The sequence below is a fragment of the Doryrhamphus excisus genome, linkage group LG1, assembly GCF_037039965.1.
Source record: "Doryrhamphus excisus strain RoL-2023G ecotype Guam linkage group LG1, RoL_Dexc_Guam_v1.1, whole genome shotgun sequence".
NCBI classification, from domain to species: domain Eukaryota; kingdom Metazoa; phylum Chordata; class Actinopteri; order Syngnathiformes; family Syngnathidae; genus Doryrhamphus; species Doryrhamphus excisus.
The window spans coordinates 26,040,092-26,259,820 of NC_136357.1; the positions used below are offsets into that span (position 1 = coordinate 26,040,092).

The 219,729-nt window shown below is 42.2% G+C and overlaps 15 protein-coding genes across 25 annotated transcripts; 5 read left to right on the forward strand and 10 right to left on the reverse strand.

Annotated features, from left to right (window-relative positions):
• Nucleotides 1-4,579: 4,579 nt before the first annotated feature.
• Nucleotides 4,580-6,737, reverse strand: mrpl46 (mitochondrial ribosomal protein L46). Its single transcript, XM_058078870.2, has 4 exons — nucleotides 6,293-6,737; nucleotides 5,726-5,927; nucleotides 5,466-5,636; nucleotides 4,580-5,397 (listed from the first exon to the last, which is right to left on the reverse strand). Exons 1-4 carry the CDS (start codon nucleotides 6,554-6,556, stop codon nucleotides 5,150-5,152), a joined length of 885 nt encoding a protein of 294 aa, XP_057934853.2. The 5' UTR covers nucleotides 6,557-6,737; the 3' UTR covers nucleotides 4,580-5,149.
• A 275-nt stretch (nucleotides 6,738-7,012) lies between these two features.
• Nucleotides 7,013-8,677, forward strand: mrps11 (mitochondrial ribosomal protein S11). The gene is made up of 6 exons (XM_058078879.2): nucleotides 7,013-7,206; nucleotides 7,298-7,381; nucleotides 7,557-7,655; nucleotides 7,734-7,863; nucleotides 7,946-8,011; nucleotides 8,518-8,677. Exons 1-6 carry the CDS (start codon nucleotides 7,118-7,120, stop codon nucleotides 8,623-8,625), a joined length of 576 nt encoding a protein of 191 aa, XP_057934862.2. The 5' UTR covers nucleotides 7,013-7,117; the 3' UTR covers nucleotides 8,626-8,677.
• A 1,254-nt stretch (nucleotides 8,678-9,931) lies between these two features.
• Nucleotides 9,932-18,768, reverse strand: pdpr (pyruvate dehydrogenase phosphatase regulatory subunit). Of its 2 annotated transcripts, none has more exons than XM_058078819.2 (18): nucleotides 18,638-18,768; nucleotides 17,870-18,155; nucleotides 17,645-17,778; nucleotides 17,494-17,575; nucleotides 17,213-17,376; nucleotides 16,928-17,049; nucleotides 16,267-16,384; nucleotides 16,028-16,177; nucleotides 14,239-14,431; nucleotides 13,974-14,098; nucleotides 13,697-13,852; nucleotides 13,317-13,450; nucleotides 12,918-13,066; nucleotides 12,724-12,836; nucleotides 12,564-12,658; nucleotides 12,400-12,489; nucleotides 12,139-12,321; nucleotides 9,932-12,039 (listed from the first exon to the last, which is right to left on the reverse strand). In XM_058078819.2, exons 2-18 carry the CDS (start codon nucleotides 18,139-18,141, stop codon nucleotides 11,632-11,634), a joined length of 2,688 nt encoding a protein of 895 aa, XP_057934802.2. In that variant the 5' UTR covers nucleotides 18,142-18,155; nucleotides 18,638-18,768; the 3' UTR covers nucleotides 9,932-11,631. The 2 variants fall into 2 exon arrangements, with proteins under 2 accessions (XP_057934802.2, XP_078648891.1); XM_078792765.1 differs by lacking the exon at nucleotides 18,638-18,768 and adding an exon at nucleotides 18,413-18,571.
• Nucleotides 18,769-20,221: 1,453 nt separating this feature from the next.
• Nucleotides 20,222-38,181, reverse strand: pnoca (prepronociceptin a). Its single transcript, XM_058078878.2, has 3 exons — nucleotides 38,033-38,181; nucleotides 23,503-23,633; nucleotides 20,222-21,967 (listed from the first exon to the last, which is right to left on the reverse strand). Exons 2-3 carry the CDS (start codon nucleotides 23,620-23,622, stop codon nucleotides 21,425-21,427), a joined length of 663 nt encoding a protein of 220 aa, XP_057934861.2. The 5' UTR covers nucleotides 23,623-23,633; nucleotides 38,033-38,181; the 3' UTR covers nucleotides 20,222-21,424.
• Nucleotides 38,182-54,178: 15,997 nt separating this feature from the next.
• kif13ba (kinesin family member 13Ba) lies at nucleotides 54,179-99,839 on the forward strand. 3 transcript variants are annotated; one of them, XM_058078800.2, is made up of 38 exons: nucleotides 54,179-54,793; nucleotides 60,906-60,999; nucleotides 70,607-70,619; nucleotides 71,661-71,721; nucleotides 71,792-71,884; nucleotides 72,864-73,044; nucleotides 74,828-74,915; nucleotides 75,025-75,159; nucleotides 76,647-76,759; nucleotides 78,930-79,041; nucleotides 79,126-79,338; nucleotides 79,414-79,524; nucleotides 79,602-79,736; nucleotides 80,391-80,524; nucleotides 80,610-80,696; nucleotides 80,766-80,956; nucleotides 82,045-82,309; nucleotides 82,431-82,593; nucleotides 82,673-82,828; nucleotides 82,897-83,046; nucleotides 84,142-84,267; nucleotides 84,337-84,510; nucleotides 84,610-84,767; nucleotides 85,586-85,718; nucleotides 85,802-85,957; nucleotides 86,028-86,127; nucleotides 86,230-86,356; nucleotides 86,427-86,482; nucleotides 87,605-87,729; nucleotides 87,804-88,079; nucleotides 88,172-88,324; nucleotides 90,139-90,216; nucleotides 90,307-90,357; nucleotides 92,168-92,324; nucleotides 92,610-92,740; nucleotides 92,822-92,878; nucleotides 94,770-95,235; nucleotides 95,324-99,839. In XM_058078800.2, exons 1-38 carry the CDS (start codon nucleotides 54,724-54,726, stop codon nucleotides 95,524-95,526), a joined length of 5,292 nt encoding a protein of 1,763 aa, XP_057934783.2. In that variant the 5' UTR covers nucleotides 54,179-54,723; the 3' UTR covers nucleotides 95,527-99,839. The 3 variants fall into 3 exon arrangements, with proteins under 3 accessions (XP_057934783.2, XP_078648897.1, XP_057934781.2); XM_078792771.1 differs by having other exon boundaries at nucleotides 84,142-84,510; XM_058078798.2 differs by having other exon boundaries at nucleotides 84,142-84,510; nucleotides 92,643-92,740.
• Nucleotides 99,840-101,443: 1,604 nt separating this feature from the next.
• LOC131132841 (homeobox-containing protein 1-like) lies at nucleotides 101,444-118,616 on the reverse strand. 3 transcript variants are annotated; one of them, XM_058078859.2, is made up of 10 exons: nucleotides 118,372-118,616; nucleotides 115,627-116,025; nucleotides 115,465-115,550; nucleotides 115,282-115,392; nucleotides 104,707-104,863; nucleotides 104,556-104,638; nucleotides 104,379-104,474; nucleotides 104,212-104,303; nucleotides 104,031-104,114; nucleotides 101,444-103,961 (listed from the first exon to the last, which is right to left on the reverse strand). In XM_058078859.2, exons 2-10 carry the CDS (start codon nucleotides 116,022-116,024, stop codon nucleotides 103,680-103,682), a joined length of 1,389 nt encoding a protein of 462 aa, XP_057934842.2. In that variant the 5' UTR covers nucleotide 116,025; nucleotides 118,372-118,616; the 3' UTR covers nucleotides 101,444-103,679. The 3 variants fall into 3 exon arrangements, 2 of the variants coding, with proteins under 2 accessions (XP_057934842.2, XP_057934841.2); XM_058078858.2 differs by having other exon boundaries at nucleotides 104,212-104,306; XR_013627966.1 differs by having other exon boundaries at nucleotides 103,888-103,961; nucleotides 104,031-104,303.
• Nucleotides 118,617-119,067: 451 nt separating this feature from the next.
• On the reverse strand, nucleotides 119,068-123,546 carry LOC131132858 (uncharacterized). Of its 2 annotated transcripts, none has more exons than XM_078792797.1 (10): nucleotides 123,443-123,546; nucleotides 122,600-122,675; nucleotides 121,563-121,630; nucleotides 121,412-121,459; nucleotides 121,249-121,313; nucleotides 120,056-120,093; nucleotides 119,903-119,982; nucleotides 119,772-119,834; nucleotides 119,600-119,650; nucleotides 119,068-119,203 (listed from the first exon to the last, which is right to left on the reverse strand). In XM_078792797.1, the coding sequence occupies exons 1-10, from the start codon at nucleotides 123,542-123,544 to the stop codon at nucleotides 119,150-119,152; spliced, it is 645 nt and encodes a 214-aa protein (XP_078648923.1). In that variant the 5' UTR covers nucleotides 123,545-123,546; the 3' UTR covers nucleotides 119,068-119,149. The 2 variants fall into 2 exon arrangements, with proteins under 2 accessions (XP_078648923.1, XP_078648930.1); XM_078792804.1 differs by lacking the exon at nucleotides 123,443-123,546 and adding an exon at nucleotides 123,145-123,372 and having other exon boundaries at nucleotides 122,600-122,689.
• A 72-nt stretch (nucleotides 123,547-123,618) lies between these two features.
• Nucleotides 123,619-128,162, reverse strand: glo1 (glyoxalase 1). Its single transcript, XM_058078877.2, has 6 exons — nucleotides 127,977-128,162; nucleotides 126,176-126,258; nucleotides 125,940-126,080; nucleotides 124,768-124,835; nucleotides 124,323-124,412; nucleotides 123,619-123,900 (listed from the first exon to the last, which is right to left on the reverse strand). The coding sequence occupies exons 1-6, from the start codon at nucleotides 128,043-128,045 to the stop codon at nucleotides 123,809-123,811; spliced, it is 543 nt and encodes a 180-aa protein (XP_057934860.2). The 5' UTR covers nucleotides 128,046-128,162; the 3' UTR covers nucleotides 123,619-123,808.
• A 451-nt stretch (nucleotides 128,163-128,613) lies between these two features.
• Nucleotides 128,614-151,340, reverse strand: eprs1 (glutamyl-prolyl-tRNA synthetase 1). Of its 2 annotated transcripts, XM_058078802.2 has the most exons (34): nucleotides 151,176-151,340; nucleotides 149,321-149,405; nucleotides 149,159-149,258; nucleotides 148,933-149,089; nucleotides 148,722-148,858; nucleotides 145,614-145,714; nucleotides 145,407-145,533; nucleotides 144,293-144,485; nucleotides 143,352-143,523; nucleotides 143,052-143,285; nucleotides 142,890-142,974; nucleotides 141,724-141,783; nucleotides 138,554-138,664; nucleotides 137,929-138,065; nucleotides 136,312-136,519; nucleotides 136,129-136,241; nucleotides 135,940-136,057; nucleotides 135,687-135,869; nucleotides 133,949-134,116; nucleotides 133,506-133,739; nucleotides 133,132-133,371; nucleotides 132,738-133,018; nucleotides 132,496-132,547; nucleotides 132,163-132,372; nucleotides 132,013-132,085; nucleotides 130,953-131,032; nucleotides 130,762-130,863; nucleotides 130,535-130,690; nucleotides 130,269-130,466; nucleotides 130,003-130,176; nucleotides 129,768-129,928; nucleotides 129,543-129,621; nucleotides 129,413-129,477; nucleotides 128,614-129,333 (listed from the first exon to the last, which is right to left on the reverse strand). In XM_058078802.2, exons 1-34 carry the CDS (start codon nucleotides 151,216-151,218, stop codon nucleotides 129,183-129,185), a joined length of 4,788 nt encoding a protein of 1,595 aa, XP_057934785.2. In that variant the 5' UTR covers nucleotides 151,219-151,340; the 3' UTR covers nucleotides 128,614-129,182. The 2 variants fall into 2 exon arrangements, with proteins under 2 accessions (XP_057934785.2, XP_057934786.2); XM_058078803.2 differs by lacking the exon at nucleotides 133,506-133,739.
• On the forward strand, nucleotides 150,463-159,140 carry tdp1 (tyrosyl-DNA phosphodiesterase 1). Of its 2 annotated transcripts, XM_058078829.2 has the most exons (16): nucleotides 150,463-151,539; nucleotides 151,850-152,404; nucleotides 152,573-152,616; nucleotides 154,726-154,781; nucleotides 154,851-154,947; nucleotides 155,039-155,073; nucleotides 155,139-155,231; nucleotides 156,150-156,320; nucleotides 156,421-156,499; nucleotides 156,584-156,760; nucleotides 157,233-157,281; nucleotides 157,405-157,471; nucleotides 158,413-158,520; nucleotides 158,599-158,701; nucleotides 158,776-158,881; nucleotides 158,966-159,140. In XM_058078829.2, exons 2-16 carry the CDS (start codon nucleotides 151,852-151,854, stop codon nucleotides 159,037-159,039), a joined length of 1,812 nt encoding a protein of 603 aa, XP_057934812.2. In that variant the 5' UTR covers nucleotides 150,463-151,539; nucleotides 151,850-151,851; the 3' UTR covers nucleotides 159,040-159,140. The 2 variants fall into 2 exon arrangements, with proteins under 2 accessions (XP_057934812.2, XP_057934811.2); XM_058078828.2 differs by having other exon boundaries at nucleotides 150,463-152,404.
• A 118-nt stretch (nucleotides 159,141-159,258) lies between these two features.
• On the forward strand, nucleotides 159,259-163,220 carry slc7a6os (solute carrier family 7 member 6 opposite strand). The gene is made up of 5 exons (XM_058078867.2): nucleotides 159,259-159,478; nucleotides 160,364-160,696; nucleotides 160,766-160,978; nucleotides 161,126-161,267; nucleotides 162,597-163,220. Exons 1-5 carry the CDS (start codon nucleotides 159,287-159,289, stop codon nucleotides 162,734-162,736), a joined length of 1,020 nt encoding a protein of 339 aa, XP_057934850.2. The 5' UTR covers nucleotides 159,259-159,286; the 3' UTR covers nucleotides 162,737-163,220.
• Nucleotides 163,221-163,268: 48 nt separating this feature from the next.
• slc7a6 (solute carrier family 7 member 6) lies at nucleotides 163,269-173,119 on the reverse strand. The gene is made up of 10 exons (XM_058078854.2): nucleotides 172,904-173,119; nucleotides 168,726-169,245; nucleotides 168,532-168,657; nucleotides 166,525-166,669; nucleotides 166,338-166,461; nucleotides 166,158-166,261; nucleotides 165,987-166,083; nucleotides 165,752-165,901; nucleotides 163,940-164,123; nucleotides 163,269-163,850 (listed from the first exon to the last, which is right to left on the reverse strand). Exons 2-10 carry the CDS (start codon nucleotides 169,192-169,194, stop codon nucleotides 163,783-163,785), a joined length of 1,467 nt encoding a protein of 488 aa, XP_057934837.2. The 5' UTR covers nucleotides 169,195-169,245; nucleotides 172,904-173,119; the 3' UTR covers nucleotides 163,269-163,782.
• A 2,253-nt stretch (nucleotides 173,120-175,372) lies between these two features.
• adgrg1 (adhesion G protein-coupled receptor G1) lies at nucleotides 175,373-201,499 on the reverse strand. Its single transcript, XM_058078836.2, has 15 exons — nucleotides 200,531-201,499; nucleotides 189,380-189,446; nucleotides 189,056-189,315; nucleotides 184,653-184,839; nucleotides 184,536-184,581; nucleotides 184,279-184,375; nucleotides 182,815-182,937; nucleotides 182,598-182,714; nucleotides 182,289-182,331; nucleotides 180,568-180,674; nucleotides 179,064-179,179; nucleotides 178,707-178,966; nucleotides 178,536-178,635; nucleotides 178,183-178,457; nucleotides 175,373-175,651 (listed from the first exon to the last, which is right to left on the reverse strand). Exons 2-15 carry the CDS (start codon nucleotides 189,444-189,446, stop codon nucleotides 175,500-175,502), a joined length of 1,950 nt encoding a protein of 649 aa, XP_057934819.2. The 5' UTR covers nucleotides 200,531-201,499; the 3' UTR covers nucleotides 175,373-175,499.
• Nucleotides 201,500-207,104: 5,605 nt separating this feature from the next.
• syap1 (synapse associated protein 1) lies at nucleotides 207,105-214,427 on the reverse strand. Of its 2 annotated transcripts, XR_013627982.1 has the most exons (10): nucleotides 214,134-214,427; nucleotides 212,394-212,512; nucleotides 212,242-212,308; nucleotides 212,061-212,134; nucleotides 211,840-211,979; nucleotides 211,610-211,761; nucleotides 211,469-211,518; nucleotides 209,660-209,804; nucleotides 209,370-209,578; nucleotides 207,105-207,658 (listed from the first exon to the last, which is right to left on the reverse strand). XR_013627982.1 is itself a non-coding variant. In XM_078792829.1 (9 exons), exons 1-9 carry the CDS (start codon nucleotides 214,324-214,326, stop codon nucleotides 209,448-209,450), a joined length of 1,071 nt encoding a protein of 356 aa, XP_078648955.1. In that variant the 5' UTR covers nucleotides 214,327-214,427; the 3' UTR covers nucleotides 209,107-209,447. The 2 variants fall into 2 exon arrangements, 1 of the variants encoding a protein (XP_078648955.1); XM_078792829.1 differs by lacking the exon at nucleotides 207,105-207,658 and having other exon boundaries at nucleotides 209,107-209,578.
• A 232-nt stretch (nucleotides 214,428-214,659) lies between these two features.
• phospho2 (phosphatase, orphan 2) lies at nucleotides 214,660-216,865 on the forward strand. 2 transcript variants are annotated; one of them, XM_058077261.2, is made up of 4 exons: nucleotides 214,660-214,723; nucleotides 215,266-215,343; nucleotides 215,542-215,636; nucleotides 215,899-216,865. In XM_058077261.2, the coding sequence occupies exons 1-4, from the start codon at nucleotides 214,674-214,676 to the stop codon at nucleotides 216,444-216,446; spliced, it is 771 nt and encodes a 256-aa protein (XP_057933244.2). In that variant the 5' UTR covers nucleotides 214,660-214,673; the 3' UTR covers nucleotides 216,447-216,865. The 2 variants fall into 2 exon arrangements, with proteins under 2 accessions (XP_057933244.2, XP_057933245.2); XM_058077262.2 differs by lacking the exon at nucleotides 214,660-214,723 and adding an exon at nucleotides 214,730-214,894.
• Nucleotides 216,866-219,729: the final 2,864 nt, after the last annotated feature.

Sequence of the window (219,729 nt, forward strand, 5' to 3'; positions counted from 1 at the left end):
CGCCACTGGTAGTAGTAGTAGGCTAGTATTAGCTTGCTTATTGGCTTGCTTATTAGCCTGCTTTTGCTCTATTATATGAAATTTGTCAGAGATTTTTTGGGGTAAAATAAAATAAAATAAAAAAATAGCCCCCCTAAAATAGGCCAAATGACGCCACTGGTAGTAGTAGTGGGCTAGCATTATCCTGCTTTTGCTCTATTATATGAAATTTGTCAGAGATTCTTTTTGGTAAAATAAAATGAAATAAAATAAAAAAATAGCCCCCCTAAAATATTTTATTTCATTTTATTTTGTTTTGTTTTATTTTATTTTGTTTTATTTTATTTTGTTTTATTTTATTTTATTTTATTTTGTTTTATTTTGTTTTATTTTAATTAATAGCCCCCCTAAAATAGGCCTAATGACGCCACTGGTAGTAGTAGTAGGCTAGTATTAGCCTGCTTATTGGCTTGCTTATTAGCGCGCTTTTGCTCTATTATATGAAATTTGTCAGAGATTTTTTTGGGGTTACTTTTATTTTATTTTATTTTATTTTATTTTATTTTATTTTATTTTATTTTATTTTATTTTATTTTATTTTATTTTATTTTATTTTATTTTATTTTATTTTATTTTATTTTAAAGAAATTTGAGCAACATTGGTTGACAAACATGGCGGCCATCCGTGAGTATCGTTTTCCCAAGCATTCGTTCAACAACCCACAGGGGGCGCCACTAATGTTATTTATAAGCAAAAAGATAAAGCCAGATTGTTTCATTTGCAGGCTGCACGGCTATACAGTGTAGTCGCCCTTATCATCTACTTGTGAACGGCCGCCATAGATCATGTGATGACCTTTAAGGGATTAGAAATGAGTTTTCATTTCAAATAAAAAGGGAGTAGTGATAGGAGCGAAGCAATGTCGCCGCTTTTTTAGAGGACAAATCTTCCACTGCTGTGGAATTGTTTGTTTCAACCGGCAGATAATCCTCGTGCTGACCTGCGAGGAACGTTCCTCCTTGCTTCCTCCTACAGGAACACTGTATCGCTGATTCGGCCATCGTATGACGCGTCCGGTACCCCCCCTTAATCCACAAAGACAGCAGGGACAATAATGCGTCATGAGAGACCCCCCTGGGGGGAGCTGTTGAGTCTACATTTTCCCCACTGTGATATCTAATAGTACAGGGGTCTCAAACGAGCGGCCCGCGGGCCAAATGTGGCCCGCAGGACACTAGTTTGAGGCCCCCGCCTTGATATGAAAGTTTAATGTCAGCGCGGCCCGCGCAAGTTTGATATGGATGCTGTATGGTATCATGTACCCAGAAAAAATTATTACGTTTGATTAATGTTCATGTTAAAGGTTAAATAACTGTTAATAGTTATCCTCCCTATCCGTGTGGAAGTGGTAAGTTTTTGGCTTTTTAAGTTTAAAGGAAATAACTTGAAGGCTACCGTTTAGGTCGCTAGCTCTCTAGTTTGCGAGTTAGCATGTATCTCAAGACCCTGCAGTTGCGCAATATGTTGTAAATCAGGGGTCTCAAACATGTGGCCCGCGGGCCAAATGCGCCCCCGCAGGACACTAGTTTGAGGCCCCCGCCTTGATATGAAAGTTTAATGTTAGTGCGGCCCGCGCAAGTTTGATATGGATGCTGTATGGTATCATGTACCCAGAAAAAATTATTACGTTTGATTAATGTTCATGTTAAAGGTTAAATAACTGTTAATAGTTATCCTCCCTATCCGTGTGGAAGTGGTAAGTTTTTGGCTTTTTAAGTTTAAAGGAAATAACTTGAAGGCTACCGTTTAGGTCGCTAGCTCTCTAGTTTGCGAGTTAGCATGTGTCTCAAGACCCTGCAGTTGCGCGATATGTTGTAAATCACGGGTCTCAAACATGTGGCCCACAGGACACTAGTTTGAGGCCCCCGCCTTGATATGAAAGTTTAATGTTAGTGCGGCCCGCGCAAGTTTGATATGGATGCTGTATGGTATCATGTACCCAGAAAAAATTATTACGTTTGATTAATGTTCATGTTAAAGGTTAAATAACTGTTAATAGTTATCCTCCCTATCTGTGTGGAAGTGGTAAGTTTTTGGCTATTTAAGTTTAAAGGAAATAACTTGAAGGCTACCGTTTAGGTCGCTAGCTCTCTAATTTGCGAGTTAGCATGTGTCTCAAGACCCTGCAGTTGCGCGATATGTTGTAAATCAGGGGTCTCAAACATGTGGCCCACAGGACACTAGTTTGAGGCCCCCGCCTTGATATGAAAGTTTAATGTTAGTGTGGCCCAGCGCAAGTTTGATATGGATGCCGTATGGTATCATGTACCCAGAAAAAATTATTACGTTTGATTAATGTTCATGTTAAAGGTTAAATAACTGTTAATAGTTATCCTCCCTATCCGTGTGGAAGTGGTAAGTTTTGGCTATTTAAGTTTAAAGGAAATAACTTGGAGGCTACCGTTTAGGTCGCTAGCTCTCTAGTTTGCGAGTTAGCATGTGTCTCAAGACCCTGCAGTTGCGCAATATGTTGTAAATCAGGGGTCTCAAACATGTGGCCCGCGGGCCAAATGTGGCCCGCAGGACACTAGTTTGAAAGTTTAATGTTAGTGCGGCCCTCGCAAGTTTGATATGGATGCTGTATGGTATCATGTACCCAGAAAAAATTATTACGTTTGATTAATTGCTGGAGCCTATCCCAGCTGTCTCCCAGCCAATCACAGGGCACATATAGACAAACAACCATTCACACTCACGAACAATTTGGAGTCGCTAATTAACCTAGCATGTTTTTGGAATGTGGGAGGAAACCGGAGTACCCGGAGAAAACCCACGCATGCACGGGGAGAACATGCAAACTCCACACAAAGATGACCGAGGGTGGAATTGAACCCTGGTCTCCTAGCTGTGAGGTCGGCGCGCTAACCAGTAGACCGCCGTGCATGAATAATGAATGAATTTTATTTCTACAGTATGCCGAGGGCCGATACAAAACAATGCACGGGCCGAAAATGGCTCATGGGCCACACTTTGGACACCCCTGTGAATATGTGTGAATCATTTTATGCTGTGAAAGTCAGCCGGGGTAGGCTCCAGCTGACCGGTGACGTTGACGAGAGGCAGCAAGTCCAGCAGGAAGTGAGAGCGATGCGGGTCCGCCGGCAGCACGGCAATTATGGCGTGAAACAGTTAGAGCCGACCTTCACACATCGGCTGCATCACAATCAGCTCACGGCGGCGTCAGGAGCAGACGATGCTGCAAATTGAAAACATCTCATGTTAGGACAGATGTGAGGGGAAGAAACGGGAGTTTAAATGGTGTCAGCTCACCTCCGAGTGGAAGCTTTTGGTGGAGGGAAAGAAGGAAGGGAGAAGATGTTCAGTGTGTGCAAAATAAGAAGCAGTAGATGACAATCTCCCTGCAGTCCAACATGACTGAGGTCACGACGGCTCCTCTTTGGCCGGTGGGCACATACTGCCATCTACCGGTTGATTGTTGTAACTACGCTTCTGTCCGCTCTACAATCTTTTTGATCATGTCATCCTTTATGCCGCTGGCAGCCACCTGGGGGCACTGTTCAGCATTCTTACTGGTGGCATTTTCTACTTTTAATAATAATAATAATAATATTTAACACACATATAAATATTATTCAAGACTTTTTTCATTTAAAAATTTAGTGATGCAATTTTGAAATATATAACAATTTATGGTTTTATTTTAAACCAGAAGACTTATAATAATAATATATATATAATAATAATATAATAATAATGATAATAATAATAATAATAATAATAATAATAATAATAATAATAATAATAATAATAATATCTAACACACAATTAAATATTATTCAAGACTTTTTTCATTTAAAAAATGTTTATTATATTTGATGCAAAGATACAAAGATATATACTTGAATTACAGTATTTTACAATATAACTAAATTGAGTATTAGATCATTGCTGACAATGTTTAATATAAGAAAAAAACAAACACAACTTATCTATAATAAACAATAAGCATGTCTCTCTACATTGAATCATTCATAGAAAAAGTTGGCAAATAATTTCATGTTTTAATATATTTATATAATTCACATTTTTTATCTTAACCTTGTTTTTTTCATGTTTGAAACAGTAAACAATGGCTTAAATTTTCTGTATATATATTTGGTAAGTAAATTCTATTTAACTTTTACAGAATGAACAAAATTTTTTACTTTTAATAATAATGATTATAATATTTAACACACAATTAAATATTATTCAAGACTTTTTTTCATTTAAAGATTTAGTGATACAATTTTGAAATATATAACAATTTATTGGTTTTATTTTAAACCAGTTTATTATAGTTGCAGAGATACAAAGATATATACTTGAATTACAGTATGCTACAGTATAACAATAAATTGAGTATTAGATCATTTCTGCCAATGCTTAATATAAAAACAAAAATAACTTATCTATAATAAATAATAAGCATGTCTCTCTACATTGAATCATTTATAGAAAAAGTTAGCAAATATTTAATTTCATGTTTTAATATATATATATCATTCACATTTTTTATCTTAACATTGTTTTTTTCATGTTTGAAACAGTAAATAATGGCTTAAATGTTTATATATATATATTTGGTAAATAAATTCTATTTAACTTTTACAGAATAAACAAAAAGTGGCATTTTAATATAAATAATAAGCATGTTCATCAGCACTTGAGCTTTTTTTCATTGATATTTCTATTCAAAAAGCCGCAATTATATAATTTTTAGTCACAAAAAATCTGTCTAATTTTTATATATTCAAATGGTTTATTTTGTATTTTTTTACAAGTGTGTGAAATATTTTTTCAAGTTAAATGTAATGTAAAAAAAATCAAAATTATGATTCCTTTAAACAATCTAATAAACACCACGTTTTTGTATGACAGCGACACTATATTATATTTGTTATTACAAATTTAAATGTATTTCCACAACATATTCCTTTCATGCATACAATACAGTATGTGGAAAAAAAATGTTGCATTTATTTATACAGTGAAACAATAGAAGAGAACATAGACACTATAGACACTATATTAGGTACGCCTGCACAACTCATGAGCGTATTTCCTGTCACGTTGCTCTGACCCCGATCCCGTCTCTCCTGTTGGATGTCAGCGGCCGAGAAAGAAGCGCTCCACCTTCACACTGTAGGCCGGCCTCAGGAAGCGCTGCAGTTCCTGTTTCCTCAGCCACATGAGGGCGCCGTTTGAAGGCCAGAGGACGGCGCCGTGGGGCAGGACGGCTTTGAAGAAGAAGATCTTGACCCCCACGGAGCTGTCGGTGCGGGCGGCTTTGGGCAGCTTGTACTTGTAGAAGCCGCAGGGGGCGTTGCCCAGGAAGGTCGCCTTGTGGGCGGCGGCTGAGAAGACACCGGGATGTCAATCATCAAGACCAAGACTAACGTAACACATCAAGCGGTCTAAATACCTGGCAGGGGGGCCAGCGCTCTCTCGGCCGTGTGTCGCAGGGTCTCTCCTTCCCGCCACTCGGCTTGAGGCAGCATCCACAGCCTCTCGCTTCCCACCTGCTGCTCGGCCACCAGAACCAGCGAGTCGCCCAGGTAGCGCTCCATCGAGGTCAGGTCCTGATCCACTTCACCTGGACCACAACGCAAAAACAGACCCGTGTTGCTTAGCGACGTTTGACACCACTTTTTTGGACAGAACATTTGGATCCATTCCACCGACCGACGACCCTGGGCGCCGGCTGGAAACTCTTCAGCTTCTGCTCCCAGGAGTCCTCCAGGTCCTGTGCGAGCACGATGTCCTGGTCCTTGCGGTAGTCCTCGTCGTCGGAGTCATAGCCGTCCGCCTGCTTGCGACGCAGTCTCTCCGCGTCTTCGTGCAGCCTCAGCTCGTGGTCCGACAGGATGCTTTTCTCCAGCTCCATCTGAGAATGACGCCAATGACAATGAGTCCAAACTCACAATCCAGCACACCTTAAAGACCTTAAACCATCAAAGTGAGAATACTGCCCAGTATGCTTTATTTACATAGAGGAATAACCAGGAAGTAGACTTTAAAGTAGCAAAAACTACAGGAGAAAAAGTTCTCCAGTCATATATAAACAATAATATGTTTATATGGGCGCCGCCATTTTTAAGTGACGTCAAACTATCTTGTGTCACGTTCCATGAAACTGGGAACTTTGTATCGCAGGAACAAGACAGTCGACTTAGCATACATTACAGTTCCGACATGTTGCACAAACAGTTCAATTGCATTCGTTATTGTGTACTGTATAACAAAACGCACCTCCGACAGCATACGTCCAAACCGCTGCTCAGTGGGGCTGCGGTCAGCCGAGACGACAGGCAGCCGCTGCAAACACACCGCGGCCATCAGAGTCCACGGAGAGCGCAACCCTTCTGTTGTGATTTTGCTCTGTAAGCTAAGCCCGCGAAGGCAACTGTTGTTGGTAAACTGACGAACGGCACAAAATCCGACCGGCTTCCCGACCAAACGGGACAGATAATGCCGCATCGACAGACTCGCCATCCTTCCACTGGGAGCCGCCATTTTCTTCTGTGGCGTTCACTGACAGTATACAAAAATATCCAGCACGTCGATTTGATTGTTTGACGCCCGATGAAACTAAGATTCTCGAGGAATTTAATAGAAAACACACACGTTGCTTGTTATATGTTATTATAATATAATATAATCGTTATAATAACTCAGTGTTATAATATTCCACAAGATTACAAAGTTGAAGCAAGAAAAAATTCGATTCCCTGAATGCATCGAACCAACCCACAATGCATTTCAATTAAAGGAACAGTCCACTTAAAAAACATGGGGGAGTTCTGTAATACATACACAGTTTTATTCATTTTAATCATGTCGCAGCATTCTTTAAATACTTATTAATCGGTAAATATATTCAAATTCAATATTTTGATCCAATGTATAGGGAACGAAGTTTTTAATAGTGGCAGTCATAATCATGTTGTCATTGATCCACCCCTCCGAAAGTATCGATAACCCTAGCTAGCACAACTGGAGTTGCTCAGCCGGTCAATGTCACGTTTGTGTTGTGTCGCCAATGTTCTCCGACCAATTAGTCTAAACTAGTTTAATATGTTTAAATTAAGTTGTTTATTCGTTAACTCTTTGGGTAGTCTATGTCGTCATATTGCCGCCCCTCTCGCTGCAAAGGAAGCCTCTTTGTAAGTTGCTAGCAGCGAACGCTAGCTTGCTAGCATGTACACAGAAATGTACGTTTTTTCGATTATTATTAAAGGGTTCGATTTTTTGTAGGAGGACGATATGTAGCAGCAGTTTCAGACTTCAGGAGGCAGAATCTTCCAACAAAGAGACCACAGAAAGCTCCCAACAGTTTAGGTGAGTTTATGTTTAGCTACTCGACTGCTAACAAATCGCCACTGAGTGGGCGTGGTCAGGGAGAAGGCTGGCCAATCAGAGTTTAAATCAAGAGGAGAAGAATCCAGATATAACCTGTGCATCATTTGAGATTTATGGAGTATTTTTGTCATCTTATTATTATTTAAACCCACAGCCATTTGCCTCCACTGCCCGGCCAGGACAGTCCTCTCAGGTGGGCCGGGAAGAAGTTTGAGGAGCTCCCCATCGTGCACATCAAAGCTACGTACAACAAGTAGGCAGCACTCTGACATCCTGTCCACGAAAATAATCACGTTTAAAATAGCTTTTAACTCTCGGTGTCTCGCTGCAGCGTCCTCATCCAGCTGACAGACTGCGACGGCCAGTCCATGGTGAGGACTTCCTGCGGGACAGAAGGCTTCAAAAACAGAAGGAAGGCCACGCCGGTTGCCGCTCAGACCACCGGCATCTCCGCCGCATCGGTAGCGTCTCTCGTCTCGCTCATTTGAACCATCTTTATTTGAAAGAACACCAAATGTCATCTTGGTCCCCCCCCCCGAGCAGAAAGCCGCAGCCAAGGGAGTGACGTTCGTCCGTGTCGTGGTCAAAGGTATCGGCCCGGGACGTGTGGTGAGTTTTTACCGCCTGAGAACAATCGGCATATTACACAAATAAACCACTTTATAGTGACATTATAAGTCTTAATATTAGAGGAAATTTGAACGTTTTAATATTACAGAGTACTTTTATGAGGATTTTGTTATGGTTTTTTTTTTCATCATATCAGGAATTAAGTAAAAAGTGGAAATTATTCCATAAAATCATTTCTGGTTGTATCGCGGCATACTTTTCAAACAAAAGTACATTTTAGTAAGACAAGTTTGCAAGAACTAAAGTGGCCAACAAAGGGAGAAAAAGATCAATACCGCAGCGAGATGTCAACAAATCTTGCGTTTCTGTCCATCCCCGGACAGACCTCAGAAGAAGTCACCTGCTTAACTTCTTTTTACACTTGAACGATTCGTCGAGGCCGCGGCTTGACCCTGGAACAGACTATTTCTGTTCCTAATGGAACGTGGATGCAGCCTTGGGATCGAAATGACGCGTATTAACGTGCGGCCGTGTCCTCCTTTCAGTCGGCCATCCAAGGTTTAACCATGGGGGGCCTGGAGGTGGTCTCCATCACCGACAACACCCCTGTGCCGCACAACGGCTGCCGACCTCGCAAAGCCAGGAGGGTGTGATGACGATGACGATATTATTGATCAATAAACTTGTAGAGTCGCTGCCACAACATCTTGCTTGTTTTATTTCTACACTAAACAGTGTACTTTTACCGGGAAGGATAAATAAAAATACACTACTGTATATTTATACACAATATATCCAAAGGGGGGGTGGATTGAAAAAGTTTCTCCTCCCATTCCGTGTGGAAGTGGTACGTTTGTGGCTTACAACTTTGTCCTTTTTCCCCACTCCATTTGAAATCCTTTCCTAAGTTTAGAAGAAATTATTTTGAGGCTAACTGGTTAGCTGCACGGCGGACGAGTGGTTAGCTCGCAGACCTCAGAGCTAGGAGACCCGAGTTCGATTCCACCCTCGGCCAGCTAACGCTAACCACTCGTCTGCCGTGCTGCCCAATGCTAATTTATACCACAAGTAATTTTGTAGAGTAATTCTAATATATATAATATACTTAGGGCGGCACGGTGGTAGAGTGGTTAGCGCGCAGACCTCACAGCTAGGAGACCAGGGTTCAATTCCACCCTCGGCCATCTCTGTGTGGAGTTTGCATGTTCTCCCCCGTGCATGCGTGGGTTTTCTCCGGGTACTTCGGTTTCCTCCCACATTCCAAAAACATGCAAAAACATAATTAGCGTCTCCAAATTGTCCATAGGTATGAATGTGAGTGTGAATGGTTGTTTGTCTATATGTGCCCTGTGATTGGCTGGCCACCAGTCCAGAGTGTACCCCCCTACAGTTGTCCCTCTACATTAGCTCAGGCGAACATTGCATGACATGAGATTGTGTGCAAAAGGTTATCCTCTCATTTAGTGTGGAAGTGGTAATTTTTTTGCTTCTTTTTTTTGATCTTAGAATAAGTTATTTGCAGGCTAACTGGTTAGCTTAGTAGGTGGCTAAGCTAGCAGTATTGATCCTGTTGCCTGCGCAATGTGATGTAAACAAACAATAGTAGTGTAAAAGTGACTTTTGGAGTGTTATTTCATGTCTTCAGGGTTCTAATAATGTTAGCGCGCAGGCCACACAGCTAGGCGACCAGGGTTCAATTCCACCCTCGGGCATCTCTGTGTGGCGTTTGCATGCGTGGGTTTTCTCCGGGTACTTCGGTTTCCTCCCACATTCCAAAAACATGCTAGGTTAATTAGCGACTCCAAATTGTCCATAGGTATGAATGTGAGTGTGAATGGTTGTTTGTCTATATGTGCCTTGTGATTGGCTGGCGATCAGTCCAGGGTGTACCCCGCCTCTCGTCCGAAGACAGCTGGGATAGGCTCCAGCACCCCCGCGACCCTCGTAGGGAAAAGCGGTAGAAAATGAATGAATGGTTAGCGAGTGGTTAGCGTGCAGGCCACACAGCTAGCAGACCCGAGTTTGATTCCATCCTTGGGTGTAGACCCCCTGTTCTCGGTTAACTCTTTACCCTCCTGACGGCCTTCTCCCAGCAGGTGAATTATGGTGTTGAATCATGCCAAAGTTTCAGATAATGAGGTTTGTGTAGCCATGAAAGACGGGTTCGGGTTCAGATATTTTTTTTTTCTCACACAATAAGACAATATGCCCGGGTACAAATTGAGTGGGACCAATTACAACGGAGTGGCCGTGGGCGGGAGAAATGAAAAGACCGATTTGGAAAATCGACGTATAACTGGAAAAACTCAAGAAAGAGCCATGACACCATGTTCTTTACAAGTGTGCATGCCCAGACAGGAGATCAATATGAAGTGTAATTGATTGGTGTACCATAAAGACGCACAGTGGATAGAAGATAAGCCCTTAATAAGCCAAGCATCAACCAAAAGAGCAACTCGGGGAGTCCTTTGTGGGTCCTGACGTGTTTGCATCTTTCCAACATTAAAGTGCAAATTAATACAAGATCATAGCGAGCGAAGAAATAAATATTCTTTCTGGAGCAGGATGAAAAGACACTTTTTCCTTTTTATCCACGCCATTAAAGCCAAACTTGATCAACATGGATTTCTTGACGAGCACTGGAGGGGAAGGGGGAGGGGGGGGGGTGACAGGAAAAGACATCACAGTAAAGTTTCCATCTTCACTTAATCTCTCCGCTGGGAGACTGACAGCAATAATTAAGGCCACGATCAACGACGATCACCTTCATTATTCTTAAATTTTAGTAGAATGGTACGCCATTTTGGGGTTTTCTTCAACATTTAAAAATAAAACAAAAAAACAAAGTGAGGTGTTCTTTTCCCGACTCATATTACATGTTTTTTGAGGGTCACGAGGGTCGCGGGGATGCTGGAGCCTATCCCAGCTGTCTTCAGGCGAGAGGCAGGGTATACACCCTGGACTGGTCGCCAGCCAATCACAGGGCACATATAGACAAACAACCATTCACACTCACATTCATACCTATGGACAATTTGGAGTCGCCAATTAACCTAGCATGTTTTTGGAATGTGGGAGAAAACCCACGCATGCACGGGGGAGAACATGCAAACTCCACACAGAGATGGCCGAGGGTGGAATTGAACCCTGGTCTCCTAGCTGTGAGGTCTGCGCGCTAACCACTCGACCACCGTGCCGACACACATGATGTATTACAGAAATAACTAGGATGATAATGTCACACAAAAGTGTAATAAGTACAACAAATGACTTTTTGTGTGTTGTATTAGCTGTAATAGTTCATAGTATCCAACAGGAAGTAAATAATTGTAAGAATAAAGTAGTAATATGAGCGGGGAAAAGTGCTGTAATATTAACAGTATCAATTTGTTCTTGTGCTTTACTATGATGGTCTTTGCAGCGTTGGTCTTAATACTCTTTCCGCTCGTCTAAAACGCATCAAATTGTGAATGGGGTTTTGAATGGGTCACGCTGCAAACAACAAAAGGAGCGACGGGCAAACAGCTTCTTCATCTTCGAGTCTCTTCCTGTTTTTCCAGCATCGGCGTACGCTGCCTTCGCAAAGGCACTTTCTAAACTCCACACGTGTGGAGTATTGCACTTTGGAGGACGTGAGGATGTCGCAAACATCACGGACGTCACTTCCCCTGCAGGTTGCTGAGCTCCAGGTCCTCCTTGCGCCTCTTCTGCTGCGTGAGGAGCGAGCTAAACGGGTAGAGTTTGGCTTTAGCCGGATAGCGCTGACCGGCGATGTCCACCTCGTAGTCGCCGCGGTTAATGAAGTCCGGCGTGATAGCGGCGGGGAGGCCGTCGGGGCCCGGCGGTGGCGAAACAAAGCCCAGGCAGACGTGGCGCTCCAGCGTGTAGCTGTAAGCGCTGCTGGTGGTGGCGCCCGCTAGCTGGCCGTTGCGGTAGATGGGCTCCCCCCACCAGGGCCACAGGTCTAGCTCCGTGTCGTGGTCCTCCAGGACCAGCATGACGAAGCGGCGAGAGACGCCGTCGTGGCGCTGCTGCAGCAGAGCGTCACGGCCGAGGAAGTTTGTGTCCTGACGGGGAAAAAAACAACAAAAAACGTCATTCGTGTTTCCAAACCTTTCCTAATTTTGCCACTTAATTCTCCAAAAAAAAAAAAAGTCTACACAGACTTTATCAAACTTGACCCGGAACTCCCGCCCGCACTCTAGCGGGGTGGTGAAGGTGTCCAGGTCCTGGCCCCAGAATGCAAAGAACTTCTCGATGCGGAGGCTGCGTAGGGCGTAGTAGCCGGCGTTGCGGATGCCGTACTTCTGCCCCACCGACATGACCTCATTGTACACGTGCAGCGCATACTGCGGAGAAAAATACCCTACGTGAGACCCGATGTCCTTCCGGAGGAGCTTCTGGAAGAATAGGAAGTGGAGGCTGACCTCGATGGGGATGTAGAGCATGAAGCCCGGTTCTCCTGTGTGAGTCATGCTCATCACGCGGATCCCGTTAGCGTAGCCGACGCTCATTTCCTGTCAGCACAGGTACAGTAAGCAACATGAGCCAAGACTTTACTGGAGCCCCTCGCGGTGTCCATCCCACCCACCTTGCAGAACATGGATGGAAAGTGGTCGGGCGTCATGGAGACGTAAGAGAGCTCCGCCAGGACATCCATGGCACGAGGTCCGATCAGATTCAAAGCTGGAAGAAACCAAAAGGAATTAAAACAGATAAGCTTTCAAGTCCCAAAGAATGCAGCTACCTACCTGTGTACTTCCAGCTGACGTCCTCCAGGTGGAGCTGTGGGTCGCTTGGCATGTGTTTCTTGATCCAGGACCAACAGTGGACCTGCTGGTCGGTCGGGGAGATGATGAAGAAGCTGCAGAAGAGACAACAAAAAGGCATTGCTTTCTGTCCTTGCTTTTGAGGTGAAAAAATGGCCGCCGCCCCCCGCCCCCACCTGTTCTTGCTGATGCGCACCACGCTACAGTCGTTCTCGTAGCCGCCTCTTTGGTTCAGCATTCCCGTGTGGACGATGTGACCTACCGGAACGTCCAAGTCGTTGGCGCACAGGTGCTGCAGCAGCTCCAGGGCCTCGCCGCCGGAGGACTATGACAACAGGGAAGTCACACATGAACTCGTCATGTCAAACATGCGGTACTTGAACGCATCAGGAAGGACTTCCTCTATTCACTTCTCAGTCTCAGGACACATTTCATCCCAGAGGAAACCGAAGAGCACGGAAAACATACCATAGCAAGCATAAGCGTGTGCTGAGCTTGCTAAGAGGTCGCCTACAGCCACAAATGGAAAACATACAAATAACAGGGAGCGTTTCGGTAGACGAGAGCAAACGTACCGTCAGTTCAAACTTGGTGAAGGACGACATGTCAATCACGCACACGGCCTCCTTGCAGCACTTCACCTCGGCGCCAACAATGTCAAACCAGTCGGGCTTGTAGAAGGTTTTGCTCTGGTCCAGAGACAGGAGATCTGCAGAAACGTGCCGATAATAATTCATACGCTGGCGGGAACCTGCTGAGTGGCCCTTAAGTCTGGACACATCAGCCCAAAATGTATATGATATATATTGATGTATGAATATACTTGTAAATAATAATAGAATCAATTTTTTGTAATATATTTTATTTGATTATTTTTCCACTTTTATTCCATTATTCCACAATTATTAATAATACGTATATTAACTATTGTATGAACGGCACCATGAATGTGTACCTTTGCCTGGAGGAACAAAGTATTTTGGTCTTTCAAAGCCGTGTTTCTCCATCCAGCGAGCCCCCTGGGTGTCCAGGCGGTCGTACAGGGGACTGGTCCTAAGCTGGCGCCCCGTCTGGAAGTCCCAGCGCGGGACCTTCAGTTCATACAACAAGGCTGCAAACAAACACACACACACACACACAAACGCCTTAGCCGCGTTTGCGTGGGATTTCACAGACCTCGGGTGGAGGTCAGCCGTTCGCGTCATGTGGTTTCACTGATGAAAGCCACTCACGCATGACTTCCATGACTCTGTGGCGAAGGAACGTGCGGCTGCTCTGCAGGTTGCCGAAGCGCTTGATGTCCAGCGGCCAGACGTTGGCGGTGGGGTAACCGTAGGTCATCCACTCCGCCAGGTACCTTAAAATACACACAGGGGACACGTGACAGGAAGTGAAAGACGATGAAAGCAGGTGGAACCAACTAGCTCTGAGAAGATCCTGTTCCCACAAGCATAAATGAATGGAATAAGAGGAGAATGTTCTCCGGTGTGAACTCACTTCCCAGCGCCGCCGGCGAACGCCAGTCCGGAGGAGTTCATCCCCGCCAGCACGTAGTAGCCCGACACCCCCGGCGTTTCCCCCATCAGACAGCGCATATCCGGCGTGAAGGACTCGGGGCAGTTGACCAGCTGTTGGATCTCGGCGGACTCTAGGCTCGGCATTCTTCTCAGCAGGGCGCTGAGCATCGGCTCTGCAGGGAGGGAAGAAGTTTGGACCTTTTTTTTTTTTTTTTTGCCTGCAATGCACACTTCAAGTTACCGTTTATTATTAGTTACTGCATCCCATGTTTGCTGCCATTTTTTTTTACTTTAATAATGCAGTAATTTTTTAAACTTTATAGTCTCCTTACATACTTTGGTAAAGGTTCATGTTTATACATGTAAAATGTATGTAGCGTGTGACAGATGAGCTCGACCCTGCACATATAAGGAGGTCAGGGCTGCGGACTCTCAGATTACGGCCTGCGAGCACCCAAGGTTGCGGAGAATGTTGATATTTATAAAAAAAAAAAAAAAAGATTAAAGACACACCTTTTTAATCAGGCTTTTAACTAATATTTTTAAACTTTACTTATGTTTTTATCTTTTTAGTCCTATTTTAGGCGGCACGGTGGCCTAGTGGTTAGCGTGCAGACCTCACAGCTAGGAGACCAGGGTTCAATTCCACCCTCGGCCATCTCTGTGTGGAGTTTGCATGTTCTCCCTTCTCACTTCCTGCTGGACTTGCTGCCTCTCGTCAACGTCACCGTTCAGCTGGAGCCTACCCCGGCTGACTTTCACAGCACAAAATTATTCACACATATTCACAGGGGTGTCCAAAGTGTGGCCCATGAGCCATTTTCGGCCCGTGCCTTGTTTTGTATCGGCCCTCGACATACTGTTGAAATAAAATTCATTCATTATTCATGCCAGGGCGGCACGGCGGACGAGTGGTTAGCGCAACTAGGAGACCAGGGTTCAATTCCACCCTCAGCCATCTCTGTGTGGAGTTTGCATGTTCTCCCCGTGCATGCGTGGGTTTTCTCCGGGTACTCCGGTTTCCTCCCACATTCCAAAAACATGCCAGGTTCCAAATTGTCGACTCGAAATTGTCCATGGGTGTGGGTGTGAGTGTGAATGGTTGTTTGTCTATATGTGCCCTGTGATTGGCTGGCGACCAGTCCAGGGTGTACCCCACCTCTCGCCCGAAGACAGCTGGCATAGGCTCCAGCACCCCCTCCCGCGACCCTCGTGAGGAAAAGCGGTAGAAAATGAATGATTGAATGAGTCCTATTTTATGCTTTTAGTTTTTAGCTTTTAACTCCAGTATTTCCTCAGGACGGGGTCCTCCACACTGGGGGCTGTGTCGGGTCTGCCATCTTTGGGTCCCTTCGACCCGGGCCGGCTGGGGGTTCCTCCCTTTAATGTGGGGGTCCGCCCGTCTGTCGGGTGATGGTCCCCCGATGACGCGGTCTGCGGCTCCTCCCAGTGGGGACGGCCCCAAAGGTGGTGTTTTCTTGATCCTCAGTGCCATGCCATGTCTCCCTACTGTGTGTGATTATGTGAGTGTGTGGGTGTGTGTGTGTGTTTGTAGTATGAAGGGTGGGAGGGAGGGGCTTTCTTAGTATTTGTTTTTACTTTGAATTGTGGTAATATTTGCAACTTTGTGTTGCATGTCTTTGCAGGAAAATTGCGACACAAATAAAGTTGATTTGATTTGAAGGTCTGGCCAGTTAGAAGAGGACGACAAAGCAAGATGATGCCCCCCAACCAACTCAACAAGTTGAAAAGGTTTAGCTCATCCTCACCAAAATGGTCCCAGTCCTCCTGCATGTTCTGGATCTCCAGCTGGTTGCGTCCCTCCGTGAAGATGGGTTTGGGGTTCTTCTCAAAGCCCCCTGACAGAAGACCTCCCTGCCACGGCCGAACGTATATCCTCCCGTCCATGTCGATCACCACTGCGGGGGGGTAATGAGACAGTAACGCTGGTTTAGTTAAGTCATCACGGTCGCGTAGGAAGCTGGCCAGCTGTGAGGCGTGAGGAGACCTGGCGTGCCGGCCGTGAGCTCCTCCGGGAGAGGTTTGGTGAGGAGGTAGAAGTGTTCGCAGCCGTGCAGAGGGACCGAGACTTTGGTCTCGCTGGCCTGGCCCAGCTCATACGCCCACTAAAGGAACAGAAGAAAAATCCTGTTTATATTTGGCCTCCAATGTTGCACTGATTTGTGGCATTTATTACATTAGACAAGTACACAGTAGCGCACGCAGACCTCACAGCTAGGAGGACCAGGGTTCGATTCCACCCTCGGCCATCTGTTTGGAGTTTGCATGTTCTCCCCGTGCATGCGTGGGTTTTCTCCGGGTACTCCGGTTTCCTCCCACATTCCAAAAACATGCTAGGTTAATTAGCGACTCCAAATTGTCCATAGGTATGATTGTGAGTGTGAATGGTTGTTTGTCTATATGTGCCCTGTGATTGGCTGGCGACCAGTCCAGGGTGTACCCCGCCTCTCGCCCAAAGACAGCTGCTACAGCACCCCCCGCGACCCTCGTGAGGAAAAAGCGGTAGAAAATGAATGAATAAATGAAGTACACAGTAGCGCTTCTTGGAGATAAACGCTAAGTAGCATATTAGCATTTAAGCTAAACACAGCTTCTTTCCAGTATAGGGCTGGCGGAACGAGTAAGAGACCCCACGCTTGCTGTTGTACCTGTCCAGCACAGTTGACAAAATACTCGCACTCAATGGCGCCACGGTCCGTCTCCACTGCCATCACGTGACCCTTCTCCACCAGGACCTGCTGAACGCTGGTTCTCTCCAGGATCTGAACCCCTGGAGGAGAGAAACAAGCGGACAAGGAGGTAAACAGAATGATAATATGCCAGCGTGTGTGTGTGTACGGTGCGCCCGTGTACGGTGCGCCCGTGTACGGTGCGCCGTGTACGGTGCGCCCGTGTACGGTGCGCCTTGCACGGTGCGCCGTGTAGCGCCGTGCCTTGTCCGGCTGCTGCCACGGCCAACGCGTGGTTGACATCCGGCGGCGACACCACAGCGTCCGCGGGCAGATGTAGCGCCCCCACCAGGTCGTGAATGTTCACCATGGGGTGGAGTTTGACCACATCTTTAGGTTTGATCACATTACAGCTGATCCCCATCACCCTGATGGGAGAAACACACACATTTTTTTTAAAATACATCTATATCAAACATGGCCGTGTCAAAGCTAGAACCATGATGTTACTCAAAGGGGACACAAATATTGACGCCGGGTCTTACTTGAGCCTTGATGCAAGGCGCTTCAACGAGATGAAGCGATCCTGGTTTTGAGCCAAGCACAGAGAACCCGTCTTCACGTAGCCTGAAAACACACAAAAAATGCCGTAATCACCGCAAAAAAACCCTCCCGTGAGAAGCGGTGGCGGCTCACCTGTTTTGACGCCCGTCTGCTGCTCCAGCTGCTGGTACAGAGCAATGGAGTAGTTTGCCATCTGGCACTCGATGGAGATGGGCTTGGCGACACTAACGATGCCTGCGCATAGTTTGGTTGTCCCGGCGCCCAGTCTGCAAACAGGTCAACATGCACGCTTTTGCATTATTTCTCACCTCGTTTTGTATGCTTTGTTGCCAGATTTCCACCGATGCCATGTCCTACCGTCCCTGCTCCAGGAGCACAATGTCAGTCCAGCCCAGCTTAGCCAGGTGATACGCCACTGACGTGCCCACGATCCCTCCTCCGCAGATCACCACACGGGCCTGACCGGGCAGTGGCAGCGGCTGGTGAGTGTCTCCACTCACTGTCATGCAGCTAGGGGAGGTCCGCAGGCCCCTGCCTGCCATCATAGTGTAGCCCGTGTTAGGGTGCAGCAGCCTGGGGAGCAGGGCAGCAGGGGACAGAGCCCTGGAGCTCCGCACACAGCTGCACATGGCTGTGCAGCTCTCTGAAAAAAAACACGTAAGAAACTCATCTTCAAGCATAAAAATCTCACACATTCACACTTATGCTTGGGGGTTGTTAAAATATATATATTTTTGTATTGACCACTTATACGTATTTGCAACATGGATTCATTCTGAGGCGTTTAACTTACAAAAGTCCTTCAAGTGTCATAAATGTCAACTAATGTTAGCAAGAGGAATCGCTGTCAACATCGTCTTAGCGGCACAGCTGACAGCTAGCTTTAGCCCGCAAGCTAACCTTGATTAAGCGTCACGAAGCGATTTGCCTCAAAGTGTATTTGTTGTTCAGTACTCTTGCCCGCCGCCACGTCTTGGAGTCACTGATGTTTGTTTTGACTTTCAGACCCAATGACAGCTAGCGCGTCATTGCTAGGCTAGCGGAAAAAGCTAGCTAAGCGTCAAAGTAATTACCGGGGGGGGGCATTTCCACTTTGGTCTTTGTTATTAAACAAAAGCCACTTACTTATTTCAGTCCAATCGCGTTGAGATTTCAGTGACTGTCATGAATAATCAAAGTCGGTGATCAAATAAACTCTTGTTTAGCTACAAGCAACCCGTCTCGCACGCTAAGCTAATGGAGATGCTAACAAGCAGTATTTCCGCTGGCTTTCAAAACAAAAGTACTTTTGTTTTGATGTGTGGCTAACTGAAATATGTGTACAATGCCTGCATACGAGGTGGTTTTATAGTCGTTTTATTAAAATGATGTACTTAATTTCTAATAATCTAATACCATATTTGCTCGGTGATCAAATAAACTCTTGTTTAGCTACAAGCAACCCGTCTCTCACGCTAATCTAATGGAGATGCTAACAAGCAGTACTTTCGCTGGCTTTCAAAACAAAAGCACTTTTGTTTTGATGGGTAGGGCTATCTGAAATATTTGCACAATGCCTGCATACGATGTGGTTTTATAGTCGTTTTATTAAAAGGATGTACTTAATTTCTAATAATCAAATCCAATATTTGCTTTATATATATATATATCAAAGTCGGTGATCAAATAAACTCTTGTTTAGCCACAAGCAACCCGTCTCGCACGCTAAGGTAATGGAGATGCTAACAAGCAGTACTTCCGCTGACTTTCAAAACAAAAGCACATTTGTTTTGATGGGTAGGGCTAACTGAAATATGTGTACAATGCCTGCATACGATGTGGTTTTATAGTCATTTTATTAAAAGGATGTACTTAATTTCTAATAATCTAATACCATATTTGCTTTATGACAGATATTGCTTATATTTGTAGTTCTTCTGTGTCTATATTAAAACTGCGTAATTCACATGAATATACATTCGAATTAGTATAAAAAGAAGTGTCACTTCTCTTTTTATTGTTTAAAACCAAATCAGATCTGAAGGATTTTATGTTAATCCTTTAGAATAACATCCATAAATATGTATTATACATATGCAGATACCTTGTATTAATATTTACACTCATTCAAATGTATATGATAAATTATATTCAATATATATATGATTGTGTAGTGATTTATATGATAAATTATATACATATCAGTCGCTCAATCAGGGCAGCTTACTGAGAGAAGGTTCTTTTTAAAGCGAGAACAAAAACACACCCCAAGACACATGAATCATTTGCTGCATGACAAGCCACAAAGGAAATAATAAACTAGATTTATTACTGATGAGCTATTTACACACACAATGAACCACGGGTGACAGTTCAAAATAGCAAACACAATTCCTCATGATTGCTGGAATTAAAACCTCCTCACTCTTTGACTTAGTAGTGAATAAACGCTTTTTAGCGGCCGTTTACATCCGTTTGCCACTAATCACGAAGAAGAAAAGCCATATGACGGTGATGATTGTTCTACCACCAGGGGATAGCAGAGTGCAGGAAATGATGCCGCAAGCGGCCATGTTGCATGAGTGGCAATGTGGTACGGTGTTCGTGATGTGATATATTTCATAGATCAGTGTTTTTCAACCTTTTTTGAGCCACGGCACGTTTTTTTTTTACATTGGAAAACATCACTAAGTCTATAGGAGGAACGAGCTAGGTGTTGCCACCAACGAGCTAGGTGTTGCCACCAACAGGCCAATTAACCTAGCATGTTTTTGGAATGTGGGAGGAAAATCGGAGTACCCGGAGAAAACCCACGCATGCACGGGGAAGAACAACATGGCTACATGTAAACATGTAGTTTATGTAGTTTAGAGTTTTTCTCTTTCCGAATGACTTTTCCGGAAACAATGGTATACATGGAAAGGAATATTCCAATCTCTTGTCTACATGCGTCGCTATAATCAACCAGAATAGTCAATAGGGCATGCCCAGTAAAACTCCCCCCGAGTTGTTCTTTCACTTGTTGGAATAATTCCGTATTGCCAGTTTTTCGTTTGTCCGGTCTTGAAATTTAGTTTGGATCGCGGGGGCGGGGTGCTAGAGCTGTCTTTGGGCGAGAGGCGGGGTACACCCTGGACTGGTCGCCAGCCAATCACAGGGCACATATAGACAAACAACCATTCACACTCACAGTCATACCTATGGACAATTTGGAGTCGCCAATTAACCTAGCATGTTTTTTGGAATGTGGGAGGAAACCGGAGTACCCGGAGAAAACCCACGCATGCACCGGGGAGAACATGCAAACTCCACACAGAGATGCCCGAGGGTGGAATTGAACCCTGGTCTCCTAGCTGTGAGGTCTGCGTGCTAACCACTAGACATTTCTAGTATTTTCAGTTATGTGATATATTTCATAGATAATATTGACTTTATCGCATCTGTGTCTGTATGCCTTATTTCTGCTCCTGCCGACTCTCGCTGTCCTTTCTCTGGCGGGGGAGGGGGGGGGCCCTATGCCTCATTCTTGTACATATGACAACGTATAGTTTGGTTGCAAAAAAAGAAAAATCTCTTGTCAAAGATCCTCTATATCCTGCGAGTGATCCTCCTGGATCACAAATGCTAGTCAAAGATCCTCTATTTGAGTACGAAAACTGCATTCTCTCATGAATAAAGAACATATTCTAAAAAAATGGGATAGTGAATACGGAATAGCGACTGTTCCCGGTGTGTTGTAGTCATATTTAGTCGCATATAAAAGCTTGTGTAGGATATAGAGACGTATGGATACACGTGCGGATATGTATGGTGGATATAAAGCAATATAGAGATGTGATAAGCAAATCAGGTGCAGGCAGGAAAAGGAGAAGAAGAGACAAAGATGGAGAAGAAGCTGAGAGGAAACGAGTAGAGCGGAGCTGCGGAGCTGAACTACACTTCGTTCTGTTGGCTGAGCTCCTCCGACACGCTGTTGTACTCTGTGGCGCGGGCGCTCATGCCCAGGTACTGTTTCAGGAACTCGCTGAAGCGTTTTTGGTTGTTCCACTTGCGCGCCGACTTCCGGATGCCGATGAAGCCGCCGTACCGCTTCTGGTACGACCTGGCCGGAGACATCAGCTTCCTGTAGCCGTGCCTCCCCTTGACGAAACCGCCGAACCTCTTGGAGATGCCGTTCGCGGCCTTGTCGTCGTCAGAGTCCTCGTACTCGTACTCCAGGGACGGAGCGGCGTGGGTATCGTCGCCACCCGCCACCCGCTCGTCCAGCCCGAGCGCCCGGGTCAAGTGATGCAACCTCGGCAAGGCCCAAGGCAGTGTCTCCCCTTCCTGCTCCGCCTCTTCCTCGTCCTCTGCAGGAAAGAAGGCCTCCACCTCCTCCTGAGACCTTTTGGGCATCGATGAAAGAGACAAGGAGCCACGGCAGGCGTCCCAAGAGGATGCTGGGGAGGCGTTGGCTTCACACTCAAGGAGACACTCCTGGGAAAGAAAATCAGGTTTTGTCCTCACGCCCTCGCTTCATAAACCCTCGTAGGCTTTGCTACACATGTTAAAATAACATTATTAACTAACTCAGTAATGTTCTAACAGTGGACGTGTCCCCGCAGCCTGTTTATGAGCACTAAATGTAGGGGAAATATGAACCAGGCTTCGCTACGCGTCTTAAAATGCAGTCTATAGCTCTGCCAGCTATCACCTTTCATGCAAAATGACTTTTTAATGATGTCCTAACAGTAACGTGTGTCCCCACAACCTGTTTATGAGCCCCAAACCCGAGAAATAGATTCACAAGGCTTCGCTACACATCTTAAAATGCAGTCTATAGCTCTGCCGGGTATCAGCTTTGATGCAAAATGACTTTTTAATGATGTCCTAACAGTAACATGTGTCCCCACAACCTGTTTATGAGCCCCAAACCCGAGAAATAGATTCACAAGGCTTCGCTACACATCTTAAAATGCAGTCTATAGCTCTGCCGGGTATCACTTTTTCTGTAAAATGACTTTTTAATGATGTCCTAACAGTAACGTGTGTCCCCACAACCTGTTTATGAGCACCAAACCCAAGAAATATATTTACAAGGCTTCGCTACACATCTTAAAATGCAGTCTACAGCTCTGCCGGGTATCACTTTTTCTGTAAAATGACTTTTTCATGATGTCCTAACAGTAACGTGTGTTCCCATAACCTGTTTATGAGCACCAATGGTGAGAAAGATACGAGCCGGGCTTCGCTACACATCTTAAAATGCAGTCTATAGCTCTGCCGGGTATCACTTTTTCTGTAAAATGACTTTTTAATGATGTTCTAACAGTAACGTGTGTCTCCACAACCTGTTTATGAGCACCAAACCCGAAAAATATATTTACAAGGCTTCGCTACACATCTTAAAATGCAGCCTATAGCTCTGCCGGGTATCACTTTTTCTGTAAAATGACTTTTTAATGATGTTCTAACAGTAACGTGTGTCTCCACAACCTGTTTATGAGCACCAAACCTGAGAAATATATTTACAAGGCTTCGCTACACATCTTAAAATGCAGCCTATAGCTCTGCCGGGTATCACTTTTTCTATAAAATGACTTTTTCATGATGTCCTAACAGTAACGTGTGTTCCCATAACCTGTTTATGAGCACCAATGGTGAGAAAGATACGAGCCGGGCTTCGCTACACATCTTAAAATGCAGTCTATAGCTCTGCCGGGTATCACTTTTTCTGTAAAATGACTTTTTAATGATGTTCTAAAAGTAACGTGTGTCTCCACAACCTGTTTATGAGCACCAAACCCGAAAAATATATTTACAAGGCTTCGCTACACATCTTAAAATGCAGTCTATAGCTCTGCCGGGTATCACTTTTTCTGTAAAATGACTTTTTAATGACGCTCTAACAGTAACAGTAACAGTAGTCTAATCAGCAAGTGAATTTGCCCTCTATACTCCTGTATACAGTATATAGTATGTAGTATATACTACATACTGCGTATATACAGTACATGTGTGCGTTGCCTCACCATGGTGTTGAATGTGAGCTGCTTGGGCAGAAGTTGGCTGCAGGACAAGCAGTCATCCTGACAGTCGGCGTGTGCGGCGTCACACACACAAAGCAGCAGCAGCGCCACCACCGTCTTCATGGTCTCACCGTCTGCAGCACCAGAAAACAAAAACATTTGTAATGCAGTCACGCCTTGGATTTAGCTTACTTTTGGGATGTTGCCTCGGTTTGGAGGTTCTTTGTTGTGCACCTTCAGGGCTTTTCACCGAGAACAATACACCTTATTAAGTGCTGACATCTTGACTCATCACGGCCCGCAGCAAACGCACAAATGGAGTTGATGACACCATTGAAGAAGCTGTGCATCATGCACTTGTCATGACTAATAATCATTATGATTATTATTATTATTATTATAATTGATATTAAGACTCCAAAAGACCAGAGAAAGTCACTTTAGGTGATTTAAAAGTCACCAAAATGGATACTTCAGTGTCCTCGACAGGACAAGGACAATGCATGATATGCTGCATGGTGCCTTTAAACTCAATCAGTAATAACAAGGGATCCTTCTGTGCTTCACAAAGTCACAGTAGGCTTTCATTGTGGAACTCGCCTTCCCGCTCCGTGAACCACGGCTCCGCAGGGTCGGCAGCACTCATGCAGCCATGCTTCAACCTAAGCAAGACACAATTCTGATTTTTTTAAAAAAAGACCTGAAAAAGTCACAGGTTTTGTTCCAGACAGTTTCAATGCCATTCTGTGAACCACAACCCCCCCCCACCTCCTCTATGCCTCTATGCTGGCTGCACTCTTGCAGCCTTGTAAGACACAACTGTCTCACCAAAAGACACGAAAACGTCACAAGTTATGCTGCTATTGACAGTTTCGATGCCATGTTGGAACCCATATTTCCCCCTTCTGTAAACCACAGCCCCCCCCCCCCCCCATGCTGGCTGCACTCTTGCAGCCTTGCAAGACACAACTGTCTCACCGAAAGACACGAAAACGTCACGAGTTATGCTGCTATTGACAGTTTCAATGCTACGTTGGAATTTATATTTCCCCCTTCTGTGAACCACAGCCCCCCCCATGCTGGCTGCACTCTTGCAGCCTTGCAAGACACAACTGTCTCACCGAAAGACACGAAAACGTCACGAGTTATGCTGCTATTGACAGTTTCAATGCCATGTTGGAACCCATATTTCCCCCTTCTGTAAACCACAGCCCCCCCCCATGCTGGCTGCACTCTTGCAGCCTTGCAAGACACAACTGTCTCACCGAAAGACACGAAAACGTCACGAGTTATGCTGCTATTGACAGTTTCAATGCTACGTTGGAATTTATATTTCCCCCTTCTGTGAACCACAGACCCCCCCATGCTGGCTGCACTCTTGCAGCCTTGCAAGACACAACTGTCTCACCGAAAGACACGAAAACGTCACGAGTTATGCTGCTATTGACAGTTTCAATGCTACGTTGGAATTTATATTTCCCCCTTCTGTGAACCACAGCCCCCCCCCCATGCTGGCTGCACTCTTGCAGCCTTGCAAGACACAGCTGTCTCGCCAAAAGACACGAAAACGTCACGAGTTATGCTGCTATTGACAGTTTCAATGCCACGTTGGAATTCATATTTCCCCCTTCTGTGAACCACAGCCCCCCCCCATGCTGGCTGCACTCTTGCAGCCTTGCAAGACACAACTGTCTCACCGAAAGACACGAAAACGTCACGAGGTATGCTGCTATTGACAGTTTCAATGCTACGTTGGAATTTATATTTCCCCCTTCTGTGAACCACAGCCCCCCCCCCCCCCCATGCTGGCTGCACTCTTGCAGCCTTGCAAGACACAGCTGTCTCGCCAAAAGACACGAAAACGTCACAAGTTATGCTGGTATTGACAGTTTCAATGCCACGTTGGAATTCATATTTTCCCCTTCTGTAAATCATAGCCCCCCCTCCATGCTGGCTGCACTCTTGCAGCCTTGCAAGACACAACTGTCTCACCGAAAGACACAAAAATGTCACAAGTTATGCTGCTATTGACAGTTTCAATGCCATGTTGGAATTCACATTTCCCCCTTCTGTAAACCACAGCCCTTCCATGCCGGCTGCACTCTTGCTGCCTTGCAAGACACAATTGTCTCACTTTTGTCGCTATTGACAGTTTCAACGGCCACCATCAATGAACTCTGAATTCACAATTAAAGAGAACACGTTGGAATTTGTTTTTGCACTCAGTGAACCGCAGTTCCCCGGTGCTGGCAGCACTCGTGTCGCCCTAAACCGTGTAAAAAATAGCACAAATGGAGTTACTGACACCGCTATGAAGAAACACGCTGATCATGCACTTATTATGATATTAATAATGGGATTGTTTGTTGTTTTTTTGTGTGAAAAGCGCTATTTTGTTTTACGAAGCTATTGGCAAAACATTAGTCAAAGATCCTCTATTTGAGAGCGCTGTGATGTTTTTAGAAACATCTGCTGTAGTATACAAGAGAGGCTTCGGCCTTGCAAGTAAATGGGAGGTAATTCCAGGAACAGGAAGCTTGCACGGCGCGGCCAGCAGTTAAGGTTTGCTCATAACGAGCAGAGCGTCCACTAAATAAAACGAAAAGCGGCGGCGGCGACGTTCAACCGCGCGTGAATAATCCGGCTTTAGGCGGCCGGAAGTCATTTATTTGGAGGCGGGCTGCTCTTGATGAGAGGAAAAAGTCATCATGTAGAAAAATACTCGATAAGAGAATTACCCAAGGAACATTTTCTTCATGTTCGGCAACGCAAACACCTTTTCTCGCCTTGCTAGCACGCGGAGGAGATGGGTGGGCGCGCTAACAAGGCCGGGATTTGTTGACGTTTTTTTTTCATGAAGCAGACGCCGCTTATCCTGCGGTCCAGCTTGCGAGACCTTGACGGTCACGGCGTAATGAACTGCTTTACTCGCTGCTTAATCACGTCATTAAAAGCTCATTCATTAGCGTCATGGGGGCCCCCCGGGATATATCGCTATCACAGAGACGCTAAAAACACTTACTAACGGCAGGAAATGGCGGTCAAAAACGCCGACAGTCATGTCTATTCAACAGGAAGTCACATTCAACACAGCAATAATGTGCATCATGGGCTACCAGTAGCCAAATATCCGCCAAGTGTCTAGCAAGATAACAGCTATTGTAACATCATGGTCTGGGGCTGCACGAGTGCTGCCGGCAAAGGGGAACTGCGGTTCATTGAGGGTGAACGCGAATGCCGACAAGTACTGTGACATTGTGAAGAAGAGCCTGATCATCTCCCTTGGGAAACTTCAACTAAGTGAACAAAAAGGTGCACTCGTGCAGCCCCAGACCGTAACACCACCTCCGTGCTTGACTGCAGACAGGATGCAATTTATCTCCAAAATACTACAAAGGGTCGCTAGTTTTGTCGCTGTTGGAAATGTAAGTGGCTATGTGTTTTTGATGTTACAGAACCGCAGCTCCCCAGTGCCAGCTGCATTTGTTCAGCCTAAATATTTCATCTCTCCAAAAGATCAGATGAAGTCACTAGTTCTGTCGCTGTTGGCAATTTATGTGGCCGAGTGCTTTTGATGTTACAGATACCGAAACCGTAGCTCCCTAGTGGCAGCAGCATTTGTGTAGCCATGCAAGATCCACTAATCTTGACAAAATACCGAAAAATAAGTGCTTGGCTACACAAATGCTGCTGGCACTAGGGAGCTGCGGTTCCACTATCTGCACATCAGAAACACTCGGCCCCTTAAATTGCAACTTGCATGGCGATGGCCTGGGGCTGCACGAGTGCACCTTTTTGTTCGACTTTGTCGAAGCTTCCCAATAGAGACAATGCTGTTCTGCTTCACAATGTCACAGTACATGTTGGAATTTCGTGTAGAACCTCGGTGAACCACTGCTCCCCAGTGCTGCTGGCACTCGGGAGCTGCGGTTCCACTATCTGCACATCAGAAACACTCGGCCCCTTAAATTGCAACTTGCAACTTTTTGTAGTCTTTTGGCGAGATAATTGTCTCTTATCTCCAGTCAAGCATGGCGATGGCCTGGGGCTGCACGAGTGCACCTTTTTGTTCGACTTTGTCAAAGCTTCCCAATAGAGACAATGCTGCTCTGCTTCACAATGTCACAGTACATGTTGGAATTTCGTGTAGCACCTCGGTGAACCACTGCTCCCCATATGTAGGTGCTGGTGGCACTCGTGCAATGACACTTTGTATGTGAAGCGATTACCCCCAGTCAGAGTACATGCTTGGATATGAAAGGCTGATTTGTTGTGGAAGACCAATGACTTTCACTTTTGTGCCGCATCGCTAACGTAGATAATGGCAACCTGCTGCTGGCCTGGTTGTCATGATGTGTGTGTGTACGTACGACTTCATGTGTGTGTGTGTGTGTGTGTGTTTTAGTGTTTATGTAGTATTTCATGTTTATGTGGAGTGGAGGAATGAGTCAGTGGCGCCGCCAGAAGCATTAACCCAGGCCTCAATTAAAGGACTTAATGAGTTTGTTAAATGAGTCAAAACACTTTTAGTCATCGTCTTCTTCCTCCAATCAGGTAAAACAAACAAACAAACGTTATTTTCTTCTATTTTGCGTCCTCACAAAAAAAAAAAAAAAATCCCATTATTAATATCATAATAAGTGCATGATCAGCGTGTTTCTTCATAGCGGTGTCAGTAACTCCATTTGTGCTATTTTTTTACAGGGCAACACGAGTGCTGCCAGCACCGGGGAACTGCGGTTCACTGAGTGCAAAAACAAATTCCGACGTGTTCTCTTTAATTGTGAATTCAGAGTTCATTGATGGTGGCCGCTGAAACTGTCAATAGCGACAAAAGTGACACAATTGTGTCTTGCAAGGCTGCAAGAGTGCAGCCGGCATGGAAGGGCTGTGAGCTTCTTTAACCTAACAGAGGGTTCCTGTCTTATAAAGGATCTTTGACAAGGAGTTTTGACAGAATACGTAGGTCCTTCAAAACAGTAGAGTGCGCCCGCACTATATAGGATCTTTGATTTGAGTTTTTCCGGTAGCTCCTTAAAACAATTCCAGACCACTCCTGCCGTATAGGGGATCTTTGATCAGTATTTCAGGTTCTTAAAAAAGCAGAGCACTCTTTTCATGTATAGGATCTTTGATAAAGATTATATAGAGGATCTTTGATTTCTGTTTTTTTTACAGTACGTCTGTAAAAAAAATAACAGAGCACTCTCTTTAAATAGGGGATCTATGACTCGTGTTTGTGCAGGTCTTTCAAAACAGTAGAGTGCGCCCGCACTATAGAGGATCTTTGATTAGAGTTTTTTCCGGTACCTCCTTAAAACAATTCCAGACCACTCCTGCCGTATAGAGGATCTTTGATCAGTATTTCAGGTTCTTAAAAAAGCAGAGCACTCTTTTCATGTATAGGATCTTTGATAAAGATTATATAGAGGATCTTTGATTTCTGTTTTTTTTACAGTACGTCCGTAAAAAAAAAATAACAGAGCACTCTCTTTTAATAGGGGATCTATGACTCGTGTTTGTGCAGGTCTTTCAAAACAGTAGAGTGCGCCCGCACTATAGAGGATCTTTGATTAGAGTTTTTTCCGGTAGCTCCTTAAAACAATTCCAGACCACTCCTGCCGTATAGAGGATCTTTGATCAGTATTTCAGGTTCTTAAAAAAGCAGAGCACTCTTTTCATGTATAGGATCTTTGATAAAGATTATATAGAGGATCTTTGATTTCTGTTTTTTTTACAGTATGTCCGTAAAAAAAAAAAATAACAGAGCACTCTCTTTTAATAGGGGATCTATGACTCGTGTTTGTGCAGGTCTTTCAAAACAGTAGAGTGCGCCCGCACTATAGAGGATCTTTGATTAGAGTTTTTTCCGGTAGCTCCTTAAAACAATTCCAGACCACTCCTGTCGTATAGAGGATCTTTGATCAGTATTTCAGGTTCTTAAAAAAGCAGAGCACTCTTTTCATGTATAGGATCTTTGATAAAGATTATATAGAGGATCTTTGATTTCTGTTTTTTTACAGTACGTCCGTAAAAAAAAAAAATAACAGAGCACTCTCTTTTAATAGGGGATCTATGACTCGTGTTTGTGCAGGTCTTTCAAAACAGTAGAGTGCGCCCGCACTATAGAGGATCTTTGATTAGAGTTTTTTCCGGTAGCTCCTTAAAACAATTCCAGACCACTCCTGCCGTATAGAGGATCTTTGATCAGTATTTCAGGTTCTTAAAAAAGCAGAGCACTCTTATCATGTATAGGATCTTTGATAAAGATTATATAGAGGATCTTTGATTTCTGTTTTTTTACAGTACGTCTGTAAAAAAAAATAACAGAGCACTCTCTTTTAATAGGGGATCTATGACTCGTGTTTGTGCAGGTCTTTCAAAACAGTAGAGTGCGCCCGCACTATAGAGGATCTTTGATTAGAGTTTTTTCCGGTAGCTCCCTAAAACAATTCCAGACCACTCCTGCCGTATAGAGGATCTTTGATCAGTATTTCAGGTTCTTAAAAAAGCAGAGCACTCTTATCATGTATAGGATCTTTGATAAAGATTATATAGAGGATCTTTGATTTCTGTTTTTTTTACAGTACGTCTGTAAAAAAAAAAATAACAGAGCACTCTCTTTTAATAGGGGATCTATGACTCGTGTTTGTGCAGGTCTTTCAAAACAGTAGAGTGCGCCCGCACTATAGAGGATCTTTGATTTGAGTTTTTCCGGTACCTCCTTAAAACAATTCCAGACCACTCCTGTCGTATAGAGGATCTTTGATCAGTATTTCAGGTTCTTAAAAAAGCAGAGCACTCTTATCATGTATAGGATCTTTGATAAAGATTATATAGAGGATCTTTGATTTCTGTTTTTTTACAGTACGTCTGTAAAAAAAAAAACAGAGCACTCTCGTTTGATAGGGGATCTATGACTCGTGTTTGTGCAGGTCTTTCAAAACAGTAGAGTGCGCCCGCACTATAGAGGATCTTTGATTAGAGTTTTTTCCGGTACCTCCTTAAAACAATTCCAGACCACTCCTGCCGTATAGAGGATCTTTGATCAGTATTTCAGGTTCTTAAAAAAGCAGAGCACTCTTTTCATGTATAGGATCTTTGATAAAGATTATATAGAGGATCTTTGATTTCTGTTTTTTTTACAGTACGTCTGTAAAAAAAAATAACAGAGCACTCTCTTTTAATAGGGGATCTATGACTCGTGTTTGTGCAGGTCTTTCAAAACAGTAGAGTGCGCCCGCACTATAGAGGATCTTTGATTAGAGTTTTTTCCGGGCTCCTTAAAACAATTCCAGACCACTCCTGCCGTATAGAGGATCTTTGATCAGTATTTCAGGTTCTTAAAAAAGCAGAGCACTCTTTTCATGTATAGGATCTTTGATAAAGATTATATAGAGGATCTTTGATTTCTGTTTTTTTTTACAGTACGTCCGTAAAAAAAAAAATAACAGAGCACTCTCTTTTAATAGGGGATCTATGACTCGTGTTTGTGCAGGTCTTTCAAAACAGTAGAGTGCGCCCGCACTATAGAGGATCTTTGATTAGAGTTTTTTCCGGTAGCTCCTTAAAACAATTCCAGACCACTCCTGCCGTATAGAGGATCTTTGATCAGTATTTCAGGTTCTTAAAAAAGCAGAGCACTCTTATCATGTATAGGATCTTTGATAAAGATTATATAGAGGATCTTTGATTTCTGTTTTTTTACAGTACGTCTGTAAAAAAAAATAACAGAGCACTCTCTTTTAATAGGGGATCTATGACTCGTGTTTGTGCAGGTCTTTCAAAACAGTAGAGTGCGCCCGCACTATAGAGGATCTTTGATTAGAGTTTTTTCCGGCACCTCCTTAAAACAATTCCAGACCACTCCTGCCGTATAGAGGATCTTTGATCAGTATTTCAGGTTCTTAAAAAAGCAGAGCACTCTTTTCATGTATAGGATCTTTGATAAAGATTATATAGAGGATCTTTGATTTCTGTTTTTTTTACAGTACGTCTGTAAAAAAAAATAACAGAGCACTCTCTTTTAATAGGGGATCTATGACTCGTGTTTGTGCAGGTCTTTCAAAACAGTAGAGTGCTCCTGTCAGATTGAGGATCTTTGATTGGTTTTAGTGTTCTCCCCCAGCAGGTCCTTATATAGAGGATCTCTGGAGTTTTGGCAGTAGATCCTTAAAAATAGCAGAGTGATCCTGACAAATAGAGGATCTTTGATTCGAGTGTGTGTGTGTGTGTGTGTGTGTGTGTGTGTAAAGAAAGTCAAGACGTCAAGGTTGAGTAGGCGGAGTCTAAAGTATACCCATCCTCCTCAGCTGTCTTTGTATGGAGTATTGATAGCCGACTGGCCGATCCATCGCACCAATCAGCTTGATTGGAACTTTGTAGAAAATCACCTCTTCCTGTCAGTCGTCAGACGGCAGCATAATAACATCCCTTTACTTCCTATCGAGCGCACGCCTTTTAAACAGGGAGAAAGCATCTTTAAAAACAATACGCACGTCTTTGGCTGATAGGAAAGGATCATATAGAGGATCTTTGACTAGTCATTTGCAGTAGAGGATCTTTAGCCTGTGGTTTTTGCAGTAGGTGCTGAAAGACAGCAGAGCACTCCTGTCAGATATAGAGGATCTTAGACTAGTGTTTATTTCAATTAGGTTGTCAAAAACAGCAGAGCACTCTCATCACGTAAAGGATCTTTGGACTGTGTTTTTTTTTATTTTCCTTTTTTTTTCAGAAAGTGCTGAAAGACAACAGAGCACTCCTGTCAGATATAGAGGATCTTTGAGAAGCATTTTGGCAGTGGGTGCTTAAAAACGGCAGAGTGCTCCTGTCAGATATAGAGGATCTTAGACTAGCACTTTTTGAAGTAGGTTCTCAAGAACAGCACTCTCGTCACATAGAGGATCTTTAGCCCGGGCTTTTTTTTTGCAGTAGGTGCTGAAAGACAGCAGAGCACTCCTGTCAGATATAGAGGATCTTAGACTAGTGTTTTATTTTTATATTAGGTTGTCAAAAACAGCAGAGCACTTTCATCACGTAAAGGATCTTTGGACTGTATTTTTTATTTTTATTTTTTGCAGTAGGTGCTGAAAGACAGCAGAGCACTCCTGTCAGATATAGAGGATCTTTGAGCAGCATTTTGGCAGTTGGTGCTTAAAAACAGAAAACGGCAGAGTGCTCCTGTCAGATATAGAGGATCTTAGACTAGCACTTTTTGAAGTAGGTTCTCAAAAACAGCACTCTTGTCACATAGAGGATCTTTAGCTCGTGTTTTTTTTGCAGTAGGTGCTGAAAGACAGCAGAGCACTCCTGTCAGATATAGAGGATCTTAGACTAGTGTTTTATTTTTATATTAGGTTGTCAAAAACAGCAGAGCACTCTCATCATGTAAAGGATCTTTGTTCTTTGCCTGTGTTTTGTTTTTTTTTTTTGCAGTAGGTGTTGTAAAACAGCAGAGCACTCCTGTCAGGTATAGAGGATCTTTGAGCAGCATTTTAGCAGTTGGTGCTTAAAAACAGCAGAGCACCCCTGTCAGATATAGAAGGTCTTTGAGCAGCATTTTGGTAGTTGGCGCTTAAAAACACATATAGAGGATCTTTGAGCAGCATTTTGGTAGTTGGCGCTTAAAAACAGCAGAGCACCCCTGTCAGATATAGAGGATCTTTGAGCAGCATTTTGGTAGTTGGCGCTTAAAAACAGCAGAGCACCCCTGTCAGATATAGAGGATCTTTGAGCAGCATTTTGGCAGTTGGTGCTTAAAAACAGCAGAGCGCTCCTGTCAGATATAGAGGATCTTTCAGCAGCATTTTGGTAGTTGGCGCTTAAAAACAGCAGAGCACCCATGTCAGATATAGAGGATCTTTGAGCAACATTTTGGCAGTTGGCGCTTAAAAACAGCAGAGCACCTCTGTCAGATATAGAGGATCTTTGAGCAACATTTTGGCAGTTGGTGCTTAAAAACAACAGAGCACCCCTGTCAGATATAGATGATCTTTGAGCAGCATTTTAGCAGTTGGTGCTTAAAAACAGCAGCGCACTCCTGTCAGATATAGAGGATCTTTGAGCAACATTTTGGCAGTTGGTGCTTAAAAACAGCAGAGCACTCCTGTCAGATATAGATGATCTTTGAGCAGCATTTTAGCAGGTGGTGCTTAAAAACAGCAGAGCGCTCCTGTCAGATATAGAGGATCTTTGAGCAACATTTTGGCAGTTGGTGCTTAAAAACAGCAGAGCACCCCTGTCAGATATAGATGATCTTTGAGCAGCATTTTAGCAGTTGGTGCTTAAAAACAGTAGCGCACTCCTGTCAGGTATAGAGGATCTTGCAGCAACATTTTGGCAGTTGGTGCTTAAAAACAGCAGAGCGCTCCTGTCAGATGAAGAGGATCTTTGAGCAGCATTTTAGCAGTTGGTGCTTAAAAACAGCAGTGCTCCTGTCAGATATAGAGGATCTAAGAGGATTTTGGCCTGTTATTTTTGAGCACTCTCATCAAGTAAAGGATCTTTGTCCTGTTATTTTTTTTCTGTGCAGTACATGTTCATACACGCCACTGACATTTCATCCTGTCATTGAGTCTTTTTATCCATGCTAGCTAAATCCATTTCTCTGTTCAATGAGTCTAATCACCTCGGCTCCGTTAGCACTTACACACACACACACACGCACACACACACACGGGGTCACACCAGACACGCTGCTATTGATTTCCTTTGTTCGGGTCTGAGAGATGAGGCGTCGTTAATGGCGGCCTTCCCTTTCTATTTAGACGGAGCGCCGCATCTCCAATCGAAGCCGCCATCAGCGATGTGAGTTAGAGTTCCACCTGGGTGTCGTTTGGACGCCGAGGGGGGCGGTAGAGTGGCTGTGGAGCGATGGACGCGTCGCTGTTCGATTCCTGCCCTAAGGTGTGATTAAGGTCCGTGATAAGTCAAAAAACTGATGTTATGGAGAATTTTAGCATTTCGGCAATAAAAGCCTCCCTCCAATTATGGCCTGCTTCCAACGGCCACCTGCGCCTCGTGTAAATCGACGTGAAAGTGGTGTAAGTCATGTGTGTCTTAATGAAGGACAGCGCATGATATGCTGCCTGAGTACAAAGTACTCTAATAAGTACTCTAAGTACTCAAATAATTTCAATGCCGTTGCAGGAAAAGTAAACCAAATCCAACTAATGAAGAATTATTTTTTAACGAGGCGCATGCTAATTATGATGAGGGAACATAATAACAACTCTTATCAGTGTTTGAAAAGTGTAAAAGGTTCACCAGAGACCTCCATGGCATCACAGCGGCTCCTCGTAGCGTGTCCCCGAATACAGTGCACCATGCTGGGCCACGCCAGGTGGCTCCTGCCCCTCTATACTCTGGTTCTCTCGGTAGTAGCAATGTCAGGATATTTCATAACAACAAATCCTCATTTCTTCCAGTCCTTCCTGCACAACACCCGGTGGAGCTGGAGGAGGTGGCCGGGGACCGGGACCCCCGCAACCCGGATAAGCGGAGGAAAATGGATGGATGGAGGAGTGTAAAGGTGACTATAGGGGTGTTATTTCATATTTGGAGGTCTCTAATCATGTTAAAATGTAGTAGGAAGTTGACCGGGGACCCGGAAGTCTGGGCTTTCCTACTGAGACTACTGCCCCCGCGACCCGGATAAGCGGAGGAAAATGGATAGATGGAGGAGTGTAAAGGTGACTATAGGGGTGTTATTTCATGTTTGGAGGGCTCTAATCATGTGAAAATGTATTAGGAAGGTGGCCGGGGACCAGGAAGTCCGGGCTTTCCTACTGAGACGGCTGCCCCCGCCACCCGGATAAGTGGAGGAAAATGGATGGATGGAGGAGTGTAAAGGTGACTATAGGGGTGTTATTTCATATTTGGAGGGCTCTAATCATGTTAAAATGTATTAAGACGCGGACCGGGAAGTCCGGGCTGCTTTCCTACTGAGACTGCTGCCCCCGCGACCCGGATAAGAGGAGGAAAATGGATGGATGGAGGAGTGTAAAGGTGACTATAGGGGTGTTATTTCATGTTTGGAGGGCTCTAATCATGTTAAAATGTATTAGGAAGGTGGCCGGGGACCGGGAAGTCCGGGCTGCTTTCCTACTGAGACTGCTGCCCCCGCGACCCGGATAAGCGGAGGAAAATAGATGGATGGAGGAGTGTAAAGGTGACTATAGGGGTGTTATTTCATGTTTGGAGGGCTCTAATCATGTGAAAATGTATGAGGAAGGTGGCCGGGGACCAGGAAGTCTGGGCTTTCCTACTGAGACTGCTGCCCCCGCCACCCGGATAAGTGGAGGAAAATGGATGGATGGAGGAGTGTAAAGGTGACTATAGGGGTGTTATTTCATATTTGGAGGGCTCTAATCATGTTAAAATGTATTAAGACGGGGACCGGGAAGTCCGGGCTGCTTTCCTACTGAGACTGCTGCCCCCGCGACCCGGATAAGCGGAGGAAAATGGATGGATGGAGGAGTGTAAAGGTGACTATAGGGGTGTTATTTCATGTTTGGAGGGCTCTAATCATGTTAAAATGTATTAGGAAGGTGGCCGGTGACCGGGAAGTCCGGGCTGCTGTCCTACTGAGACTGCTGCCCCCGCGACCCGGATAAGCGGAGGAAAATGGATGGATGGAGGAGTGTAAAGGTGACTATATGGGTGTTATTTCATGTTTGGAGGGCTCTAATCATGTTAAAATGTATTAGGAAGGTGGCCGGGGACCGGGAAGTCCGGGCTTTCCTACTGAAACTGCTGCCGCCGCGACCCGGATAGGCGGAGGAAAATGGATGGATGGAGGAGTGTAAAGGTGACTATAGGGGTGTTATTTCATGTTTGGAGGACTCTAATCATGTTAAAATGTATTAGGAAGGTGGCCGGGGACCGGGAAGTCCGGGCTGCTGTCCTACTGAGACTGCTGCCCCCGCGACCCGGATAAGCGGAGGAAAATGGATGGATGGAGGAGTGTAAAGGTGACTATAGGGGTGTTATTTCATGTTTGGAGGGCTCTAATCATGTTAAAATGTATTAGGAAGGTGGCCGGGGACCGGGAAGTCCGGGCTGCTGTCCTACTGAGACTACTGCCCCTGCGACCCGGATAAGCGGAGGAAAATGGATGGATGGAGGAGTGTAAAGGTGACTATAGGGGTGTTATTTCATGTTTGGAGGGCTCTAATCATGTTAAAATGTATTAGGAAGGTGGCCGGGGACCGGGAAGTCCGGGCTGCTTTCCTACTGAGACTGCTGCCCCCGCGACCCGGATAAGCGGAGGAAAATGGATGGATGGAGGAGTGTAAAGGTGACTATAGGGGTGTTATTTCATGTTTGGAGGGCTCTAATCATGTTAAAATGTATTAGGACTAATTGACTGATCGGAACCGATTAGCCACGATAAACGAGGGATTACTTCATAGTGTTTCCTCAAACAGTGGAACAGTCCCCGCAAACAGTCCCCTGAGGGCCCACACTGCTCCCCCCTAGTGGTGAATTAGCTACATTGCAGTGTTAAAAGACATGAGGCTAATCCTAATAACTAATGCTTTTGCCCGCGATGAGACAGTGTTGGTCGCACTGAATGCAACACTCCTCTGTTGTGACAAAGGAGGCCCACCGGGGGGGGGCGGCGTTGAGGTCACGTCTTCCCAGCACAAAAAGGATGCGCGGGGACCCCGTTGTGCTGGGAAGATTGTATCTTTGGATTAACATGACCTGTTTTGCCGCCAACCTGAACTTAATTCTTCCTCCATTTTGTCTATTTTCATACAAAAAGTCCCCCAAAAGATTTTTTCCACTTGGGGAGTTGGAATTGGTAGATATTTCTGCCACAAAATGTGCAGGACTTTTATATTCAGGTGTTCTTTCTAAAGAAACAGAATCTAAGGTGTGAATACTCACCTTATAATAATAACAACAGCAATCCTTCCTGCTACGTCTTCTTCTTCTCTAGCTGCTGGCTACTAGAATCAACAATTCCGCTTTTTCTCTTGACATTGTTTGCATTTTGGGGGGTTTACATTTAGTTCTAGAAGGCAGTTTCTACAATAGAATTCAATGGATGCTATAAAGACACATTCTGTGTTCTTTCATTGAAAAAAATTGGAAATATTTACAATTATGATATGACAGCCGGTGCTCATGTCGTCATTTTTTCACATAACAGGAGAATTTCAACTTTAAAGGAGGGTTTAAACCTACTTCCATTATAAAAAAAAATCTTAAAAAAATCTATTTTGAATCATCCAGATGTGAATAATGTATTAGTACATGATTGTTTACAGTCAAAAGGCAGTAATTGTAGTTATTGTCAGTACAGTCTGGCAAAGAACAATACTAGAAATGAAGTACATTCAGTGAAGTAGTAGAATTATATTATTAATTATTATATTTCAAGAAAAAGTGTTGAGGAATGAGCAAATAAAACATGAACGGCTCAATAAAAGCAAAAAACAAACAGTGAAGCACCATCAAGGGGGTCAAGGGTCATGCTGGGGTGCAAACACCCCCCCCCCCCCCCCAAAGCCCCCGGCAGTCCTACCCGTGTTGGGTGAGAATCCTCAGGGGTCCGTCGGGTGCGGGCTGTCAGTGTGATGTTACGTTTCCTCTCCTTGCGCCGTGGGTTTGTGACGACGTGGAGGATGCTGGCACTCGCTCTTATAGGGGTGGACCCCTCCCCCCACCTACAAAACCACCATCACCATCATCATCATCATCATCATCACTCACCCTCCTTCACTCCATCCTTCCCTACAAACTCATCAGTCAAAGATCCTATATATGTCGTTCTGTTTTTAAACAGCTATTCCAAACAATGTTACGCAAAGATCCTTTATATGACAAGAGTGTCACGCTACGCTGTCCATTTGACAGGAGTTTTAGGAATCTGTAGCTAAATAAAAATCACAAGTCAAAGATCCTCTATATGTGACAGTGCAAGCTGTTTTTAAGGAACCTGCTGCAAAGATTCTTGACAAAGATGTTCTATGTGACAGGAGGGCTCTGCCGTGTTTAGAAACCTGCTACCAAAAAACAGTCAAAGATCCTCTATATGTGACAGGAGTGATCTGCTGTTACTTAAGCGCCTACACTGCAACCACACTAGTCAAAGATCCTCTATATGTGACAGGAGTGATCTGCTGTTATTAAGCGCCTACACTACAACCACACTAGTCAAAGATCCTCTATATGTGACAGGAGTGATCTGCTGTTATTAAGCGCCTACACTACAACCACACTAGTCAAAGATCCTTTATATGTGACAGGAGTGATTTGCTGTTATTAAGCGCCTACACTACAACCACACTAGTCAAAGATCCTCTATATGTGACAGGAGTGATCTGCTGTTTTTAAGCGCCTACACTGCAACCACACCAGTCAAAGATCCTTTATATGTGACAGGAGTGTTCCGCTGTTACTTAAGCACCTACACTGCAACCACACTAGTCAAGGATCCTTTATATGTGACAGGAGTGTTCCGCTGTTACTTAAGCACCTACACTGCAACCACACTAGTCAAAGATCCTCTATATGTGACAGGAGTGATCTGCTGTTTTTAAGCGCCTACACTGCAACCACACTAGTCAAAGATCCTTTATATGTGACAGGAGTGTTCTGCTGTTACTTAAGCACCTACACTGCAACCACACTAGTCAAAGATCCTCTATATGTGACAGGAGGGATCTGCTGTTATTAAGCACCTACACTGCAACCACACAGTCAAAGATCCTCTATATGTGACAAGAGTGATCTGCTGTTTTTAAGCGCCTACACTGCAACCACACTAGTCAAAGATCCTTTATATGTGACAGGAGTGTTCTGCTGTTACTTAAGCACCTACACTGCAACCACACTAGTCAAAGATCCTCTATATGTGACAAGAGTGATCTGCTGTTTTTAAGTGCCTACACTGCAACCACACTAGTCAAAGATCCTTTATATGTGACAGGAGTCATCTGCTGTTACTTAAGCACCTACACTGCAACCACACAGTCAAAGATCCTCTATATGTGACAAGAGTGATCTGCTGTTTTTAAGCGCCTACACTGCAACCACACTAGTCAAAGATCCTTTATATGTGACAGGAGTGTTCTGCTGTTACTTAAGCACCTACACTGCAACCACACTAGTCAAAGATCCTCTATATGTGACAAGAGTGATCTGCTGTTTTTAAGCGCCTACACTGCAACCACACTAGTCAAAGATCCTTTATATGTGACAGGAGTGTTCTGCTGTTACTTAAGCACCTACACTGCAACCACACTAGTCAAAGATCCTCTATATGTGACAGGAGTCATCTGCTGTTACTTAAGCACCTACACTGCAACCACACAGTCAAAGATCCTCTATATATGACAAGAGTGATCTGCTGTTTTTAAGCGCCTACACTGCAACCACACTAGTCAAAGATCCTTTATATGTGACAGGAGTGTTCTGCTGTTACTTAAGCACCTACACTGCAACCACACTAGTCAAAGATCCTCTATATGTGACAAGAGTGATCTGCTGTTTTTAAGCGCCTACACTGCAACCACACTAGTCAAAGATCCTTTATATGTGACAGGAGTGTTCTGCTGTTACTTAAGCACCTACACTGCAACCACACTAGTCAAAGATCCTCTATATAGGTCAAGAATGATCTTCTGTTTTTTTCTACTGCTAGTGCTCATCAAAGATCCTCCATGTGTGACAGGAGTGATCTGCTGTTTTTAAGCGCCTACACTGCGACCACACTAGTCAAAGATCCTTTATATGTGACAGGAGTGTTCTGCTGTTACTTAAGCACCTACACTGCAACCACACTAGTCAAAGATCTTCTATATGTGACAGGAGTGATCTGCTGTTACTTAAGCTCCTACACTGCAACCACACTAGTCAAAGATCCTCTATAGGTCAAGAATGATCTTCTGTTTTTTTGCTACTGCTAGTGCTCATCAAAGATCCTCCATGTGTGACAGGAGTGTTCTGCTGTTTTTATACAGCTACACAGAAACAAATGCTTGTCAAAGATCCTCTATGTTTGACAGGAGTGTTGAGTTGTTTTGAAAGACCTCCAGTGAAATCCCCGATCAAAGATTGTCTTTCGGATGAGAATGATGTGCCGGTTTTAGGAAAGTGCTGCATAAATGGAAGTCAAAGATCCTGTATATGACAGGAGCGCAGAGGTAAAAGTGTGCGTTCGTTGCTCTTATGGTTTGTTTTGGAAGAAAATGATGAGTAGTAATTGAAGCTAATTGACTCTTTGGCTATCAGACGTTTCCCTGGGGTGAAATCTTAACGAGTATTTAATTAATGGCACGGAATCAATTAGCGGAGGGAAATTGCCGTCTGAGATCAAAGATAGGACGCGGTCGACGTCTCATTCGGCTCCTCCGTCTGTCTTTGTCCAAAACTCTTCATGCCTCCTCGCCGTCTCGTTGTTGTTGTTGTTCTTTAGGCTAATTAGCAATCAGCTCGCTGATATTAGCGCTTTAATTGCTCGTTTGGCACGTGGAAGCTACTTTTTGGGATCGCCCAAACACGTCAGAGTGTGTCATCGCCTCGAAAAGCTCGTTAGCGTTCCTTCTTTGCTTCCTTTCCAACCCAGGAAATGTTGACTCTGTTAGACGCACTAATTAGCTGATTGGCTTTCATTACCTCCACCAAGGCCTTTACTTGCTTCTTTTTCTTTATTTTATTTACGTATACTCCACATAAATACATACATATATTCATATATAGTATATATATATACTGTATATAAGTATAGTATATAATTAGCTGCTGTCACAGTCTGTCTTTAAAAAAGCAGCCCAGCAAAATGACTCATTTGTTTTGACATGTTATTATGACGTAAAGCTGGTCTATTTATTTTTTTTTACAATTAACAGAATCATCTTTGCAGGGATCATTATTATTATTATTATTATTATTATTTGTCCACATGAGGACTTTTACCTCGTGTCCGCTGTCACATCGTGTTTGCTTTTTTCCCCATGAGTCATCTCCGTCTTGACTTGAAAGCCTTTAGCCCAAATATTGCAGTCGAACACGATGCCTGTTTTTACTCCACTTTCTGTTTTGCTGGCCTGAATACTTGACACACACACACACAGCGACACTCTGGCGCACAGTTCGAGTCACCAAGGGCGATGCACGAGTGCTCTGATGTCTCTAACAGAAAGACATTGCATCATATGCTGGGGGTAAAAAAAAATTGAACCGCACCTCTCCTGTACCAGCAGCACTCATGCGCACTACCGCCACCGTACTTGACTGTCGGCAAGATATGATTATTTTGCTCCTCACTTGTGTTCCCGGCTATTTAAACAACCAAGAAAAAAGGTGGCAAAAATCTTGAACCGCACTTCCCCTGTACCGGCAGCACTCATGCGCACTACCGCCACCATGATTATCTTGCTCCTTACTTGTGTTCCCAGCTATTTAGACAACCAAGAAAAAGGGGGACAAAAATCTTGAACCGCACCTCACCTGTACTGGCAGCACTCATGCGCACTACCGCTACCGTACTTGACTATAGGCAAGACATGATTATCTTGCTCCTCACTTTTGTTCCCAGCTATTTAGACAACCAAGAAAAAGGGGACAAAAATCTTGAACCGCACCTCACCTGTACCGGCAGCACTCATGCGCACTACCGCCACCGTGATTATCTCGCTCCTCACTTGTGTTCCCGGCTATTTAGACAACCAAGAAAAAGTGGGAAAAAATCTTGAACCGCACCTCACCTGTACCGGCAGCACTCATGCGCACTGCCGCTATCGTACTTGACTATAGGCAAGACATGATTATCTTGCTCCTCGCTTGTGTTCCCAGCTATTTAGACAACCAAGAAAAAGGGGGACAAAAATCTTGAACTGCACCTCACCTGTACTGGCAGCACTCATGCGCACTACCGCTACCGTACTTGACTATAGGCAAGACATGATTATCTTGCTCCTCACTTTTGTTCCCAGCTATTTAGACAACCAAGAAAAAGGGGGACAAAAATCTTGAACCGCACCTCACCTGTACCGGCAGCACTCATGCGCACTACCGCCACCGTGATTATCTCGCTCCTCACTTGTGTTCCCGGCTATTTAGACAACCAAGAAAAAGTGGGAAAAAATCTTGAACCGCACCTCACCTGTACCGGCAGCACTCATGCGCACTACCGCTATCGTACTTGACTATAGGCAAGACATGATTATCTTGCTCCTCACTTGGGTTCCCGGCTATTTAGACAACCAAGAAAAAGTGGGGCTAAAATCTTGAACCGCGCCTCACCTGTACTGGCAGCACTCATGCGCACTACCACTACCGTACTTGACTATAGGCAAGACATGATTATCTTGCTCCTCACTTGTGTTCCCAGCTATTTAGACAACCAAGAAAAAGTGGGGCTAAAATCTTGAACCGCGCCTCACCTGTACTGGCAGCACTCATGCGCACTACCGCTACCATACTTGACTATAGGCAAGACATGATTATCTTGCTCCTCACTTGTGTTCCCAGCTATTTAGACAACCAAGAAAAAGTGGGGCTAAAATCTTGAACCGCGCCTCACCTGTACTGGCAGCACTCATGCGCACTACCGCTACCGTACTTGACTATAGGCAAGATATGATTATCTTGCTCCTCACTTTTGTTCCCAGCTATTTAGACAACCAAGAAAAAGGGGGACAAAAATCTTGAACCGCACCTCCCCTGTACCGGCAGCACTCATGCGCACTACCGCTATCGTACTTGACTATAGGCAAGACATGATTATCTTGCTCCTCGCTTGTGTTCCCAGCTATTTAGACAACCAAGAAAAAGGGGGCAAAAATCTTGAACCACACCTCCCCTGTACCGGCAGCACTCATGCGCACTGCCGCTACCGTACTTGACTATAGGCAAGACATGATTATCTTGCTCCTCACTTTTGTTCCCGGCTATTTAGACAACCAAGAAAAAGGGGGGCAAAAATCTTGAACCGCGCCTCACCTGTACCGGCAGCACTCATGCGCACTACCGCCACCGTGATTATCTTGCTCCTCACTTGTGTTCCCAGCTATTTAGACAACCAAGAAAAAGGTGGGCTAAAATCTTGAACCGCACCTCCCCTGTACCGGCAGCACTCATGCGCACTACCGCTCGACTGTAGACACATTTACACATTTAGTTGCCAACTATTTTGTCAATAATGGCTGTGCATTGACGCATTTTCAGTGAATCGTAACTCTGTGCTGCTGGCGGCACTCGTGCAGCCCTGGACTGCGATGCTGCAACCACCATTTTCTTGTATTGTAGACTAGACACAATGATCTTGCCAAAACACTAGAAAAGGTTTCTTGTTTTATTGGAACCAATGCTCCCCAGTGCCTCCGCAGCACTCGTACGCGTTACCGCCACCATGCCAACTTATAGAGCCAAAAATATATATTGATGACATCATCGGCATGCTATAGTATATTTAAGGCGCGAATGAAACAAAAGGAAGGCGCGTCGTCTCGCCGATGACGGCCACACAAACGCGTAATTGCTTGTCGCCATTCCTTCACGTGAAGGCGTGGACGGAGTGACAGTAATAAAACGCTGCCAGCGTCCAAGAGGAAGACAGAAGACGCGGACGCCAAGATGGCGGAGGAGTGACAAGCTCATTAAATATGACTTTGTCTTTCTCGTTCTCTCCTCATGCGCTGCTAATCTGCTTTAAAAAACGCCGTTCAATAGGAAGTAGGACAATTTCTATGAATAGATGTTGGCTTGCTTTGTGATGAGGATTTAACCAGGAATAAATATTAACACCCTGGACTGGTGGCCAGCCAATCACAGGGCACATATAGACAAACAACCATTCACACTCACATTCATACCTATGGACAATTTGGAGTCGCTAATTAACCTAGCATGTTTTTTTGGAATGTGGGAGGAAACCGGAGTACCCGGAGAAAACCCACGCATGCACGGGGAGAACATGTAAACTCCACACAGAGATGGCCGAGGGTGGAATCGAACTCGGGTTTCCTAGCTGTGAGGCTCTTGCGCTAATCACTTGTACACCATGCAGAGTAAAAACATCTTATGTCTCCTATATTGGGTAATGTGAGTATAAAGTTCACTATAGGGGTGTTACTTCATGTCTAGAGGGCTCTAAAATTCATTCATTCATTTTCTACTGCTTATCCTCACGAGGGTCGCGGGGGGTGCTGGAGCCTATCCCAGCTGTCTTCGGGCGGGAGGCGGGGTACACCCTGGACTGGTGGCCAGCCAATCACAGGGCACATATAACCAAACAACCATTCACACTCACATTCATACCTATGGACAATTTGGAGTCGCTAATTAACCTAGCATGTTTTTGGAATGTGGGAGGAAACCGGAGTACTCGGAGAAAACCCACGCATGCACGGGGAGAACATGCAAGGGGGTGGAATTGAACCCTGGTCTCCTAGCTGTGAGGTCTGCGCGCTAACCACTAGACCGCCGTGCCGCCCCAAGACAATTTTTATTTTATGTTAATATTTTTTTTTTAAAACAGCACATTGGAGGTCAATGCTGATCATTGGAGAGCAACAATGTACCCCCCCCCCCCCCCTCTATAGGCAGGAAGTGGAATGATCCTGAATTCCACCACACTGGTAAATAAGCAAAGTAGCTATCGGCACCAAATCACATATATTTGTTTTTTCAATGAAACAAAACAATAAACGTGTGTCTTATCTTATCATGAATATTATATCTAGAAATAAAATCCCATTATATTCTCTTAAAATAATATATTGAATTATAAATATATAATTCAAATAATTCAAATATTCTTCCACACTGATTGTCCTAGCAAATATTGAGGTTTATTAAGGTTTATTGATTAATCTATTAATTAATTCCATTGGTGACAGTCAAGCATGTGAGTCTTTTTTTCCCGGCCCCTCAGCTTTGTGAGGATGGGGGGTGGGGGTGGGGGGGGGGGTTTGAGGGATGCAGATAACAGGTCTTATCTGTCCCTCGCCAGACGCTGAAGCCCGATCCAATCTTCTTGACCCGCTTAAAACAATTCATCGACTTTTACACCCAAAGCCCTCGATAGGCTGTCTGTCCAGGCTTGTGGGGGGGGGGCGGGGGGGTGTTCAGGAAGCGGAGGAGGACAAAGTTAAAAGAAACCTGATGAGGCGAGAGGACGTGGTAATCGCATTGTGTTGTAGTTTGACATTACATACCTGTCATTTAATGCAACACTTTAGGGAGGGGGGTCCCTAAACCCCCAAAACGATCAGTTTTTAGTTAGTTTAAGACAATTTTCCAATTTACCGCTTATCCTCACGAGGGTCGCTGGAGCCTATCCCAGCTGTCTTCAGGCGAGAGGCGGGGTACACCCTGGACTGGTGGCCAGCCAATCACAGGACACATATAGACAAACAACCATTCACACTCACATTCATACCTATGGACAATTTGGTGTTTTTGGAATGTGGGAGGAAACCTGAGAAACCCACGCATGCACGGGGAGAACATGCAAACTCCACACAGAGATGGCCGAGGGTGGAATTGAACTCTGGTCTCCTAGCTGTGAGGTCTACGCGCTAACCACTCGACCGCCGTGCCGCCCAGTGTTTATTCAATACTGAGTCATTGTAGCAGGCGGCACGGCGGTCTTGTGGTTAGCGCACAGACCTCACAGCTAGGAAGACCAGGGTTCAATTCCACCCTCGGCCATCTCTGTGTGGAGTTTGCATGTTCTCTTCGTGCATGCGTGGGTTTTCTCCGGGTACTCCGGTTTCCTCCCACATTCCAAAAACATGCTAGGTTAATTAGCGACTCCAAATTGTCCATAGGTATGAATGTGAGTGTGAATGGTTGTTTGTCTATATGTGCCCTGTGATTGGCTGGCCACCAGTCCAGGGTGTACCCCGCCTCTTGCCCAAAGACAGCTGGGATAGGCTCCAGCACCCCCGCGACCCCCGTGAGGAAAAGCGGTAGAAAATGAATGAATGAATGAATGAGTCATTGTAGCATAAAATGCTTCCTTTCGGGGGGGGGGTCTCTAAACCCCCAAAACAATTTCTTGATGCAGTACAACTTTATTGTTTCTTCAACTATTGACGACATAGTACTACAGAGTACTACTTGGTTGTTTCTCTTGCAAAGTTTGTTGTTTCTATGCACATGTATGTGACATACCGCATGCATTCATGCTAGCAGCCTTGACTTATGCATGTGATTGAAGAATAAACAAGCAGCTTAGATAGCCGTAATTGAACTCTCGCTTATTCCGGCGAGCGGATGAAATGAAATGGCCGTGCGACGTGGGAACGGGTGGAGATTGAAGTAAATAAACATCACATTGTTGATGCTTTTCTTTACCTGAGGGGGGCTTCTGTCTGGACGCATGAACATAAAAATGTTCATTCATTCATTTTCAGCAACATCATGCTAGCTTAGCTTTAGCTAGCTTAGGAAAAACTATGAAACGTATGATTGGTTAATAGTTACAATAATACATTCATTCATTCATTTTCTACCGCTTTTTCCTCACGAGGGTCGCGGGGGTGCTGGAGCCTATCCCAGCTGTCTTCGGGCGAGAGGCGGGGTACACCCTGGACTGGTGGCCGGCCAATCACAGGGCACATATAGACAAACAACCATTCACACTCACATTCATACCTATGGACAATTTGGAGTTGCCAATTAACCTAGACTACGTTAATTAACCTAAACTCTACACAGAGAATTGAACCCTGGTCCTCCTAGCTGTGAGGTCTCCGCGCTAACCACTAGACCGCCGTGCCACCCAGTGTTTATTCAATACTGAGTCATTGTAGCATAAAATTCTTCCTTTTTGGGGGGGTCTCTAAACCCCCAAAACAATTTCTTGATGCAGTGCTGAGTGCTAACCACTCGACCGCCGCGCCGCCCCTATTTACATTATTCATTCATTCATTTTCTACCGCTTTTTCCTCACAAGGGTCGCGGGGGTGCTGGAGCCTATCCCAGCTGTCTTCGGGCGAGAGGCGGGGTACACCCTGGACTGGTGGCCGGCCAATCACAGGGCACATATAGACAAACAACCATTCACACTCACATTCATACCTATGGACAATTTGGAGTTGCCAATTAATTAATTAACTAGGTTAATTAACCTAAACTCTACACAGAGATGGCAGAGGGTGGAATTGAACCCTGTAGTCCTCCTAGCTGTGAGGTCTCCGCGCTAACCACTAGACCGCCGTGCCACCCAGTGTTTATTCAATACTGAGTCATTGTAGCATAAAATGCTTCCTTTTTTGGGGGGGTCTCTAAACCCCCAAAACAATTTCTTGATGCAGTGCTGCGCGCTAACCACTCGACCGCCATGCCGCCCCTATTTACATTATATTAAGTTAAAATGAAATTTTTTTTTTTTTTTATCAAAAAGCGGACTCTCAATTGTGAATTTTACATTTGTTGTATTTTACTTCATAGTTTTATTTGATAGTTTTACTTGCAAACTCCACACAAGAGATGGCCGAGGGTGGAATTGAACCCTGGTCCTCCTAGCTGTGAGGTCTGCGCGCTTACAATAATACATTCATTCATTTTCTACCGCTTCTCCTCACGAGGGTCGCGGGGGGTGCTGGAGCCTATCCCAGCTGTCTTCGGGCGAGAGGCGGGGTACACCCTGGACTGGTGGCCAGCCAATCACAGGGCACATATAGACAAACAACCATTCACACTCACATTCATACCTATGGACAATTTGGAGTCGCTAATTAACCTAGCATGTTTTTGGAATGTGGGAGGAAACCGGAGTACCCGGAGAAAACCCACGCATGCACGGGGAGAACATGCAAACCCCACACAGAGATGGCCGAGGGTGGAATTGAACCCTGGTCCTCCTAGCTGTGAGGTCTGCGCGCTAACCACTAGACCGGCAAAATAAAATATGTATTACAGTCGCTTGCACACCGCATACATGTTTGTTGTGATATATTGCTACTGTCCTCGTGTGGCTTGCTGGTGCGTTCGGGTGCCAGCGAGGCGTGGGAGAGCCCGGTGCGTTCATTCCTGAGAACGGAGGAGGGTGATAGTGCAACAGGCAAGCTAATAGAGGTCGGGAGCGCTAGCTCAGGAGTCCAAAGCATCAGGGACGTTCGTGGGCGTTCTTCTTGTCCACGGTGAACCCTGATGAGAAAAAGTCGTGTAGGACGGTCGCATCAACACAAAGCGCACACTAGGAAATACACACTTTGTGTAGACAAACACACACGTCGGGGTTCCTCCCGGGATTTATGTACGAGGACGAAAATGATGAGTGTGCAGTGGAGCGGAGAGGAGAAGCTCTGCTGGTTATTTATCAGTCCGGGGGCCCCGGGAGCTTCACTTCACATCGCCGTGCTGCATTCACTGACTCGTGCATGGCTACAATATACGTACAAACACACATACATACACTGCTGGTGTCTTTGCATTAAAAACACACCTGGAGGACATTTACACTGTGAAGCAGCCACAGAGCAATATAGGTTGCGGGGCCCTCGGGGGACAAGCGTAATGCCTTGCCAAGCGGTACTGTGGTATTCATCATCACAGCACCTGAAAGCCTCGTACACACAAACTTTAGTTTACTCCCTGCAGTACCTTCATGTTAAATTATTGCAGTATTCATTTCTATACCTTTTTTCACTTCTATTTAAAGGCCTTAAAAAAAATCTTAAAAATATTGAATATTCCAAAATGTAAAATGGCATATATTGGCAGATATTTAAAATATTTAAACATGTCAAAAAAAAAAATTATGTTTGAAAAAATATTGAAAACTATTTTGATTTTATTATTTTTATTATGTTCACAACAGTTTATTTTCATTCAGATTTAAGCATGTTTTTATTATATTGCATTTTTAGACTTTATTTAAAACTTCAAAGTTTACTCTTATCCTATATAAGTATTGTGTTTTTCTTTTAATTTAAAAAAAGTATATTTTTTATGAAAAGTTTTGCTATTTTTAATTTATTTTTTAATTTAATTTCTTTTGAAAAGCGCATTTTGAAATAATTTAATTTAAATCTTATATTGAATTTGAAATTTGAATTTGAATTACTTATATTATATTACTTATTATACTTATTATTTATAATTATAATTTATTGATATATAATATATAATTATACATAATTATGTAATTATATAAATAATTATATATAATTTATTTATTATAATAAATATATTATAATTTATAATTATATAATATTTGTATTATTAATATGAAACATGATGACTACAAATATTATTTAGTTAATATTTCATTATATCATATTATTATATTATTTGGTTTAGTTATTATAGTTACAATTAAAATTTAATTTATTTTTTTCATTTATTTTTTATTTTAATTTCTTTTGAAAAGCGCATTTTGAAATAATTTAATTTAAATCTTATATTGAATTTGAAATTTGAATTTGAATTACTTATATTATATTACTTATTATACTTATTATTTATAATTATAATTTATTTATATATAATATATATAATTATACATAATTATGTAATTATATAAATAATTATATATAATTTATTTATTATAATAAATATATTATAATTTATAATTATATGATATTTGTATTATTAATGTGAAACATGATGACTACAAATATTATTTAGTTAATATTTCATTATATTATATTATTATATTATTTGGTTTAGTTATTATAGTTACAATTAAAATTAAATTTCTTTTTTTCATTTATTTTTTATTTTAATTTCTTTTGAAAAGCGCATTTTAAAATAATTTAATTTAAATCTTATATTGAATTTGAAATTTGAATTACTTATATTATATTACTTATTATACTTATTATTTATAATTATAATTTATTTATATATAATATATATAATTATGTAAATAATTATATATAATTTATTATATATCATTTATTTATTATAATAAATATATTATAATTTATAATGATATAATATTTGTATTATTAATATGAAACATGATGACTACAAATATTATTTAGTTAATATTTCATTATATTATATTATTATATTATTTAGTTTAGTTATTATAGTTACAGTTAAAATTAAATTTATTTTTTTATTGAATATTTTTTTATTAGTATTAAGAAATATTAGTGTAATGGTAACGATTTTGCTCCGTCTTGTTTTTATGATCTCTGCACCAAGATGGCCGCAGTCGTCGTGACAGAAGGTTTCTTGTGACGAGGATGTCGGATGCTGAGCTGAACAAACGTCTGCGGACGCAAGAAGGCTGGCTGGCCAGTCGATACGGGAACAGTCGATGAGGCCCGCTTTCCATCACCGTCTCCTGCCGCCATCTTGATCCCACGCACGGGACGTCTCGTTAGGGCTGCGTTTTATCTCCAAGTATCTCCTTGTTGACCAATCAAGCCGCTGATGCGATTGCGTTGTCCGCATGATGAGCTCCTGGCTGCTAAAGTCGTTAAGCTAATGGAGCTTGATGGAATGGGCTCGCCGAGGCCATCAAGAGCCATGGCCGCCGTTTCCAGAGCAGCACTCGTGTGCTCCTCGGGGCCGTCGCGCTGATTGTGCCCCTCCTTAAAGGAGCGTGATTTTATTAAGAAACCATTTGTGGTCCCATCAGGGTTTGGCTGGCTGGAGTCAGCGTGTTTGCTTGTTGATATTGTTGTTGCCGCTGGACTACCCGGCATGCCTTGCGGGTATACGGAAGCAACAGTTTCGGTTTCAGTTCTAATATGTCAGGTACGCAGTAATAGTCGATTTTTTTTTTGTTGTGTTTTTGTTTTGTTGCGCCGTATTATAAGGCCGTACTCATGGACAGCAGTGTTGACCAATCAGGATCCAGCTCTCCGTTGTGGAGGCGGGGCTGTCAACATCCATCGTCATCCATCTTTGTGATAAACACACAGCGTGCCCTGCTGGAGTGTGATTAGTGGCCGGAACAATTACTGCTATCGTGTCATCTTAACTAAAGAGGCAGACCGTCCCCTAGCCCCCACCCGAACCCCCGCCCCCTGCCCCCCGCCCCCGACACTCTTATCAATAGCATCACCACACACACACACTTCCTACAGATACAGGCATAATTGTCTGTCATTACGTCTCTATCAAAAGATTTGATCCATCCATCTTCCCTTCATCCAGCCCCCGGGGGGGCGGGGGGCAGTGGGCGGCAGAGAAAGCCATACCCCCTTCCTACTTTGTCCAGGTCCCCCCAAGGGATCCAGAGGTGCTCCCAGTACGCTTGAGAGACATAGTCTCTCCAACGTTCCCCGAGGCTTCCTGCCAGTCCAATGAGCCCTGAACGCCTCCCCAGGGGGGGCGTCCTCAAGGCATCCTGACCACATTCCCCCAAATGCCTCATAAAATCATCTATCTCATAAAAATACTAAAACATTTCCTGTACAGTTTATCAAGGATTTATGATGGCCGCAGTTTGACCCCGGAACAGACTATTTTGTATTCTATGATTTCCTATGGGAAAGATTGTTTTGAATTACAAACAAATGAAGGGGGTGTGGTCCCAACCTTCCTACACTTATGCAATTTGGAATTTGGAGATATTATTATTATTTTTTTAATCTTCTGCATGACCTTTGACCTCTCCTCCCGGGACACGTATTTTTAACGTGCGTACCGTGTGTGTCTGCAGGAGATAAAAGCAGGCTAATTTCCTCTTCACCCCCATCACAGGAGGTCGCTAATTTCAAAAATAAAAAAAGACATGGCTGCTCTTTCTTTTTAGCGTTCTTCAAAAGCCGTTGGCCTTTTGCGCAGGAAAATCCCCGTGGGAGTCTTTGAATCACACACACAGGTCGCCTTCTGCAAATGTTTACCTTCAGTTAATCAGCAGCTCGGAGGGCGGTAAACACACCTGTGGCGCCCCGACGCTACCCCGTTTTAACTCAGGGGCTCACGTGATTGCTATTTTTGGCTTTATACGTCACTCGTCTCAAAGCATAATCGTCTATATTGTGTCATTCTAATCATGATTTATTATATAGAAGAATTATTATATTAATTATTCATGAATAAATTATAACATGTAACACATTTTTATTGGAGAAAATTGTTACCTGATATATATATATAATATATATATAATATATTTTTTATGAAATAAAATAAATGTATAAAATGTATTTTGTAAAATAATATTTTTAAAAAATAATAATCAAATAAAATTCATACACAAATATTTTTTAAAAAATAATACAATAAAATAAGTGCCAACAACAACATGGGAATGTAAAATTAACACAAGCAAAAGTTTTTATTTTTTTCTCTTGCATGACAGCGCCATCTGGTGGTTTAGAGTACAAGGTGTCTGACCTCCAGAAACTACCGTCTAACAATTGATTAATAAAGCTATCATTTTAACCACACAAAAAATAAATAATACATAATTTTTATTTTTATTTTTATTTTTATTTTTATTTTTATTTTTATTTTTATTTTTATTTTTATTTTTATTTTTATTTTTATTTTTATTTTTATTTTTATTTTTATACATATCCTTGTGAGCTGCTACAGTCCTCTTTGCCGCTGTGAAACTTTTGAAACCATTTCGGGACTAGTCTACTGTAAATAAATAATACATTATTATTATTATTATTATTATTATTATTATTATTATTATTATTATTATTATTATTATTATTATTATTATTATTATTATTATTATTATTATTATTATTATTATTATTATTATTATTATTATTATTATTATACATATCCTTGTGAGCTGCTACGGTCCTCTTTGCCGCGAAACTTTTGAAACCATTTCCGGATTAGCCTACTCTACTTGCAGTTCTGCGTTTAGCCGACAGATGTCAGCAAATGCACACGTTTTAATGTGGTCGCCGCTTTTCGTAGTGTTGAGTAAATGCATTCCAGCTATGATTTGCATTTCCTGCGTATCCACATTCAACATCAAGAGCCACTATGCAAATACTGTATGGTTATAATATTTCCATCGCAAAAGCAAGGATCGCCATTCAAATGCTGCAAAAAATGTACTTTAATTGATTCATTTTATCCAGTATATTCCACATAACAAATAGTGCATAGATATTGCAACTTATGTTATGTGTTTACTGGTTGTTTTGGTGACTTTTAATGCAGTTCTGTGGAATTCCGTTAGTGAAGTGTGCCTTTTTTTTATTTTGAAAGCCATACGCCGGAAGTTTCGCGTTTATTCATATGTCAGCGGGAGTATCGCGTGACTTGAGACTTGGTGGATTCTTGGTATACACAGCTGCTAACAAGATCACGTTTTTAAAACTTTAACTGTTGCTCTTTTGTGGGGGGTTTTACCATCTGGAAGCATGCAAATTCACAAAATAGTGTGACTTATTAACACCGGACGTGCAATGATGTCAGCCGTGGATGATTGGCACGCCTGCTGGGAGAAACAACCACGCCGGGTGAGGATCGACAGTCTTAATTTAACCACTTCCAGGGCAAAACCATCGCATTTCTCCGTTAAAAAATTAACTTTCTTGGCGAAACATGTGAATTAGCTAGCTTTTAGCTAGCTTTTAGTGCTACCTTTAATGTTACCAGGCGTCAGTCGTAGTGATTTTTGGGACGATACAATAATTTAAGATGTTTTGCGTTGTAAAAGCTGTATGTCAATACTATATATTTGTTGTTTTGGACGCCTTTGACAAGAGCTTTTATTATGAAGGCCGGATGTCTGAATGCGGAAGTGCTCCCAGCGCGACACAGAGGGTGGGCGCTGTGGGTAAGACATCGGGAAGGCTTGTGGGGTCATCATTTTTCCTCTTTTTTTTTTCCTCCGCCACTCTTTCGTGTCGTTAAACGGCGACTACCTCCAGGATGACTGCTGCCCGGCATGTCGACCAGAGTACGGCCCCCCAGGCCGGAGATGTTACGAAGTGGAAACCGTTAGCAAATGAGCAACAATGATGACCGCATTCCAGCAGCTCGTTTGGCAAATTAGCTGGCTAGCATGTTTGTTTTTTCATTCAAGTCAATAGCCTTACGTGTTTTTTTTATCTCTCCTTTCATTGCCAGTCTCTGTGGATTTAAATTAACCTGGAATATGAACAGAAGAGGATAAACCGTGAGTTTTTCCCCCACCACCACCACCACCACCACCACCCGTGGACATGCCCGGTCTGTGGAGCCAGGCTGGGCGAAACTAGCTACACAGCAGGCTGTTTTTATTTTTTTGTTTCTCCATTTCTCCTTGTGATTATTATTTATTTATTTGAATGATTGTCAAGACGAGGAGCTGATTTTGTTCGGGGATCAGGAGCCATCATGGGGGAGCCCAGCCTGGACGACTCCAACGTCAAGGTGGCTGTTCGGGTTCGGCCCATGAACAGGAGAGGTAAGGGCACTTCCGTTTGATAACCTGTTCCTTTTACATTGGCACCGCCCTGTAGCTTGCATTATTTATTAGATCATAATGGGTCATTATCATAACCCCCCCCCTGAAGGATGTTAGGCTGTCATCGGCGTGGTTGTGCGTCTTATTTGCTGCAGTATTTCATGCCTGTGTTGAGTTTTAACGGTCAAGGATGTTGCCATTAAAAATGCCGGTGGCACACGATGACGTCACACATTTCCCCCTCCTCCAGGGTGAAACTTGTCATCGTCGTGTAACATTGTTTTCAACCTTCTCGTCTTTATAAAATGAGATATATATATATATATATATATAAGCCATGAAATGTGTACAGTGGAATCTTGGCACCCCTTGAGCTATGTGACGTCATTATCTAATTTGCATAATTGGCCACGGCGCATGTGCATGTAATCCTCTCGTGGCAAGAGGAGTCAAATAAATGCATATTTGTTTTTATCTATTTAAGCTCTGAAGTTTTCTACCGCTTATCCTCACAAGTTTTGCGGGGCGGGGGGGGGGGGGTGCTGGAGCCTATCCCAGGCGGGGTACACCCTGGACTGGTGGCCAGCCAATCACAGGGCACATATAGACAAACAACCATTCACACTCGCATTCATACCTATGGACAATTTGGAGTCGCTAATTAACCTAGCATGTTTTTGGAATGTGGGAGGAAGCCGGAGTACCCGGAGAAAAGCCACGCATGGAATCTAACTCTGGTCTCTGAGCTGTGAGACCTGTTTGCTAACCACTCATTCACCGTGCAGCCCCATTAGAGACATTCATTCATTCATTTTCTACCGCATTTTCCTCATGAGGGTCGCGGGGGTGCTGGAGCCTATCCCAGCTGTCTTCGGGCGAGAGGCGGGGTACACCCTGGACTGGTGGCCAGCCAATCACAGGGCACATATAGACAAACAACCATTCACACTCACATTCATACCTATGGACAATTTGGAGTCGCTAATTAACCTAGCATGTTTTTGGAATGTGGGAGGAAACCGGAGTACCCGGAGAAAAGCCATGCATGGAATCGAACTCGGGTATCTGAGCTGTGAGGCATGTGTGCTAACCACTCAACCACCGTGCAGAGACATTAGTTGTAAAAATAAACAGTAGGACCGACAGTAGGCATGATGTTGTCGAAATGAATGATGGCCCAGGACACGTCCCTGCTTGACTTCCTGCCAACGACGTGTCGCTGAGACAAAAGCAGTGGATGAGCAGGTCCGTGTGTCACATGTGTGCACGGAGCTGTCATCCAGCTTCCCTCACAGCCGCCCGCCATCCGGCATGATTTAAGGCCAGAGTGACTGTGAGAGATCCACTGCTGGAGCGTCTAGACGCATTGACTCACGACTGCGGCTGACGACGACGACAACGTCGCCGCCTCCCGGATTTCACGTGACGCCCGCTGTGGCAGCTGGTCGGTCGCTGCAGCACTGGGCTGATGTGATTTATTGGAGACAAAAGAGGGGCTGTCCCGGGTCATTAAACGTCTCATCTGTGGTCCCTCAGCAGCTGTTGGCAACAATTTACAAGCCCTAAGTGCGTTGTTTTCTCTTTTTACCGTGGCTTTGGCTTCCTCAAGAAAATCAATTCCCAAAAGCACATCCAAATGGTTTCGGAACAGGTGTTTTTATTATTACTTAAAATTTGTGTGTGTGTATATATATATATATATATATATATTGTGGGCTTATCCTAAAAAAGAAATAAATAAATAAATTGAAAAAATATATATATATATTATTTTGTTTTTTTAGGATAAGCCCCCCCAAATTATATATTTTTTTAGAATAAGGATTAAAATTTAGATTCAAATTTAAAGTAATAAAAAAAGAAATTAATTAGTTTGTTTTGTTTTTTAGGATAAGCCCCCCCCAAAAAATTATATATATTTTTATATTATATATTTTTGCTATATGCTATAAAAAAAGAAAAAAAAAAATATATATATATATATATATATATATATATATATATATATACACATTGTCCTCCAATGTGGAGAATGCCTCAGAAGAAAGGATACTATTCCTGATTTAGGGTCATCTTCAGTATCCACCATGAAAGATACTCCTAATACCCGTAGCCCACATTCCTGACGTTCCTGGCTTTTGGAATTTGAGAGTGAAAAGGTTGGAAAAATCACTCTTTAAGGCACAACCAGCCCATTCAGAATGTTTTCTCCTAAATGTCGGCGGAGACGTTATTAGTGGTCCATACAGGTCTGGCTCCACTGTGGTCATCCAAGAAGAAGTACATATGGCAGGAGACTGATGATCTGGATGGAAGCATTGCCATGTTTCCACCTTTGACTGACAGGACGTGTGTGTGTTGGTGTTCCAAACTGCAGCGCATTCTTAAAAAGCCACGCTAGCCAAGAAGCTAATCCTTTTATTAGTGACACCGTGGGGATCAGCTGGGTTAACTTCACAAGATTCTCTTCAGTTTTCCTTGCTGTTAACGGAGCCGCGGTTGCGATAATAATCACTTTGGCTTCGGTGGAGTCCAGGTGGAGGAGGTGGCGTTGCAGGCCAGCGGGACAAAGGCAGGAAGGGAGTGAGTCTGAATGAATATTTGCTAACATTGCGTAAGCCTCGGCGTTCCCATGGCCGTGGCCTTCCCAGACGCGGTCTCCAAAAGCCTCCACAAATTGAAAGATGCGAGGTTCTGTGCACGAGGTACGCACCCAACGGTTATTATGGCGTACCGGTACACCCCCGAGTGATAACCCTCACCTTTTTGTAAAATAAGTCAACAGCAAGACACCAAAATAATCCATAAAAAGAAAACCTGCGGCGCGAATCAATCACGTCATATAATTACAGTGCTATAGCCGCCCTCCAGACTGGCTGACTCACATTGACATAAGCGCTCGTCATCGTACCCAAAACCCACGCTAGCTTTATTTGTGACTGGGGAGAGGCATTAAGGGAAAGGGTGAAAATACAGGAAGACTTTGTTTGAGTTATGAATGGAAGATCTGTTTATAAACTCCTAAATACCGTTTTTTAACATTAGAGCCCTCTGGACATAAAATAACACCCCTATAATTACTTTTACACTCCCATTGCTTATAGAGTCGACATAATAAGACATAACTAACACTCACTGTGTTGCTGTAAATGTGTTCTGCTAGGGGGAGCTGAGTGGCGGGGCGGACAGGAAGTGACTTTGGGGGTTCAGAGTCGAGTTTTAGCTTGGCGTGAGTTATGGCCCCAACGGTAGCCCCTTTTATGAATTATTGTGCCAAGTCTGGTGCTTGTGTGTCTCACCCAACATTACAGGAACATCACTGACACCTTGTGACCAGTGTAGAATACTACATACTATATACTTCATGTTTCAATGTCTATTCTTTTTTAACATTAGAGCCCTCTGGACATAAAATAACACCCCTATAATTACTTTTCCCCTCCCATTGCTTATAGAGTCGACATAATAAGAGAAAATAAGACATAACTAACACTCGCTGTTTTGCTGTAAATGTGTTCCGCTAGGGGGAGCTGAGTGGCGGGGCGGACAGGAAGTGACTTTGGGGGTTCAGAGTCGAGTTTTAGCCTGGCGTGAGTTATGGGCCCTTTTTATGAATTATTGTGACCAGTGTAGAATACTACATACTTCATGTTTCAATTTCTATTCTTTTTTTAACATTAGAGCCCTCTGGACATAAAATAACACCCCTATAATTACCTTTACACTCGCATTGCTTATAGAGTCGACATAATAAGAGAAAATAAGACATAACTAACACTAGCTGTGTTTTATTTTTTAACATTAGAGCCCTCTGGACATAAAATAACACCCCTATAATTACTTTTACACTCCCATTGCTCATCGAGTCGACATAATAAGAGAAAATAAGACATAACTAACACTAGCTGTGTTTTATTTTTTAACATTAGAGCCCTCTGGACATAAAATAACACCCCTATAATTACCTTTACACTCCCATTGCTTATAGAGTCGACATAATAAGAGTCAAGTCTGGTGCTTGTGTGTCTCACCCAACATTACAGGAACATCACTGACACCTTGTGACCAGTGTAGAATACTACATACTTCATTTTTCAATTTTGATTATTTTTTAACATTAGAGCCCTCTGGACATAAAATAACACCCCTATATTTACCTTTACACTCCCATTGCTTATAGAGTCGACATAATAAGAGTCAAGTCTGGTGCTTGTGTGTCTCACCCAACATTACAGGAACATCACTGACACCTTGTGGCCAGTGTTGAATACTACATTGCTTAATTGAGGCAAAACATCAAAATGTATCAAAGTCACTAAGAAATAAAAAAAAAACACACAATCTTTGTGTGAAACGCTGCTAAGACTGTAATCCGCATGTCAGGATAATGTTGCTAATTAGCGCACACGCCAGGCCGCAGGGCCTGCAGGCAGCAGTGAAGGTTCAACCCCCTCCCCCGCTTGGCATGCTACTAGACATGCATTATACCTACTCATGTTAGTTATGCTAATGGTATCAACATATTGGCCTGAAAATGTTGGGTTTTATTAGATTTTGTCGGTGGCGGCACACAACGCGGTGCCAAAAGTTACCGCTCCTGTCCTAACACATGCACGTGTTCACGCTTGTCTTGCATGCTTGGCTTTGGGGGGGAATTAAACCTTAAGGAGTGTCTAGAATCATCATTAAAAAACAAAACAAAACCCTGTAAAGAAACATTGAACCACACCTTTGCGATTGACTTGTTGAAATACGACGTGATGTTCTCCTTGGCAAATTCCAGAGGAAGGTGTGCTGACCTCTGACCTCAGACGATGCCCCCACCTAGGGGCTACAACGGGAGCGGAAATACTCCCTCCTTCCCGTCCTTAATCGGCCCCCGTGATGTGTGTCACATGATCTCCAACTGACCAGTCATATATTGCATAATCACTACAATACCGGTACTGTACATGTACATGTTTTCTCCTTTGGAGAGAAGGCATTGCATCATTAAAAACAACGTTCAGGTCACATGTACTCCGTGTGTGTGTGTGTGTGTGTGTGTCCTGTTGTATTGATTAACTTTGTAAAAAGAAACCCACTGCCAGGTAAAAGGTCAGTGTCACCACTCGGACTTTCCCAGTCTCCCAGTTCCACATGGCGTTCCGCAGGGTGTTATTTAGATGATTAAAGTAAAGCTATTAAAGTAAAACTATGAAGTAAAATACAACAAATGTCAAATTCACAATTGTCTGACTTCAGCGGACTTGAGTCCGCTTTTTGATTTAAAAAAAAAAAAAAAAAAAAAAATTTAACTTAATACAATGTAAATAGGGGCAGCACGGCGGTCAAGTGGTTAGCGCGGAGCACTGCATCAAGAAATTGTTTTGGGGGTTTAGAGACCCCCCCCAAAAAAGGAAGCATTTTATGCTACAATGACTCAGTATTGAATAAACACGGCACGGGTGGCACGGTGGTCTAGTGGTTAGCGCGGCGACCTCACAGCTAGGAAGACCAGGGTTCAATTCCACCCTCGGCCATCTCTGTGTGGAGTTTGCATGTTCTCCCCGTGCATGCGTGGGTTTTCTCCGCATACTCCGGTTTCCTCCCCCATTCCAAAAACATGCTAGGTTAATTAGCGACTCCAAATTGTCCATAGGTATGAATGTGAGTGTGAATGGTTGTTTGTCTATATGTGCCCTGTGATTGGCTGGCCACCAGTCCAGGGTGTACCCCGCCTCTCGCCCGAAGACAGCTGGGATAGGCTCCAGCACCCCTATGACCCTCGTGAGGATAAGTGCTACAAAATGAATGAATAAATGAACAATGTTTACATGCATATGTGTGTGTATATATAGCCGAATCCGGCCCCTGGGCCTTGAGTTTGACACCTGTGTTTGTTGCCTCCAAAAGTGTCCATTAAGACCAGGAAAGGTCTAGATTTGTGGCGAGTTACTTTTCGGAAAACAGAATCCAGAGTGGTGTGAATACTCGCGACAGAACGGCTCCACTGATCCCTCCTGCTACCTCTTCTTATTGTCTTTGGCAGATGAGCTGTGTTCAGGGAAAGACTGGTTATCAGAGTTATGATCTCATCCACCATAACCCTACTCTCCTTTCTCCACCACAGAAAAGGAATTGAACACCAAGTGTGTGGTGGAGATGGTGAAGAACCAGACCGTCCTCCATCCAGCGGGGGCCAACCTGGGCAAGGGTGACTCCAGGTATGTCGTTAGACTTGCTTCCATTTCCAGCTTTTACTGTGCATTCCCGCTGTCCAAATGTTATTGTGTCGCGGTCGACCAATGAGGTGGCCCCGTGTATGGAATGTGGCCTTGTTGTCACCGTGCGGCGCTTGGCAGGAAACTCTACAAAAATCTGCTAATGGAACTGGCAGAAATGGGCGGGTTTCCCGCTTGGTTTGTTTTTACAGCAGATGCTGTTTGTTGTTTGGGTTTGTGCCTGATTGGGATGTCACTGCTTTGGACCGGCTTCAGGACATCCTGGTTTTCCTTCTCCTGGTTTAAAGGAAAAGTGCTACTTTTCTCTTCCTGTAGCAGAAACCCTTTTATGATGGTTTTAGCTTTTTTGGCCTTTACAGGATATCACGGTGGGTTGTTTGGGTTTTTTTTGCAGTCCTGTTTAGTTGTGCTTCTCTACCATTCCATGTTTTCGACTCCCCTGTTGTTGTTCTTGTAGCCTCGTTCAGTGACTAAGTGGACCGGCATGCATGCCACCTGTTGTGCTGGCGTACACTTTGACAGCCTGCTAAAAGCGTTTCATGTGGACGGTAAGATAAAGAGATATTTTTACCACAACAACATAACTCCCCCCGGTCTGGACTGCATGCTCCGTGATGAAAAGGCTAATTCATCAGGGATGTGTTGGAATGTCGTGTTGGAGGTCACGCCTGACCCAGAGATTGGAGTAAGTCATCTTTGGGAGGCGGCGGGGCGGACACGTGTAGCGACAACGCTGCCTTCCGGGCCGACTTTTCCCAGAAGAGACATTCATTCATTCATTCATTTTCTACCGCTTTTTCCTCACAAGGGTCGCGGGGGGTGCTAGAGCCTATCCCAGCTGTCTTCGGGCAAGAGTACACCCTGGACTGGTCGCCAGCCAATCACAGGGCACATATAGACAAACAACCATTCACACTCACATTCATACCTATGGACAATTTGGAGTCGCTAATTAACCTAGCATGTTTTTGGAATGTGGGAGGAAACCGTCAACTGGCCGCCAGCCAATCACAGGGCACATATAGACAAACAACCATTCACACTCTCATTCATACCTATGGACAATTTGGAGTCGCTAATTAACCTAGCATGTTTTTCGAATGTGGGAGGAAACCGGAGTACCCAGGAAAAAAACCCACGCACAGGGAGAACATGTAAACTCCGCACAGAGATGGCTGAGGGTGGAATCGAACCCTGGTCTCCTAGCTGTGAGGTCTGCGCGCTAACCACTCCCCCACTGTGCTGCCCACTTTGTAACGTTCACTCATTTTCTACCGCTTTTCCTCACGAGGGTCACGGGGGGTGCTGGAGCCTATCCCAGCTGTCTTCGGGCGAGAGGCGGGGTACACCCTGGACTGGTGGCCAGCCAATCACAGGGCACATATAGACAAACAACCATTCACACTCACATTCATACCTATGGACAATTTGGAGTCGCTAATTAACCTAGCATGTTTTTGGAATGTGGGAGGAAACCGGAGTACCCGGGAAAAAAAAACCCACGCATGCACGGGGAGAACATGCAAACTCCACACAGAGAGGGTGGAATTGAACCCTGGTCTCCTAGCTGTGAGGTCTGCGCGCTAACCACTATACCACCGTGCTGCCTCCCAAAAGAGACAATCACACATAAAAAAAAAAGAGATGGACTCTTCCTTCATTCTCCCCGCTCCCTGGCTTCCTGCCTTTTTTTCTGAGCTCTTCCGTTTCTGTGGCAACATGGTGGAGGTTAACTTTGGGTCGCCGCCACTGACCATGGAGCCCCTTTTTTATCCCCTTGAGCGCAGAGTCGACGGATGACTCCCTCATTCACTCAAGCATCTGTCGACCATAAACTTTTCCCCGCTGACTTTTATGGAGGAGCGAACAAGAGCAGGGCGGCGGTTTCTCTGGCTGCCCCGTGGCCTTCACAAAAGGAAGCAGCGGCAGCAGGAGGACGGGGGGACCGCAGATGCCTCTCATGTCGCTTCTTTACTCGGCGGTTGCTTGTTTGTCAGTCGGGAAGGGGGGGGGGGTGCTGACAGGAAGTGGGGATGTAGCTCTCTTGATGTTGCAGGTGCACGCTGTGTGTGTGCCTTTTTGTCTGGAAGGTCAGAAAACGTGTCCCGTCTCATGGAATTCACACGTCAGGCGAATAATCCGACAAAATAGTTGTCTCGATGACTTCACGAGCTATATCTGTGAGCCTCATCCACCGATGGCGAGCAGCATCCAACGAGTCTCTGCGGTGGTGTCCATCATTCATTCGCTTGCGGGAGAAGCGACCGCATTGCATTGATGTGAATGGTCCAACATCTGTATAAATTAATAAGATGAACTTGAGAGTCTTGAAGACTTGAAGCTATGGACTGATCTGCTGCGTCAGGTTTGTCGTCTTCCTCATCAGCCTCGGACTCAGCTTCTCCATCCTTGACTTCACCGGGATTATCTCCGTTTGCCTACAGTCAGGATTCCGCATCCAAGTCAATTGTATCTGCTGGGATTGTCACTTTTTAAGCGGCCCGAGTGCTGACTCCCACTCAGTAAGTCAGTCCCACCAAACCGGGTTAGCGGATTAGTCGTTGACTGTTTTGGCTGAACGCCGTCCCGTGTCATGTCCATTAGTACATTAGCACAGATTTTTTTTTTTTTTGTTTTGTTTCGGACTGAGAGCGGCCATTATGTCGAGCATAACAGACTAAATGGGTCGGCTGCTTTGCGTAATCCAGACACTCGCCACTCACCCGATTCAACCCCAGACAGTCCAGATACGGTCCTGCACTGACTTAAGTGGTTTTATATCAACTACAAGCGTGCTGCTGATCAAAAACCAAAACGGAAGCTGCTCCAACAAAGACTGTTGCTTGGACAAACACTAAGTTTTCACATGCAACAGCGGAAAAAGAGACATTTTAGAGTAAATATTAGTCAAAAATCATATGAAAACTGGGGCGCAGGTTTGACTATTAGCCTTTTGTTGGGGTCAAAATGAGTGCCAATGTTGGTAATGCTGCCCCCCAGAACAACTTTGCTTAACCCTCCTCTTGTGTTAGAGTCGGTCATGTTTTAATCATGTTTGCACATAGTAGGCGCTCTTACAAAACTATATGAAAGTGATGGTAAATGTTTGATTTTATTATGATATTATTATTTTATTATGATAGTATTATTGTTTTGTGCATGTTAAACTATAATTATTGGCTACTAAATGTGTTTTGTGTTAACATTTTTAGGTGTCTAGAATGGATTAATTGCATTTACATGATTTTCTATTGAAACACTTGCTTTGGTTAGAGTCCGCTTTGGTTAGAGATGGACTTTAAATGACTTTAACCAAGGCACCACAGTATTTTTCTTTACTTATATTATTAGTATATTATTATTTTTATAATAATATAAATACTAACGTTCTCTTGCTGAAAACAATAACTTTTTCTACCTTTTTCTTGACATTAATATATATGGGTCAAAATTCACCCGAACACCATAGATGTTTCTTTAGTAATTAATACTAAAAATTAGAAAATAAATAAAACTAATTGATTTAAAAGATATATTCTATAGCTCTCAGTAATATCCACGTAACAAAAGAATTACTTTTATTAATATGATTCTTTTGAGGTTCATTTTTCCATTTTTGGAAATACAAATTGAGGGGTATAGTGACAAAAAAAGGCCTACATGCCCACACCAAAATTATTAAAAGCAACATTTTCATGGATGAGGAAGCCTAAGAAGGTAACCAAGACATGAGAAGTAAATTTGATGGTTATTGTTTTTAGTGTATTTTATAGCTGATTTAATACATGGGGTCAAAACCTAAGAGATGATACCAGAAATCTAACACAAGAGGAAGGTCAATAGCTGTGCTCTTAAGTCAGGAGAACCCTGTTTTAAAGACCATGTTTCCTTCCTCCAATGACATCCATGACTCCATGTCATTCATAGTGTTTGCATGTTCCTCCCGTGCTCGCCCAGGTGAAATTAGCACTATGATCAGTTTGAGCAGGACACAGTAGTCTTCTTGTGCGTCTCTCTCTGGCTTGGAATGACTGCAGGCCTCCTTTTTTTTTTTTTTTTTTTTTTTAATGACAGCAAACGAGACCGAAAGACAGAAAGCGCCATTGTGAGGCGTTTTCTCCACTGCGTGAAATGTGAAATGTAGAATAACATGCATGTATGTATCGATGCACGTGCGCTGCAGCCGTGGTTATTATGCATTGTGTCTCATTGACGCCAACTCTGCTTCGGGTTTAACATTCCACTCTCAGGCCCAGCCTCCCACACCTCTCCCCTAATAACTCCATCCTCCACTCCTCATTCTTCCCACACGCAGCCCGAGATGGTACAGTCCCAGAAAAAGGAGGGGGGAAAACAACAATGCAAGAACAGTGGAGAAGAGGGGAGGGCAGCCATGCATTAAGATATTTTCGAAATGACGGTGATGAGAGCGGAGGAGCCGGGGCCCTGAAGGGAGGCGGGTTCGTGGCTCTTCCGAGCACCGCACTCCACATTTGTCGGCCGGGGGGGGTGGGGGGGTTGGGTGCTGACGGCTTACCTCATTAACGGAACGGACCTTCCGAGGGAAGACAACAACGGGCGAGCTGTAAAGGTGTCATCACTCTGCACATCACAGTGGGAAGACTTTATCTTTATGAAGGAGGCATGCCACAATCACTTGACACGGGATTACCTCCACCAAGGCTTTGTTTGCTCAATAGACATTGGGAATGGGGTTGAAATTTATACAAAAGCTAAGCAGTTTTGCTTTTTGTTCCCTTACTGGGGGCCACTGGAGCTAGGGTCTGGGCAAGGCTGGGCTGAATCAGGTTTTCAAAAAAAAAAAAATGCATTTATTAAAAACAGAAAAATATACAAACTTTTTCAGTGCTTTGGTTCCGATTTTCTACAATAAAAGCTCTGATAAAACATTCCACTGTTCTCAAATATCTTAATTTTTATTTTTCTGCACAAAATAAGATGAAAAATTAATAAATCAAGAATAAAGAAAATCAATCAGTAATAAATAAATATAATAATAATGAAAACTCAAGAAACCACATATAGTTGGTGGGTAGACAAATCATTATTTTCAGATTAAAATGAACAAAGCATTATTAGAGCCTTGTAGACATGACAAAACACGACTATAGTCACATTTTTACTCTTTTTTTTTTTTATTTACAACATATTGCGCAACTGCAGGGTCTTGAGACACATGCTAACTCGCAAACTAGAGAGCTAGCGACCTAAACGGAAGCCTTCAAGTTATTTCCTTTAAACTTAAAAAGCCAAAAACTTACCACTTCCACACGGATAGGGAGGATAACTATTAACAGTTATTTAACCTTTAACATGAACATGAATCAAACATAATAATTTTTTCTGGGTACATGATACCATACAGCATCCATATCAAACATTAAACTTTCATATCAAGGTGGGGGCCTCAAACTAGTGTCCTGCGGGCCACATTTGGCCCGCGGGCCACGTGTTTGAGACCCCTGTTGCACAATCTCGGTGGCCTCTGCTTGACCGAGTGCCATTTCTACTTGTTTCCTCGTCTCGGAAGCTGCTTCATCATTGAAGTTGTGGGCAGGAGTCCCCCCCCCCACCCGGGGCGGGGTTCTGTTTTGTTTTTTTGTTTAGTTTGCTTTTTACCTTTGGCTGCATCATCTGTCAGCTCGTCTTCGGCACAGGAAGAAGGGGGGGAGGGAGAGCCTCAGGCTCACACAGACGACTGATTTGGTCCACCCCACCCCACCCCACCCTGCCCGCCCCCATGCAAGCAACCTACATGTAGCTGAAAATACACTGATAATAATTTTTCCCCATTTGTTTACACATCAGTGGTTTACATCAGCCCTTGTTTCTGTCAAACCTCTGATGGATACTGTTGACTCATAATGTCTGGAGGTTATCTTAGAGCCCTGAAAACATGACATAGCACCCCTATAGCCACCTGTTCATGCCAGTCTGACATGCATCTGCCATACACTGATGTACAATCCAGCTGTGATAGAGGCATGGAAGCACCAGGACGGCACCGCTGTTGGCATGGAAGCACCAGGAGGGCACCGCTGTTGGCATGGAAGCACCAGGAGAGCACCGCTGTTGGCATGGAAGCACCAGGAGAGCACCGCTGTTGGCGTGGAAGCACCAGGACGGCACCGCTGTTGGCATGGAAGCACCAGGACGGCACCGCTGTTGGCATGTAGACACCAGGACCGCACCGCTGTTGGCATGGAAGCACCAGGAGAGCACCGCTGTTGGCGTGGAAGCACCAGGAGAGCACCGCTGTTGGCGTGGAAGCACCAGGACGGCGCCACTGTTGGCATGGAAGCACCAGGACGGCACCACTGTTGGCATGGAAGCACCAGGACGGCACCGCTGTTGGCATGGAAGCACCAGGAGAGCACCGCTGTTGGCGTGGAAGCACCAGGACGGCACCGCTGTTGGCGTGGAAGCACCAGGACGGCACGGCTGTTGGCATGGAAGCACCAGGACGGCACCGCTGTTGGCATGGAAGCACCAGGACGGTACCGCTGTTGGCATGGAAGCACCAGGACGGCACCGCTGTTGCCGTGGAAGCACCAGGACGGCACCGCTGTTGGCATGGAAGCACCAGGACGGCACCGCTGTTGGCATGGAAGCACCAGGACGGCGCCGCTGTTGGCATGGAAGCACCAGGACGGCACCGCTGTTGGCATGTAGACCCCAGGACGGCACCGCTGTTGGCATGTAGACACCAGGAGAGCACCGCTGTTGGCGTGGAAGCACCAGGACGGCGCCGCTGTTGGCGTGGAAGCACCAGGACGGCGCCGCTGTTGGCGTGGAAGCACCAGGACGGCGCCGCTGTTGGCGTGGAAGCACCAGGACGGCACGGCTGTTGGCATGTAAACACCAGGACGCCGCCGATGTTGGCATGTAAACACCAGGACGCCGCCGATGTTGGCATGTAAGCACCAGGACGCCGCCGATGTCGCCATGTAAACACCAGGACGCCGCCGATGTCGCCATGTAAACACCAGGACGCCGCCGATGTCGCCATGTAAACACCAGGACGCCGCCGATGTCGCCATGTAAACACCAGGACGCCGCCGATGTCGGCATCTAAGCACCAGGACGCCGCCGATGTCGGCATCTAAGCACCAGGACGCCGCCGATGTCGGCATGTAAACACCAGGACGCCACCGATGTCGGCATGTAAACACCAGGACGCCACCGATGTCGGCATCTAAGCACCAGGACGCCGCCGATGTTGGCATGGAAGCACCAAAGTGTCATTGCTGGCCAAATGGGAAGCAACATTTAGTTTATGAATAATACAGCATCAGCAACATTCCGACCTCCGTTGGGATTTCGCCGGGTTTTATTTTACTCCCAGTGGGCGCCAGCAGGTCCCCCTGACCCATCTGGCACACATTTGCCAGCCTGCCAGCGTGAGGCTGCTGATGCCAGCCTGTACAGATGGAGAATATGTTTCACAGGAAAGCATCTGCCACCATCATTGGATGGTAACCACATTGAGCAGCTTTGGAGTGCTTGTATTCATTTTGCTTAATGATGCAACGTGCCGGTCTAGCGTCGTACGACAACCTTCTTGCTTGATGGAACGTCGGGGGGGAGGCAAATAAGATTGTGGTCGAGGAACCGTGGGGAAATGGTTTTCAGATGGGAGTCATGAATGATGATGCGAACTCCAATCTTGACTCGATTATTTGCAGAGTTGTGGTCGGCCGTGGAATTTCCACGTCTCAGGTTCCTTTAGCATAGCTTGGCGTCCCTTTAAGTGATGTCCCTCTAACAACCTTCTGGTAATGTCTTGATGACCAACAATAGTTCATTTGAGAGTCTGAGCCGCTAATTACCATATATGCAAATGAAGTGCCCAGCAGCGCTAACTAATGAGCGCTAGAATATTGCATGTGTGCACTTTTGGTGGCTGCAGGCTTTGTTTTTGTCACAGACACAAAGAACAAAGAGTTACATAGGCTTTGTACGGTGCTCTAGTAGGGGCGGAACCACGTTTTGGTATCTTGTAGGGCAGGGGACTCAAACTCAATTTACCTGGGGGCCACTGGAGCTAGGGTCTAGGCAAGGCTGGGCCGCATCAGGTTTTCAAAAAAAACAAAAAAAAAAACGCATTTATTAAAAACAGAAAAATATACAAACTTTTTCAGTGCTTTGGTTCCGATTTTCTACAAGAAAAGCTCTGATAAAACATTCCACTGTTCTCAAATAGCTTAATTTTTTTCTGCACAAAATAAGATAAGAAAATAAGATGAAAAATAAATAAACAAATCAAGAATAAAGAAAATAAATCAATCAGTAATAAATATAATAATAATAACTTAAGAAACCACATATAGTTGGTGGGTAGACAAATTATTTTTTTCAGATTAAAATGAACAAAGCATTATTAGAGCCCTGTAGACATGACAAAACACGACTATAGTCACATTTATACTCTTTTTATTTACAACATATTGCGCAACTGCAGGGTCTTGAGACACATGCTAACTCGCAAACTAGAGCGCTAGCGACCTAAACGGTAGCCTTCAAGTTATTTCCTTTCAACTTAAATAGCCAAAAACTTACCACTTCCACACGGATAGGGAGGATAACTATTAACAGTTATTTAACTTTTAACATGAACATTATAGTTCATTCATTCATTTTCTACCGCTTTTCCTCACGAGGGTCGCGGGGGGTGCTGGAGCCTATCCCAACTGTCTTCGAGTGAGAGGCGGGGTACACCCTGGACTGGTGGCCAGCCAATCACAGGGCACATATAGACAAACAACCATTCACACTCACATTCATACCTATGGACAATTTGGAGTCGCTAATTAACTTGAGCATTTTTTTGGAATGTGGGAGGAAACCGGAGTACCCGGAGAAAACCCACACATCTCCTAGCTGTGAGGTCTGCGCGCTAACCACTAGACCACCGTGCCGCCCAACATGAACATTAATCAAACGTAATAATTTTTTCTGGGTACATGATACCATACAGCATCCATATCAAACTTGCGCTGGGCCGCACTAACATTAAACTTTCATATCAAGGGCCACATTTGGCCCGCGGGCCGCGTGTTTGAGACCCGTGTTGTAGGGTGACGAATAAAGGGCGTGGTCAGGATGTGCAAATCATCATCAGCATAGCAGGACGTCATGTGAACGTCTGCTTCTCTGAGTAACGCTCATCTTAAATGTCACTCTGTATTTATTCTGACCTCCACCCACTAACCTCTTATGTCCCGATGCTCCTGGTTATGCCAGCTCTCGTACCAATCAGCCCCCCCCCCCCCCGGAGATACACACTACACACTTTGCTGTGACAAACAATCAGGAGTAAACAAGCACGCACACATGCAAAGGTCTCTGAAATGTGTGATGGGCGTGCCTTGAGCTTGCATCCGTCGCCTCTCGTCGACTCCCGTCTATTTTTGCCGCCGTTTTCCTCCTCTTTATTAGAATAACACGTGACTGTGCTTTTTTCCTTCGCCGTGCCCTCTCGCTAATCTGTGTGAAATGTCCCCTCTTCTCTGTGTCCACATGCTCCCGTGTGCGCCCTGAACCCCCCCCCCTGACGTGACATCACCAGGAACCAGTCCAAGGTAACGCCGACTTTGACTCTTGGCAGCACCCAAGCTAATTCTGTGCTCGTGACTCATCCGCACCTTCCACAAAGACGCCGCTGTCTTCCTCGCTCGCTCACTCCCTGTGGAAAAACAGCCACAGCGCCATGCTAGGCCCTCGATTTCATGCTCACTTTCTCTGCTAGGAGGGTTTTTTTTCTTTCTTAAAGGGGAACTGCCTTTTATAACACAAGAAAACAAGTTAAATCAAGAATAAAGAAAATCAATCAATCAGTACTAAATAAATATAATAATAATAATAATAATAATAATAATAAAACAGCAAATAATAAAAACTTAAGAAACCACATATAGTTGGTGGGTAGACAAATTATTTTTTTTCAGATTAAAATGAACAAAGCATTATTAGAGCCCTGTAGACATGACAAAACACGACTATAGTCACATTTATACTCTTTTTATTTACAACATATTGCGCAACTGCAGGGTCTTGAGACACATGCTAACTCGCAAACTAGAGAGCTAGCGACCTAAACGGTAGCCTTCAAGTTATTTCCTTTCAACTTAAATAGCCAAAAACTTACCACTTCCACATGGATAGGGAGGATAACTATTAACAGTTATTGAACCTTTAACATGAACATTAATCAAACGTAATAATTTTTTCTGGGTACATGATACCATACAGCATCCATATCAAACTTGCGCAGGCCGCACTAACATTAAACTTTCATATCAAGGCGGGGGCCTCAAACTAGTGTCCTGCGGGCCACGTGTTTGAGACCCCTGTTATCAAAGCATTATTAGAGCCCTGTAGACATGACAAAACACGACTATAGTCACATTTATACTGTTTTTATTTACAACATATTGCGCAACTGCGTCTTGAGACACATGCTAACTCGCAAACTAGAGAGCTAGCGACCTAAAATGGCCTCAAACTAGTGTCCTGTGGGCCACATTTGGCCCGCGGGCCGCGTGTTTGAGACCCCTGACATAAGCGTATATAATTATATTATAAACCACATACTACAATCTACAAATGTGTGTGTTCTCCAGGTGTTTGCCTACGATTACTGCTTCTGGTCCATGGACGAGTCAGATAAAGACAAGTTTGCCGGTGAGTCGTAGCACCTAGCATCCACTTGACGTCCATACCGTAAATATTCTATTCCTTTTTATGCCTTCAGGTCAGGAGGTGGTGTTTCAGTGCCTTGGGGAAAGTCTTCTTCATAATGCCTTCCTGGGCTACAATGCCTGTATCTTTGCCTACGGACAAACTGGTAAGCCCATCGGGATACTCGTGTATTGATCATATTGATTCCTAGAGGCATTTTTAGTATCAACGTGTAAGCTTTTTTTTTTCCTCACTTCATTTTGCCCATTTTTGCCGAGTCCATTTGCAGTCTGTGGCAAAAAATGAGAAAAAGCTGTAATTTAATGAAATAAAATGATGTTGTGATATTATGAGGAAAGTTATTTTAGTAGCATAGACTATAAATATTAAAGATTTTTTTTTTTTGTCGTAAAAAGTCGTAATATGAGAAACAAAATAAAGTTACAAAATGACATTGTAGAAAAGTTACGATGTAACAAGAATAAAGACGAGAAGATGAAATAGAAAATTGTAAAAAAATATATTAACTTACATATTTATATACATTAATTTAAAAGTAATTCTAATGAGGAATGTTTCACAAGAATACACGTGTAATATGAGGAAAAATAAATTTTTAGTAGCGTAGAGTTGAAATATTAAATAAAAAATATTATTTTAAAGTCATAATATTATGAAAATCACACAAAACAAAATAATATTGGAAAAATTAGGTAGAAGAAAAATGAAAATATTATGTGAATGAATGCATAATATTATGGAAAGAAAATGTATTAATATTTTGAAGAAAAAAATAAAATATTTTGGGGAAAAAATGCATAAATGGGGGACAAAAAGCAAAGTTGATATAACATAATAATAATATAATAATTAAATATTAATATTTAATGTCAAACATAAATATATATAAACATAACGTTAAATGTTTTTAATGATGCTCAAATGTGCCCATTAAATTGTGGTGATATTCCCACATCATAAAATATTTCTCAGTCCCATCTTTGTAAAAGCAGCCATGCCAAACGTTCCGTCTCATCAATTTTGCACAATATCCTTCAGGTGTATTTTTGGAAATTTATCCACCAGCGTTTCACATTTCCAAACCTCAGAAAGAGCACCTTCCTCCTTCCTGTACGTGTACGTAGGTTCCGGAAAGTCCTACACCATGATGGGTTCCGGGGACCAGCCGGGCCTCATTCCTCGGCTTTGCAGCGCTTTGTTTGACAGAACCCAGACGGAACAGCGGGAGCAGGAGAAGTTTACCGTGGAGGTTTCCTACATGGAGATCTACAACGAAAAGGTCCGGGATTTGCTGGATCCTAAAGGGTAGGTCCTACAAGTTGCCATTTTTTTTTGCCGTGAGTCCCTTTTTAAAGCGCTCATGACAGCAAAAATAAGAAAAGGAAAGCAGTCATTTAAAGGGGGAATATTATGCCTTTTTACCTTTAAATATGTTTAGAATGTTCATTCATTCATTCATTTTTGACCGCTATTTCCTCACAAGGATCGCGGGCGGTGCTGGAGCCTATCCCAGCTGTCTTAAAGGGGGAATATTATGCCTTTTTACCTTTAAATGTTTTTAGAATGTTCATTCATTCATTCATTTTCTACCGCTTTTTCCTCACGAGGGTCGCGGGGGTTTGCTGGAGCCTATCCCAGCTGTCTTCGAGCGAGAGGCGGGGTACACCCTAGACTGGTCGCCAGCCAATCACAGGGCACATATAGACAAACAACCATTCACACTCACATTCATACCTATGGACAATTTGCTTGCCAAAGGTGGAATTGAACCCTGGTCTGCACGCTAACCACTCGACCACCGTGCCGCCCGTTTTTATAATGTTTATTCTTAAATGATTAAATGATGGAAAAGTTTCACATAATGAGGTTTGCTCATTTGGAAGTGAGCTGTGAAAGAAGTGGCTCCCTGTGACCTCACACTGACCTTCCTTATATGGGCATCGCTGTAGACCAGATACACTCTAGGACAGGGGTGGGCAAACTTTTTAACCAAATTTACAGGGGGGCGGGCAGACTATATATTTTACACGTAACAGTCCACCTGGTATTATTGTATCTGTAAAATTGTCATGCAATCTGCTATTATTATTTATTATTTTATATTTATATTTAAATATTTTAAAAATAATAAAATATTATAATAATTACAATAAAATTAAAACAATAATTATTATATTATTATTATATAAAATATGCAAATATAATAATAATATTATATATAATTAATATAATAATTAGCATTAATATAATAATTATAATAATCATAATAGTTCTAATAATAATTATAATAATCTAATAATAATAATTATTATTATTATTATTATGTGCTTGTGTCCCTTTTTTCAGGAGCACTTTGTAAACAACAGACCATGTCAAAAAACGAAATTGATAAAACCATCAAAAGGTTGGCTCAGGCCATGATGCCAGGTTGTATGTTGAGTTTAAATGAAATACTTTGGAAAGATTGGGCGGGCCGTATTCAAACACTTGGCGGGCCGGATGTGGCCCCCGGGCCGTAGTTTGCCCACCCCTGCTCTAGGACAACCATCCCCACAGCTCTGCTTGGCTATGCCTCCCAGAATTTTTTTTATTTTTTTTTTTTACAAGGCAAGCTCAGGCATGAAGTGGTTGGAGTTGGTGATTCCCAACAAGAGAAAAAAAATATTTTTATTTGCCAACGGCATTTCACACAGGACTTATTTTTGTGGACATGGACGTGAAATATCCAAAAATAAAATGTTGCTGAAGCCTTAGAACGGTGCATTCACGTCGGACACACTAGTGTGTTTTAACATCCGAAGTGGGAGAAAGTGATGCATTCATGCTCAGGCCAGCTGCTGAGGCCGGTTGACGTCCATGCAGGCCAACACTAAATCAGCACCGCTGGCCTCCGGTCTGCCCACCCCAGACATGGCAACCTTTGACCTTTGCTCGCTTGCCAGCCCTTTAACCTCTAAAGTAGAGCCTGACCATCTGACCACCATATGTGCTTTGTAAACGATGAAGTTGGAAGTGTGCATTGGGGTCAAAACGAGTGCTGCAGAAAAAAAAATCATAAAGTACATGGAACTTCATGCTTTCTTCTCAGGGGTCGACAAACGCTGAGGGTGAGAGAGCACAAAGTGTTGGGTCCTTACGTGGATGGCCTGTCTCGGCTAGCGGTGGCCAGCTACAAGGTAGAGACATATGACATCCGTCATCTTTATCTAGCATCTTAGCACCATCTGTATGTGTCGAACATCTAGCATGTTCACGTGACAACACACTGTACCCAATCGTCCACAGGACATCGAGTCTCTGATGTCGGAGGGGAATAAATCTCGCACAGTGGCTGCCACCAACATGAATGAGGAGAGCAGTCGATCGCACGCCGTCTTCAACATCATCCTGACGCACACTCTTACGGACGTACAGTCTGGGGTAAGAAGCTACCCGTACATGCTGGGGAATGTTAGCATAGCGGTAGCCTCGGTTTGGAGGCGTTTGCATACATTCATTCATTTTCTACCGCTTATCCTCACGAGGGTCGCGGGGGTTGCTGGAGCCTATCCCAGCTGTCTATCCCACCCTGGACTGGTCGCCAGCCAATCACAGGGCACATATAGACAAACAACCATTCACACTCACATTCATACCTATGGACAATTTGGAGTGGCTAATTAACCTAGCATGTTTTTGGAATGTGGGAGGAAACCGGAGTACCCGGAGAAAACCCACGCATGCACGGGGAGAACATGCAAACTCCACACAGAGGGTGCAATTGAACTCGCGTCTTCTAGCTGTGAGGTCTGCGCGCTAACCACTTGTCCACCGTGCAGCCTAATAGCGTTTGCATACAGTACATTATAAATATTGACGTATTTGACATAAAGAATTGGACTTGATGTTGATTGGAAAGTAAGGATGTGATCTCGGCGCCTCAGGGGAGTTAAGATGATCTCTCATCCTTCAGTATAAATTAGGGGTCTCAAACTCAATTTACTCTTTTTATTTACAACATATTGCGCAACTGCAGGGTCTTGAGACACATGCTAACTCGCAAACTGGAGAGCTAGCGACCTAAACGGTAGCCTTCAAGTTATTTCCTTTAAACTTAAAAAAGCCAAAAACTTACCACTTCCACATGGATAGGGAGGATAACTATTTATTTAACCTTTAACATGAACATTAATCAAACGTAATAATTTTTCCTGGGTACATGATACCATACCGCATCCATATCAAACTTGCGCGGGCCGCACTGACATTAAACTTTCATATCAAGGCGGAGGGGCTCAAACTAGTGTCCTGCGGGCCACATTTGGCCCCCGGGCCGCGTGTTTGAGACCCCTGGTATAAATGGTTGGACAGCTGATGATTGATTATTAATTTTTCCTGCTGATAAAAGTCTTTCCTTGTCCCTAGCTGCTGCCGTCCCGTGAAAAAGCTCCTCATTGAACAGGATGATGTCATCTGTCTAGCCGGGAACAAAAAGCCCCAAAATGGCTAAAATGTGACAAATTCTCCATCCTTTTTTTTTTTTTTTTTTTAACCCACTTAGTCTCCTTTCCCGCTCGCTCTCAACCCGCAGCCAAACACACCATGAATAATTGACACGCCGTGTCGCTTGTCGGATGACACCGCCTTTCGGAGCCCCCCCCCCCCCCCCCCCCTTCTTTGTGGGTCATGAAGCAAACACACGTTGGTGGCGGCAAGCCAGTCACTGCAACATCAGCGTTAGCGGTCTTGGTCTTATTATGGGTGCTGAAGAAAACACAAAAGGACGTTTGTAGTCCTCAGATGACTCGCGTGGACTTTGTCTGAGTCTTCTGGTGTTTCTGGGGAAACAACTCATCATGGGATCCTCTCTCTCTCTCTCTCGCTCTCTCTCGCTCTCTCTCTCTCTCGCTCTCTCTCTTGCACTGCAGACAAGCGGTGAGAAAGTGAGTCGGTTGAGTTTAGTGGACTTGGCCGGAAGTGAACGAGCGGCAAAAACTGGAGCAGCAGGAGAGCGCCTCAAAGAGGGAAGCAACATCAACAAGTATGCAAGAGACACACACACACACACACACACACACACACACACACACACACACATACACACAGACTGTTTCCCATATGTTCTCAATATGAGATCCTACACTACACATCAATGGCATCAGACTACTGTGGAAGATTGCTGGAAAACAGCAGAGCACTCTGATCATATCAAAGATCCTCTTTGACTGGCGTTTTTTTAATGCCTCTGCACTAGGCCCTCTTCTTGTATAAATGATCTTTGACCAGTGTTAGTGTTTTTTTTTGTTAGTTTTTTTGTTTTTGGAGGAGGTCCTTAAAGTCAGCAGAGTACTCTCCATGTATAGATGGTTTTTGGCAAGTGATTTTGCATGAAACAGCACAGCGCTCCTCTAATAGAGGATCTTTGCTAGTGTTTTCTTTGTTTAGTTTTTTTGTTTTTTACATTAGTTCTGAAAAGACAGCACCTTAAAAGAGTGCACCTAGAGGATCTTTGACTAGCGCTTAAAAAGTGCAGTGTGTGCACCTGTCACATTAAATATCTATTTTGCAGTAGACCCTTTAAAAACAGCAGTGTCCCTGTCATACAGTATAAATGATCTTTGACCAGTGTTTTTTTTTATGTTTTTGCCGTAGGTCCTTAAAGTAAGCAGAGTACTCTTCATGTATAGATGGTCTTTGGCAAGTGATTTTGCATGAAACATCAGAGATCTCCTCTAATAGAGGATCTTTGCTAGTGTTTTCTTTTGTTTTGTTTTTTTACAGTAGTTCTGAAAAGACAGCACCTTAAAAGAGTGCACCTAGAGGATCTTTGACTAGCGCTTTTTTTTTTGTGGTTGTTCCTTAAAAAGAGCAGTGTGTGCACCTGTCACATAAAATATCTCTGACTTACATGTTTGCAGTAGACCCTTAAAAACAGCAGTGTCCCTGTCGCACAGTATAGAGGATCTTTGACTAGCGTTTTTTTTTTATGTTTTTGCAGTAGGTCCTTAAAGTCAGCAGAGTACTCTTCATGTATAGATGGTTTTTGGCAAGTGATTTTGCATGAAACAGCAGAGCGCTCCTCTAATAGAGGATCTTTATGAGTGTTTTGTTTTCTTTGTTTTGTTTTGTTTTTTTACAGTAGTTCTGAAAAGACAGAACCTTAAAAGAGTGCACCTAGAGCAGGGGTCTCAAACTCAATTTACTTGGGGACCACTGGAGGTCGGGTCTGGGTGAGACTGGGCCGCATCACATTTTCCAAAAAAAAAACCCAAAAACGCATTTATTAAAAACAAAAAAAATTAAAAAACTTCGCTTTGGTTCCAATTTTCTACAATAAAAGCTCTGATAAAACATTCCACTGTTCTGAAATATCTTAATTTTTATTTTTCTACACAAAATAAGATGAAAAATAAATAAACAACTCAAGAATAAAGAAAATCAATCAATTAGTTATAAATAAATTAATAATAATAAAACGGCAAATAATAAAAACTTAAGAAACCACATATAGTTGGTGGGTAGACAAATGATTTTTTTCAGATTAAAATGAACAAAGCATTATTAGAGCCCTGTAGACATGACAAAACACGACTATAGTCGCATTTATACTCTTTTTATTTACAACATATTGCGCAACTGCAGGGTCTTGAGACACATGCTAACTCGCAAACTAGAGAGCTAGCGACCTAAACGGTAGCCTTGAAGTTATTTCCTTTAAACTTAAAAAAGCCAAAAACTTACCACTTCCACATGGATAGGGAGGATAAATATTAACAGTTATTTAACCTTTAACATGAACATTAATCAAACGTAATAATTTTTTCTGGGTACATGATACCATACAGCATCCATATCAAACTTGCGCGGGCCGCACTAACATTAAACTTTCATATCAAGGCGGGGGCCTCAAACTAGTGTCCTGCGGGCCACATTTGGCCCACGGGCCGCGTGTTTGAGACCCCTGGTATAGAGGATCTTGGTGTTTTTGCAGCACATACAGTCGAGGATGTTTGATGTGCAGTTTTGCAGTAGGTTGTTAAAAACAGCAGAGCACTCCTGCCGTATAGAGGATCTTTGATCGGGTTAACACAGCAAAGTAAGATTTTCAGATAAGACGGAGCCTTGCGTTGACTTTATGCCCAAAGTAATATCACTCGTGAAGGGAGAGGTCTGACCCACGGCATTGAAAGTGTGGGCTGTGTGCTTGTCAGGTCTCTGACGACACTCGGCCTGGTGATCTCCGCTCTGGCAGAACAAGGAACAGCCAAGAACAAGACCAAGTTTGTTCCCTACAGGGACTCTGTGCTTACATGGCTGCTGAAGGTACCCATACGCACCTTTGCCTTTCTTTTCTGCCTTTGTGTTCTTCTCATGTCTTCTTCTTGGTCCAAACCTGCTGCTCTCCAGGACTGTCTCGGCGGCAACAGTCGCACGGCGATGGTGGCAACCGTCAGCCCAGCGGCGGACAATTACGAGGAGACGCTCTCCACGCTGCGCTATGCCGACCGAGCGAAGAGCATCGTGAACCACGCCGTCGTCAACGAGGACCCCAACGCTCGCATCATCAGGGAGCTCCGAGAGGAGGTGGAGAAACTGCGAGTGCAGCTAACTCAAGCTGAGGTGAGTCTCCGTCGAGATGATCCTCAAAAGATCATCATCATCATCATCATCATCTCTTCTTACTCTCCGACTCAGTCGCTGAAAGCTCCGGAGCTGAAGGAGCGTCTGGAGGAGTCTGAGAAGCTGATTCAAGAGATGACCATCACGTGGGAGGATAAGCTTCGCAAGACGGAAGAGGTTGCACAGGTGAGACCATGAAGTCCATGAATGGATGTGCGTTTGGAACGCTACATGCTCTCCTTCTTCTTCTTCTTACCACAAAGGAGCGTCAGAAGCAGCTGGAGAGTCTGGGCATTTCCCTGCAGTCTTCAGGAATTAAAGTGGGCGATGATAAGAGCTTTCTGGTCAACCTCAATGCAGATCCAGCCCTCAATGAGCTGCTGGTGTACTACCTGAAGGTACAGTGATCCCTCGTTTATGGCGCTTCGTTGCTTTCACGTCCCAATCGTGCAAAGTAGGATTCAATATTAATAAACACATTATTTTCTTACAGCATAGAAATCCTGTGTATGACATCATTAGAGCCCTGCAGACATGAAATAACACCCCTATAGTCACCTTTACCTATTATTATTATATATTATATTATATATTAATATATTATATTAATTAATTATATACAATTATTATATTATTATTTATATTATTATTATTTATTTAATTATTATCTTATAATTATATAATTATTAATATATACTATATATATTATATTATTATAACATTCCTCACATCACATTGCTCGGGTTCCATGATCATTTTTATATATATGAATAAAGCAAAGTTTATTCATTTTTCTGTTTTTAATAAATGCGTTTTTGTTTTTTTGGAAAACCTGATGCGGCCCAGTCTCACCCAGACCCTATCTCCAGTGGCCCCCAAGTAAATTGAGTTTGAGACCCCTGGTTTAAAGTTTTTTTTAATTTTATTTTTTAAATAATGTACCTCGTACCGTCACTCGTACCAAAAGGATGTGATAAAGCATTTGTTGCCTTCACTTCCTGTTCCTTGGTTTGTATATTTTTATTTGAGGACATACTTTTTTGTTGTTTCAGGAGGACCACACTCAGGTGGGCTCTGCGGACTCCCAGGACATCCAGCTGTGTGGGATGGGCATCCAGGCCGAGCACTGCGTCATCGACATCACGGGCGACACCGCCGTCATCCTCACCCCCTACCCCAACGCTCGGTAAAGAGCACGAGAATATGAGCCGTATAAGTTTGTATTTCCTCTTTAACTCTTTTCAATCTCTGCTTTCTCGCCGTCCTTTCAGGACGTGTGTCAACGGATCCCCGGTGACCACGGCGCTGCAGCTTCACCATGGCGACCGCATCCTCTGGGGCAACAACCACTTCTTCAGGTATGTCAGCGCCGCATTGTCATTCCAAAACGAAACGGCAAGCTCACAGACCCAGCACCGCGCACGCAGGATAAACCTTCCCAAGCGCCGCGCTCGGACAGCCGAGGACGAGGACGGCGACGGCGGGGTGATGAAGAAGAGCGGGAGCAGCGAGCAGCTGGACGCAGACGGCGACACGGCCAGCGAGGTGTCCAGCGACGTCAGCTTCTCCTACGAGTTCGCCCAGACCGAAGTCATGATGAAGGCTCTCGGCAACAACGGTACGCTGGCCATTCTCACGCTCGGCCCTTCGGAACGCTTGCTTACATCGCTTTTTAGTTCTTCTGGCTTTGGGGATTATTTCCAGTATTATTTGAAGTCTTTCATATATTTTTGATGCAAGGTTGCCAGGTTCATTAATTACTTACAGGAGGGGCAATCACTTTAATAAAATGACACATTCTATTCTTCTCTATTACTGCAATTTCTCTGACTTTGTGGTTTATTTCCAGGCTTATTTGCAGTCATTCTTATACTTAAAGCAGAATAGTATGAGTCATTTTAATTGAAATATATATATATATATATATATATATATATGTATATATAGTATATATAGGAATAAAGCAGAATAGTATGAGTCATTTTAATTGAAAATATATGTCAATGAAAATGACTCCTATTATTCTGCTTTATTCCTATATATATATATATATATATTTCAATGAAAATGACGCATACTATTCTGCTTTATTCCTATATATATATATATATATATATATATATATAGTACAGTATATATATATTTAAATTAAAATGACTCATACTATTCTGCTTTATTCCCATATATATATATTTCAATGAAAATGACGCATACTATTCTGCTTTATTCCTATATATATATATATATATATATATATTTTTTTTTTTTTTATTAAAATGACTCATACTATTCTGCTTTATTCCTATATATATATATATATATATACATATATTTAAATTAAAATGACTCATACTATTCTGCTTTATTCCTGTAATTTCTCTGATTTTGTGGATGTTTTCAAGTCTCATTTGGTTTCCATTTTGTGTGCAAGGTTGCTGCTGTCTTTTTTTTTTTTGCGAGAGCAGTGGTCATAAAAGCACACGAATGTTGTCTTTGAGTCTTTGTATTTTATTTCTATTATAAATTGTCATTTATTATGAAAATTCTGCATGGAGCGATCGTGTGCATGTGAATTCATGCTGGGCCTTAGAACACACCAAAAGAGGGTTACGCCATACTTGTGGTGTTTAGTAATCCCAGGTACGGTCCACATGGCCCAGTATAAACATTCCATTTTCACATTGCTGGTTTTTTTGTCCCACCCAGACCCCATGCAGAGCGTCCTGCAGTCTCTGGAGAGGCAGCACGAAGAGGAGAAGCGCTCGGCTCTGGAGCGGCAGAGACAGATGTACGAGCAAGAGCTCCAGCAGCTCCGTCGGAAGCTCAACCCGGACCGCCTGTCCTCGGGCTACTCCGGAGCGCCAAGCGTTGGACAGCAGTCGCACCATCGCAGCATGGAGAGGCTCAGCGTGGGAGGCATGAGCCATTCCAACAGCGCACAGAGCAGACTGAGACAGTGGAGCGAGGATAGGTGTGTGTGTGTGTGTGTGTGTGTGCCGAGAGCATCGAGCATCCAAACCCAAGCCCGGGATGGCGACGGTGGCATAAAAGTGAGATTCCGGGTTGAAATTCACACTCTCTCCATCCTGCAGGGAGGCGGTGCTGCTGAGGAGTTTGCGGCGCTTACGGGAGCAAATCGTGCGAGCCAACCTCCTGGTGCAAGAAGCCTGCTTCATCGCCGACGAGCTGGAACGCCACACCGAGTACAAAGTCACCCTCCAGATCCCCTCCGATAACCTCAACGCCAACCGCAAGGTGTTGCAGACAAACGCCAGCACACCTTTCTGTGTGTGTTTGCACATTCCGTAACAATGGTGTGTGTGTGTGTGTGCAGAGGGACGCCGTACTCAGTGAACCGGCCATTCAGGTACGACGGCGGTGCCGTGGGAAGCAAATCTGGAGTTTGGAGAAGATGGAGAACCGCCTTGTGGACATGAGGGAACTGTACCAGGAGTGGCAGGACTACCAGCACCATGACAGCGACAACCCTGTGAGTGACTTTTTTGCTAGGTTAGCGTTTGCGAGACGTCAGCGCTAACACTCCTCCTCTTCCTCCAGATGATGCGCTCGTATTTCCGCCGCGCCGACCCCTTCTTTGACGAGCAGGAGAACCACAGTCTGATTGGCGTCGCCAATGTCTTCTTGTCCTGTCTTTTCTATGACGTCAAGCTCCAGTATGCTGTTCCCATCATCAACCAGAAGGGGGAGGTAGGTATTCATTCATTTTCTACTGCTTTTTCCTCACGAGGGTCGCGGTTGCTGGAGCCTATCCCAGCTGTCTTCAGGCGAGAGGCCGGGTACACCATGCCTTCAGGTCATTTCCTTTAAACTTAAATAGCCAAAAACGTACCACTTCCACACGGATAGGGAGGATAACTATTAACAGTTATTTAACCTTTAACATGAACATTAATCAAACGTAATAATTTTTTCTGGGTACATGATACCATACAGCATCCATATCAAACTTGCGCAGGCCGCACTGACATTAAACTTTCATATCAAGGCGGGGGGCCTCAAACTAGTGTCCTGCGGGCCACATTTGGCCCGCGGGCTGCGTGTTTGAGACCCCTGCCATACAGCATCCATATCAAACTTGCGCGGGCCGCACTGACATTAAACTTTCATATCAAGGCGGGGGGCCTCAACCTAGTGTCCTGCGGGCCACATTTGGCCCGCGGGCTGCGTGTTTGAGACCCCCTGCCATACAGCATCCATATCAAACTTGCGCGGGCCGCACTAACATTAAACTTTCATATCAAGGCGGGGGCTTCAAACTCGTGTCCTGCGGGCCACATTTGGCCCGCGGGCCGCGTGTTTGAGACCCCCTGCCATACAGCATCCATATCAAACTTGTGCGGGCCGCACTGACATTAAACTTTCATATCAAGGCGGGGGGCCTCAACCTAGTGTCCTGCGGGCCACATTTGGCCCGCGGGCTGCGTGTTTGAGACCCCTGCCATACAGCATCCATATCAAACTTGCGCGGGCCGCACTAACATTAAACTTTCATATCAAGGCGGAGGGGCCTCAAACTAGTGTCCTGCGGGCCACATTTGGCCCGCGGGCCGCGTGTTTGAGACCCCTGCCATACAGCATCCATATCAAACTTGCGCAGGCCACACGAACATTAAACTTTCATATCAAGGCGGGGGCCTCAAACTAGTGTCCTGCGGGCCACATTTGGCCCACGGGCCGCGTGTTTGAGACCCCTGACTTATAGTGTCTAAAACATGCATTTTTAGGACTTATGTGTTGTTTTTTATAGTCTTATCTATAGTTTTTCTCTACTGTGGTCGTCAGGTGGCCGGGCGTCTCCATGTGGAGGTGGTGAGAGTAGGAGGGGCTTTAGAGGACAACATCGCCGGTGGAGACGATCCTGACAACAACCTGGACTCTGAAATCCAGGACCGCAAACTCGTCTGTATGGTAAGAGATGTCCAACGCCGCCCGGCCAGGATGTTTGCCATCGGGTTTGACCTTCTTCATCTTCTGCAGATTAAGATCCTGCAAGCCACGGGTCTCCCCCAGTTCCTGTCCAACTTTGTCTTCTGCCAGTACGCCTTCTGGGACCAGCCTGAGCCCATCATTGTCGGCCCCGAGGTAGACCCCTCGTCCTCGTCGCCCAGCACCAAGGACCCGCACTGCATGGTGGTGTTTGACAGCTGCAAGGTGAACACCCTGGAAGGGAGCAGAATATGTCGGCATTTTTTTTTTTTTTTTTGCAGCGAGAACCGTCAGCGTCACATGTGGTCTTCTTGGATCCAACAGGAACTGGCTGTGTCCGTGTCCGAAGATTTCATCGAGTACCTGACTGAGGGAGCGGTGGCCATCGAGGTGTACGGACACAGGCAGGCCGACGCGGGCAGGAACCCGGCCTTGTGGGACCTCAGCATCATTCAGGCCAAGACGCGTACACTGAGAGACAGGTAATACTTACAGCATGTACTTGCAGCTCAATACTGCCTTTTTAAGGTAATACTAGCTACTTTAAATGACACATTTGTATTTAAAGGATAGAAAAACGTTACATTTGTACTGTATCAACATTGTAGCTTTTTTTCTTTATATTAGTTTTCCCTCGCTACATTGTGGTCCACTGTTTAGTGGTTCAATACAGTCTGTTCATTCTATTCATGGACTGGTCGCCAGCCAATCACAGGGCACGTATAGACAAACAACCATTCACACTCACATTCATACCTATGGACAATTTGGAGTCGCTAATTAACCTAGCATGTTTTAGGAATGTGGGAGGAAACCGGAGTACCCGGAGAAAACCCGGGGAGAACATGCAAACTCCACACAGACATGGCCAAGGATGGGATTGAACTCGGGTCTTTTAGCTGTGAGGCTAACCACTTGGTCACCGTGCAGCCACCTTTCATTATATCTCATTCATTCATTTTCTACCGCTTTTCCTCACAATGGTCAAGTGGTTAGCGCGCAGACCTCACAGCTAGGAGACCAGGGTTCAATTCCACCCTCGGTTTGCATGTTCTCCCCATGTATGCGTGGGTTTTCTCCGGGTACTCCTCCCACATTCCAAAAAACATGCTAGGTTAATTAGCGACTCCAAATTGTCCATAGGTATGAATGTGAGTGTGAATGGTTGTTTGTCTATATGTGCCCTGTGATTGGCTGGCCAGCAGTCCAGGGTGTACCCCGCCTCTTGCCCGAAGACAGCTGGGATAGGCTCCAGCACCCCCGCGACCCTCGTTTTTTTTAATTATTTGTATTTTATCAGGTGGAGCGAGGTCATGCGGCGTCTTGAACTATGGATCCAGATCCTTGAGATCAACGAGAACGGCGACTTTGTCCCGGTGGAAGTCATTCCTGGCAGAGACGTCAGCACCGGAGGAATCTTTCAGCTTCGCCAAGTAAGTTCGAGCACGCATCATGCCGCTCTTCTCACGCGTCAAAGCAGGGCTTGGAAGGTGAGTACAATGTACTCAATCTGCAGGGCCAGGCCAGGAGGATCCAGGTGGATGTACGCTCCGTTCAGGACTCGGGTACCATGCCTCTGATAGCGGAGATCGTGCTGGCGGTGTCGGTGGGCTGCGTGGAGATCACACCCACCATCAGCGGCCAGGAGGGGGACGAGATGGACAGTTACCAGGTGCGCTCGGTTCACTTTGTGAGTCTCGGAGTTGAAGTTGGTAGCTAAACGATGCGTTTCTGTGGTGCAGGAGAGAGACCTGGAACGCTTGCGACGTCAGTGGTTGGCGGCTCTCACCAAGAGACAGGAATATTTGGACCAGCACCTGCAGAGCCTCGTCAGCAAAGCAGGTAGATCACGCACCAACCTCCTTCCATACTGGTTGTTATTGCATCATCAGAGATACATATCTTGTCTCCATTTTCCGAGTGGAAATTGTCTTGTGTGCACAGAAAAAAACGAGGACGACACGGAGAGGGAGGCCCAGCTGCTCGAGTGGCGCCTGACTCTGACTGAGGAACGCAACGCGGTCATGGTGCCCTCTGCCGGTAGCGGCATTCCCGGCGCTCCTGCTGAGTGGTATGTTTTTTGGTTTTCATCCTCAACAATTCATTGTTGATGGACTATGGCGTGCGTTTTTTGTCCGCAGGGTTCCGCTTCCGGGCATGGAGACTCACATTCCGGTTCTCTTCCTGAATCTCAAACGTACGTCACATCAATCATTCTTGCATTTCCTGGAAGTATGATTCCTTATTTTAAATATAATATTTTTTATAGTCGGGCGGCACGGCGGTCGAGTGGTTATAGTGCAGACCTCACAGCTGGGAGACCAGGGTTCAATTCCACCCTCGACCCTGTGGAGTTTGCATGTTCTCCCCGGGTTTTCTCCGGTTTACTCCGGTTTCCTCCCACATTCCAAAAACATGCTAGGTTAATTAGCGACTCCAAATTGTCCATAGTTATGAATGTGAGTGTGAATGGTTGTTTGTCTATATGTGCCCGGTGATTGGCTGGCCACCAGTCCAGGGTGTACCCCGCCTCTCGCCCGAAGACAGCTGGGATAGGCTCCAGCACCCCCCGCAACCCTCGTGAGGAAAAGTGGCAGAAAATGAATGAATGAATGAATTTTTATAGTCGGGCGGCACGGCGGTCGAGTGGTTAGCGCGCAGACCTCACAGCTAGGAGACCAGGGTTCAATTCCACCCTCGGCCATCTCTGTGTGGAGTTTGCATGTTCTCCCCAGGTTTTCTCCGGTTTACTCCGGTTTCCTCCCACATTCCAAAAACATGCTAGGTTAATTAGCGACTCCAAATTGTCCATAGGTAGGAATATGAGTGTGAATGGTTGTTTGTCTATATGTGCCCTGTGATTGGCTGGCCACCAGTCCAGGGTGTACCCCGCCTCTTGCCCGAAGACAGCTGGGATAGGCTCCAGCAACCCCCGCGACCCTCGGTAGAAAATGAATGAATTTTTATAGTCGCAACATAGAAAGTCTGGTGCTTGTGTGTCTCAGCATTACATTACAGTAACACTACTGACACCTAGTGACTAGTGTACAATACTACAGTGTCTTTCAATGCATCTTCTAAATGCCTTATGTTTGTATTTTATGTAATTTTACTGTTTTTGTGGTTGAAAATGTTTGATTCCGACAAAAACTGTACATAATATTTATATAAATAAGCATCTTTGGTAATCTTGACATTAACGTTCCCCCACAGTCATTATTATACTGTATAATGTTTGTAAAGGCAGGTGTACCTAATGTTGCGTCTGTTAGCATTAAAGAGTCCAGTCGCTATGAATCCATGTCGTTTGTGCGTGTAGCCGATGACCTCAGCTCTCAGGACCACTTTGAAGTTCCCGATGCGGGCGGCTGGGACGCCACGCTGAGCGGAGAAGACGAGGACGACTTCTTCGACCTACAGATCGTCAAACACTACGACGGCGAGGTAAAGCCGGCTTTGAGCACACAACCGGTGGCGTTAGCTTCCCGTTCCGACTGTCCCAACTGTCGACTCCCCAGGTGAAAGCGGAGGCGTCGTGGGACTCCACCGTCCATGAGTGCCCCCAGCTGAGCCGAGGAGGAGCTTGGCCCGACAACTGCGTGTACCTCACCGTGCGGGCGGTGGTGCAGCTCAGCCACCCCGCCGACATGCAGCTGGTCCTGAGGAAGAGAATCTGCGTGAACGTCAACCCCGGGCGCCAGGGCTTTGCTCACACTTTCCTCAGAAGGATGTCCGCCCGCAGCACCATCCCCGGCTGCGGCGTCACCTTCGAGGTGGTGTCCAACATCCCCGGAGTAAGGCCCAAGCGCACATGGAGCTTTACGTTTTTGTTTTTTGGTGTTCTCCATCACATCACTGAACGCAATCTTTGTTTTCCCATCATCAGGATGCCCCCGGTTCCGAGGACAGGGAGATGCTAGCCCGCCTTGCCGCCAGCGCTCACAGCAGCCAGTCAGGAGACGACGAGGCCGCTATTGAGAAGTACCTCCGTAGTGTGCTCAGTCTGGAGAACATCCTCACTCTGGACCGACTCAGACAGGTACACCCCTGATCCACATTTTAAGACCTGTTGAAAGATGGCACTGTTGGATCTTAAGAAGGTTCTGAGTAGACACTGAATGGGAGTGAGACTCATTCATTCATTCATTTTCTACCGCTTTTTCCTCACGAGGGTCGCGGGGGTTGCTGGAGCCTATCCCAGCTGTCTTGAGGCGAGAGGCGGGGTACACCCAGGACCGGTCGCCAGCCAATCACAGGGCACATATAGACAAACAACCATTCACACTCACATTCATACCTATGGACAATTTGGAGTTGGGAGTGAGACTCTTTCTTCTTAAAAACCTTTCCTCTGATGGTTTCTGGACTTGTACTCGGCACCGCTAGCAATCTTCATTTGCGCCGAGGATGTTCCCGTGTCCTGTCGGGGCAGCCTCCGGTTTTTTACCGCATCCAACAAATGGCGCACCACGAGAGGCCTTGCTTATGCAGCTCAACAATGCCACCGCCTTCAAAGAGAGAAAGCTTTCTTGCCTTTGTCATCAAGAGATCATGACAGTGTGAATATCGCAGTGTTTTTCAACCTTTTTTGAGCCACGGCACGTTTTTTTTTTTTTTACATTGGAAAAATCTTGTGGCACACCACTAACCAAAAATGTTCCAAAATGTCACCACGACCTCACACGTGCATCAATAAGTCTATGGGAGGAACAAGGTAGGTGTTGCCACACGGACCAATATTACATTGCTCTGCCAGTCTTTACACCACAGACACTCCACAGTAGCCACGTTTTTACATCACCACTTTTTCTCTTTCCGAATGACCTTTCCCAAAACAACGGTATCCATAGAAAGGAATATTCCAATCTCTTGTCTACATGCGCCGTGAAAATCAACCAGAATAGTCAATAGGGCATGCCCAGTAAAACGTAAACATCAACATCACGTGATACCGGCTTCTGCCGAGTTTTTCTTTCACTTGTTGGAATAACTCCGTATTGCCACTTTTTTTCGTCTGTCCAGTCTTGAAATTTAGTTTGAATCAAAAACAAACTTTGCTTAGTCCAGTGCCGATTGCTGGCCTCCATTTTTAAAAGTGAAGAACGTCTGGATCTGCGTGTTACGTCATATGTGACCATGCGCTGAAAGAACGCAAACCCGAAGATCAAATTAAATCTTGCTAATATTTTATAATTAAACTATAATTATATATTTTCTTTTTTAATAAAACTGCACTTGTGAATGGCGTATAGAAGGGTTTAGATTCTGTTCCACAAATGGCGGTAATGCACACGAAAGCTGCTTGCCAACCGCCAATAAACAACAGAAGAAGAAAAACACCACGAAGAAGAACGCACCCTGACAATTTTCCGTTTGAGCGGGTACAAGATACCTCAATCGGATTGGTTAAAGGAATATTCCATCCCTGTTCAATTCTTTCCGATTGAGCAAATAAACCAAATGAAATTGGAATATTTGGGTCCATGTATACTATTGACATAATGGCTATTAATACATAATATTTACAAATGAAGATTAATAAATATTAATTATAAAAAGTGATATTGGATAATTCACGGCACACCTGACGGTTTCTGCGGAAAATCACTGGAATATCGGACACTAGATCCAATCCACGATTTTGACCAACATTTTGCCTTTTAAAGGCTATGCTCTTCCACTTTAATGTTTCTTTGCAAGAAATTGCTTGCTTTTTTGTCTCTATTTTGCATTTTGAGGCTCTACTAAGAACCTTTTTAAGATCCAACAGTTCAAAATGTACATTCTTAACATTTCGGGATGAAACAGCATTCAGAAGCTGACAGGGCCGACATGTCTGTGTGTCTCTCCCAGGAGGTTGCAGTGAAGGAACAACTGGCCGCCAGAAGCCGAAGTAACCGACGGAGTATCAGTTCCCCGTCTGTAAACAGGGTAAAAACCGTCCACCGAGTTCCCAGGGTCGTTACTAAACTGATGATGCTTTATTTATACTAGGAAGTTGATGTGTTTGTCCTTCCTCAGTTGTCTGGAAGCAGACAAGACCTGTCCACAACCTGCCTGCTGGAGGACAAGGTAACACACCACACCAACCACAACTTATTGATTCATAATTCAATAATTCATTCATTCATTCATTCATTTTCTACCGCTTTTCCTCACGAGGGTCGCGGGGTTTTCAACCACAAAAACAGTAAAATTACATAAAATACAGACATAAGGCATTTAGAAAATTGCATTGAAAGACACTGTAGTATTGTACACTAGTCAATAGATGTCAGTGTTACTGTAATGCTGGCTGAGACACACAAGCACCAGACTTTCTATGTTGTGACTATGAAAATTCATTCATTCATTTTCTACCGCTTTTCCTCACGAGGGTTGCAGTGGGGGTGCTGGAGCCTATCCCAGCTGTCTTCGGGCGAGAGGCATGGGTACACACTGGACTGGTCTCCAGCCAATCACAGGGCACATATAGACAAACAACCATTCACACTCTCATTCACACTCTCATTCATACCATGTTTTTGGGGATGCACGGGGAGAACATGCAAACTCCACACAGAGATATGCCGAGGGTGGAATTGAACCCCGGTCTCCTAGCTGTGAGGTCTGTGCGCTAACCACTCGACCACCGTGCCGCCCCTAATTCAATAATCATTCATTCATTTTCTACCGCTTTTTCCTCACGAGGGTCACGGGGGTGCTGTCTTGGGGAGAGAGGCGGGGTACACCCTGGACTGGTCTCCAGCCAATCACCGGGCACATATAGACAAACAACCATTCACACTCACATTCATACCTGTGGACAATTTGGAGTCGCCAATTAACCTAGCATGCTTTTGGGGATGCACGGGGAGAACATGCAAACTCCACACAGAGATATGCCGAGGGTGGAATTGAACCCTGGTCTCCTAGCTGTGAGGTCTGCGCGCTAACCACTCGACCACTGTGCCGCCCCTAATTCAATAATAATAATAATTTGTTCAAAATGTTGCCCTTTACAAAGTGAATCCCTGGTTTCATTCGAGTGTTAGACACCGATAAATGAGTATACAGTGCAGTCGTCCCTCGTTTATCACTGCTAATTAGTTCCACTCCCACTCATGTTAAGTGAATTTCCGCAAAGTAGAAGTAGGATTCATTAGTAATAAATGCAATATTTGGGTAGCTATGGCATAGAAAACCTCTTTATAATCTCCTAAATATGTTTGTAACATTATTAGAGCTCTCTAGACATGACATAACACCCCTATAGTCACTTTACATTTGTATTACCCAACACAGTAGACATAATCAGAGAGACTATATCACATGTGAGCGGTTCCTTGTTTATTTTTGGGACGGCGTACTTCCTGCAGTGCATTTGACGGAACCACAATGTAGCGCTTGTATCGTAGCCAGGGTGTTTATTCAGGGACATTGATTGGACGCAGGCGGTGATTGGGTGGAGAGGGCCTAACGGCTAATTATAACATGAATCGTGATTTGGAGTTCATGAGGAAAAACACGGCTCTCGGTTTTTTATGAACCGGAGCTTTACAACACAGCAGCGAGGCAGCCATTTTGTAATCGCCATACGGAGCAAACGATAGTTAGCGTTAACAGCGCTGATGAGTAACAACTTGAAAGTGCATGTGGAGCTGAATAAAGATGCTGTGGATGCTGAATATTTGAAATATGGCAGGAGGTTGCCTACAGCCACAGCTGGAAATGCCAGTTTTTGGGGGTTTTTTTGAACCTTGCAGTAATTGAAGACAGAGATTTTGTTGTTGTTGTAAACCACACACCCGGCGAATATGGTTTGTGTGTGTGTGTGTGTGTGTGTATATATATACAGGAAACACGCACACACGCCATGTTGCCATATTTTTTGTTTCCTCAGGGTCGATGGGAGAGCCAACAGGATATCTTCATGCCCTCTCAGTTTCACCGCACCCTCCCCCGTCCCGCCTCCTCGCCCTCCACCTACTGCCCCGGCCCTCCCCCGTCCACCCAGCCCTCCGCCGTCACGCCCCCACGCAACCAGGAACCAGAGCAAGGTAGGCCTTTTGCTCCTCCTCGCGTCCTCTGCCTGGTGTTTGTCCTCCTCCTGCTGGTGGTTGCTGGTGGTGGTAACATCATGTTTCATCATCAACGTGTCTTCTCTGATCATGTGATCACGGACTTGAGATGATTCCGATGCTGTCAATCAAAACTGATAAATGAATCATCTTGTCTGTTGCTGTTTTTTTGGGTGTGTTCTTCAACTTCTCTTTCACACCTCCTCTACCTCCTTGATTCCTTGCCTCCTTCCTCCTCCTCCTCCTCCGCCCTCCCTCCCCCAGGTCGTTCAGGACTTGCTGCCTCTTATCTTTCAGTGAAGGCGTTGGTTCCTCAGATGCCCAAACTCCTCAAGTCTCTGTTCCCGGCGCGGGACGACAAGAAGGAGCTGAGGCCGTCGCCGCAAGGCCAGCAGGTCAGTAAAGATGGCCGACACGGCCTTCTTTCCGAGAGCCGCTCTGATGTTTTCTTGTTTATTTGTTTGTCTCCGTAACAGCACGTGCCTCGCATCATGTCGCCACCAGGGGGCGACGACAGAGTCAAGGCGGACTCGGTGAGAACGTGCTTCTGCTTGCCCCCCCCCCCCCCCCCCTCCCTCTTTTTATTGTCTGTCTTTCCAATTCAGTTCTTCTTTAAGACTGGACCTCATTCGCCAATCAAAGCAGATCTGCTACTTTTGAAGCCAAGTAGAAGAAATTAGATTCATAGTCATATTATTCATATTATTCATAGTCATGTCAGCATCTAACATGTTCAATCAGCGTGGAAGGGACCACCAAGCCCCTCCTGTGTGGCACCCCGTGTAGCCCCGCCTTCTACAAAGAGGTTTCATAGTAGAGAGGATGCTCACTCTGCGTTCATTTCACATGGAGCCTTCGGAGTGAAGCCTCTTGTCATCCAGCCTGTGTAGCACAGAAGGACTTACAACCTCATGAGGACATTTTCCTCGTATTTTTTTCATTACAATTTGTCCTAAAATTTACTTCAAAGATGTCATGTTAGTACATTTTTTTCTCGTAAAATGACTTAAATATCGTAATGTTACAAATTTTTGTCATATGACACTTTTTCCCCCAAAATCTTAACCTTAACCTTATTAGGACATTTTTCTCATAAAATATGACTGATGTAATGTTACAAATTTTGTCATATTACAAAATTTTTTTTTTTTTTCAGAAAAATCTGACTTTTATGTCGTAACGTTATTCGAACATTTTTTTATAAAAATGACAAGTGTTGTAATGTTACGACTTTTTTTGTCATATTACGACATTTTCACGAAAAATTTGTAGTGTTATGCCATGATTACTTTGTTTTTGCAAAATATAACTATGGTGCCGTAATGTTACAATGTTTTTTTTCATTACAATTTTTCTTAAAATTGACTTAAAAAATGTCATGTTAGGACATTTTTCTCGTGAAATGACTTAAATATCGTAATGTTACAAATTTTTGTCATATGACACTTTTTCCCCCAAAATCTTAACCTTAACCTTATTAGGACATTTTCCTCGTAAAATATGACTGATGTTGTAATGTTACAAATTTTGTCATATTACGACATTTTTTTTTAAGAAAAACAAAGAGGTTTCATAGTAGAGAGGATGCTCACTCTGTGTTCATTTCACATGGAGCCAATGTGCTCAAACACATGCGGAGTGAAGCCTCTTGTCATCCAGCCTGTGTAGCACAGAAGGACTTATGTCAATTTATTTATGTTTTAATATCCTTCCATAAGTCCATATATCTGTTATTGGGACAGGCCTCATAACATAAGAACTTTTTAGTTGTGATATTTTAATTCAATTTCAACTTCTTCTCAAAAACATTTTTTATATTTATTTTTACATTTAATACATTTTTGACTTGATAAGTACAACTTTAGTTTTGTGACAGAGCGACTTAAATGTTGTAAAATTGAAACTTTTTCTTATAAACTTCATGTCACGTTATGAATTTTTATCTTTTTATTACAACTTTTTTTGCACATTTATTATTACTTTATTATTACAACTTTATTTTGACTTTTATTAAAAAATATATAGGATTTTTTCTAATAAATTTTTATTTTCTTATTATTATTTTGTAAAAAATTTTTATTTTATTTATTTATTATTTTATTTATAAGTTATTAAACCCCCACCAACCTCCCACCCCCGGACTTTTTGATTAGGAAGTTGTCACAAGATGTTTTTTGAAAATGGTCACATTCCGACTCTTTTCTGATACATTTGTGACAGGATGTGATATGTATTTCCTGTAAAAATATGACTTTAAGATTACAACAGGAAGTCATGAAAAGTATTTCAAAATAAGAGTTGGTGAAGGAGTTCCAGTGTTGCGTCACATTAGCAAAGCTGATGATTGTTTTGTCTTGCATGCTGTCCTCTGTGACCCCTCCCCCCTTCCGCCCCATCGCTATGACAACCTGTGGTCCCCGCTAGGCCACCCTCCTGCAAGCCCCGCCCAGAGACAGGCGGTCCGACCCCCAGGACGTCCCGTCTCTTCCCGTGCATGACCCGCATGACAGCGCCCTCCTCAGCCCGCTCAGCCAGTCGTCCAGCGGCTACTTCTCCGCTAGCGTCTCCACGGCGACCCTGTCCGACGTCCTGCAGCCCTCGTCCTCCTCTTCCTCCCTGCTCGCCACGGACGCCGCGTGTCCTCCCGCCAACTCCCCGCCCGCTCCTTCCACCCACGGCGGCGTGACCGCACACCGCTTCCTTTCCGAACAGAAGCCGCTCCACTCGGACGGAGGAGGAGGCGGTCTCGCAGACGATGCGGTACCCGACTGGCTGACGGAGGGCGTCCACGTCTCCATCGGGAGCAGCAAGGCGGGGACGGTGCGCTACGTGGGAACGACGCGGTTTGCGGAAGGCGTGTGGGTGGGGGTGGAGCTGGACTCCCCAGCGGGTAGGTCGACCAATCGGAAACCGAAGCGCTCCGGATCCGAACCGAAAGCCGCCATTTTTTTTTTTTTTTTTTTTGTGCTCCTTTCCAGGTAAACACGACGGCTCGGTGGGAGGACATCGCTACTTCCAGTGTCGACCGGGACACGGCGTGCTGGTTCGCCCTGACCGCCTGTCCTGCCGAGATCGCAACGGTCGGCGGACGCAGGACATCGCCGCTCCGGGCCACGCCTCCATCCTGAGAGAGACAGTCGTTTCCCGGCGAGGCGAGAACCGCAAATCCTGGAGCAGCTGAGACACGGAATTGTTTTTTTTTTGTTTTGTTTTTTTTAAACACAACAGACGACTTCCTCGTCTTCCTCGTCTTCCTCCATCTTGATTCCCAGCTGATCCACTGCCGGGCTGGAGACGCCATCTTTGCTGGAAGACAGGAAGCAGTCAGTCTGAGGACGTTTTAACCTCCGAGCGGCGTCCCAACCCCCCCGATGCACACTGATGCAAACGTGGCTAAACGCTACTTGATGGCGTTTTTTACCCAGAATGCTTTGCGGCAGCCTCCCATCCACCTTCTGGCTTCTCCCACCTTGTGCCTTCACTGCGGACCCGCCGCTCGTCTTTGTGCCGCCGTGGGGGGTTCGGCGTAAGGGGAGCGCCTCGTGCCACGGGTGAGGCGATCTCAGGGACTGCGGGGGGCGGGGAGGGGGGCGTCCGCGTTTGCGTGGCGATGTACGCCATCGCTTTGTGTGCAATAAGTGGGATTGTGACGTGACGTCTTTGTGTGCCAACTAGATGTCGTGTCGGTGGAAAACGTGCGCCTTAGTTTTAAATGAAATATCTCTCTTATTTTGAAAGGGGGGGGGAGGAAGAGCTTCCTGAATGGTCTTGATGTAAGAATGAAGTCGACAACAAAAAAAAAAAACTTCCTCGTGAGCATTCCACAGACGTCAACCTTATTTTATTTATGGACGTCACTTCATCTACTTCGTCTACTTCCTGTAGGGGAATAGGCTCCGCCCACTGCACAGGGAGTGGCATGATGGGAGATGTAGGCTGCCGTCTTTGCCTCGCCACACAAAGCGGATCATCGGGCTTTTGCGCCGAATTTAAGTTTTTATCCTGGCGACTCGCCGCTGAGGCGGGTCGGTAAACACACACACGCACACACACACGCACACACACACACACACACACACACACACACATATCAGTCACATGCAGTTTGGAGGTTGATGCGGACCACACTGACAAGAACAAAGTAGAATAGCAAAACAAAAGTTAGCACAAGTTGTAGCGTCTCCACCAAAACGTTTGCAGAGAATCGGCATCAAACTAGCATCCCGCCATCATCTTAGCAAGACGTCAGGATTGGACATTTTTCTCGTTAAAAATGCCAAGTAGGTGTAACATTGCGACTTTTTCAAGAAACATTTAAGTGTCGTACGATGATTGTTTTTTTTTTTTGCAAAATATAACTTAAGTGTTACATTTTTTTTGGTCATTACAATATTTTTCTTAAAAAATTGACTTAAACGTTGCATTGTCATATTACGATATTTTTATCGTAAAATGACTTCTGTGTCGTAATGTTACAACTTTTTGTAATATGAACATTTTCCTCGTAAAATATGACTGATGTTGTAATGTTACAAATTTTGTCATATTACGACTTTTTATTAAGAAAAATCTGACTTTCATGTCATAACCTTATTCGGACATTTTTTTCATAAAAATGACAAGTGTTGTAATGTTACGACTTTTTTGTCATATTACGACATTTTCACGAAAAATCTGTAGTGTTATACCATGATTACTTTGGTTTTGTAAAATATAACTATAGTGCCGTAATGTTACAATGTTTTTTTTTCATTACAATTTTTTTCCTAAAATTGACTTAAAAAATGTCATGTTAGGACATTTTTCTCGTAAAATGCCTTAAATATCGTAATGTTAAAATTTTTTGTCATATGACACTTTTTCCCCCAAAATCTTAACCTTAACCTTATTAGGACATTTTCCTCGTAAAATATGACTGATGTTGTAATGTTACAAATTTTGTCATATTACGACATTTTTTTAAGAAAAATCTGACTTTCATGTCGTAACCTTATTCGGACATTTTTTTCATAAAAATGACAAGTGTTGTAATGTTACGACTTTTTTGTCATATTACGACATTTTTTTAAGAAAAATCTGACTTTCATGTCGTAACCTTATTCGGACATTTTTTTCAGAAAAATGACAAGTGTTGTAATGTTACGACTTTTTTGTCATATTACGACATTTTCACGAAAAATGTGACAAGTGTTATACCATGATTACTCTGGTTTTGCAAAATATAACATTAGTGTAGTAATGTTACAATTTTTTTTCATTACAATTTTTCCTAAAATGTATTTCAAAAATGTCATGTTAGGACATTTTTCTCGTAAAATGACTTAAATATCGTAATGTTACAAATTTTTGTCATATGACACTTTTCCCCAAAAGTCTTAACCTTATATTTTTCTTAAAAAATTGACTTAAATGTTGCATTGTCATATTACGACATTTTTCTAGTAAAATGACTTTTATGTTAACATTTAAAAAAAAAAACATCAGTGTCGTAACCTTATTAGGACATTTTTCTCGTAAAATATGACTGATGTAATGTTGCAAATTTTGTCATATTTTTTTTTCAGAAAAATCTGACTTTCTTGTCGTAACCTTATTCGGACATTTTTTTCATAAAAATGACAATTGTTGTAATGTTACGACTTTTTTGTCATATTACGACATTTTCACGGAAAATGTGACAAGTGTTATACCATGATTACTTCGGTTTTGCAAAATATAACTTTAGTGTCGTAATGTTAGTCGTAATTTTTTTTTCATTACAATTTTTTTTTTTTTTAAATCGTAATGTTACAACTTTTTGTCATATGACACTTTTTCCCAAAAGTCTTAACCTTAACCTTATTAGGACATTTTCCTCGTAAAATATGACTGATGTTGGAATGTTACACATTTTGTCATATTACAACATTTTTTTAAGAAAAATCTGACCTTATTCGGACATTTTTTTCATTAAAATGACAAGTGTTGTAATGTTACGACTTTTTTGTCATATTACGACATTTTTACGAAAAATGTGACAAGTGTTATACCATGATTACTTCGGTTTTGCAAAATATAACTTAAGTGTCGTAATGTTAGTGTCGTAATTTTTTTTTCATGACAATTTTTTTTTTTTAATCGTAATGTTACAACTTTTTGTCATATGACACTTTTTCCCAAAAGTCTTAACCTTATTAGGACATTTTCCTCGTAAAATATGACTGATGTAATGTTACAAATTTTGTCATATTACAACATTTTTTTTTTTCAGAAAAATCTGACTTTCTTGTCGTAACTTTATTCGGACATTTTTTTCATAAAAATGACAATTGTTGTAATGTTACGACTTTTTTGTCATATTACGACATTTTCACGAAAAATGTGACAAGTGTTATACCATGATTACTTCGGTTTTGCAAAATATAACTTTAGTGTTGTAATGTTAGTCGTAATTTTTTTTCTTTACAATTTTTTTTTTTTATCGTAATGTTACAACTTCTTGTCATATGACACTTTTTCCCAAAAGTCTTAACCTTAACCTTATTAGGACATTTTCCTCGTAAAATATGACTGATGATGTAATGTTACAAATTGTCATATTATGACATTTTTTTAAGACAAATTTGACTTTTTGAGAGTTTTTGTCTCGTAAAAATGACGTGTTACGACTTTTTTGTCATATTACAAAAGTGTCGTACCGTGATTACGTTTTTCTTGCAAAATGTAACTTTTTTGTCGTAATGTTACAACTTTTTGTCATGACATTTTTTTTAAAGAAAAATATGACTTTAGTGTAGAACATTTTCCTTGTAAAATATGACATTATGGTATAATGTTCCAACATTTTGGTCATATTTCTCATAGAAATGACTTCAGTTTCGTAATGTTCCAACTTTGTTCTGACTGACTTTCCATCGAGATTTCAGCTTCTCTGCTTTTTTTGTTTTTTTTCTTGTCAGTGTGGCCCCAGACAGGCAAGCCTTAGCATGGCTGTCATGTGACTGCACGCGGTTATGGCGGTATTATAGAAATAATCCACGTGCCTCGTACACGCCAGACCTTTGAAGTCTTCTTTTTTTTTTTTTTTTATTGTTGTCTAGTTTTATTTTTGGGGAAAATGAAAAATTGCACAGGTGATTCCATGAATAATTGCTGCTATTAGCATGAACACTCGCTCGTTGGTCCTTTCTCGCGCCCACGGAGAACGAAGATGATGTTGGATGAGGCACTTTTGTCATGTGAGGGGAAATGGAAGGTCGAATATCATTGGTCCGCTGATTGATTGATTGGTTGGTTGATTGATTGATTAGTAGGTTCGGTTAGTGCAGGTGCCTGACGGCATGTTGATATGTTGGAAATTATTTTAGGACATTTGTGGCGTGAAGGGAAAAATGGGTGTGTCTTTTTGTGTGGGTGTGATGTTTTACTTTACTTTTCCCCCCTGCTGGCTACTACCAGTACTGCGGCTTGCATCAGCAAGCAGTCTGCTGGCGTTTTTATTTTTTTTTTGTTCTTCTCATATCAACTTCTCACTTTGTTTGCACACAAAAAAAGCGAGCCCTTCGCTTTTCAAGTCGTACAAAATTATTGTTAATTTTTTTTATTTGTGATGCTGTTGATGATGGCCTCATGGGCCGAGATGACTCAGCAATATTCGTCACTTATATTCTGCATTCTTTCCTGCAGACCTCCGCCAAGGACCAGCAGCCATCATTCAGCATGAGTGACGTCATTAACTTTCATGTAAAATGTCCACATAAATATAACATCTTCCTTGGCGGAGGTCTGCTTTCGGGCAAGCACATTTACGCCTGTTTTGTAATGATTTGGTTGAATTATTCATGTTTTTTTTATGTGAGCCCCCCTCTGGCGTCCTCTGGTGGTTGCCGTCAAGAATGCAGGTGGACAGCATTTTGAAACCCTGCAACGTACTTTTCACTTCTTTTACTACCTCTTTTCTTCTTCTTCTCCTCCCTTGAGGCCTTTTTTTCCAGCAACCAAGTAACTTTTTGTTCTCAACAAGCGCAATTAAGCAATACAATCTTTTTTTTTTCTTTGCAATTATTAGCAATGATTGCTATTTGCTAACTTTTCATGTTCAGTTGTGGTGTCAAAACATTTCATATCTGCGTGTGCGTGGATGCGTTGAGGAATCTTGAGCACAGAGTTTTTAGATTATAATTTAAATTGTTTTATGTCACTATGCTGCAATCCAAAGAGATTATATACAATTCAACATTTATCATGTTTGGTTCTTTTTTGTATCTGAACAATAATCTGGCAAGAAAAAAATAAAACATGAGAGATTAGCAGTATTTTGTTTTTGAAGTGTATTTCTATTATGTATTTATAGATATATTCGTTTTTATATAATTTATAGTGAACCTATGACGGTTTGTTCCATATTTCTGACATAAATGTAGTTAGAATGTTGTATTTTCGTGTTAAGTACAATGATGCTAAAGTGATGCTAAAGTTTCAGAAGACGGTTTGGATGGCCTTGAACGCTCACCTGCTCCCTTGTGACGTCACGTTCAACCGGACTTCCTGATAGGGGCGTTTCCGGATACACGCGCCTCCCGCTCTGCCGCTGCGATTCACGGAGCTAGCATGGAGCTAGGCGCTAATGGCTTCCTGGAAATATTTTTTCAGGGTTGAAGTACCGCTAACTAGAAGTGGTTAACGTTGCCAATTCCAGGTGAAGAGAAAAATGGAGGAATGTTTTGGCGAAGCTGGACTATCCTACACCTTTCCAACGTCAGAAGCTAAGCTGTAAGTAACAACCTGTGTCCTAACTCTGTTTATTTTGTGTAGCATTACAATCAATACCCTGTTTATTTTGTGTAAGCAACCACAACCGCTGTGTCTATCAAAGTATTTTTAAACAAAAGTAGTCCCGCAAAAAACGTGTAATGAACACAATTGTGTCTGCAATTAGTAAACGTGGGTCTGCGTTAGCACTGCTAGTTGAAAAAATTAGCATTATAGGTCCCCTTTTAGAAATACCTAGAATGTATTATTTATGTATGTGGTTTCAATCAGATGAATTGGGATCAGCTATGGAAATTCAAATGTTGAATAATAAAAAAAAAAGCAGCAAAAGTCCCATGATCAAGTGTAATTACCTTTTTAATTTCCTTTGGAAATAAAATCTCAAGAAAAATAGCATAAAAACTTAAAAGTAACAGCAGTAGTCCATCAAGCATCCAAACAAGGCACTGATGTTAAAATACTCAAAGATATTTTTTACTAAACTATCTCAACACCTTTTTTCTAAAAAAAGATGGACAAAATGTTTTTAGACATGATTGAAACATTTGGACTTTATTTTTTTTCCATGCTGAAGGAAGCACAAATGGTTTGCTTTCATGTTGCGTTCAGGGACACTAGTTACATTTCACCATTCTTATGTCTTTTAAAAATCAGACCGAACGCTCGTACGATTTAAAGCTACTCGGTAAATAATCTCGTAACGGCGATTTTGGCACGATGGAGGATTCTGCTCGGCAGATTGAAGACGACAGCTCAGCTGCCATTAAAGCTACGACGGACGTTTAAATCGGAAAATAAGCAAACTAATTCATAGCACCCGGAAAAAATGGACAATATTACGAACTAATATTAATGAACTCTTAATATTACTATTTGAATGTCATTTTATCGAAATAAAAACAAAAGTATTTGGACATTTTCCTCATGATTTACATTTTTTTCTGCTCCCAAAAATGACAAAGTACCGTAAGTTTAACAGCACAGAAAAATAAGTTGCAATTAAAAAATATATATATTTAATCAATTGCTTCGTTAGTTTTTTTTTTCCTCCTGTAACAACTAATAATGAAAATTCCTGAAAATGAAGTCAAACATTTGGAAATGGGACTTCATTCCTGGAATGTGGCAACATTTTTTCGGGGGGGAAAAAAAAAAGACTTTCTGGTTGTAACATTTTTTAGAAGATCATTTTGTCACTTTTTTCTACATGCAAGTACAATTTAATTGTTGGTAATTTTTAGTATATTTATATATAATAGTAAAGCATATGTATATAATAATTTTAATTTGTTAATTAAATAATTGTAAAAAATTTGTTATGGTCAATCATGTTTTCAATTCAGAAATTTATGAGCAAAAAAAAAAAAAGACTGTAAACACGATCCATTTAAAAGACTGAAGTGAAAAATGTGACTTTATTGTCGGAAGATTCCAACTTTTTTCTGGGTGGGGGGGTGGACATTGCCACCATTTCCCTTCTATTGTCATGACTTTTTCCCTTTGTTCCTTTCAGCGTGAAACTTTTCGTCGGAATGCATTTCCCTTTTTACAAGGATGCCAGGCTCAGATTTGGGTCGTTTAAAAAGAGACGGAAGAGGGCTCTGAGAGCGTGTGTGTGGGGGCGTGGCTACAGCCAGAACCCGAGCTAGTGGGCGTGTCTGACCTCCAGCTGGAAGCAAGTCCTGTGAGGTAATAGCGGTAATAGCGGTATTCCATGCAGTGATAATGGCGGCTCGTCACCGTAACAAAGTCAACTCAAATAAGGCACTTGAACAGAAATTCATTACAGTCAATGAGGTACTTAACTCTTGCTGCCCTCTGGTGGACAAACCATAATAATGCACCTTTCTACGGCCAGTGTTGGGATTTATTTGAGCCGTCGTTATTAAGTTAGCTTAGCATTCCTGCTAGTGTAACCGGCTGCCAAAGCACCTTTTTATAAGAAATGACACTTTGTGTTTAAAACATACGAAGAAGATGAAAAAAAGGCATTTTGGAGTAGGTTTGACGACATAAAAACACAGTAAAAATGAATAAAAAGTCAATTTTAAAGGTAATACTTTGGTGAATGCTTCAGTCGCTGGAAGCTTATGTTATTGTATATAAAGGTATGTAGTATATACAGTACTAGGCTACGCTAATGATAAATATTTGAATATCAATGATGCCTTTGTTATGGAAGCAAAGAAAGGCTACCTCTGCTCATCTCTGACATTTACATATATTATATATATTATATATATTTTGGAATAGAATTTTTGCTTGTTGGGAATGTGTAAATAAGCAAAAATATTATGTTTTGTCATTTTCCTGCATTTTTGCTGTAATTAGTTTACATGAAAAAAGCAAAAAAGAGCATTTCTTTACTTCCATTACAGATCTTATTTGGGGGCGGAGCCATATCAGGTCACATGATATAAGTATAAGTATACCATACTGTACGTATGGATGGTCAGAAGAAGTTTGAGGCTGCTGAGTTGTGATCACAGTGAAGACGCTTGTGGCGGTTCTTCAGTCACGAGGGAACGTCAGAGGAGGGCGGGGTTATACGTAAGAGCACTGCGACCCCCCCCCACCCTCCCTTCAGTCATCCTCTGTCACCTCGGTCTTGACGTCATGAACCTCGCTCGGCCCCGCCCTCTCCACCTGATTGACAGCCCCCGTCTCCAAACAGGCCGCGTCTCGGGGCTCGACCAGCGCGCTGCGAACAGCGGCTTCATCCTGGAGGGACGGAGAAGGGGGCGACCAGGACGCACCTGCCCCAGAAAGAAGTGAGCGGCCGATTACGGCGCCGCCTCTCTGATGACCGGCCACGCCTCCTCGGGCGGCCAGGGCAGCCAACCAGCTGGGGAGCAGCGTTGGAACCTGTCGTCGGGAGAGAGGATTGGAGGGTGACTTCCTGCGAAGTCGTGTGATGGTGTGGGGGGGGCCTACCTGGGTGGGCGACGATAGGTCGGCTCGAGTGAAGGCAAAGGGGCGGGCGGCAACTCGCTTGTCAAACAAAGACACGTCACAACTCTGAAACAATGCATGACAGCGTGAAGGCTAACGCTAACGCTAAAGCTCAAAGATTCCCTCATAGATGGAAAGATCTGCGGTTCCGGAACGTTCAGACCTGCTCAGCGAAGTCGTTGCCGTCCACCTCGTCGCTGTTGGACTGCCCGCCCGGGCTTTGGACGTCGATGCCGTGGCTCTCCAAGATGGTTGCTTCTTCAAGACACACAAACATTCCTCACAGCTTCTGGACGTTCTAGGAGAAATGCATCTGCGGCGGGACTTTACCGATGTTGGCTCGCCTCTTCAGGTCTTTGCGGCGGTTGGCGAACCAGTTGTAGACCTTCAGGGACGTCACCTTCTCGAAGTCCAGCAGCTTCTTTCCTGAACGTACAACAAGTACAAGACGTGTTGCTGCGCCCGGAGGCCAAGGACCACCTGGGGTTGGCTTCCGCCTTCACACACCTGCTTTTTGGATGACCGCATTGCAGGCGGAGGAAATCTCCTCCCTCTTGGCTTCGTCTGGATATTGATTATCGCTGAAGTAACTGACACACACACACGCACACACACATTACAATATTACAATGTTACAGTCTTCTCTGTGAGTCTTTACCTCTCCATGACAGCCAGACATTCTTTCTTCCAGGTGAATCGATTCCCCCTTCGCAGGCGGAAGGCCCCGGGGGTGGGGGCGAATGTGGGCGGGGCTTGGTGCCAGTCCATCATGTCCTCCAGGGCCAACGGGGCAGCTCGCAGGGCCAGCGTAGCACCTGGTGAAAGGTAATCAACCGTTAAGGACGTGAAGGGGGCTCAAACACAAACGCTTGAATGAATGATTGAATAAAAGCAACAAAAACTGGAAAATCAGCAGTAAAGAATAGAGTCAAAATATGAAATGAAAAAAGACTAATATAAAACGAAGTACGTTTAGCAACATTAGGTTAAAATATTAAAGAAACATATATATACATACGTGTATATATAACCCCTCAAAAATCACCAAATTGAAAACCTGGCATTTTATGCCATTTTTGGGTGCACATGGTGCCCCTGTTGAGTGTGTGTGAGGTTTCCTTTTTATTTTTGATCAGAAAAGTGCATTAAAAGCAAGTTGAAAAAAATGAAAAAAACGACATACTAACCCCTTACGTTTTTTTTCAAAAATCAACGCCCTCAAACACTGGCGTTTTATGCTCTTTTTGGGTGCTTCTGCGCCCCCCGGTGTGTGTGTGAGGTTTCTGGTGGTTTTTTGACCAGAAAAGTGCATTTTCAGCAAGTTGAAAAAATGAAAAAAAACGACATACTAACCCCTTACGTTTTTTTTTTCAAAAATCAACGCCCTGAAATACTGGCATTTTATGCGCTTTTTGGGTGCCTCTGGGCCCCCTGGTGAGTGTGTGTGAGGTTTCTGGTGGTTTTTTGACCAGAAAAGTGCATTTTTACTAAGTTGAAAAAATGAAAAAAAAACGACATACTAACCCCTTACGTTTTTTTTCGAAAATCAACGCCCTGAAATACTGGCGTTTTATGCACTTTTTGGGTGCCTCTGGGCCCCCTGGTGAGTGTGTGTGAGGTTTCTGGTGGTTTTTTGACCAGAAAAGTGCATTTTTACTAAGTTGAAAAAATGAAAAAAAACGACATACTAACCCCTTACGTTTTTTTTCCAAAAATCAACGCCCTGAAATACTGGCGTTTTATGCACTTTTTGGGTGCCTCTGGGCCCCCTGGTGAGTGTGTGTGAGGTTTCTGGTGGTTTTTTGACCAGAAAAGTGCATTTTTACTAAGTTGAAAAAATGAAAAAAAAACGACATACTAACCCCTTACGTTTTTTTTTCCAAAAATCAACGCCCTGAAATACTGGCGTTTTATGCGCTTTTTGGGTGCCTCTGGGCCCCTGGTGAGTGTGTGTGAGGTTTCTGGTGGTTTTTTGACCAGAAAAGTGCATTTTTACTAAGTTGAAAAAAATGAAAAAAAACGACATACTAACCCCTTACGTTTTTTTTCGAAAATCAACGCCCTGAAATACTGGCGTTTTATGCACTTTTTGGGTGCCTCTGGGCCCCCTGGTGAGTGTGTGTGAGGTTTCTGGTGGTTTTTTGACCAGAAAAGTGCATTTTCAGCAAGTTGAAAAAATGAAAAAAAACGACATACTAACCCCTTACGTTTTTTTTCAAAAATCAACGCCCTGAAATACTGGCGTTTTATGCACTTTTTGGGTGCCTCTGGGCCCCCTGGTGAGTGTGTGTGAGGTTTCTGGTGGTTTTTTGACCAGAAAAGTGCATTTTTACTAAGTTGAAAAAATGAAAAAAAACGACATACTAACCCCTTACGTTTTTTTCCCAAAAATCAACGCCCTGAAATACTGGCGTTTTATGCGCTTTGTGGGTGCCTCTGGGCCCCCTGGTGAGTGTGTGTGAGGTTTCTGGTGGTTTTTTGACCAGAAAAGTGCATTTTTACTAAGTTGAAAAAATGAAAAAAAACGACATACTAACCCCTTACGTTTTTTTTCAAAAATCAACGCCCTGAAATACTGGCGTTTTATGCACTTTTTGGGTGCCTCTGGGCCCCCTGGTGAGTGTGTGTGAGGTTTCTGGTGGTTTTTTGACCAGAAAAGTGCATTTTTACTAAGTTGAAAAAATGAAAAAAAACGACATACTAACCCCTTACGTTTTTTTTCCAAAAATCAACGCCCTGAAATACTGGCGTTTTATGCACTTTTTGGGTGCCTCTGGGCCCCCTGGTGAGTGTGTGTGAGGTTTCTGGTGGTTTTTTGACCAGAAAAGTGCATTTTTACTAAGTTGAAAAAATGAAAAAAAAACGACATACTAACCCCTTACGTTTTTTTTTCCAAAAATCAACGCCCTGAAATACTGGCGTTTTATGCGCTTTTTGGGTGCCTCTGGGCCCCTGGTGAGTGTGTGTGAGGTTTCTGGTGGTTTTTTGACCAGAAAAGTGCATTTTTACTAAGTTGAAAAAAATGAAAAAAAACGACATACTAACCCCTTACGTTTTTTTTCGAAAATCAACGCCCTGAAATACTGGCGTTTTATGCACTTTTTGGGTGCCTCTGGGCCCCCTGGTGAGTGTGTGTGAGGTTTCTGGTGGTTTTTTGACCAGAAAAGTGCATTTTCAGCAAGTTGAAAAAATGAAAAAAAACGACATACTAACCCCTTACGTTTTTTTTCAAAAATCAACGCCCTGAAATACTGGCGTTTTATGCGCTTTGTGGGTGCCTCTGGGCCCCCTGGTGAGTGTGTGTGAGGTTTCTGGTGGTTTTTTGACCAGAAAAGTGCATTTTTACTAAGTTGAAAAAATGAAAAAAAACCACATACTAACCCCTTACGTTTTTTTTCAAAAATCAACGCCCTGAAATACTGGCGTTTTATGCACTTTTTGGGTGCCTCTGGGCCCCCTGGTGAGTGTGTGTGAGGTTTCTGGTGGTTTTTTGACCAGAAAAGTGCATTTTTACTAAGTTGAAAAAATGAAAAAAAACGACATACTAACCCCTTACGTTTTTTTTCAAAAATCAACGCCCTGAAATACTGCCGTTTTATGCACGTTTTGGGTGCCTCTGGGCCCCCTGGTGAGTGTGTGTGAGGTTTCTGGTGGATTTTTGACCAGAAAAGTGCATTTTTACTAAGTTGAAAAAATGAAAAAAAACGACATACTAACCCCTTACGTTTTTTTTCAAAAATCAACGCCCTGAAATACTGGCGTTTTATGCACTTTTTGGGTGCCTCTGGGCCCCCTGGTGAGTGTGTGTGAGGTTTCTGGTGGTTTTTTGACCAGAAAAGTGCATTTTTACTAAGTTGAAAAAATGAAAAAAAACGACACACTAACCCCTTACGTTTTTTTTCAAAAATCAACGCCCCGAAATACTGCCGTTTTATGCACTTTTTGGGTGCCTCTGGGCCCCCTGGTGAGTGTGTGTGAGGTTTCTGGTGGTTTTTTGACCAGAAAAGTGCATTTTTACTAAGTTGAAAAAATGAAAAAAAACGACATACTAACCCCTTACGTTTTTTTTTCAAAAATCAACGCCCTGAAATACTGGCGTTTTATGCGCTTTGTGGGTGCCTCTGGGCCCCCTGGTGAGTGTGTGTGAGGTTTCTGGTGGTTTTTTGACCAGAAAAGTGCATTTTTACTAAGTTGAAAAAATGAAAAAAAACGACATACTAACCCCTTACGTTTTTTTTCAAAAATCAACGCCCTGGAATACTGGCGTTTTATGCGCTTTGTGGGTGCCTCTGGGCCCCCTGGTGAGTGTGTGTGAGGTTTCTGGTGGTTTTTTGACCAGAAAAGTGCATTTTTACTAAGTTGAAAAAATGAAAAAAACGACATACTAACCCCTTACGTTTTTTTTCAAAAATCAACGCCCTGAAATACTGGCGTTTTATGCACTTTTTGGGTGCCTCTGGGCCCCCTGGTGAGTATGTGTGAGGTTTCTGGTGGTTTTTTGACCAGAAAAGTGCATTTTTACTAAGTTGAAAAAATGAAAAAAACGACATACTAACCCCTTACGTTTTTTTTCAAAAATCAACGCCCTGAAATACTGGTGTTTTATGCGCTTTTTGGGTGCCTCTGGGCCCCCTGGTGAGTGTGTGTGAGGTTTCTGGTGGTTTTTTGACCAGAAAAGTGCATTTTTACTAAGTTGAAAAAATGAAAAAAAACGACATACTAACCCCTTACGTTTTTTTCAAAAATCAACGCCCTGAAATACTGGCGTTTTATGCGCTTTGTGGGTGCCTCTGGGCCCCCTGGTGAGTGTGTGTGAGGTTTCTGGTGGTTTTTTGACCAGAAAAGTGCATTTTCAGCAAGTTGAAAAAATGAAAAAAAACGACATACTAACCCCTTACGTTTTTTTTTCAAAAATCAACGCCCTGAAATACTGGCGTTTTATGCGCTTTGTGGGTGCCTCTGGGCCCCCTGGTGAGTGTGTGTGAGGTTTCTGGTGGTTTTTTGACCAGAAAAGTGCATTTTTACTAAGTTGAAAAAATGAAAAAAAACGACATACTAACCCCTTACGTTTTTTTTCAAAAATCAACGCCCTGGAATACTGGCGTTTTATGCGCTTTGTGGGTGCCTCTGGGCCCCCTGGTGAGTGTGTGTGAGGTTTCTGGTGGTTTTTTGACCAGAAAAGTGCATTTTTACTAAGTTGAAAAAATGAAAAAAACGACATACTAACCCCTTACGTTTTTTTTCAAAAATCAACGCCCTGAAATACTGGCGTTTTATGCACTTTTTGGGTGCCTCTGGGCCCCCTGGTGAGTATGTGTGAGGTTTCTGGTGGTTTTTTGACCAGAAAAGTGCATTTTTACTAAGTTGAAAAAATGAAAAAAACGACATACTAACCCCTTACGTTTTTTTTCAAAAATCAACGCCCTGAAATACTGGTGTTTTATGCGCTTTTTGGGTGCCTCTGGGCCCCCTGGTGAGTGTGTGTGAGGTTTCTGGTGGTTTTTTGACCAGAAAAGTGCATTTTTACTAAGTTGAAAAAATGAAAAAAAACGACATACTAACCCCTTACGTTTTTTTCAAAAATCAACGCCCTGAAATACTGGCGTTTTATGCGCTTTGTGGGTGCCTCTGGGCCCCCTGGTGAGTGTGTGTGAGGTTTCTGGTGGTTTTTTGACCAGAAAAGTGCATTTTCAGCAAGTTGAAAAAATGAAAAAAAACGACATACTAACCCCTTACGTTTTTTTTTAAAAATCAACGCCCTGAAATACTGGCGTTTTATGCGCTTTTTGGGTGCCTCTGGGCCCCCTGGTGAGTGTGTGTGAGGTTTCTGGTGGTTTTTTGACCAGAAAAGTGCATTTTTACTAAGTTGAAAAAATGAAAAAAAACGACATACTAACCCCTTACGTTTTTTTCAAAAATCAACGCCCTGAAATACTGGCGTTTTATGCGCTTTGTGGGTGCCTCTGGGCCCCCTGGTGAGTGTGTGTGAGGTTTCTGGTGGTTTTTTGACCAGAAAAGTGCATTTTCAGCAAGTTGAAAAAATGAAAAAAAACGACATACTAACCCCTTATGTTTTTTGTCAAAAATCAACGCCCTGAAATACTGGCGTTTTATGCACTTTTTGGGTGCCTCTGGGCCCCCTGGTGAGTGTGTGTGAGGTTTCTGGTGGTTTTTTGACCAGAAAAGTGCATTTTTACTAAGTTGAAAAAATGAAAAAAAACAACACGTTTTTTTTCAAAAATCAACGCCCTGAAATACTGGCGTTTTATGCGCTTTTTGGGTGCCTGTGGGCCCCCTGGTGAGTGTGTGTGAGGTTTCTGGTGGTTTTTTGACCAGAAAAGTGCATTTTCAGCAAGTTGAAAAAATGAAAAAAAACGACATACTAACCCCTTACGTTTTTTTTCAAAAATCAACGCCCTGAAATGCTGGCGTTTTATGCGCTTTGTGGGTGCCTCTGGGCCCCCTGGTGAGTGTGTGTGAGGTTTCTGGTGTTTTTTTGACCAGAAAAGTGCATTTTTACTAAGTTGAAAAAAAAAAAAAACGACATACTAACCCCTTACGTTTTTTTTTAAACATCAACGCCCTGAAATACTGGCGTTTTATGCACTTTTTGGGTGCCTCTGGGCCCCCTGGTGAGTGTGTGTGAGGTTTCTGGTGTTTTTTTGACCAGAAAAGTGCATTTTTACTAAGTTGAAAAAATGAAAAAAAACGACATACTAACCCCTTACGTTTTTTTTTCAAAAATCAACGCCCTGAAATACTGGCGTTTTATGCGCTTTGTGGGTGCCTCTGGGCCCCCTGGTGAGTGTGTGTGAGGTTTCTGGTGGTTTTTTGACCAGAAAAGTGCATTTTTACTAAGTTGAAAAAATGAAAAAAAACGACATACTAACCCCTTACGTTTTTTTCAAAAATCAACGCCCTGAAATACTGGCGTTTTATGCGCTTTGTGGGTGCCTCTGGGCCCCCTGGTGAGTGTGTGTGAGGTTTCTGGTGGTTTTTTGACCAGAAAAGTGCATTTTCAGCAAGTTGAAAAAATGAAAAAAAACGACATACTAACCCCTTACGTTTTTTTCCAAAAATCAACGCCCTGAAATACTGGCGTTTTATGCGCTTTGTGGGTGCCTCTGGGCCCCCTGGTGAGTGTGTGCGAGGTTTCTGGTGGTTTTTTGACCAGAAAAGTGCATTTTTACTAAGTTGAAAAAATGAAAAAAAACGACATACTAACCCCTTACGTTTTTTTTCAAAAATCAACGCCCTGAAATACTGGCGTTTTATGCGCTTTTTGGGTGCCTCTGGGCCCCCTGGTGAGTGTGTGTGAGGTTTCTGGTGGTTTTTTGACCAGAAAAGTGCATTTTTACTAAGTTGAAAAAATGAAAAAAACGACATACTAACCCCTTACGTTTTTTTTCAAAAATCAACGCCCTGAAATACTGGCGTTTTATGCACTTTTTGGGTGCCTCTGGGCCCCCTGGTGAGTGTGTGTGAGGTTTCTGGTGGTTTTTTGACCAGAAAAGTGCATTTTTACTAAGTTGAAAAAATGAAAAAAAACGACATACTAACCCCTTACGTTTTTTTTCAAAAATCAACGCCCTGAAATACTGGCGTTTTATGCACTTTTTGGGTGCCTCTGGGCCCCCTGGTGAGTGTGTGTGAGGTTTCTGGTGGTTTTTTGACCAGAAAAGTGCATTTTTACTAAGTTGAAAAAATGAAAAAAAACGACATACTAACTAACCTCTTACGTTTTTTTTTTTAAATCAACGCCCTGAAATACTGGCGTTTTATGCACTTTTTGGGTGCCTCTGGGCCCCCTGGTGAGTGTGTGTGAGGTTTCTGGTGGTTTTTTGACCAGAAAAGTGCATTTTCAGCAAGTTGAAAAAAATGAAAAAAAACGACATACTAACCCCTTATGTTTTTTTTCAAAAATCAACGCCCTGAAATACTGGTGTTTTATGCGCTTTGTGAGTGCCTCTGGGCCCCCTGGTGAGTGTGTGTGAGGTTTCTGGTGGTTTTTTGACCAGAAAAGTGCATTTTCAGCAAGTTGAAAAAATGAAAAAAAACGACATACTAACCCCTTACGTTTTTTTTTAAAAATCAACGCCCTGAAATACTGGCGTTTTATGCACTTTTTGGGTGCCTCTGGGCCCCCTGGTGAGTGTGTGTGAGGTTTCTGGTGGTTTTTTGACCAGAAAAGTGCATTTTTACTAAGTTGAAAAAATGAAAAAAAACAACATACTAACCCCTTACGTTTTTTTTTCAAAAATCAACGCCCTGAAATACTGGCGTTTTATGCACTTTTTGGGTGCCTCTGGGCCCCCTGGTGAGTGTGTGTGAGGTTTCTGGTGGCTTTTTGACCAGAAAAGTGCATTTTCAGCAAGTTGAAAAAATGAAAAAAAAAACACGTTTTTTTTTCAAAAATCAACGCCCTGAAATACTGGCGTTTTATGCGCTTTTTGGGTGCCTCTGGGCCCCCTGGTGAGTGTGTGTGAGGTTTCTGGTGGTTTTTTGACCAGAAAAGTGCATTTTTACTAAGTTGAAAAAATGAAAAAAAACGACATACTAACCCCTTACGTTTTTTTTCAAAAATCAACGCCCTGAAATACTGGTGTTTTATGCGCTTTTTGGGTGCCTCTGGGCCCCCTGGTGAGTGTGTGTGAGGTTTCTGGTGGTTTTTTGACCAGAAAAGTGCATTTTTACTAAGTTGAAAAAATGAAAAAAAACGACATACTAACCCCTTACGTTTTTTTTCAAAAATCAACGCCCTGAAATACTGGCGTTTTATGCACTTTTTGGGTGCCTCTGGGCACCCTGGTGAGTGTGTGTGAGGTTTCTGGTGGTTTTTTGACCAGAAAAGTGCATTTTTACTAAGTTGAAAAAATGAAAAAAAACGACATACTATAACCCCTTACGTTTTTTTTCAAAAATCAACGCCCTGAAATACTGGCGTTTTATGCACTTTTTGGGTGCCTCTGGGCCCCCTGGTGAGTGTGTGTGAGGTTTCTGGTGTTTTTTGGACCAGAAAAGTGCATTTTTACTAAGTTGAAAAAATGAAAAAAAACGACATACTAACCCCTTACGTTTTTTTTTTCAAAATCAACGCCCTGAAATACTGGCGTTTTATGCTCTTTTTGGGTGCCTCTGGGCCCCCTGGTGAGTGTGTGTGAGGTTTCTGGTGGTTTTTTGACCAGAAAAGTGCATTTTTACTAAGTTGAAAAAATGAAAAAAAACGACATACTAACCCCTTACGTTTTTTTTCAAAAATCAACGCCCTGAAATACTGGCGTTTTATGCACTTTTTGGGTGCCTCTGGGCCCCCTGGTGAGTGTGTGTGAGGTTTCTGGTGGTTTTTTGACCAGAAAAGTGCATTTTTACTAAGTTGAAAAAATGAAAAAAAACGACATACTAACCCCTTACGTTTTTTTTCAAAAATCAACGCCCTGAAATACTGGCGTTTTATGCACTTTTTGGGTGCCTCTGGGCCCCCTGGTGAGTGTGTGTGAGGTTTCTGATGTTTTTTTGACCAGAAAAGTGCATTTTTACTAAGTTGAAAAAATGAAAAAAAACGACATACTAACCCCTTACGTTTTTTTTCAAAAATCAACGCCCTGAAATACTGGCGTTTTATGCACTTTTTGGGTGCCTCTGGGCCCCCTGGTGAGTGTGTGTGAGGTTTCTGGTGGTTTTTTGACCAGAAAAGTGCATTTTTACTAAGTTGAAAAAATGAAAAAAAACGACATACTAACTAACCTCTTACGTTTTTTTTTTTAAATCAACGCCCTGAAATACTGGCGTTTTATGCACTTTTTGGGTGCCTCTGGGCCCCCTGGTGAGTGTGTGTGAGGTTTCTGGTGGTTTTTTGACCAGAAAAGTGCATTTTCAGCAAGTTGAAAAAAATGAAAAAAAACGACATACTAACCCCTTATGTTTTTTTTCAAAAATCAACGCCCTGAAATACTGGTGTTTTATGCGCTTTTTGGGTGCCTCTGGGCTCCCTGGTGAGTGTGTGTGAGGTTTCTGGTGGTTTTTTGACCAGAAAAGTGCATTTTCAGCAAGTTGAAAAAATGAAAAAAAACGACATACTAACCCCTTACGTTTTTTTTTAAAAATCAACGCCCTGAAATACTGGCGTTTTATGCACTTTTTGGGTGCCTCTGGGCCCCCTGGTGAGTGTGTGTGAGGTTTCTGGTGGTTTTTTGACCAGAAAAGTGCATTTTTACTAAGTTGAAAAAATGAAAAAAAACAACATACTAACCCCTTACGTTTTTTTTTCAAAAATCAACGCCCTGAAATACTGGCGTTTTATGCACTTTTTGGGTGCCTCTGGGCCCCCTGGTGAGTGTGTGTGAGGTTTCTGGTGGCTTTTTGACCAGAAAAGTGCATTTTCAGCAAGTTGAAAAAATGAAAAAAAAAACACGTTTTTTTTTCAAAAATCAACGCCCTGAAATACTGGCGTTTTATGCGCTTTTTGGGTGCCTCTGGGCCCCCTGGTGAGTGTGTGTGAGGTTTCTGGTGGTTTTTTGACCAGAAAAGTGCATTTTTACTAAGTTGAAAAAATGAAAAAAAACGACATACTAACCCCTTACGTTTTTTTTCAAAAATCAACGCCCTGAAATACTGGTGTTTTATGCGCTTTTTGGGTGCCTCTGGGCCCCCTGGTGAGTGTGTGTGAGGTTTCTGGTGGTTTTTTGACCAGAAAAGTGCATTTTTACTAAGTTGAAAAAATGAAAAAAAACGACATACTAACCCCTTACGTTTTTTTTCAAAAATCAACGCCCTGAAATACTGGCGTTTTATGCACTTTTTGGGTGCCTCTGGGCCCCCTGGTGAGTGTGTGTGAGGTTTCTGGTGGTTTTTTGACCAGAAAAGTGCATTTTTACTAAGTTGAAAAAATGAAAAAAAACGACATACTATAACCCCTTACGTTTTTTTTCAAAAATCAACGCCCTGAAATACTGGCGTTTTATGCACTTTTTGGGTGCCTCTGGGCCCCCTGGTGAGTGTGTGTGAGGTTTCTGGTGGTTTTTTGACCAGAAAAGTGCATTTTCAGCAAGTTGAAAAAATGAAAAAAAACGACATACTAACCCCTTACGTTTTTTGTCAAAAATCACCAAATTAAAAATCTAGCATTTTATGCCATTTTTGGGTTGCTCCTGGGGCCCCTGTATGTATATATACGTACATACACATATATATATGAACATGTATACATATACATACATATATAAATATGCTTTACCGGGGTTGTTCTTCTCCAGTTGATACCAGCGGAAGAAGGCTCGTTTCTTCTGCTCGCTCAGGTCCGATCCTTGCTGGATGAGCCAGTGGGAGATGCGGCTCTGGCTAATTCCTGAGGGAAGGAGGAGGGAGGGCGGGAGTAAGAGCTTTGTCTGCAGGGGTGGAGGATGCAGGAGACACCTACCCGTCACCTGGGCCACCACGGCTTGAGAGATGCGCCTGTTGGCCAGGAAGGACTTGATCTCGTCCTTGATCAGGGCGCTGTCCCTCCTGCAAGCACACACACATTTGCCAGCGTGTACGGTTCTATCGCTAAAAGCACTCAAAGACGAAAAGAGGATCCTACCTCATCAGGTCCTCCACCTTTTCATCAACATCCACATCATCTTCGGTCGTATCAAATGCGTAACCCGGCGCCGCCACGCCCAGAGGCGACAGCTTCCCGTTGCTCTGAGCTGCCGTCGCCACGGCGAGCGGGAGAAGCAGTGCGCCGCCGTCGAAGGCGTTTCCGCTCGGCGACAGTCTGTCGTCGGGGAAGTCGGTCTGAGTGGCGCAGGATGTCACGATGGAGGACGGAGGCGGCGGTTTGCGGTTGGAGGAGGAGTCAGCACGGGGGTGCTCCAGGTGGTCCAGGGTGTCCAGGGCGTGGACCACCTGGAGACGCTTGATGCCGGTCCTCCTGAGCCGCTGGAGGAGGTCGATCTGCTCGATGGTGAAACGCGGTTCCTCACATTGCTGGAACATCCTGGAGGAACAGACGCAGATGTTGGTATTTGGTCCTCAGGCTGGAGGTGGATCTTCTAGATTGACTTTTTTTATTGTACGCTTTATTTTTTTTTCCATTTTTGTAGTTATTTACTTAATATATTCCCTTTGTTTATTTGTATTTATTAATATTATTATAATATTAATATTATTTACATTTATTTTTTTATTTAATTTTATAGTCATTTTTTTTTATTTTTTAAAGTTATTTACCTCATTTGTTTTTCTAGTTATTTGCTTATTATTTGCTTCATTTTGTATTATTTATATTTATTTTGTATTTATCTTAGTTATTCACTTAAATTTTTTTCTTTCATATTTTTATAGTTTATAGTATAATGTTTGTATAATTTATTGTTTTTGTTATTTACAATACTCATTATATTTTTTGATATAGTTACTTTATATTTTCTTCATATACTTCAATTTCTAGTTATTTAATTTATTGTTATTTACAGTACTTAATATATTTTCTTAATTTAGTTTTTAATATTAATTGTATAGTTACTGCATATATTTATTTTAAATTTTATATTTTTTATTATTATTATTAAATATATTATAATTATTTTATGTTATGATATTATTATTATTAAATATATTATAATTATTATTGTTAATAATATTAAGTTAATTATAATTATTGGATATTATTAATAATTATTATTATATAATAATATATATAATATAATTATAATAAATGTATTAATAATAATTAATTATTATTATAATTAGTAATTATAATTAATTATTATATTGTAATTATAATAATTATTATACACAATTATTATTTATTTCTCATGCATTCGCATGCATGAGAAATGAGAGCAGAGGACTCGAACACAAGCAGAAAGGATCTGACACGTCTCGTCTCTTCCTGCGCTGCACTTCCTGCACGGACGAGAGCGGGACGGAGAGAGCGAGTACGTGTCGGGAAGAAAGCCAAGGAAAATTTACATTTCAGACGCTCGAGCGGCAAGCACACTTTTGTCCCTCTGCGGCAGAGGATGAGTCATGCTGGAACTTCTATGTTCCTCCACCTGATAACAGTCGGCATGATCCCGCCCCCAAAATTACCCCCCCCACAACATAAAACGACACATGCAAAGCACCGGAGTAAGCTAACATTAGCGTGTGTTTTTACTTACTGCTGACCTGATGAAGAGGATCACTGTACAGTAAAGGGTGGAATTACATACTTTTGGGGGGTTTAGGGACCCCCCTCAAGGGGGGAATTATATCATACAATCAATCTTTCTGTCAACTACAACGAGGAGATCAACTTGATGAAGTTAAATTCCTGGATTTGATGCCGAGGTTTCATGTTACTAGTTTAATAACGCTTCATTAGCCGTTAGCTTTGAGCACCCGTTTTTGCTACGCAGAACAACCGGCGGAGATCCGGAGGAGGAGAAGCTGCTTTGCGTGAGTGAACAGCGAAAAAGACGGTATAAAGGTTGCTGGATGAAGACTGTATCAACCGTGTTTAGCATTTGTCACCATGGGAAACGTGAGATGGAAGCGCTAACAGTGCTAACCCGGCTACTCTAACCCTCGCATAATTGTTGATTTAACTTTTTCTATATTTAAAGATAATATATTATTTGATTTCAGCGGCTATTGTTCAATAAAATGGATTTATTAAAATTTTGCAAATCATATTTGGCTTTGACTTTTTTTTTTTTTTTTGCTTTAACTTTTATCTAAACTCACTTTGTGACAGAAGCGGTTTATCGCTAAATGGAACTTTAATTTCCATGCTAAAATCATAGCCACTTTTTTTGTTGTGACCCTACACCGGAAGTGCATAACCACAGACATTTAGTAGACATTTCATCAACTTTGATGAAGAATGACAGCTGATTCAAGAGTCCACCTCATACCAAACCACGTTGAAAAAGCAGCTGATTTAGTTACCGCAAGTCCACTTTTTCACAATGTTTATCTATCATTCGTGTCTGAGGTTTGTTTCGTAGCTTATTATTGACAAGTTCACACAAAATAGACATTAAATTAAAAATGGCTAAACCAGGAATCCCGCATCATCAAGCTTTAAAACATGCACTACTTAGCGAAAGAGACACGAAGAAAGTTAACAATGTGTTTAAATGACAACGTCTAGGTGAGCTACAAACACGCCGAATTAAAGAGGAACTTTTGACTATTTATAAGATATCGCTGGTATCTTTTTGTAGAGATTATATCTTAGCTGGTTGGGGAAACATAGTTGAAGCACAGAGTTTTCCAAGGAGGTTTCGGCCACTAGCGGCTGTGAGGGAAATGTAGCGGGCTAATGGGAGCATTTTAAACACAAGCGTCGACTTACCTTGTTTATTCCAGTCAAGAGGACCTTAGTTGTAACATGCGGGCTTCTTTGTCGGAACGCCGGTATAATGTTGTATAATGTTAAGTTTTTACCCCCCCAAAAAAAAACAAATGTCTCATCTGGTTTCCATTTGGGCTTCAATGCACTGTCAGACAGACTCGCCTTTTGTCCCCCAGACGTGCGCCATGTTGACTGTGCCGCAAGGGATGATGGGGGTTGAAGTTCTACATACTGTATCACCGTGTATGGTAGGAAAAACACATCGAATTAAATTCATATCGTTAATCCAAATATTATAATCAACAAGTAAGTAATAAGGTCATGGAAAATAGAATCAAATCGCCTGAGATATGACTATAACTAATACATAATAATAAAATATAAGAAAATAAAATACTAATATAAAATATATAATATAATAATATAAAATTATATAAAATATATAATATAATAATATAAAATAATTATATAAAATATAATAAAAATAAAAAAAATAATAAAATAATAGATATAATATAATAAGTAATAGAAATAAAATAATAACTAGCTTCAATGCTATCATTTCACATTTCATGAATGGACCTTTTTAATGAATTACTTAAGTTTATTATATATTTATGTTAGGCATATTTATGAACATAAATAAATAATCAAGTTAATTTAGGTGACCATATCTCTTTTTATTCATTTTTTAAAAAATGTCCAAATCAAACTCAAAAGGCTAAAATTTCATGTTAAAATATAAATATTATATGAATTACTCCCCATTTCACAAGGTTCACCACAGGGGCGCTCGGGTCAGCATTCCTTTCCACGTGTGCGAATCCGCCACCTGCAACGCAGCAGCAAATGGTTTGGTTGAACAATGTTGCTTGGAAAATGTGGAGAGTATGTCGGAAAAAAGGAGTAGGAAGAAGTAGAGTTCGTTTAATGCTCGCTTTTCTTCATATTTTGGAGATTACTAGTTTGCTAGTTTGTTCACTTTGTGTCTTTCATAGTTGAAGAAATAAATAGAAAATCACAAGTATGTGAATAAATCAATACACTCTGCTTCTTCCTACTCCTTTTCAGATATGTTGAAGTGCGGTAGGGTCCATGCTAGCTCGCTATTCGGACTTCTTTGTGAATATGTTTACATGTTTGAAATGAACCTTGGAATCAAACCAACACTGCTTAGTGTTAGCGTTAGCATTAGCATTAGCAGCAACGTGTGTTTTATTTCACTCACCTGCATTCTCTTATGAAGAAACATCAACTTCTGGTTGAGACATTCGATTTCCTGAGAGCAACACGGCCATGCCATGAAAAAATGTCAGGAAAATAAAATTCTTAAAGTTGCAAGCAGCGCAGAGGACGCCGTGAAAATGGCACCCTTGGTTCTACCCTTGTCTCAGTTTTACCTGGGTGACTTTTTCACTGCGTCTGAGTTTGATCTGAGGCAGAAGCTCTTCCAGTCTTTGGATCTGAATGAAACATCTGAACGTTCACGCATAAAATGGGAATACGGAGAGTACCGGGATGCAGTATTTACCCTTTTGTCGATGGTGTGCAGCCTGGTCTTCATGCTCTTGTTGATCACGGTCATGGGGATGCTTTTAGGCGTCGGATGCACTGGGAAGAAAACAAAGAAAAAGCATAAATATCGTGATGAATGAAAAAGATATTGAGTGTGCCGTCATCTTACCATGCTGAAAGATCTTGGCCACCTCAAGCAAATAAGGCCTGGAAAGACAAAACAGCAGTACAGTCGTGGTTATACATTATATACATTACAGTACACGCAGTAGTATACATGAAATAGTAGTACTTGACGCTTAAATATTAGTGTTAGTAAAATATATTCTTCCTGTTTTACATGAATTCAAGTTACATGCCAGTATCACAACACTGCTGTTACAATAACAGCCGCTAGAGGGCAGCAGATATCACAATTCACTCTTTTATTATGAGAACATCATTCAAATGAATGATTCTTTTTCATTTATAATAAATATATTTAAATATTTTTTATTAAAATCGTGTAAGTAGATTAATTCCCATTTTAGAAAATTATTTTATTATTTATTAAGTCTTTTTTTTTTATCATACTCAGGATGGGAATACTAGGCGACACGGCGGTCGAGTGGTTAGCGCGCAGACTTAAAGGACAAGTAACATACAAAAGGGATGGATTGCGTTGCAATGCTGTCGCTGCCAACCAGAGGGAGGCTGACGTCACCGCAGCGCCCGATACGTTGCTCCGATGCACTACAGCAAAACTTTAAATTTATACTGGTACATGTTTGGATATGGGTGGCACGGCGTTCAAGTGGTTAGCGCGCAGACCAGGAGACCAGGGTTCAATTCCACCCTCGGCCATCCCTGTGTGGAGTTTGCATGTTCTCCCCGTGCATGCGTGGGTTTTTTTCCGGTTACTCCGGTTTCCTCCCATATTCCAAAAACATGCTAGGTTAATTAGCGACTCCAAATTGTCCATAGGTATGAATGTGAGTGTGAATGGTTGTTTGTCTATATGTGCCCTGTGATTGGCTGGCCACCAGTCCAGGGTGTACCCCGCCCCCGCGACCCTCGTGGTAGAGCGGGGAGCGGTAGAAAATGAATGAAAAGGATGGGAATACTTCTGGATATTTATATCTACAAGAGTGGAAAAAATTGAGTAAAATATTTAATCATGATTAATCGCATTTTGTCAGTAGTTAGCTCAGAATTATTCACACGTCACGTTTGCAGTGTCAACTGAAGGTAAGATTTGTTTATTTATGATCCTGGTTTTAAATTCTAAATATTTGGGAAGATTCAGAAACGAAGATTATGAAATACTTTCCTTCATGACGAATGTTGCGTGTGGACAAGGGGGTAAAGGAAAAGACGGCATACATGTGCTTGCTGTTTGCAGGGATGGAGCCGTTCAAAGGGATAAGACTCCCACATTGGTTCCTGATCTGAACACACACACGCAAAACAAAACATCTTCAGGAGGAATCGTTCATGAAACCAAAGACCGACTCCTTTCTTCCTTCCGTCCTGGCGGTGGACGCACCTTGAAGATGACGTCTGAGGAGCTGAGGCCGAAGGAAGCGGCGATGATCTGAAAAGAGTAAGACAACAAACAAAGCTTTGGGTCACGTCGCGCTTGCCCCCCCCCCACCTTTGTGTTGCCGTAGCAACGGTGTAAACAATACGCGGATCACCTGCACGATGGCGGGCACGTCGGCCATCGGAGGGATGGAGACCTCACGCAGAGCCACCACTCTGTCATCTGCAACGTACAAAATCATAATCAGAGTTTGATGCAATATTATGGCAACAAAATTGGATATTTACAGAATAAAGTACATTTATGACAATAAAGTTGTATATTTTAGGAGAAAAAAAAGGTAACTATCTTTTTTAATTCAATTTTTCTTGTAAGATTTGCAGCTTTTTTTTCGTAAATTCACAACTTTATTCTCAATATCTGATATTATTAGTTTTTATTGTATTGTGATCCTAATACTCTATTGCAGTTCTAAGAAAAAACATATTTTTTGTTGTAATGAGAATAACAGCATATGGTTCTGTAAGAATAGAGTATAAGTATATTTTATAGATCAATTCTAACTCATCAATAATTGGTGGTGATTTAGTTTATTTTCATAAATAAGTGTTTTTTTCTTGGTATTATTAAATTGTGCTGTAATATTTCTACGCTGGTATTGTTTACAAACTTGGGGAGTACACCATTGAACATTTTTTTTAATTTTTTTAGTTTATTTTATTTGAACTTTATTTTGCTCCAACAATTGAACGCCATCAAAATACGATATGATTTTGTTGATATGGCTTGTGGTTTGCCTAAAATCCTTGTCCCAAAAACATTCAAGGATGTTGTAAGATTTCCGGATAAAAAGTATCGAATCAGTATCGGCAATACTGGTGTTTCATTGACTTTGTGACGGATCAATTCCAACATCTGCCTACGACAGGACCACTTGATTGTCAAATGGAGCTGTTGAATGGACAAAAGAAAAAAAAAGCTTCCCTGATAAACCAGAACCATAAAAAACACATTATAACAAGCTACGTTAGGTTTGTGGTATAAAAATATGTGATATGGAACAAAATATGACGGTTCAGCTCCATTCGTTGCCATGGATACAAACAGGCGCACGCGACACAATCGCTTGGTAAAATTTGGCGACTTTTCTACGCTCGTAAAGATTTAAAAGTTGTAAAGAAAACCACTCACCGTTTTTGTCAAGTCTTCTGAGAGCGATCCAAGTCTTGGAGACACGCGTTGGCTGCTCGAAACTCACATTAGACATCTTAATCACCGCACGAGTCTGACCGGATATGGGAGAGCCACTATTTCCGGCATAACACGTTCAAAATAAAAGTCTTGAGACACGCGTTGGCTGCTCGAAACTCACATTAGACATCTTAATCACCGCACGAGTCTGACCGGATATGGGAGAGCCACTATTTCCGGCATAACACGTTCAAAGTAAAAGTCTTGAGACACGCGTTGGCTGCTCAAAACTCACATTAGACATCTTAATCACCGCACGAGACTGACCGGATATGGAGAGAGCTGCAATTTCTGGTATAACACTTCAGAATAAAAGTCTTGGAGACACGCGTTGGTGCTCAAAACTCACATTAGACATCTTAATCACGGCACGAGGCTGACCGGATATGTAGAGATCCACAATTTCCGGTATAGCACTTCAGAATAAAAGTCTTGGCGACACGTTGGCTGCTCAAAACTCACTTCAGACATCTTAATCACCGCATGAGGCTGACCGGATATGGGGAGAGCCACTATTTCCGGTATAACACTTCAGAATAAAAGTCTTGTAGACACGCGTTGGTTGCTCAAAACTTACATTAGACATCTGAATCACCGCACGAGGCTGACCGGATATGGGGAGAGACGGTATTTCCGGTTTAACACTTCAGAATAAAAGTCTTGGAGACACGCGTTGGCTGCTCAAAACTCACATTAGACATCTTAATCACCGCACGAGGTATAACACTTCAAAATAAAAGTCTTGGAGACACGCGTTGGCTGCTCAAAACTCACATTAGACACCTTAATCACCGCACGAGGCTGACCGGATATGGGGAGAGTCGCTATTTCCGGCATAACGCTTTCAAAATAAAAGTTGATTAGTGAATATTGCTGTACTGGCATGGCGTGGAATGTAAAATAATGAGTTTATTCCTAAAAAAAGACGACAGGACACAGCACGTTACGCTTGAAGGGCAGCTCTCGTGTATTACACAGCTTAATATGGCACCACACCATCACCCACCAGCGTAGTCGTTACCAGAACAAACGCAAACATTTCAAATCTACGTGCTCGTACAACAGTCCAGTGTTTGTGCGTTTTCCCTCCGCGCCGCAGGATGTCACCCTCTCTAACGCACAAAGTCTTGCTCTCGCTCTCCTTCCATTTTAGCTGGTGATGGAAATCATGTTGTTGGGGCTTAGGATCTCGATCCAGTACCCGTCCGGGTCCTGAATGAAGGCCAACCCTTTCATTTTACCTGACACAGAAAAGAACAGTAAGATAATAATAAAGAAATCCTACAGCCCTCACGCTTCAGCCGGCATAAATCCATCTTATCAAATGACAAGCCAATAGAAAGGAGACATGTTAGAGTAGTCAGTGTCCAGCTCGTGTATGTCTGATGTCCCCATCAGGAAGACAATGCACGATATGCCGCATGTGGTTACGCTCCCACCACCATGGTGGTACCACCTTGGTAACTGAAGGCCCGACGTCTAGCTAGCTACTCGCTTATGCTGCCAGCTATTTAGACAATACAACAATAATACAAGCTGTACACGGACTACTCTAAAGCTTCCTTTTCTACAGTATTGTCCTCTGACAATAAGTAATATGGTTGCCTGCCGGAGTGTGTGGGCTGTACTTCCCGTGTCGTATACGAGGATTTAACGTTCTCACCATCGTCGGGCTTCTTCACAAACGTGACATCTTGCTCTTCAAACAATTTGCACGCTTTGACGACATCGGGAACGGCGATGCCGATGTGTCCTGTCAAAAGTCGTACAGTCAAATTAGCGTCTCTCCGTCTTAAAAAAAAAAAAGTGGACTTTATTTTGAATCTTTAGCTTTTCTGTGCGTTCTAAAGATATAAAAACAGATAAAAAGAGGCAGCTAGGAATGCACATAATGGGATGCACCTATTCCGCCTTCCAAAAACCTTCCAACATGGCTCCATTTCCGTCATGTCAGCTGCATATCTAGCACATTGTTATTGTTTATTAATAGTGGTACACTCAAGAACTACGTTACTGGCGTAGCGACGTTTGTGACGCTAGGCGTAGCGCTCCGTTCTATGCTGCTGTGTGATATCAATGCACCCAGGAAGTATGACATGGACACTTACCGAAGCCGCGTGGATCCGAGTTTCCGTTGTGGTACGACTGACTTTCATCAGACTCGGACCCCCAGTTACTGGAAAGGGGGGGAGAAAAAGTTTCCACTTAGTAGTAGAATTGTTACGTTAAATTGTTGCAATAGTTAGTATTAAGCTATTATGCTATTTCACGGGATTTCTGTGGGAAAGAGATGAAAATAAACACAGTGATGTTTACACCAGACTCCGCTATTTGAGGGAAGGGGTTTTTTTTTTTTCGAAAGATTCGGTTTTCTGAGAAAATTTGTCCTCAAATGTGGCTACGGTTTTCATACAATATCGTTCCCCGAAACACATCACCTGACACGTTGCAGGCATTCTTTGCCATAATAACCTGCCACGGGGCCAAAGAAAGTTGCAAGTGGCAGTGATTTGATAAAAAAAGGTGGGAAAGAGTATTTAATTCCATCCAGGAAGTACAGGAAGTCCGTATCAACAATAAGTTCTATCCATTTCTCATTTATAATTTTTTTCTACATGTGATTTTTGATTCATATTTGGAGTGTGTTTTGGAGTGGAACGGACTCATTGCATCACATTACGTCATATGTGATATATATATACGTTTCAGTTTTCGTCTGACCTTTAGGAACGCTTTAAAAACAAAAATCAAGGCAGTACTAGCGAGCTACTAGCAACTAGCTTTCCTTTATCGAGGTTCATTGGTTCCAAAATTTCTGAAAAGTAGCATTCTTTATTTATATATGGAATATTTGTTGTAGTTTGAGCATAGAAAACCTGCTACACCTTTTTAGATTAGAGACCTCTAAACAGAAAATAACACCCCTATGGTCACCTTTACACTCCTATTACCCAATATTATAGTCATGACTGACACCTAGTGACCAGTATAGGATACTACATATCATCACAGCGTCTTACTGTGGATTTTACATAATTTAGCAATGCTTGAAATTGGTTCATATAGGCATAAATATGCCTTAAAAATGCATACGTGTGACTAATAATTCTGCAATATTCCACCACAAAACAGGAACTAGCATTTCAGAGTGAAGATGCAACATGTGGAGCGCGGTGTGGCGAGGGATTACCCCACTTTGCGGTTCATCCACTTTCAAACCACAGCGACACAAACCAACATGTCGGTAAAGCGAGTACGTCTAATTGGGCGCGCCCCTTACTGTGTCAGCTCGATGGTGGCTCTGCGGGAAAACGTCCAGGACGTCCTGCACTTCACGTCAGCAGGGATCTCGTTCTTGTCCTCGTAGCCCAGGAAGAAGAGGGAGAATTTCATGGAGGGGAAGTCAAACTTCTGCAGCAGCCTGGGCGACAGTCAATCAATCAATCAATCATCTTGTCAATCAGACAATCCATAGGCTGACTGTTATGTCAGAGAGCATCTGACTCCAATACTCACGTCATGCCGAGGATTCTGGTGTAAAAATCCAAGGATTTGACAGGATCCTTCACTCGCAGCATCGTCTGCTGCATCATGAAGTCCTACAGGACACAGAAAAACACAATACTTATATTGATTATTGATTAGTACTCACAGCAAACTGTTCAATGCATCAGCTAAGTTATGCTAGACACGTGAGGGCCGGGCTTTCGATGTCAGGACAAACTCGAACGTTGAATTCAAATACTGGAGGTGAAAGAAACAAAGTGTGCTCACACCGGTTTGTGAAGATTGGAATGCAGCCAGACTTCACCCCGGTGCCACCAAACACACCCGACTGGCAACCATCAGCACGTCTGTGTGAACTAAGATTCGTTTTCACCATCAGAAATCACAGAAAAAGAAACATAATCTGTTCCAGGGTCAAAACCATCCCCGTTGTAAACATTGTTTATATTATACACTGCAGTTAAGGGTATAAGTTAACATAGCTAGTAGCCCCGCCTCCACAAAGAGGCTGAATGAGATGAGAACCCACTCTGTCCATTCGTTACACGCACAGAACCAACGCGCAGAAACAGATACAGAGTGATGCCTCTTCTCATCCAGTCTGGGTGCCACAGAGAAAAGAGCAGGAATGTTTATAACCAGGAAATGCATGAATTCTGATTTTTTATATATTTATATACAAATATATATATATATATTTATATATATTTATCAATATGTATATATATTTTTTTAATATATTTTTTATATGAATAAATGCCAGTAAAAACATATAGTACTGTCCTGTATGTGTGTGTAGTCAACAATAGTGATGTGCATGAAAAATATGACTAGCAAAAACATGTGTATTTCAAACAGCATATATTGTTATGTATTTTATAGCATGTTTGGACTTGTCAAGTTCCGTGGGTCGATTCCAGCTAATGTCTTGATTCAATGTTAACGCAATGGGCACCAAAGACACTATTTTCCGGTGTAAAATCTGCTCTAACGTCTTTTAATATTTGGGGTAGAAAAGTAAAATTAAAGTAAAAAAAAAAGTAAAATTGCTACATAATTGCACATTTCTGTCATACAAGCGTAAAAAGAAGCCGACCGCTGTTAAATGTGACAACAAGCTGACTCGTTAGACAGATGGATGCTGCACAGCCTCGTGCAAGTCTATGCAGGTCAAAGGTCAAGCAGTCAGAACTCACATATTCCTAGCAAGTTGAAATGAATGGCCTTCTTGTCACATCAGAAGCGGAAAGAATGTAAAGAATTTTACACAAATTAAGATGTACTGGGTGATACACGTGTTAGTTGTGGATATTTCACCTTGTAAATGGTTTAAAGTATCGTAGAGATAGTAAAAGTGGACATAAACTCGGTACACAAATGCGTTTACGCATTTTAACTAGCCAGTGCTATGCTAGGTACCTAGCCAGCTAGCGTGTCACCAACTAGCCTGCCATCACAACACGCTAATATGTTGACCACACCTAAAACACCACATTATCCGCTCATTCAACCTCCAAGTATTTAATTTATTACCAAATTAATGGCGTTTGAGAGCAGCTTTTGAGTCCATTTGTCTCCACAGTTAAGCAAATAGCAAAGTTCTGCAACGGTTTAAGCTAACATTAGCTAGCCTTGCTTATCAAACTCCGGTAATTTAAACATTAATAGAACATGCTGAGCCACAGTGTAACAAATTAACTGGAAAAAGCAGCTCAAAGACGATTAAGAATAATGTCTGGCCTGTTCGGGATGGTCAGCTTTGACAGTCGCGTTAAAAAAAGTTAAAGTTTCGGACAAACAAACTTCATACCTTGGTTATTGGATCCGCTTCTTTACAAGCCGCCGCCACGACCTCGTCCGATATTCCCTTGTCACTCATTTTTACTTTGAATGTTAAGTCAGTAACAGGATGACATATTAAATGTGGGGCTCCGAGGGGACAGTCGACACTGGCATCCGACTTGGTAGCCTCCGGCTGCTCGCTCGCGTGTGATTGGCTGTTTCTCCGTCTCATCCACTCACAGCCCCGCCCTCAAAATCTGGCGCCACAATTAAAGTCGGTGTTGAGATGAACATGGCGGAAATGCATTGAAAAACAGGAAATAGATACAAGAAAAATGCCGTTTGAACTTAACATTACAATCGACACGTATTCAAGTACATTCTAAACCGAATATCTTTACTTCCCGTATTAAAGTAAACATCTGTACTTTTACTTTAAAAATACAGACAGGAAGTGAACTTCCTGTAAAGTGAAAGCTTGACGGATGCCGGATGCTGAACAATAAAAGCGTTCAAACGGCTATTATTTTTATAAATACATTTAGAAATTTGTACAAATAAAGCTTAATGACTGCAAATTAAGTCTCAGCACTCATTATATACAGTATATCTCAAATATTACACATTTTTAGTGAAGTAAAAATGATTGCTTAACAATAAAGAGACATGTTGCCACAGAAATAACTTTATTACACACAAGTTGTGTTTACACGGCGACTCCCCCAGGCTGACTGGCTGGCTAATTAACCAAATACAGTTAAATCACAGCTGTAAATTATTATGGCTGCTGTAGATAGGCAGGATGTAAATGAAACTGATGTTTGAGGGGGCTGGATGGAAAATATCCAAACTTCATGTCCAGAGTACCTGAGAGAGAGCGAGAGGCGCGCTTGGCAGCTAAAGAGCATGATTACATTAAACGGGGAGATGCAAAATAAAATAAAAATATAAAAGTAGTTTTAGTTAGGCATACTTTAGCCAGCTCTCTGCAGGCCATTTTTATCCAGGCCTTCAGGAAAGTGGAATCGCAGAGAAAAATGATAATTTCTCACACACACGACTGAGGTTAAATGGTTTCTCTCACCTCCTTGTGCCATGATAGCATATTATCCTAAAAAAAATGGCCACATAATATATAGAGCCATTGAAAACCCCACCCACAGGATACAAAAAGATGATAGGAGAAGAGGGTGGAAGCCCTTTGCTATAGCAATTGATGCTCCAGCAGATGTTCTCAGTAGCTACGTCCAAACATGGTGTAGTACTGTGCTGGCTCTTTGCCGCTCACGCACATCTGACCCGGCTGCAGCGTCTTCAGGGGGGAGAAGGGGATACACAAGCTCTTCGCTCCCATGGATGGCGCTCCGGGCTCCAGGTCCTGGTCCCTGATGCAAGAAAAGCAAAACAATGAAGCCCTGAAAAGACAAAAATGAGGACACGATTGTGTTGCAGAGTTGCACGGACTTGGCAGTGGTTTTCTTGATCCAGTCCTCGCACTCGATGCCTCCACAGAAGGGGATCTGCACGATCTACCAAAGGAAAAAACGTGTTAACAGAAAGCGCGACCGAGGAGAGGACTTGCGTTTGTCCTCACCTTGCCAGAGTCCAAGTCCTTCTGGAACTGTTCCATTGTGTCGGCGACAACCATGTGACTGTGCAGGTCATTTGACGCTCTGGAAAAAAAAAAAAACCCACAAAGAAACACTTCAAGCGTGTCCAAACTTTTTCCAGTGAAAAACAAAAGGATGCATTGCCATTTTGTAAAAATGCTGCATACAGCACACATGTGTTCATTCCATTTAGCAACATGACAACATACTTCTTAAACAGGCAGCTCTGAATGTCGTCCAAGATGGCGGTCAGCTTCTTCTCCACTTCGGCGTCCGGAATGGTCATCTTCTCACCCGTGTCTCTCCTCACGGCGACACACTGGCGCTGCTGCATGTCCTTGGGGCCCACCTCCAGACGGATGGGAACACCCTGCACGAGAAAAGAGTTATTTTCCCACACGGATCACAATCCTTATTTTTATCCCGCTGGAGGGAAGTTCAGACCTTGAGCTCCCAGTGGTTGAACTTCCACCCTGGTGAGTAGTTGTCTCTGATGTCGCACTTCACTCTGATGTTGGCAGCCTGAAGCCTGTTGACGTATTTGGAGCACTGGTTCATCAGCGCCTCCTTGTCCTGCTCTGACAGAGACGCGGTGATCCCGCATGGAATGATGACAACCTGGCAACATGGGAGGAGAAAGAGAAAGAGAGAGAGAACACGAGGTGAGTATCATCCTGAAATCTTTCATTGAGTCATTCAGGGGAGTCTACCTGCAGGCAGGCCACCCTGGGCGGAAGAACCAGGCCCATGTTGTCTCCATGGACCATGGTGAGGACACCGATGGTCCTGGTGGTGAGGCCCCAGGAGTTCTGGAAGGCCAGCTGCTTCTCGCCAGGCTTCTTTGGATCCTCAAACATGATCTCGAACATCTTGGAGAAGTTCTGACCCAGATGGTGGGAAGTCGCACCCTGTCGCGGCCACATCACACACATGAGTAAGCATGTGAAGATACGAGCACCAAGCAGGGGGGCGGTACCTGGATGGCTCGGCCGCTGGCAGAGATGTAGGCCTCCACGGTGGTGGTGTAATCTCCTCCGGCAAACTTCTCCTTCTCCGTCTTCCTTCCCTTCACCACGGGGATGGCCATCAGCTCCTCGTAGACTCTGGCGTACAGGTCCAGGATCTGAAGCACCTGCAAACAAGCAAACGGTTCTTGGTGATTTGATGGTGATGCCCAATCAATTTCCAGGTTGCCATGGTTACCTCCTCTGCTGCCTCCTCTTTGGTTGCAAAGGCCGTGTGTCCCTCTTGCCACAGGAACTCTCGCGTTCTCAGGAAGGGCTGGGGGTGCTTGAACTCCCATCTCTGGGCGGGGGTGGGGGAGAGAGAGAGGGAGGGGTAAGACTTCTGGCTAACTTCAGGCTGAATTTGGTTGGGGAATGGTGGACACTCACCACCACGTTACACCACTGGTTGAGTTTGATTGGCAGGTCTCTGTGGGACTGCACCCATTTGGCGTAGGCCGGGTACATCACTGGAAGCACACAAGACCGCGTCACTCTTACAAAACATGAAAACATCAAGTGCACCAAAGAAGCACATTTTTTTTGTAATTTTATGAGAACAAAGTACAAATATTAAAAGGAAAAAAAAGTCATATTGTTATGAGAAAAAAGTTGCAATTGTACAGAATAAACTGGTAACAATGTGAGGAAAAATAACGCCATTTTGGTAGCATAAATAAAAAAATATATGTTTTTTAAAGTTGTAATATTAAAAGAAGCAAAACAAAATAAAGTTGCAATTTTTGGAAAATAAGTTATAATATTATGAGAATAAAATCACAATGTTACAGGAAGAAAATTTATAGAAATTTATATATAAAACAAAAAATATAGATAGAAAACATATAAATGTATATAAGAAAAAAATATATTTTTTTTTCTCATAAATATATATATTTTAATAAATAATAATAAAATATATAAATTTATATAAGAAAAAATATATCTATATAATGTTTTTTTTCAGAGAAAAAAAAATTTCTTATATAAATTTATATATATTTTCTATCTATCTAGATATATTTTTTGTTTTATATATAAATTTATATAAGAAAAATATATATATAATTATATATATATATATAATTTTTTTCAGATATTTTTTTCTTATATACATAAATTTATATATATTTTCTATCTATCTATATATATATATTTTATATGTAAATTTCTATACATTTTCTTCCTGTAATATTATGATTTTATTCTCATAATATTATAACTTATTTTCCAAAAAATGCAACTTTATTTTGTTTTGCTTCTTTTAATATTACAGCTTAAAAGAACATAAAAACATATATTACATATATATATATACATAAGCATATATACACATATGCATATATATACATACATATATGTATAAAAATGCTGGCAGGTGAGGCGTGTAGATGTACGGTGAAAAAGTACATACAAGTCGACCTTTTTAAATAAAGTTGTGTCATCCGACCTGTCTCACTGGTGGGTCTGACGGCAATGGGCTCTGCCAGCTCAGTCTTCCCTGATCGGGTCACCCAGGCAACCTGGAAAGCAGGACAATGAAATTCCTGATTGGACTGATGTTCTTTATCTAACCTGAAGGACTATCCTTGGGCTTCACCTCTGGAGCAAAATCTGCAATGTGGGTCTTCTCTTTCTCCAGGGCGGCCTGAGAGACAAACATGGGGAAGTAGCAGTTCTCCACGCCCAGCTTCTTGATCTCCCGGTCAAAGAATTCTTTAATGGCCTCCCAGATGGCGAAGGACCAGGGCCGGAGAACGTAGCAGCCGCTCACGTCGTAGTACTCGATCATCTCGGCTTTGGTGATCACCTGCAACCTCAAAGAGTACACTCACGTTAGCGGCTCTCGGGGAGCTTTAAGCCAAAACATCAGAAACAGCCCTGGGGCAGACCGAGGACACGATGGAGGGAGCAGGTCTTCGTGTTGGCTCACCTGAGAGTACCAGTCTGCCAGGTTCTCCTCTTTCTTAGCTTCCAGACCCAACCTAACAGGACAAAGACAGTTAATGTATGAGTACACCAAATAATACAATAATAATGAAAATTAATAGGATTCAAAAATAAAAACACAAATCTTTATTTTCTCTTTTGGGGGTTTTGCGACCCCCCAACCAATGGAGCCCTTCCTCCCTCATGCTGCAGAAGAGTCTCGTTTTTTTGCTTCTCAATACTCACCGCGTTTGCTTCTTAGGTCCCTGACTGTCTCCTGCGCCTCCAGCACCTCCGGAGGGATCCTTTCCCTGATTGGCCTTGTCTCCTTTCCCCTTCTTTGCTCCTCCTCCTCCTCCACCACCGGTGGCTCCACCTCCTCCCTGCTTCTCAGACTTGTTCTCCCTCTCCTTGCGGTTCTTGTCCTCGCCTCCGGCGGCCGACACTGGTTTGTACTCCTGCCCGGTCAGAGTCTTGTACTTGTTCTTCAGGTCCAGCAAGGTCTTGACTGCTTCGTCCACCTGGTCCTGGAAGTCAAAGTCCACTTAAACCTGGACTCCCATGGGTTTAATGTGGTCTATCAAGGTCTAGCGTGGGCACTAGCTGTTATAATTCCATGAGATGGTGCTCATGTTCTCACCTTGGGGGCCTTTTCGGTCTTCAGTTTCCTGACCAAGTCTCCCTGCTCAGCCACCTTCTCAAAGAGGCTAGCGGCAGAAGCGGTGGCGGTGGCGGTGGTGGCGGGGGTGGTGGCACTCTGGACCGGAGCAGAGGTTTTCTGGACCGGCGGTGCCGCTCCGGGTTTGTAGTCCTCACCGGTGGCCTGCTTGAACTCGGCCTTCAGGGCGAGCAGCTGCTTCACCGCCGCTTCCACTTGATCCTAGCAGGCAGGGAACCAAGATGTCAGCCGAATGGATGCTATGGTGCGTTCAAGTCGGTGTGGCGATGTTGCGTTTGCAAAGAAAGACAGGATTTTGGAGAGTCTGCGAGCAATGCACTGAATATTTTTTATACCTTGGGGGCTTTTTGAGCCTTCAGTTTCCTCACAAGTTCTCCCTGTTGTGCGACGCGCTCGTATAAGCCGGACGCAGCAGCAGAAGAAGAGGAGGAAGAGGAGGAGGAAGTCACAGCGGAAGGAGCAAGGGAAGCAGCAGACTGGACCATCCCGGGTTTGTAATCCTGACCCGTCAGCTTTTTAAACTCCGCCTTTAGCGCCAGTAGCTGCTTGACAGCCGCATCGATTTGGTCCTGGTACCATGAACACATCAGCTTGTAGCGGCGAGGTAGTGAATGCTAAACGCATGCGAGTGACGGCGGGTGGGGGGGGGGGGGGGGGGGCGGATTAGTGCGGACACGAGCGGCGTAGGATGACAGTGGGAGGTGTTGACAAAGCACGGGTGCGGCGTGGTGACGGTGAGCGACTCGAAAACGTACGAAAATGATCGAGGATGGTTTACCTTTGACGCCTGCTCCGCCTTCAGCTTCCTGACCAGCTCGCCCTGCTGAGCGACACGCGTGTATGGGCAGGGGGTGGAGTCTCCCGATTGGGCAGCTGAAGCTGGGACGGAGGTGGGCGGAGCCATACCCGGCTTGTAGTCCAAACCGGTCTGCTCCTTAAACTGAGCCTGAAGGGAATAAAAAAAATGCAGTTAAATACAATTAAAAAGGAGTATGCAATGTACACAAACACTTCTTAAAGTGTACTAAATGGTATAAAATAATGAAATATGAATAATGAAAATAATCCAAAAGTCAGATTGGCATGTTCCATCATGAATACATTCGTGTGCAATTGCACATGCCATTCAATAAATGCGATTATGCAATTAATGACAGCTGCAACCTTGCGCAAAATAATCAAAACAACCCCCAATAAGACTGGAAATAATCTACCAAATCAGGGAAACTGCAGAAAGATAGCAGAATGGAACGTATCATTTCATTTACGTGATTGCTCCTCAGGCAAGTAATTAGCTGTGACAACCTAGTGCAAAATAAATCAGAAAGTATTTCAAAATAAGACTGGAAATAGTGCACAAAGTCAGAGAAAGTGCAGTAATACAGCTCATAAAAAAGGGTCGGTTAATGAACGCGACCAGCCGTCTTGCAAGGAATTCGTAGAAGCCGGCAACCTTGGACAAAATAAAATCAGAAGGACTCCACATAAGACTGGAAATAATGCAGTAAGTCATGTAATTACAGCAGGGGTCTGAAAACTCAATTTACTTGGGGGCCACTGGAGCTCGGGTCTGGGTGAGACTTTTTATTTTTCTACACAAAATAAGATTAAAAATAAATAAACAAATCAAGAATAAAGAAAATCAATCAATCAGTAATAAATAAATATAATAATAATAAAACACCAAATAATAAAAACAAAACACGACGATAGTCACATTTATACTCTTTTTATTTACAACATATTGAGCAACTGCCGGGTCTTGAGACACATGCTAACTCGCAAACTAGAGCTTAGCAGCCTTCAAGTTATTTCCTTTAAACTTAAAAAGCCAAAAACTTACCACTTCCACACGGATAGGGAGGATAACTATTAACAGTTATTTAACCTTTAACATGAACATTAATCAAACGTAATCATTTTTTCTGGGTACATGATACCATACGGCATCCATATCAAACTTGCGCGAGCCGCACTAACATTAAACTTTCATATCAAGGCGGGGGGCCTCAAACTAGTGTCCTGCGGGTCACATTTGGCCCGTGAGCCGCGTGTTTGAGACCCCTGGTTTAATGTTAATACGCAAGTCGCATGAGGCATTGTGAGCGGGTGTGTGCTGAAGCTTGTCGCTAGCCGGCTAGTAGCTAACTGGTGTGGGCGAGGTGTACTATAGCGGTAACGTAGTTCTTGGGCGTAACAATGTTGATATAATAATAATAATAATAATTGTAACGCCGCACTAACATTAAACTTTCATATCAAGGCGGGGGGCCTCAAACTAGTGTCCTGCGGACCACATTTGGCCCGTGGGCCGCATGTTTGAGACCCCTGAATTACAGTAATACAAGCAGAATAGAAGGGGGAAATTGTTAATTTATGCAAAGTAAACGTAGCATGGATGCTCAAGTATGAGCTCAAGGTAGCGGCGGGGGGTATCGAACCCAAGGTCAGCACGGTGTGAATGGTCTACTCTAGGTATCGAGAACCCCCCTTTAATGGTTGAGTTGAAGATTCACCTTCAGAGCGAGAAGCTTCTGGACCGCTTTGTCCACATCCTCTTTGGGCGCCTTGGCCGTCTTCAGCTGGCGGACGGCGTCGCCCTGAGCGACGATGCTGGAGAAGACGTCACCCGCCGAAGTGGCCACAGCGGGCGTGGGGGTGGAGGTTGGTGTGACTTTGGCGGCAGCAGCGGGCACCGGCTAAGAAAAGTGGGGTCGCAACATCAGAAGGGTAGAAGATTGTGAAGGTTCCAAACAAGAAGAAGCTCACTGTGTTGGCCGGTGCTTGGCTCTTGGTCTTGTCCTTGGACCCGGCAGTGGGCATCTCCTTGGTGTGACCATCGGGGACGAAGATCAGGACACAAGGACTCTCCTTGCAGCTGTGAGGACTGCAGAACAAAGTCCAGCAGAGAAGAAGACATGAACATGCTGACGTGGCATCACATCTTCAAAGGCTTACCTCACTGGCTCGTAAATTTGGTCGCAGATGTAGAAACCCCGCCTCTGCAGCTGAACGATGTCGCCTTTCTTCAGGTCCTTGAGACAGGGATCGCCCAGCATCTTCTCCTCCATCTGAGACCAAACAAAGACGTCGAGAACGAGTCCACCACGTCCGCCCCGAGAGGACACACAGAGGACGCACCTTGCTCTCTTTGTTGATAAAATCTTTGAAGTTGTCGTCCTTGGTGATGACCGCCTTGGTGATGAGCGGCTGGTAGTTGATGCAGACGGTGGGCAGCAGGGGGGCGCTGCTGGACTCTGCCAACCAGGTGATCTTGGTGGTCTTCTTGTAGTCTTTGTTGTCCAGGTCCAGGCGAGCCTCCATGGACAGAACCTTGCCGTCGGCCGCTCTGAGGGGAAGAGAAAAAGATTTTTTTATGTCTCATATGTCTTATTTTCTCTTAAGTCCACTATATTGGGTAATAGGTGTGTAAAGGATACTATAGGGGTGTTATTTTATGTCTAGAAGGCTCTACTAATATTAAAAACTGTATTTAGGAGGTGGTAAACAGGTTTTTTTCTGTCTCATATGGCTTATTTTCTCTTATTGAGTATAAGTATATTTGGTAATAGGTGTGTAAAGGAGACTATAGGGGTGTTATTTCATTTCGAGATGGCTCTAATCCTGTTAAAAACTGTATTTAGGAGGTGGTAAACAGGCTTTTTATGTCTCATATGTCTTATTTTCTCTTATTAAGTCCACTATATTGGGTAATGGGTGTGTAAAGGAGACTATAGGGCTGTTATTTTGTGTCTAGATGGCTCTAATAATATTAAAAACTGTTAGGAAGTGGTAAACATTTTTATATCTCATATGTCTTATTTTCTCTTATTAAGTCCACTATATTGGGTAATAGGTGTGTAAATGAGACTATAGGGGTGTTATTTCATGTCTAGATGTCTCTAATAATGTTAAAAACTATATTTAGGAGGTGGTAAACAGGTTTTTTATGTCTCATATGTCTTATTTTCTCTTATTAAGTCCACTATATTGGGTAATAGGTGTGTAAAGGAGACTATAGGGGTGTTATTTCATGTCTAGATGTCTCTAATAATGTTAAAAACTGTATTTAGGAGGTGGTAAACAGGGTTTTTATGTCTCATTTGTCCTATTTTCTCTAATTAAGTCCACTATATTGGGTAATAGGTGTGTAAAGGAGACTATAGGGGTGTTATTTCATGTCTAGATGGCTCTAATAATGTTAAAAACTGTATTTAGAAGGTTGTAAACAGGCTTTTTATGTCTCATATGTCTTATTTTCTCTTATTAAGTCCACTATATTGGGTAATAGGTGTGTAAAGGAGACTATAGGGGTGTTATTTCATGTCTAGATGGCTCTAATAATGTTAAAAACTGTTTTTAGAGGGTGGTAAACAGGTTTTTTATGTCTCATATGTCTTATTTTCTCTTATTAAGTCCACTATATTATGTAATAGGTGTTTAAATTAGACTATGGGGTGTTATTTCATGTCTAGATGTCTCTAATGATGTTAAAAACTGTTGGGAAGTGGTAAACATTTTTATATCTTATGTGTCTTATTTTCTCTTATTAAGTCCACTATATTTGGGAATAGGTGTGTAAAGGAGACTATAGGGGTGTTATTTCATTTCGAGATGGCTCTAATGATGTTAAAAACTGTCTTTAGAAGGTGCTAAACAGGTTTACAGTAATCACAGTAAAGATTTGCACCCTGGTGGTGCATGGAATGCTGCACTTCCATGAAGAATAAACTTCAAACAATTAGTCATTAGGCTTACTTGTTGATCTTGGTGATGATGAGGTTGCCCCAGTTGATGAAGGTGACCACCTCTCCCTCTGAGAACGTCTCGGCGTCCGCTCCTTCCACCAGGACTCGGGGTCCATACCAAACCTGCTTCATGCCCACCTCGGCATTCTAAGTGGACACAGAAAAGGACGTCAATAAGTGTGTGTATGTGCATAGATGTGCAGTGCGTGTTAGAGGTGTAAATCTCTTTGTGATAGACCAGTGGCTCCCAAACCCTTTACAGTTACGTACCCTTAACTTGAAATATTACTACTTTAATTATTATTATTTATTCTAAATTATTTAAATTTGTACAAATTTCGCTGTACATTGTTCATATTTGATGTCATCTATTTATTCTCCAATTATTTATTATTACACGGGAGCCAGGCAACGACATTTCGTTGGCAATTTCACTGCTGTATTATTGTGCAATGACAATAAAGAAAGTCTATGTCTAAATATTGAACATAATTCAATGGTTCATTCATTTTATTATAATTCCGGGTGAAAAATGTGTATTTTGCATGGTGACATAGGATGAAGTTTGACATGGGCACTCATAGATTATCCACATCCGATATCCGGCCGCATCGGTAGCAGGAAAAACGACAAACCTTGGGATGTTTGGCCACTTCCTTCATCTCCTCTGTCGCTTCCGCGACGGAAACGGGAACCACGTAGGAGCTGGACAGAGCCGTGTATCGGGGGGCTACCGGGTCTATGACCTAAAACACAAAACACACAAAACCAGTCATTACCGGGGAGCTAACTAATAATAGGATTGTTACACTTAGAAATAATTGTTAAAAAATAAAATAAACTGAAAAAGACATGAGGAACAAAAACAACATAAAAAATGCCTTCATGGGTGAGTAGCAGCTGCATGCACATCAACAAAGCAGCAGCAGCGTGTTCGAATCCACGGTTGACTTGGTGATGCATATCTTTTGCAACTTAATCCTTGAATGTCACACACACAGCATAGCTGCCATGTATGAGCAGAGTAACCATTCGGGGGAGGGGGGGGCATGTATGGGGGGCTGACAGGGGTGACTGATGAAGAAGAGGAAGAGGAGGATAGTGAGGACGTGGAATACCTTCACACAGCTAACGGGCAGCTTGGAAACAGAAGAGTGAGATGCTGTTTAAAAAAAAAAAAAAGTCACACAGACAAGGACGGAAGGAAAGGAAGGACTCCGGTTTCCTCCCACATTCCAAAAACATGCTAGGTTAATTAGCGACTCCAAATTGTCCATAGGTATGAATGTGAGTGTGAATGGTTGTTTGTCTATATGTGCCCTGTGATTGGCTGGCCACCAGTCCAAGGGTGTACCCCGCCTCTCGCCCAAAAGACAGCTGGGATAGGCTCCAGCACCGACCGCGACCCTCATGAGGAAAAAGCCGTACAAAATGAATGAATGAATTATAAGACTGCACGGCAAACAAGTGGTTAGCGCGCAGGCCTCACAGCTAGGAGACCCGAGTTCAATTCCACCCTCTGTGTGGAGTTTGCATGTTCCCCACGTGCATGCGTGGGTTTTCTCCGGGTACTCCGGTTTCCTCCCACATTCCAAAAACATGCTAGGTTAATTAGCGACTCCAAATTGTCCATAGGTATGAATGTGAGTGTGAATGGTTGTTTGTCTATATGTGCCCTGTGATTGGCTGGCTCGCCCGAAGACAACTGGGATAGGCTCCAGCACCCCCTGCGACCCTCGTGAGGATAAGCGGTAGAAAATGAATGAATGAATGAAAGACATGCACACTATTTTTGCACTGTTCTGTTGTATTTGCTGTATTGACTTCAGCCACCAAACATCTCAGTGAGTGTTGACTGTAGGGGCCAAGGCTCTGGATCTCCATGTGTATTATGAGTATTTTTTTTCCCCCCAGATGAGGAAACTGGGTGGGTGTCTGGTTGCCTTATATATATATATATATATATATATATATATATATATATATATATATATATATATATATATATATATATATATATATATATATATATATATATATATATATATATATATATATATATATATATATATATATATATATATATATATATATATATATATATATATATATATATATATATATATATATATATATATATATATATATATATATATATATATATATATATATATATATATATATATATATATATATATATATATATATCAAATAAACTCTGCATATTGGCTGCTTCGTGTTGGTGGGCTCACCATGCTCACTATTAATATTTCCCCGTCGGGATTGTGGAAGCACCCGTTTCCTTCCTAACTTCTACTACATTACCTTGTATAGCTCCTAAAGCTATACACTGTTTTGCTGCATATGCATGCTAGCAGCATTCTGTTCACCGTTGTTCTAAGACGCGTTTACTTGCTGCACCAATGCACAGCAAACCCTCTTCCTGCCCGTGTGGAAGCAAGAGACGAGGAAAACAGACACGCTAGCACGCATCAATATAGAGCAGGGGTCTCAAACACGCAGCCCGCGGGCCAAATGTGGCCCGCAGGACACTAGTTTGAGACCCCCCGCCTTGATATGAAAGTTTAATGTTAGTGCGGCCCGCGCAAGTTTGATATGGATGCTGTATGGTATCATGTACCCAGAAAAAATTATTACGTTTGATTCATGTTCATGTTAAAGGTTAAATAACTGTTAATAGTTATCCTCCCTATCCGTGTGGAAGTGGTAAGTTTTTGGCTATTTAAGTTTAAAGGAAATAACTTGAAGGCTACCGTTTAGGTCGCTAGCTCTCTAGTTTGCGAGTTAGCATGTGTCTCAAGACCCTGCAGTTGCGCAATATGTTGTAAATAAAAAAAAAAAGTATAAATGTGATTATAGTCGTGTTTTGTCATGTCTACAGGGCTCTAATAATGCTTTGTTCATTTTAATCTGAAAAAAATAAATTTGTCTACCCACCAACTATATGTGGTTTCTTAAGTTTTTATTATTATTATTATATTTATTTATTACTGATTGATTGATTTTCTTTATTCTTATTTTGTGTAGAAAGATAAAAAGATATTTCAGAACAGTGGAATGTTTTATCAGAGCTTTTATTGTAGAAAATTGGAACCAAAGCAAAGTTTTTTTTTTTTTTTTTAATAAATGCGTTTTTTTGGAAAACCTGATGCCCAGTCTCACCCAGACCCAAGCTCCAGTGCCCCCCCCAAGTAAATTGATTTGAGACCCCTGATATAGAGTGACCAGCAACATGATCCACTTCAATTTAATTAGTGGCGTGAATCATTGATTTGTTGCAGGAAATCTTGTCAGGTTTTATTCTCGGGAGATCTGGCGACAACAGATCTTGTGGCACACCAGTTGTTAGATATGAAAATGAAGGGAAAAAAAAACCACGTATGATATGCAGGGCAATAATAGAACTATTCAGTAGCAATTACATGCACTGAGTACTTTAGTTGTTCTGCATATCATGTGACGTTGAGGCCTATTTATCACTTTGAAGCATCTGGACTTGAGTATGAAGCGAGCAGCAATAACATGTAGCACACAAGTATGAAATGAGTGTGTGGATGAGATAAAAAAAAAAGTGATGAGACAGGAAGCTCGGTGAAAGATAGCAGCGGTGGAGAAGGCATGCTTGCAGAGAAGCCAAAGGATGCTGTCTCAACGCGTCACCGGCAGGCTTTGACATGAATGACAGCCTCTATTTCTATTCTTGTTCAGCAACCTCAAATAATCCGCCTCGGAATTCTCCTTTTGTGCTACGATGGTGTTAAAATGGAAAGGATAGAAAGTGTACCTTTTTATTGAAGGACCAGATCTTGTCCCACTCCATGTTCACCACCGACCTGGAACCACCCTGCAAACCGAGGAATTTATTTGCATTTTTTTTTTTTGCAGTAGTGGCTTAAATTTTTTGAGTTGGATGTTCATGAGGGAATAGTGGAGTCATAACTTGGTAGATACAGCAAAAAAAAAAGTGTAATATGCACATGACTGCCACCTACAGGCTTGGAGTGCAACTGCATTGCCAGTCAAATGTGTGAAATACTAATGTGTTGGCTCTTTTAAAAAGGAAAAGGTTATTTATAATTATTATTATTTATAAATAAAATTATAATAATTTATATTATATATTATTGATATTAATTTTTATATTAATTTATATTATAAATTATTATTTATAATTAATTAAATTATGTGAGACATGAACACATCGGTTTTTTTTCTGTGTGTTCTAAAGATATAAAAACAGATAAAAAGATGCAGCGACTAGCTTCAGCACACACTCGCTCACAATGCCTCATGCAACTAGCGTATAACTATTAAACCAGGGGTCTCAAACACGCGGCCCGCAGGACACTAGTTTGAGGCCCCCGCCTTGATATGAAAGTTTAATGTTAGTGCGGCCCGCGCAAGTTTGATATGGATGCTGTATGGTATCATGTACCCAGAAAAAATTATTACGTTTGATTAATGTTCATGTTAAAGGTTAAATAACTGTTAATAGTTATCCTCCCTATCCGTGTGGAAGTGGTAAGCTTTTGGCTATTTAAGTTTAAAGGAAATAACTTGAAGGCTACCGTTTAGGTCGCTAGCTCTCTAGTTTGCGAGTTAGCATGTGTCTCAAGACCCTGCAGTTGCGCAATATGTTGTAAATAAAGAGTATAAATGTGACTATAGTCGTGTTTTGTCATGTCTACAGGGCTCTAATAATGCTTTGTTCATTTTAATCTGAAAAAAATAATTTGTCTACCCACCAACTATACGTGGTTTTTATTATTTGCTGTTTTATTATTCTTATATTTTTTTATTTATTACTGATTGATTTTCTTTATTCTTGATTTGTTTATTTCTTATTTTGTGTAGAAAAATAAAAATTAAGATATTTGAGAACAGTGGAATGTTTTATGTTTCCCGGGCGGGATAGGTGTGTCCTATCAGGTGCTTTAGGTGCCAACATACCTGTGCTGCTATGAACTGCCTGAGCCCCTCCACGGTCATCCCTCTCCTCAGGACGCCTCTGACGGTCGGGAAGCGAGGGTCGTCCCTGAGGGCGTCACAAATGACACGGCGCCGTGTACGGATCAGCACTGCAAGCGCGTCAAGACGGAAGGCAAAACTTACCATCCGTCAACGTAGCCTTCCTCCACAAACCAGGTGAGCTTCCTCTTGGAGAGCACCGTGTTGTTGAGGTTGAGTCGGGAGTATTCCCAGATGTACGGCTTCCTGATGCCGAGGGCGTTGATGATCCAGTAGTACTGCTCGTCGCGGTCGTGGTACTCGGTGGTCCTGAGAGCGTGGGTGACGTTCTCCCTGCTGTCCACGATGGGGCAGGCAAAGTCGTACGTTGGGTAGACTCTGCCGGAGGAGAGATAATATAATATCATATTCAATACAGTGGATAGTTTTGTTGTCGGACTTTACTTGTAGGCGTTTCCCGTGCGAGGGTGGGGGGCGTTCTTGCAGCGGTACAGGGTGGGGTCCCTCAGGCAGCCGTTGTTGGAGTTCATGTCGATCTTGGCTCTCATGCAGCAGGACTGGCCCAACTTGCTGCCGGCCTTCATCTCCGACCACATCTTCATGTTCTGCTCCACGGCTGCAAGAGGAGAGAAAAATCAACTGCGGGAGATGTTCCGATTCAACAAGAAGATCTTTTAAATGCCTTCGGGCAGGGGTCTCAAACACGCGGCCCCCGCCTTGATATGAAAATTTAATGTTAGTACGGCCCGCGCAAATTTGATATGGATGCTGTATGGTATCATGTACCCAGAAAAAATTATTACGTTTGATTAATGTTCATGTTAAAGGTTAAATAACTGTTAATAGTTATCCTCCCTATCCGTGTGGAAGTGGTAAGTTTTGGGCTATTTAAGTTTAAAGGAAATAACTTGAAGGCTACCGTTTAGGTCGCTAGCTCTCTAGTTTGCGAGTTAGCATGTGTCTCAAGACCCTGCAGTTGCGCAATATGTTGTAAATAAAATAAAAAATAAAAAGTTTCCTCAGTGGGGGCTCTCTGCGCTGGGGGCTGGGGTGCCTCCTCTTGTGGGGCTTACCGACTGGGGTGGCTGGGAACTATGTGGCGGTGCCCCACTGCAGCGCTACGGGTCCCCTGGCTACCTGTTGTGTGGTGCCCCCCCTGAGTTGCGGCATGGCCTGCGCATGGCCCCAGCGCAGATGGCAGCGCTTCCTGAACTGGTTCCTCTGTACTCTTCTTATGTGTGTGTGTCTTGTTGTTGTCTTTTTTTTTTTAACATGTAAAGCACTTTGTGCTACATTCTAATGTATGAAAAGTGCTCTACAAATAAAGTTAGATTGAAGTTTGAGGAAGCGGCGTGTGTGTGTGTGTGTGTGTGTCGCCATCGTACAGTTACTCCTGCACTTGGACTCCACTCGCTGCTCTCGCTCCTGCTTCATCTGCTCGGGAGGCGTGTCGTCGATGTAGGCCTTGCCCTCTCTCAGCATCTGCTCGCCCAGCTGCATGATGACGGCAAAATGGTCGCTGGTGTAGGTGAACTGGTCCGGTTGGATCTGCAGCATGGCAACGTCCTCCAGGATCACCTTGGCACAGGGACGCACAGGACGAGATGAAAAAAAAAAAATGTATGGTATCATGTACCCAGAAAAAAATATTACGTTTGTGATTAATGTTCATGTTAAAGGTTAAATAACTGTTAATAGTTATCCTCCCTATCCGTGTGGAAGTGGTAAGTTTTTGGCTATTTAAGTTTAAAGGAAATAACTCGAAGGCTACCGTTTAGGTCGCTAGCTCTCTAGTTTGCGAGTTAGCATGTGTCTCAAGACCCTGCAGTTGCGCAATATGTTGTAAATAAAAAGAGTATAAATGTGACTATAGTCGTGTTTTGTCATGTCTACAGGGCTCTAATAATGCTTTGTTCATTTTAATCTGAAAAAAATCATTTGTCTACCCACCAACTATATGTGGTTTCTTAAGTTTTTATTATTTGCTGTTTTATTATTATTATTTTATTTATTACTGATTGATTGATTTTCTTTATTCTTGATTTATTTATTTTTCATCTTATTTTGTGCAGAAAAATAAAAATATTTGAGAACAGTGGAATGTTTTATCAGAGCTTTTATTGTAGAAAATCGGAACCAAAGCACTGAAAAAGTTTGTATATTTTTCAGTTTTTAATAAATGCGTTTTTTTTGTTCATTTTAATCTGAAAAAAAATAATTTGTCTACCCACCAACTATATGTGGTTTCTTAAGTTTTTATTATTTGCTGTTTTATTATTATTATTATTATATTTATATTATATGCCCAGCTGCATGATGACGGCAAAATGGTCGCTGGTGTAGGTGAACTGGTCCGGTTGGATCTGAAGCATTGCAACGTCCTCCAGGATCACCAGTCCCGAATTGACTTTATATAATACGGCCTATCACCCAGCACAATAAATATGCTCCTCATGGAGGACTTTTGGTATGTTCTTTCAATACGACACGCTTTCTCACCTTCTCAAAGTCCTCCTTCTCCTTCTCGGGGTTGGTGTCGTCAAAGCGCATGATGAGCTTGCCTTTGAAGGTGACCTGGTAGTGCTGGTTGAGCAGAGCGGCCTTGGCGTGGCCGATATGAAGATACCTGACGGGCAAACAAGGGCTTGCAAATTGAGCTCCCCGAGGGGGGGGGGAAGATATACTGTTGTGCTTAGCAACGCTCACCCGCTGGCTTCGGGAGGGAATCGAACCACCACCTTGCCCATCTCGGCTCCAGGTAAATCCACAAACTTTCCGAGGTCTGCCTTTTTCTCCTTCACCTCCGACTGCCGAGAAGCACAGACATGAGTTCATCAACACATCGGCGTCGGGATGCCTCCAAAGCCTCCAAAAAAGCGGCAATAATGCTCCGTATAACATAACGTTATAATTATTTATAATTAACTAATTAAATTATGTGAGACATGAACACATCGTTCTTTTTTTCTGTCTGTTCTAAAGATATAAAAAGAGATAAAAAGATGCAGCTATTCCGACGCTGAAGCCTTCTGAAAAAGCCTCCAAAAAAGCGGCAATAATGCTCCATATAACATAACGTTATAATTATTTATAATTAATGAAATTATGTGAGACATGAACACATCGTTCTTTTTGTCTGTGTGTTCTAAAGATATAAAAACAGATAAAAATATGCAGCTATTCCGACTCTGAAGCCTTCTGAAAAAGCCTCCAAAAAAGCGGCAATAATGCTCCATATAACATAATGTTATAATTATTTATAATTAAATTATGTGAGACATGAACACATCGTTCTTTTTTCTGTGTGTTCGAAAGATATAAAAACAGATAAAAAGATGCAGCTATTCCGACTCTGAAGCCTTCTGAAAAAGCCTCCAAAAAAGCGGCAATAATGCTCCATATAACATAACGTTATAATTATTTATAATTAATGAAATTATGTGAGACATGAACACATCGTTCTTTTTGTCTGTGTGTTCTAAAGATATAAAAACAGATAAAAATATGCAGCTATTCCGACTCTGAAGCCTTCTGAAAAAGCCTCCAAAAAAGCGGCAATAATGCTCCATATAACATAACGTTATAATTATTTATAATTAAATTATGTGAGACATGAACACATCGTTCTTTTTGTCTGTGTGTTCTAAAGATATAAAAACAGATAAAAATATGCAGCTATTCCGACTCTGAAGCCTTCTGAAAAAGCCTCCAAAAAGCGGCAATAATGCTCCATATAACATAATGTTATAATTATTTATAATTAAATTATGTGAGACATGAACACATCGTTCTTTTTTCTGTGTGTTCTAAAGATATAAAAACAGATAAAAAGATGCAGCTATTCCGACGCTGAAGCCTTCTGAAAAAGCCTCCAAAAAAGCGGCAATAATGCTCCATATAACATAACGTTATAATTAGTTATAATTAATGAAATTATGTGAGACATGAACACATCGTTCTTTTTTCTGTGTGTTCGAAAGATATAAAAACAGATAAAAATATGCAGCTATTCCGACTGAAAAAGCCTCCAAAAAAGCGGCAATAATGCTTCATATAACATAACGTTATAATTATTAGTATTATTATTATATCAACATTGTTTCGCCCAAGAACTACGTTACACCTCGCCACACCAGTTAGCTACTAGCCGGCTAGCGACTAGCTTCAGCACACGCTCGCTCACAATGCCTCATGCCACTAGCGTATAACCATTAAACCTTGTTGGAGCTTTTTTTTGGAGGCGTTTTAATAGCGGCGTTCCCGGACGGGATAGGTGTGTCCTATCAGGTGCTTTAGGTGCAACATACCTAACAACGGACCGAATCTTTTATTAATTTATCGACCATCAAAATGTGAATTACTGCTTTTTGGTTGGATTTTTTTTGTTGCACAGTCGCATCTTCGTCTAAGTCAAGGGTCTCAAACTCAATTAACCTGGGGAGCCACCGGAGCTAGGTTCTGGGTTAAGCCGGGCCGCATCAGGTTTAAAAAAAAAAAATCCAAAACGCATTTATTAAAAACTGGAAAAAATAATCAATAAAAAAAAAAACTATCTTTAATGCTTTTGCTTCTGCTATTCCCTACACTTTTTCAGTATTTTGGTTCCGGTTTTCCATACCAAAATATCTTCATTTTTGCATCTTGCGGGCCGCATTTGGCCCGCGGGCCTCGAGTTTGAGACCCCTGTTCTAAGTCAAGTCATGGACAATTTGGAGTCGCTAATTAACCTAGCATGTTTTTTTGGAATGTGGGAGGAAACCGGAGTACCCGGAGAAAACCCACGCATGCACAGGGGAGAACATGCAAACTCCACACAGAGATGGCCGAGGGTGGAATTGAACCCTGGTCTCCTAGCTGTGAGGTCTGCGTGCTAACCAGCGAGATATCAAATATTTTCAAGAAATTGCAGAATTGCCAATTTTCCAATTTTCAATGGTCAAAATGTGACCAGAAAATGTGAAAAAAGTGAGAATTTTTAGGAAAAAATGTTTATATCCCGGATGACAAGTCAGGGGCCACAAAATAAGAGTCTCAGACCCTTTTTTACTGGGACTAAGAAATAAAAAGTGTGCATTTTTATCGCAACAAAAACATGTACATGCACCGTATGTGGACTTGATAGGAATATTACCCATAACAACCAAATTGGACAAATTGGAGTCGCTAATTAACCTAGCATGTTTTTTTGGAATGTGGGAGGAAACCGGAGTACCCGGAGAAAACCCACGCATGCACGGGGGAGAACATGCAAACTCCACACAGAGATGGCCGAGGGTGGAATTGAACCCTGGTCTCCTAGTCTGCGCGCTAACCACTCGATCGCCGTGCCACCCATATCCAAACATGTACCAGTATAAATTTAAAGTTTGGCTGTAGTGCGTCGGAGCAACGTATCGGCCACTGCGGTGACGTCAGCCTCCCTCTGGTTGGCAGGGACAGCATTGCAACGCTTGAGAAATATTCAAACATGTACCAGTATAAATGGCCGAGGGTGAAATTGAGCCCTGGTCTCCTAGCTGTGAGGCCTGCGCGCTAACCACTCGACCACCGTGCAGCCCAGTCAAATGCAAATACAACACAATAAAAGAACATAAGATATTCTCCCAATGCTAACATGTGAGCCTATTTTATGTCTTATTTTTTTTATGTTTACTACATTGGTGTCCAAAGTGCGTCTCTGGGACCATAGAAATAAAATTACATTTGTTATCCTTTTTTCACAAACTTTTTCAAAAATGTGAATATTTCCAAGATGGAATAGGGTATGTCATGTAAAAAAAAAAAAACTGTCAATCAATCATAACGGTGACTTACAGTGGACCTGGTGGGCGGAGCTTTCATGCTGGTGTATTTGTTATCCAAGGCAGTGAAGGGGACCTGAGAGCTCAGGAAAAAGAACCAGCGACGTACATGGCTGAAGGTTTTGTTCTGGTTGGACCAGTCGGCGTGACCTGGTGCGGGAAAAAAACCAGCATCACGTTTTAAGGACACGTTTGAAAAACGATGAACCCATCGGGATACCGACTTTTGAGGGCGGCCCACACAGACAGGTCGGCCAGGGTGAGGGCGTGCCCCACCAGGAATGTTCTCAGCGATAGGGTCTTATCCAGCTCGGCTAGGGCCGCCCCCAAGTCAGGCTGACCGCAAAGACGACGGGCGCTGAACTCCAGCCAGTGGTCCACCTGCGGATGCAAACACACACGATGAAAGAAACCCCCCCTCCCACGGGGATGCAAGTCCTCCACACACACCTCAGTCTGCTCCATCATGGTGGCTCCGTAGAGGCCCAGCGCGGGCGCCACCCGTGCCAGGTAGCGGCTGATGGAGTTGGCGTCGTTGAACTGGATGCCACTGCGAGAAAGACAAGGATGTTGCACGCGTCTCGTAATGGCGGACATATTGTGTCCACTCACTCTGACACGTGCAGGCGGGTGTCTTTGCCTTCCTCCACGGACAGCTGCACGCTTCCTTTCACGTGCTCGGCGGTCAGGAGAGCTCCTGGGAGAGACGAGAGGAGACAACGCCATGAAAACGACAAACTCAAGCAGCATGTGTCTCAAGACCCTGCAGTTGCGCAATATGTTGTAATTAAAAAGAGTATAAATGTGACTATAGTCGTGTTTTGTCATGTCTACAGGGCTCTAATAATGCTTTGTTCATTTTAATCTGAAAAAAATCATTTTTCTACCCACCAACTACAAGTTTTTATTATTTGCCGTTTTATTGTTATTATATTTATTTATTTATTACTGATTGATTTTTTTTTATTCTTGATTTGTTTATTTTTCCTCTTATTTTGTGTAGAAAAATAAAAATTAAGATATTTGAGAACAGTGGAATGTTTTATCAGAGCTTTTATTGTAGAAAATCGAAACCAAAGCAAAGTTTATTCATTTTTCTGTTTTTAATAAATGCGTTTTTTTTTTTTTAAAACCTGATGCGGCCCAGTCTCACCCAGACCCTAGTTCCAGTGGCCCCCAAGTAAATTGAGTTTGAGACCCCTGATTTAAGACATTTGGGCGTTGTAAGTGTTTTTGAGTATTTGTACGACAATACTCGATACTAAAATAGATACTTCATGCACTGAAATCAATGCCAAAAAATGAACAGTTTTCATTCTGAAAGTAGTTCTTAATAATTTATCATTTATTGTAATGGTTCGATTGTGTTTATGTTCTTTTTTATTGTTTAAAATACATTGTTGCATATTTTATAGGATTTGTTCAGTTTTTTTGCTTGGTTATACTGTAAATCATTCTGCTACCTTAACATATTTCATATTATATTATTATATATTTGTATTTATTTTTTATAATTTAATTTATTTTTTTTATTAATTATATATATATATATGTATTATTATTATAATTATTATTATCGGAAACAACATCAGCTCTAAAGTTATTTCCACCGTCTTGCATCAGCATGCAATACCCACCTCGGACGCAAAGTGTCGCTGTGTCGGAATGTCGGAATGAGGGAATTATCTACACCTGTAGTTTAATCAACACATTACTGACCATATATGCTTTTATTACGCTTACCTATTAGTTTATTGCAAGTGACCCGGAAGTTATTTAAGACAACACGTTGTTGTTTAACGCTATGTTGAAGAACTGACGCAACACTTTGATGTCAAAACATCCGCCCATGCTTCATTTAGTAAAAACTACTTTACGTCTCATTTCGGACTAACGCCAACCTTCTGGACGCGCAAGTACAATATCTGGAATTTTGAAGTACAACGAAAGGCAGTAGTTGAGTGTTTTTGGTCAATATTCTAATTGTTTTTGGATGCCACGACGACAAGCTAGCTAGTTGCGAACTGCCTAGTTAGCTCCCGTACTTAACGAGCCACGCTGATTGAAGAAAGACAAAAAAAGTAATACCGACTTTAATTCATATAAAGCATAACAAGTAATCATTTAACGTACACGGAAGTTGGGAGATGTTGCATCCGCCAATACAATTCAAGTTCCCATGCTTTTATTATGTGTTTTTATTTTTGCTAGCACAATAACTTACATAGACGCCGAGTTAAAGAGCACTTTAAGAAAATTATGGTCATTTATAAATGATTCAGAGTACATGTGAGCCTAAATAGCTACTAAATCTATTCTTAGTCATGTTTTACCCATTTGTCAGGTTGACACGTAACAATGCTACCAGCTGCCTAGCTAGCTAGCTAGCCGGCTAGTTCGCTGTCACCCGGTTGCCTGCTGATAAGTGACGTATACAATAAAAAAAATGATTGAATGTGCCACTCACCTAATGGCGGGTTACTCGCGTTGATGATGAGATTTAACGCCATGGTGTAAGATCCAAGGGGGGGGGCGTCAATCGCAAAGAGCCAGCTAGCGAAATAAGTGTACAGAGTCAAGGCAAACCCGTCACACTTCGCCACCACTCACGGCAAGAGGAGCGTGCGTAGGCTTCTTCGCCTTTCATTTAGATGCCAGCTCATTACTGCTTCCTGGCGGTGATCTAGTAAATTGCAAACCACACCGGAACGTTTTTGCGCAGGGGACTTTTCTAGCCGGACTCATATCCTCAACGCACATCTTTTCTTGTCTGTTGTCTATTGGAAGCTTGTTTAATCGACTGGAAACTGTCTGCTGTACAGCAACTCGCGGTAAAATATGTATCAATCTTCTTCTTAGATCGATAACTATGTTTCTAATTTATTCCTAGCGTACCAATCCGTTCACCGTCGCCATTGAATAACAACCTTTTAATTGCAATAGCTTCATTTTGTTATTTTCTGGATTCTAATGCAACAGGATATTGATGATGAGTAATCTACATGCACAACCTGCGGTGGAAAATGCTCAAAATGTTGTAATTAATTGACATTAGTGTTTTTATTATTATTATTATTATTATAATTACTCAGCATGGATTGTTTGTTGATGCTGCATTGAAGATGATTAAGTTGTGTGCAGGCATGTCCCAGGACAGCCAACACGGCAAGTGGAGCGTCTCCAGCAGCGAGGATGACGATGACGAGCTTCCTCCATCGGGGACGACATCCAAACCCCGTCAAGCGATGCAGTCCAACCACACCTCATCCTCTGTCGCGGACCCCGTGGAGGTGAAAGCAGAACCGGAACCTTCCCTCATCGTCGGCTCCCAGGCCAGACAGCAGGCAGCGAGGAACCAATCCAACCCAGTTAAGTTTGAGTCGCCTGCGGCGGGAAAGAGGAGGACGGAGTCGTCGGACGGTGCGGGTTGGGCGCTCTCTGACAGCGATGACGATGATGCAGAGAAGAGGAAGAGGAGCGAGTCGCCGGTGAGGAAGCCTGCCAGTCCCAAACGTAAGAAAGCCAAGTTGGAGACGGAGCGCCCACCCAGTCCACACGGCCGCGTCTATTACATCGACGAGCCCGATGACTTCTTTGAAGCCAGCGTTCCTCATCTGGACGACACTTTTAGGTTCTACCTGAACAAGGTGACGGGCCTGGACAGGAAGTACAACAGCGGAGCGCTGCACATCAGAGGCGAGATGCGTCTTACGTTCCCACACAGCCCCTTTCACACATACAAACGCTGAGATTCTGAAGCTGGAAAATAGCCGAGTTTGATGTTTATAAAGACAAGCTAGAAGGGAAAATGTTTATCGGAAAGATGATCTAAAAAGATGTCTTGTTTTTTTTTTTTTTCTTTAGACATCCTCTCTCCGTTGTTTGGCACCTTGAAGGCATCGGTTCAGGTGAGCGGCCGCACATACGACACCCATCTTGGGTCACTGGGTCGTCTGTCTTTTAGAATCGCCAACTAGCGTTTAAAAAGACACCAGGTAGCCCTCCTGCAACCCTAGCTAGCCTTCTCCTCTCGTTGCATGTTCCACTTTAGTGGGATCGCAACATCTACTGCAAAAAGTCTAGTCAAAGATCCTCTATATGACAGGAGTGTTCTGCTCTTTTTAAGGACCTTCTCCAAAAAGTTTCGTCAAGGATCCTCTATATGACAGGAGCACTTTTCTAGTCAAAGATCCTCTATATGCCAGGAGTGTTCTGCTCTATTTAAGGACCTTATCCAAAAAGTCTCGTCAAAGATCCTCTATATGACAGGAGCACTTTTCTAGTCTAAGATCCTCTATATGGCAGGTCCACTTTGCTAGTCAAAGATCCTCTACATGGCAGGTCCACTTTGCTAGTCAAAGATCCTCTATATCGCAGGTCCACTTTGCTAGTCAAAGATCCTCTATATGGCAGGTCCACTTTGCTAGTCAAAGATCCTCTATATGGCAGGTCCACTTTGCTGGTCAAAGATCCTCTATATGGCAGGTCCACTTTGCTGGTCAAAGATCCTCCATATGGCAGGAGCACTTTGCTAGTCAAAGATTCTCCATATGACAGGAGCACTTTGCTAGTCAAAGATCCTCCATATGACAGGAGCACTTTGCTGGTCAAAGATCCTCCATATGACAGGAGCACTTTGCTGGTCAAAGAACCTCCATATGGCAGGAGCACTTTGCTAGTCAAAGATCCTCTCTATGGCAGGAGCACTTTGCTAGTCAAAGATCCTCTCTATGGCAGGAGCACTTTGCTAGTCAAAGATCCTCTCTATGGCAGGAGCACTTTGCTAGTCAAAGAGCCTCCATATGACAGGAGCACTTTGCTAGTCAAAGAGCCTCCATATGACAGGAGCACTTTGCTAGTCAAAGAGCCTCCATATGACAGGAGCACTTTGCTAGTCAAAGATCCTCCATATGACAGCAGCACTTTTGCTAGTCAAAGATCCTCCATATGACAGGAGCACTTTTGCTAGTCAAAGATCCTCCATATGACAGGAGCACTTTTGCTAGTCAAAGATCCTCCATATGACAGGAGCACTTTTGCTAGTCAAAGATCCTCCATATGACAGGAGCACTTTTGCTAGTCAAAGATCCTCCATATGTTGGAGGATCTTGGACTAGTATTTTTGGGTGCTTAAAAACACCTGCTCTGCCAAGTGACCAGTCAAAGATCCTCTATTATGACATCATTGTGGCATGTCATAATTATGACAGGAGGCATGAATATGACATGTCATAATAGAGGATCTTTGACTGGAGTTTTTGCAATAGGTCCTGAAAACAACAACAGAACAAATAGAGGATCTTTGCAAAAGGTGAAAGGAACTCTGTGCTGTCATAATAGAGGATCTTTGACTGACCACTTGGCAGAGCAGCTCTGTTGTTTTTAAGCACCCGAAAATACTAGTCCAAGATCCTCCCAAGTGACAAGAGCACACTGGTCAAAGATCCTCTATATGGCAGCAGAGAGTTCCTTTCACCTTTTGCAAAGATCCTCTATTATGAAAGGAACTCTCTGCTATCATAATATAGGATCTTGGACTGGCATTTTGGGGTGCTTAGAAAAAGCAGCGCTGTCCTGTCATATAGAGGATCTTTGACTAGCGTTTTTGCTGTAGGTCCTTACAAACATCAGAGTACTCCTCTTATAGGGGATCTTTGACTAGCATTTTTGCAGTCAATGCTTAAAAACAAGAGTGTGTTCCTGTCGTATAGGGGATCTTTGACTAGCGTTTTTGCAGTAGATGCTTAAAAACAAGAGTGTGTTCCTGTCATATAGAGGATCTTTGACTAGCATTTTTGCTGTAGGTCCTTACAAACATCAGAGTACTCCTCCTATAGGGGATCTTTGACTAGCGTTTTTGCAGTAGATGCTTAAAAACAAGAGTGTGTTCCTGTCGTATAGAGGATCTTTGACTGCCAACTGCTTTTGTCTGTCTACTAGTACGGATAATACTTAGTCGTACCAGTACTGAGGTACTTAGTACTACCAGTACTGATGATATTTGTGTACTTCCCCAGTTTAATTACTGCTTTGATATCGCCTGGATGGTTGAGCAGTATCCAGCAGAGTTCAGGTAAGTTCTCCACTTCTCCAGATGCTGACAGGAATAAGGGACCGTCTGACATTTGTGTCTTTCCTTCAGGGATCGTCCCGTCCTCATCGTCCACGGGGACAAGCGTGAGGCCAAGGCTCGGCTGCTGCAGCAGGCTCAGCCCTTCCCTCACGTTCGCTTCTGCCAGGTACGCACCGCCCAGCATGCCTCACGGACGCTTCTGGATCCTTTTCAATGCACTCATCATGTGGATGTTTTTCATGAAAAAAAAAAAAAAGGCCAAGCTGGACATCGCTTTTGGAACTCACCACACGTAAGAACTCATCACTCGCCTTCACCTGGTTTCGAAGCGCTGAGCGGCATGGTCCTCGTTTGCAGGAAGATGATGCTGCTGTGGTACGACGAAGGCTTCAGAGTCATCATCTTGACCTCCAACCTCATCCGAGCCGACTGGTACCAGAAGACACAAGGGTGGGTTCCCCCGCACTTCTTTTAAATGGATTCTCCCATCGGTCTCATGTAAAACAGTGACACTAATCCAATAGAAATATAAATACACATTAAAAATCTATTATGATGAGGGAAAATAATGTCGTTTTTGTAGCATAAAGTTAAAATATTAAACTGTTTTTTTTAAGTAATATTATGGGAAACATACTAAACCAAATGAAGTTGTCATTTTTGAAAAATTGTGTTATAAGAACAAAATATTATGGAAAATAATGAAAACAAGGAATAAAGTTGTATTTTTTGGAAAATTGTGTGGCAGAAAAAAAAATTTATACTACAAGAATAATAGTCCAAATATCACAGGAATAAAGTCACTGGAAGAAAGTTAAAAGAAAAAAAAATCATAAAATGAAAAAAAAAAACAGCTGTAATTTGACTAGAATAAAGTCAAAATATTCAGAGAAAAAAAAAGAGGGGGGGAAAAACTCGCAATTTTCCAGGAATAAACTTATGAGTGCAAAATTAGATTTTAGTAGCAGAGTTTCAATATTAAAGAAAGAACTTCTTGTAATATTATGAGAAATATATACTAAAAAAAAATTCTCCAATAAATGAAATTCTCAAATTTAAAAAAATATCCAAAAATAAAGTCAAATCTAAATTTTTATATAGATTAAAAAAATGTAAAAATCAGCTGTAATTTTTATCATAGAATCAAGTCAAAATATTTGGCAAAAAAGTTGCAATTTTACAAGAATAACGCCATAATATTATGAGAAAAAAATACAATGTTTTAGTAGGATTAAGTTAAAATACGAAGTAAAAAAATGTTTTTTTTTAAGTCCTAATGTGAGAAATATACAAACTAAATTAACAAAATGTTTACCTCCTGGTCTGGACCATCGTCCTACACCCAACGTCTCCTTCTTCCCGGTCCAGGATGTGGATGAGTCCTCTGTTTCCACGGTTACCAGAAGGCAGCAGCAACACCGCCGGCGAGTCGCCCACCTTCTTCAAGAGAGACCTCCTGGAGTATCTGGCGGCCTATCGGGCCCCGGAGCTGGAAGAGTGGATACAGCGAATCGGAGAACACGACCTGTCCCAGACGAGGCATGATATGCTGCACGCACACACACACACACACACACACACAGCATATTTCCTCACATAGTATGTGTGTGTGTGTGTGTGTGTGTGTGTGTGTGATCAGGGTGTACTTGGTGGGCTCCATCCCTGGCAGGTACGTTGGGCCCGACATGGAGCGCTGGGGCCACCTGAGGCTGAAGAAGGTAGGTCATCATCCTCTCGTCCATAATCGATGGTAGACGTTCCACAAATGTCCTCGTCTCTCTGCTGGCGTTCTTCGTTCACAGCTGCTGTACGAGCACACCCGCCCCGTCCCGGACGAGGACCGGTGGGCCGTGGTGGGCCAGTTCTCCAGCATCGGCTCCATGGGGGCCGACAAGAGCAAGTGGCTGACGGGGGAGTTCCAGCGCACCCTCGGCACTCTGGGGAAGTCCTCGCTGGCGCCCGACACGCCCCTTCACTTGGTACGCCACACTTGAATTAGCGGAATAACAACCATGAAAAATAGTACTCACAGGACACTACATTAGGTACACCTTTGATAATATTACTGTTATAATCAATGAATCCATTCATTTAATGGTGAAAATTATATTGAAAATATGAATCGCTTATGTCAAGACCTTACTTGAGTCATTTCTTTCTCAGATGTTTGGTTGAAAAAGGTGGTGGGCGGGGTCAATGACCTGATTGGTGGAAACATATATATTGTAAAGTACATGGTTTTCATTTATTTGTGGGGAAACTATCTCGTATTATTTAGTATTTCTAATGGACGCCCGGTCCTCTCTGCAGTTGAGTAAAGCAGACACACCACTGTTATGATTTGTAATAGTGAGAGGCATATTTTAATTTAATTTCTGCAAGGTGCTGCGGGCCAATAACATTAAGGATACTATTATATATTATATTAATATATATTACCATTTGTTGCAGTTGTATCCCTCGGTGGAAGACGTGAGGACCAGTCTGGAAGGCTACCCTGGTGAGTTTATCGTCCACATTTATCGTCCTTCCTGTTCTGAGATGAAATCATCATTGACTATATATATATATATATATATATATATATGTGTATTGTATACGCGGTCGTCTTGTCCTCCACCAGCGGGGGGTTCTCTCCCCTACAGCATCCAGACAGCTCAGAAGCAACTTTGGCTCCACTCTTATTTCCAGTAAGTTCTCCTCACCTTCTCAAAGCTCTCACACAAGTATTGCCTAATGCAAGACTTAGGACAAAATGTCAAAACTATGAAGATATATATATACACAATTATTATATTGTATTATTAACTTTCTCCTTACTTTATTTTTTTGTATTTCTAATCACATACTTTTTTTTGTAGTTTTTTTTCTCTCCTTACGTTACATTACTTTTTTTTCTCTCCTTTTAAAAAATGTATAAAAGTATTTCAACTTTAATATTTGTAAAAAAAAAATCAAAAACATTTATTTTGGGTGGTTTTACAAATATTTCAAGGTTTAAAAAATTATATAATATAATATATATATTATAATAATATATTAAAAAAATATATATATAAAAATATATGTATTTTTATAAATATTTCAAGTTTTGAAATATTTGTAAAAAAAATCAAAAACATTTATTTTGTGGGATTTTACAAATATTTCAAGGTTTGAAAAATTATATAAAAAATATTATAATAATAATATATATAAAAATATATATGTATTTTTATAAATATTTCAAGTTTTGAAATATTTGTACAAATAAAAACAGCAAAACTTTCTTTTGCTTTTTAGCTATATATTTTGTTTTGCTGTAGTTTTACAAATATTTCAACTGGTACGAAATTTAAAACTAATTTAATGTAAGGAAAAAACATTTCATAACATTATGCTTGTAAAGTAATGCAATTTTTTATGTGTAATATTGTGTATTCACTCTGAATATTGTCTTTTATTCTTGTAAGATTACTCCTTTTTTCGTTATTCAAAAATGCTTGTTTAATTGCATTTTTTTTTTCAATGTGCCGAGGAGTCACGGGCCGTAAATGGCCCCTAGGTTGCAGTTTGGACAACTGCTTCTATAACATAACCTTGATACACATTTTAACACTCAATGTGTGTGTGTGTGTGTGTGCGTTTTCAGCCGATGGCAAGCGGACGCAACCGGTAGGACTCACGCCATGCCCCACATCAAGACGTACATGAGGGTGTCACCAGACTTCACTCAGCTGGCCTGGTTCCTGGTCACCAGGTGGGTGTGGCATTAACGCCATCTACAGGAAACGCTTATTAAACGGCGTCGTTGCTGTGATGTTTTTCACGAAAACAGTGCCAACCTGTCCAAAGCGGCGTGGGGCACTCTGGAGAAGAACAACACTCAAGTGATGGTTCGATCCTACGAGCTCGGGGTCCTCTACGTGCCCTCGGCCTTTGTGAGAACACACACACACATATGTCGCAAACGTGTTGCTACAGTTTGTGTATTTAATATGACGTTTTATCACAGGACATGAAGACTTTTACGGTACAGAAAAACCCATTTCCTGTCTCGTCATCGTCCTCTGGTTTCCCTGTGCCTTTTGACCTACCACCGACATGCTACTCGGAGAAAGGTATGTCCCTTATTCCCAAAAATTTCCCTTTTTTTTTTTTTAAACAAGAAAAAAAGTGTTAATTTGTGTTTTTTGTGTTGACAGATCAACCTTGGATCTGGAACATTCCGTACAGTCAGGCTCCTGACACTCATGGAAACGTTTGGGTTCCCTCCTAAGTGTCAACTACACTAAACGTACTTTTTTTCCTGTAAACGTTCTTTTTATATTCTATTTTTTCATACATTTGACAGTACTGTACGCAATAAAATGTAGCTGCTCACAATGACGTCATCCCTACTGTGATTGGTCAGTCGAGCTGTTTTGTCTTGGCGCGCTCTCGTCGTCACAACGCGGCTCGTGCACGTCAGCAGCAAACCGACAGTAACACACACACACACACACACACACACAAGGCGAGCCAACATGGAGCCCAACGCGACTATTCTGCGCGTCAAGAGAAAGCGGGGCACCGACCCCGCGGATGCCTTGCTGCTGGCCTGCAAGCGTATCCGACCGGCGGAAACGTCTCAGGTCCCAAGCGAGGCGGCACCGGAGCCCGGCGAGGTGGAGGTGGAGAAGTCGGTCTTTAAACTCGTAGCCACGGTGGCGACACAGGTAAACGTGAGGTAGGCCGCGGCTGAAGCCTCGGTGTCGCCGTGCTCGCTCCGGCGAACGTCAACACGTTAGACGTGAGGGGGGTGAAGGGACGTTAACGCGCCGCTGTGCTAATCAATTTGACGTAATTATGTCCGCCATTATATGCTTGATATAGAGCGTTAATGTATCTTGGAGTTCTTTTTAAAGTAAGGGCCACTGAATTGCTAACTGTTGTTAGCTTAGCATGTAGCGGCTAGACGGGAAGTCACGCTAAACGTCACTGTTGAATTGCGTCATCGTTTGATGCGTTTGAAGACTCAAAGACTTCGCCTTTTTCTTATATGACGTGAATATATCTTGATTTTAAACGTACCACTCAATACTAAAAAAATACATCCAATCTCATCACAGATTGACCCTTGACCCTGCGTCCATAACATTATGTTAAACCATAATCGATATTATGTTGATTTATATTGTTTTGCAAGCTTACATGCCTTGGTATTGTCCCATGTCCACCAGTAAACAACCTGTAATATTCAGAATGGAGGCTACAACTGAAGGAAATATAGTTTATATTGCGTGTACTTGTATCAGATACCTAGGTAGTGTCCCATCTCCACCAGTAAACAACCTGTAATTAACCAGAATGGAGGCTACAAATGAAGGAAATATGGTTTATATTGCGTGTACTTGTATCACATACCTTGGTAGTGTCCCATCTCCACCAGTAAACAACCTGTAATATTCAAAATGAATATTTCAAATGAAGGAAATATGGTATATATTGTGTGTACTTGTGTTACATACCTTGGTATGTTCCCATGTCCACCAGTAAACAACCTGTAATGCAGCATGTCCATCAAACATGTCAATAAAACATAAATAATGCGTCCTCACCAGGATGCTCCGGTCCAGACGCAGGTCCGGCAGGCGCTGTCCCGTCCCCGCATGGCCCACGCCCTGCGCCCCTCCGCCAACAGTTCACAGCGTATATTTGGAGACCTGCGGAGCGCCAAGTGCGGCCTTCGCCGCGAGGAACGCTACAGAATACTCTCCAGCCACCGTGCCGGTCTGTCGCTCCCGGCGCAGCCCCGTAGCCACCAGACGGGCGACGGTTTGGACGGCGGCGGTGGCGGCGGCGAGAAACGGGACAAGTGTTTAGGTTTGGGGGAAATCCAGGTGGTTGATCTGGTGCATGAGGATCTACCGGATCAGGACAAAGCTCTCGGCAAGGTGAGGACACGCTCGTTGGATTCAACATCAAAACAACAACGAAGTTCCGTTGTTCCTATTTTTTTGCAGACGCAGTCCCAAGACCCTGACGTGATCCTCTGCAACAACACAAAGATGCTGCGAGAGCGTCTCAGCATCTCAGCCGACGCGGCGGCGGCAGCAGAAGAACACCCAGACCAGGAGGAAGACTACGTGTACGACCTTTACTACCAGGAAATGGTCACCCCCGGGTGGATCCAGGACATCCTGTCCGTCAGCGCCTACGCCGACGAGGGAGAACTGGTGTGTGTGGATGGATGGGATGCAGGCCAAGATGAATGAGTGCTGACATGTGAGTGCGTGATTGGCTGACGGCGACGCTAGCGGTGGGTGGAGGGCGGGGGGTCGATTGAAGGTTTTCTTGGTCATCATTGGGATGTTCTCGTCTAGGTGCCCGACCTGGTGACTCACGAGGAGGAGGTGTATGAAGATGAGGATGATGGGAATGAGGAAGGCAACTGGAGGAACGACTACCCCGACGAGGAGAGCGATGATGACAGCGACGACAGCGACAGAGAGGAACGCTTCGGAGGTATGTCGTATTCTGAGCATTACATCTACTTAGGTACAAGATACTTTGAGTGCACGAAAAGTACAATGGAAAATATTTTTAATCTCGCGAGATCTTATATTGTATTAGAGTACAGTATATTGTATATTAGCCATGAGGAATGTTATGAGACATGACATCAGACTATATTACCTTTCACCTGGTATGTAAACAAAAAATAATGGGAGTGTATGGATGACTATAGGGGTGTTATTTTATGTCTGAAGGGCTCTAATGTTAAAACTAGAAATTCTTTCTATGCTGGACAAAATTGTTCCCGTTTATTAATTTTCGCGGGGGTGCTGGAGCCTATCCCAGCTGTCTTCGGGCGAGAGGCGGGGTACACCCTGGACTGGTCGCCAGCCAATCACAGGGCACATATCGACAAACAACCATTCACACTCACATTCATACCTGTGGACAATTTGGAGTCGCTAATTAACCTAGCATGTTTTTTAGAATGTGGGAGGAAACCGGAGTACCCGGAGAAAAACCCACGCATGCATGGGGAGAACATGCAAACTCCACACAGAGGGTGGAATTAAACACTTGTCTCCTAGCTGCGAGGCCTGCGCGCTAACCACTTGTTTGCCGTGCAGTGTTATAATTCCTTCATTCATTTTCTACCGCTTCTTCCTCACAAGGGTCGCGGGGGTGCTGGAGCCTATCCCAGCTGTCTTCGGGCGAGAGGCGGGGTACGCCCTGGACTGGTCGCCAGCCAATCACAGAGCACAACAACCATTCACACTCACATTCATACCTATGGACAATTTGGAGTCGCTAATTAACCTAGCATGTTTTTTGGAATGTGGGAGGAAACCGGAGTACCCGGAAAAAAACCCACGCATGCACGGGGGAGAACATGTAAACTCCACACAGAGATGACCGAGGGTGGAGTCGAACCCTGGTCCTCCTAGCTGTGAGGTCTGCGCGCTAACCACTCGACCGCCGTGCCGCGTGCCCGTTTATTAATATTGAAAATATTCACCATACGAGGTGGTGACCGTAAATGGCCAAACGGCCGCCATCATAAAGCCTGACGCTACCTTTGACCTTTCATTCAAGTGAAAAAAAATGCTACAATGCTAGCTGCGGTGGCGTCACCTAAACCATAAATGGTTGCTAGCTTCATAGCTCTGATTCTCATCACCTCAAATGTGTAAGTAAAACACATTAAAACAAAAAAATGCAACCAGGAGGTTGCCTACAGCCACAGCTACACTGTCTTTGCCTCTGTAGACCATGCAAGCGACAGAGACTGCGGTTAATTGAGGAAGGACGTTAACGGGAGAAATGACGTTGACGTTGCAGGTTCCTGGGAGGAGGAGCACTCGTACAGTCGCAGGAGCTGGCAGCGCTACCAGAGGGAGGTGCTGCACGAGCTGGGTTGCCACGACGATAATGAGGACGATGACGACGACGCGGACGGGAGCAAATACGATTCCAATTGATTCCCCGCGTGACGTCGCCTTCTTGTGACCTGTGTGCAGGCGAGCCGTGAGGACCTTCTCTCGCTTCTAGTGGCACGTCTCACACACACACACACACTATGTGCCATGATGTCATCATTCACGTTCCCGCAGTCAAGCTAACAAGCATTCCCCCCCACAAAGCGGAAGTGAGAAGGTCTTCAGGCTGCAGACAGGCCACAGAACGGACGCCATTTCTATTTTTTTAAACAAGCGGTGGATCGTGTGTGTGTGTGTGTTAGACGTGTTGCAGATAGCGTGATAGGCCTTGTATGCTTTTTGTATTCCTTTGCGTGAGTCGTTAGAATGTTTTGTGGTCTTTGAGTCACGTGACTGTGTGTGATTGTCGTGGGGGCCGCCAGTTTTGGGTTGACAACGTTTTCTTTGAAGTTCTTTATGATATGTGTTGGCTATTTTTTGTAAATATGTAGATGTGTATAAAAACTGAAATAAATGTAAAAGAAGCTGGCCTTTGTGTGGCATCTATCTTAAAACCCTGAACAATGAGACATGTAAATAAGATAAGTCATCTTTAATGCATATGGTAATTATAAATATTCTTATGAATAATCACTCTGAAATACTGCAGGTCCTCTTTAGCGTGGCTAAAAGTTTTCTGTGGATGGATTCTTACCGATATGAATTAAAAAGATAAAACCCTGCAGATTGATCAGCCGGGAGAACTGATCAATAACATTGATAAGTAAAGTACTGCCTGGGTGATCCAAAGCAGCATCACTGAAATGTTCAAGTACCTCGGATGCATACTGTGTAGTGACAAAAAAAGCGAGTACAGCACTGTAGGAAAAGGCGGTAAAAACCTGCAGAGGTCACAAGGCAAGTCGTCGGTGTCGGAGGTAATCAGTGTACAGAAAAGGAATAAGTTAAGAGACGTGCAAGTGCGCCGCTTCCTGCTCGATTCCAGAGTGTAAAGAAGTGCAGAACCAGCTGTTGCACGAGTCAGCTGATGTCAATAACACTTTTTTTTTTTTTTTTACCCGTCTTGTAGCTTAGTCTCTTAAGGGATGCTACTCACTCTTGTCCATCTCCGTGAGCACACAGAAGCACGTGTACTGGGTCAAGTGGGTCAGAGAACCTGCAGAAGAAAAAAAACAAACAATGATGTCTAAAGTCGCTAACTACTTTTATGCCTACAAGTGAATAGTGGAAAAAAAACAAACTCACGTAGCACTTTGGTGATGATGGACGGGCGCTTGGACTCGGGAAGGTAGACCCCCAGTAAGTAGACGGGCACCCCCGACATGGCGATGGCTATTCCGATCAGTGAGGTGAGGGTGTCGCTGTAGAGCGGCACGGCCACCAGGAACACGGCGCACAGGCAGAACACCAGCGGGTAGAACAGACTCAGCTGTGCAACACACACACACCATTGCAATCTGGATTAGTAATCACAGACAGACAACAATCACATGTGAAAGGGCTCGAGCGTGGACTAGAAATATGACCGATTTGACCTCTGACCTCAACAACCTGGAGCCTCTTGGACTGCAACATCATTCAAAACCAACTGGGTTCTTGGTTGAAAAAGAATCCCTCAATTTTGACATCGATTGAGTTGAAAACTGACGGCTCGAGCGCCGACTAGAAACATGAACTGATCTGACATCCAACTGGGTTCTTGGTGGCCTTGACTGAAAAAGAATCCCTCAATTTTGACATCGATTGAGATGAAAACTGACGGCTCAAGCGCCGACTAGAAACATGAACTGATCTGACCTTTGACCTCAACAACCTGGAGCCTCTGGTACTGCAACATCATTCAAAACCAACTGGGTTCTTGGTTGCCTTGACTGAAAAAGAATCCCTCAATTTTGACATCGATTGAGGTGAAAACTGACGGCTCGAGCGCCGACTAGAAACATGAACTGATCTGACATCTGACCTCAACAACCTGGAGCCTCTGGGACTGCAACATCATTCAAAACCAACTGGGTTCTTGGTTGCCTTGACTGAAAAAGAATCCCTCAATTTTCACATCGATTGAGATGAAAACTGACAGCTCGAGCACCGACTAGAAACATGAACTGATCTGACATCCAACTGGGTTCTTGGTTGCCTTGACTGAAAAAGAATCCCTCAATTTTTGACATCAATTGAGATGAAAACTGACGGCTCGAGCGCCGACTAGAAACATGAACTGATCTGACATCTGACCTCAACATCTTGCCAAATTTTAAGTTGTTTAAGAATTGTGACGGCTAGAGTGCCAACTAGATACACAGACTGATTCGGCATATCATCTTAATGACCTGGAGCTTCTTTGACTGTAATATCAATCAAAACCAACTAGGTTCTTGCTTTGTCCGTCATATAAAATTTGAAGTTGACAGAGAATTGTGACGGCTAGAGCGCCGACTAGAAACATGAACCGATTTGACATAGGACTTCAACGATCCATGGTCTTTCTTTAAAATAATTCGAAACCAACTGGGTTCTTGCTTTGTCTCTCATATAAAATTTGAAGTTGACTGAGAATTGTGACGGCTAGAGCGCCGACTAGAAACATGAACCGATTTGACATACGACTTCAACGATCCAGGGTCTTTCGAACATTAAAATAATTCAAAACCAACTTAGTTCTTGTTTGACAAAACAATAATTCCCTGAGTATTGAAGTGGAGTGACAGATGAGAACTGTGATGGCTAGAGCGCTGATGAGAAACAAGTATTGATCTCGGGGCTTCTTGGACTCTAACATCATTGAAAACCAACTGGGTTTTTGCTTTGATGGATACTTTAATCCCTTACAGTAGATCTAAAAATGGAAATTGATGGAGAAATTGCGACGGCAAGAGCGCCGACTAGAAACATGCACTGATTTAACATTTAACATGACCTATGATAAACGATCTGAAGCTTGTTGGACTGTAACCTAATCCAAAACCAGTTGCTTTCTCGCCTTGACAGAAAAGTTGGGTGAGAAATGTGACGGTTCGAGTGCGGACTAGAAAGATCCACCAGGAGAACTGGGCTTACTTTGAGGGGCCGGTGGCGGTCGGGCTCCTTCCAGCGGAGGTATATCTGTCCCGCGATGGACAGGCCCATGAAGAACCAGTAGCTGAAGCTGTAGTAGTTGATGAGCTGGAAGACGTCCTCCACGGTCAGGTAGATGAGCGCCATCACGCACTGGACGCAAGACAAGGTCACGCTAGGTCGTTGTCGTCGTTGCTTCTTTGCTAAACGAAGAAAAGAAGCCGGGTTGTGTTCCTACGTTAAAGATGAGAGCAGGAATGGGCGTGAATCTCCGCATGTGGATCATCGACAGGGCGTCCGGAAGGTGACCCTCGCGTGAACCCACAAAGAACAGCCTGCACACGACAACAGGAGGAAGTGACGCATCAGACCAGAACATACGTAAAGTGTGGACGCTGTGCTCTTCTACCTGGACGCTGCGATGATGGAGGCGTTGAGGCCGCCGTAGCAGGACAGCGCCACGGCGATGGGGATGATCCAGCTCATCACGCCCAGCGCGTGGTCAGCAAACGTCTACACAGGACGCAGCAATTAGCCACCAGAGCGTAGCGCGAATGCGAACTTCCTGTAAGGAGCCGTGTCCCCTCACCACGGCCACGGCGTCGCTGGCCAGTATGGCGCTCATGTCCAGCACGGCGTAGTAGGCCACGTTGGTCAGGATGTAGATGACGGTGACGACGGGCATGGAGATGGCGATGGCCAAAGGCAGGTTCCTGCGGGAACGACCACAAGGTGTGAGACAATCATCCGAGCGGAGGACGCCACAAAAGAAGAACCTTTCTGGGTTTTTGATCTCCTCCGTGACAAAGTTGAGCGTGTCCCAGCCAGAGTAGGAGAAGAGCGCCGAGTAGAGCGCCAGAGCGATGTTGCCGGCGTCTGTGGACGAACCCTGGAAGGACGAGTCGAAGTTGGTGGTGGAACCTGTGGTAGAGACGCAATTCAACGCCATTACTATACAACGCTATTCTTAGTCTGCCCCCATAGGTGGCGCTATTATAGATAGATGCATGCTAGCTCGCTAGCTAGCTATATAAATGCATGCTAGCTAGCCAGCTAGCTAGATGCATGCTAGCTAGCCAGCCAGCTAGCTAGATGCATGCTAGCTAGCCAGCCAGCTAGCTAGATGCATGCTAGCTAGCCAGCCAACTAGCTAGATGCATGCTAGCTAGCCAGCCAGCTAGCTAGATGCATGCTAGCTAGCCAGCCAGCTAGCTAGATGCATGCTAGCTAGCCAGCCAGCTAGCTAGCATGCATCTAGCTAACATGCATCTAGCCAGCCAGCCAGCTAGATGCATGCTAGCTAGCCAGCCAGCCAGCTAGATGCATGCTAGCTAGCCAGCCAGCCAGCTAGATGCATGCTAGCTAGCCAGCCAGCCAGCTAGATGCATGCTAGCTAGCCAGCCAGCCAGCTAGATGCATGCTAGCTAGCCAGCCAGCCAGCTAGATGCATGCTAGCTAGCCAGCCAGCTAGCTAGATGCATGCTAGCTAGCCAGCCAGCTAGCTAGATGCATGCTAGCTAGCCAGCCAGCCAGCTAGATGCATGCTAGCTAGCCAGCCAGCCAGCTAGATGCATGCTAGCTAGCCAGCCAGCCAGCTAGATGCATGCTAGCTAGCTAGATGCATGCTAGCTAGCCAGCCAGCTAGCTAGATGCATGCTAGCTAGCTAGATGCATGCTAGCTAGCCAGCCAGCCAGCTAGATGCATGCTAGCTAGCTAGATGCATGCTAGCTAGCCAGCCAGCCAGCTAGATGCATGCTAGCTAGCTAGATGCATGCTAGCTAGCCAGCCAGCCAGCTAGATGCATGCTAGCTAGCCAGCCAGCCAGCTAGATGCATGCTAGCTAGCCAGCCAGCCAGCTAGATGCATGTTAGCTAGCCAGCCAGCTAGCTAGATGCATGCTAGCTAGCCAGCCAGCTAGCTAGATGCATGTTAGCTAGTCAGCCAGCTAGCTAGATGCATGTTAGCTAGTCAGCCAGCTAGCTAGATGCATGTTAGCTAGCATGCATTTATCCAGCTAGCATGCATCTAGCTAGCTAGCATGCTAGCTGGATAAATGCATGCAAGCTAGCTAGATGCATGCTAGCTGGATAAATGCATGCAAGCTAGCTGGCTAGCTAGCTAGATGCATGCAAGCTAGCTGGCTAGCTAGCTAGATGCATGCAAGCTAGCTGGCTAGCTAGCTAGATGCATGCAAGCTAGCTGGCTAGCTAGCTAGATGCATGCAAGCTAGCTGGCTAGCTAGCTAGATGCATGCAAGCTAGCTGGCTAGCTAGCTAGATGCATGCAAGCTAGCTGGCTAGCTAGCTAGATGCATGCAAGCTAGCTGGCTAGCTAGCTAGATGCATGCAAGCTAGCTGGCTAGCTAGCTAGATGCATGCAAGCTAGCTGGCTAGCTAGCTAGATGCATGCAAGCTAGCTGGCTAGCTAGCTAGATGCATGCAAGCTAGCTAGATGCATGCAAGCTAGCTGCTAGCTAGCTAGATGCATGCAAGCTAGCTAGATGCATGCAAGCTAGCTAGATAGCTAGATAGATGCATGCAAGCTAGCTAGATAGCTAGATAGATGCATGCAAGCTAGCTAGATAGCTAGATAGATGCATGCAAGCTAGCTAGATAGCTAGATAGATGCATGCAAGCTAGCTAGATAGCAAGATAGATGCATGCAAGCTAGCTAGATAGCAAGATAGATGCATGCAAGCTAGCTAGATAGCAAGATAGATGCATGCAAGCTAGCTAGATAGCTAGATAGATGCATGCAAGCTAGCTAGATAGATAGATCTCGCCTTGGCACAGCTTGACGACGCCCGTGACGATGATGACGAGGAGGGCGGCCACCTTGGCGTAGGTGAAGACGTCCTGCACGCGGGTGCCCCACTTGACGTAGGCGGAGTTGATGAAGGTGAGCAGGCCTGAGGAGAGGAGACACCTCGGGAGATGAAGGTCCACGTCCACGGCGGGAGAAGCGGGGGCGACTTACAGATGCAGGCGGCGGCGATGAGCCGGGACGCCACGTAGGGGGGCTCGCAGGTGGGGAAGAGCGGCTGCACCAGGTAGTTGGCGAAGGTGATGGCGATGACGGCCTGGCTGGTGGGCTCGATGATCAGCAGGGACGTCCACAGGCGAATGAAGGCGATGAAGCCCCCGAAGGACTCCAGGATGTACGCGTACGACGCCCCCGACTTGGTGATGGTGGTGCCCAGCTCGGCGTAGCAGAGGGCGCCCACCACGGAGAAGACCCCGCCGATGGCCCAGATGACCAGCGACAGCCCGTAGGAGGCGCTGTAGATGAGGACGCCTTTGGGCGAGACGAAGATGCCCGAGCCGATCATGTTGCCCACGATGAGGCTGACGCCGTTGAGCAGCGAGATCTCCTTCTTGAGTTGCACGCTCTCATTGGGAGGGGCGGGGCCGCCGTTGGCCGTCTCGTAGGCTTCCGGGGCGGACATGTTGGCGGCGAGTCGAGACCGACGCAGGTGAGGTCTCTCGGTTGCAGCGAGCTGTCAGACACAAGGTACACAAAAAAAATGGAAGAAAAAGCATGCAAACATTACCTGTACATGTAACAAACTGTAGCATGATGGCCGCAGGTTGACCCGGGAACAGATTATTTCCATCCACATTAGTAATCCCTCGTTTATCACTGTTAATTAGCTCCAGACGTGTGTATTTCTGCTAAGTTGAACTCCTCCTGTCTACGACCTTCTAAATATGCTTTTTAACATTATTAGAGCCCTCTAGGTATGAACTAACACCCCTATAGTCACCTTACACTCCTATTACCCAATGTAGGAAATAAAGGATATATGCTATCACATATATTACGGTTATATGTTACGTTTACGACCTTCAAAATATGGCTTTTAACGTTATTAGAGCCCACTAAACATAATGTAACACCCCTATAGTCACTTTTACTCTCCTATTACCAAATACACGTGGTAGACATGACAGAAAATAAGACGTAAGGCATAATTAAGACGTAATATAGACTAAATGCCCTCAATGTAACATTACTGACCCCTAGTGAGCAGTGTAGGATACTACATATCATCTGGATGCCTTTGGTTTGTATTTTATGTCATTTAGACATTTTTACGCGTATGAATGCTACATTTAGGTAAAAACGCAATATGCCTATTTAAAATTATTAATATTCATATTTAGCTACAAAACAGCAATGAATTAATAATATATTTTAGAAAACTGGCGAGAGCGAAGAAGTGAGGCGAGGGATTACCGTATTTACCGACTATTTAACACCTTAGAATGTTACGCAAATTAGGTGTTCAAATTAGGACTATTAGGTGTGTTTACACGGCGGGTGAGTGGTTAGCGCGCAGACCTAGGAGACAGCTAGGAGACCAGGGTTCAATTCCACCCTCTGCTCGTTTGCACGTGGGTTTTCTCCGGGTACTCCCACATTCCAAAAAACATGCTATGGACTCCAAATTTCCATAGGTATGAATGAGAGTGTGAATGGTTGTTTGTCTATATGTGCCCTGTGATTGGCTGGCCACCAGTCCAGGGTGTACCCCGCCTCTCGCCCGAAGACAGCTGGGATAGGCTCCAGCACCCCCCGCGAGCCTCATGAGGATAAGCGGTAGAAAATGAATGAATGAAGGTGTGTTTACACGGGGGTCGAGTGGTTAGCGCGCAGACCTCACAGCTAGGAGACCAGGGTTCAATTCCACCCTCGGCCATCTCTGGGTGGAGTTTGCATGTTCTCCCCCGTGCATGCGTGGGTTTTCTCCGAGTACTCCGGTTTCCTCCCACATTCCAAAAAACATGCTAGGTTAATTAGCGACTCCAAATTGTCCATAGGTATGAATGTGAGTGTGAATGGTTGTTTGTCTATATGTGCCCTGTGATTGGCTGGCGACCAGTCCAGGGTGTACCCTGCCTCTCCCCTGGCTCCAGCACCCCCCTGCGAGCCTCGTGGGGAAAAAGCGGTAGAAAATGAATGAATGTGTGTTTACATTTACATAAATGGGATTTAGACGGCAGCACGCCAGTATAAAGTCAAACGTCGTCACCTGACAAGTCACCTGACACATGCTTGTAACGAGCGGGGGCGGCCAAGGTCGAATGCCTTGTGCAATGTCTGCCTGTTCACACTAGTTTATTAAAAAAAAACAACACTGACGTCTTTGCCTTCTTGTTTAAGACAGAGTTGACTGCAAGTGTGTGTGTATATATATATATATATATATATATAGTTTCAGTTTTTTCTCAAGGTCCTTCCCAAGATAGCACACATAAAAACAACACTTACGCTAGCTTAGAAGTATGCTACCAACTGCTACTAAGTGCACAGGTGTATAGTCTACAAAACCAAAATACCCCCCAGGGGGCACAACGGCACAGTGCTTCTTAAACAATGGGGCGGGGAACCCGCAACCCCGGAGGGGTTGCGTGAGAGGCAGGGATGACTTTCAATATTAGCGCAGACTTGCCAACATGTCTCTCAGCATGGACTCCATTTGTTGTGTTTATCTGGTGTCTCGGGTTCAGTTTGTACAGTATGAATAAAAAAAAAAACATAGGTAAAAAAAAAAAGCTGTGGCTGTAGGAAACCTCCTGATGCGGTTTTATTTAACTCCACAACATGGCCATTTGCTCAAATCAACTTACTATGTTGTTTACATTCAACTCATCAGCACTAGTAATGCTTTACCGCCATTACAACATAGGTTCTGTTGCTGCTGTGTTGTGCAGTACACTTAATGTGTATTAGTACTACTAAATCGTTATTACTTCAAAAATGAAGTTAATGAACGTGACAACCAAACGCAAATATTTCCCCGTGCTCACCCTGCCACCGCAATCCGGATAATGAGACAACACGCCCAAAGTGCCACCCACAACAGCCATGCAAACGCCCGCCCGCCCGCCCCCCAGGGGAAGAAACATGACGGTTGCTCCTACATATACAACGGCTTTTCATATTTAAATTGTAAAGAATTCATAATGAACTAACTGAAGAAATCATCTGGGGGTGATTTTTCCTTCAAAAATGGAGCTTTCGGGTTGTGCAGGGGTGTCAAACGGCAGCCCTCAATGGGTAGCCCATCATGACTGAAGGCCCTCGTCTGTGTGCTAATGGATAATTTTTAATAAAAATAATCTATTCATTTAAAAATATTCATATATATATATATATATATATATATATATATATATATATAACAATCTATTTGGTCTACTTTAAAAATATTTTTATATTATATAAAAATTATATAAAAATACTTTATATATTTATATATTTTTCTATATATATATTTTATATATATATAATAAAATATAAATTTAAATATATATATATAATAAAAAATATATAAATATAATAAATATAATAATATAAACATAATATATATATATATTAAATATATAAAAATATATACAAAATATAAAATTGTATATAATTTTTATATAATATAATTTTTTTTTTAAAGTAGACCAAATATAATTTTTTTTTAGTAGACCAAATATATTCTTATTTTTATATGAAATGATATGAAATGAGACAGCAATTGCACTGAGAGCAAAGCAAAATCAATCAACCAATCAATGAAGAGCAAGCAGAGCCTCCAGTGGCAGTGGGAGGAGCCACAGCCAGGTAAACATGACCTACATTATACAAATAATGGCTCCCATTGTCTTCCTTTTAGGCTCTGAGACAGCAAACATACATTTGTTTTGGAACTTTCACACTCATTTTGTGATGATGCAGCTTTAAAAAAATTGCTTGGCATTATACACTACTTATTAACAACAATATCAATATTTGACGTCTACATCTTGTCATGCAATAATAAAAGTCGATTCCCAGAAAGCATCTGTAACAAAAGCCGGAGTCTCGCTCCCTCGCTGTTTGATCAGGAATAATGAACTCACTTTCACACACAGCTTCACTTCCGCATACGACTTCCAAAATAAAACCAAGCGGATGCCCGCTCACAATGTATTACTCGCTCACTTTTTAACATTTTAACACCGTCTAAACAATTATTTCACCAAAAAAGCACGGCGTCATGGCAGATACTGGTTTCATTTTAAGAACTTGGACGGTTGGCGTACAATAGAACAGATTAAACTAATTGAAAAATCACTTTATTTGCTGTATTACAATGTTGGCTTTAGCCTTAAATGTCTTACCTGAAATGTCGAACCTTGATTTGACTGGTACCAAACATGTTTGCTAGTCTTATTTTGACATGAGTTGCTTGCTTTAGTATCTTCTGTTTACTCGGTGTCAACAGTTTTAAATAATATGAAGTAATATAGGCTAAGCAGGCTAATTTGACTGGACAGATTTTACGAAGGGTTTAAATATGTTTGGCTTTGGCACATATACGTCCGGTGTCACCGCCGGCTAGCCACGGCTAGCTTGACGCGAAAGCCCCCCCTTCCTCCCTCCCTTTTGTCCCAAGGATGCCTGATTAAAAAGTCGAGCAGCTGTGAATCATTAAAAAACAACAACGACGCCATGTTGACGTGTTTTAAATAAATACACGAATAAATAAAATAAGAATCAACCAAGGAGTGTGTCTCGGTGGTACCTGAGCTGACCTCCTCTTCGGCCCGCTGGTGAGGATGTGACAGGCGGTCGACAGAGACACGAGTGCATCAGCGGCACCTGGAAACAACTGCCGCTAGTAGCTAATCGTGACGTCATGACACATGACGTCACGATTAGCTTTTTATGTTACAAGCGTCGGTTTATGCAATTTATGTTACAAAAAAAAAACAACAAATATCTTTTTTTGGCTCATGTGCTGATTCTCCAGCAGTTTTTATTTATTTATGGAATTATTAAATATTTAATTTAATTAATTCCGAAACTTTCTTCAATCAATTGTGCCTCTTAAAGCGCCAAGTGGGTGTGGCTAGCATATGCATTTTTTTCAATGGGCCCATATGGTAATTATGACAGAGCCGTGTGAAATCTGCCTGGCAACAAGTGGCAAACTATGTTATATTGTTATTTTGATTAGTAGAATATATATGATACATATAATCGAATAATATTTGTAATAAAATATGGGATAGTAAGATAAAGTCAGAGTTCAAATTATTTTTGTATGGATTGCGTAACAAGGAAGCGCTGCTGATGGCGTGTGAAGAAAAAGTATGTAATTAGAGTCATCCTGCCAGGGGTCAGGGGTCACATCTGACAGAGCCCTAAGCCGTCACAGTAATTATCACGCTGGTGGAAATGTCACAAGTGGTGCAAAAGATGGTGTCATCAAGTCCAGGAGAAGTTCCTTCACCGAGAAGTATCCGGTCTCCTCAGGACACCTCAGAAACCCCAAACTAGAACTAATACCCAATATGTGCACTTCAAGCAGTTTTTTGTTTTTAAAGATTTGGACCTGTTTAAAATGTGGGGGTAGAAATACAAAATATTAATATTTTGGGAAGCTGGCACTAAAGTCCTAAACTGTGAGTTTTTGTTAAAAAATTAAAACATTTTTAAGGTTAAAAAAAGTGACAATTTGAATCCAAGAGCAACTATAGGGAAAGCAGCTATATACATTTGATTCATAAGCAGAGGTAGTTTAAAAAAAAATAAAATTTATTAAATATTTTTACAGCAGTTTTTGTAGGGCCTAAAATTACTAATAAAAATAACAAAATGAAGTGGATTTCATGGAAATTAAAATTATTGCTCTTTAAAAGGTAAAAATCCTCAAAAATACATACAATAACAATAATACAAATAATGATAATACAATAATACAAAAAACAATATACAATAGTATATAAATTGTAAAAACAAAAAATATACAGAAATATTTTCTAAAGTTTTTGGGGAAGCTGGAATTTTTTATACATTTGATACTGTAGACAAAAATAACAAAATAAAACAAGATAAAAAATCCCACACATAAGAAGCAGAGCAGAAGGGAAAGAAGTTGATTGGCCGTCATAGAAGAAGGCGGGCTCACAGGACCCACCCGTCCAATGAAACGCTGACAAAAGTGTTTTTTTTTAATTTTTTGTTTATTTACAATCAACAAGTAAGACAACACAGCACAGAAGACATACAAGTAGTGCAAACGTCACAGTTTCTAACCATTCACATTCACTCTTACGGGAAAGAAAATAAAAAAAACAATATGACAAAGTACTACTTACAAAGTACTACTTACAAAATACATCATGTTGGCCATTTGATACCAGATAAATGTGTCTTTTTCTCCAAAAAAGATCAGATGACCTCCAACGCCCTGCGTTGTTTTGCATAACGTGAAATGTGAAACGGCCATTGGAACAAACGGTACTTTCAAAATAAAGTTCCCTTTTTGGGCGCCCGAATGTAAAAAATAAAAAATAAAATAAAAAATTCACACCTTTTTTGTGCTTAGCGTATTCCCTCAAATAGTGGCCTCCGCTGTAATAAACGCCGTGCCCCAATTCATCGGACACGTGGCATCTGTAAAGCTGAAGCTGACATGTCGACAAGCAAAAAATAGACATAGAAGACATAGAAAATCTAAAGTGCTACAACCGTACACAACCCGAGTTCCGAGGTTAGCTAAGATCCAACAGGAAACAGGAAATCAGTGCAGGAACCGTTCATTGTCCCCCCTCTGCAAATAAAGCTTCATTTTGAGTTTAAAAAAAAAAAAAAAAAAAGGTTGCCTTCGACAACTAGAGCCAGTCTAGGTGTTGTAGATCTAGACAGACGTGCAGGCTCCGGGCCTGCGTGAAGGCTTTACCTGAGTCAACGCTGGTGAGGCGGGAAGGGTCAAGAACCGGAACAAAGCGGCTCCAGGGGTTCTTGGCTGATGGTGGATGGCGAGGCGGGCACGTGGCGGACCTTGGCGGGCGACTCCTTCCTTCTCGCCTGGTGTTTACGCATCCAGTCCAGCACGCAGAAGCGCAGCATCAGCAGGAAGCCTGACCACAGCACACACACACGCCGCCGCCACGCGTCAGCATCGCAGCGTCACGCTACAGAGCCAACGGCACGCTCGCGTTTCAACGGCAACATGGCGCTAGGTTACATTTTTTAAGACGTGTAGTGAAGCCTGCTGCTCGTCTGTCAAGCGGGTGAAAAATTCCTATTTTACTAACTTCTAAATACAGTTTTTCACATTATTAGAGCCCTCCAGACCTGAAATAACACCCCTACAGTTGCTACTGATGCTACTGATGCTACTGATGCTACAGATACTACTGATGCTACAGTTGCTACAGATCCTACTGATGCTACAGTTGCTACTAATGCTACAGATGCTACTAATGCTACTGATGCTACAGTTGCTACTGATGCCACTGATGCTACTGATGCCGCAGATGCTACAGTTGCTACAGTTGCTACTGATGCTACAGTTGCTACAGATGCTACTGATGCTACAGATGCTACAGATGCTACAGATGCTACTGATGCTACAGTTGCTACAGATGCCACTGATGATACAGTTGCTACAGATGCTGCAGATGCTACAGATGCTACTGATGCTACAGATGCTACAGTTGCTACTGATGCTACAGATGCTACAGTTGCTACTGATGCTACAGTTGCTACAGTTGCTACAGATGCCACTGATGCTACAGTTGCTACTAATGCTACAGATGCTACTAATGCTACTGATGCTACAGTTGCTACTGATGCCACTGATGCCACTGATGCTACTGATGCTGCAGATGCTACAGTTGCTACATATGCTACTGATGCTACAGATACTCCTGATGCTACAGTTGCTACTGATGCTACAGTTGCTACAGATGCTACAGATGCTACTGATGCTACAGTTGCTACAGATGCCACTGATGATACAGTTGCTACAGATGCTGCAGATGCTACAGATGCTACTGATGCTACAGATGCTACAGTTGCTACTGATGCTACAGATGCTACAGTTGCTACTGATGCTACAGTTGCTACAGATGCCACTGATGCTACAGTTGCTACTAATGCTACAGTTGCTACTAATGCTACTGATGCTACAGTTGCTACTGATGCTACAGTTGCTACAGTTGCTACTGATGCTAGAGATGCTACAATTGCTACTGATGCTCCTGATGCTACTGATGCTCCTGATGCTCCTGATGCTACAGACGCTACAGATTCTACAGATGCTACAGATGCTACTGATGCTACAGATGCTATAGATGCTATTAATGCTACTGATGCTACAGTTGCTACTGATGCTACAGTTGCTACTGATGCTTCTGATGCTGCAGATGCTACAGCTGCTACAGCTGCTACAGCTCCTACAGCTGCTACAGCTGCTACTGATGCTACAGATACTACTGATGCTACAGATGCTACAGTGGCTACAGATGCTACTAATGCTACAGATGCTACAGTTGCTACTGATGCTACAGTTGCTACAGTTGCTACAGATGCTACAGTTGCTACTGATGCTACAGATGCTCCTGATGCTGCAGTTGCTACAGTTTCTACAGATGCTACTGATGCTACAGATGATACAGATGCTACAGATGCTACAGATTCTACAGATGCTACAGATGCTACTGATGCTACAGATGCTATAGATGCTATTAATGCTACTGATGCTACAGTTGCTACTGATGCTACAGTTGCTACTGATGCTTCTGATGCTGCAGATGCTACAGCTGCTACAGCTGCTACAGCTCCTACAGCTGCTACAGCTGCTACTGATGCTACAGATACTACTGATGCTACAGATGCTACAGTGGCTACAGATGCTACTAATGCTACAGATGCTACAGTTGCTACTGATGCTACAGTTGCTACAGTTGCTACAGATGCTACAGTTGCTACTGATGCTACAGATGCTCCTGATGCTGCAGTTGCTACAGTTTCTACAGATGCTACTGATGCTACAGATGATACAGATGCTACAGATGCTACAGATGATACAGATGCTACAGTTGCTACAGATGCTACAGTTGCTACAGATGCTACAGATGCAATTGATGCTACAGTTGCTACTAATGCTACTGATGCTACCGATGCTACAGTTGCTACTAATGCTACAGTTGCTACTAATGCTACAGATGCTACTGATGATGCAGTTGCTACAGTTGCTACTAATGCTACAGATGCTACAGTTGCAACTGATGCTACAGTTGCTACTGATGCTACAATTGCTACTGATGCTACAATTGCTACTGATGCTACTGATGCTACTGATGCTCCTGATGCTCCTGATGCTCCTGATGCTACTGATGCTACTGATGCTCCTGATGCTACTGATGCTCCTGATGCTCCTGATGCTCCTGTCTGCTGTCATGCAGCAAAGCACGCGAGGGGAAGTACGCAGTTTGCCGTCAAAGGCGCCACTTCCTCCCAGCGCCTTGATGACAGACTCCGGCGTGGATACAATGGACGACACACACTAGCTTGTCTCATGACCGCCGTGCAGCGTAACGACTAAATATAGCAAGACCTCGGAGCAGAACATCTGGGCGTGTGACCGCCGTCGGGTGACAAATACCTTGGAAGGAGTTGAGGATGCAGGAGAGGAAGAGAACAAAGTCCGAGAAGGGTCCAAAGTCCAGGAAGGTGAGACCCCAGGTGGTCCCGTAGAGACAGCTGAGGCCCCAGATGCTGAAGAAGGCCACGCGGCTCTTCCGCCATTCGTCCCGGGGGCGGATCTCCCTGTAGACCAGGAAGAGCATCACCAGGCCGGCAGACACCAGGACGGCCAAGAAGGTCAGGTTGGTCAAGTAGTGAGCCAGCAGAGCCTGGTGGTTCTTCTTCATCCAGCACCTGTAAACAAACGTGTACTCACAAAGTACTTGGCTGATACTCGTACTCTGGATTTGTTGGGAGTGAAAAAACGCTTACATCAGGAAGGGATTGTCTTCATCCTCACTTGACGCCACCTCCCTCAGGCCGTAAATATCTCCCATGGCAACCAGGACCACCACGGGCACCGCGGGGAGAACTAGAAAGTGGTTTTCAAGCCTTTTCATAAGAAGCGTGATCTCCAAAGCGTCCGTGAGTCGAGTCACTCACCAAAACCAAGCAGGTTCCACACACAGATGTTCGGCGAGGGTCTGAAGACCACGTAGACCAGCCAGAAGGTGTGGAAAACTTCAATTCCCATCCAGCAGAAGGAGCTGAGCAGGGCGTAGTGGAGGCTGGCCGCCGCCAGGATGCAGAGATCGTGTCCGCCCGCGTTTGCCAGGACCCCCGTGAAGAAGAAGAGCAGGTTGAGGAAGGTGAGGGACACGGCCAAGCCCAGGTGGATCGGCGTGGACGGATCCTTGGCTCGCCTGTTGGAGGGGCGGGGGTGGAAGGAGAGTCTAGCTGGAGAAGTATTTCTTTTTCACGTTTTTTGGTTTAAAAAAAAAAAAAAAAACGGAAAAAAACCTTCTCCTGCAGAGGAAGACGATGAGAGCGATGCAGCTGATGACCGACACGGCGCAGCCAAGAGACGTGATGGCCGTCAAGGCCAGCAGGTGGCGCACCGGTCCGGGTTTCACTTGCTGGTGTGGAACACACACACAGACGGTATGGACACAATCAGCAGGGGATCAAATACTTCTCACTGTATGTACTGCGTATGTAGTGTATAAGTCAGGGGTCTCAAACACGCGGCCCGCGGGCCAAATGTTAATAGTTATCCTCCCTATGCGTGTGGAAGTGGTAAGTTTTTGGCTATTTAAGTTTAAAGGAAATAAATTGAAGGCTACCGTTTAGGTCGCTAGCTCTCTAGTTTGCGAGTTAGCATGTGTCTCAAGACCCTGCAGTTGTGCGATATGTTGTAAATCAGGGGTCTCAAACATGCGGCCCGCGGGCCAAATGTTAATAGTTATCCTCCCTATGCGTGTGGAAGTGGTAGGTTTTTGGCTATTTAAGTTTAAAGGAAATAACTTGAAGGCTACCGTTTAGGTCGCTAGCTCTCTAGTTTGCGAGTTAGCATGTGTCTCAAGACCCTGCAGCTGCGCAATATGTTGTAAATCAGGGGTCTCAAACACGCGGCCCAAATGTGGCCCGCAGGACACTAGTTTGAGGCCCCCGCCTTGATATGAAAGTTTAATGTTAGCGCGGCCCAGCGCAAGTTTGATATGGATGCTGTATGGTATCATGTACCCAGAAAAAATTATTACGTTTGATTAATGTTCATGTTAAAGGTTAAATAACTGTTAATAGTTATCCTCCCGCTCCGTGTGGAAGTGGTAAGTTTTTGGCTATTTAAGTTTAAAGGAAATAACTTGAAGGCTACCGTTTAGGTCGCTAGCTCTCTAGTTTGCGAGTTAGCATGTGTCTCAAGACCCTGCAGTTGCGCAATATGTTGTAAATCAGGGGTCTCAAACACGCGGGATACTAGTTTGAAGCCCCCGCCTTGATATGAGAGTTTAATGTTAGCGCGGCCCAGCGCAAGTTTGATATGGATGCTGTATGGTATCATGTACCCAGAAAAAATTATTACGTTTGATTAATGTTCATGTTAAAGGTTAAATAACTGTTAATAGTTATCCTCCCTATCCGTGTGGAAGTGGTAAGTTTTTGGCTATTTAAGTTTAAAGGAAATAACTTGAAGGCTACCGTTTAGGTCGCTAGCTCTCTAGTTTGCCAGTTAGCATGTGTCTCAAGACCCTGCAGTTGTGCAGAAAAATAAAAATTAAGATATTTGAGAACAGTGGAATGTTTTATCAGAGCTTTTATTGTAGAAAATCGGAACCAAAGCACTGAAAAAGTTTGTATATTTTTCTGTTTTTAATAAATGTGTTGTTTTTTTTTTTGGTAAACCTGAGCCTTGAACCCAGCCTTGCCCAGACCCTAGCTCCAGTGGCCCCCCAGGTAAATTGAGTTTGAGACCCCTGGTATAAGTATCGTATATGTGGCGTATGTTGATGTCAGCATGTCTCACCACCAGCACGGTGAAGTAGGTGAGATGGTCACATAAACATTCGGTATGTTTGGATCCTCTCTGCTGCGTCTTACATCCCGCCGCCGACCAGGTCACCTTCATGGGATCTACACAACATTGCAACACACACACAATAGACGTTAAATAACGTCTATTTAAAAAATGTGAAAATTCAATAAAAAGAACATTACAGTATGTACTGTATATTTACTGTATATATATATATTTACATAAAAATGGCACTAAATTCAAATTCACTTGTACTGCATATAAAGTATTATTATGAAGCAGTGAGCTAATGGTAGCTGAAGCTTCGCGGCTGCATGGCTATGAATATGTGTAGCATGTTTGTAGCATGTGTGTAGCAGGTGTGTGGTAGCATGTGTGTAGCATGTGTGTAGTAACATGTGTGTAGCATGCGTTTAGTAGCATGTGTGTAGCATGTGTTGAGTAGCATGTGTGTAGCATGTATGTAGTAGCATGTGTTTAGTAGCATGTGTGTAGCATGTATGTTGTAGCATGTGTTGAGTAGCATGTATGTAGTAGCATGTGTGTAGTAGCATGTGTGTAGCATGTATGTAGTTGCATGTGCGTAGCATGTATGTAGTAGCATGTGTGTAGCATGTGTGTAGCATGTACGTAGCAGCATGTGTGTAGTAGCATGTGTTTAGTAGCATGTACATAGTAGCATGTGTGTAGCATGTGTGTATCATGTATGTTGTAGCATGTGCGTAGCATGTATGTTGTAGCATGTGTTGAGTAGCATGTATGTAGTAGCATGTGTGTAGTAGCATGTGTGTAGCTTGTATGTAGTAGCATGTGTGTAGTAGCATGTGTGTAGCATGTATGTAGTAGCATGTGTGTAGCATGTGTTTAGCAGCATGTGTGTAGCATGTACGTAGTAGCATGTGTTGAGTAGCAAGTATGTAGTAGCATGTGTGTAGCATATGTTTAGTAGCATGTGTGTAGCATGTATATAGTAGCATGTGTGTAGTAGCATTTGTGTAGCATGTGTGTAGCATGTATGTAGTAGCATGTGTGTAGCATGTGTTTAGCAGTATGTGTGTAGCATGTACGTAGTAGCATGTATGTAGTAGCATGTGTTTAGTAGCATGTATGTAGTAGCATGTGTGTAGCATGTATGTAGTAGCATGTGTGTAGCATGTGTTGAGTAGCATGTGTGTACCATGTACGTAGTAGCATGTGTGTAGCATGTATGTAGTGGCATGTGTGTAGCATGTGTTTAGTAGCATGTGTGTAGCATGTACGTAGTAGCATGTATGTGATAGCATGTACGTAGTAGCATGTGTTTAGTAGCATGTGTGTAGCATGTACGTAGTAGCATGTATGTGATAGCATGTACGTAGTAGCATGTGTTTAGTAGCATGTGTGTAGCATGTACGTAGAAGCATGTACGTAGCATGTACGTAGTAGCATGTGTGTAGCATGTGCATAGTAGCATGTGTGTAGCATGTACGTAGTAGCATGTGTTTAGTAGCATGTGTGTAGCATGTACGTAGAAGCATGTACGTAGCATGTACGTAGAAGCATGTACGTAGCATGTGCGTAGTAGCATGTGCGTAGCATGTACGTAGTAGCATGTGCGTAGTAGCATGTGCGTAGTAGCATGTGCGTAGTAGCATGTGCGTAGTAGCATGTGCGTAGCATGTACGTAGTAGCATGCCAATGGAGCATGAGGAGCGTAGGGAGGTTTGTCAGACCTTTCCTGGCGTCCCACGAGACACACGACCTTGAATGTGTTTTCTGGAAAAGGAGATGAGAAGGAAGTTGAAGGCTTTGTGTTGTGACCAAAGTAACGCTATCTTCTTTCTCAGCTGAGGGAAGAACATTTTTCACGAGAACATTTGATAGGAGAGATCACGTTTCTCACTGTGCTCGTTTGTAACGTTTTATTATTTTCATCCTTTTCTGACTTCATGCTCTTTCTCATTCATCTGTAACGTTGCGATCTACCAGGGCCGATAAAAAAAACGAGCCGTGTCTCACCACGACCCAAGAAAGGAACTTACGGGGACGACGTCGTGATGGAAGCCAATCCTGATGGGCTCGGGCAGGTCCTCGATGACCTCATTCTCAATGGAGATTTCCACCACGTCGTCCAGGATCCTGACCTCCTTCAGGCCCTCCTGAAAGGCAAACATCATCCCAAGGTGGCGGATGGGCGACGGGTCAAGGAACGTGTCAAAGCGGGACGAGCTCTGCGGCCGCGTGGAAGGAAAAGCTCACCTGGAAGAGGGAGTTGTTCCTGAAGAAGGTGTAGACCACCTTGCTGTCGGTCTTTGCAGCTTGCTTCAGGGCCGGGGGGAGGTGGATGGAGGTCGCCAGCTCGGGGGGCTCCCCTTCCACTACCTGGAAAATATTCATAAAATATGATGTATTGTGATTCATTCATGAAAACTAATTGAAAAAAATACAAGATAAAAAATGCAAATACAAACAGGACATAATCAATTAATAAAACAAATGATTCTAATTCCAAATGTGAAGATTATTTGTATAAGAAGTTGACATTTTTCATGAATTATACATTACATTATAAAACATATGTTAAAATAATCAAAAAATCACAAATATGATAAAAAAATAAAAATATGAAGATTATGAATTAATTATACAAACTTCTAACATATGTTAAAATAATAATAAAAAAATATATAGAAATCTCATTAACGAAGCAAATTGTATAAAAATTTGTGATGATGATGTAAATTACACAAACTGAAATGTTAAAACAATAATGAAAAAAATACAAATAAAAAATATATAAATATTAATAAAATTACATTAATAATGTTACACATTTTTATTGTATTTTACATTTTTTAAATATTTATATATTTTATATTAATAAAATGTAAAGTATGTAAATTTTACATTTTTTTAAATATTTATATATTTTATATTAATAAAATAAAGTACAATAAAAATTTGTAAAATTGGAGATCTTCAATTTTACAAATTTTACACATTTTTATAGTATTTTAAATTTTATTAATATAAAATATACACATATTAATAACAATTTTACATTTTATTAATATAAAATACATAAATATTAATAAAATGTAAAATACAATAAAATGGGTAAAATGTAAGATTACATTATTAATTAGCCAAATTGTTGAACACAATAGCAATATGTCAAAAATATTTCATAAAGTTGCATAATTAAGTAATTAATAGACCAAATTACAACAGACAATAGAAATACGTCAAAAATATGATCCAAATGTAAAGACGACATCATTCATAAATTACACAAACGGTGGAATGAAACATGTCAAAATATGTGCATAAAACTCAAATATGAAGACAACTATAAAGTAATTAAAGAAATTGTGATGTAAATACACTGTGATGCTCTTCTTGTTTACCTACTGTAAATACAGTAGGAGGCAAAAAGTCTTTGGAATTGGAAGCACAAAACGTTCCAATAATTGCGAGTGACAGCCAAACGTGCGTCTACATGCCACTTAAATCTGGAGGCCGACACCAGTGAAGCCATAAAAAGCCTTCTTTTCATCCACTTTTGGAACAAACCCCCTCCAATGTCATTTTAATGACAAGGTGGAGAGCCACTATAACAGGAAAGACGCCGTGTCATACCGACTCATGCCGCTAGAGGGCAGTGGTGGCCTGTGAGAGCGCCTTCTGGCTTTTTTCTAGTTTGTAGTAGTTTGTGCAACTCACGGGCGAGCTGATGTCCACGCCGCCAAAGTCGTCCTTCATGTCCACCTCAGCGCTGAGGGCTGCACAGGGAGCCTCCGCGTTGGCAGCCGGGCCAGAACTAGACAAATAAACACACCCCCAGCACGGTCATTTTGGCGGCAAACTGTGATTTCCTGCAGCTCTGATGACAAGTGGGTGAAATGTGTTTTCTTTAGTCGGCTATTAAAACAAAGCACACGCTGGCGTTGTTAGCGCCAGTGAAAACGAAAGGAAATTACACGTTGACTTGGGCGGGGCCATGGCTCCCGTCTGGACAGAAGGTTGCTGCAAAAAAAAAAAGCGGTGTCAGTCATGAAAAATGTTAAAGACATTGACTGGCGTCCCCCGTCTCTCACCGCACAAGTCGGAGATTCCGGTGAAATTGTAGGCAGTCAGCGTTTTCCGGGTGATGACGTCATCCCTGATGGTCCCGTGGGCGATGCCGTAGGCGGCCTCGGGGGCGTTGGGGCCGTGGGACAGGTAAGTGCAGCAGGACTCCGGCATGCCGCTGGGCCAGCAAAGAGTGAAGGTCTTGCCTCCCACCTGAGCGACGACACAGTCGGCACAAGACTCAAGTGACGTCGGCTGCCGTGGCTGTGGGCAACCTATGATGGAGCCTATCCCAGCTAATGAACCTAACAATGAACCTGACATGCATGTTTTTGGAATGTGGGAGGAAACCAGAGGACCCGGGGAGAACATGCAAACTCCACACAGGGATGCCTGAGTGGATAATAAAGACCAAGTTGAAACATTGGGAAAACTTAATAATAAAAACAATCTAAATCAAAAATGGGGGAAGGCTAGGCTTGGCTAGGCTAGATTAGGTTAGGCTAGGCTAGGTCAGGCTAGATTAGATTAAATTAGATTAGGCTAGGCTAGATTAGATTAGGTCAGGCTAGATTAGATTAAATTAGATTAGATTAGGCTAGGCTAGGTCAGGATAGAGTAGATTAAATTAGATCAGATTAGGTTAGGCTAGGCTAGACTAGGCTAGATTAGATTAGGTTAGGCTAGGTTAGGCTAGATTAGATTACATTAGGTTAGGTTAGGCTAGGCTAGACTAGGCTAGGATAGATTAGATTAGGTTAGGTCAGGCTAGATGAGATTAAATTAGATTAGATTAGGCTAAACTAGGTCAGGATAGAGTAGATTAAATTAGATCAGATTAGGTTAGGCTAGGCTAGACTAGGCTAGATTAGATTAGGTTAGGCTAGGTCAGGCTAGATTAGATTGAATTAGATTAGATTAGGCTAGGCTAGATTAGGTTAAATCAGGCTAGAGTAGATTACATTAGATTAGATTAGGTCAGGCTAGGCTAGGCTAGACTAGGCTAGAATAGATTAGGTTAGGCTAGGTCAGGCTAGATTAGATTAGATTAGATTAAATTAGATTAGGCTAGGCTAGATTAGGTTAGGTCAGGCTAGAGTAGATTCAATTAGATTAGATTAGGTTAGGCTAGGCTAGACTAGGCTAGATTAGGTTAGGCTAGGTCAGGCTAGATTAGATTAGATTAGATTAAATTAGATTAGGCTAGGCTAGATTAGGTTAGGTCAGGCTAGAGTAGATTCAATTAGATTAGATTAGGTTAGGCTAGACTAGGCTAGATTAGGTTAGGCTAGGTCAGGCTATATTAGATTGAATTAGATTAGATTAGGGTAGGCTAGATTAGGTTAGGCTAGGTCAGGCTAGATTAGATTAAATTAGATTAGGCTAGGCTAGATTAGGTTAGGTCAGGCTAAATCAGGCTAGAGTAGATTAAATTAGATTAGATTAGATTAGATTAGGCTAGGCTAGGCTAGATTAGATTAGGTTAGGCTAGGTCAGGCTAGATTAGATTGAATTAGATTGGATTAGGCTAGGCTAGATTAGATTGAATTAGATTAGATTAGGCTAGGCTAGATTAGGTTAGGCTAGGTCAGGCTAGATTAGATTAAATTAGATTAGGCTAGGCTAGATTAGGTTAGGTCAGGCTAGATTAGATTAAATTAGCTTAGATTAGGTTAGGCTAGACTAGATTAGATTACATTAGGTTAGGCTAGGCTCGGTCAGGTTAGGCTAGGCTAGGCTAGGCTAGGCGGAAGTGAAGGGAGCGAGGTAAAGTTAGCCCATACAGTACATTATTCTGGCATTGGCACACAAGGACGTCATTAACCTGTGGGACTGGAGCTAATTTGGTTACGCTTGGTTTGCGTAGTTAATCAGGAACCCTGACGATGGCGTACCGTAACCCCCCCCCACATTGATTTCACTTCCATGCCATTCCTGATTAGAAACTACTACAGCTCATCAGTCGGTGGATTGAGGAACTGACACGTCAAAATGCCGCTGATGCTTTTTCAGGCTTCCGAGTGACTAAGCGGCACTTCCAAGATGCTAAATATGTTTTCATGTGGTTAGATTGTGTGAAACCCAATGTCTGACATTCAGCTAACTCTCACGCTTCTGTTTCAGTTTGAGCAATTGCACACTACTTCCTGGTGTAGGCGTTCACTCGGCAAAATGCAGTGGGAGTAGCATCCAATAAAATACAAGATAACTCGCTGGCAGATTCATCTACGATTAATCCGACAACCAATTAATTGACATCTATTTTGGTATCCGCTTAAATTCATATTCATGAAAATGGAAAAAATGCTAACATGCAAACATTAGCATGCTAACACCTAGCATAATAGTGTCTATGAAAAGGGCTAAAAATGCTACTGTGCGAATGTTAGCATGCTAGCAATACTAGCATGCTAATATGGGGAATAGCTGGCAGATGATCCAAATGCTGCCAATAATGGAGAGCTGCAAAAGTTAATCGACGATTAATCCGACAACCAATTAATTGACACCTATTTTGGTATCCGCTTAAATTCATATTCATGAAAATGGCAAAAATGCTAACATGCAAACATTAGCACACTACCACCTAGCATAATAGTGTCTACCTATGAAAAAGGCTAAATATGCGCCTGTGTGAATGTTAGCATGCTAGCAATACTAGCATGCTAATATGGGGAATAGCTGGCAGATGATCCAAATGCAGCCAAAAATGAAGAGCTGCAACAATTAATCGATGATTAATCCGACAACCAATTCATTGACATCTATTTTGGTATCCGCTTAAATTCATATTCATGAAAATGGCAAAAATGCTGACATGCAAACATTAGCACGCTACCACCTAGCATAATAGTGTCTACCTATGAAAAAGGCTAAATATGCGCCTGTGTGAATGTTAGCATGCTAGCAATACTAGCATGCTAATATGGGGAATAGTTGGCAGATGATCCAAATGCTGCCAAAAATGAAGAAGTGCAACAATTAATCGATGATTAATCCGACAACCAATTAATTGACACCTATTTTGGTATCCGCTTAAATTCATATTCATGAAAATGGCAAAAATGCTAACATGCAAACATTAGCACGCTACCACCTAGCATAATAGTGTCTACCTATGAAAAAGGCTAAATATGCGCCTGTGTGAATGTTAGCATGCTAGCAATACTAGCATGCTAATATGGGGAATAGCTGGCAGATGATCCAAATGCTGCCAATAATGGAGAGCTGCAACAATTAATCGATGATTAATCCGACAACAAATTAATTGACATCTATTTTGGTATCCGCTTAAATTCATATTCATGAAAATGGCAAAAATGCTAACATGCAAACATTAGCACGCTACCACCTAGCATAATAGTGTCTACCTATGAAAAAGGCTAAATATGCGCCTGTGTGAATGTTAGCATGCTAGCAATACTAGCATGCTAATATGGGGAATAGCTGGCAGATGATCCAAATGCTGCCAAAAATGAAGAGCTGCAACAATTAATCGATGATTAATCCGACAACAAATTAATTGACATCTATTTTGGTATCCGCTTAAATTCATATTCATGAAAATGGAAAAAATGCTAACATGCAAACATTAGCACGCTACCACCTAGCAAAAATAGTGTCTACCTGTGAAAAAGGCTAAATATGCGACTGTGTGAATGTTAGCATGCTAGCAATACTAGCATGCTAATATGGGGAATAGCTGGCAGATGATACAAATGCTGCCAATAATAGAGAGCTGCAAAAGTTAATCGACGATTAATCCAACAACCAAATAATTGACATCTATTTTGGGATCTGCACATTCTGAAAATGTAGCAAAAATGAAAAAAAAAACAAAAAAACAACGGCAATTTTACAAGAACACTGTTAAAATATGAAGACAAAAAAGTAAGAGAAAAAATATTATTGTATTGAATAATAATATTGTTACCTTCTTGTTAACGGGAATAAACTCATAATATGAGGAAAAAATATATCATTTTTGTTGAAATAATAAAGACAAAATATGTTGTTTTTAAAGTAAAACAAAAATACAAAAAAAAATAAAAATAGGTTGTGGAAAAAGCTTTTGTGTTGTGAGAAGTAGAAAAAGAGAAGTAAAAATATTATACTCATAATTAGGAGAAAAAATGTAATAGTTGGTTAATATAACAAAAAAGCCAAGGGCAAAAAATGGCAAAAAATAGGTGTATTTTTTATGAGAATTAAGTCAAAATGTTATGAGTAAAAAAAAAATTTAATAAATCAAAAACACTTTGTGGCCCTCATTGGAAAAAGTTCAGACACCCTTGGTCTGGGGCCTATGGATTCATTGAAAGAAGAAACTTCAGTTGCAGGCGTCCAACAACGCCTGGTCAAGTGGTTGACCTCCAGGAAGTGGCCAGTGCGGTACCCCGACCCCCCCCCATCATCATCATGTATCTACCTGTAGCTTCAGCTGGTCCTGCAGCGGCTCCCACTGGAGGCAGAAGCTGCTCTCCTCTTGGGTGCCGAGCGCTTCAGGACCGAGGTGATGCACGCCGGAGCGTCGACACTGAGCCGCCATGCGCCCGCTGACGACCAGGGACCTCTCGTCGGCCGATATGGAGAGGCCGTCGCAGCCGGGGGCGATGTCGAACCTCAGGCTCAGCGGGTGTTTGCCGTGGCGCCAGGTGCCGCAGAAGTTCAGGTCCCGGTCGCTTGAAGCTAGCGGATGATGAAATAATATTAATGTGTACCTCGGTGTGACTAGCGACTAGCGTGACCTTACCGGTGGAGCGGAGCAGGATGACGATAATCAACGCCGCCCGCAGACGCTCGGCAAGCGGGGCTTCCATCTGTGGCAAAAAGAACAACTCTTAACAAAGCATACAATACCACAGCAGCTAGCACAGGGGTCTCAAACTCAATTTACTTGGGGGCCACTGGAGCTAGGGTCTGGGTGAGACTGGGCCGCATCAGGTCCCCCCCCCCAAAAAAAAACCGCATTTATTAAAAACAGAAAAATATACAACATTTTTCAGTGCTTTGGTTCCGATTTTCTACAATAAAAGCTCTGATAAAACATTCCACTGTTCTCAAATATCTTAATTTTTATTTTTCTGCACAAAATAAGATGAAAAATAAACAAACAAGAATAAAGAAAATCAATCAATCAGTAATAAATAAATATAATAATAATAAAACGGCAAATAATAACAACTTAAGAAACCACATATAGTTGGTGGGTAGACAAATGATTTTTTTCAGATTAAAATGAACAAAGCATTATTAGAGCCCTGTAGACATGACAAAACACGACTATAGTCACATTTATACTCTTTTTATTTACAACATATTGCGCAACTGCAGGGTCTTGAGACACATGCTAACTCGCAAACTAGAGAGCTAGCGACCTAAACGGTACCCTTCAAGTTATTTCCTTTAAACTTAAATAGCCAAAAACTTACCACTTCCACACGGATAGGGAGGATAACTATTAACAGTTATTTAACCTTTAACATGAACATTAATCAAACGTAATAATTATTTCTGGGTACATGATACCATACAGCATCCATATCAAACTTGCGCGGGCCGCACTAACATTAAACTTTCATATCAAGGCGGGGGCTTCAAACTAGTATCCCGCGTGTTTGAGACCCCTGATTTACAACATATTGCGCAACTGCAGGGTCTTGAGACACATGCTAACTCGCAAACTAGAAAGCTAGCGACCTAAACGGTAGCCCTCAAGTTATTTCCTTTAAACTTAAAAAGCCCAAAACTTACCACTTCCACACGGATAGGGAGGATAACTATTAACAGTTATTTAACCTTTAACATGAACATTAATCAAACGTAATAATTTTTTCTGGGTACATGATACCATACAGCATCCATATCAAACTTGCGCCGGCCGCACTAACATTAAACTTTCATATCAAGGCGGGGGCCGCGTGTTTGAGACCCCTGGTTTAATGGTTATACGCAAGTGGCATGAGGCATTGTGAGCGAGCGTGTGCTGAAGCTAGTCGCTAGCCGGCTAGTAGCTAACTGGTGTGGCGAGGTGTACTATAGCGGTAACGTAGTTCTTGGGCGTAACAATGTTGATATAATAATAATAATAATTGTAACGCCGCACTAACATTAAACTTTCATATCAAGGCGGGGGCCTCAAACTAGTGTCCTGCGGGCCACATTTGGACCGCGGGCCGCGTGTTTGAGACCCCTGAGCTATCATATAGCATGTATTTAAAGCAGCGTGCCCTCATCGACAGGCAAAATAACGTTTTCTTAACGATACAATTCTTATCCACAGGACCGCGTCCCAGCTTCACGCTGCTATCAAGGAACACAAACACAGTGGGACGTTTGTGCACTCTTATCAATGGAAACAGTCTTCCACTTCAACGCACACACACACACAACAACGATTTCCTCTTTTTCAACCCTCTGCCAGTTTGATATGATTCATTCCAACATTGAGATGTCACAATGCTGACATGGACTTCAGTCACGACTCCTGCAGACCTCGTCTATCCATGCATTTTCTGTACCGCTTAACCTGATGAGGGTCGCGGGGCAATCACGGTTAATTGGTCCCAACTGAATTCCTGCAAAGCAGGACTGCTTATTTATAAACGGAATATTTTCGGAGTATAGAAAAGCCTTCTAAACGAGACAGGAAAGAGCAGACCTCCGCCAAGCGCCAAAGTTTCCCCCCCATTACATTTATTTATTTACATTTATTTTATCTACATATTTACATGTTTTAAAAAAACATACCATGGAAGGGGTTGGATGACTTGAAGAATGCTAACAATGCTAATGTTAGCATGCTAACACTTAAGAGCGCTGTGTCTTTGTATAAGTGCTAATAATGGTAGTATAATTACGTATGTTAGCATAGTAACATTAGCAGGCTAACACCCAAAAATGTGATTGTGTGAATAATAATAATACTAATAATATAAATAAAGATAAAATATTAAAGATTTTTTTTTATTTCTATAAAGTTGTAATATTATGAGAAATAATGTGAGCATTATAATTACGTTAGCATCGTAACATTAGCACGCTAACACTCAAAAATGCTACTGTGTGAATAATAATAATAATAATAATAATGTGAAACAAAGTATTAAAACAAAATATTAAAGAAAAAAATGTGTATTTGTAATCAAGTTGTAAGTTGTAAGTAAGTAAGTAAGTTGTAATTTGTATCAAGTTGTAATATAATGAGAAATTATGTTAGCATTGTAACATTAGCATGCTAACCCCCAAAAAATGCAACTGTGTTAATAATAATAATAATGTAAAATAAAGATAAAATATTAAAGAAATAAATGTGTTATTTCTATCAAGTTGTAATATTATGAGAAATTATGTTAGCATTATAATTATGTTAGCATCGTAACATTAGCATGCTAACACCCCCAAAAAATGCAACTGTGTTAATAATAATAATAATAATGTAAAATAAAGATAAAATATTAAAGAAATAAATGTGTTATTTCTATCAAGTTGTAATATTATGAGAAATTATGTTAGCATTATAATTATGTTAGCATCGTAACATTAGCATGCTAACACCCAAAAATGCAACTTTGTGAATAATAATAATAATGTAAAATAAAGATAAAATATTAAAGAAATAAATGTTGTATTTTTATCAAGTTGTAATATTATGAGAAATGATGTTAGCATTGTAACATTAGCATGCTAACACCGCCAAAATGTGACTGTGTGAATAATAATAGTAATAATAATATAAATAAAGATAAAATATTAAAGAAAAAAACATGTTATTTCTATCAAGTTGTAATATTATGAGAAAGAAAGCTATAATAATAATAATAAAGCTACAATATTACGGACACAATGTAATAATATTATGAGTAGAAAATGTCCCAAGATTATTATGATAATGATTGAAGATGGAAATATGTGGAAAATCTGTGGAAATCCCCACAAGTTGATAGTCATTACAGTAGTATTTTAATAGTCATAATAGTATTTTCCGCCTACATGTCAAAGCTCAGAGGTGCTTTTTTCTTGGAATATAACCGATTTGCAAATCCCCCCCCCACCCCCCCAGGTGTACACAGACACTTAATGTAGGCGGGCCAAATAAACAAATGAATGTAAGACGTGCCCCACCCCCGCCTGAGGTCTTTTCATGCTACGTTTTAGCAAACAGAGCCGACATTGAAGTGACACAACTTCTTTGCGGAGCTCGTTAGGCATCCGTTAACACTCATCAGCCGTCACACAGGCTTCATTCTGTGACTCACAGCGGCCTCATCCTCCGTGACCCGACTGTAGGCGGCGTCTTGATGGATGGAGGGGACGCACGTACGGGAGAAGCACCAGCTCAGCGTGCTCCTGAACACAACACTCTTCTGTGTGCATACGCACCCTCACGCAAGTACGCTACACAGGAAGGAGGGTGTGTGTGTTTGCTTTTTGGCGGTCCTCTCACACGTGCACACACACACACACGCACACGCACACACACACAGACACGTTTCAGCTTGCTGAAACACGCAACAAACCCACGCTATTGTTACCGCTTATCCACCGTCTCACGCAGGCCTCTGTGACCTCCATGCATGTTACCATGTTTGCCAGTCATTTTTTTTCATGCACCCCGCATCATCATATCGGGATATGAGTCACTGCGTGTTACCATCATCTTCATCTTCACCCAGGCACACATACAATAAAATACCATCATCATCATCATCATCTTCACCCAGACACACATACAATAAAATGTGTCATAGCAAGTGGAGATAACATTGAGGACAACGACTATGACTCAATATGCGCAAAAGCGGAAATAATTGACTGCAAAAAAAGTGAGGGCACTGGTGTACAAAGTGTGGTCCAGGGGCCATTTTGTGTCTGGTGGTTTTATTTTTTTTTATTAAATTGAGCCTCAGCATACCCCCCCCCCCAAAAATAATAAAAAATAATAAAATTCAATTAAAACAAAACAGGAAAAAAAATGTGGGCCCTCTGCACATGATATAGTTTATTAAATTAATTTAAGTAATTTTTAAAAAAGGAAAAAATAATATAACAGGAAAAAATGAAAAAAAAGAGTGGCAATTTAGTGCCATGGGCATGCTGTAAAAAAATAATAAAAATAATTAAACAAATTAAAAAAGAACAATTTATAAAACAGCAATTATTATAACAACAATTTATATATTATTATTATTTTTAATAGTAATTATTGCACATTCAGCACATGAAAAAAGTAAAAAAAAAACAAAAAAAAAAACAACAAGAGCATAAAGTCATAATATTAAGAGAAAAAAGTTCTAATATTATGAAGAAAAAAGGTGTACAGCAGGGGTCTCAAACATGCGGCCCGCAGAACACCAATTTAGTGTTAGTGCGGCCCGCGCAAGTTTGATATGGATGCTGTATGGTATCATGTACCCAGAAAATATTATTACGTTTGATTAATGTTCATGTTAAAGGTTAAATAACTGTTAATAGTTATCCTCCCTATCTGTGTGGAAGTGGTACGTTTTTGGCTATTTAAGTTTAAAGGAAATAACATGAAGGCTACCGTTTAGGTCGCTAGCTCTCTAGTTTGCGAGTTAGCATGTGTCTCAAGACCCTGCAGTTGCGCAATATGTTGTAAATAAAAAGAGTATAAATGTGACTATAGTCGTGTTTTGTCATGTCTACAGGGCTCTAATAATGCTTTGTTCATTTTAATCTAAAAAAAATAATTTGTCTACCCACCAACTATATGTGGTTTCTTAAGTTTTTATTATTATTATTATTATATTTATTTATTACTGATTGATTGATTTTCTTTCTTCTTGATTTGTTTATTTATTTTTCATCTTATTTTCATCTTATATTCCAATGTGTTTAATTCCTCTTAGTACACATAAATGTCTCGCTGGGATGAACTGCCCCCAAACGTCCTCCACATGCTTATCACCTGATTCAATCGGAGCCGGAAGACACCTGATGCGTTCAGGGCCGCACAAAACAGTGCGACATCACAATGTTTGAGTGGATGTAGAGAGTTGATTCCAGCCTCATATCAAATACAACAATGGTGTGTTCCTTTCCACTCAAGTCATCGCCAGAGAATTTCCTCATGGAATCGCTCGGCCTCGGCTTCCTGCGCAGCACGTTGCGGCTCCCACAGACCACAATCACGTTTGGCTATGGAGGAGCACGGCTGGCGAGGGACGCTCCCGTCACGGCTCGGCCCCCGTCCTTTCAGCGTGGCTGCACACACAGGCGGGGACTGTCCGAGGAAGAGTGAATCGGGAGACAATAGCAGCGCTTTGTTGTCTCGCCGCCGCAGAGCTGCGCTGACAGCTCGCGTGAATGAGGGTTAAAGGTCAGCGGCCCCTTTCTGAACGTTCATCCCTCATGGCGGACAACAACGGAAAGAGAAATGATGCTTTTTTTCGTTGTTATTTAAGTAAACATTGGCATTTTTGTGTAGAAACAAAAGTGTACCAGGGAAGTCAAAAGGAGGAAAAGTGTGACGATAACCATAGAGCCACAGACCATAGACCTTTATAGTACTCACCTCCATTTCTCTCAGCCAGCAAACGTCGATGTTTATTTAGTTTGATCAAACAAGGTTAAATGGCAGTTACACAACTGAAGCAAACAATGCTAAACAGCGCGTGGAAGTAGTTTTACTTTACTTTTATTTATTCTAGTTTTATACAGTTAAACAAAAGTTAAATAGAAGACGGACACTGTATTGTTGTTAACTGTTACATACCATTATGGCAGCAAATCAGGTAATATAGCATGTGTGAGTAGTTTTACTTTACTTTTATTTAGTTTTCTCACAGTTATACAAAAGGTTAAGCTGAAGATGCACAATGTATTGTTTTTAACTTTTAACATACAACGGCTAACTCCTTTTTATATAATTATGGCAGCAAACCATGCTAAACAGCGTGTGGGAGTAGTTTTACTTTACTTTTATTTATTGTAGTTTTATACAGTTAAACAAAGTTAAAATAGAAGACCGACACTGTATTGTTGTTAACTGTTACATACCATTATGGCAGCAAATCGGGTAATATAGCATGTGTGAGTAGTTTTACTTTACTTTTATTTCGTTTTCTCACAGTTATACAAAAGGTTAAGCTGAAGATGCACAATGTATTGTTTTTAACTTTTAACGGGTAACTCCTTTAAACACCATTATGGCAGCAAACGAGGTGAATTAGCATGTGTGAGTAGTTTTACTTTACTTTTATTGAGTTTGAGTACAGCAAGTACACCCTTTACTGGCTTTTCACTGACTTCATTTAGCTTTTGATAGATATTACGAGCAAATCCACAATGTATGTTTTTTTTAATTAATACACAGCGGTTAGCGTCTTAGTAGTTTTACTTTTTTTAGTTTTATCAAACACAGAATAAACAGCAAGAACATAATTTATTGTTTTTAACTTTGAATACAAAGCAGTTAAACTTATTTTCCACTTGCATGACAGTAAACAATGTTAGGTAGCAGGTGTGAGTAGTTTTACTTTACTTTTATTTATTCTAGTTTTATACAGTTAAACAAAGGTTAAATGGAAGACGGACACTGTATTGTTGTTAACTGTTACATACCATTATGGCAGCAAATCGGGTAATATAGCATGTGTGAGTAGTTTTACTTTACTTTTATTTAGTTTTCTCACAGTTATACAAAAGGTTAAGCTGAAGATGCACAATGTATTGTTTTTAACTTTTAACATACAACGGGTAAACTCCTTTAAACACCATTATGGCAGCAAACGAGGTGAATTAGCATGTGTGAGTAGTTTTACTTTACTTTTATTTAGTTTTCTCACAGTTATACAAGAGGTTAAGTTGAAGATGCACAATGTATTGTTTTTAACTTTTAACATACAACGGGTAAACTCCTTTACATACCATTGTGACAGCAAACGAGGTGAATTAGCATGTGTGAGTAATTTTACTTTACTTTTATTGAGTTTGAGTACAGCATGTACACCCTTTACTGGCTTTTCACTGACTTTGTTTAGCTTTTAATGGATATTACAAGCAAATCCACAATGTATGTTTTTTTTAATTAATACACAGCGGTTAGCGTCTTAGTAGTAGTTTTACTTTGTTTAGTTTTATCAAACACAGAATAAACAGCAAGAACATAATTTATTGTTTTTAACTTTGAATACAAAGCAGTTAAACTTATTTTTCCACTCGCATGACAGTAAACAATGTTAGGTAGCAAATGTGAGTAATTTTACTTTACTTTTATTTAGTTTGATGATTACATACTCCATAGTTTGACCCTTGAACAAGCCAGGCTGCCATTTTACGGTTCTTATCTGGGATCTTGGCGGCTAAAAAGGAGCGAAGGTTTCACCCGCACCTGCATGTCTTACGGCACGTCACGCAACGACACGTGTTTTGTGCAGAAACAAAAGGCATCTGAGAGCGTTACGCGGTCTGGAAACTTCTTTTTTATCGCCGCCGTGAGGTATGTGCACTGTGCAACAATGTCGTTAGCGGCTGCCAGTGCCGCTGTGTAAGATAAGATGTGGGTTTGTTTCCCCTCACACAATACAACCCCCCCCCCTTGTGTGTGTAGATTTACAACTCCGGACTACAGTACTTGCGTCGTGGAAAAACGGCAACTCAGAGTCATATCCTGAGCTGAGATCCTCTGTGGGACTCGAACACGCTTGGCAGGAAGTCAAATGACATCCTACGGCGCAGGTAGGAGCAGAGAAGATAAAAGCTCAAGTTGAAGTGGACGACCCCCAGAAAAGATGGCTTGGAATGCTCCGTGGGCTATGCATTCTTGCTATCGCCATGGTGATGCTGTGTGTGTGTGTGAGACAGTTATCTGTACCTCGAAGTAAGGAAATTGGTGGAGCAGGTGGAATGTGACGGACATTTGGGAATTAAATCAATAACAGCACACAAACGGACAAAGGCCAGCATGTTAATTAAGATCATCACCCCCCCCCCAAACCTCCTTTGCTGTGACCTTAGGTGAGGGTCACACGCTTCGATTTGCCATCAGGGGGGCTTTCTATTCCTCGTTATATACAGAATTAAGTCAACACTAAAAAAAAAGGGGGGGGGGCACACGCCCACTGCAGTGTTTGCATTTCACAAAGTAAAAGCACCAAAACGGGACTTGGAAAAGGGGAAACAGATACAAAAGTAAGATTCATTCACTTAGCATGAATATTACTCCATGTTGTTTTTTTAAATTTTTATTTTTTTTATTTTTTGGGGGGCAAATATATGAAATATTACAGTGCATTTCTTACATCAATCAAATAAAATAATCATGTTCATGCCACAGTCTTGTTTTCCCCTGCGATTATCATTGTAATATTATTATTGTTATTATCATTATTATCATTATTATTATTCATTCATTCATTTTCTACCGCTTTTTCCTGGAGCCTATCCCAGCTGTCTTCGGGCGAGAGGCGGGGTACACCCTGGACTGGTGGCCAGCCAATCACAGGGCACATATAGACAAACAACCATTCACACTCACATTCATACCTATGGACAATTTGGAGTGGCTAATTAACCTAGCATGTTTTTGGAATGTGGGAGGAAACCGGAGTACTCGGAGAAAACCCACGCATGCACCGGGGAGAACATGCAAACTCCACACAGAGATGGCCGAGGGTGGAATTGAACCCTGGTCTCCTAGCTGTGAGGTCTGCGCGCTAACCACTCGACCGCCGTGCCGCCTCATTGTTATAATCTTTATCATTATTACCATTATTATTGTTATTATCACTATTATTATAATTATTAATATTACCATTTTCATCATTATAATTGTAACAATTTTTTGATTTTTTTTTTTAATTTTTTTAATTTTATAGACTTCATTGCTTCTTGTAGAGTGCTGTATCACTCCATCGGTTGTTTTCTGAAATCCGCAGTATTTGCGCTTTTATTGTCAATTTATTAGCCCGGTTTATTTAGTTTATTGGCAACAAATAGGAAAATATTGAATTTCATCTTCCTGGGATGTTTCCAACCAGCTAAAAACAACCCGATAATCCCTAATAACGGGCAAGCATAATCTCATTTAAAACATCTGTATGGGGGTACAAACGTCTACATAGCAACCACTCACTATCACAATCCTACCTATACGCAATTTAGCATCTCCAAGGAAGAGAACATGCATGTTTTTGGAATGTGGGAGGAAGCCGGACTACCCACTGACTGTGTGGCCAACATGCGGTATCCTAAAAATAGTATTTAACAAAAAAAAAGGGAAAAAAATAATGACAATATAAAGTTATAACATTACAAGAAAAAGCTATCATGACATTAGTGGTTAGCATGTTGGCCACCCAGTCAGGAGACCGGGAAGATTCTGGGTTTGAATCCCTGTTTGGGCATCTCTGTGTGGAGTCTGCACGCTCTCCCTGTGTGTGTGTGTGTGGGGGGGGGGGGGGGTGCTTTTACCTCCCACATTCCAAAAACACGCATGTTAGGTTCACTGGAGAGACTAAATTATGTGCCCTGCTATTGGCTGGGCACCAGCCTGGGGCTGCACCCCGCCTCCCACCCACCCAAAGTCAGCTGGGATAGGCTCCAGCATACCTCCAGCACACAATAAGCTTAGAATGGGAAAGAACATTGTCATTTTATGGGAATGAAGTAAAATATTCAGAGAAAAAAAGTCATACTTATGAGAAAATGATTTAAATTTTACAGGAATAAATATAATATATAAAATATAATATTTTAATACAGCTTTTAAATGTTATTTTAAAAGTTAAAATACTATGACAATGTTTGGTTATGAATTATTACTGAGGCAGGAGGAAATTATAATATGAAAATATAAGTCATAACATTATGAAAGTTGAAATATTTGGAAAAACCACCTGTAATGTTCAGGGCATAAAGTTAAAATATAAAAAAAAAAATTATAAATTACAAACTTATAATATTAAGAGGGAAAACAGTTGAAATTGTAATATGAGGACCAATAATAGTGTATAAAAAAATATCCAATTGTTTGAAAGTTGTAATATCATGACAAATAAATAAAAATAATGTTATTTTTATTATTTTTTTAAATAGGCTGTGCTTCTTCCTACTCCTTTTCGGGCATTTTGACTTGTAAACGTGACGTTTCTTCACGTAAACAATCTCTACAAATACTTCCATTGTGTGCATCTCTACCTGCGTTAGTGAGTGAAAATCTTTGATTGTGCGGGGAAAACCACAAGATGGCTTCTGTTAAGAATGTTTGGTTATGAATTATTACTTAGACAGGAGGAAATTATATGAAAATATAAGTCATAACATTATTAAAGTTGAAATATTTGGAAAATTTTAAACCAGCTGTAAGTTAAAATATTAAAAAAAAAGTCTGACTGTAATTATAAATTACAAACTTGTAATATTAAGAGGGAAAACAGTTGAAATTGTAATACGAGGGCAAATAGCGTATAAAAAATATCCCAATTTGTTGTAATATCATGACAAATAAATAAAAAATAATAATGTATGTTATTTTTATTTTTTTTTTTAAATAGGCTGTGCTTCTTCCTACTCCTTTTCGGGCATGTTGACTTGTAAACGTGACGTTTCTTCACGTAAACAATCTCTACAAATACTTCCGTTGTGTGCATCTCTACCTGCGTTAGTGAGTGAAAATCTTTGATTGTGTGGAAAACCACAAGATGGCTTCCTTTTCATGTTTTAACCTTTAAAATCAACCCACATCCATTCAACCCCCCAAAAAAACCCAAAGGTGTGGAAATTGGGGTGAAAATGTCACTTCAATGAGAAACAATTCACTTGTTTAGCACAGAAAAAACATCAAAACTACGGAAATTACCGTAAATTCTAATATAGAGGTAAACCCAAATTGACCTTAAGACTCGCTTGTTTGCGATAAATAGTTGCTAAAAAGTCTTACCTGAGACTCTTTTACACAGGTGCAGACCGCCAAGAAACGTTAGGATGTGTACAGTATCCAAAAAAACACAAATTGGTCCCGTCGAAAAGGAGCAAAAGTCGCCCGAAGAGAAAGGAGACTTTGGCCGTGAATGTGCTGCTGATTCAGTCCATCAAACAAGCCGGAGCAGGTTGCTAGCAAATTGAAAGGCAGGACCCACACAAGTCGAGTTCACTTCTTCTGTTCTTATGATATAAACTATATTTTTTAAAAAAAACAGCAATAGTGAGCTTTTACAGCTTTGATAAAACATTGAAAGGTGTCAGGAGTGTCCGTCGAAGAGTGTCTGCTCACACTGAGCCTTTGACCGGTGACGCTCTTGTCAGCAACCGCCGGGTGGAAGTCTGGAAGGTTGAGTTGCTGTGCCTCTGCTTGACAACAGTACTGTTTCCGGTATACACTTTCACAATAAAGCCCACACTCAAGGAATCGCACGCAGTCACATTATTTAAATTATAAATTATTGAAATAATGTGCAATGCTGACTTCACGCTCTCTCTGTTTAATCATACATATAAACAGGTTAAATTAGCATATTCACAATAACATATTAAACGATACAATCCACACTGATGTTTAATGATTAATTTATTTTGAAGATGACAACCACTGTAAGCTTCCTTTCTGTTCTAAAGTACGTTGTGTTTGTTTATAATAGTACAGCATGGAATCCCTCAGGGATAATTCAGTTCAATTTGAGGAATTATTATGAAATATTATTACTTAAAAATGTCACTTTAATATTTCAACTCTTGACTACTAAATTACATTTTTCACCTCATGATATTAACACTTTAATTTTCGTAGAAAATAGAAGATGGCCAGACAGAAAATGGATTATTCTTAATAAATAATATTATAAATTGTAAAAATATAACTTTTCTTAATAAATACACACAACAAAATGAAGTATTTATTATTTTTTTGTAAGTATTTTTTTTAATGAAATTATGTCTGGAAAAAATCTTATGGGAATAAAGTCATAATATTACAACAAGTTTAAATAAATGGAAATATATTGGAAATATATTGAAAATATATTACGCTCATCATCGTAACGAGCATGTATTTGTCACCAGAGAAGCACGCGGGCTTTGCAAAACCTATTGTTTGTCCTCCTCGATGGCTTGTGAAAACCACAGGCTTCTTTAACCAGCAATGCCGATTTGGACTTCCTGTTAGTCTCCATGGCAACCATGTGATCAACCACACACGCTATTGTCTGTGCCGGCCGCAGACAGACAGCATGTGGAGCACAGTCACACACAGCCTGATCGTTTACGCCAGTAAACGCTGTCATCGAATGGATCATTACTCAACAAACCAGCTAAATAACCCGCCATGGGGCCAAGTTGGATTCGATTAAGGAGGTAGGAAACACTCTTGAATTCCATCCTAAAAAGGTGACAACCAACAGAACCAATGTTGTAATAGCAGAAATATGACTTTCTATGGGAAAAACTGTCTCGTTTTTGTTTTCGTCTGATGTTTAAGAAGGAATTAATGGTGACAACCAACAGAACCAATGTTGTAATAGCAGAACTATGACTTCCTATGGGAAAACCTGTCTCGGTTTTATTGTTTTGGTTTTCATCTGATGTTTAAGAGGGAATTAATGGCAACAACCAAGGTGCTGCAACACAGCTAAACAGAACCAATGTTGTAATAGGAAAACTATGATTTCCTATGAGAAAAACTGCCTGTTTTTTTTGTTGTTTTTCGTCTGATATTTTAGAAGAAATTAAGCTAAACAGAACCAATGTTGTAATAGGAAAACTATGATTTCCTATGAGAAAAACTGGCTGTTTTTTTTAGTTTTGGTTTTCGTCTAATGTTTAAGAAGGAATTAATGGTGACAACCAACAGAACCAATGTTGTAATGGCAGAACTATGACTTCCAAAGGGAAAACTGGCTCAGTTTTGTTTGTTTTGGTTTTCGTCTGGCGCTTAAGGAATTAATGGCGACAACCAAGGTACTGCAACACAGCAGCAACAGAACCAATGTTGTAATAGCAGAACTATGATTTCCTATGGGGAAAACTGGCTTGGTTTTGATTTGGTTTTCATCTGACGTTTAAGGAATTAATGGCGACAACCAAGGTACTGCAGCATAGCTAAACAGAACCAATGTTGTAATAGGAAAACTATGACTTCCTATGAGAAAAACTGGCATTTTTTTGTTTTGGTTTTTGTCTGACATTTTAGAAGGAATTAATGACGACAACCAAGGTGCTGCAACACAGCAGCAACAGAACCAATGTTGTAATAGCAGAACTATGACTTCCCTATGGGGAAAATTGGCTCAGTTTTGTTTGTTTTGGTTTTCATCTGGCACTTAAGGAATTAAAGGTGACAACCAACAGAACCAATGTTGTAATAGCAAAACTATGACTTCCTATGGGAAAAACTGGCTCGTTTTTTTGTTTGGGTTCTTGTCTGATGTTTTAGAAGGAATTAATGGCGACAACCAAGGTGCTACAACACAGCAGCAACAGAACCAATGTTGTAATAGGAAAACTATGATTTCCTATGAGAAAAACTGGCTGTTTTTTTGTTTTGGTTTTCGTCTGACATTTTAGAAGGAATTAATGGCAACAACGAAGGTACTGCAACACAGCAGCAACAGAACCAATGTTGTAATAGCAGAAATATGATTTCCTATGGGGAAAACTGTCTCGGTTTTGTTTGTTGGGGTTTTGTCTGACGTCTGAAGGAATTAATGACGACAACCAACAGAACCAATGTTGTAATAGTAATAATAATAATAAATAAGACCCTATTAGCAAGTGGCGTAGAGGTGTCTGGGTGCAGGGTGAAGGTGAAACCCGAGTAGGTGTTTTTAACGTGTGCAGTGATTGTGATGAGGGCCTGGCTGGTCCAAGTCCCAGCTCAGTGCTCCGCTGCACCTCCGCTGCACCTCGCCTCGTTGATGGCTCATCTATTAACGTCTGCCGCGCTCGTAGATGATAAGATTAAGTGGACCGCAAAGTCTGGCTCCGACTCCTTTTGCTTTCTCTTTCTCCTCCTCGTCTCGTTTCTCACGCCCTCCGTCCTGTCGGTTGTTTTTCCCCTGTGTGTGCGCGTGATAACAAATGCCAGCTTTATCACCGCTGGGATGGCGGGCCCTTCATGGGCAAACAAGCCCCCCCCCACGCCTCTCCCCCCACGCCTGCAGATGAGGCGACAAGAAGCCAGGTGTTCTTCAATGGAGCAACCTGATATTAAAAATACGTTTCCACAATTAAAAGGCCTGCATGGAAAGAGCTCCGAGCGCAGTGATGTCATGTGACACTGTCTTTTTTGTGTTTGCTAGCAAACACTTCCTAATGAAAACCCACAGTAGCGCCTAAAGTGTTGAAAAAAAGAGGAAACGACAAAAAACCCAAATCATTTTTCATGATGAGAAACATGCAAAGGATGCAGCTTTCATCCGATTCCCAGGCTATGAAAGTGAGAGCATCGCTCTTTTTTTCCGGAAGGTTTTTTTTTTTTTTACAGCGCATTGATCCGACTTTGGTGGAGTCAGCAGCTCTCTTCCATCGCTTGGAATTTCAGCATAATTCCACCAAAGGGTGCGCTTTAATTATCTGGGTTTGGAATTTTTTTTAGATGTTTTCATGCAGATTTCATAACTTTGTCTCTTAAAAAAAAATACAGACTGAAATATAAGCCAAATGTGTTAAATATGTCTTAAATATGTCTAAATATGTCATACATTTTGGTGGGAATTATCTTCTACACTCCATTTTGGAAAAAAAGTATCAAATAAAGTACATTAAAAGTCCAAATTATAAGATTTAAAAGTCAAAATACAAAACTAAAAGATAAAAAGTCTAAAATAGCAGATATAAAAGTTAAAATTGCAAGACAAAAAGCCAAAAATTATGAAAACAAAATGTCAAAATTCCAAAATAAAAAATGAAAATTATGAGATACTAATAATTATGACATAAAAAGTCTACATTATGAGACCAAAAGTATAAATGACAAAATAAGGAATCAAAATTATGATATATAAGTTACAATTGAGTAAAAAAAAATGTCAAAATTCTGAAAAAAATGTCAAAATTCAAAAATAAAAAGTGAAAATTATGAGATACTAATAACTATGAGATAAAGTCTACATTATGAAACCAAAAGTATAAATGACAAGATAAGGAATCAAAATTATGAAATAAAAAAGTTACAATTGAGAGTAAAAAAAAAGTCAAAAATTCAGAAAAAAATGTCAAAATTACAAAAAGAAAAATAAGATAATTATGAAATAAAAACTCTAAATTACAAGATTAGGAAGTCAAAATGATGAAAATTTAAGTTGCGAGACAGAAAATCCAAATTATGAGAAGAAAATGTCAAAATCACAAAATAAAAAGTGAAAATTATGAGATACTAATAACTATGAGATAAAAAGTCTACATTATGAGACCAAAAGTATAAATGACAAGATAAGGAATCAAAATTATGAAATATAAAAGTTACAATTGAGAGTAAAAAAAAAAAGTCAAAAATTCTGAAAAAAATGTCAAAATTACAAAAAGAAAAATAAGATAATTATGAAATAAAAACTAAAAATTACGAGATTAGGAAGTCAAAATGATGAATTTTGAAGCAGAAAATCCAAATTATGAAGAAAATGTCAAAATCACGAAATAAAAAGTGGAACTGATGAGTCATAATTCCAGATGGAAAGTGTGCTTTTATGAATATATCATATCTCGGTCAGACATATTTGCATGTTGTCTTCTCTATTTTCTCCATCACACCCTTTCTGCCCCCCCCCCTGTCATTCTTGGTGGTTTCCCAAGGGCGTAGTATTGCTATTTAACCCCAATAATGACTACTATATATATCTATATACATATAAATATCTATATTTCCAGACATATAAACACAGCATACTGTGTACATATTTGTGTGATGTCTCATGTCTGGAACACACACACACACACACACACACACACACACACACACGTGCATGCATGCATTATTAAAAGGTGCTTAAGCAGTAAAAGGTCCACATGGGGCAGGTGGCTTTGTTGCCATGGTTACGGCCAAGAGCAGCTGGGGGGTTGTTGAGCCGCGGTGATAAACGGACAAAAGACACAACAGGAAGAAGAATTGATCCTTGGGAGTCGCCTCCTAACAACACAACTGTCAATCAAGAGGGAGGCAAGGGCCCGCCCACGTCAGCATTCATTGCCTCTGTGATTTTGATCTTCACCTTTTTTATCTGTTCTCATCCATCCATCCATTCATCATCTATTCATCCATCCATCCATTCATCTATTCATCCATCCATTCATCATCATCTATCCATCCATCCATCCATTCATCTATTCATCCATCCATCCATCCATCCATCTATTCATCCATCCATTCATCCATTCATCATTCATCCATCCATCCATCCATCCAACGCAGCCGTCTTCTACATTCTATTCATTCTTAAAAGATATTATCGGAATAAAATCATGATATGGGAATAAAGTCATGACAATATGGGAATAAAGTCATGACGATATGGGAATAACATCATATGATGGGAATAAAGTCATGACAATATGGGAATAAAGTCATAATGATATGGAATAGCATCATATGATGGGAATAAAGTAATGACAATATGGGAATAAAGTCATGATGATATGGGAATAACATTATATGATGGGAATAAAGTCATGATATATGGGAATAACATCATATGATGGGAATAAAGTCATGACGATATGGGAATAACATCTTATGTGAATAAAGTCATAATGATATGGAATAAATTCATGACGATATGGGAATAACATATGATGGGAATAAAGTCATAATGAAATCAAGTCATGATGAAATGGAATAACGTCATGACGATCTGGGAATAAAGTCACGGCGATCTGGGAATAAAGTCACGACGATATGGGAATAAAGTCACGACAATCTGGGAATAAAGTCACGACGATCTGGGAATAAAGTCACAACAATATGGGAATAAAGTAATGGCGATCTGGGAATAAAGTCACAACAATATGGGAATAAAGTGACAACAATATAGGAATAATGTCATGACGACATGGGAATAAAGTCATGACGATCTGGGAATAAAGTCATGACGATCTGGGAATAAAGTCATGACGATCTGGGAATAACATATGATGGGAATAAAGTCATGACGATCTGGGAATAAAGTAATGACGATCTGGGAATAAAGTCATGACGATATGGGAATAAAGTTATGACAATCTGGGAATAAAGTCATGACGATCTGGGAATAAAGTCATCAACCCTTAAGTTATGTTTGCCGTCTTTCTGTGTTGATACCCAGCATCCATATTCCACTTTGGACAACAGATAGATGACAAAGATCTGCTGGGAGGCGGCTTTGGGTGTGTGTGTGTGTGTGTGTGTGTGTGTGTGTGTGTGTGTGTGTGTGTGAGGACTTATTTGTACTTGCAGGAACACGTCTACGCGTCTGCCCGCAGTTATGCCGCTACGTGATTACAGACTTTCCACAAAGCAAAACATCCAACCCGTTCCTTCCGTCTCGGCCCTGATGGGCCTTCTTTCTCCTGCCGCACCACCGCTACGCCGCTTCGGCTGCAGCCAAAACATCCACTTCATCCAGCATGACATTGAATGCATCATACCAACACCGATAACACGCCTGCACCTCATCATGTCATAGATGATAGATGTAAATTATTAAAGGACAAAATGACTTTTTTTGGAATAATGTATTCTTTTTATTTACATAATTCACCTAACTTGAGACTGACTGTACAAGCCAGCAAAAAGCATCAGCGGAAAGAAAGAAAGTTCATTGTGGTTCCTAGGTTAGTTTTTGGGGGAGTGTGGCGCCACCTAGCGTCAAATGCCCGCCATTGCTAAGAAAGTCATTGAAGAGAAAGCCAGGATTTTTGTAATAAGGTAGATCAATCCGTCCATTGGTGGGTTTGTTTTATGCGCCTTGAAGGGCCAGCAGGGCGCTACAGAGAACGTTTCATATAATACTCCAAAAGCTGACGGGTGAGGGGGCAGGGGGGCTGATTCTGCTGACTATTCCGCAGGATATTGGGAGAATCCGACAATGAAGGAGGTCTCTAGCTGCCCAGAAAACAAAAATATTAATTTTAAAAACAGCGGTGATAGCTAGTGATAATAGTAAATCTTTTTTTTATGCTAGGAAGTGGTTTGATGGCGCTACCTGCAGGGTAAAAAAAAAAGGTCTTTAGCTCCCCAGAAAACAAAAATATTATTTTAAAAACACCGGTGATAGCTAGTGATAATAGTAAATCTTTTTTTTAATGCTAGGAAGTGGTTTGATGGCGCTACCTGCAGAGTAAAAAAAAAAGGTCTTTAGCTCCCCAGAAAACAAAAATATTATTTTAAAAACACCGGTGATAGCTAGTGATAATAGTAAATCTTTTTTTTATGCTAGGAAGTAGTTTGATGGCGCTATCTGCAGGGTAAAAAAAAAGGTCTTTAGCTCCCCAGAAAACAAAAATATTAATTTTAAAAACACCGGTGATAGCTAGTGATAATAGTAAATCTTTTTTTTATGCTAGGAAGTAGTTTGATGGCGCTATCTGCAGGGTAAAAAAAGGTCTTTAGCTCCCCAGAAAAAAAATATTATTCTAAAAACACCGGTGATAGCTAGTGATAATAGTAAATCTTTTTTTATGCTAGGAAGTGGTTTGATGGCGCTACCTGCAGAGTAAAAAAAAAAGGTCTTTAGCTCCCCAGAAAACAAAAATATTATTTTAAAAACACCTGTGATAGCTCGTGATAATAGTAAATCTTTTTTTTATGCTAGGAAGTGGTTTGATGGCGCTACCTGCAGGGTAAAAAAAAAGGTCTTTAGCTCCCCAGAAAACAAAAATATTATTTTTGAAAACACCGGTGATAGCTAGTGATAATAGTAAATCTTTTTTTTAATGCTAGGAAGTGGTTTGATGGCGCTACCTGCAGGGTAAAAAAAAAGGTCTTTAGCTCCCCAGAAAACAAAAATATTATTTTAAAAACACCGGTGATAGCTAGTGATAATAGTAAATCTTTTTTTTATGCTAGGAAGTGGTTTGATGGCGCTACCTGCAGGGTAAAAAAAAGGTCTTTAGCTCCCCAGAAAACAAAAATATTATTTTAAAAACACCGGTGATAGCTAGTGATAATAGTAAATCTTTTTTTTAATGCTAGGAAGTGGTTTGATGGCGCTACCTGCAGGGTAAAAAAAAAGGTCTTTAGCGCCCCAGAAAAACAAAATATTATTTTAAAAACACCGGTGATAGCTAGTGATAATAGTAAATCTTTTTTTATGCTAGGAAGTGGTTTGATGGCGCTACCTGCAGGGTAAAAAAAAAGGTCTTTAGCTCCCCAGAAAACAAAAATATTATTTTTGAAAACACCGGTGATAGCTAGTGATAATAGTAAATCTTTTTTTTAATGCTAGGAAGTGGTTTGATGGCGCTACCTGCAGGGTAAAAAAAAAGGTCTTTAGCTCCCCAGAAAACAAAAATATTATTTTTGAAAACACCGGTGATAGCTAGTGATAATAGTAAATCTTTTCTTTTTATGCTAGGAAGTGGTTTGATGGCGCTACCTGCAGGGTAAAAAAAAACAAAAAAAATGTGGAAGCTAAAAGTCCAGCAGAGGGCGCCATCTTGCAAGTCAATCAACATTTTCCAGCAGGAAGATGCCTTGACAAGACGTGATGTGTTACTGAGAGTATCAAAAATAGCAGTTTCTCCATTTGGGGAGGGGGGCGAGGCAGGGGGGGGGGTTGTATCCCCCACAATTAGCGGTGACCTACTGTACTCACTTGCTACGATGTCATCGGTAAAGTTGTGGCGAAGACGAGTTTTTAAGGAAATGTCCGTCTCCATCGATGCGTCTCCATCTAGCCGTCGTCAGCCTGCAGCATCTTCTCGATCTCCTGATCCCACTGGTCGTCTTTGTTGTCCGACTCGGCCACCACCTCATACTCCTGCAGCTCCTGCTGCAGCTCCTTCTCCCAGTCCGACTGCTCCTCTGGAGGAAGAAGAAGGAGAAAAAAAGGTGAGGACCTCCGGTGCTTAAACGAGCCTGCCAGAGAAGCGGACTGATGCCGACCGTCGACCGTGGCGTCTTTATCCAACACCAGCTGCTCCATCTCCTTCCTCAGGTCCTCCTGGTCGATGGCCGCCGAGTCGAATGCGTCGCTCACAAACTCAGAGACGCCGGGACTCGTGGAGATCTCGTCTTCTTCATGAGGAGGCTGAGGGGCGTTCAGGGACAGCAGATTTTATTGTCATACCCAACAAGGCCATTAGATTGGTAGCAACAGTGGATGCTAAATCATGCTCCTCAAAAAAAAAACACAAATTTCCACTGCCTTCCCAATTATTATACAAAAGGGATTTTTATTATGTGTTAAATATTCACTTTTTATTTTTATTTTTTTTAAAAAAGGATAAATGACAGGAAATATTTTCTATATTTGGGTGGAATAAAAATGAAATATGAACAAAAATGTAAATCATGTTTAAAAAAATCTCTTTTAACACTACTGGAACATTTGAATCCCCACTTTTACCATGTTAATATGAACCAGGAGGTGTTGTGTTCAAAGACACCACGTAATTTCAAAAAAAAAATTTTTTTTTAAAGGATAAATGACAGGAAATATTTTCTATATTTGGGTGGAATAAAAATGAAATATGAACAAAAATGTAAATCATGTTTAAAAAAATTCTCTTTTAACACTACTGGAACATTTGAATCCACACTTTTACCATGTTAATATGAACCAGGAGGCGTTGTGTTCAAAGACACCATGTAATTTCAAAAAAAAAAAATTTTTTTTAAAGGATAAATGACAGGAAATATTTTCTATATTTGGGTGGAATAAAAATGAAATATGAACAAAAATGTAAATCATGTTTAAATAATTCTCTTTTAACACTACTGGAACATTTAAATCCCACTTTTACCATGTTAATATGAACCAGGAGGCGTTGTGTTCAAAGACACCACGGAATAAAAAAAAATAAAATTTTTAAAGGATAAATGACAGGAAATATTTTCTATATTTGGGTGGAATAAAAATGAAATATGAACAAAAATGTAAATCATGTTTAAATAATTCTCTTTTAACACTACTGGAACATTTGAATCCCCACTTTTACCATGTTAATATGAACCAGGAGGCGTTGTGTTCAAAGACACCACGTAATTTCAAAAAAAAAATTTTTTCAAAAGGATAAATGACAGGAAATATTTTCTATATTTGGGTGGAATAAAAATGAAATATGAACAAAAATGTAAATCATGTTTAAAAACTTCTCTTTTAACACTACTGGAACATTTAAATCCCACTTTTACCATGTTAATATGAACCAGGAGGCGTTGTGTTCAAAGACACCACGTAATTTAAAAAAAAAAAAAAAATTTTTAAAGGATAAATGACAGGAAATACTTTCTATATTTGGGTGGAATAAAAATGAAATATGAACAAAAATGTAAATCATGTTTAAATAATTCTCTTTTAACACAACTGGAACATTTGAATCCCCACTTTCACCATGTTAATATGAACCAGGAGGCGGTGTGTTCAAAGACACCACGGATTTTTTTTTTTTTAAGTTGAGCTCACCGTTTGGAGAGTACACGTAGTGTCTGGGATTTCCCAGGTTTACTTCAAAGCAACAAATTGTACGTCTTTCTGTTTGTGTGTCCCCACAAGCACATGCAAGGACATGAATGTAATGCTCGGAGCGCCCCTGAACGCACCTTGCTGTGGTTTAGTGACAATGAGGAAGTGCTGGATTAGAGAGATACATCTATGGTGTTGGCATGACAGAGGGGTGCTAATTATGAATTTTGAGTTAATTAATTAAAAAAATACTAAAGTAATACTAAGTGTGTGTGTGTGTGTGTTACCTTCTGCATGTCGTTGATGGAAACAGGCGGCGTTTTCGGCCTGACGTTGTCTATCAGGACATCAAAAAAAAAGGGGGGGGGGGGGTGTGACGTTGCACGCACGCAAAAATACCGTACTTAACAAAAACGGCGCCATCCTACCCGTTAAGACCACGCCCTCGGGAGACACGCCCGCCCCTCGTTCCTCGCCGTCCTTTTGTTGCTGTTGTGCCGCCAGCGCCGTCAGCTGCGCCGACTGCTTGACCAGCGACACGCGGTAGAAGTAGTTCCTCCAGAACACTTCCTCCTTCACGCTGTTAAAAAGACAACTGCGGTGACATACACGCACTCTCGAGGGGCGGGGTCACAAAAAAAAAACACGGTCCACTGACTGCTTGGGCACCAGGTCAAAGCGCATGCGGTTGAGGAGTTGGTCTTCCTCCAGCATGACGGCAGCCAGCGGGTACATTTGCTCCATGTCGAAGTGGAACTGGACGCCGGCCGGGGGGTCTCGCAGGAAGTTCCGCTTGTCCTAAAACGGAATATAACATATTCCTTTTAAGGCGCACAATGCTAGGTATGCTACGCTGTGGTTTCTTTTCATTCGACTTACAGCCGACAGAGCCAGGATCTGCTGCTGGATGGTCTCCTCTTCGTTGTAGCCCACCCAGGGGGGAACGGCCGCTTCTGGATTAAAAAAAAAACAAAAACAAAAAACAAAAAAAACAAAAAAACAAAAAAAAAACACAAATAAAGCAGTGGTTTCTTCTGGAATGTTTCCTGTGAGTCCATACCTGATCTTTTGGACTTCTTTTCCTGAACAAACTTCTCCTGCTCCTTTTGGAAGTCTCCCAAGAAGGTCTTGCAATCCAAGCGGAAAAACACAAAATCACACAGAATGAAAAACCGCCATCATTTTCTCCAGGAGTCCGTGAAGGCAACGCACCTTGTCAATGATGCCGTCGATTTTTCCTTCTTCCACGCTCTTCTTGATCGTTTGAGACGTCTCCACCACCGAGTCCGAGATCTTCTTTGTCATACTGGACGCAAAACTGAAAATGTATTCTGGAATGGAAAAGAGACTCATCAAAAAAACATTGCAACTGCGGCTGTAGGCATCCTCCAGATTTAGCTTATTTTATCACAAGTAGGGGGCGCTGTGCCGAAATCGAAAATCGGCCAATCCATTTTTTTTTAAAAATCGATGTTAGAACATTGTCTTCAGAAACCTTGGAGACGTAAATTGCCAGTAGCGACCAAGCTAACGACGTTTGGTGAGCCAACTGTCCTACCTACTGTAAAGCATGATGGCGCTAGTGCGCATGAGTGCTGCTGACAACATGGAGCTTCTGGGTCAAAAGCAATCCCACTAAAAAAAAACCATAAATTTCCACTGCCTTCCCAATTATTATACAAAAGGGATTTTTATTATGTGTTAAATATTCCCTTTTTATTATTATTATTTTTTTAATGATAAATATTTTTATGATAAAATATTTTCTATATTTGGGTGGAATAAAAGTGAAATATGAACAAAAATGTAAATCATGTTAAAAAAAGTTATTTTATTAATATGAAACAGGAGGCGTTGTGTTCAAAGACACCACAGAATTAAAAAAAAAATTTTTTTTAAAGGATGAATGACAGGAAATATTTTCTATATTTGGGTGGAATAAAAATTAAATATGAACAAAAATGTAAATCATGTTAAAAAAATTCTCTTTTAACACTACTGGAACATTTGAATCCCCACTTTTACCATGTTAATATGAACCTGGAGGCGTTGTGTTCAAAGACACCACAGAATTATTATTATTTTTTTTTTTAAAGGATAAATGACAGGAAATATTTTCTATATTTGGGTGGAATAAAAGTGAAATATGAACAAAAATGTAAATCATGTTTTAAAAAATTCTCTTTTAACACTACTGGAACATTTGAATCCACACTTTTACCATGTTAATATGAACCAAGAGGCGTTGTGTTCAAAGACACCACGGAATAAATTTTTTTTTTTTTTAAAAAGGATAAATGACAGGAAATATTTTCTATATTTGGGTGGAATAAAAGTGAAATATGAACAAAAATGTAAATCATGTTTTAAAAAATTCTCTTTTAACACTACTGGAACATTTGAATCCACACTTTTACCATGTTAATATGAACCAAGAGGCGTTGTGTTCAAAGACACCACGGAATTAAAAAAAAAAAATTTAAAAGGATAAATTACAGGAAATATTTTCTATATTTGTGTGGAATAAAAGTGAAATATGAACAAAAATGTAAATCATATTTTAAAAAATTCTCTTTAAACACTACTGGAACATTTGAATCCCCACTTTTTTCCAGATTTAGCTTATTTTATCGACTATCCGGGTGCTGTAGTGATATTTAATATGAACTCATTAGCACTGCTCATGCTGACTCAGCAGTTTTCCGATAACAACATTCATCAACAAATACACGACAATATTAAAGCTATGTTTTTCCTATGCTTTTATTTTATATTACAGATTTCAATCGCTATGACGCGGATGACGTCATTCACGAAACAAACAAATGCTCGAGTTCCTGTGCTAAACAAGTTCTTGAAAGCCACAGCACAAAACAAAAAAAAAAGTTGAGATTTAAAAGTTTGGAATCGGCGATTTAAATGAATTGGGATGAGATAATCGGCACTGCTTACCGCCAAGTCCCTGGTTGCTTTCCTCAGTTTGGTTGCTTTCATGATTTTCTTCACCATCTTGGATAGCTGCTGACTGCGGTTTGTTTACCTCATTTTGGGCTTCAACTACCTTTTCTTCCCGCTGTTCCGAGCTCAGCTTCTCGGCGGGCGTCGGGTTCTCTAAACCCAACCATGACCCTAAACCTCGTAGCATTTTAAAGACTGACTAAAAAAAAACAAATAAACAACGATTTGAGTGGGCGACGCTAGCTAGAGTGGCAGATTACGTTGTATGCTACCAGGAAGTAGTTTCTTCTTCGCTTATTTAAATTAGTGTGTACTGACACCTAGCGGCTATACAACGACATGACAGCTGAAGTCTGCGAGTTTAAAAGGTTTCCAGAAGTGAGCAGAGGGAAGAATACGTCAGAATTAAAACGGAATTAATTAAACATTTGTTACTTTGACACAAGTAATTCGCACAAATTGTTAAAAAAGCTCAGTGAGTGACGTGCATTGAGGTAATCTTGCCACAGGGTGGCACTAACGAGCGAACACTCAATGAGACGAGTCAACGACGAGAAGAAGACGTCATACCGGAAGTGTCAGAGGTCAATTTGTTTTCGTCTCGTAGACGTTTGAGGGTTCGCTCTGATGACACGGTGGCTATTCTCCAAAACATGATCCGAATGTCCGAATTATAGAAAGGGAAGCTGGATATTTTCATTTAACAATTGCGTGTACACCAAACAGAAATTTAAAGCAATTGCTGAATTTTAAATGTAAGTCTCGACTAATCTCAGTTACCTATTGCAACATGGAATGCACGAATACACAAATTTTAAGGGTTAATTTATACTTGTGACTTTCAGAATAGCTGTCAACGTTTATATGAGAAAATACGGGAAAAGGTCTGAAAAAATAGGGGTAATTCTGAATGGATGGCGGCGCAACCGTGCCCATTTCCTGGTGTGCTTTTATTTTGAAGGCCGGACTTTACCGTCACCAGGATGTGAAACGGAAGTTAAACGTTAAGTTAAAATGCGACAAATATAACGGGAAAGAAAGGGGAAAACGGGGGTGGGGGGTCATTGGAAGGTTTTTATTTTTTTTCCCATTGATAATTTATTTATTGTAATTGCTGTTATTGCAGGGGAACAATGAAGACTTTAATGGTGTTTGATTTCGACCACACGGTGGTTGATGACAACAGTGACACATGGGTGATCAGGTAAAATATTGATTATTTAAAAGCATACTGTATATACTGCATATGTACACTAATTTTATTGGTCAAGAGCTGTATCTAAATTTTTGCCTTTAAAAAGATAATACCTAGTTTGTATATGATTTTGGGGTTATTTTGGGGTATTATTTTGTACATGGAAATTTTCACCATGTTTTTTTATCATTATTATTTTTTTTTTAGATGCCTTCCGGATCAGACTTTGCCTGATACGGTAAAGAATTCTTACAGGAAAGGCCACTGGACTGAATTCATGGGAAGAGTCATGAACTACATAGGTACATATAATAATAAACTTATTTAGAAATTGAATATTTTCACAGTTAAACCTGTTTAGGACCTTCTAAATACACCTTTTAACATTGTTAGAGTCCTCTAGACATGAAATAACACCCCTATAGTCAAGCCACCTTTATTATTTTGTATCAAAATAAGACATAATGTCCGTGCGGTGGCTATTGTCTCATCAATGTAATATTACTTAATTAAAAACATGGCCGCCAAGGTAAATCGGCCTAAGCTGACCTTGTGTCCGTCCAGGAGACCAGGAAGTGGGTCCTGACAGGATCCGCAGCGTGATGGAGAGCATTCCCTTCACGGCAGGAATGACTGACTTGCTGACGTTCATATCGGAGAACAAAAACGCCGTCGACTGCATCGTCATCTCCGATGCCAACACGCTTTTCATCGACTGGATCCTCGGCGCCGCGGGCCTCCTGGCGGCCGTGGACCACGTGTTCACCAACCCGGCCAGCTTCAACGAGCGGGGCCGCATGGAGGTGCGGCGCCACCACGACCACGACTGCCGCCATTGCCCCGTCAACCTGTGCAAGCGGCGGGTCCTGGAGGTCTACCTGGCCGAGCGCTCCGAGTACCGGCGCGTCTTCTACGTGGGGGACGGCGGCAACGACTTCTGCCCGGCTTCCTGTCTGAGGGGGCGTGACGCCGTCATGCCGAGGAAGGGCTACGCCCTGGAGAAGCTTCTGGCCGGGTTGGACGGGAGAGAAGACAAGGTGAGGGCTCAAGTCATTTCCTGGAGCAGCGGTACGGAAATCCTGGAGGAGCTGAAAGCCACTTTGAGGTCCTGATCCGCCCTCGCTCGCTTTTGGACTCCGGCTGTGGACGGTATTGATGTTAAAAATGTCTGCCAGATCAGGATCAATTCAGGAAGTATTTTGGACATTTTTTATCCTCCATGTTTTAACTCATGTTTACAAAATGAATGTCGGGAGACACCCGGGAATGAAGACCTTCGTAGAGCACAAACACGGTGAGGAGCGAGAGTGGGATCTGTTGACCTGAAGATCAGAGCTAAGCCAGTCAACTAACAAAATAAAATTATTCCGACTCATTAAATGTTTTGTTTTTTATCGAAATATTTGCATGTTAGCATGCAATTGTATAAATAAAAAATAAATAAATAAATAAAAATATATAATGCTTACTTGGCACTGAACAGGAAGTGCTTTTCTGCAGGCTTTATAGGAAAACTCCACTTTTCTTGAAATGTTGGCCAAAATAAAATTATTCCGGCTCATTAAATGTTTTGTTTTTTATCAAAATATTTGCATGTTAGCATGCAATTGTATCAATAAAAATTAAAAAAATATATATATATAATGCTTACTTGGCACTGAACAGGAAGTCCTTTTCTGCAGGCTTTATAGGAAAACTCCATTTTTCTTGAAATGTTGCCCAAAATAAAATTATTCCGGCTCATTAAATGTTTTGTTTTTTATCAAAATATTTGCATGTTAGCATGCAATAGTATCAATAAAAAAAAAAAATAATTAAAAAATATATATAATGCTTACTTGGCACTGAACAGGAAGTCCTTTCCTGCAGGCTTTATAGGAAAACTCCACTTTTCTTGAAATGTTGGCCAAAATAAAATTATTCCGGCTCATTAAATGTTTTTTTTATCAAAATATTTGCATGTTAGCATGCAATTGTATCAATAAAATTTTTAAAAAAAAATATATGTAATGCTTACTTGGCACTGAACAGGAAGTCCTTTTCTGCAGGCTTTATAGGAAAACTCAATTTTTCTTGAAATGTTGCCCAAAATAAAATTATTCCGGCTCATTAAATGTTTTGTTTTTTATCAAAATATTTGCATGTTAGCATGCAATAGTATCAATAAAAAAAAATAATAATTAAAAAATATATATAATGCTTACTTGGCACTGAACAGGAAGTCCTTTTCTGCAGGCTTTATAGGAAAAGTCCACTTTTCTTGAAATGTTGCCCAAAATTAAATTATTCCGGCTCATTAAATGTTTTGTTTTTTTATCAAAATATTTTGCATATTAGCATGCAATTGTATCAATAACATTTTTTAAAAAAATATATATATAATGCTTACTTGGCACTGAACAGGAAGTCCTTTTCTGCAGGCTTTATAGGAAAACTCAATTTTTCTTGAAATGTTGCCCAAAATAAAATTATTCCGGCTCATTAAATGTTTTGTTTTTTATTGAAATATTTGCATGTTAGCATGCAATAGTATCAATTAAAAAAATAATAATTAAAAAATATATATAATGCTTACTTGGCACTGAACAGGAAGTCCTTTTCTGCAGGCTTTATAGGAAAAGTCCACTTTTCTTGAAATGTTGCCCAAAATAAAATTATTCCGGCTCATTAAATGTTTTGTTTTTTATCAAAATATTTGCATGTTAGCTTGCAATTGTATCAATAAAAAAATATATATATATATATATAATGCTTACTTGGCACTGAACAGGAAGTCCATTTCTGCAGGCTTTATAGGAAAACTCCACTTTTCTTGAAATGTTGCCCATCGTCCACAATCCTTATGTGAGACATGAACACACGTCTTTCTCTTTTGTGTCCGTTCTAAAGATATAAAAACAGATAAAAAAGGCACCTAAGAATGTACGTAATGGGACACACTTATTCCGCTTACAGACCAGCTACGAGTACGACCCGCATATGCGTTGTGTTTTCGTGCTGGTCTGGTGGACCTCCAGACCAGCACCAAAACACAACATATACTGGTCTGTACTGGTTTTTCCAGCAGGGGTATGTTGTACACCCTTTCTATGTTGCTATGTAACATCAATGCACTGAAGTTCCCAAAATGTACTTGCTACTACATGCTACTACATGCTACTACATGCTACTACAGCATGGATACAAAACCACAAAACCTGCTTGGTAGCTTTTTGGAAGTTTTTTAATACTGATTTTATTTTTTACAAAATGTGAGGGGCCACCAAAAGATGAGTTGTGGACAGTAAACGCCCCCCCCCCCCCCGTCCCACCCAAATGTAGCATAGCATGCTACGTACCAGCAACAATGCAAGTGTTAGCGCTAGTGAAGTGTGCTGCCCATAATTTGTTGTTTAGATGTTAATTGCAGTATTTGAGTGGGAATAACTACCAAGATGGCGGATGCAACTCCCAACGCCCCCTCATTTTATCTCGTTGCGTGCCAATTGATTTTCGAATCCTCTACCGAGCGCCGTCATGGCGTCTGCTTGGCTTTTTTTTGTACACTATGTCCCCGTCCCGTCCTGTCCCCGGCCTCGGTTGGTCCCCATGTTAGCCGCCTAAGTCAGTGTGTCGGTGGTACATGCCATGCAGGGCCTATCTGGCTCCTCCTACTTACCTTAGCTAGCCATCCTTGAAGGTCTGTTTCCTGGTGACGCTCCTCGGTTTCCCGTCGTTTCGCTTTGGGTGCTGGACTTAGGACTTGGATCCGTCCATGGAGACAAAGGAGCTTTCTTGTCTTGATGCCAGTGGTTTGGATCTCTTCCAGTGGGTACTAAGTAGGGCAAGGGTGCTCATGGCCTGGATCTGATTCTTCAGGATCTGTTTTGGCTGTGAGACCCGGAAAAGTGGACCGCACCGTTTTCCACACACATAGATAACAAAACCTTGGCACGTTCTTTTAGAATATGCGAGATATGAACACATCACTCACTTGTCTGTGCTTTATAAAGATATAAAAAGAGCTAAAAAAAAAAAAAGAGGCAGCGTAATGGGACACACTTTTCATTCATTCATTCATTTTCTACAGCTTATCCTCACAAGGGTCACGGGGGTGCTGGAGCCTATCCCAGCTGTCTTCGGGCGAGAGGCGGGGTACACCCTGGACTGGTGGCCAGCCAATCACAGGGCACATATAGACAAACAACCATTCACACTCACATTCATACCTATGGACAATTTAGAGTCGCCATGGGACACACCTATTCTGCATAATATATAAAATGCCTAAAATAAACCCCCCCCCCAAGTAGGTTTTATGGTTTTTATCGCCTGGAGTTACTCGCTAACCACGGTGGTGTAGCGAGGTGTCACTACGCCAGTAACGTAATTCTTGGGCGTAACAACGTTAACTCA

What these genes read in the sequence shown, in the direction of transcription:
- pdpr (XM_058078819.2), bottom strand. Translation starts at nt 18,141, where the DNA reads ATGTGCAGCTGTGTGCGGAGCTCCAGGGCTCTGTCCCCTGCTGCCCTG. An exon ending in TGCTCTACATCCCCATCGAG is followed by an intron (nt 12,322 to 12,399) that starts GTCAGCCTCCAC and finishes TTTTCTCCGCAG; the next exon opens with TATGCGCTGCACGTGTACAA. An exon ending in TCCGGGTCAAGTTTGATAAA is followed by an intron (nt 12,040 to 12,138) that starts GTCTGTGTAGAC and finishes TTTCCCCGTCAG; the next exon opens with GACACAAACTTCCTCGGCCG.
- tdp1 (XM_058078828.2), top strand. Translation starts at nt 151,831, where the DNA reads ATGATTAAGTTGTGTGCAGGCATGTCCCAGGACAGCCAACACGGCAAG. An exon ending in TGGTACCAGAAGACACAAGG is followed by an intron (nt 155,232 to 156,149) that starts GTGGGTTCCCCC and finishes TTCCCGGTCCAG; the next exon opens with GATGTGGATGAGTCCTCTGT. An exon ending in TCTACGTGCCCTCGGCCTTT is followed by an intron (nt 158,702 to 158,775) that starts GTGAGAACACAC and finishes GTTTTATCACAG; the next exon opens with GACATGAAGACTTTTACGGT.
- mrpl46 (XM_058078870.2), bottom strand. Translation starts at nt 6,556, where the DNA reads ATGGCGGCTCCCAGTGGAAGGATGGCGAGTCTGTCGATGCGGCATTAT. An exon ending in GCCGGCGCCCAGGGTCGTCG is followed by an intron (nt 5,637 to 5,725) that starts GTCGGTGGAATG and finishes GTTGTGGTCCAG; the next exon opens with GTGAAGTGGATCAGGACCTG. An exon ending in AGCGCTGGCCCCCCTGCCAG is followed by an intron (nt 5,398 to 5,465) that starts GTATTTAGACCG and finishes GTGTCTTCTCAG; the next exon opens with CCGCCGCCCACAAGGCGACC.
- kif13ba (XM_078792771.1), top strand. Translation starts at nt 54,724, where the DNA reads ATGGGGGAGCCCAGCCTGGACGACTCCAACGTCAAGGTGGCTGTTCGG. An exon ending in ACCATGACAGCGACAACCCT is followed by an intron (nt 82,829 to 82,896) that starts GTGAGTGACTTT and finishes CTCTTCCTCCAG; the next exon opens with ATGATGCGCTCGTATTTCCG. An exon ending in TGGTGTTTGACAGCTGCAAG is followed by an intron (nt 84,511 to 84,609) that starts GTGAACACCCTG and finishes TGGATCCAACAG; the next exon opens with GAACTGGCTGTGTCCGTGTC.
- syap1 (XM_078792829.1), bottom strand. Translation starts at nt 214,326, where the DNA reads ATGCTACGAGGTTTAGGGTCATGGTTGGGTTTAGAGAACCCGACGCCC. An exon ending in TCGACGGCATCATTGACAAG is followed by an intron (nt 212,309 to 212,393) that starts GTGCGTTGCCTT and finishes TTGGATTGCAAG; the next exon opens with ACCTTCTTGGGAGACTTCCA. An exon ending in TTTGACCTGGTGCCCAAGCA is followed by an intron (nt 211,762 to 211,839) that starts GTCAGTGGACCG and finishes TCTTTTTAACAG; the next exon opens with CGTGAAGGAGGAAGTGTTCT.
- slc7a6os (XM_058078867.2), top strand. Translation starts at nt 159,287, where the DNA reads ATGGAGCCCAACGCGACTATTCTGCGCGTCAAGAGAAAGCGGGGCACC. An exon ending in TAGCCACGGTGGCGACACAG is followed by an intron (nt 159,479 to 160,363) that starts GTAAACGTGAGG and finishes CGTCCTCACCAG; the next exon opens with GATGCTCCGGTCCAGACGCA. An exon ending in ACGCCGACGAGGGAGAACTG is followed by an intron (nt 160,979 to 161,125) that starts GTGTGTGTGGAT and finishes GTTCTCGTCTAG; the next exon opens with GTGCCCGACCTGGTGACTCA.
- mrps11 (XM_058078879.2), top strand. Translation starts at nt 7,118, where the DNA reads ATGTTTAAATTAAGTTGTTTATTCGTTAACTCTTTGGGTAGTCTATGT. An exon ending in GCTGCAAAGGAAGCCTCTTT is followed by an intron (nt 7,207 to 7,297) that starts GTAAGTTGCTAG and finishes GATTTTTTGTAG; the next exon opens with GAGGACGATATGTAGCAGCA. An exon ending in ATCAAAGCTACGTACAACAA is followed by an intron (nt 7,656 to 7,733) that starts GTAGGCAGCACT and finishes GTCTCGCTGCAG; the next exon opens with CGTCCTCATCCAGCTGACAG.
- eprs1 (XM_058078802.2), bottom strand. Translation starts at nt 151,218, where the DNA reads ATGGCGTTAAATCTCATCATCAACGCGAGTAACCCGCCATTAG. An exon ending in ACCCGCCTGCACGTGTCAGA is followed by an intron (nt 149,259 to 149,320) that starts GTGAGTGGACAC and finishes TCTTTCTCGCAG; the next exon opens with TGGCATCCAGTTCAACGACG. An exon ending in ATCAAGAAAACCACTGCCAA is followed by an intron (nt 129,334 to 129,412) that starts GTCCGTGCAACT and finishes TTCTTGCATCAG; the next exon opens with GGACCAGGACCTGGAGCCCG.
- LOC131132858 (XM_078792797.1), bottom strand. Translation starts at nt 123,544, where the DNA reads ATGCCAGTACAGCAATATTCACTAATCAACTTTTATTTTGAAAGCGTT. An exon ending in CCTGCAAACAGCAAGCACAT is followed by an intron (nt 120,094 to 121,248) that starts GTATGCCGTCTT and finishes TTGTCTTTCCAG; the next exon opens with GCCTTATTTGCTTGAGGTGG. An exon ending in GCAGTGAAAAAGTCACCCAG is followed by an intron (nt 119,651 to 119,771) that starts GTAAAACTGAGA and finishes TGTTGCTCTCAG; the next exon opens with GAAATCGAATGTCTCAACCA.
- glo1 (XM_058078877.2), bottom strand. Translation starts at nt 128,045, where the DNA reads ATGAGTGACAAGGGAATATCGGACGAGGTCGTGGCGGCGGCTTGTAAA. An exon ending in AAGCGGATCCAATAACCAAG is followed by an intron (nt 126,259 to 127,976) that starts GTATGAAGTTTG and finishes TGTGTCCTGTAG; the next exon opens with GACTTCATGATGCAGCAGAC. An exon ending in TGTGAAGAAGCCCGACGATG is followed by an intron (nt 123,901 to 124,322) that starts GTGAGAACGTTA and finishes TTTCTGTGTCAG; the next exon opens with GTAAAATGAAAGGGTTGGCC.
- slc7a6 (XM_058078854.2), bottom strand. Translation starts at nt 169,194, where the DNA reads ATGTCCGCCCCGGAAGCCTACGAGACGGCCAACGGCGGCCCCGCCCCT. An exon ending in ACCGCCACCGGCCCCTCAAA is followed by an intron (nt 164,124 to 165,751) that starts GTAAGCCCAGTT and finishes TGTGTTGCACAG; the next exon opens with CTGAGTCTGTTCTACCCGCT. An exon ending in CATCATCACCAAAGTGCTAC is followed by an intron (nt 163,851 to 163,939) that starts GTGAGTTTGTTT and finishes TTTCTTCTGCAG; the next exon opens with GTTCTCTGACCCACTTGACC.
- phospho2 (XM_058077261.2), top strand. Translation starts at nt 214,674, where the DNA reads ATGAGACGAGTCAACGACGAGAAGAAGACGTCATACCGGAAGTGTCAG. An exon ending in AGTGACACATGGGTGATCAG is followed by an intron (nt 215,344 to 215,541) that starts GTAAAATATTGA and finishes TTTTTTTTTTAG; the next exon opens with ATGCCTTCCGGATCAGACTT. An exon ending in AAGAGTCATGAACTACATAG is followed by an intron (nt 215,637 to 215,898) that starts GTACATATAATA and finishes GTGTCCGTCCAG; the next exon opens with GAGACCAGGAAGTGGGTCCT.
- adgrg1 (XM_058078836.2), bottom strand. Translation starts at nt 189,446, where the DNA reads ATGGAAGCCCCGCTTGCCGAGCGTCTGCGGGCGGCGTTGATTATCGTC. An exon ending in CATCCTGCTCCGCTCCACCG is followed by an intron (nt 189,316 to 189,379) that starts GTAAGGTCACGC and finishes ATCATCCGCTAG; the next exon opens with CTTCAAGCGACCGGGACCTG. An exon ending in GCGTGGACATCAGCTCGCCC is followed by an intron (nt 182,938 to 184,278) that starts GTGAGTTGCACA and finishes AATATTTTCCAG; the next exon opens with GTAGTGGAAGGGGAGCCCCC.
- LOC131132841 (XM_058078858.2), bottom strand. Translation starts at nt 116,024, where the DNA reads ATGTTCCAGCAATGTGAGGAACCGCGTTTCACCATCGAGCAGATCGAC. An exon ending in GAAGAGGCGAGCCAACATCG is followed by an intron (nt 104,307 to 104,378) that starts GTAAAGTCCCGC and finishes TGTGTCTTGAAG; the next exon opens with AAGCAACCATCTTGGAGAGC. An exon ending in GCAACGACTTCGCTGAGCAG is followed by an intron (nt 104,115 to 104,211) that starts GTCTGAACGTTC and finishes GCATTGTTTCAG; the next exon opens with AGTTGTGACGTGTCTTTGTT.
- pnoca (XM_058078878.2), bottom strand. Translation starts at nt 23,622, where the DNA reads ATGAAGACGGTGGTGGCGCTGCTGCTGCTTTGTGTGTGTGACGCCGCA. An exon ending in AGCTCACATTCAACACCATG is followed by an intron (nt 21,968 to 23,502) that starts GTGAGGCAACGC and finishes TTTCTTTCCCAG; the next exon opens with GAGTGTCTCCTTGAGTGTGA.